Genomic DNA, 216990 nt, shown 5'->3' with positions numbered 1-216990 from the left:
CCAAATCACACACAGTGATATTTCAGTAGGAAAATGTAGGAAAATTCCCACTAACTGTAATGTAAGTTTTGCCTCTAAATGATTTCTGATAACATTCCAGTCTTCAAAGCATTTGGGATTTTGGAATTGCATATGTGGGAAGATAGACTTGTGTTATCTCACTTAATCCTCACAATGACCCCCTGAAATAGGAACTGTTATCCCTTGTGTAGAGAAGAATTAACCTTACCCAGCAAGTGGTCTGGCCTTTGCCTTGGCTCATGGAAGCTGATTTCTAGGCCCCTGGAATGTCCTGTCTGCAGGAGTGTCTTTGTTTGCCTGGGGGCTTTGGTCATCAGACAGTGTCACAGTGTGATTTATGATGGAGGCTTTGGGCCACGTGTTACGAGTTCTGATTTTTAGAGGAACTGGAGACTAAAGGTATTAGCCTGACTTTTGGGAGGGGCTGTGGACTACAGGTCAGCCCCCTGGGCAGTAGTGATCAAGCTCCAGTAGATACTCTGGACACCAAAGGCTCGGATGACCTTCCCTGGCTGGCAATACTCTGTTTGTATTGTCACACATTGTGGCCAAGAAAGGGTAATGCCATCCAGGACTCCACAGGGAGTGGACATACAGAAGCTCCACATCTGGACTCCCTCCCAGATTCTGCCCTATGAGTCTCTTCCTTGGGCTAATTTTAACCTGTATCTTTTCCCTATAATAAACTGGTAATAAACTGAGAGTATAATAGCTTTCAGTGAGTTCTGTAAGTCCTCTCACAGAATTATCGAACCTGTGGATGGTTTTATGAACTCCCCCAACTTGCAACTGATATCAGAAGTGAGGGAGGACTTGTATGGAGAATTCTTCCCTCAAGCCATGCCGTTAGGTAAACTCATTTCACCTCCATTTTCTAGATGAGCAAACCAAGGCAAAGAAGGTAAATAACTTACTCCAGACCACAAGGCTTGTAAGTGGAGGAGCCAGTTCAAACTCACTTTTGACAGAATTTATAATCCTTGCCCATCGTTTGTTCTGGACTCAGTTCATACACTACTCCTGACCCAGTGGGCCCTGTCTCCCCCTTCCACCACGGGCCATGGCAGCTTTCCATGTACAAGTGTCCCACAGTGGTTAAGGACAGGTTTGCTCTGGAGCTAGACAGCCTTCACTGTGGAAGGGAGTTAGGTTCACTAGTGCTAAAGTAATTCTGAATCTAAGCCTGAACTGCAATTCTTCATGGTTACATCATGATTTGTATTTTTTTAAGACATTTTTACATTTATAGTTTCATTTCTTCCTCATACCACTCTAAAACAGGCAGGCAACAGAGCAGAGAGAACAAAAATTGGAGCCTAATAGATATCAAGCCATTTGCTGGATGAGTAATATGGTGTGTTGCTCAGCCTCTCTGAGCCTCAGCTTCCTTGGCTGTAAAATGGGGATATTGCTGGTATGTCTGTTAGAGAGATGGATGTGAAATTAGGGATGTGTGCAAATCACCTGACACATCACAGGTATTCATTAAGTGATGAATTATTTTACAGAGGAGAAGAGTGAGTCAGAGATGTTAGGTAGCTTCCCTCACTTATATGAGGCAGGACCTAGACTTTGATTCAAGTCTCATAGACTTAGGAAACACAGGGGTAGAAAAGGGCCTTAAAGATAAGCTGGGTGTAAGATTTTCAAACTTTTAGTTTAAGCTTCAGAGAAAATCCTGGAAAACCTTCTAATGGGAATCAGATAAAGGTAGGGCTACCCTAATTCAGGTGGACCTGGTCTCCTCTCCCCTCCCAAACTGCTCAGTAACTCATAATGGGGTTGTGGTACCTGAGGGTTCCTTGGAACACTACTTGGAAATCTCTGGTCTAGTGCCACCTCTGCTTTACAAACGAGGTTGCTGAGGATCAGAGAGGTCATGTTACTTGCCCAAGGTCACACAGTTGGTCTCTGGCAGGGGTGGGACTTAAGCCTTGTTGACAGAATCCACGCTTAGTGTTCTCCCTCTCTACCTCATCACCTCTGTGAGGCAAAGACACCTGACCCCAGTGAGACAGTGCCATCTGATGATACTAACAGGCATGTTGTTTTCCAGCCCAGGAACTGTCTGTGGGTCCTCAGCCTCATTGACCTTCTCCAGTGTTCTCCTTTACAGTCTGTACTGTGAAGGATGAAAGTGTGGAGCTGCATTTCTAGTTCGTCTTGCCAATTGGGTTCCTGTCGGTCTTTGTCAATGTAAGGCATTTGCAGGAGGCTAGAAAGAAGGAGGGGTATAAGCCACTCTGCTCCTGGTTCTGGAGCTGTGAATGGCTGAGGGTGACTTGGCAGTTTTCAGCAACATTCATGTTTCTAGGAGCAGCACCCATGAAAACTACTTTTTTGTGTGGTCTCATGGCAATCTCCTCATTTTCCCACTATGACATTTTTGAAAGTACCAGCTACTTCCCCTGGCTAGGAAGGACCAAGGGAATATGCTGTACTCATCAATGGTTACCCAGTCAGGGAGGGAGAACACAGATATATTTTGTTTCCGCCTTGCGTCTCCCTGGCCTACTTCTGATTTCAGCACCACAGTGATGGACAGTTCCAAACCAACTGTCTGGCAAGCTTTCTGTCACTTCAGCTAGTCCTACAGGCAGATGCTAAAGCGGGGTTAGATGAGAAAGAGGCTTACTAGGGGCAATGTCTGTGAAGGCTGAAGGGGCTGGAGGTGGTGATGGTAGGCGAAGTAAAAGTAGGCAGGGAGAACTTCAGACCACAGTGCAGTTCTCATACAGTCTTGGCCTGGACATTGAGGAGTCTCTGAGCAGGGTGCCCTTTAGAGGAGTCCTTCACTGGGCAGGAATGGCCCAGTTCTAGTGCCCCTGTTGTGCGCCTGTCGGCTGGCGATAACCAGGGAAAGTGTGGCCTTGGGGCGAGTGCTGAAGCAGATCCGAGAGCGCAGCTGCAGGAGATGCCTTGTAGCAGGTTCTGCTTAAGGTGATCTGATTGGCAAACCTCCATGACTGCTATGAGTGGCCCCCAAAGCTGCTCTTTCATTTCCTGCCTCAGAGCATTCTCCAAAGCTGCTAAAGATCCCTGGGCTTTTACATACACTGAACCCGGAAGTGCAAGGGGAGCGGGGGGACTATGGAGAATCTGTCTGGGGCAGATTCTATACGGTTCCTCAGAAGGTTCCCAGCAGGATTGAGACTCATTGCCCACAGCACCAACCTGTTCATTAATGCACCCTCTACTGTCATTGCTTCTATTTCCCACCACCTCCCTCCTGCTTCATGAGACCACTCTACAAATCCACCACCCTCATACAAGCCCTTATCTAAGGATCTGCTTTGGGGGAGCTCAGAACAACACATCTGAGAAGCTGAGCATGCCTGAGGATCAGTGGCAGTGCTCAGAGTAAAAGCACCCTAAGAGGGGGTGACATTCCAGGGCGCAGGGCTGAAGTTCCCTCCGGGGTGAAACTCAGGTGATGCCAGACTTGTTTTTGTAAGGGAGGCTGGGTTACCCAACACACTCTATTTTAGAGTGTCTCATCATTTATTATTTATTTATTTATTTATTTATTTATTCATTCATTCATTCATTCATTCATTCATTCATTCATTCTGCAGTACGCAGGCCTCTCACTGTTGTGACCTCTCCCGTTGCGGAGCACAGGCTCCGGACGCGCAGGCTCAGCGGCCATGGCTCACGGGCCCAGCCGCTCCGCGGCACGTGGGATCTTCCCGGACCGGGGCACGAACCCGTGTCTCCTGCATCGGCAGGTGGACCCTCAACCACTGCGCCACCAGGGAAGCCCGTCTCATCTTTTTAAATCACGAGGTGGCTCCCTCCACTTCCGCAGGTCCCTGGTCACATAGTGTTTAGTCTCTTGGCCTCGTTCATGCTGACAGTGTTTCCCAACTTTAAAAAACCCATGTTTCTCCTTTGTAACCACCAAACTTCTTAGGATCTGCCACCTCTCCCAAGAGAATATTACATATGGCTCACCAGCTTGGGGATCACTCCTCTGTGTTCTGTGTACGGCAGACAGATTTCCCTGAATTTTTCTTTCTATACTTGTATTCGAAAAAAGCAGTACACTCCAGCCCCATGTGAAATTGCATTACAATGCTTTTATACCAGTTGTCTTTTCCTGGAGATCTCTACTCCTCTTCCTTCATCTTGAGAATTGCTACATTAGAAATATGGTGATGCGAGTGGATTTTCTCCCTTCCCCTCCCTTCTTTCCTTCCCTTAGTCTCCCTACAGATAGGAAGCAGTCCTTGATACAAGGGTGAAGAGGCCGAGAATGCTATTAACCTAAGAATCTGAAGCTCTGTTTGCTGGTGCCACGTCCCCTTGCCCTTAACATCCTGCCATCAGACTTCTGGCTGCGTGCCCCTGCATCTTTCTGTCTAAGGACTTGTTTTGGCAGCAGAGGACATTTTCCCCAACCATGGGCAGGCCTGAAGTCCCAGGGAATTAACCACCCCTGGGAGTGGACTTCAACTAATGAATACCCTAGTTGTTTGAGGTGTTTGTTCTTTGCTAGTTCCCAGTGTGTCCCTGTGGGTGGCATAAAACTCTAATGGTCCTCAGGGGTAACTAGCTTGATAAAGGAACCCTCCGCCTTCCCACTTTACCTTTCCCCAAACAATGTTTTCTTGGATCGCTTCCCAAGTAAAATTTCTTGCCCTCACATCCTTATCTCAGGATCTGCTTCTGATAGAACCCCAAATAAGACATAACTCACCCAAGCTCTGCTCTGAAGGGAGTTGAGTGACCCAAGGGGAAAGTTTCTCCAATACACAGAGCCAGAACTCCAGCAACGCCATGCTGCCTCTCCAGGTCAAGCAAGGACCCGGGAAAGGAAGGAAGAGAAAAAAACAATGGGGTTTGGGAAATCGGGGGGAGGGAGAAAGGGAGCTGGTGGAGACAGCGATGTGGTGCTTTTGGACAGCCATCTGACGGGAACTGATGGAGGTGTGGTGGAAAAGTAAAGCGAGGTGCTCAAATGACCCTTTCCCGGAAATGGGCTTGACTTACCCCTTCTTTGGGACCAAGCGGGCTTAATGAGAGGCTGTCTGCCATGTCTGTGTGTGGATTTGTGGCTCCTTCCACACCTGTGACATAATTGGAGGATGAAGACGGGAACGTATTGGATACCTGTCTCTAACTGGAATTTCAGGGCTTCCTGACCTCAGGCCCTTCTCTTCCTATTGGCTTAATCTGCAATGTAGTCTCAAATACGTGTCCAGAATAGGAGGCTTCTGTTCCCTAAAGTCTCTCCCACAATCCCAGAGTGAAAGAGCAAGGTTTTGCTTACGTGCGACAAAGCAGCCTCTGGGTGGTGGTGCCCGGTAGGGTCATGGTGAAAGGTGATCACTGCATCACTATGTGTGTGTGTGTCTGTCTCGTGAATCTTTTTGAAAAATTTCTTTTATCATTAGCTACTTTGAATCTGATATTTTTAATTTTTCTGAATCTTGACCCAAATAGAGATGATTGTGTGTCAAACTAGAAGCCTGGGGAGTGTGAGGTAGAATATTTCTGAGCAGAATTAACCAAGAATATGGGATGGAGGTGGAGATGTTCCCCTTCTGATGTCATGAAACTCCCAAGGACTTCTATCTGCAGAGCATATACATGTCATGTCCATGCCAAATACCTCCAAGGGGCAGCCTGTGTGTTTCTTCTGTTACTCTTTGATGTAATAAATTTTCGCTTTAGGGGGTGTGCGTTATAGCTAGCTCATAGATCCGGCATATCTGTAAATAATCATGAATGATAATTCATGCAATAGAAAAGAAATGAACAAACTGGTTTATTTGCGGGCTTTTAATCCTTGTGGTACACGAGTGTCCGTGAAGCATCAGATTTTGCCTTTGACAGGCAAAGCGGCAGCCTTCTCTGATCTGCTCAAATGTCTCTGGGAGCTTAGGGCAGAGGTGGGCATAGGACTGTCCTTGGGACACCTCTCTTTGAGAAACACTAATTTAAAGGAAAAAAGTGAGAATCCGAAAGATGACCTTTATTGGAATGACCAGCATCCCAGCTTTACAAAGAATCTCAAAGCCTAAAATCAGCCTCCTGGAGTGGGGCTGAAGAGCTGCCTTTTAAAAAGCCCCTCTCTTCCCCACCAACTCTCATCTATACTAAAGTTGGAGGCTCTCTGCTCTGCATAGGAGAGGGTGCTGTGGGTGAGGCAAACCTCTCTTTAATTTTCTGATTCAGATATTCTATAGCACGTGTCCCGGTTTCTTTTGCTCTTTTCTGAACACACACAAAGCAGCCTGTGGAGTAGGAGGACACAAAAGCCAACAGCTTAAATAAAATCAAGGTGTTTCATGTTAGAGGTCGGGGAATGGGACTCAGATTCAACATGTCGGCAGGTGTGTGGCCCCATTTCTATTTTTCTAAGCTATGGATGCATTATGGGGTGGAGTATGAAAGTTTCAGCTGAAACAGGAGAGTCGAAAGAAATGTTAAGCCTGGTGGAGGTGTGAGGGGAAGGAACGCCCTGCTCCCAGCTACCCCTTAGGCAGCCAAGGTGCATGTTTGCTGTGCTCCTCAAATTGAAATGGAATGGAAAACATCAGTCACGCCTTAGTGAATCTGATCCCAGTGTCGTTTTATTTTCGGTAGCTGAGGTGAGTTAGATTTAGGGAGCACAGGGGTTCTCCAGTGCAGAGGTGGGTCTCTCTTTGGGCAGCAGGAAGGACCAGGAGCCTGAAGGGTGAGGGAAAGACAGCACTGCGTAATTTTGTCTGACACCTTACCTGCTCCACGCAGCCTCTCCTGGGGGCCAGAGGGGGAACTTTATTAGAGAAACTGTTCTAGAAGGTAGAGTCTTTCTCAGTGATCCATGGGAAGATCAAGAAGTTGGTGGATGATCATCCACAGATAAATTTAAGCCCAGATTAAGAGGGCTTCTGGCTCAGGGAATGGAGAGCCCCCAAATGTACAAAGTAAACCCACAGCCAGACTCCCCTCTACCCCCAAGTGTGCATCAGGTATAACGAGTGTACTGGAGGTTATGAAAGTGTTCACTGTGTTGAGAGCTTGACATGCAACCTCATTCCGTCTTCCCCGAACCATGAGGTGTCGTAGGTCGGGTTCTCTTCAAAGCAGACCCTGAGACAAAGTCCCAGGTGGTTTATTTGGGAGGTGATCCCAGGAAGCATGGCGACGGTGTGGGAACGTGAGGCAGAGAAGGGAGGAAAATGATGCACGTGCAAGAAAATGCAGTGGGCACCCAGGGCTCCACCCCGATGGGGACCCACAAGAAAGAACTCGTGGGACACACCTCACAACCACCACACCAGGGACACGGAAGCTGCCCCCAACCCCTGTCCTCGCTGGTTGAGGCTACTTTTGGAGCGTTAACTCTTGGGCACGTGTGGGCTGCCCTGCACATTCACTTGAGCTCACTGCGGTGGGCGGAGAACGCTCTTGGGTAGGAAGCCATGGGCTTTCTGAAACTGTCCTTAGGCAACCTCCTGAGGAAGCCAAGTGGCTCCGAGCGGGACCCCAACAGCATCTGCTACAGGTGCGCCTCACTTTCACGTGAGAGCTGACAAAACAGAGACTTTAAGGAACTCCCACAGTCAGACAGCTTGGATCTGCTCAGATCTGCTGGACTGAGACACTGCTGGATGTCCTTTCTCTTAGAACACATTCCAAGATGAAGTGCTAATGGGACCCAGGGCCCACTGAAACTTCACCTCCACCTTCAAGGTGACGCCAATGGCTGCCAGGGCAAGGAAGTGCCGACTGCAGCTGTGATGCGGCCCTGCTGTAGTCCTGGAACCTCTGTCACCTCTGTGGCACCCCTGGTGGCAGCACCCCCAGGCAGGAGCTGTCCCACAAGAGCCTCTGTCTGTCCCACAGAGCCTGGAGCCTAGAAGGGCACACACTTCAGGGGAACCCACATTTCTGACCCAGAACAGAGGCCAGCCTCAGAGGCCCTCTTCCAGATCTTGGAACAGAATGGTAGATGTTGACAGTCCTGGGGGCTTCTCATGGCGGCCAGACCAGGCTGGGGGTTAAAGAGCAGACAAAGAGCCGAGACTAATAGACGAGCAGCCAGCCCTATCATCACCCACCAAGTCAGAGCTCACCCACTCCCTGCTCCGTACATACCTCATCTGTGCTTTGGCCACTCTCTTCTTGGACGAGGTGGTCCCAGGTGATCACTTGCATAGCATGATGCCTAAAAGTACACTTTCAGGAGTCACACAGATCTGAGTTCAAGTCCCAGCTCCACGGCATATCAGCTGCTTGTGCAGGTTACCTAACTCTGGTGATGGGGAAACTGGAGTCTCTCCTCTGTCAACGGTACATGACAATGGCCCCTTGGAGAATCATTGTCAGGATCAAATGAGTCAGGCACTCATATATATTAAGTGTTCAATCAATGTGAGCTGTTAGCGTTGTAACAAGTATAATTGAATCACCTGGGGGAGGGGAGAGGCATGATGTGATTTTTCCAGTTGGTGTTCCTCAAGGATGGTCCGTAACCTCCCCTCCGATATGATGTTAACCACGACTGAATACTAATTACACTGAACCACCAGAGCCACATGACCTCTGTCTAAACCCTTGCAAGTCTCGTGGGGACGCTCAGGGCCCTCAGATGTTACCTCTGGGCTCTACGCTAATGAAGGAGTAAAGAAGCCACTGAAGGGGTGTGAAAGGCTCAGGGTCACGGAGGCTGCATGGTGAAGGCTGCTGCAAAATTTCTCCCTCTGGCCCTGAAAAGTCAACTCCTTTCCGTGTGTTGCTTTGCTCCTTGGGGGTGCTTTCCAGGTGGCTTGGTCCTCTGCCGCAGGGCTGTGTGGATGGAGGGCCTCACAGGCCCCCATAGACTCCCTTTGTCCCGAGCGCGCCGTGGAAAGCTGGGTGGGGCTGGAAGCGGGTCCTCCTTCAGCATCAGCACCCTGTGCCAGGGCCCAGTTGTTAGCACAGCACCCTGTCTTGACGCGTGGAGTAGATCACACCAAGGGAAACTCCTGGTCTCCCGGGAGGAGCTACAGCCCACAAGTCCACCTGGGCAGATCACAGCCCTCCCACAGTGCCCTTTAAACATTTTCAGTGACTGCAAATCGAAACCCCTGGAAGACTCAGGCGGGCGATGGAGGAGAGCCCAGACCCCTGGGCTGGTGTGGCTTTCTCTTTTCTAGGAACTGCCTCTTGCTGTCTGATTCCCAGGGCTGCACGGGCCTTCTCTTCTCTCTCTCCCTTCCCAAGGGTATTTTCTATGTGACTTAGAATAAGTATTCGGTCATGTGGCTGTTACTATGGCAACCAATGTTTTAAATAAAAATAGTCCTACACCCCCGGTAGCCTGTCAGTGTGAAATGAGCCGATAGGCAGTGAGAGGCTGTTGGGATCTGCATCCCTTCAATTCCCAACAGCAGCCTCCTGGCAACACCCCCCCCCCCCCCCCAGGCCTAGAGGGCAGAACCTGCAGCTGTGTACACAGGGCGGGGCTCCTGGGTCATTTGCGGAGGAGGCAGGTAACTTGCGCTGTTTTCCCACCTGGCCAAGGGCTCTGCCTGGCGCTTCCTTCCTGGACCTCTGCCAGCAGCGAATGGATGCTGCTGTTCTCAAAGTGTTTCTGGCGAAAAACTTTAATTCAAAATGGGCTTCGTCTTGAGGTCTCCTTCTGAGGGAACAAAAACTGAGACAAGGATTTATGTGCAAGTAATTTAATTGGGAGGGGATCCAAGGGAACTCCAGCAGAGCAGGGAAGAGAGGCAGGGAAGGGAAGGCAGCTGGTAAAGGTGCATTTTCAAAAGAGACTGCTGTGCACAAGGGGAGCTCAGCCCCGGAGGAAATGTGGGAGCCATGTTATACCCCCAAGGGGAAAGGAAGCTGGTGGATTTATCTAGCACATCTCCCTCTGTCTTGAATGAGGTCTCCTCCCAGAGGCATTAACTCTCTACATTCCCAGCTTGACCTGTGAGAAATCAGGATAAAAACAAACATAACGCCAGCAAAAGTCCTTAGGCAGAGTTGCAGGTGTTGGCAGGCTGCAGCCTTCAGCGTTTGAAGGTGAACACCTCCCTAGAGGATACGGGAAGGGTACCACATCACCTGTGCTGGGCCTCCTGGCTGAGTTGTTGGCCTTTTGCATATCAGTGAATTTCCTCAACTATCCAAAGTGCCTTACCGTTGGGCTAAGGAGTTTCATCTGAAAAGTTGAAGGAATGTAAAATAAAGATACTAATATAAAACAGACCTTTGAAAGGTTGCCAGAGGTTCCAGAGAGCCTGGTGATGAAATTGGTACAATCAAGGCCAAGGCCCATTGGCCTCTGTCACCGTGGAGAGTGGGGGAGGGGTTGTCCTCCTGCTGGGAAGGCAGCTTTCTATATCCCAAACAAGTGTTTTTGGAAAAGTTTGAGTACATTCTTCTTGACTCCATATGTGATCCTTTGAGGGGTTGAACAGTGTTAAGATTAGGCACAGTGACATTGAACCCAAGAAACTCAAACCCTTGGGGAGGAATGGATGGTGGTTTAGGCAAAGAATGAGCAGGTGGAAATGCATTGGAGATACATCGCTTTGAACTCTTGGCAAAAATTGGGGCAGGATGCATTTTTCCCTCTCGTTAGGTTCTATTGAAACTAACAGCCATCTGACAGATCCATTCACCTTTGAATGACGGGCACCTTGATCTTGCTTTGGATGCAGAGTCAGTGGGTCTGTCCATCAGTGGAAGGAAAGTTGCTTCCCAAAGCGCCCCACCCCCTCTTGGGCCAGTTAGACACCTTCTTTCTGGAAGCCAAATCCTGAGTAGGATATTACAAGGACTAAAATCAGACTGGAGCTTATTGATGTCAACAGCAGTGTCCTGAAGAAACAAAGTTGACTAATTCCGGGAGATTGTGAGCTCTTGGGGCTATATCATTTTGGAGCCAAGTTCTGTAGCCTTTCCTGAAATTCTCTGGGTATCCCATAGCATTCCAATAAATTCTTGTTCCTTTTCCTATGAAATTCACGAGGATCTGTTTCTATGCTTGCCATGGGAAGAGCCCTGACTGATTCTGATTCCTTTGGAGGAATCTCACTGGTATTAATACCGTAGAGGCTCTCAGACGAAGCCCTGTGAAAACCTCTCTGTTGCTGTTACTTTGTGAGGGAGGTCTCTCCAGAAATAAGAGAGGAAGGGAAGGAAGTCTTAGCCCTCACCTTCCCAGAGGACTGAACTGAAAGGGAAACAGGAGTGAAAGAGGATGGTTTTGGGGGCAGGGGGTGGGGAAGTGGATTGGGCAGGAAGAACCTCAGGCTGCCAGGTAGGTCTGATGATGTCTCAGCCAGGTCCGTGGGACACTCCGGAGCAAAGGTTTACCCTCAGAGAAGTTCCGCGGTGGCAAGAAGTGGCCGAGCCTCAGCACTGGCTGGGGGCTGCCGGGAAGAGCATAGCCTCTGCTCAAAGGCTGGGGCACATCTGAAGGCGCCGTGTCTGGAGTCTGTCAGCTCACTGCACTCCTGGCAGCTGAACGGCAAGTTCTTTCCTGAAGGGAGATCACAGCATCACAGCTCCACGGCTGCCTCGGAAAGAAAGGGCGGGCGCCTTCTGCTGAGTACACACTAAGTCAGGCACTTTCTCCATTTTATCTTCCTTAGGCCTCCCTCCAGCCCTGGGAGGTCAGTGTTATTTCCACACCCAGAGCTGATGAAGTGGAGACCTAGCAAGTTATTTACCCTGAGGTTGCCCTGCCGGTGGCTGGCAGAACTGAGATTTGAACCCGCCTCTGTCTGGCTTGAATGCTTCCGCTTCAATGTTGTATGGCAGCGGCCACTGGCTTCGGCTGCCATCATCCACTGTGAAGGAGGACTTGGGCTCTGCAGCTGCAGTGGCTGCTCGTTGCCCCCAAAGCATATTTTGTGTCTGCGCTGGTGTGTTTGTACAGTTGGCCCTCTGTATCTGCGGGTTCTGCAATCCTGTTGAAAGTATTCTGGGACAAAGCTTCCAGAAAGTTCCAAAAAAGCAAAATTTGAATTTGCCGTGCACCACGGCAACTCTTTACATAGCATTTACATTGTATTTACAACTATTTACATAGCATTTACATTGATTAGGTATTATAAATAATCCGATTTAGAGTATATGGGAGGATATGCGTTAAGTTATATGCCAACATGATTTTACATGAGGGACTTGAGCATCCTTGGATTTGGGTATCTGTGGGTGTGTGTGGGAGGGGTGCATCCTGGAACCAATCCCCCGTGGATGCTGGATCCTGAGGGAGGACTGTCTGTGCACTTGGGTCTGTCTTGGGTTCGAAACACAGCCGTCTTCTCCCTGTGCCTTAGTTTGGGTTCTCGCAAAGGCAGATGCTGAGAAAAATAGTTGAAGGGACGGGAGATCCCAGGATGCAGGCTTTGAGGAGAGGAATTAGAGAGGGGAGGAGTCTGAGCCAATGAAGAGGCATCAGTGAATCGATCATCAAGGGCAAGTGGGGCTCGCACCTGCTGGGGACTGTGTGAGAAGCCGTGCAGAATGTCGGGACAGTTTGGACTTCCATTCCTCATTGGTGGCACTGGCTTCCCGGCACTTCCTGGAGAATGTGGCCAGCACAGGGGCCCAGGGGCTCCAGTGGTACCAAGAAGAGCCTCAGGTGCGCAGCTTGAGAGGGGATGCGGTCAACGTGCAGGGGACTGTTCATCACGGCCACAGGGAACCTGAGGTGGCCCAGATAATGGGTGGTGGTCCACAGTGAGTACTCAAGGCTTGTGGAAAGAACCTACCTCCAGTTTCAGGGTATCTGAGTCCTGAAGCTCAGGATGCAGGGGAAACAGCAATGATCCCCACACTTATGGGGGCATCTTATTAGGTCAGTTCAAGCTGCCAAAACGAAATACGACAGACTGGGTGCTTTAAACACCAGAAATTGTTCTTCTTATGGTTCTGGAGGCTGGAAGTCTAGGATCAAGGTGATGGATGACAGGCTTAGTTTCTTCCGAGGCCTCACTCCTTGGCTTGCAGGAAGCTGCCTTCTTGCTGTGTCCTTACATGGTGTTTCCTCTGTGTGCGTGCCTTCCTGGTGTCTCTTCCTCTTCTTATAAGGACACCAGTCGCAGCTGATTAGGGCCCCACCCTTATGACCTCATCTAAAGTTCATTACCTCCCTAAAGGTCCTATCTCCCAATATGGTCACATTCTAAGGCACTGGGGACTGGGGCTTTAAGCTACGAATTTTAGGGGGACACAGTTCAGTTCATAACAGGCATGAATGGCTGGCAGGACCTGGGTCTGAGCTGTATTGCCTCGCCGTACTGGTCCCAGAGACGGGGAAGTGAGAAGCTTAGGGTCCCACAGCTTGAGTGGCAAAATGCAGTGCTGAGTCGGAAGCAAATCTGTCTGCCTGGGGTGACTCCCAGACCAAGGACTGTTCATACCCATGGCCTTCAGGGCATCATGCTCCCGAGGTCTCCTGGCCTTAGTCCTCTCTCCTTGGGAACCCCTGGCACCTGTTCATGGCTCCCAGACTCTCCTGCACCCTGGTGCTTCTCCTTTCCTGATGGGTGCTCCAGGAGGGCTCAGGATGCAGTGCCAAGGGGCCTGGTGCGCAGCGTTGAGGCCCAGCTCCCAGGCTGGCTGGGCTGTGTGGCCTTGTGCAAGAACTTCTTTCCTCTGTCCCCTCATCTGGGAACGGAGTGGGCTGCCATTCCTGTTCCCCTAGTCTATCTTTTTTTTTTTTAAGTGTGGGTGAAATTTTCGTGGGGGAGATGGGCACTTGTATCTGCTGGAAGGATTATACATTGGAATAATCCATCTGGGAAGGCGATTTGGTAGGATACCTCAGAAGCTCTAAAGAATGTGTACATCCCTTATGAAACATTCTTAGAAGGGGGACTGCTGGGCCACATTTTAGCTACAAGGGGGGAGTCATTAGTGTTGATTTTTCACTCTTCTGTTACAAATATCAAAATGCCCAACACCAAGGGACCAAAGAAACAAATCATGGTACACTATTTTTTTTTTTTTTTTTTTTGCGGTATGCGGGCCTCTCACTGTTGTGGCCACTCCCCGTTGCTCCGGCATGGTACACTATTCAGTGAAATACACAGACATAAAACATGCTTCTGCAAAGAACATTTAATGATTTGGAAAGATTTTTCATCATATCAAATGGAAAGGGTAATTACAGAACCACCCATAGTATGATTTCATCCATGTTAAAAAATATGAAGATCTAGGATAATAAACCAGGACTAAACAGTGGTTACTTCTGTATGATGGGATTGTAGAGATTTAAAAATCTTTATTTTCTAAAGTAACAGTGTATATTCATTGCTTTTATCATAAGAAAACCCACAAAAAGAGTTATATTAAAAATAATTTACATAGTTTTGGCAGATAATGCAGGCTGGCTAACTCTATAGCTATTACTGACTCACTCCTCCCTTGCTGCTTCAGCTTTTCCAATCTTTATCATTGAATTCTCATCTTTCTAGTGTCCCTGACTGCTAGGGTGGCCAAGTGATGGGGTTCTGGCCGGTGATATTCAAGTAGAAGTCTGCTGGATGGAGGTGGAGGTTTCTAGGAAGGCTATGTCTCCTGATGAAAGGAGGGGGATAGTACTGGCTCCTCCACGTCCCCTTTCCTCTTCCTGGAAGGTAGAGGTGATGCCCTGAACAGCAGCAGCCCTCTTGTGACTGTGAGGTGATAAGGGTGGTAGAGCAGAAGGGTAAGGCCTGGGCTTTTGATGGTATCGTTGAATCATTTTATCCTTCTGGACTCCTCACCTCCAAGCTTCTTGTTATGGGTGATATTTCTGTTTGTTTGGTTTTTTTTGCAGTAGGCGGGCCTCTCACTGTTGTGGCCTCTCCCGTTGCAGAGCACAGGCTCTGGACGCACAGGCTCAGCAGCCACGGCTCACGGGCCTAGCCGCTCCACAGCATGTGGGACCTTCCCGGACTGGGGCACGACCCCGTGTCCCCTGCATCAGCAGGCGGACTCTCAACCACTGCGCCACCAGGGAAGCCCCAGGTGATATTTCTGATATAACAGTTCTGGTTAGACTGGCTATGAATGCTGTTGGCTACAAGTAACAAAGTTTAGGTCTCTCTTCCAGGTCCTAGATTACTCCTGCCACTCCACACTGACTCCATGGAAACAGGGGTGTCTTCACCAAGACACTTTCCTCCTAAGCTGGTGGTGCCATCTATTTGGCATTAGTCTCTGGATTTGTCTGGTGGCTCTGGGAGCAGAGTGGCACTGAATGTCTTCTGTAGGATGGGAAATGCAGTAAGCATCCCCATCTGCCGGAACAGAGCAGGGCACCGTGTGAACAAGTGGGTCAGCTTTCCCTCAAAACACCTATGTGCCAGGCACTGTGCCAAGTTTTGGGGAGGCCGAAAGAGCAAAACAGACCTTGGCGCTGTGTTCCTGAAGCTTACTGCCTGATGGAGAAATAGGATATTGCAAAGTCATAGTTCTTTGCTTGTTTTTGAAGTACAGGGTGCCATGTGAGTAATGGGGGAGCCTCATCTGGTGTGGAGCTCAGGGAAGGCAGCCTAGAAGCCGTTTCTTCTGTCCTTAAGCTCAGCAAGATGCCCCCAAATCTCCTGGGTTTGTCTCTGATGACTTCTCATCACAGTGCCCCAGGGAAGGCCATCTTCCCTTGGCGAGAGCTCTCACCTGTGCACTCTATTGTCCATATTCGATGAACCTTCAGCTTCCCAGAGCTTGAGTGACAGATGAACACAGCTTGGAGGAAAGCACCCCTAGGAACTGTGCAGATGCAGGCTGGGTGGCGAAGCTGGGCTTAGAAGTGCTGTTTACCCCCCGGACTCCGCAAGGATGGGGCCCACGGTCTCTCAGCAAATATGTACTGAACACCTACTGTTTGCTGAGCGCCGCGGATACATCAGTGACCACAGCAGGCAATAATGCCTGCCCTCGGGAGGCTCATGGTCTAGAGGTGGAGGAGACCAGATCACAAGTAGATTATGTAGGAGCCTGAAGGTGATGCGTGCTGTGGAGACAAGGCAGGGCAGGGTCCAGGGATGGGAGGGAGGGGGTCGTGCTGTGGACGGTGGCATGCGGTCAACTGGAAGGTCAGGGTGGCTCTCAGTGCGGGGAGGAGGCGTCAAGCTGACACCTGGGGGAAGAGAATCCTCTGCAGGGAACAGTGTGTGTGAGGCCTTGGGGGAAGACAGTGCAGGGAACAGCAGAAGTGGCAGCTGGTGGTGGATCCCACTTGGCAATGGGCAATGGAGGTCAGAGCCCTGTGGTCTGACTTGTGTTTCCAAAGGATTGCAGGTCAGTCCTTGCCTGTTCTATTTATTCTGAATCAAAAATTAAGAGGGTCAGTGGCGGGGAGCCCTGGTAACCCAGGTGGTGAGCTGCATCGGCGGCTGTGGCCTCAGACCCTGTGCCTGCCGAGGAAGCCTGAGCAGTGAAGCATTTATTTACTTTCGTTTTGCTGTATCTTTAAATGCGTCTGGCTTTTGTAATCATAAAAAAATATTCAATTTTTTAAGTGGTTATCTCTGGGGATAGAATGATAAGGGACTCTCACAGTCTATCCTGTACATCTGTAATCCTTTTGATTTTTGAGCGGTTTGGTCCTGGAATAGTGTCGTTTTTTTTCCCCCGTTATTTGTTTCGTGGCTCTAAACATCGAGGGATGCTCCTCTAGGCAACGTACAAAAAGAAATGGTGCAAAGATAGAAGAGAATGGACTGTATTTCACAGTTGTAAAGTCAATCTCTCTCTCTCTCTCTCTCTCTCTCTCACACACACACACACACACACACACATCCTTCCACTTGTCAGGGTCCGAGGGAACAGCTTTGGAGGTTCACTTCAGGAGGGCGTGGCTTTTCTCCCGCGAACGTCCAGGGCTTTCTCTCCCTGAGCTCCGGTGTTTCAAGCAGAAGACGGCTAGAAAATCTTGAAGGCAGTCAGTCACACGGGTGTAGGCTGCTGGCAGGTGAGGAGGGCGCTGCCTGGGAAGGAGGGAGAGGATGAAGCCCCTCAGCAGGGTTGGAAGCAGACTTTAGGGGTCCCGATGGCCCACTCACCAGCTAGGAGGCTTTGAGCAAGAAAGCCTTTCTTGATCTTTCTGAGCCGGTTCCTCACCTGAGAAATGGGAACGATGCCACTGCTTCCCTTTCCAGGGCTGCTCCGAGCCTCAGTGAGATGCCACTGGCCAAGTGCCAGGATGCGGTAAATACCAGCAGGGGAGGGGTGGGGGTCACTGTCTTGGTTCAGAAGCACAGAGACCTGTGGCTCTGGAAACTGAGGGCCAGGCTGTGTGGCCTAAGGCAGGTTACTTGAACTTTCTGGGCCTCCGCTTCCTCAATTGCAAACTGAGTTGCAATGGGACAAGGCCAGGGGGAGGCCTTTCCAGTCACAGTTACCCCTTGAAGCCATGACAGCAGCTCCTCTGCTCTGCTAAGATGGCGGACCTTCCCAGATCTGAGGCCGCTCCCAACTTTCACCTTCTGCTGGGCCTCAGCCTTAGGTCTCCTGGCTTCTGGCCCCTGTGCCAACCCCTGGAAATGAAGAACAGTGGCCCAAGTCCCCCGAACTGCCCCAGTACGCAGGAAGCCGGAGGGAATGTCAGAATTAGGTTTTACTGCTTATTTATTTTGATCCATTTTTCTACCAAAACTCTCTTTTATGCTTGGAGTATAAGTTGCTTTACAATGTTGTGTTAGTTTCAGGTATACAGCAAAGTGAATCAGTTATACATATAGCCACTCTTTTTTAGATTCTTTTCCCATATAGGCCATTACAGAGTATTGAGTTCCCTGTGCTATACAGTAGGTGCTTATTAGTTATCTATTTTATATACAGTAGAGTGTATATGTCAATCCCAATCTCCCAATGTATCCCTCCCCTCTCGGTAACCATGTCTGTTTTCTACATTTGTGACTCTATTTGTTTTGTAAATCAGTTCATTTGTACCATTTTTTTTAAGATTCCACACTTAAGCAATATCATATATTTATCTTTCTCTTTCGGACTTAGTATGGTCAACTCTGGGTCCATCCATGTGGCTGCAGATGGCGTTATTTCGTTCTTTTTTATGGCTGAGTAATATTCCACTATGTATATGTACCACATCTTCTTTATCCATTCCTTTGGTGATGGACATTTTGGTTGCTTCCATGTCTTGGCTACTGTGAACAGTGCTGCAATGTGGGGTGGTCTGCTATGCCTTTTAAAATAGCAATTTCACACTCTCTCTTTGGTCTGTGTGAGGTTCTTTATGAGTTTTGGGGACAGAGAGAATGATGGAATGGATTTTTATTGCCCCTGCTCTTTCCCAAAATACATCAACAATCAACACTATGGTGAAAACCTTCCACTTCACCTCTGTCTGTGAGGCCCATGGACTCTTCCTGAAATGTCAGCAGCACGTGTGTGCACAGCCTTCACTGCAGCCTTACTGCCATAGGTAAGATGTGATACGTGGGAACTCTTGCTTTGTAGCAGCACAACTAATAGGAACCCTCAAATTACTTTATCTATTTGGGAGAAGCCACGTCCCTGGAGTCCGTAGCAAGAGACAGGTGCACGGGGCTGAAAATGTCCTTGGCTGTGGCTTGCACAAGGAATGCATAAAAGACCACCCGTGGGGCTTAAAGGTAAGACGTCTAGTGATGACTACAAGAAACGTAAAACAAGAAAATCTACCCTCCCCATCCCATCAAAAAAGAAACCTACCTCAAGGTAAATAACAAAAATTTTCAAGTTTAAATGAAACGGCTGTCCAGTGTTTCATCTTTATGGCGTTACGTTTTAGAGTCAGGGTTTCCCCAAGTGGGCTACCAAATCCTAAACAGCTTCTAATTGTTTAGACAGACAACAGGGTGTTCTGAGCTGGCATGGTCCCCAGTTGTTCCTTACAGAGGTAGCCAATCAAAGGCAGGTCTGAGTGTGGGTCTGGGGGCACCACGGGGCTCCAATCTCTGTTCCTGCAAGTAGATGCCTGTCATTCCTAGGGGCAGGTTCCTTAACCTCTCTGTGCCTGTGGTTCCTCTTACAATGGGGCTGTTGGGAGCTCTGATTAAAGGCACATAAAGCTCTGAAAATGTGCCTTGTGCTGTATTAATAATTCAATCGATAAGGAATAAAAATCTAAGCCTTTAAATTGGTGGAAAATAATTTTATCTTCCAGTGTTCCTGCTGTGAGGGATAAAAAGACGCTCTGGGGATGTTTTTTTCAGGTGAAGAAGGGAAGGGTCAGGTTTCCACAGCCCGGAACACTAGGGGATTTACTTTAAAAATTCAGATAAGTAGGTTTAAGAAAAATTATTATTCCACATACAGTAAACGCCCTAAACTTTCCACACTGCTTCGAATGGCCTGCATGGGCACTTCACGACCTTGCCCTTTCCACATTTGGTAATGAAGACGGTTCTTTTCCCTTTTTAACCTATTTTATAGTGGTTTGCAAACTTGAGGCACTTCAGAATCCCCTGGAGGGCTTATTAACACAGATTGCTGGCCCTCCTCCCCCAGGGTTTCTGATTCAGCACGGCTGTGCGGACCTGGAAGATGTGTGTGTCTGACAAGTTCCCAGGTGCTGATGTTGCTGGTCGGGGGACCCCCACTTTGAGAACCGTGGCTCTATTTGATATTAAATATTTACTCAGGAAACCTCTTTTCCAAACGCAGCTCTTCCCAGAAGCGCCGACCTCTGAAGGTAAATGAGGAAAACCTCGGATGAATTCACCAGCTTAACAACAAAATTAAGTAGAGTTTCCTCTGGTTCTTAAACAGTTTTTTCTCTCTCTGGACTTGACCCTATTTTATATTTCATTAGGTTTATAATCAGGTTCCATTATGAAGTGCTTTAAACAAGATTAGAATCTAACCTTTTCGAAAGGTTCAAACAGGAAGAATACTGCCCCGTCTACCAGGTTTCAGAGACCAGAGGGAAGCCTCTGAGAATGGAGAGGGTTTTTCTGGGTCCCTGGGAGCAAGCCCTGGGGATCTCCATGTCCAGCTTTGTCCCCCCTTTTTAAAAAAGTATAGTTGATTTACAATGTTGTTAATTTCTGCTGTACAGCCTGATTCAGTTATATATATGTGTGTATATATACGTATCTACACACATTCTTTTTCATATTCTTTTCCATTATGGTTTATCACAGGATATTGATTATAGTTCTCTGTGCTATACGGTAGGACTTTGTTGTTTATCTGTTCTATATATAATAGTTTGCATCTGCTAGCCGCAAATTTCCAGTCGATTCCTCTCCCAGCTCCCCCTTCCCCCTTGGCAACCACAAGTCTATTCTCCATGTCTGTGAGGCTGTTTCTGTTTTGTAGATTGGTTTGTTTGTGTCGTATTTTAGATTCTACGTGTAAGTGATATCATATGGTATTTCTCTTTCCGACTTACTTCACTGTGTATGATAATCTCTAAGTCCATCCATGTTACTGCAAATGGCTATTTCATTCTTTTTTATGGCTGAGTAGTATTTCATTGTATATGTGGACCACGTCTTTATCCATTCATCTGTCGCTGGGCATTGAGATTGCTTTCATGTCTTGGTTATTGTGAATAGTGCTGCAATGAACACTGGGGTGCATGTATCTTTTTGAATTATAGTTTTGTCTGGATAGATGCCCAGGAGTGGGATTGCTGGATCATATGGCAACTCTATTTTTAGTTTTTTGAGGCACGCTACCTACTGTTTTCCATAGTGGCTGCACCAATGGCCATTCCCACCGACAGTGAAGGAGGGTTCCAGCGCTGTCCCCTTTGGCTCCTCTCAGCAGCATGGAGCCAGACAGCCTGGGGTAGGGTTCCGCCAATTACCAACAGTATGGATGGTGTGGTCCCACTACTTACGTGACGGGTGGTTGCACGACCTGCCACTAGGAGGAAACTGACTGGGTAAATGGCTATGCAAAGGGCTCAGAGCGGTGCGTGCCCCCGTTTCTATGCCATAAGTGCCTGCTGCTGTTATTATGATGCCACTGGAAGGAAACAAAGACACAGCACTCCAATGGGCCAGAGACAGCGTTTGACCTTGAAGGACACTCAAAGCTCAGGCTGTGAACAAATATATTATCGAGCCACTACTCAATGCCAGACACTGAGCTCGGCTAGGGGTGCAACAGTGAATGGAGCTGAAGGTCCCTGCCCTCAGGAAGCATCCAGCCAGTGGGGAAGACACACATTCAGCAAAGATTCCCACCAGTGAAGGCATAATGACAAAATGGGACGTGTGCTCTGCAGGGGCAGAGCTCAGCTTGCTCTGAACGTCAGCTGCCTTACCTGGCCTGGCCTTCCGGGTTGGGGAGTCGGTGCTGGCTGAAATCTGGAGGATAGGTAGGCACCAATCACGGGAGGATACGCTCGGGGCTGGGAGCATTCCGGACAGGGCTGAGCTGCACAAAGGCCCTGGGGCAGGAGGGAGCTTGGAAGGTGTGAGGGTCTGGAAAGGGGTCCTGGGGCAGGTGTGCCAGAGGGAGGAAGGGCGTGGACTGAGAGGTGGCTGGGGGGGTGCCAGCGTTAGGGTGAGGCCAACTCTTCCAGCAGTTTTAAGGCAGAGGGTGGAGGGATTCATGTGATGTAGGTGTGTGTTTGGAAAAGACCATTCTGGCTAGAACATGCAGAAGAGGTGGGGTTGGAATGGAACCTGGAGGGGATGCGGGGAGACCAAAAAGGGAATGGTCACGATTCTGAAGAATCCCCTCGAGGGCCTGTTAACACCCAGTCCCCCAACCCAGGCTGCGCCCCTGAGATTGTGATGCAGCAGGCTTGCGGTGGGGCCTGGGATGCTGCCTTTCCAGCGTGCTGATGGACCACACTGTGAACGGTACCCACTTGGACTCGTGGTGGTAGGGGAACCGGTTAGTGGATGGATGCTCAGAGATATGCCGTTTATATGTTTTATGGAGAAGGTGGGAAGACTGTTTTGAAAAACTGGGACTCTTAACTTTAAAGATACTTATCCCCAAGCATAACTTATATAACATTTCAGAGATGCCTTAGTAGTTTGGGGTGAGGGGCAGAAATTCACAGAAGCAGTAGACTCACATCCCAGAACTTCAAGGGGACAGAGACCCAGGGCCGCTCTGATTAACCCAAGCTCTATGTACCCTCATTCTGTGTAGTATCTGCCCTGGGCTTGTTTTTGTCCATCTCTCTGGCTTCCTCGCGGACGGCGGCACCGCACCGAGGTTACACAGACAGAGCCTGGGTTCATCGCAGTGGCCCTGGCTCTTTTTCTGTGTGCCACAGAAAGCCAGAGAGATGGGCATCCTCCTTTTTCTTGGTGCTTCAAGAAAGGATGCTAGCCAGCCCGCCACCCTGTCTTTAAACTCCTCCCTTGGCTTTAAAACACAGCAGTTTCACATGTAAGATTTACCTTAGGTACTTAAACATGAAAACACTCTGACTCTGGAGACACCTGTCAATTTTTCATCCCTGCCAGGTCCCTGGCTGTGGGGTCCCAGGGAAAGGAAGCCCGCCCGTCAGCACAGGTGACAGATCACATTACCTAGGACGCGAGTGTGTGACACACTGATGCCCTAGGAAGGGTCCTCCTGTGTGTGGTTCTCATCCAGCATGGGGACACGTGCTGATGGCAGGCAGGAGAATGCGCACCCTCAAAGGCACCCGGGTCCACCTAGGAAATAGATGCTGCCAGGAGTAGCTTTTTCCTTTAAAAGCGGAGCTGTCTGTGTTGGGGCAGAAACAGCGTCAGGGCCGCTGTGTTTGCGGTGGTGTCCGCACAGCGTATGCACAATGAACCAGAAAGCCACCTGCTGTGGTTCTGGGGGGCTTGGTGGTGCCCCAGCGATGACCGATGGCCGAGGTGTGGGTGTGATGGGGGCCGGTGCCCGGAGCGCTGCCTGTGGTGGGGTGTGACCCTGGTGTTGTGAAGTAGCCGTTCTCTGATTGGCGACGGCCTGATTCACAACACCAGCTGCCCCACCGCACCGTGCCGGGGAGGCCGATCGATGGTCGTGGGGTCCCCTCCTCCGTGCTGCCTCTGGAGTCTGGAGCGGGGACAGACAGCAGCCACGGGTTAGCAGCAGAGTGCAAGCAGCTTCTACATTTCCTCTCCCCCATGTATCTGCACTCCATTGGCTTTTCTTTATCTGCTTTTCTAACTTCTCAAACATGCCATAGTTCTTTCCACCACAGCACCTTTGCACAAGCTGCTTCCTCTGCCTGGAACGCCTCACCCCCTATTTCGCATAGTTTAATACCAACTCCTCCTTCAGATTTCAACTCTAAAATGACTTCCTGGACACCCATCCCCCAGACCAGACCTGACGCCTCTGTAACGTGCTCTCCAGGCATCTGTTCCCCTTCCTTAAGGCACTTACCATACAGTGTGCATAGAGCTGTCTCCACTAAACTCTAACCTCCCCAGCATTGGCCACGTGGGGGGTGCTTGATAAATACTCCTTGAAGGAATGCATGATTTAAACTAAGGCTTGTGTGGTCCAACTACTCTTATCTATGCGTTTGGAAAAGGAAAAATAAAAATGGCCCCAAGTATCTTAAGGACATACACGTGCTGCTTTGTAATGAATAATTTTATACCCATAGCTGACTGCCAGATCTCCTAACTCATCTCCGTGCCTCTAGGCTAGCGGTACCCCGATGCACAGGGAAATCAGACAGATCCTTCCAGAGGGTCAGTCTGATCTGGCTTAACCTCTCCAAGGTTCCTCGTCATGCCCACGAGTTCCAGATCCTATGGCCCCTCACTTCCCTGCCTGCTCCTCCTCTCTTAGGGAGCAGGCCTCCCCCCAGGACCCCATGTCTGCCTGCTTCTGTGGATCTGAATACCCCTGCTCCTTTCTACCCAACACTCCAGAGTCAGCCACCAAGAAGGCCCCCCGGCTCCCTGCTCAGCCTGAGCTCTGGGCCTGGTATCTAAGATTCTTCTACCTTTCGTGTCCTTCCATTACTGTTCCACCCGTCAGTCTGTCATAGGAGACAGTGATCCCAAGGACAGAGGCCGTCGTGGAGTCCCCTGGCAGCCCAGTACTGCACAGTAGCTGTAACAGCAGGACCTGCAGCTTGGCTGTGCTCTCAATCAGTGAAGGAAGTCCTGCAAAATTGGGGGAGGTGTAGACACAAAACAGATTTGTCCTTAGTGTCCCCTATGAGTCATCAGAATGGTCAATATTTTGCCACTGAAGTACATTTCTCCATCTCCATGGCCACCCTACACCACCAGCCCCGCCCTGCCTCTCACCTGGACGACGCTCTACGTGTCTAACTTGTCCCTCTGATTCATTCTTCACACTGCAGCCCGAGTGATCCTTCTAAAATATGACTCAAAGCATGTCATTCTCCTGCTCCAACCCCGTTCCCATCCCACCCGGAATAAGATCCAAAGTCCCCGCAAAAGCACACAGGTTCCCGTGGTCCAGCCCTGCCTACCTGTCTACCAGCACCTCCCCCTTTCCGTGCACTTAGCCGCGCTGTTTTTCTTTCAGATCTTGAAACACAGAGCTAGGCCATATGGCACTTTCTACGATGTCAAAAATCAGGCCTTTCCTGGGGATGGAGCCTTTTGTGAGCTCAAGAAGCTCCCCCTTTTCCTGGGCAGATGCAGCCCTAGAACAGGGCATGTGACCTGGTGGGTGGCCTTGGGCTGGACCCCAGCCCCCACAGGGGGCTCTTGCATCACTGAGCCACAGAGTGGCCCTGCTGGAAACTACCTGGCTTCCTCCCACCTCAGGGCCCTTTTACCTGCTGTTGCCTCATTAAGCACCTCAGCTACCCCAGGGGCATTTGAAGAGAATGTTAAGATTTCTGGTGTTCCAAAATTCTGCACCCATTTAAACCAAAACCTTTTATCTCTTTATTTCACACTTTGGCCTGTTTATGTTAGTCCTTCTTCCTCACTATTTGCCTGGTAAGGTCAAGCCAGCTAATTCTATTAATTAACTCATTTTTTTAAACGTCACATAATGATCACTTGGTGAAGGTGATCGGAAGGGCGTGACAATTAGCTACGCTTTGTACCATCAGCGGTCTCAAATCAACAAACTATTTTCCTGCCTGTTACTGCTGGGAAAAGTTGATGCAATAGAAACAGGGCGGGTTTCCTCATCAGCCATCTCCCACGCTGACCACGGGTCGCTGCAGATTCCCTGAAGCAGCTGACATCCCCCCCCCCCCCACCAACCTGGCTAGCTGGCTCAGGATGGGAAGGTGGGATTCAGGGCTCCATCCTCACCACTCTAAGATTCTGCTTCAGTAGGTTTGAAAGCAAAGCCCAGGACTCCACACCCTCCCCCCACCCCAGGGATTCTGATAAACCAGATTTGGGGACTGCTGCTCTAAATCTAGGGCCCTGTTAAAAATGGACACTTCTAATGAGCCTTAACACAGTGGGAGTCTGATGGGGCTCCAGCATCTTCAGAGGAATATGAAATCTCACTCACGTGGCAGGTGCTGCTGGTGGTATCCAGCACCACTGTTTCTGTTCACAGGGTACCCTAGGCCGTGGGGCTTCCTTGGGTCAGGAATAGGAGCAGGTGTGTGGTCAACCTGCTGGGTTAAAAAGGAGTTAACGGGGCTTCCCTGGTGGCGCAGCGGTTGAGAGTCTGCCTGCCGATTCAGGGGACGCGGGTTCGTGCCCCGGTCTGGGAAGATCCCACGTGCCGCGGAGCGGCTGCGCCCATGAGCCATGGCCGCTGAGCCTGCGCGTCCGGAGCCTGTGCTCCGCAACGGGAGAGGCCACAACAGTGAGAGGCCCGCATACTGCAAAAACAAAAAACAAACAAACAAAAAAGGAGTTAACATCCCTCATCAATGATGCATGGGAGCTGGTGGAAAAATACGTGCTCTCCTGCCCCACATAGGCTGGCAGAGGTCCCCACCTGCCCACAGCAGTAACCCGGAGGATAACTCCATCTTTATTGGTTCCCTTCCCTCTCACCTGCCCAGCCTCCTCCTGGCCCTGCCCTGCCCTCAACACTCAGCTGTGCATTAGTGACCGTGTGAGTGTATTTAAATGCACGTGCGTTTTGAATGGGTGTATCTTACATCGTTTCCACGGTCACTTTCAGCAGGACCAGGGTGAGGGGCTAGAGGCACTCACTCCCAGAGGCTGAACCTGCCCTTATAGGAGCGGGACCCATGAGCACCTTCTGAAAATGTATGTCCTGGGCTGTCTTGCTTTTGCTCACCCTCGTCTCGCCCTGACTTCCAGGCAATCGGAATACACAAATCAGGCAAGACCACCCATTCCAAGTAGGTATTTTGTAGAGTGTGTTGTACTTAATGTTTCTTCATTGTTTTTCAGAGACAGTCACCCTCTAAATGCAGGACCCTTTGGCACCCAAACCCCGAGGCATTAGGATCATTCTGCACGGTCAGGATGCTGCTATGGTTATGTAAGACAGCACAACTATTCTAGGGCTATTCTAGGACGCTGGCAAACACGAGCCTAAAGGCAACCTGGGAAGCCCTCTTGCGTTAGCCCATCTTGGCTGGTAGACTCCAGGTGGGCTTTAAAATAAAAAAAATCCTGGTTCAGAGAGGACTGCCGGGCCCGCCGAGCCTAGCCCAGAGTTTATTAGCACAGTTAATATTGCATGCAAATAGATTTCCCTGCTTTGGTCATGCCAGTCCATTAATTCTGCCCCTTGTCTGCTATATCTTTATCCCTGGCAGGTTAATCCTGCCAAATGCCTTTGCTGTAGCACATGTCACGCCGTGCCTATGGCCAACAATGCAATTTTGCTAATCCTGTTGTATCAGCTTTGTGGCCCTGTCTGCTCAATCCGATGGTGGAAACAGCACACACAAGGTTTTTTTTTGCCAAGATCTTTCTCCTGCTCTGGCACCCACCCCTTCGCTTTTTTAAAAAATATGGTTTCAATTAAATGGTCTGAAAGTCAGCCACAGTGCTTGGACAGCTGCCAATGCCAGTGTCTTTCAGACAAGGATGTCAGGGCTCTCAGTGGGCCTCCAACTCTTTACAGCTGCCTCACCCAGCCGTCAGCTGACTGTGCTAAATGGGAAGGGTTAAAACAGGAAAACCCACTCAAGACTGCTTTTTCCTGGGCCTTGAAGATGACCGGAGGACATCTGTATCACCCGGTATTTCTGGTGCCACCACTTTTAGAGTCCAGTGGAATCATTCACATGAATTATTAGAAGAGGTGCATCCTTACCTGCAAACACCTTTGCCAGGTATCCATCCACCTGCCACAGGGAAGAGAAGCATCTCAGGCCCCACGGTGTATTGCTCTTCTAGTCTGTGGTCTTGTAGTCAGATTCGCCCAGGTTCAAACCCCGGCTGGACCACTTCTACCTCTGCAACCTCAGGCAAAGTCCTTTCCTCATCTGTAGAAGGGGCAGAACCTGCCGCACACAATCGCTTTGAGGGTTCAGGGACTTAATACACGCTAATCACTCAGAAAGGTGCTGGTACACGCAGAGCAGGCACTGGGTAAATGGAAGCTAATATGAGCATAGACTGAAATTCATCAAAACTCTGTCATTTGCAACTTACTGTAGCACATATGTGAAGTGCATGGTCAAATTCCACATGGGCCTGTCTTTTAGGGTCTTCAGATGTAAACTCCACTCTTTTGCCGGCTAGTACAGAAAACTGGCTAGGAGGAGCCCTTTCCTGTCCCCCTACCACTGGTCTCTGCGTTACCCCTGGCAGCTCTGGTGGGCAGGAAGAGGGGTTCTAGGTGGACAAGCACAGGATCTGTGATTAGATTCCCAGGGACCGAGTCCTAGCCTGTTACTATGTGACTCTGGGCAAGGTGGTCAACCTTTGAGACTTACAATCCTGACACTAGAAATGGCGGGACTTGGTTCTACATGGCAGGTGAGGACTAAGTGAATAAGCACGTGGGAGGTGCTTGGCTCACTGCTAAGAACACAGTAACGGCCCCATAAGGAACGGCTATTATGGTTATGGAGTCTCCCACAAGGTGTCAGGTTCCCCTATTCATTCTCCATCCATCTGCCTCCTCGTTGCCCCTCAGCTTGCATGGAGATGTTGTGAGAATTACGTGGGATCATGCATGGAAAGTAGCATAGGGTCTGGCTTCCAACACAAGCTCAGGAGATGAAGCCACGCTCGCTGTTGTTAAACCATAGTTCTCCCTGGTTCATTTCTTACCCCAAACGTCCTCAGATCCACATAGCCCCTTTCGCATTAGTCTGTGCATTAGCCTTTAGTCTGAGCCCTGCTAAGACGTGTGAGTGGTTTGTAAATGACGGTGTGCACGTGAAGGTTTAAAGCTGCCCTGGTATTTGGACAGAGCTGAATGCACATTCTGACATGAGCACTTAAGACATTTTTGTGATGACCTCGAGGGTGGAGAATTAAACCTATTTGACACTGGATGTGTCAGGACAGGATTTTTGCCCTGGATGTGAAGAGGATTTTCCAACTGGGAAGAGCTGTATTATATGCTTTCCTTGGCAACCCAGCCATTGAACACACTCCTGCTTCTCCTAGATCCTGCTAGATCTTCTAATAAAGTCTAATAATAAAGTAAGTTGAGAACTTACTATGTCCTTGGTATCAGGCTTGATACTCCACAGTCATTATCTCGTTGAATTCCAGTTGAGGTGAGACAGTACTGTCTTACTGATTTCCCCCTTTAAGGAAATGGAGAAATGTAAGTACTAAACTACTTTAAAAAAAAGTAAGAGGGGGCTTCCCTGGTGGCGCAGTGGTTGAGAGTCTGCCTGCCGATGCAGGGGACGTGGGTTCGTGCCCCGGTCCGGGAAGATCCCACATGCCACAGAGCAGCTGGGCCCGTGGGCCATGGCCGCTGAGCCTGTGCTCCGCAACAGGAGAGGCCACAATAGTGAGAGGCCCACGTACCGCCAAAAAAAAAAAAAAAAAAAAAAGGAAAATGAAAATAAAGGGGCTCGGAAATGACAATGAACTTACCCAAAGTTGCAGCTAGAAAGTGGCTGCAGAGCTGTGGTCTGAGCACAGGGCTGCTGGCTCTCCAGGCAGTAGGCTACATCACACATCTTTGATGTGATGCCGTTACTTCTGCTGAGCATCTGAGTCTAGGGTGGACCTCCTGAATTACCAACTCCCTTTAGCATTTATTTGTTCCAATTTACAGCTATGCCAAATGCAGTATTTCCCCTTTCCTTTTATTTTTATTCTTTATAAATCCTGTAATTAGGGTTTTTTTTGTGGGGGGGGAATATGGCCAAAAAAACCCCCCCTCGACTCCTTTTCTGCAAAAATTAGGAAATTCCAGCCTCTAGCATTTATCTAGCGATTAGGAAAACCCTATATATCCTAAGCTTACTGCATAGATCTTAATCTGGTTTTCACTTGCCAACATCTTGAACAGGGTGGGTTTGCAATACTTCATGCTAATTAAAACATGATGGAATCAGGCTAGTTGCAAAAATGAGCGGTTCTGACCCTCTGGCCTCTGTGGCTCAGGTGAGTCCACCCAGGCACACCTGTGCGCTGCCTTGGTGACAATTCCTGCCGAGCGCAGCCCATCCAGCTCGGGTCTTGAGAGACCCCTGCTTACCCAGCAGAATGCAAACAGCTCTGAACTTTGCTTACTGGTTAAAAGGCAGCCTCAGCTTCCCATTGCTTTTCGGGCAGCAGGATCAATCACACATCCCCGCTCCTGATTAATCTCTCAGAGGCGAAGCTCCTCCTTGGGATGGACTGCTGTATCTGAGTGCGGTCTTCTGCGGGGAGAGGTGGGAGGAAAATAAGGGCTGGCAACAGAATAATAAACGCCCGACGTCTGAGGAGGCTGTTCTGTGCCATGTGCTGCAGGAAGCTTTTTTCAGTGGTTGATTCACTGTCAGAAAATTCGCTTTTGCCGTGAATGCTGTTTAGCATCATGGAGGGAGTTTATGATTTCTTCTTTTCTACTGCGTGAATTTGGTGCCTTAGTTAGGGGTGTGTGTGTGTGTGTGTGTGTTTCCTGTTCTTTTTTAGCCAAATCAAAGTTGGCTATTGTAAAGCAACTCTACTCTAACATCAATTAATTAAAAAAATTAAAAGACAGAAAAAAGTTGGCTAATTCCTGCCTCTTTGGTGGTTCCAGGGCTGCACTCAGCACTCACATCCTGTCGGAGGAATAGAAAGTACTTGGGTTTCTTTACTCAAAAGGATTTCACCATGACAATTTCATACAACTGACAAGAGACCTGCTTTTGACTTTGCTCTCTGGACTCTGCTTTTCTAATTCTTCCGCTGAATTTGAAAACGCTTGAGCGGTATTGAATTTTTTTTTTTTGTGCTAGGCGGGCCTCTCACTGTTGTGGCCTCTCCCGTTGCGGAGCACAGGCTCCGGACGCGCAGGCTCAGCGGCCACGGCTCACGGGCCCAGCTGCTCCGCGGCATGTGGGATCCTCCCAGACCGGGGCACGAACCCGTGTCCCCTGCATCGGCAGGCGGACTCTCAACCACTGCGCCACCAGGGAAGCCCTGAATTTTTAAAAACATTGTGGTCATCTCAGTTTCTAGGTTTCTCGTGAGGGTGTGTGTGTGTGTGGGGGGGGGTGAGGGATGATGATAGGTGACAATCCGAAAGGCATTCATCAGAGGAGGCTAAGGCTTGCGGCACTAAAAGCTTCCAAAAGGGTTGTCAGCTTCTTGACCTTCCCTGAATAATGCTGTTTGTTACTATTTTAGGAACCAAGCAAAATGCAGAAAAAACCCCCCTTGTTTTAAAGAAACCCAGTAGGTGGAATTCTCTATTTATACAGAAACCACCTAAGGGGTGACTTCTTCAAGAGATCGAGGACTCCGTTACAAAGCACGTTTCCTTGATGCCTTGAATATCACGTGGGAGACACACATACTTCCTTGCATGGACGGGCCCACTGTATCAAGAGAGGCACATCTGCATTTATCTCCGAAAAGGATTTCTTTTGAGAAAGCACCTTCCCCTTCCCTGCAAGACCCCGGAAGACATATTGACAAGAGCAGGATTAAGCCCCGTTGACAATGGGAGGATTATTTCCTAACCTGGTGTGTGACAAACGCCTATTAATAAATGAGCAAGACAGACCTGTCTCCATTTTCTCCCAAAGCCCCCTCACCCACTGACCAGAGCCGAGGCGTCCATGCGGTCACTGACGTTTCCTGTCCTGCCGCCTGCCCAGGCGCCAGGGAGAGTCCTTCTGGGCGCATCTGAGACCCGGGGGCCCGGGCCTCCAGCGCCTGGGTCAGGGGAGCTGCTCGACTGCCTCCTGGCAACGCCCCTCTTGCTTTGTTCTTGGCATTTCCATTGACAGAGGACAAAATGCTTTCTTGTCAGACAAAAATGCACACTGGGGAAGCTTGCCCAAGCGGTTTTTCTCAGGGAAGAAAAGAAGTTGTTGTTTGAAAACCTTAAACTGGCATTGAGACCTCAGAGGCCTGACTGGGCAGCTCTGATTCTCAGCAGACCTACTTTTACTGTTTTGAAAGTCCTGTTTCCTCCTGCACTTCCTGGCCGTGGAGCTCCGGGGACGTTCCCCCTGCAAGGTTCTAAGGTCTCTGCCACCACAGGTCTGCATTCTCCTCTCTCCATAAAAAAGAACAAAATAATGCCATTTGCAGCAACATGAATGGACCTAGAGATGATCATACTCAGTGAACTAAGTCAGAAAGAGAAAAACAAATACCATATGATATCACCTATAGGTGGAATCTAATAAAAAAAATGATACAAATGAACTTTTTTACAAAACAGAGGCAGACTCACAGGTCTTCAAATCAAACGTGTGGTTACCAAAGGGGAAACATGGGGGGAAGTGATAAATTAGGAGGTTGGGATTAACATATATACACGACTATATATAAAATAGATAATCAACAAGGACCTACTCTATAGCACAGGGAACTCTACTCAATATTCTGTAATAACCTATATGGGAAAAGAATCTGACAAAGAATGGATATATATGTGTGTGTGTGTGTGTGTGTGTGTGTATAACTGATTCACTTTGCTGTACACCTGAAACTAACACAACATTGTAAATCAACTCTACTCCAATAAAAAAAAAATGCAGCAACTAATGTCCTAAGGAGCCCTATGAATGAAATGTGGTTTAACACAGTAGCAAAGGGAGGTTCTGCTTCTGAACAGAACCGAGTTACCTCTAGGACACCAGAAAATACTCAGGAAAAGATAATGAGGAACAGTAGGGGGTTATACAGAGGAGCAGGAAGGTGGTGTGGACCAAGGCAGAGGGTAGAATTCAAGGGTGGGGTGGGGTCCATGCAGCTTCCTTGGAAATACTATTTAAAAAACTTCTTTGTGTAATTGTTTATTGGTGAAATTAAATGAGGATTACTTAGACAAATATTCCTGAGACTTTGCTCAAAGTAAAGGTATTGAAACCATAGGTATTTTAAGCATTTAAAGACAGTATGGTGAGAAGGGGTCCACAACACAGAAAAGATCAAGGACGCCTTCCCCCTAAGGATGTGGATGCCTTGGGAGGGTAGAGATCAGCATGGATGTAAAGATGCAGCCTCACCTTCAGGGCTGTTGCCGCCACCTGACCTTGCTGCATTGAAACAGTCTGGTAATACTGTCCACATTCTCTGGCTTTACTCTGTGCCTCAGTTTCCTTCTTGCTAAAGTGGGAATAACAACACCCTTGAACCTCAAGGTCAGACATCATGTGCCTTGCCCGTGGCCACGGCTACAGCCAACTCAGAACCCCGATCTTGAGGCCCAGAAAAAACCCTACTGACCTGTAGGCACTGTTGAGCCTCTCTGTCCTTATTCTGGGTACCAAACAGGACGTCCAGCCTCCTTCAGTCTGCAAAAAATTTCCAGAAAATGGTCACCCTCATAGATACTCTAACTTCAGACTCAGCAAAGGCAAACTTAGGGCTCAGCTGAATTTCATAAGGGACTATTGTGGCCCAAAGAAGATCCACCTTTATCATTGACCCGCTGTCTTAACTCTGGGCTGAACAACTGCGGGTGGACGTGGGTGTGCATAAAGGTGGGGAATCCTGCCAGCCTGGGAACTCACTGCCGGATTCTCTTCTGCACTTGCGTATTTTTAAAGACAAAGTGACAGGGCACAGCTAACATTATCACAGCACCCTTAAGTGCCTCTTAGCTCTTGTTTGACGCAATGCTTCTAGTGACGTGCTTACATGGATCTTTTATCATAGGGAGCAAAGGACGAAGAGTTTCCCATTTTAGGGCCCAGGAGCTCTCATCCACCCCACCTCCCCTCACCCCTATTCCACATTATTAAGGAAAAAAAATCAGGCAGGACGATGATGCAATACTCTTTAGACAAAGTACCAAGCCTGCAACCTAGCTGATGCCATTCCTTTGTCCTCTTACTCCCAGAGGCAATAGCTGTAGACCTGGAGGCTCTGGAGAAGGAGGGGGCGGGGGGGTGGGGGGGGTAGGTGGGTGGCTTTCAAAGGAAGCAGAAGAGAATGGGGGAAATGAGAAGACCCTTTGCAAAGCTTGTCTTTTCAGCTGAAGATACACCTGACCTCTGTTACCCTTGTCTTCAACAGGTACTAAAATGGGAGAAGGGGAATGGACCACGGTTTATGCCCATTTTGCAGACGGGGAAAGCTGAGGCAATGGGGCCTAAAGCAAACTTTTTTTTGGGGGGGGCAGCCTATCAACCTTTATGAAAATCACAGGTTGGTGGGGGCCATACACATTTTGTAAATGTCTTTAACTTTTCTTTGAAGCAACTTTCCTTTCATAGTTAATGTTTCTTATTTTCTTTACTCCTATGATGAGTTCAGACTAGCAAAGTGAAGAGGAGATTAAAAAATGAAGCGGCTAGTCTGGGCCACAGCATTTATTCAGACTGAGTCAGCGGGAAGTTCGGGACAGAGGGCTGCCCTCCAGAAGGACTTGGAGGGAAGGCTCATCACAGTGATACCCAGAGTGCTGACAGACGTTTCCCAATATCACTTCTACTGCCTTTTTCAGTTTGAATCCCCAGTTAATGGGTTGATGGTGAGCTTATGGGAGGATATGAGATCATGACTTGCTTCTTCAGGGGGAGCCCTGGAGTCAGAAGGCAAGAATTGCCATCACTTACCCTCACGTGACCCCGGCCACTTACTCATTTACCCCAAGCTTCAGCTGCATCACGTAGAACAGGAAACTGGGTTATCATATCTGAGCAAGGCAATATGTCCAAGTAAGGCTTTGCCATTTGCAAAATGCTCCCCGGCATCCTCTCCCAAGAACATTTAGCTATGAAACACTGCCCACCTTTTGTGGCTGGTTCTGAGTGTCTGACCACCTTGTACTCGTCAAATAGAGGGCAGTGTGGCTGGAGGCCCAAGGGAACTCGCCCAGAGACCCCCTGGGTACCTGGGGTGGAAGGGTAAAGGTCAGTGAGACAGACTTCCAATGATTAGCCGACAGTTTCCTCATCTGTAAAATGGTGACAAGGGCAATCATCCTCCTTGGCCACTAGAGGGAGTAAAAGAGAGAATCATTGGGCTTAACAAATACACACAGCCGTCATCGTGAACAGCATCGGCAGCTCACCAGTTGGTGCCCCTAACCCTACAGAAATAGGCCCAAATACTGCAGTGGGCAGTCCCTATAGCCAGCTCTGCTCAGGGAGCCCTGAGGGAGTGCTGTACACTTGGCACACTCCTTCTAAATAATGCCTCTGCGCTCAAAGTTCATCATGCAAAAGATGACATGTGGATAGACCCGTTATGGTTTTGGAAGTGTTCTTCTCCAATATCAAAGATTAGGAAGAGAGAGAAAAAAGGATCAAAGTAGAGGCATCCAGTTGATCTATAGCCAAGACAGGCTACACAGTGTTTAGCTATTTACAGTAAAAGCAAAGAAAAATAGTGGAGTAAGGAAACATCATACAAATAATGTTGGTAGGCGAGCTCATCAGCAATATTGAGAAAACGTGTTTTTTTTTTGTTTTGTTTTGTTTTGCGGTACACGGGCCTCTCACTGTTGTGGCCTCTCCCCTTGCGGAGCACAGGCTCAGCGGCCATTGCTCACGGGCCCAGCCGCTGCGCGGCATGTGGGATCTTCCCGGACCGGGGCACGAACTCGCGTCCCCTGCATCGGCAGGTGGATTCTCAACCACTGCGCCACCAGGGAAACCCGAGAAAACGTTTTGATGTCCATTAGGTCACGGTGCCACCTTGTGCCTATAAGTGAGCAGAACCCTATAGGGCCTTCTTGGGACAGACCCCGCCCCTATATCCTCTGCTGTAGCTTCTTTTTAGGTAACAGTATCTGCTACACGTTTCCTGAGTTGTTTTGCAGATGCAGAAACCCGCATCAAATGGAAGAAGTTAACACACCCCCTCTGGAGTCTGGCAGAAACCAGGAAATATGTGCAACAACTTACTGCCTTTTTACTTCACCTCACCATCAACCAATCAGAGACTTGTGCATGAGCTGATCACATATCCTGGGACTCCCCTCCCTTGCCTGGCCTTTAAAAAGGCTCTGCTGAAACCCATCGGGGAGTTTGGGCTTCTTGAGCATTAACTGTCCCAGACTCCTTGTCTGGAGCCTTACAAGAAACGCTGCACTTTCTTTCAGCAAACCTCATGCACGTGAGTGGACCCAAGCTTTGGTTCAGTAACATCCCTGTCCGCGTCTTCTGCCATGCAGTGACCCCGTCATCCCTACTGAAACATCTCAATGGCTGCACCCCCCTGGCATGCCCAGCCTACAGAGTTCAGCCTCCCCAGAGCTCCTTGGAGTAGGGGTGGCTGGTGCCCTCTCAGTAACATGTTTCACAGGGCCTGAGCAGGGGGTGTCCTCTGAGCCTGTTTGGGGGACAAGGTGAGGAAGTGGGAATGCAGGGCACATATGATAAATGCACTCCAACCTGCCAACCTCGCTAAGCCTTTGATGCCTTCCTTCTGTGCTGTGCCAGGGACATTCTAGAGCCTCACTGAATGTAGAACCATTGAGGCCAACTTTCAGCCAACCAACAAAGCAACCTCTTAGAGCCACTTCCAGCTGCTTGAGCGAACACATTCCATCCAGAATCTCTCTATTTCATCCTCCTTAATCTAATTTCCTTAGAATCCATTCCTACCTGTGTTCTTCAGGTTTTCCAAATTAGCAAAATCTTGCGGTTCTTTTGGAGGAACGCCCCTTCTGGCCTCTCCCCACGCCTGTGCTCTGGCGGCTGTGTTCTGGGTACCAGGCGCTACCCTGTCCACCCCCTGAAGGTCTAGGCTGAGGCAGGACTCCTGGGCCCCAAATCTTTCTGCTTCTCCACTTACCACCTGTGTTTCTGCCTATAGAGACAGTTCTCTGGGAAGCGGAATTTGCTGACAGAGATGCTCAACTCGATTTCAGTGTTTTTTGCCAGAGATTTTGAAATGGAAGAATCCTTTTGATCAGGAAGAAGTCCCAGAAGACTGAGTCTTAGGAAATGCCCAGAAGCTCTCTGGCTAGACAAGGCTGCTTTGCGGAACTGCCTCTCATATCGTCTTTGCAGGCGGGGTTTCAATATTTACTGTAAAACTCCCACCTTGGTACTCCCTCCAGATGCCGAAGACCTGGAATTGTTATCAAAGACAAACTGTGAGCTCAGGTCTGCTGAGGAAGGTAGCAATGTTCTGGACCAGCTGGGGGCTTCTGGAAATGCTTCGGTGGCCGTAACCACTTTTCACCAAGCCTGACTGTGCCGGGTGGCCCGGGTGGCTCCACACATTTCCTGTCCAAGCCTCCCAGTAACCCAGAGAGGGAGGTATCGCCCCCTCTTATGGATCAGGAAATGGAGACTGGGTCTCACCCACGTGCTTCCCCGACATCCATATGTGCTCCCAATGGTAGTGATGACAAGGTAGGGAGGTTGGTTCTCTCCTCCCTAGATGACAAGACAACAAAGCTGGATGGTGGAGGGGAGTGAGGTGAGGTGAGAAGAGAGAGTGGGCTTCTGGGTCAGTCTGGGGGGACATGACTTGTGCTCTGGCCATGGTCCTCCAGCCCCCAGACACTGGCAGGAAGTGTTGCTCTGCCTCTTCTTACAGACTGGCAGGTTGCCTACTCTCTACTGCTTTTCCAAATTCCCTGGATGCAGAAGGGAGACCAACTCAAGCCATTCCAATTTTACTCCTACTTGAGAAGCACCTCCTTAAATGTTAGCTTTGAAAAGCCTAGAATTGGCAGCAACATGGATCTTTCAGATTATCTAAGAGTTGAAAAACTCATGCTGCTTCTGAAATGTACACGAGGAAGTGCATGAACTTCTACATGCAAAGCAATCCTCTGTCGAACAGACTCAGATTCGGGCTCCGCCATGTTAGATGCTTTCAGACTAATTACCAAAAGGATACTAAGTTAAAAAATTTTAGAACAATTCAACACCAGTGTATAAGTGTAATGAGAACTACTTCTTTCCCCAATCATCTTTTAGCAAGTAACTTCCATTCTAAATTATTTGACAGTTGTTGGAAATAGTTCCAAATAGTTGGAAAATTTCTCAAAGATAAGGCTTTGGTGAGAGAGCTGGGACTTTGGGTCAGACAGACCCATACGTTTGATTCTTCGCTGTGTGGTGTCTTGGGAAAACCATGAGAGAGTTCAGTCTCTTCATCATATAATGAGGATGGTAACCCCTTCAGAGGGCTGTTGTAGAGATCAAACTAGGTAAGTATAGGGTACGAATGCTATTAACTAACAGTGAGAACAGTTGAGCCCAACACACCTCAGCTTTTATTCTCTTTGCCCTTGGGACTCTCACTCTGGTCACAGGAAGAGAATTTTCGCACATGTCCTAAGCATTCCTGCAAGAGTTTCCTTCTGATTCAATGTCTTAAAAAAACTGGCTTGGACACAAAACCATTTAGTAACCAGTGATTCAAACAAACAAACGAAAGACAGGTAAGCACGGAAGTCAAGTTAACAGCCTGGTCCTTGGTACTTGAAGGAAAAACCAATTTAATCTACTAGACTTTGAACACGGAGGCTTCCTTCACGATGATTGCTGGACAGAGTGTTAATTGTTACCTACACAACCGTAAAATTAGTCAGCAACTTCCAGTTACAGCTCCTATGCCAAACAATAAGAGAATTAGCAGAAACTAAATTCTCCCAATCAAGCTGAAGAACAGGATGAGAACTAAGGACACGGCATATGCCAGTCATGAGGAAGGTGAGGATTTAAATCCTTGGGGGGCAGAATTCTGCTGGCGCTTCCGTCTTTATCCTGCTCTTCTGATACATCCCACACTGGGAGTTTACAATGCAAAGTTGCAAAGGCAGAGATGTACGGTGAAATGAGAAATCACAGCTCGGCCTGTGGGTTAGCACTGTCTGGTTTCTGTCAGGATGGAACCCAGCGGGAAGGGGACAGACTAAAAGTACTGCGACTGAGACTTGGTTTCAACATCCCAGCTGAACCGCAGCCTTAGACGCAGCAATGCAGCTGCTCACTTTCCTTCCACGGAAATTGCATCCACTCAACAATGCAACCTACATGCAAAGAAACCCTCTTCCAGGTGGAGGCTGCTTTGAGCCTAATTAACGACAACAGGTCATCTCCACGTGGCAGCCTGATTTTGTTTTGGGTTTACTTTCAATTTGGGTTGTCGTGAACCGAATCCGTCGGGAAGGGATTACCGAACACTCTTCCCCAGCCCTCCTCTCCACACACAGAGCCTCCCACCCTTCCCCCCATCCCTAGTCCTTGCTGCTGGGACTAAATCTACAAGCATGCAAGTGCCATTAACTGACATTCATCAAAACACTCTCCATTGTTCGCAGACGTGAGCGGCCGAGAGGTGGAAATTACTTGGCATTTCATTTTAATCTGTATTGAAGACTTGCCTGACAAAACATATTAAGTGTAAGAATTGCCGGCTTGGGAATGAAGCTATGTGTATGGCGTGCCCCCATCTTCCTTTGCTAAAGGAACGTCAACGACACTTCCCCCATCCTTCCCTACCTTCTATAGCTTACCTGCCCCTACCCTGCCATCATCATCCACGAAACCTTAACATTGAATTTTCCTTTGCGAGTGCAGCTTTTGTTAGCAGTGCCTGTAAATCTGTAATCAACATTCTGTGCCTCTGCAACCAGCATCTGAGATTAAAAACAACACCACCAAAAACCCAACAAACTCTGCCTTTAATATGGTGTTATCGGTGGCATCTCCCTTGGCGTGCTACTCTGTGGCCACGTAGCTGCAGACCACAAGGCTGTGTGCTTCTCCGGAGAAAGACTGTCACCAAACGCCTCTGACAAAGAATGGTTGCCATGCTAATGGATGCGCATAATTACCAAGGGACCCTGATTCCCCCTACTTCATCTGACGGTTGCCGAATGCAATAGTGTACGTACAGTGCTTGCCACGCTAGTGCATCTTCTGGGGATCCTCAAGTTTCCGCTTTTATCGTTCATGGTAATTTCGCACGGTATTGACAAATAAAAGTAATTAAAGTCTCTCAGGTGTGGAAGCCTGTTTATTTTTCCTTCTTTTTTCTGTCTCTTTCTAGATAGATTAGGAGGCTGCTCTTGGGGTAAGGCACAAGGTGAGTGGTCCACATTTTCTATTGCTGTAGCTGGCCAAGTTCAGACCCAGGGACCCAGGACGAAGAGAAATGATGGCAGACCTATGGCACAGAGGGTGGGGGGCTATTATAGGTCAGCAGGGGACCGCAGGGACACCTGGGCTTTGCCCATGTTATGGCTTCTTTGCTCAGGAACCAACTGATGGTGCCAACTGGTGCTGCCAGAGCGTGGGTGCGGTGGAGAAATCCTGTCTATGTGTTTTACTGTGATAAAATCTGTGCCCTGGGCCATTCCGGAGTTCTGCTTTTGGAAGAACTTTGTATTTCCAAGCTCTGAAGTGTCACAAGCTCCCCCAGGCACGAAGTTTGACATTTTGGCCTTGCTTTGTTGACTTTGGTGAGGGTTGTGCGGCCCATGGTCTCTCCGGGGAGGCCTCTGTTGTCCTCCACCTTGGCTGGAAATACATAAGAGGTGTTCATTTCAGCCCTTCCATCGGGCTTTTGCCGTTTCCAGGATTTGGGGAATCAGGCGATCAGAGCAGAGGAAAGGAGAGGAGAGAGGTGCTTCGTGTTCTCCCCCAGGGAAGGTACAGGCATCAAGGCCTCAGCCAGTGCTCCCCTGGAGGGAGCTCCCCCATCCCCTCAAACTGGGAGCCCTGGGTGGGTCTGGCCAGGGCTGCCCGCGCGGTTCTCGTGATAGAGTGAAGACCACAGGAATCCCAAGGTGTGTGCGGGGGGCAGGGGGCAGGAGTGGCACTCGGGGAAACCACTTCTGAGTGATGGAGAAGCCGCCCACCTGGGTGAAAGCCTGTGGCCTGGATGCCATGGTCATAACCCACCGCAGGCATCAGACCTGCCTTGCTACCCTCGCCCCCAAGTGAGCATCTTGGGTCAAGTTTTGGTGAAAGCATATACGTTTTTTGCAGGGTGTGTGTGTGCTTTTCCATCATAGAGAAGATAAAGCTGCTCATCACTGAATTCCTAACGCGACTATCTCAGGCTGACACCCCAAGAGAAGAATCCATTTTGCTATGAGGGCTTGGAGGCTTGGTACCAGTCACGCCCTAAACAGATCCAGCTCTTCTTTCCTCTCACGCCCCATCCAGGTTACTATGATGCACTTGAAAAATTCATACCTTTGCAGCTCAAACATGTGACCTTTGGAAAAGATCTGAGAAGAATAACACCCACCACCCTGCTTTAAGTCATCCTTTCAGTCTGTTACCTTTGGATTTGCAAGATAAATACTATAAGAGAGACTTGCATATGGCCCGTTTTTAAGGGCAGATGTGAATGGAATGGTAATTACTTGCTAAGAGTCACAGAGAATCACTGGAATTAACCACGTGGTACAGTCACATCGTGTCTAGAAAGCATAAGCAAGACAGCGCTTATTCTACTAAATTTGTTGTCCATAGCTTTGATTCTTTGTCATATAAAAAGTACATTAAACACATAATAATGCTCTAGTAGCTTCCCCTGGAACAAACGGCAAGTCTTTTTCTTCAGGAAGGTAATTCCGCAGATTGTCAAATGGAGTCTTGTCCAGTTCCTTGAGCCCTGCCTGTAAGATGAGGGCATCCAACTGAGATGGCGACTGGGGAAGCTGGGTGATCGCCCTCACCATTTCCCACTGCCTTTTTCATGCTGGCCTGTTTGATTCTCATCACGATGCTTGCTGCCATCTGGAACTGTGTCTTCCTGGCTTTACTTACTAGTACATCACGTGACTCTCCACTGGCGCATAAGCTCCGTGAGGGTGGGAGTCTGGTCAGACCTGTCACCTCTGTATCTCCAGCTCCAAGAGCAGTGCCTGGCGTAGAGTAGATGCTCAAAGCGTGCTTGTTGAATGAATGAATGAGAAGCTGCACAGAGCTGACCACGCTCCCTTTGATCTTTGCAATCCCCCTGGTTTTGCACAGAGCAGGGCTGAGGAAGCAGTTCAGGAGAGTCTCATGGCAGCTGAAGGAGAGCAGGGGAGAACCTAAGCTCTGAATTAATTAAGCTAAGAGCTATAAATCAAGAAGAGGCACCAAGTTATCATGGTTAAAAACCTCAAGATGCAGGTATCACAGCCTAGGGACAATTGCTGTGATACTTCCAGTCTGCATTTTTTTTTTTTTTTTTTTTTTGCGGTACGCGGGCCTCTCACTGTTGTGGCCTCTCCCATTGCGGAGCACAGGCTCCGGACGCGCAGGCTCAGCGGCCATGGCTCACGGGCCCAGCTGCTCCGCGGCACGTGGGATCCTCCCGGACCGGGGCACGAACCCATGTCCCCTGCATCGGCAGGCGGACTCTCAACCACTGCGCCACCAGGGAAGCCCTAGTCTGCATTTTTAAGACTGGAAATAAGTGCAGAAAAACAGGAAGGGAATGAGTTGTAGAAAACAATGCAGGTGAGCACCAAGCAAAGTCACATAGCAAAGCCCAGAAGAACCGTGTGATGCCATCCAGGATTTAGAGTGTGCGTGTGCCTTTGGGTGTGGGTGAAACTGGCCCACTCCAGTGAAGGCCCTGGAGGACGCAGACATGAACCTCTTCAGTTTCAAGGACAAGAAACAGACCTTTGCCTATTTCTTCTTCCAGATCCAACCACGGGTAAACATAAACTCTCACATGCATGTCATGTATTTCCCACAAAAATTTCTCTTAACCTAACCCATCATTCAAAACCTGGGTGTGGCATAAGTTTTGACTTGCAGACAAGTAGGCTATAGATTTAATTCACTGGCCTGAATGTGAACATCCCTTGTAAGTCTTATTCACTGGTTTCTTCACCTTGGCAGTGATGTCTGCTTGTGATTCCCAGCCCTTCCATATATCAGCCAACTTTTCTATAGTTAAGCAGCTAAAGTTGGTATCAGTTTAAAAACTTAACTTGCTAATAACTACTAGTAATAGAAGAACATTTACATAGCTGAAATACCTTGGGTAATTAATGTATTTGGCCTTTTCTTTCATGAGCTTTTACATCTCTAAAACACTTAGAAAGGGGAGGGATGAAATGGTTTCTTTCCTATTTTGGAATGAGTGCCTGGATACTTTGTTAGGAAATGCCTACTGTGTGCTGAGTGGGGACACACCAGAGGGCTGAGGTCAGAGCCCTAGGCACATGGCAGGGCTGCCAGCCACGCCCAACCACAAGCCACGGTCGACCCAGCCACAATCTGGGGTGACAGTGCTCTGAGTTTTGCTAATCATCTTCCACTGCATGATCCTCTTACGAATTTAGACTATTTAAAAGAGTATTACAATTAATGATGGAAAAACATGTCCTCATCTAATCATGAAGAAACATCAGAAAAACCCCAAATGAGGGACATTCTCTGTTCTCTCAATGTGTCAAATGTGACAAAAGACAAGAAAGGCTGAGGAGCTGTTTCCGATTACATAAGATCAAAGAGACATGACACCCAAATGCACTGGGCACTACTAGACTGGATCCTGGATGCACTGAAAAAGAAATTGCTTTCAAGGATATTATTGAGACAGATGGCAAAATCTGAATATGGATTGTGATACTCCATCAATGCAATCAACACAGTATTAATACAGCAGCATCAATACAATACTATTATATCGATGTTAAATCTCCTGAATTGGATATTGTATTTGATTATGTTGTCAGGAAATACAAGCTGAAATATTTAAAGATAAACTAACTGTCAAATCGTTTAGGAGAAAAATGTCTGTGTATATAAGTACGTGTATGTGTGTGCATATATAAATGTGTGTGTGTGTGTGTGTGTGTGTGTGTGTGTGTGTGTAAGAGAGAGGGAGGGAAAAAGGGATAAAGCAATTACTAATCTGGGTCCAGAGTATATAGAATTCATTCTACTATTCTTACAACTCTTTCTTAAGTTTTAAATTATTTTATTTTGGAGGGAATAATTTTTCATTTTCTTTTTTACTTTCTCTTTGGAAATATGTCATCTGTAAATACAGGCATCTGTGGGGTGTTTTTCTCAATTTTTTCAAGGAGGTGGAAAAAAGTCATACCTGAAGTAACTGACATCACACTGAATGTCAATTTATTTATCACGGTATTTCTTTAAACTCCAATATTATAAAACCCCAGTAATTACTTCATGTACTACACAATCTTAAACTGTTTCTTAATTTTCCATCTTGTTGAAAAGCTGCTTTGGGAGGAAATATATTTTCCTTTTATATGGAAATAGATAAAACAGATGGTTTATACATTTTTCCCCTTAGTATCATGTGGCTTAATTAAAAAGGAAGGGCATTATGTGATTTAAGTCAAAAAAAAAAAATTCCTAGTAGTCACTCAAAGTGTCTTCCTGCTCCGGCCCCTACCTGACAATTTCCGGAGCTAGTGGGGCTGGATGTCTTTGGGAAGCCACCCTACCTCTCATTTATGTCTAGTCATCAAGGGATATTCACTTTCAGCAAGCAAGGTCAACACAAATGTTGCATGATCTTACACTAAAACATCCTTTCTTCCATTCAAATGGCAGATGATCAAAAGGATACAAGCAAGAATATTTTGCTTGGCACAGGGCCTAAAAGTTCTAAATTTATGTATTCTATTTTTGCTTCTTTCTCAAATTGGATTAGTTACTAGGCAACTGAAGTATTTAATTTCATTTGCTAATAGTTACATTTTAATAGAGGCAGCTAGTGTACATGACCGATGCTGCCAATACAAACACAGCCCCGACTCCAGCCTTGTCGGGCAGTAGTACACACCCCTTCATTCTGGTTGCAGACAAAAACACTACTGTATTCTTGCCTTTTACTTATTTGACTTTTAAGTACAGGAAAAGGGATGTCTATTTTGGGATTCTTTATAGAAAGGATATTTTAAGTGATTTGTTTTCCACAGTCAAAAAGCTACCTGTTTGACTTGCAGACATAGAGAACAGACTTGTGGTTGCCAAGGGGGAGTGGGGGAGGGATGGATTGGGAGTTTGGGATCAGCAGATACAAACTACTGTATATAAAATGGATAAACAACAAGGTCCTCCTGTAGAGCACAGGGGACTATATTCAATCCTGTGATAAACCATAATGGAAAGAATATAAAAAAGTATATATATGTGTGTGTGTGTATGCATGTATATATATATATAAAACTGAGTCACTTTGCTGTACAACAGAAATTAACACAGCACTGTAAATCAACTATACTTCAATAAAATTAAAAAACAACAACAAGCCATTAAAGAAAAAAACAAGCTACCTGTTTGTGGCATCCTAAACCCTCTTTTAGATTTCTGGTTCAAGATGGCAGACCGAGCACATATGTTTTCTTCCCCTCAGCAAGAAGGAAAATAAATCCTTAGTAGCTCCGAAAGGGCACCATCAGTGACGTAGACATATTGGTAGGTGGGACAGGTTGATAGAAAAACTGGAGTAGGGAAGACTGCTACCCCAAACAAGCCCAGCACAGCAGCAGGCTTGGTGGAGTCTTCTCAAGGCTGTGTTGAACCCCTCCAAATTTAGGGAGAGGGTGGACCACGGGGGCACTTAGGAGGGAAATGAGTTACAAGATAGGCTCTAAATAACCTGGGCCAACATTTCCAGCCCCTTCCCCCACTGTGTAGAAGGCTGGATGCAGTGTGTTGTGAACGTAGCTCTTAAAGAAGGCTGGGAATTGGCCAGGGTAGGGGCTATCCTCCTGGATTCTGAGCCTAGAACATCAGGTAGGGAGTAGGAGGCTCCTCAGCAGGCAGAGTCGAGGGTAAGGAGAGGAAAAGAGAAACATGACACTGCACAGAAGTCAGCTATGGGAAACTGCTTCACCACAGGGCAAAGCTTCCCTGCAGGGGCTTGGGGGGGGGGCCATGAGGGTTCCCAGCTGGCCTGCCTGCTCTCTTCCTAAATGCCCTAAAGGGAAATCTGCTGTCACGCCCCCCATGAACTGACTTATGGGTCTTAGCCATCCCTCCCATCCAGAAGAGGGATCTGCAGTGGAAACCAAACACATGATTGCTGAGGAAACACGTGACAGTTACCAACACCAATCCACACGTTTCTGCATATTAAAGACTAGGAGACATTTGAGAAAATATTTTCCATAATAGAGAAAGACGAAAACAACCCGAACTGGACTCCAATGCAGAGAATAGAACTTACACACACACACACACACACACACAATTGTTATCTTCAGAGGGATATTGCACTGAGAAAACCCAGAGTAGGCTGTTGTGAAAATGGAGCCATTGAGAGCAAGAAAGAGTCCTTGGAAGCTAAACACAGGTAAAAATTTGCTCAAGATTTTGTCTCGTGGGAAGGGTAGGTTACAAATTCTGATTTAAATTACATTTTCCTATAAGTAATGAGAGTTTGATGCTCTGCTTTAAACAACTAAAGAAGAATAGGATGTAGAAATTCCAAAACACCAAAGGAAAAAATAAAAGAAAAAATTATGAGTGCAACAATAAAGAAAAGGGAGGCATGTTAAGTAGAAAATGAAAATAAATGACAGGGATAAGTTCAAACATACCAATATTTATAATAAATACAAATAGTTTAATATTCCTATTAAAAGACAGACTTTGTGATGGGAAATACTTAGAACTGAGCTTTATGTTATTTACAAAAGAGTTACAATGGCACAAAACAGAATGACTGGAGATAAACCTAATACATGTTATCAAAAAGAAAGCCAAAAAATTCAGTCTTAATATTAGATAAAAATAGAATTCAAGGTCAAAAGCAAGGGGACTATTTTACATGGATTAAAGATACAATCCAGAAGATAATAGTCACAAAGCTTTCTCACTGAACACCACAGCATGGAATTATGTAACAAGGGTTAGAAATGCAAGCAGAAACTATTAAATCCATGATCATGGTGGGAAACTTCAGCACGTCCTTCTCAGAAAGTGACGGATCAGGTAGACAAAAAAATAGGTAAGGATACAGATGACTTGAATACACAATCATCAAGCTAGAGGAATTTCAAATTTAAACTCAGTTCCCAACTAACAGACAGCATATGTTTAAATTTTCATGGAACAGTTAAAAAATCTGACCAATTATTTGGCCACAAATAAAATCTCAATAAAACTCCTGGAAGAGAAAGAGTACAGGCCTCTTGGAACTCTAACCCAAGAATTAATTTATAAAAGAAAATCAAGCAGAGTGGGAAGGGGAAGCTGGGGTGAAGTGAGAGTAACATCGACATATATACACTACCGAATGTAAAATAGTTAGCTAGTGGAAAGCAGCAGCATAGCACAGGGAGATGAGCTGATGCTTTGTGACCACCTAGAGGGGTGGGATAGGGAGGGTGGGAGGGAGGCTCAAAAGGGAGGGGAAATGGGGATATATGTATGCATATGGCTGATTCACTTTGTTGTACAACAGAAACTAGCACAGCTTTGTGAAGCAATATACTCCAATACAGATGTATTAAAAAAAAAAGAAATAAAAAGAAATTGGAGACCACGTAGCAATGAACGATCATGAGAGCACTCAGCTCAAAATCAAAGAGGGGCTCCATGTTTCACGTGCATGTGGAAAACAAGAAAGATTAAAACTGCACTAAACAATCATCTCAAGAAATTTTTTCAAAACAGCTCAACAAAGTAGAAGAAAGGGAATCAATAAAGATAAAAACAGAAACTGATGAAACAGAAAACAAACAAGTCAGTTTCATCATTAAAACCAAAAGATGTTTATAAAGACCAACCAAAGAGACCAGACTGTGGGGGGGAAAAAAAAGTAAACAAGATAAAATTAGGACTAATAAAGAGGATATAACTATAGATGTGGATTTCATTTCAAAATTATTAGCAAATATATATGCAAATTCCAATAGATTAAAAAAATAAATTTGAAAATAGAAATAAAATGATTTTCTAGGAACATATAAATGACTACAATGACTCAGTAAGAGGCAGGAAACCTGAAAAGACCAGTAACTATAGGAAAAGAAAATTGAAAAGGTAGTCAAAGTTTACCTCTTCCACCCTCCAACCCCATCAACCAGGTCCCAGGACCAGATGGTTTTACTACTCACTCCTTCTTTTTTCTCACTTTTAACACCTTTAAAGTTTAAAGTACATGTTAATTCCTGTGCTAGACTGCTGTGGAATGTCAAAAATATGTAAAGATTCTCAATTTCTTCTACAAACCTAGTATAACCTAGATACTAAAAATGGATAGGATGGCACTAACATAGCAAAGTACAGACCAGCAACTCAAAGTGCCTATGAAAGTCAGACAGGACATTTAATAAAAAGAAATTTAATATTTAATAGGAAATGTAGTATTTAATTGAGTGACCACAGAGAGTGGTCCAAGGCAGTATGGAGAACATAGGCCCCATCTAAAATAGGTCATCCATTTGGTGTATAGCAGGGATTAGAAGCACAATCTTATTAATGCATACATGAGCAAAAATCCTAAATACAGTAACCAATCAAAATTAGTAGTGACAAAAAAAAAGTAAAAAAAAAGAAAAATTAGTAGTGTCTTAGAAGAGTAATACACCATGACCTAGGAGGGTTTGTTCTATGAATGCAAGGATGACTCAACATTAGAAAAATTTATTATTATAAATCTATTATTAATAGATCGGAGGAGAAAAAACACATGATCATCTTGGTAAATTCAGTAAAGGCATTTAATAAAACTGCACATCCATTCTTAATAAAATTCTTAATAAGCTAAATTAAGAGAAAACAATGATAAAGGATATAAACAGAAACCTACAAAACAATCTACTTAACACTGAAAGATTAGAAGCAAGAGAAGGATGGATGCCTGTCATTGTCACTGCTCTTCCACATTACACCGGTGGTCTTGGGCAAGGCAGTGATGGAATAGGAAGTGAGGTGTAAATATTGGAAAAGAAGAGAAGAAAACATAGTTCTTTTCAAAGTATGTGACTGTTACCCTCCAAAATCCAAGACCATCATTTGAAAATGATTAGAACTATTAAAATAGTTCAGTAAGGATCTCTTTATCTGTATCTCTATATCTCTACATCATGGAGATAGAGATATGAAAAGTGGAGAGAAGAGAGGAGACTGGCTAGGGATGTTGGGTGCCAAAGAATGACATGGTGGTGAGTTTCCTGGGTTGTCTTTTTGCCTCATATATTCCAGACTTGGAGGTGAAGAAGCCAACAACTTGGAAATGTCAATAGGTACAGACAAAAATACTACAAAAAAAGCTGCTCTTTACAGCCAAAGGACCAGAAAGGGGCATCCTAGCAAGATAGAAAACTTTTAGACAGTAACCAATCTACTCTAGCCAAACATTGCAGAAAAAACTGAGACCCCACTCCCACCAGCAAAGACCAAGTGGGAAACCGAGACTTTCAACCATGCCAGGCTGTGCTAAGTACCCACAACATACCCCACCTCCACCCCTGCTAGAGCGGTGTCAGAGGATGCTGAGTTGGGAGCCTGAACTTTCATTACCACCCATTAATAATGAAGTACACCTCTTCCTCCATGCTGGGGTGGAGTCAGGGGAGGCTTTGTGGAAGGCAAGGACTTTCAGCAGGGGTAATGAGGCAAGCTACTCTCCCCAAACTGAGGTTCCAGTGCTGGTCGTATGAAGAGCAACAAAAGGCACTCATATCCTTCCCAGCCAGGTGGTACCAGGCTTAGTGGGGAGCTGAAACCTCCACCCCTGCCCAGAAGGAGCTCCTTCTTCCTTTGGGTATCAAGAACAGAGGCTGAAAGGGAAACCTGGACTTCTACAATCACCTGGCAGTAGCAAGGTGATGCCATTCCTTCCCCTGCTGCAGCAGTGTTAAAAGAAGTCACCTAAAACAGAAAAAGCTTTGAATAAGATTCTGAGTCTCATAAAACCCAAAGTGTCCTGGTCTCAATCTAAACTCACTTATACCAAGAAGCAGGAAGATTTCAATTTGAATAGATAGATAGATTGATGCCAACACTGAGATAACAGAGATGTTAGGATTATCTAACAAAGATTTTAAAGCAGCCATCATAAAAATGCTTCAATGAGCAATTAGGAACAATCTTAAAACAAAAAAAGAACAGTCTCAGCAAAGAAACAGACCTATAAAGAATAACCTAATGGAAATTTTAGAACTGCACAATACATTAATTGAAATAGAAAGCTCAGTGGATGGGCTCAACAGCAGAATGGAAGGGACAGAGGAAAGAATTTCTCATCTGAAACCAGGGAGGTCAAGTAGAAAGTGGCACAACATTTTTCAAGTGCTTTTCAAAGAACTGTCAACCCAAAATGCTATACCAGTGAAAATATTCTTCAGGAATTAAGGGCAAATCAAAGCATTCTCAGATGATGGAAAACTAAGAGAATTTGTTATCGATCCTATAAGAATGGATAAAGGAAGTTCTCTAAATACGTAAGAAATGAAAATGAAGGAACCTTGGAATTAGGATGAAAAAAATGGAAAAAGTAAAAATATGGGTAAATACATTATCCCTCTCCTCTTGAATGTTCTAAATTATGTTTGATGGTTGAAAAAATTATAGCACTGTCTGATGGGTTCTAAATGTAGGGAGAGGAAATATTTAAGACAATTATAAACAGGGGAGGGTAAAAGGATATAAAGGGAAGTAAGGTTTTTATACGTCACTCAGACTGGTAAAATGCTGATACCAACAGATGATAAATTACATACATACACAAGTATACACATATACACACATACATACAAGCTTGTAATACCTAGACAATCCACTAAAAAGTCTACACAAAAGCACACTCACAAACACTATAGATAAATCAAATGGAATTCTAAAAAAATGTTCAAGTAACCCACAGGAAGACAAGAAAAAGAAAACAGAGATGAAAAAGAGATAGAGAAAGTACGATCAGAAAGGAAACACAGAATGGCCAACTTGAGCCCTAACATATCAATAATTACATTAAATGTAAATGATCTAAATATACCAAATGAAAGTCAAAGACTGGCTGAGTGGATAAAAGAACATGACCCAACTATATGCTATCTACAAGGAACTCCCCTCAAATATAATGTTAAAGACAGGTTAATAGTAAAAGGATGGAAAAAGATATATTATGCAAACATTAATCAAAAGCTAGCAAGAGTAGTTATATTGATATCGGGTAAAGTAGGCTTCAGATTACCAGAGACAGAGATGAATATTATATAACATCAGAAGGGTCAATCAAGACAACATAGCAAATCTTAAATGTGTATGCACCAAAGAACAGAGCTGCAAATATGATAACCAAAACCTGATAGAACTGAAAGAAGATACAGAGAAATCCACCATCAGAGTTGGAGACTTCAACATCCCTTTCTCAAAAGTTGATAGAAAAACTAGACAGAAATAAGCAAGGGTATAGAGGAGTTCAACATCATCATCTACCAACAGGAACTAATCAACGTTTATAGAACACTCCACCTGACAGCAGCAGAATGCACATTCTTTTCAAATGCTCACGGAAGTACTCAAAGAAAAACAATACCTACGGCCAAACCTCAACAAACTGAAAAACAAAACAAAACAGAAATCATACAGAGTATGTTTCTGACCACAATGGAATCAAACTAGAAATATTGTAAATAACAAAAAGATAACTGAAAATTCTCCAAACACTTAGAAACTAAAGACTTCTAAGCGATCCATGGTTGAAAGAGGAAGCCTCAAGGGAAATAAAATACATAGAACTTAATTAAAATGGAAATACAACATATTAAAATCTGTGAGACACAGCTAAAGCAGTGCCAAAAGAAAATTTTTTAGCACTAAATGCTTATTTTAGAAAAGAGGAAAAGTCTCAAATAATAATCTAAGTTTCTACCTCAAGAACCTAGAAAAAGAGCAAAATAAACCCCAAACAAAAAAATAAAGGACATAATAAAGAGCAGAAACTAGTGAAATTGAAAATAGAAAAATAAAGAAATGAGAAACAAAAGTCTGGTTCTTAGAAAAAGCTTAATAACATTGACAAATCTCTAACAACACTGATAAAACAAAAAGAAAGAAAACACAAACAACAAATATCGTGAATTAAAACAGAGGCTATTACTACATACCCTGAAGATATCAAAAGGATAAGGAATTACTATGAAAAAATCCACACACATAAATTTGACAACTTAGATAAAATGAACCAATTCCTCAAAAAATACAAACTACCACAAACTCACCCAATATAAAATAGATCATTTGAATGGCAGTATAAGTATTAAAGCAATTGAATTTGTAATTTTAAATCTCCCAAAGAAGAAATTTCCTGGCCCACGTGGTTTCCTAGGAGAAGTCTACCAAGGAAGAATTAACAACAACTGTATATATTTTCTTCCAGTAAACAGAAGAGGAGGAAACATTTCTCATCTTATGAAGCCAATATTATCCTAATACCAAAACCAGGCAGGGACGATATGAAAAAGAAAACTAGAGATCAATAGCCTTCACAGAAATAGATGCAAAACTCCTTAACAAAATATTAGCAAATAGCATTCAACAATATATAAAGGAATTATACACCATGACCAAGTGGGGGCTTATTCTAGGGATACAAGCCAGTTCAACATTCAAATATTAATCAACATAATCCCCCATATTAACAGGCTAAAGAGGAAAATAACAAGATCATATCAATTAGTGCATAAAAAGTATCTGTCAAAATTCAACACCCATTCAAGATAGAAACACTTGGAAAAATAGGAACAGAGGGGAACTTCCTCAACTTGAAAAAAGGCATCTACATATTGTTGTATAGTTAACATACTTCATGGTGAAAGACTGAATGCTTTCCACATAAAATGAAACAAGGCAAGGATGTCTGCTTTCACAACTCCTGTTCAACACAGCACTGGAAGTTCTAGCCAGTGCACTAAGGCAAGAAAAAAGAAATTTATAAAGAACAAAAGGTAAGAAATAGGGGCTTCCCTGGTGGTGCAGTGGTTGAGAATCTGCCTGCTAATGCAGGGGACACGGGTTCGAGCCCTGGTCTGGGAAGATCCCATATGCCGCGGAGCAACTGGGCCCGTGAGCCACAACTACTGAGCCTGCGCGTCCGGAGCCTGTGCTCCGCAACAAGAGAGGCCGCGATAGTGAGGCCCGTGCACCGCGATGAAGAGTGGCCCCCGCTCGCCGCAACTAGAGAAAGCCCTCACACAGAAACGAAAACCCAACACAGCCAAAAATAAATAAATAAATTTTAAAATTTAAAAAAAAAAAAAAAAGGTAAGAAATAAAACTCTCTATTTCTAGATAACATGAGATTACATGCAAAATCCCAATCAATCTAAAAACAAAACAAAAGAAAGATGAACAAATAACTCCTGGAACTCATAAGGAATTTCAGCAAGGTCACAGAATACTAGATAAATATAATATACAAAAATCAATTGTATTGGGCTTCCCTGGTGGCACAGTGGTTAAGAACCTGCCTGCCAATGCAGGGGACACGGGTTTGAGCCCTGGCCTGGGAAGATCCCACGTGCTGCAGAGGAACTAAGCATGCGTCACCACTACTGAGCCCATGTGCCACAACTACTGAAGCCTGTGTGCCTAGAGCCCATGCTCTGCAACAAGAGAAGCCACGACAATGAGAAGCCCGCACACCACAATGAAGAGTAGCCCCCGCTCACCTCAACTAAAGAAAGCCCAGGCACAGCAACGAAGACCCAACACAGCCATAAATAAATAAACAAATTTTTAAAAAATCGATTGTATTATTATATGCTAGCAATGAACATGTGAACAAATTTAAAAATATAAAACCATTTACAATTGCTCAAAAAAAGAGAAATACATGTTAATCTAACAAAACCTGTAGAGAACTTGCATGCTGAATACCACAAAATGCTAATGAAAGAAATCAAAGATCTAAATAAATGGAGAGACATACTGTGTTTATGGATTTGAAAATTCAACATAGTAAAGATGTCAATTCTGCCCAAGTTGATATAGGTTTAATGTAATTCTTTACAAAATCCCTCTACTTGGTAGCTATACACAAGATTATTCTAAAATTTTTATATAAAGGCAAAGGTACTAGAATAGCTAAAACAATTGTGAAAAAGAATAAAGTAAGGATGGCTCTGCCTGATTTCAGGACTTACTGTAGAGCTATTGTATGGTATTGGCAGAAAGAGAGACACAGAGAGCAATGGAAAGAATAGGGAACCCAGAAATAATTCTACATTACTGCCTAACTGATTTTTGACAAAGGTGCAAAAGTAATTCAGTGGAGGAAGGACGGCTTTTTTAGCAAATGATGCTGGAACAGCTGGACACCCACAGATTAAAAAAAAAAATCAACCCCCTGAACTTAAACCTCACACCTTATACAATAATTAACTCAAAAGGGATGACAGACTTAAATATAAAATGTAAAACTATCAAACTTAGAAAAAAACATGGGAGAAAATCTTTGGGATCTAGGGCTAGGCAAAGAATTCTTAGATATGATGTGACACCATAAAAAAAAAAAGTTGATGGTTGGACTTTAACAAAATAAAAACCTTATGTTATATAGGCTAGGAGAAAATATCTGGAAGCCACATATTCCACAAAGGAGCATTATCTAGACTATACAAGGAAATCTAAACTCAATATTAAAATCTCAAACAATCCAATGAGAAGGTGGGCAAGAGACATGGACAGACATCTCACTGAAGAGGATGCACAGATAGCAATTAAGCACAGGAAAAAACGTTCAACTCAACTATCCATTAGGGAAATGCAAATAGAGACCATGATGAGCTATCACTACACACCTATTAGTCCAGATGAAATTAAAAATTGTGACAGCACAAGATGCTGGAGAGGGTATGAGGACATCGCTCATACAATTGCCTATGGGAATGTGAAATGGTACAGATGCTTTGGAAAACAGTTTGGTGGTTCCTTCAAAAAATAAACACATATTTGCTGTATGACCCAGCAATGGTACTCCTGGGCATTTGTCCCGGAAAAATTAAAACTTATGTTCACACAAAAACCTGTACACACAATTGTTCATAACAGCTTTACTTACAATAACCCTGAACTGGAAAAAACCAAAATGTCGCCACATAGGTAAATGGCTAGACAAACTCTGGCCCATCCATACCATGGAACACCACTCCACAGTAAAAAGGAACTAGCTAATCAAAACTACAATGAGGGGCTTCCCTGGTGGCGCAGTGGTTGAGGGTCCGCCTGCCGATGCCGGGGACACGGGTTTGTGCCCTGGTCTGGGAAGATCCCACATGCCGCGGAGCGGCTGGGCCCGTGAGCCATGGCTGCTGAGCCTGTGCGTCCGCAGCCTGTGCTCTGCAACGGGAGAGGCCACAGCAGTGACAGGCCCGCGTACTGCAAAACAAACAAACAAACAAAAAACTACAATGAGGTATCACCTCACACTGGTCAGAATGGCCATCATCATGAAATCTAGAAACAATAAATGCTGGAGAGGGTGTGGAGAAAAGGGAACCCTCTTGCACTGTTGGTGGGAATGTAAATGGATACAGCCACTATGGAGAACAGTATGGAGGTTCCTTAAAGAACTAAAAATAGAACTACCATATGACCCAGCAATCCCACTACTGGGCATATACCCTGAGAAAACCATAATTCAAAAAGAGTCATGTACCACAATGTTCATTGCAGCTCTATTTACCATAGCCAGGACATGGAAGCAACCTAAGTGTCCATCAACAGATGAATGGATAAAGAAGATGTGGCATATATATAATGGAATATTACTCAGCCATAAAAAGAAACGAAATTGAGTTATTTGTAGTGAGGTGGATGCACCTAGAGTCTGTCATACAGAGTGAAGTAAGTTAGAAAGAGAAAAACAACAAATACCATAGGCTAACACATGCCTATGGAATCTAAAAAAAAAAAAAAAAGATTCTGATGAACCTAGGGGCAGTACAGGAATAAAGATGCAGACACAAAGAATGGACCTGAGGACACAGGGAGGGGGAAGGGTAAGCTGGGATGAAGTGAGAGCACGGCATTGACATATATACACTACCAAATGTACAATAGATAGCTAGTGGGAAGCAGCTGCATCGCACAGGGAGATCAGCTTGGTGCTTTGTGACCACCTAGAGGGGTGGGATAGGGAGGGTGGGAGGGAGATGCAAGAGGGAGGGGATATGGGGATGTATGTGTACATATAGCTGATTCACTTTGTTATGCAGCAGAAACTAACACAACATTGTAAAGCAATTATACTCCAATAAAGATGTTAAAAAAAAAAGGAACTCGGATAGATCTCAAGGACATTATGCTGAGTGAATAAAAAAGCCAATTAGAAAAAGTCACATACAATATGACTCCATTTATATAATGTCCTCAAAATGACAAAATTGTAGAGATAGAGAACAGGTTGCCAGAGTTAGAGAGGGTGAGGGGAGAGGGGTGTGTGTGACTATATAGGGGTAGCATGAAGATCTTCATAACGATGAACAAGTCTTTGTCTTAACTGCAGTGACAGTTACACAAATCTACAAATGCAATTCCATATGGTTGGTTTAGATAACATCCTATGATATTGGGGGAAACTGGATAAAGGATGCACAGGACCTCTCTACACTAGCTTTGCAACTTTCTGTGAATCTATAATTATTCTGAAAAAAAGAGGGGTTTAAAAAAAATTACTAAAGGTTAAAATAAAAGCTATCCGAAACCAGGGACTGAGACAATTCTTGCGTGTTGTACCCTAAGCACCTAAATAGTGCTTGTCTATAGTAGGTGCTCAATTAATATTGGGGAACTTGCTGAATACTCATGTATGAGAGTCCCATCTTTGGTTTTTGTTTGTAAAGGCACGTGATTATAAATGGCGAATGGTGGTTATTTCCAGAGATGGGGAGAGATGAAGCAGGGAGGACATGAGGAAAGGGAGATCTTCTAAACAATGCAGAAAAACACAGAGTAGAAGTCCGTTTTCCACTCATTTCTACCTCCATCATTCTAAAAGAGGGTCTTTCTCATCGTAACGATTTTTAAAAACTGTAATATGTGCTTATCCTAAAAAAGCAAATAAATACATATATAAAGAAATATCCCCCATGTTTTCTTTCTACTGTCCTGACAGACGGCATGTGGAGTAGTCTTGTGGCAAAAACACAGGACAGTGAGTGAGTTACGGCAGCAACCAGGCCAAGGGGCAACATACTATTTTCCAGCTATAGTTATCTCCCTGCTTTCCAGGCTGTCTCTGAATACACACTGGTCAAATTCAGGGTGGAAAATACATGTTACATATGAAACAAGTCCAGGTAACTTAAAATATTCATGAATTCTTAGAAGAGAAAAATTATATTATGTAAATAATATCTACCCATTTGAGAATCCTTCTCTCTTCCCAACGCCCCTTGCCTTTCTGTCTTGACGCACAGTGTAAGGCATTTTTAAAGCACGGACTTGAGCGATAGTGGTCTTTCAACCAATTAATTGCCCTCTGCAGGGGGTGATGTAAATTCCCCTTAACATCAGGGAAGAAGCACTGAAATGTTATCCGTTATATTGTTAATTTCCCTTTTAACTTCTGTTCTTCTGCTAGATCATGGCTTAAATGTGCCTATTTTAGGGCAGCCTCCTACCCAAGTACAAAAAGGCCACAGCAGACAGTGAACCCTTAATTAAATAACATTTTAATTTTACATTATATCATATAGTGCTTCAGGCTTTTCAGCGTGTATTCACCTACGCCTCTTTGAAACCACATAATAGCCCTGTGAGGTAGGCAGTATAAAACAATTTCAAGAAATGAAATATTATACCTAACATTTCACATTCAGAGAGTGCATGCGTCAGAAACTGAGCCAGAGATTTTGGCCTCCCATTATCCCAAGCTTTTATGTGTTCTAGAAGGTGTACTGGTGGGGAAATAAACACATTGTTACAGCCTTATGAAAAAGGAATGCCTAATTGCAATGGCTGTTTCACTTTGTTCTTCCTGTTTCACGTAATACCTTGACTTTACACCTGTTCTTCTCGCCTCAGATGTAAATTTTAAAAATTGGCAGATATTTATTAAAGCCCTACTTGTAAGAATTTAGAGACCCAATATTCTAGTGGTAGAAGGGCTCGACTCACTTTCTATAGAGATACTGCTGGGAAAATTCTGGAATACAGGAATCTTCTCCCACGTCCCCACATCTTTAATTTTTAAAAATTACAATCTTTTCAAAAGCAAAGCCAAAGCACATCCTTGCTTTTTGAAAAAAAATCTGGTGAAGTACAACAAAATAACTACAATGAAATTGTGACATCTTAGTGACTACTGTTAAAAGCCAGCAGATTTACTAAGCTGGACAAAAGTGTAAAGGTCACATACTGCTTAAAGCTTTAAACGATCTTCTTGGTGAGAAACGTGACTATTAAAGGTCGTGTCAGCCGTGGAGGAAAAATGGAGCTGGCAAAATGAAACGTGTCACACACACACACAAAAAAAATCAGTGATAAAAGTATAGAAAACCTGGAGATTCTACTAAATAAGTGGGAGTAGGAGGCAGGGCAGGCATTATTCTGAATGACACCTTCCCCAGAGCTGTCTCGGGAGGTGCTCTGAGATCAGAGGCTCTCAAACTTGGCTGCACGGAGGATTCCAGGGGGCTGTTTGAAAAAGCACAGCTGCCTGTGTCCCTCTCCCAGTGAGTCAGTTTAATTAGTGTGGGGGTGGTCTGGGGAGAGGGTTTTATAAAAGCCCTCACTTCTAGATACTATTGATTGCGGGTCTTTTCCATATACCTGCACCCTGTGCCTGGCCCTGAGGTGACTGCAAAACTGGGGCCCCTGGAGAGTTGACAACATGGGAGCCAGAGGGCCAGGCTTCTCAGGAGGAGCAAAATGCATTGTGAAACAGCATGGGGAGCCCTGCACACTCCCTGGGGTTCAGTGTGCCTCTTGTACCTCTGGGTTATAACTCGGTGATCCTGAAGCAAAGTGGAAACCAGGCGATGTCCACTGTGTCTTGTGGGCGGCCAGCTGCAGGGTGGGAAATGTGCTAAAAGTGTGATCCTTATGGTCTCTTTTTAATTTTTAGGGACCCCCCCTTTCATGTTCTTTTGTAAGAAAAAAAAAATAGAACGTGATCGTTGACAAGGGTTAGTAATTCATCACTACCCAATCTGGATTTGGGAAAATCAACCTTATAATTAATCGGCCAAGAATCACATTTTCCCACGTTAATTGGCAAGAACATTTCCAGCGTCACAGCTTAGACACCTTTCTTTTTTAAAAAAAAGTGACTCAGGACTAAGGGAGGAAACCATCCCTTTCTCTTGCTACCACTGTGAGTGAATTCTGACATTTTTGGTCCAAGAAGCAAAACACTGTGAACACCCCAGACTAAATGAGGTACAGTTTGCTGAACAGAAAGACACACGGAGGAAGGCAGTTAAACCATCACAGCTATCCATAAAAGGCTGCTGGAAAAATCTGCCTCAAGAGGCAAACTTTTTAAGTCTGGCCCAAGGAGGATCAGGAGATGAAGGCCAAAGACCCAACCGCAGCAAGAGCACGGCGAGTCACCTAACGTCAGCATCACCCGGCTTAATGATGCAAGAGAGAGAAATTAAGCTTTTGATTAGGGCCTTCAAATACAAAGGCAGAAAGCACCAAAGCTTTCCTCTCTCCCGTGCTTTTTCCCCTCACCTCTTCTCGGGCCGTTATTCAGAAACAGATAAGCAGAGAAATGCTGCGATCCTGACGGAGACCATTCCCGCTGGCCACTTGGGAGCTGCCCTCACGTCTGTCTGATTGGCTGAAGACCACAGAGCCCTCTAGAACTTGCTTTGCATCTACAAGGTGATGTGAGCACTTCACCACGGTTGATTTTACCTCTTCCAATGAAGTATTACTGCTGTGGTTCTTTCCCCGATTCATTGTTCATTGAGCATTAATCTCCTTAAAAGTGGCCTTTGCAGGGAAACTTTGCTATTTAAAAATCAGTATGTGTTTAATCAAGGGAGTGGGTCCCGGCTTTGCTGATGGGCAAGCAGCTCTATACAGGCAAAGCCGCGGGCGTCCCCGCTTTTCTCTGCGTACGCTGCCAGCCCCCCCACCTCTGCCACTGTATGAAATACGTTTTCTGCCTCTCTCAGCTAATAGACTCTTCAGAAATGGAAGTTAATCCTCGGGCGAAGCAATGTTAAACCGCCCAGGGAAGAATTAAATATTTCAGAAGAGAACATGGTAAAAAATGGCATGTGCTATTTTAGATGCTTTGAAAATTTAAGCAGAAGAGCAAAAAATAGAAAGCAGCTTGTCTGCAGTACAATGGCTCTAAGTTCACTTTCGTGAGATTCTTAATAATGTGGAGGGAGATCGGGAAAACAGCCATGCGCTTGGACGCAAAGAGGGGACCTGGCCACTCCAGTGAGAGGGGCGCCTCACATTATTGAGAATCTCACAAAAGTGAACTTAGATCCACTGTACCAAGTATAAGACTGTTCCAACCCCTTAGGTGTGAAAAGAACACGCAACTGAAAAATGGAGATTGACCTATTTCCCTTCCCCTCGCAGTAAACGAACGAAAAGCAAAACTTTCCCCCTTGGGAGGAGTGGGCTCTGGTGTTTGATGTCGTGGGTTAGGATCCTGGTCCACAGGCACCAGCCCGTCAGCTTGGAACATTGCTTGGCTTCTCAGCTCCTCGGCTGACGCCTCCGAAAAGCAGAAGTGCCAGGAGCCCCTGCGGGTGGGTAGCTGTCGGGGTGACATGTGACAGCGCCCTGTGTCTTGGTGAGCGGTGAGCAATCAATACAGGCTGGATTATAATGGTATAGTAATGAAACGGACTTAACCTGGATACATTTTCTAACCGCCGAAGTACAGAGAGAAAGCACTCTCGCCTCTGTGGACCGAGGAACACCAGGTAATTGTCAAAATGCTGCAATCATTTTTCTATCTAATTTCTTGCTCGGCTCACAGCTGCTTTCCAGAGCCCACAGACTGTGGTTAAAACATATTAGCTGGAGTCAGATTAGCAGGCTTGAGTATGTATGTATTTATGGGTGGCTCAAAGAGGCACAAGTGATGTGACTTCAATTGTTTTAATTTACTAGGCTTTCTCTTCCTCTGCCTCGGCGGGGATCGCAAGAGACAGGAGCTCCCTGGCACCTGGGGCTCCGCACACTTATGCAAGGGCGGGGGCGGGGGGAGAGCAAGTGAGGTCTGCTGTGACTATACCGCTGGCCTCCTGGGGATGTTCTACCCTGGAGGCTCATGCCACCCAGGCAGGGGCTCGTGAAGGTCCCGAAAGCACCTCCACCTCCAACACCATGCAGGTGTGGGCTCAGCGCTGGATCTGGCCTGGACTCGCCTTGGTTCCCACGTGGTGAGGGCAGCTCTCACTGCTTCCAGCCTCTGCAGTTTTGGGACTGGTTTCGGGTCCCCAAGACAGGGGTCAACAACGGTGTGGCAGAAAGCCCAGGTAAGGAGCAGGGTCTCTCAAGGGTACCTGCTGGGGTTTCACTCCTCACTTGGCCTTGGGAAAGTCCCTTAGCCGCTCTGGGTCTCAGTTTCTCTATCTGTGAAATGGAGGTAATAAAACCTACCTTCGAGGGTGAGGAGAGGAATCGAATTGAGGATGCCTCCAAAGTGCTCCGTGGTTTAAGACTAGATATTGGCTCTGATGTTAGAGGAATTAGATGTCTAGGCCTCTCCAAGGCCATGTGGCCACACAGCTGCAGGCCCTCAGATGCCCTAGGACTGACTGACACTCTTCAAGTCTTGCAGGGGGAGACTCCCTGCTTCTAACGGCAATATCCCACCCCCTGGAGGCTTTGCCCGTCTGAGTGCTACTGCCTCATTCCAGTCTTTTCTCAAATGCCACCTCCTCCTTGACGCTTCCCAGGTTGCCTGCCGGCCAGCCCTCTCCCCTTCCTTTCCTGGCCTCCCGTCGTACGTTATGAAGCCACGTGGTGTGCGTTATGGATGGACACGTGTCATCACGGGCCCCAGACACAGGGGTTGTGTCTTATTTATCCCTCTGGCCTTTCCACTTCACCCCATCCGTGGCTTGCACTTAATAGGTATACCCCATGCTCTGGCTGAACTGAAAGTTTGCTCACCTGAACTCAGCAACCCATCTTTCCGAGATCCCCGACTCAGGGTCTGACAGTTTATGTAGCAGGTGCCCAACTCACTCAGACGTAAACAAATGCACCAGATCCAGCCCCTCTGGGAAGGATGCCTGACCAAGAATCCCTCGCCGTCTCTGCAAGAGTGCACAGTGGCCTGGGGCAGGAATGGCACTTTTCATGGTAGGAGTGTGTCTATATAACAGAGAAGAACAAAGCTGACTCCATATTGAGTCTATTCCTTTAGCTCTAACCTTTGTGTTCTGTCGCCTGTGGTCGCCTGTGCTTAGTCATGCTGACTCTGCACCTTTTGTAAAAGAAGTTGCCTACAGCCTGAAATATGCAGGATAGCCCATTCTTCAGGCTCTGACCTTTAAAGGTATAACACTTTCCCTTTCATACAAAGATAAAGAGTTGCAGAACAGAAAATAACATTTGTCCTGTTGGAGGTTTATAGGGGCATTGTGACTGGACCTAGTGGCCAGCTGCAAGAGCAAAGGAATCCAGCACCAAGAAGTTTACAGCAACCAGTCACACCCCCTGACCTTTTAGGGTAAAAGAAGCCTGAATTCTAACTCAGGGAAGATGGTTCTTTGGGACACTAGTCCACCATCTTCTTGGTCTGCTGCCTTTTCGAATAAAGTTGCTATTCCTTGCCCCAACGAATTGTCCCTTCATTTACCGATTGACCTGTTGTGTGGCAAGCAGTATGAGCTTGGACTTCATAACAGCTAGACAAAAGCCCTGGACGTAGATGTTTGTGAAGCACACAGGGGAAGGCACACGATACCTAGTTCTACCTCGGCACACTGCAGACACTGTTAGCGTGCAGGGTTCTAACTAAGGGGCTGTTCAAATTTGGGTCCCCTGAACTTCCAGGAGCACCTCTTGAATTTCCCCCGAGCATATCTGATGAGAGTGGAAGCTGCTCAGGCTGCCGTTAACACTAGACAGGAGTGTTAGGAACCCGGGTTCTGGTGCTGGGCAGGCCTAATACAGCTGTTCCCAACTGAGTGCCCCTGACCAAAGGTACTGATCCAGGTATGTCCTGGTCTTCTCTGTGAAGTGGGGAAAGTGACATACCCCACCTCACGGAGTTCTCTGGCACATCAATGAGCTACCGCATGGAAAGCCTCAGTAGAGCACGCGGTAAGTGCTGAGTAATGACCACTATTATTGAAATATTGCTGCAGTGAGGAAACGATTCCACTTGGAGTGAATTAATTTTCTGTAAGGTAGTGTGAACCAGAGATCATAGGTGAACCTGTTTTGCTTGGTGAGTTTGAACGGGTATGAAGAAATCAGGAAAGAGAGAAGAAAATGACGATTGGACCCAGGTGTATCTAGACCACAACTGCCAGCAGATGCTGCAATCTGCTTTTGAAAAAGACAGTTCAAGAAGAGGCAGTGGAATGGGGTGGGGGTGAGAGTAGGGCTTGAGGGAGACATTTGAATGGGGTTTTCTACCTCACTGACCTTAATTTTCAAAATAAACTTATTGTCTCATGACAATAAGTACACCCTAGCTCTCAGCTCACCATCCAAAGATTAGAACTAAATAATAATAGATGACAAGTGAACACTTGTTGTCCTGGGATGGGCTTACTCTCAGCCAAGGAGGGCCCTAAGTGAGGGTCTGAGAAATCCGCATCCTCAAATGCCCTGTGCTTTTTAAATCCAGTAGAACTACAACAGCCCTCTTCAGTTACTGTGTGAAACGGATGCTGGGGAGCTACCTTTTCTGGAATTTATTGGTACAGTCAGAGGGGCAGGACGCCAGCCTTGCAGAGAGTGGTGTTTAGGAGGTGTTTAAAGGAGCTCATTCTGGGCTTCCCTGGTGGCGCAGTGGTTGAGAGTCCGCCTGCTGATGCAGGGGACACGGGTTCGTGCCCTGGTCCGGGAAGATCCCACATGCCGCGGAGCGGCTGGGCCCCGTGAGCCATGGCCACTGAGCCTGCGCGTCCGGAGCCTGTGCTCCGCAACAGGAGAGGCCACAACAGTGAGAGGCCCGCGTACCACAAAAAAAAAAAAAAAAAAAAAAAAAAAGGAGCTCATTCTTTGTGACCACCTAGAGGGGTGGGATAGGGAGGGTGGGAGGGATGGGAGGGAGGAAGACGCAAGAGGGAAGAGATATGGGAACATATGTATATGTATAACTGATTCACTTTGTTGTAAAGCAGAAACTAACACACCACTGTAAAACAGTTACACTCCAATAAAGATGTTAAAAAATAAATATAAATAAATAAATAAATAAAGGTGCTCATGAACTATCTGCCTCCATCCATGGATGCAAATCATCTCAAGAAATGGAAGAAAACCAGTTTTAGTGTGTGCAGGGGACCAGGGAGAGAGGGGTAGTGCTGAAAAGTCATCCAGCATATGGACTAGAGAACCATTTCAAAAAGAAGGAAATGGGCAAACCACTCTGGCCAATCTATTTAAGGTGCCACTGCAATTAACAGGTAATTTACAATGTGCAGGAGAGGTTCTGCCTCCAGAAGCACCTACTTTTAAACAGTATACAATGTGTAAACAGTGGAGAATATCTCCTGGAGATGCAGGGCTTTATATGTTCAGAAAGGCGGCAGAGGGTACAGGTGAGCTCACTGCTTTGAAATGCATTTTTTTTTGGTATGGATGTTTGCAATCTGGTTCTCATACCTGTGATGAACTCACTGCTACTAATCACTGAAAAGGCCTCCCAGGACCTCAGTACCCACGGTGGCTCCAGAGACCATCAGCATCTCACTGAGGAGTTGGTAGAAATGCAGATCCTCGGGCCCACCCCCGGCCTGCCGGATTGGAATCTGCACTTAACTCCCCAGGTAAGCATAAGAAAGCTGGAGGAGCCCGGTTCGAGGGCAGATTCTGATGAAGTGAAGAGTCGGAGACAGGCTGCCTCCTATCAGGCTGTTTGTTCAAAAATATATTCTCAAGCACCGGTTGGGTCAGACTTTCAGGGAAAAGCAATTAAGTGCAGGTAGAGTTTGGAAATGCTGGTGTCTGCTAATTTCATAAAAGCCATCTCATAGGCTAGAAAGACTCATCAATTGCTGGGAGCTCACTTTGTATTTTTCATCACTATTACTCAGTCTTCGTGGGTTACAAATCTATTTCTTCTTTTCTCTTTAATGATGCTTTTTCTGGAGGGAGGACTGACCAGGGACGCATCCCTGTGCCTGATCATTGGACTCCAACCCACCCCTTTCCCAATTTGGTTGCTCTCCCGTCATCTTCCACTCCTCCCCTGCTCACGGGTGTGCACAGCTTAGCTCTTAGCCAACAACCATCATCTGCTGAGGCTGTTCAGCCTCCCTGCTCCCCTCCACTTCGGCTCTTACCATCTCCATTAATCTACCACTGTGTCCGTGTCATCTCCCGCCTCCCTTACCCTGCAGCTTGGCTGTGGGCATGCCATGTCTTGCGTTTGCCCCTCTGGATCCCCTCTCCTCCCTTTGTTATCCAGCTCTGGGGTCTGGGAGGCTGACACAGAGTGGGAATTTCATCAATGGCTCCCCTTCCCTCCTGAAGGGAAGGCGAGGGAGGGCAAGATATCGATGCCCTGGGCTCAGCCTCTGCCCGGTCCCTTGCCACACCACTCTCTGTCTCAGGTTCTGGCAGGCTGGCTGCCGCTGCTACAGGCCCTAAGTCTGCACCATCTCCGTGGTTCTCCTACACCCTGCCCACACCTCTGCACACCATCCCTTGATTAAACTCTCCGCAGATGACCCAACTTGAGTTGACCATCTGTCTCCTCCCATGCCCCTGACCCCTGATACACAGCTCTGCTACCCTACACATCCTGCATTCTTAAAGGTCCCCATGGCCCTCTGAAAGACAAAGCCAAGGGTGCTCTCTTTCACCTTCATTCTCTTGCTGCTGCATCTGATAGATGGTTTCCCTTGGATCCAGCCCCCACCCATACATCACATTCAGGACGTCTGAAATAACTCATTTTGCTCCCCCAAATGTGTTCCCCCTACCCCCTTCTGGGGGCATCACGACTTGCCTGACCCAGGCTTCTACCCTACCGTCACCTCCACTACCCCTCCCAACCTCTGTCAGGGGGTTTCAGAATCATCAAGCTGGGGGAGACCTGAGACTTCCTGGTCCATCCCAATGGGACACTGAAGCTTGGTGAGCAAGCTGCCCAAGAATCTGACCTGGCTGTTTTAGGATGTCGGTCCTCAGATGAAAGGTTCAGGCTCTTTCCATCTCCCTGCCTCCCCTTTCTTTTTTTTTTTTTTTTTTTTTTTTTGCCTCCCCTTTCTTGACATGGGTGCTTCAGGGTGATGGGCACCTCTGCTCAAGTTCTTGATTCTCCCGAAACATCCTTCAGCAGCTCCTTGATGGTTTGTTTCTCCAGCCCAGTCTCTCTCACTCTAAGTCATTCCACCCACTGGGACAATTAAGTCGTCTGAAAAATACCATCTTGAACATATCACCCACCAGCTCCAAACAGCTCCTGGCTTCCCAGCTTGCACAAGCCCCTTGCCCAGGCACACGGTTTGGTGTTCTGCCACTTTTCCAGCCCTAGGACAGCCCGCCGCCTCCTCTCTCCTGTGGAAATAAGTCCTCCACCGAGGCTCCAGGGCATGCACACTGCAACCCAGTCCACCACACCCATCCTGCCCCCCACTCCTGTTCACGCTCTTGTCCCAAGCCCAGTATCCTTCTAGTGTTCAAATCTGGCTTGGGAAACCCTAGAGGGTTCTCTCTTTCTCTCATTTCCTACAGTCCCTTATTTTCTGTCCCATTTATCATTAAACAATTAGTCATGTCCTACTTCTGGCTGCCTTGATCAGCTATGAAAGACACACATTTAACTCTTCAGCTGCCCCTACCTAATGATTCCAACTAGATCCGCAGTGCTCTTATCGTTGTGTGTCTCTACATCTCTCTTACCATCTAGCAGAGTGGGATACAAATGGAAGGTGCCAGAAAGACAGCATGCCACCCTCCTCCACTTCATGACAGGAGCATAGATGAATAAAAGATGGTAAAGCCCTCAGGGAGACTCTGAGTGCCTGGGAACCAGAGAAGGTGCAGTGACAGTCATTCAACGTCTGCTGTCCTCCAAACCATCTAAAATGAGGTCTCCAATTTCTGTGTTTTATATAAATCTGGCCTCATTACAGCTCATTAAATATATTGCAAATTCTACTTAAATAGAGGTTATGACATCCAGATGTTTTACTCATCCAAAGATGCTGAAATGTTTCTATATTCTGACTGTCAACGTGAGACCCTCATGTGAGACCAGTAACACTAACCCCACTCAGGTACAAGTCCCAGCCCCCCACGATGCCCGCTGGCTGCCTCTCCTTACTGTTGCCCAGTCTAACCAGCTCCACACTGCAGCAAGATTGACTGTGTCATTCTCTATCACCTTGACCCCTCAGTTCCTCGAGGCCAGCCCCCGCCCCCGCCGGCCCCTGTCAGGATGGCTCACCCCTCCCCCAACTCCTTTCCAGCACGCCTCTACCTAGCAGCCTCCTGAACCCATCCTTCAGATTTTTTCGTAAATGTCACTTAGTACCTGTCTACAGGCCCTCCTGCTCACAAGACATAAACTAAGCGGCAGAGATTTTGGTGCGATTCTCTCAGCATCTGGAAGTCCCTGCACATAGTAGGTCCTCAACGTGCCCATTTCACTTGCCTCAAGATAAAACTGTAACACGGCAGAATTCACAATGAGGCAGCCGTTCCACATGCCGAAAAGGTCATTCTTGTCTCAAATTCATCTGAGCTATAATAGCAGGAAAACCTGCTCTGACCCTGCCGTGGAATCCTCAGCTGGCGAGGAGGTGACAGGCTGAGTGAGGGCTCCTGGCACCTGCAGTGGCAGCAGACACCTCTCCTCAGGCTCTTTATTGGCCTCACCGGGGACAGCTAACCACTGAGCAGCCTTGGAGAAGTTACCCAGATATTGGGCCTTGGTTTTCCTCCTCTTTTTTAAAATGGTAGTAAAATATATACATATATATAACATAAAATTGACTATTTTAACTATTTCTTTTTGTGTGTGACTCCTTTCGCTTTATTTCAATTTCTTCTACTTCTATGTCATGTTATTTTAACCATTTCTAAATGCACAGCTCTGTGCATTCTCATCTCTATGCAATCATCACCAACATCCACCTCCAGAACCTTTTCATCTTGCCAAAGTGAAACTTTGAACCCATTAAATCCCAGTTTCCTCTTCTCCCCTCAGCTCCTGGCAAGCACCATTCTACTTTCTGTTTCTACGATTTTGTCTACTCTAGGCACTGTATACAAGAGGAATTGTACAGTATTTGTCCTTTTATGACAGGCTTATTTCACTTAGCAGGACGACCTCAATGCTCATCCATGTTGTAGCATGTTCCTTTTTTTTTTTTAACATCTTTATTTGAGTATAACTGTTTTACAATAGTGTGTTAGTTTCTCCTTTACAACAAAGTGAATCAGTTATACATATACATATGTTCCCATATCTCTTCCCTCTTGTGTCACCCTCCCTCCCACCCTCCCTATCCCACCCCTCTAGGTGGTCACAAAGCACAGAGGTGAACTCCCTGTGCTATGCTGCAGCTTCCCACTAGCTATCTAATTTACACTTGGTAGTGTGTATATGTCCCTGCCACTCTCTCACTTCGTCACAGCTTACCCTTCCCCCTCCCCATATCCTCAAGTCCATGCTCTAGTAGGTCTGTGTTTTATTCCCATCCTACCACTAATCTCTTCATGACATTTTTTTTTTAGATTCCATATATATGTGTTAGCATACGGTATTTGTTTTTCTCCTTCTGACTTACTTCACTCTGTATGACAGACTCCAGGTCTATCCACCTCATTACAAATAACTCAGTTTCATTTCTTTTTATGGCTGAGTAATATTCCATCGTATATATGTGCCACATCTTCCTTATGTTCCTTCTTTTTAAAGGCTGAATAATATATTCCACTGTACGGACAGACCTCATTTTGCTTATCCATTCATCAGTTCAGGGACAACTGGGTGGCTTCGACCCTTCCCCCAGCAAAATGTAGCGGGTACTGCCGCTATCCTGCCCATATACCCCTGGCCCTTGCTGGTGCCTCCCAAGGCTTCTTGCCCTGGATTCTCTGCCTGAGGCTGCAGGGGACAAGGCTGGACGTGCTGGTCCATTCACAGCCCCAGAAGCAGCCCTCATGACCCTGTGAGTTGGTGGGTGAATGCCCCACCAGCACCCTCCACCCTCGGTGGCTGTACATACCTGCTCTTGAATGAATGCCCGCTGTCCTGGCTCCCTTCTCTGTCCGTCTCCTCTCTCCTCCCCCCACAAGCAGCGCTGCCTGGGCTCACCTCCCAGATAAACCAATGCTCCTGAATCCGCCCTCAGTGTCCACCCCTGGGGGAATCCAAATTAAAGTCTCACTCATGCACAGAGGCCACGATGGAGGAGGAGCCGGACGCACAATGTATACTCTGCGGATGGAGAGCCCCATTTTCACCCACAGGGGCAACGATCCCTGCCCTGCCGCCCAGTGGCATCTCAGGAGAGGGATCCTGACCAAAATCACCCCGGAAAGCCTCCTGGGAAACCAGTGACGGGGGGGGGGGGGCATTCTGCCTGCCCCAGGCTCATGACAGCAGCTGTCTGCTCCTGCTGAGACCAGCCAAGCTGCGCCCGGGTTCATGACGTCCCCACCCAACATGCTGAGTAATGTCTCCCCTGCTCAGGGAGAGACTCAAGGGCAGTCGGGCCCTAAGCACATCTCACTCCTGTAGTCGGGAGCCCGTCCTCCTTTGGGGGCTCGTCACACCCTCTGTGCCCATGCCAGGATGTGCCCAGGCAGTCAGGGGAGGGGCTGGCCGGCCGGCCGGAGGTATGGGTCCAGACCAAACACCAAGCCTCCCCCACTGCAGGGGCAGAGAACTGGGTTTTACTTTGGGTCATCGAAGCCTCCTGGTTGCATTCCTCTCTCTTTTTAGCAGCAAGGTTCGTTCTGCCCCACTAACCCTTTCCTGCAAACACAGAAGATTCAGTGACATAGCCCCTGGGCTCTGGCGATGCCAAAAAAGGCAAGGGGGGGGCGGGGCTTTTAAAGCAGCCAGCAGCCAGCCCCCGCGCCCAGCAGTCGCTGTTATAATTGTAAGTGGACGTCCTGTCGTTACTGAGGTCACAAATCACGCTCCCCTCCATTCTGATTCAGTGTCTGCCTGTGGGAACATGACGGCCTTTCACAGATTCAGCTGGGATGGACCTGTGTGGTTGCAGGGCTCCTGGCTGTTTCGTTTAAGAAACCACCATTGATTATAAAATGGAACTTACTAAATTCCACAAAGCCCACACGTTCCTCCACTTCTTTATCCATGGATGACTTTCTCCACCCTGCCCACCAAGGCCAGGAGCAATCCCCATTTATTCAACAGGTATTTATCAAATACGCTCTCTCTGACCTACGGTACTGGGTCTGGGAGCGCACAGGGAAGCCTGACACAGGGAGGGGCGTGCCCTCCGGAGCGTCCAGTACAGTGAGCGGTGGACCCATCAGGACCCACAGCGGCGAGAGCTGACGATGTGTCACAGCCCTTCCAGATGCTTCCGTCTGTTCCATCCTCCAGCAGCCGTCTGCACATCAGGAGTGAGGAAGCGATGGGACTCCACTGTTTCAATTCACCTGGGGTCACCTGGCTGTCCCAGGGTCAAGGCAGGGTCCCACCCAGACAGCAGGTCCCAGCACCACACTCTCAACCTCTGTGTCACATGGCGCCCCAGAAGCCCAGCCGAGGGGTGATCTTTGCCTTTCGCATGGTCACTGTTTCTGCATCTGCCGTCTCCTTTCTGAGCCTCAGGACAGAGCTGTCTCACTGCCACAGGGAATCCACATGGAAAAACAGACGTCTGCTCACCTTTTTGAATGGGCCAGGCTCTTCCGACCCCTGTTCAGAGCAACTCTGCATGAATAATGGCTAAAGTCAGGGGTTTTGATGGAGAGAAACAAACCACAGACCTCTTACGAAATGTTAATCGGGGGGGTCAGGGCTCTGAGTTTTGATGGAGGCCCTCCTGGACGCCGAGGGCAGCCCCTTGACAAGGCCCTGCCATCTTGCTTTCATGAGTCACTGAAATAGCCTTACCCCATCTCCTTTGCCAAGTTACAATGTTTCAAAGTAATGACGATCACGATAAAATGGCCACAACAGAATATGTGTAGAGAAATATCCATGCACGTATGCAAGCCCCTACACTCAACGCCTTGCATTTGGATTGTTTCAACACAAAGAATCTACACATCTCTCATCAGAGGCAGAAAAGACATGGACATTCACACCGGGCACTGTGCCGGGTACTCGGAAGGATGCAATGGTCTCTGACTTGACGATCTCAGAGTCTAATGAGAAAGAAAGACCACCAGAGAATTTGCTTTAAGATGCTATGACGAGGGCACTGGTTACCATCATAGCATAGGGAGAGGGGCCACCGATCCTGCCAGGAGTGGGGTGGGGGCGACTGGGAGTCAGGGAGGGGCCCCCCAGAAGGAGACTGATGGTGGGGTCTTGAACATGAAGTAGCAGTAATTTATAGTTAATTAAAAAAAGAGAAAAGGATGCAAGACAATGCACTAATGAGGAAGGGACATTTCCTAGTCAGGGATGTGAAGGCAGGAGCTCAGGGTGTGAGCTAAGGAGCTTAGAGGCCTCGATTTGGACCTTTGCCCCGACCTGCTGAGCCTGGGACCTTGAGCAGTTACTCCACGTGTCTCCTCAACTGTAGAATGCTGACTGCACACACCATCTCATTTAATCCTCACCACCATCCTTAGGCAGCCCAGTACCTGTTCAATCACCTGCTTATTAAAATGGTTCACGAAGTCACTGTTTATTTTCAACCATATGACAATGTCATTTGATCTAGCAAAGGTTGGGAAGTGCCCCTAATCCAGTGTCTCGGAGTTCTACAGCATCCTGGGCTCCCGATCTGGGTCTTGAGACATCAATAAAAGATGACTCTTTGGTTTTCCTGTACCATGCTTCCTGTCTTGAAGACGGTATGAGAATACATAATAGCTGACATGCTACCATGAACAGGAGGGAAAATTCAGCAGGCTCCGACAGCGCCTGTTATGGGAGGCACCGTGCGGTAGAATAGAATGGGGGAGCTTGGCTTGAGGGAAAAGGAAATTTCCACCAAACCAACAGTTAATTGCAGTGAACTGCAGAAAACCCAGAAGAGGAGCCCCCGTTGCAGAAAACAATCCACAAATAAATTGCCAATCAACACGGCTCCAAGGCCGCCGCAAAGTCCTCTTCAAAACGGTGCAGGAAAGGAGCAAGGGAAATTTATGATCTTTTATTCCTGGGCATATATCAGCCATATTTCTGACAAGTGGTAATGGAAATAGGTTTACTGCATGCTCCTATTCTCCTGGCTGTTGGTTCTCTGACTTGCTTTCTGCCTCTCCCTGCTCTGGTAACATTCAATCTATTTTGTGATGCTGACACGTCTAGTGACCCAGACTTGCATAAGGCTTGCTTAGAATTTTAACTACAGTTCTCTTCTTGACTTTTCCTGGCTTATCCGTTTCTTCAGTGTTCCTGGCCTCTGGTCCTTGGCATGAAAGAACCCAGAAGGCGGCAAGTATGAATGAGCAGTGGCCTTGACTTTGGCGGGACTAGGGACCAGAACCGTCTTCAAGACAGGCTTTCACAAAAGGAACTGGGGGGAGAATGACAGGAAAGGTACAGGAGAGTAACAGTGATCTCAAAGGCACTGAATTCGAGGCTCCTAGAAGGTACCTTAATAAAATCTACAGAAAAATGGTGATGGAGGAGAACCCAGCTTCTTTGTCCCCCGACAAGAGCAACAATTAGACAGCTAGCCATGAACAAAACAGCTCTGGACGAGTCCAGAGTCCATTTAAGAAATTTTAACAACACAGGGCAACAGAAACCCTGAGAAGAACCACACAGAAGGCAAGGAAGAGAGCTTCGTTCTGCCTGCGGCATCCCATCCCCCCAAGCCGGCACCAAGGGGGAATGTCCCAGCCAGAAAGAGTTCCCACACCCACCAGGAAAGGAAGACCAGAGTGAACAGCTAGCTTCCCCAGCTTTTGGGGGCACTGTGCAAAGGGCTCGCTTTGGTTTCACCCTAGTAGATACTTTTTATAGAACCTTATAGAACCGTGCTCCTCAAACTTTACTGTGCACACGAACTCCCTGCAGATTCTGATTCGGCAGGTCTGGAGTCTCAGGTTCTGTGTTTCTAACCAGCCCCTACGGACCACACTTTGCAAGATTCTAGGTAACCTAATTCAACCCTCTCATTTTCAGATGAAGACCTGAGGTCCAGAATGGGGCAATGACCTGGGGAAAGATAGTTAGACAAAGACATGAGTTGAGTCTAAAATCTGGGCCTGTGATATTCCTAGTCTTGTGCCCTTTCAAAGGAATCACTTAAGTAACCAGGGAAACAACAGGGGTGAGGGGCCTGCCCTCCCCTCATAGTCTTAGGTAGCATTTTACTTGGCTATGTCGCTGAGTTTCGGATCATGGTAAGTGAAAGCCTAAAGTGGGAAATACAAACTTCAGAGTAACTGACTTCTCTGTGCTGAACCTATTTCTTCACTGGGGCTCTGAAAGGAACCAAGGAGGGCTGATTTTATCAAGTACAGTGCTCTTAGGGCCATAGAAAAGGAGCTGTCTCCTGTCCCCTGAGGTCACACGGTGACAAGAAATTCTCAGATTCTGCAGGAATGCGAGGCTCCTGCCTTAATAAGAAGACATTTGATAACACCCTGCACACGCTTTAACGCGACCGTGTCTTCCTGATCTGGGTCACAAATAATCAGAGGGTTAGCAAGTATCAGCATCTGGAATAGTCTGAGTGTCACTCGAGTGGAGGAAGGACGGTAGGTGAAGTGACTGAGACCAGGGGTTCCCAAACGAGCTGGCCTCTAGCCCCACGCGTCAGTCATCCAGGAACCTAAATGTGCAGCAACTCCGCAGCGGATTCTAACGCCCAACCAGTTTGGGGGACCAGCACCATAGCTGACCCTTCAAACTGCCTTTCAGCCTGGAATGGTGCAACCGCCTGAAACAAGGGCTGAGACCAGGTGGCTCGTGTGCCACCTGGCGAGGAGGGGGATAAGGGCCCCTTCCCATTATTAACAAAGGGGGTAACGGGCGGCGGGGCTGGGGTCCCTGCCCTCTGCCTCTGTTTGAAAAGGACCAAAGCCACCCAAGATAAAGAAGGGCCACTGATGAGCTGCCATCGTTGTGAGAGAAGGGCGATCTGGATAGCTCTGAATTTCTCAGAAAAGAAAGGGAGCAAAACTGAGGCTGTGATCTCAAAGTGTCCAGGGAGGCACTTCTAGAAAAAACACGCCTTTGAAAAGCTCTTGAGAATCGAATGAAAAACATCTGACGTGCGACAGATCTTCTCTCAAAATGGGAGCTGCTTGCTGGGTGAATTCTGTGCTAGGGGAAAGCATGGTTATGGGGATGGCGAATTGGGGAGGGGCGTGGCCCTCCAGGCTCCCCCACTGCCTGCGAGGGGGAAAGGGCAGTGAAAGAAGATTCTACCAAATGAGCCTCCAGGGAGGGGCAGGGGGCATCATGGACCTGGTTCTGACCCTCCAGCCCTGCGCTTTGCCACACGAATTAGCCTGCCGACTCCTTCCACTCAAGAGGGGAGGGGAGCGTGGCCTTGTGACTTGCTTTGGCCGGAAGACCGAGGCGGAGTGATGGTGTGCAGTCCGGAGCCAAGATCACAAGGGGTCTGATGTGTTTCCACTTGCCCTCTCTCTCCTCTGCCTTTGCCACGAGCAGAGCTTGCCTGGCTACCCCACTGGTCCACGGACAACTAGAGATGCGCAGAGCACGGCCTCCCAGCTGCCACATCTTGAAGCACAGGGGGCCCCGCCGAGCCAACCCTGCATCAGCTGAGCCCCAGCGGCCCTGCAGACATGGGATAACATGAGTGTTGCTGAAGCTGACAGTTTCTGGGGCTGTTCCTCGTGCAGCCCTAGATAACCAAGGAGACAGGCAACAGGCAGCCGACGTACATCCTGCCAGGTCAGTGCTCTGCAGGGCAACTCCTTACTCTGGAGGATAAATCACCGAGCCACTAACTGAGGGGACAGGACAATGCCACTAATGGTCATCGCTGACTCCAATTTTGTGATCCCTTCTGAGTTTCAGCCCTTTGCTCAGGTCCCTACACGTAATAAAAGAGAAACTGGACTTTTAATCATGGTGGTTTGGCTGGAGAGTGTGACACTTTTGCTAACAAGAAACACGGGATGGTTAGCGCTTTACCGTGTCACACACCTTCCACCCGGGCCCCTTGATGTGCCATAAACACTTAGTCATTCAGCATTTGGAGGCCTGAGGCTTTTGCTGGCTCCCGCAGCAAGGAGAGGCAGCTAACTTCTGGCCTCGGGGACAGTTCCCAGGCTCCTGAGTTAATAGGTTTCTCAGAGGGAAGAAGAAGGATGAGGAATTACCCACAGCCTTGTTGCAGAAGGAAGGCATTGACTGTAAATAATTTCCTAGCCATCCAACTGCTTGCCACGTCAGAGCCTGGCCTGGGTCTTAACCCGGCTTACCTTCTTTCTGACTGTGTTAACAGGAGAATCAAATTTTCGGAGCCTCGGTTTCCTCAGCATAAAACCTTAAGAGTTGCTGTCAGGGTTTTAGATAATAACTATGTAAGAAAATATTCCTGGCCTTAGGATTACACAAATAGGTACCCAAGGGTAGCTATTTTCTTTGTCAGAGCACAGAGTTAAAGCAGGGTTGCCATGTGCCATTGCACAGGTTGTTAACTGCACAAAAACCCCTAGCCAAGGAGGGACAGGGGGCTGAAATCCATCCTGGGCTCTGCAGGCCAAGTCTTGTCTCCTGTGCGGTCTGTACCTGTCAGAGAAAAAAGGGTCCCTGCTTGTAATCTGCACAAAGGCTCTATGGCAGCCCTGAGGGCAAGCTCAGGGTACTTAAAAAGCTATGTTTGTGCTGAAACTTCTCTGAAAGACTGTGATAAAAATGATCACCTAACTGGGTAACTTGCAAATACTTACCGAACTTAAAAAAGAAAAAACAAAGCCAATTGATTTTGCCTTCACCCTGGAGATTCTGATTGAGTAGGTCTGGGGGAAGGCCTTGGAATCTGTATTTTTAGTCAGAGTCTCAGGTATCTGCACACACCAAGGTTCACTGTAAGGTTTCTGGTCCCCTTGGCCCAGGCCTGGGCTCCCAGGAGCCAAGAGCAGGTCAAACAAACAAACAAACAAACAAGAAATAATCTCCAGCAGTTGATGGAGAGTCAAAAATCCAGAATTAACCCCTGTGTCTTGTTAACAAAGGTTTCGGTCAGCCAGGACCTCCCAGAGGTTGGGGCACGGAAAGGGATGCACGGCAGAGGTGGGGGGGCAGCTTGGGAGGTGGATCTCTGACAAGTAGCCCCTGATGCATACTAATGACAGGACAGAGCTTGGCCACCAAAGGCAATTACAGAGGATGAGACATCTCGTGCAGGCCAGCGAGTCAGGGGACTGCGGGGGGATCTTATTATCTCTGTCTCGCTTAATAGGAATTAATAGTTGGAAGGGGATAAAAGAATGGTGTGTGAAGTCTAGTGCCAATCCAACCTAATATGCATGCTATGTTTTTATTTCAAAGAGGATAAAGGCCCAAATTTTATACTGAAAACAAATGTTAAAAATTAATTATAAAGAAGACACCAGAGGGCCTCGAGCCTGTTCCCTGGGTGACTGATTAAATGCCTGCCTCATTTAGACTGGTATAAACCCAATCTCTTGGAAGAAGACCAAAACTATTTGCCAACGTCCACAGAGACTCTCCAAGAAAATGATCCTGGTGCCAGGAAAGAGAAAAACATACTTGCCACTGCTGCCTGGAGCCAGCCACCACCAATGGCATGGAATCCAGTCATGGGCAGGAAAGCTGAATGATTCTGCAAGGTCAGTGTAGATGAAAAGCATCCTTCATCACCTGAAATTGACCATCGATGAACCAAACCAGCGATGCTGCTTGGGCCTGTGAGAAAGTGGCCTGAGGAGCTCCTCTTCTTTACAGGCTTTGAGGGGATGGGGGCTTTTTTTTAACCCCTGGATTTTGTTGGGTTTCAGAGAATATCTTCCCAATTCTCGGAATGGGCAGGCTCTAATTGAAAACTGCCGAGCTAGGATGTAAGCCAACGACTCCATTATCTTTTGAATTTTAAAATTACATTTTCATGTATTGAGATGCTCCTATGTTGGGTACATAAATATTTATAATTGTTATATCTTCTTCTTGGATTGATCCCTTGATCATTATGTAGTGTCCTTCCTGATCTCTTGTAACAGTCTTTACTTTAAAGTCTATTTTATCTGATATGAGTATTGCTACTCCAGCTTTCTCTTGATTTCCATTTGCATGGACATGGTGGGGGGAAGGGGAGGGTGGAACAAATTGGGAGACTAGGTTTGACATTAATACACTACTATGTGTAAAATAGATAGCTAGTGGGAACCTGCTATATAGCACAGGGAGCTCACCTCGGTGCTCTCTGACAACATAGATGGGTGAGATGGTGGGGTGAGGGGGAGTTGGGGGAGGGGGAGAGGGAGGTCCAAGAGGGAGGGGTAATAGGTATACATATAGCTGATTCACTTCATTGCATAGAAGAAACTAACACAACATTGTAAAGCAATTTTACTCCAATTAAAAAAAGGTGAAATTACATTTTAACGGCAAGATAACATTTTCCTCGTTAAAATAAAACTGAAAGATTACCAAAAAATGCTGAAGTCCCCCTTCAACACTCCCCACCGCCCCCCAAACCCTAGATCTTTCTTTTTGCCCCCAAAGTAACCACTGTTAGTAGTCCGGTGTGGTCCTCAGACCCTCAGAGAACACCAGCACACAGTTGTTCTGTGTAGGATTTTTCCACTGGTGATATCACACTGGGCATATTTTTCTGCAACTTGCATTTTTCATTAAATGACAAGCCTTGGAAATTGATTCATGTTGGTACATATGCTAACCACAGCATAATATTGCAAAATACGGATACAGTTATTCCATATTCAATGGCAAAAACATCCATGTTTCTTAGGCTCTTCATGATAAGGTCCCAACCTACATTTTCTACTTTATTTCCCTCAGGTTCCCTCTACCACCTCCATGGAAACTATACTCAAACCAGAGAACCCACCTGCCGTTTCCTACAAGGGAGGGGCGGCATTTCAGCAGAGTCCTGTCTGCATCATCAGCTCCCAGTGGGCAGGCATCACACCTCCTTTATGTGCCCCTTGCACAGGGCCCTTACCACTTCTGCTGGGCATCTATTTTCACTGTCCCTTCTTAGTAGTGAGCTTTGTAGGAGTATGGGTATGGACCAGGGATATAGTTGGTGCTCAACAAATTTTTGTTTTTAAGAAAAGGAAACAAAGTCTTACTGATTCTCTAAACTGCTACGGGAGGAGGATAGAAAGGTCAAATAGAAGTTGGACTGTGGATACAACATTTTTCTTCTTTCCATCATCCATCCCCACCCATCCATCAATCTAACCTCTATCCATCCATCCAGGCATCATCCATTCATCCACCATCTAGCCATCCAACTGTCCATCCATCCATCCTCCATCCATTCACCCATATCCATCTATTCTCCATCCATCCATCATCAATCCAACTTCTATACATTCATCCAGCCATCATCCATTCACCTACCATCTATCCATCCATCCATTTTTGCTTCTTTTTCTTTTATGCATCCTTTCACCTCTCCCTCCATCCTTCCTCTTTGGTGACAGCTATGAAAATGTGCCTTTCAGATCTCTAATTATAGGGAGCTTATTGATAACCTGCATTGTGGGTTAATTCATGAGACGCATGAGACTGTGCCTGCCACATAGATGTCTGGCACCCCCTTGGTCACTGCTGAGGTATGAAAGTGTGGTAACAACAGCTCACGTCTGCTGGGGTGCCTCTCTGAGCCATGTCCCAAGGGTGCATCATTCCTGGAATCCTCACACAATGGGAGAGCGCCTTCCACTTTTGTTTTATCCTACTGTGACCCAGGATTTGATCATTCCTATTTTAGAGTCAGAGGAAGTGACCGCATGGAGAGACCCGTGGTTTGGCTGAGGAGCCGCACTTGGTGCCCACATGAGCCCAGATGCTCAGACCTCTCTGAGCTCCTCCAGCCTGAGGCTGTGGAGGCCAAACAACAGCTGAAGAGTCACTAGAACAAAACTGGTTTCCTGATTCCTCTCAACTCCATCTGGCTGCCGCTTGTCTAGGAACATACAGTATGCCCAGTATATACTGAAAAAAGTTGGATTTAAAAAATTTTAAAATTAATTTATTTATTTTAAAATTTTTGGCTGCATTGGGTCTTCATTGCTGCACGTGGGCTTTCTATAGTTGCTGTGAGGAGGGGCTACTCTTCGCTGCGGTGCGCGGGCTTCTCACTGTGGTGGCTTCTCTTGTTGCGGAGCACGGGCTCTAGGCATGTGGGCTTCGGCAGTTGTGGCTCGTGGGCTCAGTAGTTGCGGCTCATGGGCTCTAGAGCGCAGGCTCAGGAGTTGTGGCGCATGGGCTTAGCTGCTCCGTGGCATGTGGGATCTTCCCGGACCAGGGCTTGAACCCGTGTCCCCTGCACTGGTAGGCAGATTCTTAACCACTGTGCCACCAGGGAAGCCCCTGGATTTTTTTAAACCAGACTACGCCACACAGCAAAGATGGGCTCCTACTCCTTAGAATTTTCTAGATTCTGAGATTCCACAGCCTCCTTGGCACACCTTCCTTCAGTTCTAGACAAGCATTTATGGCCTCAGGTTCTTTCACTCAGTCTAAGAGCTCCCCCTTTCCAAGTATCAGCTTGAACAGAGGTTCCCCAACCTCAAAGGCTGGATCGAAGCCTCTGCCTTCCTTACTGTGTAAGTTCCCATCCCTTACACACTGATGCAGTCATCGCCTTCCTGACTGTATCCCTGGAGGAAAGTGAGACCCTGGAGGGCCAGAGACAGGCGATGGCACTGTCACAAAGCGGGCTGGAGACAGCGTGCAGGATGACTCCTCAGAGTCGGGTTGCAAGCACTCTGTCAGGTCAGCTAAAAACCACAGATCCACTGTATGTGTATACACACACACACACACACACACACACACACACACACACACACACACACAGAGGAATACTACTCAGTCATAAAAAAGAACGAAATAATGCTATTTGCAATAACATGAATGGACCTAGAGATTATCATAGTAAGTGAAGTAAGTCAGACAGAGACAAATATCATATGATATCACTTGTATGTGGAATCTAAAAGAAACCAATACAAACGAACTTGTTAGGGGAAACACTGACTGAAACCGCCCGCCCTGGCCAGGCAAGAGAGTAGCCACTTGCATGAGTTATCTTAACAACAGGAGGTCCTGATAAGGAACGCAGAACTAAAAAGCTACCACCAACCAGAAGAATTTGGGAAAGTTCAAAAGGAGAGAGGAGATGCCAGCCCATAAGTCCTACCAACCTCCCAGAATCCTCTTGGCTGAGCGATGTGCCCACCACCAGGAAGGACCCTGAGTCAGAATGATTGGCCAGAGACAACCCGGAAATTAACCCCATCACCATAAAGCCCGAGACTGTGAGCCATGTGGCAGAGCAGTTCTCCTGAGTTCCCTTACCCTCCTGCTCTCCACCTGGGCGCCCCTCCCAATAAAGTCTCTTGCTTTGTCAGCACGTGTGTCTCCTAGGACAATTCATTTCTGAGTGTTAGACAAGAGCCCACTCTCGGGCACTAGAAGGGGTCCCCTTCCTGCAACGAACTTATTTACAAAATAGAAACAGACTCACAGACATAGAAAAAAAACTTACGGTTACCAAAGGGGAAAGGTGAGGGAGGGATAAATTAGGAGTTTGGGATTAGCAGATACACACTACTATATATAAAATGATAAATGAGGTCCTACTGTATAGCACAGGGAACTATAATCAATATCTTGTAATAACCCATAATGGAAAAGAATCTGGAAAATAACACATATATATATCTCAAATATATGAGTTATCTTAACAGGAGGTCCTGGTAAGGAACATGGAACTAACAAGCTACTGCTTGTCATATACATATTATATATAATATATATATAACTGAATCACTTTGCTGTATACCAGAAACTAACCCAACATTGCCAGTCAACTATACTTCAATAAAAAAACTTTTTAAAATTTTAACAACTTGAATCCAACAATATACTAAAAATATAACATATCATAAAAAAGCAGCTGCATGTAAAGGAATGGCCAGCCCTCTCTGGACTGTCACCCCCAAGTTTATCCTGCTCACCTCTTCCCTCCTAGCTTCCCTCGGCTTCCAGGACTGATCCTCTCTCACAGACAGCAGTGGCTGCCCTCTGTGTCTGCCCACCCTTCCGGGCCTCTGCAGACAGATCGTGCCTGGTGTCCCCATTTCCCAATTTCCCCTACATTTATTTTGGGGAAATAGGCTTTTAAAAGCATGCCTGCTTGTCAGCATCCCATCAGCCATTTTCCTGGCTGGTTGCTTCTTCTCTTCTACATTTCTACTCATATTCTCTACGACAGGGACCCTGTCCTCACTGCTTACACACCCCCCTGTGTCTCCCCATCCCTGCTCCTGTCTCAGACCTCCGTTCCCATCTTGACTAAGTGGACAGGCCCCCGTGTCCAGTGCAAGGCTGCCTGTCCAGGCGGGCAGCCGCCCTGCCATGATCCTGACTGTGACAACCTGACCCCAGATCCAGCTGAGCCCCTAGGCAGCTCTCAACACACCATCCACTTTCAGGGATGCAGTCATCATATTTTGGCAAACAAGTGCCTGAGGGCCAGCCTGGGAATTACTGGGCAGGAACCAGCCGTTTGAAAGGACTGAAACAGACACAAACAAGACCTACCCAAAGTGTTTTAGCTGACGGAACTGGCGAATAGAGAGGGTATGTCTGCATATGGAGAGAAAAACTAATTTTCATCCATTTTGTTTTTCACACCCCAATAAATGAGCCATGGGTGCTGGCAATGATAATAACACAAAAAGAATGAAGGTTAAACCAATAAATTTCACTTTGAAAAGTCAGATGAATATTAACTATATTCCTATTTTAATGATTCGAAGATAAAGTAGAATCTAGGAGAGAATCTAAAGTAAATAGTCATTTGTGGTGCTTTCCAAAGAAAAAGGTAAATAAAGTTTTTTTTTTTTTAAACAGAAGAATTAAAATTCCCCATAAGGGTTAACTTACACTTTTGATTTTTACTTCAAGTGTACAAGAACACAAAAAAATTACTCTGATCTTGATGTGGAAAAGACAAATTATTTCAAGTTCGTGTTGCCTTTCAGATGGTTGCATAAGTCCCTAAACAATTTGCAGGGTATAAGGGGTGGCATCTACCACCACCCTAACACCCAGGAAAAGTCCTACCCCTGGGACTTCCATGGCGGTCCAGTGGTTAAGACTCTGTGCTTCCAATGCAGGGGGCTTGGATTCGATCCCTGGTGAGGGAACTAAGATCCCGCGTGCCACGCCGTGCAGACAAAAAGAAAAAATATTCTTTTAAATGAAAAATAAAAACATGTATATAAAAAAAGAAAAGTCCTACCTCCGCCTTATATTTTATTCATCTTTGAAGAGACTAAGACATCACAAATTCCCCAGAGCACGAGGTGACAGCTCTGTTTTGGCCCTTGCCCCGCCATCGTTATCGTTTCAAAATGACTGCATTTTAAACGTGGCTTTCTCTGTCAGCTGAACGAGAAGTTCGATTCTCCCCACTGAGAGATGAGGCTACCCAAAGAATCACCAAAATGTGTTCCAGAAACCTCTGCTGGCATCACAAATGAGCAGCCCTTGCCCGGCTCTGGGGTGCACTGGGATCCGACAAGAACCAGCTCTTTCACTTCACAGGCAAAACCAAACTGGCCATCCTTTACAAATGTCAAGTAGCATGATAATTGATTCAGGCAAGCTTAAGCCCCCCATCTTTCCAGGCCACCAATTATTGCTGGTTTTCTCTTTTCTTTCCATTAACTCTTCTCACAGTGACCCTCCACCCAAGGGCTGGCATTTCTACTCGTGTGTTTCTTGGGGAACGTATCCCTCCCCTTTCTGAAACAGCATCCTTCGAAACTGCAGGAAATGGGTTTCTAGGATTGCTCGTTCCTGCCAGAGAAGCGAGAAGCTTAAGTGAGCTCAGACCTTCACTGGTGTGGACTCACATCCTTCAACCTGCACACGATTTCACGGATGAAATGCAAGCCATCATTGTCTTGGCAAAGGGGCATCGATGTTATCCCTGTTGTCCCATTAATCGTATTCAATGCATGTGTCTAATAGTATTATCTTTGCTCCTAGTTCCAGAAGCCTATAATTTAACCTGAGCACTTTCCCCCAAAGTGTGAATCAGGTTCATACACTATCTCTCTCCACTTCTTTTGTGCTCCTAAATTAGAAAACCAAAATGTCACTTTTCTCAGATATGATATACTCTCAAGGTCAATGTAAAAGAATAAGGCAATTAACTTCCTGGGTAAATTGCAGTATGGTGGGAAAAACGCCATACCTGAAAAAGCGGTTAAAAAAGAAAACCCTTTCTACAAACGACATCCCTTGCTTAAGACCAAAATGATGAATGCAGGTCCCAAGGCTCCTATGAAATGAACAACGGAGGAGTCTGCACCCCGATCTGCTGCCAGCTGGCCACAGCAATGTGCTGTTTTTATGCTGCTGGGCACAGTGACTGGCGTGGTTGCTGAAGCAGATCTGTGGCTAGTTTCTTTGCTTTTCTTTCTTTTCCTCCCCTTCTGATAACTTCTTTCAAATTTTCTAATAAAACAAGTTCCATTTCTGAATTTCCACTGGGGCCATTGTGGTCTCACAAATAATGGGAACTCTATGCACTGACTAAATACACTTCATTCTGTTAGTGAGTCTAATAATTATAAAGAACCAGACCTACACAGAAACCAAGACAGAGGCAAGGTTCCATACAACTAGTTGCTCAAATCTTGTGAGTTTTCTTCCACGTCTGATTACAGTTAGGGTTTAAAATTTTGCTGTCTCCTCCTTCTGCATAAATAAAAATGAAAACACATTTTTATTTGTACATTTCTTTACAAGAGTCACATTGTGACTCCAAGGTTGAAAAGATCTGCTTACTGTATTTGACTGAATTTCTGAACCACGGTCTGGGACACACTGGGCTGGCCCAGAGCCCTGGAGTTCCCATAACCACAGTGGTCAACAGCCTTCAGTGACTGAATTTCCTAAAACCTGGCCAAAGGCGTCAGTGGTTCTGTAGAAGAGCTTGACCTCAGACTACAAAATAGCCTTTGGAGCAAGGCTGCACCTGGCAGACCCAGGTGTGTCCCGAACACAGGCAGGAGGCGCCCCCAAAGCAGTTTCGCATCAAGGTACGGGCTGGTCCTATTACCTTAACTCGCTTCAGTAACAGGAGCAGGGCACGCTGAACTGAAGGCCTATGCCAGCATCATCTCTTCCCAGGCCCCTGGGTGGGCACAGGTGTGTCCGCGTGGCTGTGACGGTGGGTTCTCACTAGACTCCGGGGAAAGGCAAGCCTGTGGCTCAGAGTCCCCCTTCAGTGAAGGCCCCTGAAGAACTGGCCATGGCTTCTAAAGAGATACGGATAGGGCTTCCCTGGTGGTGCAGTGGTTGAGAGTCCGTCTGCCGATGCAGGGGACGTGGGTTCGTGCCCCGGTCCGGGAGGATCCCACGTGCCACGGAGCGGCTGGGCCCGTGAGCCGTGGCCGCTGAGCCTGCGCGTCCGGAGCCTGTGCTCCGCAGCGGGAGAGGCCACGACAGTGAGAGGCCCGAGTACCGCAAAAAAAAAAAAAAAAAAAAAAAGAGAGAGAGAGAGACGGATACACACAATCAGGAGGCTCGGGCAGCAGCTCCCCCAGGCACGTGGAGGCGTTTTAAGAACTCTCCCCCATCAAGTCACTCATTTTCATTGTTCTCCAAACCCATCTCCCACCAAACATCTAGGTATTCTCTCCTCCCATCAGTGACGGTCTCCCCTCTCATTCCAATCTCCCTGCTGAGTCCCACACTTCCTGAACCAGCCGTGAGCCTGCCTGAACACACCTCAGAAACAGCAGGCTCTACAAAAGTCCCCAGCTTCTGCCACAGGGATGCCCTAGGCCCCAGCCCCACAAAGGACTGTGCACAAGTCTCCTTCCCGCTCCTCTGGGGTGCAAGAAGACAAGCAATGCTGAAAGCAAGGATGGTGTGGCTGGAGGAGGTGACCGTGGTGCCAAGGACTGAAGGGGCTGCATGGGGACCATAAAGAGAACAGACACTGCCTGCCCGGTGGCATTCTGAGTCCACCTTTTCCTGTGATCCCCAGTTGCAAATCTTCTCAGCCGTTCTGCAGGCACTTTTCTAATCTCTACAGCCTCGCTCCGCAGGGCCACACCCTCCTGCTGCTTCCCCAGAGCTGTGATGAAAGATGCAGAGTGACAAACAGCCACTCAAGGCTCAGTCTCGGCACCTGGGGCAAAAGCAGCCCACGGCTGGTCCCCGCAGCCCCAGCTGGCAAATAAAACCTTCAGAGACTCAGATGAGCCCAGCAGGGCATGCAGTGGGCTGCGTCTGCCGGGAGGTGGTAGGAGGGGCGCAAGGGAGGGAGACGATCACGCCTACCCCCTGGGCCCCCGCTGTGCACGAGGTCTGAGCAAAGGGAACTGGAGAGCGGAGCTTTGCAACCAGCTCCACATGGCGCTGGCAGGCTCTCTTTCCCCGTGACTCATCCCGCTTCACTCTTAGGACTTCTTAATGTCTTTTATCTGCCACGATCGTTCTCATCAGGGAGCTGGTAGGTGTTAGATGTTCAAGCAGACTCGGGGGTGTGCACACACACACGTACACACACACGCGCGCGCGCCATCTTTTGAAAAGCACATTTGTCTCACTTAAAAACAAACAAAAACAACACACCTGCCTGCCTTAAAGTACTTCTCTGGGAATGGACAGCCTGCCTCTGACTTCTGAGCTCCCGTTTCACTGCCTCTAAAGGGATGAGCAACTTTCTCCTCAAAAGGAAAGCAACACCTTAGGCCTAGCCCCACATCCCACTGGAGCAGGTACACTGGCAGCAGGGGGTGGCAAAGCGGGGAGGACAGCAATGAGGACAGGACAGCAGATGTGCGGGGCTCAGCAGATGTTGCTGATGCTGCCCTACCTACAGCCCGGACGTCAGGGCCCGCCTGATGCAGGACCACTGGGGCAGCGGGGGCAGGGATAGCTGGAGTTCTCTGCAGAAACGGTGAGGCAAGAGGGAGAATGTGAGTGAAAGCAAAATGTGATTAGTAACCAACGCTCTCTATTCCCTCCCTCGCCTTTAACAATTGATAACGTAAGGTGGTCTCCCAAATTTTCAAGTCACGTTTAAGATACTCTGAGAAGTCCATCTCATCTGAAAAGCCTGAAGGCGTCACCTGCTAGGACCCCAACCAAATGAACAGATTCAACCCCACTCCACGGACCCTCTGAGAAGAATAAGGAAAGGCCCTTGGGAAGCGGATGGCTTCGGGAGGGAGGAAGGCAAGCATAGATCTTCCTCGACTTACGATGGGGTTACCTCCCTATAGGCCCATGGTAAGTTGAAAATACTGTAAGGTGAAAATCCATTTAATCCACCTAAGCTACCGAACATCACAGCTTAGCCTAGCCGGGCTTAGACATGCTCAGAACGCTCCCATAAGCCTACAGTTGGGCAAAATCATCTAACACAAAGCCTGCTTTATAATCGAGCATTGAATCTCTCACGTACTTGATTGATTACTGCACTGAAAGTGAAAAAGAGATTGGTTGTCTGGGTACAGAATGGTTTTAAGTGTACTGGCTGTTTAACCGCACGAGCGTGTGGCTGACTGGGAGCTGCGACTCGCTGCCCCTGCCCAGCATCACGAGAGAAGCTCGTACCACCTATTAGTAGCCTAGAAGAGATCAGAATTCAAAATCTGAAGTCCGGTTACTACTGAATGCATATTGCTTCCAAGCCAACGTAAAGTCAAAAAACGGTAAGTCTAACCATTGTTAAGTTGTGAACCATCTGTATACGAAACCTCAGAATAAGATAACCGATATAAGGGACTTGCCTGGCGGTCCAGTGGTTAAGACTCCACGTTCCCACTACAGGGGGCACAGGTTCGATGCCTGGTCAGAGAACTAAGATCCCGCGTACCGCGCGGCGAGGCCCCCCCCACCAAAAAAGTCACCGAGGTAAGAGTGGTGCCCAGAAAACGTGATGAAACACACAAGATAAACTATGCTTGACAAGGGAAATAGGGAGTGCCCACCCAGGGAGGTGGCATTTGGGTCTCACGGAAGGGCCGGGCAGGGGAAGGCAGAGGGGAGTGCTGGGGAGGGCCTCCAGAGATCTGGGACCACCAGGCAGCCCACGACAGGCAGCCGTGGGGCCGTCAGCTGAGACTGGAAATGGGGCTGGTGTGCCTTCCTGAGACCCCGTGGGAGTGGATGGTGCTCAGGTGCTTCCTGGAGTGAGATGACGCCTCCAGTGTGGGAGGGGACGACGGGGGAGGGGAGAGGAGGACCAGGGTGAGGACGGTGGAGGTGGAAGGAAATGGTCAGAGCTGAGACACATTTTGAAGGCAGAATTCACAGGACAGGGGCTTGAGGGACGGAGGAGACAAAAAGATGCATCTGCCAGTGAGACGCAGAGGTGGCGGGGGTGGGGGCTGGGATTCAGGGTACCATGGACTGTGAGGGCAGGGGAGGAACCAGGGTGGGAAATACACAGAGAAAAGAGGAGCATCTTGTGTCTTCCCGTGTTGGAGCCCCCTGTCAGGAGACAGCTGCCTCCTTTGCTGCGCCCTGAACACCCTCAGTGAGGCAAGGGTCAAGTACGGTGAGAGGCCAACGCCAGCCGTTACAAACAACACAGCATCAGCCAACGCGATGGGGCTGAAAAATACAGGCTACACGTGAGGTTGCAACAGGGACCTACGTGCGGTCGAAAATGAAACGGGGGCACAAGAGACCATTGTAAAAGCCCAAGAAAACCGAGGGGCCCTGTCAGCTTCCTGCCTCAGAAGGCTGGCGCTTCGGCACTGCCGACGGGAGGGCAGTTCAGAGGTCTAGGCGTGCCGGTTCTCTCTTCAGCAGGCAGAGGCACTGCTGTGTTGCTCTGGTCCCGGAAAGACCAGGGAGGATTAAAGAAAAGGGGTCTCTCTCCAGGAAATAGCAAGCACTTTACAAGCCTTATTTTCAGATTAATGCGCGGATGCTATTACTAACACCGATTCCCCGCAGGACGGGGCTGTCGAAGTACGTGTACTCCCCCGTCCGTTCTCTCTCTCACCTCTGCCGCCCTCCACAAATGGTCCTCACTCCTCCATGTTGAAGCCACAGCTCCACAAGGCATCCCGCAGGGGTCCTGAGCAGCAGGCCTGGGTCCCCAACCCCCTGCCCCCCATTGGTCCCCAGAACCTCCACAGTGGACCCTGAGGCACACGACCTTCCCAAAAGAACCCAGGGCCATGACGTGAGGTGATCACACAAGATAAAACGACCCACCTTTTTACCTCGCGTTACAAATTGTACTTAAAAAGGGGGAAACGCATGCCGTCCTCCAAACGCGCTCTTCCTGGCACTGGCTGAGCTTCTGCCTGACTCACCCTGCCTGGCTTCTTTGCCACAGAGGAAAGGGAGGAAAGACCACAACTGCACTTCATAAAGAGACTTGGTTTACTTACATAAACACGTACTTCTGAGTGGAACATGTCATCCATTCCATGACTGCAGGGTATTCTGTCTTAGGTTAACTGCAATTAGGTAAATCTCGCTTGTCTTAAGAAATGAAATGAATAGCTGAAAGAGTGCAGAGAGACAGTCTCTCCCCAAGGTTACAGTGCGCAGAATCCTGATGTCTCAAAACAACTCACAGCTTCAGGAAAACACAACCCACTTATCCTATGGGTCTATTTGAAACCTTCCCCAAAGATCTATATATTTAGCTTAATCTGGTGACCCATCTGGGACTTTTCTCTACCCTCGTCCTTTACCCAAAACATTACTTTTTGTGCTTTTTGAGGGAAAACATCTAGCTGCTTACAAAACAAACAGACGCAAAAGAAAACAAACAATACTTATACACTGCTCATCGGGTACTGAACAAATATCTACAATACCGAGCAATCTCAGTGCCATGCTTGTTTTATTTTAGGGTGTCTTGTAACTAGTGATTGCTTGTATCGTAATCAATTCTCTGGAATTAGACGGTAAGGGATTTGAAGCAGCAAGGGAGTCTCTCCTTTCCACAATCTCCCACATACTGGCCTTTCGTACCACAGAGTGAGCTTTCGAATGAACAATGCACAGCTGAATGAGCGGCCGATTCAGTTTACCGCAGCTTTCTCAGGAACAGCTACGTTTTTCCCTGTTTTATGTGAATGGACATCTTCTCAGGTTGGGGGCAGGCGGAACGGATGGGGGGATTTGGAAAAGACTGGTCAGGAAAGATGGCAAACGCATGACACTTGAGCCATTCCTCCTCCTCCTGCCCTTGGCAGACACTAATAATCAATTACAGGACTCTTTGCTGAGTGTTGATTAGATCTCAGATTTCATCCTGGATGCCAAACCCAATCGATCGCAGTAGCCACCCTAAGCGCTATGTAGTGAAGGATCTATTTGCCTTCTCTTTGTTAGATCCAGACTTTTTAAAGCATCACTTTACTAAAAAACCAAAAATTTCTCTGGTCTTAGTGTCACTTCTTTATTTTTAAACCCCTTCTTCCTTCCTGTGCTGATCTTTCCCCCTCGATATCCTACCTCATCCTGTTTAAACAGAACTGTGTGTGATAATCCAGCTGACTTTCCTCGCGATACTCTTTGTTCCTGTTCTCCTAGATCAAATGGCTAAATGTCCCGGACTGGGGGGGATGCACTGGCCACCTGAGAGCTAAGACATCCTTACAAGGGGAGGATTGGAAAGTGACAGTCAATGAGGTTGATGGGTGAGTCTTGGGCTAAAAGGTTCTTCCTACAGCAATACGCTATGTGCTGGTGGGGGAGAGAGGACAAAGCCAGTGTGGTGTATGTAATTTCGGGGTTTCTTGGAGGGGACTGTGATCCCATGCCTCCAGGGTGCAGGGTGAGGACTGGAAGGGTGGGCCGTCGGGCCGGGGGAGGCTTGTGGCTCCAGAGGCTGGTCCCTGCATGGGGGAGAAAGGAAGACAGACCTCCTCCATCTTTCGGGAGCGGGAGCTGGCGGGGTGCCCAGTGGGTGGCGCCTGTGGAGGGATGGTGCCTGGTGCCTATCCAGGGTCCACTTTTCCTTTTCCCTGTTCCAAGTCGCTGAACTGCTGACCTGGGTTTAGATGTGGCAGGCTGACTGCAGCTGTGCTCGGGGAAAGGGGTGTGAATGAAAGGAGAAGCAGGGCCACCCAGTGGCAGCATCACTGCCAGGGAGGCTGGTGGTCCTGGCCTTGCAGGGAGGTGAGTTGGAGACAGGCAGGGACCCTTGGGAGGGCAGGGGTCAGCGCACAGAATCAGCACCAGGCTCAGGCAGGATGGATCTGCGAACCTCCCAGTGTGGTCCCAGTCTCGCCACTGGGGAAGCTGGTCAAGTGGCCTGGGGTGGGTAGGCCTAGAAAGGATGAGGTCTTGATTCTCCCCCAGGCTGGCGGGCGGCATGGCATCTGCTCTGTACATGCTGCATCTGTCTCTAGAGCCCTTGGGTGAGAGAACGGGTCCTTGCTGGGCAGACGCTGCTCTGGAAATGGGAATGGTGGCCCAAGGCGTGGGGGGAGGAAGGGCTGCTGCTCGGAGCCCGCCCTAAACCCAGAGATCTCCCTGGGCTCCAGGCACCCTGGACCACAAACGCAAATGTTTTGGCCTGAGAGTGTTTAATAGCAGACTAAACTCATTTGGATAAACAGAGGTCTCCAGTTTCTCCCTCTGTGGGTGTCCTGTGGTCACCATTTCCTCTGCTCTCCTTGAGGGGATTAGGAACCCACTGATAAATTAACCCCAAGGGTTCCCACCAGTGGAACTCAGAGCTAAGCCCTGGGGGAGGGGAGCCCGTACCATTTTCCTGTGTGGGCTTCTCTCCGGCTCCTGCCCCTCCTCCTCCTGTCTTCACCCCACGAGGCCTCTTCTGAAACCTGCACTGGGGGCCCGAGACACCCAGCTTCCCCACACTCCACATCCCCTTAGACCTGAAGGCTCTCCTTCCTCCTCTTATTCCCCAAAGCAAGGAGGAGCCCGATAAACAGACTTAGAACGTGTTATCTAGGAAACCGGGTTGCATTTGCCTGGTTTCTTTGCAACTCAGAAAACATACAGTCTCTACCCTGTAAAGAAAAATCGAATTGCCTTTTGGATCATGCTTCTGTTTGCTTCTCTGTAAAATAAGATCCAGGCAAGTCTATAAGCTACCCTATAGTCCTCAAATTGACTGCATACCCCACACGCTACAGAAGCTTATGAAAGAAAAAATAATATATAAAATTGACCCCAAGCTCGAGACTAAACATGCTTCCGCAGCCGCAGATGCACAGGCCTTCTTGCACCAGCAGCATCGCGCAGACAGTGGGGATTTGTTGGGCAAAGTTATATCAGACTCCAACCGGGGGCCCCCCTGCCCCCCACCCAGCTCTGTCCTTTGTGCCAGCGACAGTGCAGATGTGCTGACTGGCGACGGGTGGGGAGAGCAGCCACATCAATGCTGGAGATGTCTGGGGGTGCGCTAAGGACTAATTCAAAGCCGGCAATGGCTCGATGGAAAGCCCTTTGTGATGGGCCCCTCCCCAGGGGCCGGGATATAAGGACCAGGCATGAAGGACCCATTTCAATTCAACAAGAATGTACTGAGGTCCCACCAGGTGCAAGGCACTGCGCTCAGCCTGGGGAGAGGCCGGCCGAGAGGGACAGAAGACAGACCGTGGTGTCAGGGCTGCAGTCAGTCGAGCCCCTGGCATCGAGCTGCACCGATTGAACAGTGGGGATCTTTGCACCCATTGTCTCCGCACATCAAACTGCTCACCCGAGTCGGGGGAGCTGGGGACTCAGAGTCGCTGAGGAATAAACGGGCACGCTTTTGCTTTCCCCTCAGGACAGTCTGTTCCACGGCATCTCGAGGTGACTGACTGCCCCTCTGCAGGTGGCACCCAGGGGGTGCCAACGTCCCTGCCCAGTGCTCTCTCCCCTACACTCCTGCAATCTCACTTAGCACGGTCCACAGAGCACCAAGCGACACTCTCCCCAACCGCCCTTGTATTTTCACACGTGTATCTCAGCGGCTTAACAATACGTTGATTTCTAAGTGGAACTGAAGTTGATTTTTGAAATTGGATTAAGCATTTCAACACTTGAGAGTTAAACCATCCTTGAAATGTGAAGACTAAAATATTATATCTAATGGGTTTGTAGATAAAATTCCCTTAAAAGTAGGAAAAAGCTTTCTGCCATGAGCCAAAAGGGTCTTTGTACAATGATGTATAAAAAGAGCCATGGCAAAAGAAGTCAATGAAACTATCTACCTATTTACTCTAGTTCAGAATTTTATGCAAAGGCACAAGTGGGCCAAAATCATAAATGAAATTTTATCCCCAGATCAAATCCTCTTATAAAAACGATTACCAGAAGATGTCCGTTTAGCAGTGCTAAGCCCCAGTCAATACTGTGATGCCTTCATGTTTTAGCATAAGCGACGAACCTAGACAGTCTCCAGGAGTTTGGCACTGTGGGGTTTAATCTGTGTTAAAAGTTCTTATCTCCAATGGAAAGATTTGTGGGGGAAGTCCTGATCAAACTAGACAGCTCTGCCTACACAACAGCAATCAACTCAGACGCCAATCTGGAAGATCCTTCACAGAACCAGAGTCTGCGCTACTGAAAAAACTTTAAAAATGCAGAATGAGCAGAGTATGTGGTAGAAAAGCTACCTTTCATTTGGGAGAGAGGGAAACCTAGGGTCAGACACTGCTGAATTCAGAGGCTGATTCCTGGTGTTCTCGGGCGAGTCCTTCATTAACAGGACACCTCACCCAGGTGTTGTAAAAGCCCCAATGGCTGGCTTCAGGTGTTGGTGGGGTAGGTAGTATATACTGGTGGTAGCTCTGGGGTGACAGACTGACAGCAGGTTATCACCCATGGAAGACATTACTAGTTCACTCCTCATCTGCACCCATGGAAGACATTACTAGTCAATCTCATGTAACCTCATACCTCTCAACACTGACTCAGGCAGCAACTTACCTCAGTAAAGTCCCCCTACTGTGACAAGGAAAATCCCCCAGCCCAAACCCAGAAAGCAATTTCCTCATCTATAGCTTTCAGACCAGAAACTCAGGGTAGAGCTCCTAAAGAAATAGATTACAAAAGCTTTATGCTTAAAGTCAGCATTCAGATGGCTTCCAGCAGTCATGTCTAGAATTCCAAGAATGGACTGGTATGAAGAAGGCTAGCTCAACAAACTTGGTAAAAATACCAACTAAACCCAATACACTGGGCCCTTTGTTTATCTGGGCTGTTCATAGAGGAATGTCCCAATTCAGAAGTATTTATAAAGAGCTGAAATGACCATTCACCAAAGACCCCTTGCGTTGCTCTGAACTGATTGGCAATGGAGGGTCGGCCAGGACAGAGGACTGATAAAACGTGAATTATTTGGAAGCCAGAGCCTTCCTGTCAAACTGCATTCCAAAGATAACCAAGTCACGGAGGCTGTAAAGTCGCTGATGTGTTGGCTGGATCACCTGTTCAGCCTCCATCACAAGCCTCTGTTGGCTCATAAAGGTGGAACCCAGAGACCTCTCTAACGATGGAAGAAAACCCCGCTGCTTCTTTAATCCCGGGAACTAGACGCTTAACAGAGGGATAGGAATCCACGGCTGTCCACAAACACGTCTGTGCTATTAACTAACCAGTGCACAAGAAATGTGTCTACAAAAATCCAGAGAGGTCCCTATAGTTCCTAAGCCCTCCCCTGCAGAGGTGGAGGAGGTTTTGCTGGTTAGAGATAATCAGCAGAGAAGACTGATGGTCAGAAGGAGATGATCCACAGCTAAACTTCCGAGGCATGGTGCTATATCGGGCAGTGCCTTGAAACTAATAAGAGTTCATCAAGTGTTAACATTTTAAGAATCCGATTTGCTTTTAAAAATAGCATTGTCAGGTCTATCCATATAATCACATCCCTTGCATCCCGATGAAGCGCTGGAGTGGGAGAGAGGGGGTGACTTTTGGTGACTGCCAGGGAACTTCTCGGAGCCGGCAGCCTGCTTTGTCTATGCCATCGCCCACAGTGAGTACCCATGAACCTTGTCCTGTTAATAGTGATGGCAATTACTAAGTACCTTTGTGCTTTACTCCCCTGCCTGAGATTTTACTGTTATCTCTGCTGGAATCTAAGGATACCCACAGAAATATACTTCACTTGTCAATGTTACTGTGCCTGTGATTGGGGTGGGGGGAGAGGAGCAAGAATTTCCTCTGAAGCAGGACTTTCCTGGTGGTCCAGTGGTTTAAGACTCTGAGCTTCCACTGCAGGGAGCACGGGTTCAATCCCTGGTCAGGGAACTAAGATCCTGTAAGCCGCACGGTGCGGCAAAAAAAAAAAAAAAAAAAAAAAAAAAAAAAAATTTCCTCTGAAGCAGTCGGAAATAATATCTTGATGGAGAACTTAGAACTGGACAGAGGAAGCTGCTGCTTGGAGCAGCTGTTTATAGCTCAGCCCAGGGAGCTCAACGTCCCACCTGGCTGGGAGGAATTCCAGGTTCAGTCAAGTCTATGCATCTTCCAAAGGCTTCTCACCTCAATATGGTTTTCCAGGGTGTTATTAGTGCTGGAAAAAGAAGGCATTCCCTGGTCTATCATGGTGTGTGTGGAGGCTGTATTCCTCACTGCAAAGCATGTGCTGGGTTTTTGGATTTATAGAGAAAGGTAAGCAACAAGGGCATAGTTTTCAGGGTCTGAGCCTCAGAACCAAGAAGCCAAACCACCATCAATGACCTGCATGATCATTACCCTACGCTCACTGTCTTATTCTCACCTCTCTGACAAGGAAAAAAATACAAATGAAGTGAAAACATTGGGGTTATAAAACATTGTTCAACATATACCCATAACTTGGTAAACCAAAAATGAGGCATATACACTTATAGACAAATTTCTGAAACACGCAGCAACATATTAATGGTGGTCTCCTTTACCACCTTCCTCTGAAGTTTTATATCATGTAGAATCATGGCATTGACTGTGTTGTACTCCCCCTAGAAACTTCTTCATTCTATTATGCGCATACAGAGGCTAACAATAGAGTACGTACAATATGACAGCTCACACTTAGATTTTTGCAGGAAATAACCCAAGTGTTATTAAGGGCCCACCAACACACCATACAATGCTGTGAGGGAAATTACCGTACTTGATTTACACAACTGATGCTTACTTTGAAATCTCTTATCATTTTTATCTACTCAAGTGAAAACAGACACTCTCTGTTCTAGATTAATGACAGGTGGCTAACAGAGTAGCCTCCAAACTTTGCTGAGCACACAACCTCAAGAGTGAAAAAACAAAAACAAACAGAACCCCCCCCCCCAAAAAAAAAAAAACTGTGATCCTGCCACGGATAGATGCATATTTATTTTTGAAGTAGGTGTATGCACTACTATACTAACATATTGGGCCCATGAACAAGTGTATGAGAACAGAACTTTTCTAGTCTACTGATCTGCATTTTTCCTGCACCACAGTGGGTTATATCTTGTGTGTTCCCACTTTGGAGAGCTAAAGTTTAGACAAATGAGAAGAAAGTGGTCAGCATGACATGGCCGATGTTAATTTGCCACCTGGGAGGCTCCATAAACCCCCCCACTCAGGCCTCTCACACGTAGCCCAGCCATGCACTGGAAACCCCCAACAAGATGAGCCTTGATCACCTGTACCTGGTAGGTCACCAGCAGGAACTCATTTTTCCATGGGCTGAAAGTCCCTCCCCATAGCAACATTCACAGAAAGCTCTGCCTGGGGACCTCAACATAGCTGGCTGAGGCCCAAGGAACTTCTGAGAATGAAGCATTTCCCTATTTTTTTCAGATGGCTTGTCTACAAGATGATGAAATAGAAAAGCTTCAGTGATTCTTTTTCTGCTCAGAAAGCTATAAATACATATAGATAGCTGTCAAGAGTAGTCATATCAGGTTTCGGAATGTTTTTAAAGAACTCTGATGTTAATTAGGACATTATGGAAAGTCAAAACACCTTGGTGCAATGCTGCATCCAGATCTGTCTTTAAAACAGTCAGTAAGAAATGCTGAGAATGTGTGTGGTTTTCTATTTCCTCCACACAAGTTCTGAGTGGCACAGGAGAGCTCTTTCAAGTTCAGATGTGGGGGAGGAGTGATGGAGATTAGAAGTTAAAAAAAAAAAAAATCAACCCCGAACTATGTGAACCCAAAACAAAGTCTCATAAAATGTTTGCTAACCTCAATTCCATCTTTGCTAGGTGGAGGCTCTGAACAGTCACCAGGATTTGGACCACTTGGTCTAACATCCAAGAATTAGCAGAAAGCAGGAATGCAATACCTCTGCTGAGGACTGAATGAATGAATCATGAATGAATGAACGATCCCCCGACACTATGAAGTACATCACCGAGGTGTAGGTCTCAGCCTGCACACTCTACTGACTTGTTTTACAGACACTGTAGCCTTCCAGAGGCTAATTTTTTTTCTTTCTTTCTTTCTTTCTTTTTTTTTTAAAATAAATTTAATTTAATTTATTTTTTATTTTATTTTTGGCTGTGTTGGGTCTTCGTTGCTGCGCACGGGCTTTCTCTAGTTGTGGCGAGCGGGAGCTACTCTTCGTTGCGGTGCGCAGCCTTCTCATTGCAGTGGCTTCTCTTATTGTGAAGCACGGGCTCTAGGCACACAGGCTTCAGTAGTTGTGGCATGTGGGCTCAGTAGTTGTGGCTCGCGGGCTCTAGAGCGCAGGCTCAGTAGTTGTGGCGCACAGGTTTAGTTGCTCCGCGGCGTGTGGGATCTTCCCGGACCAGGGCTCGAACCCGTGTCCCCTGCATTGGCAGGCAGATTCTTAACCACTGAGCCACCAGGGAAGGCCTTTTTTTTTCTTTCTTAAAGTACATACTGGGAACACAGGTGAAATAGAGACTCCTGGCCTCCAAGAGCTCAGGGAACAGTGAGGAAGAAAAACGATCAGCACAGAAGGTCAATTTAGTGTGCTCTCATAAGAGTCTGAACAAATTGCAGGAGGTCGTGGATGAGCAGAAAAGCTTTGGCTTGAAGCTGCCCTTGGGCTGGTGGTGGTGGGTGAGAGGAGCTGGACAACAAGGAAGGTGGTGAGGGAGGAAGCCACCCAGCACAGGAAGCAGCTCCTGTGGATGCGGGCAGGCAGGGCAGAGGGTGTCACTGGGGAATGGTGCCAAGTTCAAGATGCTCAGGCCTGGAGAAGGCAGCTGACTGCCTGGGAAGCACCTTGCAGTAGAGGCATTTTCATTTTATCCTGCAGGCGATGAGGAAACAAGCTGATTTTAAGTAGGACACAGACTTCTTTGGTATTTTTTGAAAACATGACTGAATATGAACCAAAAAAAAAAAAGAGAGCAAGCGCTCTAACAATGTGAAAATAGGAAATATCCAAAAATAATTCATGAGCTCAGATATGTTCAAATATCACTTTTGTTCTTCTGTATTAAGACCCCCCCCCAATTCCAAATCATTAATAATGGGGCAGAGTACCTTTTGATTGATCAGAAGGGGGCCTGCTTCATGGAGCAGAGCTGAGCAGAGCAATCTGTATGTGGTGTACATCCCGCGGGCGTCTGTTATGTTGAACAAGATGAGCTTAAGATTCAGGTAAAACCAAGTGAAAGGGGTCCCACTTTTTATACATGTTATAACTGAGCATCCCCTTGAGAAACTATGGTCACCTAGAAATGTGTGCTGGACAATGTTTCAATGAAAACAACTGTATGCAAATGACGACTGAGATTTTTCCAGAAGGATACACTAAAGATGTAAGGTGACCTGTCTTGCTACGTTAAAAACCAGAAAAATGGGGCTTCCCTGGTGGCGCAGTGGTTGAGAATCCGCCTGCCGATGCAGAGGACACGGGTTCGTGCCCCGGTCCGGGAAGATCCCACATGCCGCGGAGCGGCTAGGCCCGTGAGCCATGGCCGCTGAGCCTGCGCGTCCGGAGCCTGTGCTCCGCAACGGGAGAGGCCACAAGAGTGAGAGGCCCGCGTACCATAAAAAAAAAAAAAAAAAAAAAAAACAGAAAAATAAGAAAGAACTTTATGCACATCCACGATGTTCCACAAAAACGATGTCTCTGGCTGCCTCTGTCCTTTACAGTCACCCAGGAAAAGGGAGGAAGATGCTCAGGAGAGAGCACGGTACAGAAATGCTGATGTCTATTGGTTGGAACAAACTGCCATCAGCCATCCCGAGCAGCATAATCAAGAAAGGAGGCTGGTGTGTTGGACTCAGGGTGGGTGAGGCTGGCAGGTTGGGTGTGACTGGAAGTCAAAACAAGCTCCAGTCTGTAGAAGGTAGGAGGGTAACAAGTAGGGACCTTGAAGATGGTATTCTCCAAGCTACAGAAAGGGCCCAGTTCTGTGAAGTCCCTACACCAAGAAGGGCACAGCATCTAGGGCTTGTGGGGAGGCCAGAAGGGAGGGGCTGCCCATGGCGCGATCACCCCCATCATTTAATGTGCTGTGGGCACATGGCCACAGGGGCACCAAGGGGGCACTGGGCTCTGCTCTACGCTGCCCCTTCTGGGTACCCAGGAGCAAGGAAATTGGCTTCTAACTGGCCAGTTCCCCTCCTCATCCCCGCTCCCCAACACACGTACCCACCAGCTGTACCAATATTAATGAGGAAGATGCCAAGCAGATTTTTACATTCCTTACCCACTGACAGGCTTCTTCCAAAATTTGGAAGCAAACACTGGAGGTAAACTGATGAAAGTTTATTGCTAAAAGAAAACAAGGGTGGGCAAATTAGGGGTCACAAGCCCCTAGCGAAACTGGCACCATTTTGGGGGTCGCCCGACCTCCTCAGCCACAGGAAAAGAAGTTTATGCCAATATCACAGAAAGAGAGGTGCACGGTGGCCCGTGTGGAGCTGAGCGTGCCGCCTCTCTACACAGCTGAGAAACCAACATCGCAAAGCCAGACGATCACCGCACCATCCGCCCTCGGGATGCATAGCAGCCTTTGCTCACCAGAGGAGCACCCCGGCACTCTCAGGGGTGGGCGGGCAGGAAACATCGCCTAGCACTGCACACCCCCTCTTTCCTGCACGCGTCTTGGGACCTGCCCTCCTCCACACCAAAGGTGCTGAGGCAGACCTGCAATTGCAGAGAACCCCGCTTTCTCTGTGAGGCTCGGATCATTTACATCATTGTTATTGCGAGACTGTGTTCGTTAGTGAAAGGCGCTCTTCGGAGGAGCAATTTTGATCTGAATGAGCAGAGACACACATGACTGGGAACAACCTGCTTAATTCCCTTCTTGGCTGACCTCTTCTGGCCTTCCTCAACCTTTCCTGCTTGTGATATGTGTCACCGATGCCTTGCTGCTTTGCCATCAAACACTGGCCCTGAGGTCAGGCTTTGCTTTTACAGAGCTGCTTTGTGAAGAAATAAAGGTCTGATCTACCGCCAGAACCGAAGCTCCCACCTGTGCCCTGTAAGAAGCAACTCAGAGCGGCTACAGAAGGTTGACACAGGCAAGGGCTTGCCATCTGGCTGAGGAATCAAGATGGGACAAAGACCCAACGGAGTGCCGCAGATTGAATTGAGGATCTTGATCTGCCCAGAAAGGTAGACGCTAGTCCCAGAGGTCACCTTATCCAGTGAGGGATCCCCACAAGGTAGGAGGGGTAGGTAAAAGGGGGAGACTTGAACTTCGTGAGTCAAGGGCATACAAAGGTTCTCCAACCTGACCAAAGCAGCAGCCAAGTACCACAACTGGAAAGCCCCTTACGAATAAACATGCAGCCCTTTCATTTTATAGATAGCTAAGTTGCCTCCGACTCTGGGCCTCCGTTTCCCTAATGTGACACCATAAGCGAGCAATCAGGGCAGAGTTGTGGACACAAGAATCTTGGGTGTCCTGCTTACTGAGTGATTGTTACCAACCCACCAAGCTGCTTCCAGAAACGGATAATCACTTTTCACCTCCCAGCTCAGAGAATGCCTTAAAACACATTCAAATTGTATGCAGTCTAAAAGCTTGATGACAAGACTCTGATTTTGGCAAGCAATGTGAACAGACAGTTCATAAAAGAGCTCATTCAAATAGCCAATAAACACAGGAAAAGGCGCTCAACCTTAGGAGCTGTCAGGGAAATGCAAATCAGGGTAACAATCAGCTGTCACTTACCACTCTTTAATTTTTACCAACCTGATAGGTGAGAAATCCCGTGGATCAGGAGGGGTGTGGCTCAAAAATCACTGGTGGAAATGCAAAGTAATTCAATCCGCTTAGAAAGCAATCTGACAACAGATTCCAACTTAAAGAACACATTCCCTTACACTTAAGACTCAAATCTCACTCCTGGCAATCTTTTCTTTGGTAGACACTGTTGGGTTGGTTTCCTACTCAGCATTCACTTCTCCCTTCCTCTTTCTAACAGAATGCCAGGTTTCCTCAGTATCCACCTCTGCCCCCATTCAACTCACCCAATCCTCACCCATAGCTCCTTTCAAGGACCCATGAGGTCCAAGAGTAACCCCATCTCCCTTGCCTGTGACTGGGTCCAGAACATAGGCCTAAGCCAAATCAACTCTTGCCGTTCTCCTGGTCCCATGGCTTGGTCCAGGACTGGACGATGTAACCTACTCTGGGCCAATGGGACTGAAGCCAAAGTTTTCTAGGGGCTTCTGGAAAAGAGGATTCCTTACTCTTTGGAGACATATCAGGAGCCTCTCTCTTCCTTTGGCTGTTGTTACATGCAGTGGTGGGCCAGAACTGACTGCATCCATCTCGCTTCCAGTCTAAGAATAAATCACAAACATGGAGGAGGACAGGGGCCTGCCTGAACCACATCTGCCACTGACCTTTCCTGCCAATGAATCTCTTTGGTTGGTTTTCTTTGTAATTTATGAAGTATTTTAAACACAGAGAAAGGTATACAGAGGATACGGGAGAATACATCCAAGTGCCCACAGCTCAGATTTCACAAATGTTCACATTTTGCCATATGCTCCAGTTCTGCGTGTTAAATCAAACTTTAGACACATTTGAAGTTCCCTTTGTAGGTTTTCCTGACTCAGTTCCTCTGTCTCCCTCTCTAACAGCAATCACTATCCTGAAGTTAGCAGCTATCCTTCCCTTCACCTTTTAATCTTTATATTAGGTATGTATTAGATTGAACTATATGAATTGGTCAATATGAACCATTTTTACCTATGTATTGATATTTTACCTACATATACCTATTTTATATAGTTCAACCTAATACATTTTTTAATAAATGGCATCACTGTATACATAATCTAGCAACTCTAGTCACCAATACACTTTTGAAATTTAACCAAGTTGATCCCTGTCACTTTAACTGCCACTCAGAAGTGTACTGACTGCATGCGTCAAAAAGTAGTTTTCATCTTTTACAGATGAGTGTTTAACTTGTTCTCTTTTTTTTTTTTCTGTCACAGGTGCTGCATCTCCTGGTGCTCATGGGGAGTCTCTTTAGGGTAGAACACTGAAGTGGAGCTGCTGGGGAGGGGCAGGATCTCGAGATTTACTAGGTGCTGTCCGCATTTCCAGTCCTGCCATCCAGTAAGACAGGTCCTACTTCAAAGCTTCCTCTCCAAAGCTTGCTCCTTTTGGCCAGCCTACAACATCTGAGCTAATCTGTTGGCGGTGGAACGGTTACCTTTTGAGGTTTTAATGTGCATTTCCCTCATTACTAATCAAGCATCTTTTCATATGTTTATGGACTATCAGTTTTCCCGTTTCTGCAAAGAGCTTCTCCCTACACTTTGACCATCTCTCTATTGGCTCGTTAGTGGTTTTCTTATTGAATGCCAGGAGTTCTTTGGGTAGGTTGAATTAGTTCCTTGTTACTCATTGCAAATATCTCCCAGTGAGAGGTTTGTGCTTCCCCCTTCTAAAAATGGTTACTGTTGTCATTCATGAGTTTGAATTTTTGGGTTGTGAGATTTATCAACTATTTCCTTTCTTCTTTTGTGCTTTTTTGTGTCTTGTTTAAGAAATCCTCCCTTTACCTCAACATAGTAAAGGCCACATATGACAAGCCCACAGCTAACGTCATACCCAAAGGTGAAAATCTGGAAACTTTCCTCTGAGATCAGGAATAAGACAAGGATGCCCACTCTCACCACTTTTATTCAACACAGTATTGAAATCGTAGCCAGAGCAATTAGGCAAGGAAAAGAAATAAAAGGCATCCAAATTGTAAAGGAAGAAGTAAAACTGTCATCATTTGCAGGTGACATGATATTATACATAGAAAACACTAAAGACTCTACCAAAAAACTGTTAAACTAATAAATGAACTCAGTAAAGTTGCAGGATACAAAATCAATGGACAAAAATCTGCTGCATTTCTATACGCTAATAATGAACTATCAGAAAGAGAAATTAAGAAAACAATCCCATTTACAATTACCTAAAAAGAATAAATACCTAGGAATAAATTTAACAAAGGAGATGAAAGGCCTGTACACTAAAAACTATAAGACACTAAAGAAAGAAATTAAAGAAGACACAAATAAATGGATATTCTATGTTCACAGATTGGAAGAATTAATACTATTAAAATGTCCAAACTACCCAAAGCAATCTACAGACGCATTTCAATCCCTATCAAATTCAAATGGCATTTTCACAGAAACAGAACAATCATAAAATCTGTATGGCACCACAAAAGATCCCAAATAGCCAAAGCAATCTTAAAAAGAAGAACAAAGCTAGAGGCGTCACACTCCCTGATTTCAAACTGTATCACAAAACTATAGTAATCAAAATAATATGGTATTGGCATAAATACAGACACTAGATAAACGGAACAGAATAAAGTGCCCCAAAATAAACCCACACACATATGGTCAATTAATTTATGGTAAAAGAGCCAAGAATATACAATTGGGAAAGGGCAGTGTTTTTGATAAATGGTGTTGGGAAAGCTGAACAGCCACATGCAAAAGAATAAAACTGGACCACTATTTTATACCACACACAAAAATTAACTCAAAATAGATTAATGACTTGAATGTAAGATCTGAAACCATAAAACTCCTAGAAGAAAATATAAGGTGGTAAACTCCTTGACATCTGTCTTAAGTGATGATCTTTTGGACTTGACACTGAAAGCAAAGGAAACAAAAACAAAAATAAACCAGTGGGATTACATCAAATTAAAAACCTTATGCACAGCAAAGGAAACCATCAACAAAGTGTAAAGGCAACCCACTGAATGGGAGAGAACATTTGCAAATCATTTACGTAATAAGAGGCTAATATCTAAGATATATAAAGAACTCATGCAACTCAATAGTAAAAAACCAAACAATCTGATTAAAACATGAGCAGAGGATCTGAATATACATTTTCCCAGATAGCCAAGGGGTACAAGAAAAGGTGTTCAACATCACTAATCACTAATGCATTGGATTTCAAATGCAACTTAAAATCACAATGAGATATCACCTCACCCCTGTTAGAATGGCTATTTTAAATATATATATATATATATATATATATATATATATATATATATATATATATATATATAAAGACAAGAAGTAACAAGTATTGGTGAGGATGTAGAGAAAAGGGAACCCTTGAGCACTGCTGGTGGGAATGTAAATTGCACAACCACCATGGAAAACAGTATAGAGGTTCCCCAAAAAGTTAAAAATAGAACTATCATATAATCCAGCAATTCCACTTCTGGGTATTTATCTGAAGAAATGAGAACACTAACTTGAAAAGATACCCCCATGTTCACTGCAGCGTTACTTAAAATAGGCAGGACATGAAAACAACCTAAATGTCCACTAATGGGTGAATGAATAAAGAAAACATGGTATGTATATATACATATACACACTCACACACACAATGGAATATTATTCAGCCATAAAAAATGAAATCTTGCCATTTGTGACAACACAGATGGACCTTAAGAGCATTACGCTAAGTGAAGTCAGACAGAGAAAGACAAATACCATATGATCTCTCTTACGTGTGGAATCTAAAAAAACCAAAAACCCCACAAAACCCGCCCCCAAAACTGAGCTCATAGATGCAGATTGGTGGTTGCCAGAGGTGGGGGGGAGGGGTGGGAGAAATGGATGAAGGAAGTCAAAAGGTACAACCTTCCAGTTATAAAATAAATAAGTCCTGGGCATGTAACGTGCGGAATGGCGACTCTATTGTATTGCATATTTGAAAGTTGCTAAGAGGGTAGATCTTAAAAGTCCTCATCCTAGAAAAAAAAATATTGTAGCTATGTATGGTGCCAGATGTTAACTAGACTTATTGCGGTGGTCATTTCACAATATATCCAGATATTGAATCATTGCCTTGTATACCTGAAACGAATATAGTTTAAATTATCTCAATAATAATAATAAAAGAATGTGAGATGAGCTTGTCTCCAGCGTCCCTCCAGCTTTCAAAGCCAAGGGTTCTTGGCTTTAAGGATAATAATTTGTTACACTGTTACTAGGGCTGGTTCTCAGCTGTTTTAGTTATGGAGGAAAGTTTTAAGAAAGAAAGAGAAAAAGACCGCCCTGAGGTCATAAAGATAATTTGACTGGTTTTCTTCTAAACACTGAAAAACTTTGTCTTTCATATTTAGGTCTTAGATCCATCTGGAATTTATTTTTGTGTGAGATGTGAGAAAGCGATCTCAGTTTACATTTCCCTGCATGAGAAATCAGTCATCCTAGTGCAGTATATTGACTTGGCTTCCTTTCCCACTGATTAATAGCTCCACATCTGAACTGTAACTCTGATACACACTTAGACCAAAGGGACAAACTAGAGAACACAAATACATCTCTGCAAATACCACGTTATTTTTTTTTTTTTTTTTTTTTTTTTTTTTTTTTTTTTTTTTTTTTTTTGTGGTATGCGGGCCTCTCACTGCTGTGGCCTCTCCCGTTGCGGAGCACAGGCTCCGGACGCGCAGGCCTAGCGGCCATGGCTCACGGGCTTAGTTGCTCCGCGGCATGTGGGATCTTCCCGGACCAGGGCACGAACCCGTGACCCCTGCATCGGCAGGCGGATTCTCAACCACTGCGCCACCAGGGAAGCCCACCACGTTATTTTAATAACTGTATCTTTCCAAAAAAACCTCTCTCATTGCGCAAGGCCGCCTTCTCTATTCTTTGTCTTGGGTTTTTCCTAGCCCTTTACTCTTTTACATGAATTTTAGGATCAGCTCATTAAATTCTGTGCAAAATTTTATCGAAGCTTTTATTGAAATTGTACTGAATTAATATATTAATTTGGGGAAATGGAAATGTTAATTAGTTTTTCTATTTAGCCATGTCCTTGTCCTTTGATAGTTTTAAAATTCTTTGCATACAAATCTCATACGTTTGTTATTAGATTTATTTCTGAGTTTCTGAGTTTTTGTAGTTAATGGCATCTTCTAAATTTCACTCCCTACTTAGAAGTTCCAAGTGCTCAGGCATGCTACTGAATTTGTATTCAGAAAAGTTTCCGAATTCATGGAATAGTTATAATTGTATAGATTATCTTGGATTTTCTAAATTGACTACCATAAGGATTTCTAAAAAATGATACATTTGTTCTCATTTCAATCCTGAATAGCCCTTATTTCTCTTCGGTTGCATCTTAGTGGCTAGGACTGCTAGTAGAGATGTCAAAGAGAAGTGATCCAGCCACTCTGTGGTCCAGCAAAGTGGTCCAGCCTCTTTGCTGTATTTCTGCATGTAACATTTCTACAGGGTGTTTACTGCAGGGTTTTTTTTTTTTTTTTTTTTTTTTTTTTTGCAGTACACGGGCCTCTCGCTGTTGTGACCTCTCCCATTGAGGAGCACAGGCTCCGGACGCACAGGCTCAGTGGCCATGGCTCACGGGCCCAGCTACTCCGCGGCATGTGGGATCCCCCTGGATCGGGTCACGAATCAGTGTCCCCTGCATCGGCAGGCGGATTCTCAACCACTGCGCCACCAGGGAAGCCCCTGCACGTTTTTGACAGATGCCCTGTATCAGGCTGTCTATTCACATGGGTCAAAACATTTTCAAACACTGGGAATGAGAGTAGAATTTTTGCTTTTTATGCCTTAACTGAAATGCTTGAACTCTTTTTCTCCTTGGATCTGTGACTGTGGTCAATTCGAATAGATTTTCAAATGTAAAGCCATCCTTGCATTTCCTTGTGTTGATGTATCCTCTACTAATAAGTTGCGGGATCCATTTCACTTATGTATTACGTGGGATTATTGTATCACTTTTACTGTATTTATTAAGCTCTTCCTTTTCAAGCCAGTTTGAGTCAGGTCTCCTCTTACTTACAGCAGAAAGGGCTCTAGCTGGCACAATCCCACTGAAATGAAAGCAGGTGGGCACTGCTATAAGCACACGCACGTCTACCACAGCAGAGGCTGCTCAGGGAAACACGCTGCCCGCGCTGTGATACACCCATTCCTGTGGAATCTGCCACCACCAACAAGGACGGGTTAGGGTTAGTAATTCACTGCAGGGAGCAGCCCAGTTTACAAAGCGACAAAAGTAAAATGCAGAGAAGCACGTATAAGATGATTTCACTTGCCTCAAACAATGACCAAATTATGTTTTCTCTATGTTATGCATATGTGACTATATATCTGTGGAGAAAAGTATGGAAGAGAACTTCCAGGCTCTTAATGCTGGTTGTCTTGGAAGTGGCAGATATGGGAGAGGAGAGAAGGGTTGTTTAAAAAAAATATGTCCACAATGAAAAAATTCACACAGAACGTATGATATGATCCCCTTTGTGTAACATTTTTTTAATACTTTTCTCTAGCATCAGAGATTTTTAGAGTAAATTGTATTTATGCAGTGAGAAAAAGTTTAAAGATTATTTTCATGGTAGACTATTACAAACGATGCCCTGGAAAGACACGTTTATTTGATTTCATCTGAAAACATTATGTGCGTGTCAGAAATTACCCTCACTGAAGCCAAACAGCTCAGCTACCGTAACAGTATTTGCCAGTTGGATGGCTCACACCTGCAGGGCAAGGGCAGGGGCCATAGTAGGAGCTGGAAGGGGCTTAGGTGGGCATGTTCCACACTGACCCCGCCACACCCCAGGGTCTGTATTCTAGCAGCCAGTTCAACAAATAAGAAATGTTGACATTTTATCCACTTCTCAGAGATGCCACAAACCAAGAGGGAAAAACCCCGAGCTGGTTTCTCACCCCCTCCAAGCCCCAGGCAGGAAACAGAGAAAAGATGTCCTCAGTGGACCCCTTTGCTCCTGGCATCTTCTCTTCTCGTTGTTTTTACAGCAGAGGAACACAGGAGATGAAAGAACTTAATTTTTTTTCACTGGCTCCAGAGGGAAGTCACTTATCCTAAGAAAAGGACTTAGAAGGACGGCAAGGCTGGAGTGGCTGCTGGGAGTAAGAATATGACACCACCACCAAGCATCTCTGTGGATTACCCGAGGACATCCATCAGCCACTAGTGACCTTCTCTCCCTACAGCTTCTTTGTAAGGAAAATGATGGACTCAGAAAACATTTGCTAGCACTTGCTCCGGGCCAGAAGCTTGGCTAAGCACTGGGGATCGGCAGGCCCTGCTTTCCAGGAGCATACAGTCTACTGAGAGATTCCACCATTTAAGCCAAGGTTTTAAGTCCTAGAACAGAAAACTGCAGAGTAGTATGAAAAACCATACATAGGAAAAAAACAAAAACAAAAAAAAGGGAAGTGGCTTATCTCTAGATAAAATGAATCCAAATGAATTTCACAGAGCAGCATGGTTGAAGTCTTCTTTCAAGAATGTGGGCAGGGCTTCCCTGGTGGCGCAGTGGTTGAGAATCCGCCTGCCGATGTAGGAGACACGGGTTCGTGCCCTGGTCCGGGAAGATCCCACATGCCGCGGAGCAACTAAGCCCGTGAGCCATGGCCGCTAGGCCTGCGCGTCCGGAGCCTGTGCTCCGCAACGGGAGAGGCCACAACAGTGAGAGGCCCGCGTACCGCAAAAAAAACAAAAAAAAAAAAAAAAAAAAGAATGTGGGCAAAGATGTCTAATACCGTGGAAGGTGTGAGGGAGAGAGAAGGAAGGAAAAAATGGAATGAAATAGAAACAGGAAGAGGAAAGTAAAACCCAACGGTTACACCCATGGTGTTGGGCACCACTGTAAATGCTTTGCATCCATTCATTCATCCACTCCTCAGAGCCTCCCTGAGGTGGTATTATTATCCCTGTCAGCTCCACGGAGAAGGTGGGAAGTGGCTGAGAGGCACGAAGGGTTAAGCAACCCCCTCCAGCTTGGTGACCTCTCAGCCACCAGCTCTACTTCCTCAGAAAGAACCCTTGGAAAGCGACATTTTCCCAGAGACGCGTGGGTCCCTTGGGTTGGAATGAGGGAGCTGGTCTAGAAAGAGTGTCTGCGTGTCCAGCTGCAGGCTGAGCTATGTCGGTGCACAGGGCAAGCTGATGAACTGCCACCTGTTTAAATCCAGGCTTTAAATATTGTTGAGCATTTCTTCGAGGCAAGGTTCCCTGCAGCCCCGAGGGAGTTTTGCTGAGGATGGCAGTGGCAGAGATCAGCGTCTCCTTGAGGGTCCCCGGGAGCAGCAGGGGGTGGTTGCCGTCCTCCTCATCATCATCAGTGACCCTCATACAGACTGAGTGCTTCCCCTGTGCCAGGCGCTGCTCTAGCACTTAACATTCATGCTCATCAAGCTTGGAAGCCAGTATGTACTGTTACCAGGCCCATTTTGCTGATGAGGCCCTGGGAGGTGAAGCAACTCACCCAGACGTACACAACCAGGGCTCGAACCTGGCCGCTCTGTCCGAATTACTAGGTGTGGGAGGCCTCACTGCCATGCAACTCTGGCCTCAAACCTGCACGCCCCGCACAGCAAACCAGAGCCCTGCAATTAACTGGCCTCTCGCACTCTGGACGGCAGTTCACTGGCTCTCTGTTGTTAACCTAGCCTGCTCTTTGAGAGATCTGGGGGTCCTCACCTCAGCATACTTCAAATGGCATATCCCAGAATTCCTTCCCACCACATACACAGAGGACATTTTTTTCCATCTTATTAAATTTCCCTACAGTGGGAATGCACTTGGGGGGCCATCCAACCTGACTGCCCTCATCTGGCTGTGTTGGGGGGGGGAGAAGGCAGCGACTCTGGCCTCACCCGTCCACCCCATGTGTGTATCCACTGACCCGATGAGATGCAGCCTAGTCCCGAGCAGATGTCCTTGGTTCCAGTCTCAGGCCTGCCTTTAACAGGCCGTCTCCCCAGGGAGACGACGCAGGGCTTAGTTTCAGCACTCGGCAGGTTGGACAAGATGGCCCAGAAGCTTCCCTCACGTCCCGAATCTCAACTGTACACCTTAACTGAGGCCTTCTCTCTCCACGCTTTAGCAGCCAAGCCTGAAACAACTTGCTCGCCGGTTTTCATAAACCTCTGTCTTCAGGATTGCTCCTCTTCTTGGTAACAGAACTGGAAAAAGCCAGCGTGGGGGGATGGGGGGGACGAGTGGGTGGGTTATGGCTTGTAATGGATGACAGTCCGCAGTGCTCTCTAGCCCTGAGCAAAATGTAAGAGCAAAACACAACCCAAACCCAAAGCAGCAGTGACAATTCTCTGCCGACTTTAAACATAAGCTCTAACCAGCAGAGCCAGTGCGGTAGGTTACTGATCCCTAACCCTAGTTTAAAAGGGAGGAACAGACAAAACCGAACCCAGTGGCTCTGTGTTCTATCGAAGGATGTTGGCAGCTCTTCCTTTTAATTATCTAAGAGAAAATATCACAGAGCCAAAGCTCCGGGTGCAGGCAAGCCTAGGATCCAATCCTGAGTCCACCCTGACTCTCTGCGAGACAGGGCAACCAGCTCGGGTGCTCGGAGTTTCAATTTTCTCAGCTGGAAACAGCAGCATCTCCATCACAGGATGCCCACGAGCATTAAATTAAATCATACATAATAAGTCCCCAGTAAATGTTTGTTTGTGTTTGAATACTCACAAACAACCTATAGCAAAATTAATTTTGAGAGAACTATAAAAGGAGCCTTTAAACATGACCTAATGCACAGGTATGTCCACATGTAAAAAGGTACACTATAGATCTGTGTGTTTTACTGTATGTATAATATACCTCAATCTTAAAAGTTACAGGAGAAGAACAGGGCCATTAATAATGACATTTACAGAACCAGTCTGCATTCTAGTGAAAAATGGAAACAAACATCCAGCCATAGGTGAACAATGAAATAAATTCAAGTACTTCCACATGGTAGAATACTGTTTGTCTATTAAAATTATGTTTTCTGAGAATTTTTACTGTCATGAGAACATTCTCAAAATAAAATGAAAAGGGGAAGAAAACAGGATATGAAAACTGTGTAAAAAAAAAAAAGAAAGCTGTGTAAAATAGAATTCCAATTTATAGCTTATATCTGCACAGACCAAGGCTAACGAATCCAATGAAGGTGTTATCAGTTGTCATCCCTGGGGGTACAACGGTGGGTGGTATTTATTTTTCCTTTATCATTTTCTGTATTTTCTAAATTGCCTAAAGTGAACATATATTACTTTTAAAATCAGAGAAAAAACTACAGTAAGAGATAAATGCACGTCATATAGCACTTATAAGAAGTGGTGACATTATGGAAATAAGGCTTTCACTAAGGTACTGCACTCCCAAACGGGCGTGGGGGTTATTGCAGAACAGAAAAACTTCATGCATTCTCATCACCTGAGAAAATAGAGCCTCTGACTCCAACTCCAGGCAGAAAAGCTGGAAACTGGGTTTTAAGATGATCAAAATGATTAACCAAAAGCCCAAGGCTTCGCTTAAGCACTCTGACTGGGAAATCGAGGACAACAGGGAAAGAGAGAAAAACCTTGAGGATTATTTCAGAATTTCAACCCTTAAGACACAAGAGAAGTTTCTCAATGAGAAAGACCTTGTTTCTAAACAATTATTTTTCGGTGACACAGAGACTCAGTCGGGAATCACCTTACTGTTTTATTATCATTATTACGATTATCATATTATTTTGTAAAACAGTAAATTGTCTGACATGTGAGGATGGCCTTCCATTTTTGAATTTAAAAGATGAGAAATTGGAGTTTATCTCCAAAGAAAAAGATGATTAAATCTCTGCAACAATGAGGACTTTTGCTGTGTGGGTTTTTACACTTGCATCCTTCCGCTTTTAAAAAAGATGTAAAATAGAATATCATCTTTGATTTTTGGTCTTTGTCTCAAAGTGTCTAATATTCCTGAAGGGATAAGATGAAAGGAGGCCAGAAAGTGAATTCCCTCTTATCCCAGCAAGTGCTCCATATGACACTGGGGGAGGGGGGCTATTTAATTATTGAGGTGGAGTGGTTTCAAAGGGAGGGTGGGTTGAGGAAAACCAAGGGCACTGCCAGGGGATGGGCATCCCAGTCCCTAAAACCTCCTGAACTCATGGGACAAAGCTCAGCATGCAGCACTCAGCCACCCCTGTCCACCAGCTCTCCTCGAGGCCAGTGATGCTGTGCCCACCCTGCCTTCACCCAGATGTCAGGTCAGACTGAGACCCGGCCAGGAGCTGCCATGGGCTTGAGAGTAGACTGCATACAGCCCAGGAAACGGGCAGGGATCCCTAGATGAGGGTGGGAAAGCGAGCACAGCTGACAAAAGGCAAGGGGGACACCTCAAAATTTCAAGGACAGGGCAGGAAAGGGACCCCAGTAAAAAGGGCCAGCTATGCCTGCTGATTCTTCAGACAGTACCTGTGCAGGTAGCAGAGTGTGGATTTTAGCCAAAGGCTTTTGATCTTTTCACAGTTAACAAGCTGGAATGGGGTACTTATTCCCTGTCAATAATATCTCAATAAAGCTGGGAAAACAGGACAAAAAAAAGAAGTGGCTTTCAAGTTGAGATCTGAAGAATGAGAAAAGAGAAGAGGGGCAGAAGTTCAAGGCAAGATCTCCAAGTTGGGGAGAAGCATGGTTCATCCGAGGAAATGAAAGGTGAGCAGAGGTCCGATGGTACAAGGCCCTGGGAGCAGGGTAAAAGATTTTGGCCTTCCTTTTTAAGGTAATGGAAAGCTTTGAAGAGACTGCTGGCTCAATTCTCCCAAGAATAGTTTATAATTTGTACCATCCTAGATGCACCAGAGAACAGTTAATTCATTATATCATAGATGCCTTAAGGGCTAATACTTTCAAGGAACTGATTGAGAAAGGCTGAGTCAGACTGTATTTCAGTAAACTCCTTTTGTTATTTTAGTAACCATATCCCTCATTCGGGGGTCTAAGGCTGAATCTGCTTTAGGCAAACCTCTACCATTCATCCTGGGGGAGACAGAAGAGCCTACTGGTCCCATACACTTGGGTTGAAATACCAACTCCGTCGCTCACAAGCTGCATGACCTTGGCCAAGCCACTTGACCTTCATGTCTCAGCTACTGCAATATTTACATCATTACCTACTTACTTCTTCCAACAACCCCAATCAATAATTCATATAAGGAGTCCGACACATGTTTAATCTGTTGACTGGGCATGTACTACTATATTATTATTATCGTATAGTATTTGAGGAAGGACTTCCCATGTCATGTGAGCTAGAACTGCACTCCTATCTTCCACAATGGTTGAGAAGCTACTTCATTAAAACATATCTTTAGTTCTTAGTCTGTATTCAAGGCTAAGTTACAGTCTCCAGTAGGTGAAAATAATTTGGGATATTCTTTTTCAGGGACTGGTGTTGGTCAAAGTTTTCTGGGCATTCTGGATGAGGGAGGCATGATGAAATCCCCAACTTGGGGCTCAGCTACAGGCAACACGTGGCAGTCTCTCTTGGGGTTTTCTGGGAGCCACTGCTGTATGATGTGACCAGGGAAAGCCCATCCTTGCTACTTGCTGGGTTAGATGGGCCCTGAGCCACCAGTTATCTCTTGGGAAGTATCTTCTGTAGACACTTCTGACCAATATTATTTTAAGGGTCATCTGAGAAGTGGTAGAAATCAGTCAGACATTATTCTCTCCATGGACCAAACCACAAATGCATCTCTACCCACTTTGGTCAAGAAAGACAGGAAAACCAGTCTTGGATGTGTCCCAAGCACCTAGAACAGTGGGTGTTCCATATATATTTGTTAAAGGAAGGAAGGAGTTGGGGGTTAGAAAATCTTTCCTGGCATTTTGATGTGGGAAAATGAAGGCTGAGAAGGGGATTCTACTGGGAACAGAGTAATTTTTAGCATCCTGGGATGTGTGGGCAGGGTCCACCTCAATCTTCAGACTTTCAGAAGGAGGCTGAGAGTTAAACCCACTAATTCAACATCCTAGTCTGTCTCATTCCATGGTTCCCAGGGCCCTTTCCCACATGTTCTTTCAGTTCCTGGAATGACTCTGAGAAATAGATGTTATTATCTTCTTTTTTAGGGATGTGAAAACTGAAGCTGAGAAAAGTACTCAAACCAGGGTGCGAGTCCCAGCCCCTAGAGCAGTTGTTAAGATGCAGAATCCCAAGCCCCAGCCTCAGACCTACTGAATCAGAACCTCAGATTTGGGGAGGGGGTGGCCTGGGGATCTGAATTTATAATAATCACCCCTTGGTGCTCTCAGTGCAGCTCGATTCAGGAACCACTAGGTCCCTGGATGATCACAGTGCTGGGAGCCCCGCCTGATACCCTCCTCCTGTGTCTTCCCATTCATCTCCCAGTGTCCTGTCCCTCCATGGACCATGAACTATTCTCATCTGGTAACTCTATCTGGGCCAGATTTTAAACCACCATCCTGGGAACCAAGCCAGTAGATGGACTCATAGAGTCTGTATGGGGAGACCTAAGCCAGCCTATCTTTTTCTCCCCACATAATGCAAATTTGTAAGGTATTTCATTCAATTACACTGATATCAGTGTGAATTTTAAAATGATAACCAAGAAGGACTGATAGACTTTTAGAAGAACTGATGGATTTTAGAATGGTACTGATGGATTTTGGAATGGATTCTATTTTATTTTATTTTATTTTTCATCAAAGAAAATATTTTATTCAAGTTACCAAGACAAATTTGAGGAGTTACGTTGGGCTTGAATTGAAGAAAAAGACCAAGTTAAAAAATGGAAACAAAGTTTCCATTTGGTGGAAGCTGAAATCAATGTATACATTCTAATCAAAGAACTGTCCCATGCGGCATTTTTCAAGTTTTTAAGGGTCTACCAGGCCAAACCCTTCGCTGCCTTGATGGCTTTTGCTTTGCTTTTTCCTTTCTTTTTCCCTCACTTTGCTTTCAGCCTTTTTCTTTGCCTCCGGTTCATCCATACAGGGTACTGCCCATGCTGGTCTAGAAGAGTCTTTTTGTTTCTCTTAATATCAGTCTCCATTTTCATGTCATCTGTTTCATCTTCCACCACACACTGCGTTTTCTCTTGACAATGTTTGGGTTCCACCACAGTTGCTATCTCTTGAACGTCTTTCATTAAAACATCACCATCTACTTTAAGAATACTTTTAAGTCCGCTGAGCTCCTTTGGGGCACTCTTTTTTCTCTTTTCAGCACGCATCTTCCTTGTCCACTTACTCCGTAAACTTTTAGCCATATTTTACCTGGAAAGCTGAGAAAACCCAGGAACTCAGACACCGCACGCTGCTCACGTCAACCGGAACTGGAATGGATTTTAGATGGTGCATGGCCAAACGATCAAATGGAAGAGGGGTAAGGAAATCAACCATTTCCCATGCACAGGGCCTCTCAACGGTGCCCAGGGCCAACCTGCCTGCCTCCTTCTGTTGAAAGTGACTGGGAATAATGGAGAATGCATTTGCATGAATTACTCAACATGGTGGTCCCTCCTACGTATTTACACCTATGTGTTATGTTATTGGTAATTATGCACTTCTGGTTGGAGGACCAGCTAACAGACACCTTTCCACATGCTTGCTTCTCCTTCTCACTTCTAGGTTTTTAGAAAATATGGTTAAGAAAACAAAGCAGAAGGTGAAAACACCTGACGTAGAAAACACGGGGACATTTCCTCAAATAACATGGAGGATAGAGTCACAAATAAGCTGGGGCTACAATGTCTAGAAAAGATGAAGAGTTGGCCTGATCTACAAATGATCTTTAGCTTACTTGCAGATTTTTACTCAAAAGATGTCGACTGCTAGTTTTCGGCAGAAACACAACACAGCACTGTAAGCGATGTACATGCTTTGGTAGAAGGAGAGGGAGATGAAAGACCTGCTTTTGCAAAATCTGACTTGATATGTTAATAAGCAAGAGAATAACAGAATTGTGAGCAAGATCTTAAAAGTAATGTTAAAAAAAAAAAGCCTCAGAAGATAGCCAATAGAGTGAAATTCCTCCAAAATATGGGGTAGTGGGATATTCAGATCTATAGGATTGAAAGAGGCCCAAATGGAAAAAACAATGTTATTTTATAGTACTCTCTTCTGGGCACGATGGTATGTCTAGGAGAAAAATGTCGGTTCTGGTCACTCATGCCCCATAAAGACCCTGGTACCTTCCATCAGAGTCGAGGACAAAAGTTGGGAGATTTGTTTCTCAAAGTGTGACTTAAGGACTTCCCTGGTGGCACAGTGGTTGAGAGTCTGCCTGCTGATGCAGGGGACACGGGTTCGAGCCCTGGTCTGGGAGGATCCCACATGCCGCGGAGCAACTGGGCCCGTGAGCCACAACGACTGAGCCTGCACGTCTGGAGCCTGTGCTCCGCAACAAGAGAGGCCGCGCTAGTGAGAGGCCCGCGCACTGCGATGAAGAGTGGCTCCCCCTTGCCGTAACTGGAGAAAGCCCTCGCATAGAAACGGAGACCCAACACAGCCAAAAAAAAAAATGTGCTCTGTAAACTTTAAAAAAATTAAAAAGTGTTAAGTTTGTTTTGCATTAGAAATCCAAAGTCAGAAGAGATACCAGGATGATCTATCCCTCACCTAGTCAAAGGTTCTACCTTCTGCAAAGGAAGGGCCTGGAAAGAAGCAATACTTTATTTTCAATGTCAATTATTTTGCCTGTTTTTATTCCTTGGTTTTGTAAATACCATCAACAGCATATAATTTAAAGCTACCTCTGAAGTGTTCTTTATTCTGATGCATCTGGGCTCTGTGTGGACAGGAAGAGCATTATCTAGCAAGTTAGGAGTCCTACACATTGAAGGACACTGGCAGTCCCCCCAAGTGAACACTGAAACGGGAAACTCTGAGGTGTGCCAGTCTGTCATAACCACTGGCTTCTCGGTCGCTCACCGCCTACCTGAAGCACCCGGGGCAGAAGTCACTCAGCATTTCTCAAAGGTAACATCACCCTCCAGTTCCAACTGTTCTGCAGCCATGCAATGGACTTTAAGAAGAGATGGGCTAATGCCTATGATTCTAGATGCCCAGAACAAAGGGAAACCCATGTCAGGCCTAGCGAGGGAGGTGGGAGCTAAGGGAGAGAAGGAAATGAAAGACAATAGTGCCTCCATAGTCTCCGACTTAATAGAGGCAGGGAGAAAACAAAATGGCAATTTCCTCTATTCAAAGGTGCAATACAATAGCCAAGACATGGAAGCAACCTAAATGTCCATCGGCAGATGAATGGATGAAGAAGATGTGGCACATATAGACAATGGAATAGCCATTAAAAACAATGAAATAATGCCATTTGCAGCAACATGGGTGGACCTAGAGATGATCATACTAAGTGAAGTAAGTCAGAGAAAGACAAATATCATATCACTTATATGTTGAATCTAATTTTTAAAAAATGATACACATGAACTTATTTACAAAACAGAAACAGATTTACAGATATCGAAAACAAACTTATGGTTACCAAAGGGGAAACGCGGGGAGGTGGGGCGATACATCAGGAGCTTGGGATTAACATACACGCGCTACTATATATAAAATAGATAAACAACAAGGACCTATTGTATAGCACAGGGAACTCTACTCAATATTCTGTGATAACCTATATGAGAAAATAATCTGAAAAAGAATGAATATATGTTTATGTATCATAGAATCACTTTGCTGTACACCTGAAACTAACACAACATTGTAAATCAACTATAATCCAATAAAATTTTTTTTTAAAAAGGTGCAATAGAGAAGATGGGCCCTCCCCTGGTTCCGCCCCACTGCGAGTCCTGTCCTCACATCCTAACGACTGCTATGAAAAGAATCATCACACTTGATATCCGTTGAGCGCTTACTGGGAGCCTGGAGTTCTCGGCCCTTTAAAACGCTATCTTGGGGCTTCCCTGGTGGTGCAGTGGTTGAGAGTCCGCCTGCCAATGCGGGGGACGTGGGTTCGTGCCCCGGTCTGGGAAGATCCCACATGCCGCGGAGCTGCTGGGCCCGTGAGCCATGGCCACTGGGCCTGTGCGTCCGGAGCCTGTGCTCCGCAACGGGAGAGGCCACAGCAGTGAGAGGCCCGCATACCGCAAAAAACAAACAAACAAACAAACAAACAAACACTATCTTGTTTAATCCTTAGAATAGCCCTGGGAGGAGGGCACTAGAATGACAGAAGGGAAACGGGGCTGAGAGGGGCAGGAGCATTTGTCCTGCTCACAGGGCTGGACAGGGCGGTGTAGAAGTTCCATCTCTAGTGCCTCTGTGGCACTGGACCACAGAGGTGGAATCCTGAGGACAGAAGGAAGTCCACGTAGCTGGCCTAAATGCCAGGGCCAGCGTCACAGGCAATGGCTGTAGTCAACAGGGCAAAATGAATTAGTACCACCTGGTCACAGCCTCCTGGCACCCTTGGGTGTCCATGTCACTTTGGGAGACATAAGAATTCAGGGAAAGAAAAAAAGGCAGGGACAGAGGAACTCAGAGGAGGGACTGAGGCTGTTGGCAAAGGCCTGAGTCAAGATCCAGGAGAGTGTGGTCACGAGAGGAGGTTAAGAGAGCCAGCCTGGATGTGGTTCACCTGCACTCAGCTCCGCCACTGACTGCTGTGACCCTGAGACAGGGGTCACGTTGTCATCGTGCCTCAGTTTCCTCATCTGTTCAATGGGGATGATACCTCATAGGGTTGCTGTGAGGCTTAAATGTTTAGATTTAAAACTGTAAGTCCTGGGGCTTCCCTGGTGGCGCAGTGGTTGAGAATCCGCCTGCCGATGCAGGAGACACGGGTTCGTGCCCTGGTCCGGGAAGATCCCACATGCCGCGGAGCAACTAAGCCCGTGAGCCATGGCCGCTGAGCCTGTGCGACCGGAGCCTGTGCTCCGCAACGGGAGAGGCCACAACAGTGAGAGGCCCGCATACCGCAAAAAAAAAAAAAAAAAAAAAAAAAAAAAAACAAACAAACAAACAAAAAAACTGTAAGTCCTTATTCACTGTTAGTGGTTACCAAATCACGTGGGTAGTACAGCAACTCACTAAACAAGATTTTCGCTTAGAAAAAGATCACAAAACCGATGGCACCTTCATTAGCCTGAGTTTCCCCCAAGACCACTGCCTGTGACAGGACTTCGCAGGAAGACGGTTTAGCAGGAGTGGGACAGGAGGGTGGGAGGAGGTCAAGGAAGTATGGGTTGCATCACTGAGTTGGCTGGATCTTACAAGGACAGTCCAGGGAACCTCAAGAAACACTGGCAGAGGATGAATGAATGGGGAAAGAGATCTCCGCCAGCCCTCACCCTCGTGGACAACGTGCTATCAGGGGGCTGGAGAGGCAGAGACTCCTCGGACAGGGCATCCCTGGCTGCTCCAGCAGGAAGCTGCCCACAGCTGCTCGGGACCAGGCTCTGCAGTGGCTGCGGTTAAGAGGGTTCAGAATGGTGCACAACGTGTCCAGCGCGTTCAGCCAGCAAATCCATACTAAGCCCCCGCTGCATACCAGGCAGGGAGGACACAGCAAAGAACAAGCCAGGCAAGGTGTTCGTTCCCTCTTCCACTGACGTGAAGGAGATGACAAGAAGCAGGGAAACCACACGTCTGTTCTCTATGTCTGAGGCGGAGTTTGGGGTTGGCAGAGGCAAACTAATACATTTAGAACGGATAAACAACAAGGTCCTCCTGTATAGCACAGGGAACTATATTCAATACCCTGGGATAAACCATAATGGAAAAGAATATAAAAAAAGAATGTCTATATGTGTATAACTGAATCACTTTGCTGTACAGCAGAAACTGGCACAACACTGTAAATCAACTATACTTCAATTTTAAAAAAAAAAAGCAAGGAAAATAAGTAATTTTAGATAGGGATAAAGTACTTGGAAGAAAATAAAATGGGCCAACAGGATGAGGAGGAAGGCTTCCTTTAGACAGAAGGACCAGGAATGGCCTCTCTGAGGAGGTGAAATTTGAGCTGAGGCTCCAATTGCAAGAAGGAGCCAGACAGAATGCAAAGGGCAAATGCAAAGATCCTGAGGTGAGTTCCAGGAACCTCCCTGGAGGCCTGCTGGGAGGAAGAGTGAGCTGGGGGACAGCTGGGAGGTGGGGGGAGGGCAGGGCAGGGGCTGGGTCCTGAAGGACCTCAGAGGAGGCCAAGGTATAGAGCCTGGATTTTATTCTGAGCCCACTGAGAAGCCAGTGGAACATTTTGTAGGCAGGGGAATTCCGTGATCTGGTTGCTGTGGGAAGAAGGAGAGCAAGATAAGAAACTGGGAGATGAGTAACTGCTGGTTTTGTAGGTCAGAAATGGCTGAATGCTGGCAATTTCAACTGGTTCACCCTGATTCCCTGCCCTGTTAGACTGTCATTGAGAACAAGAGCAATGTCTTAATAAGGCTCTGGTGGCCGCTACCACCATGAAGTCTTCCATGGGAGCACCAGGGACAATGGCCCTGAACCAGGATGAGGAACTGAACCTCCCAGGTGGCTGGAGGTGGAAGCACAGCAGAGGGGTCTCGCTGTGTCCCTGCAACCCACACAGTGCACAGGAAATGATCCCTGTTACTGTTTCCGTTCTACCATCTTCCCAGGTACTGAGTTATTCATGCTCTGCCAACACACAGCACGCTCGCCACCAGTGCCCTTGACCACCTGTGCTTATCTGCTCCATCACAGACACAGACAGAGAAGGGAGGGCCTCAGCCACGGCGCTCCTCCCTGGCTCTTATTTCTCCTACTGCCTCTAGCTGCTGCTGTGTTGTTTTTTTTTTTTTAATTTTTATTTGAGTATAGTTGATTTACAAGGTTGTGTTAGTTTCAGGCGTACAGCAAAGTGAATCACTTATACATTATATATATATATATATATATATATATATATATATCCATTCTTTTTCAGATTCTTTCCCATATAGGTTATCACAGAATATTGAGTAGACTTCCCTGTGCTATACAGTAGGTCCTGATTAGTTACCTGTTTTTTATTTACAGTAGTGTGTATATGTTAATCCCAATCTCCTAATTTATCACTCCCCCCCCCCCGTTTCTCCTTTGGTATCCAGCAATCCCACTCCTGGGCATATATCTGGAGAAAACCATAATTCAAAAAGATACATGCACCTCAATGTTCATCCTAGCTTCTTTGGAAGAAGGGAAATTCTTCAGAGCAGGAGAGAGGGGTCTGGGTAAGAGGTGACCACAATCACTGATTAGCGTATCTGTTCCGTACAGTGACAAGCCTCCATCTGTATCTTGAACAGGTCCCAGTCTTAAGGATTTTGCGGCTAAGCAAAATGCAGACTGGTGAACTGCCAAGCCCGATTTAGCACCTGGACCAGATTAACACACTCCTATGCTTCTATGCATAGGAATGTGTTACTTTGGTGCCTGTTCCATAGTGGTATGAAGGTGATGCTTTAAATTCTGTGTGAGAATACGGCACCAAAGTTTATCTTGGGGCTGCGTAACCGATATCTAGTATCCAGAACTTGCCACGCATTTTAAGAAATTTCATGAGGCTACTGTTACCACTCTTCATTTCCAAGACCATCAGCTGTCTAGTAATCAAACAATACCTTGACGTTATTGTACACTTTGGTTTTTCTGTTTTTACCCTTGAAGCACAGAGGGAACGTGCTTATTTAACCCCTCAGCCATCTGGAGATTGTTAGGGAGAAATCCTCTAGGGCAGAGACAATGAAACTTCACTGTAAATCAAATCCCACGTGAATCATTATTGATTATCAGCCAGGAGGGCGCTGTGTTTGGGATAAAGTTTGAAGAACGGGCAAGTACTTTCTCTTTGAATCTATTAGAAATTGGTTACTGAGGGCCTCTGGGGCTGCCCAGAGTCATTCTTTAATTTATTCTAAGATCCGTTGGGTTTGTTAACATTGGTCAATCATCTAGAGTAGCAAAATAGGCCACTGACCTGAAACAGAGAGCTTAAAATACGTGAATTATATAAAGATGAAACCACTAAGGTATTTTACGGTCTCCCTGGAACTGAGTTCTGCAAAACTACACCAAAATCAAGTCCTTTTCAAGTACACAGAAGATGTGGTTTTTTGGAGGGGATCATAATGACCCCAAAATGATAACATTAAAGGGAGCCTAGAGACAGCTTCGTCCCAAAGGTGGCTAGAAGTCAAATACTGGCTACAAAGGGAGGCCAACTCTACCAGCACAAGCAGGCTTTTTCATTCCATCTAATTTCTCAGGGGAATTCAACACATCCTAGTGGGGTAATTGGGACATTTCAGTTACCCCAGTGCACGGGAGATCAACACCAACAGCCAAAGAATTCCACCCTACTTTGAGCTACATTTTAAAAAGAAAGAATAGATTTGTGTGTCAGTAAATATCGACACACATAATCTCCAATACTCCCCAGTCATTTCATTCCCGATATCACCCTCGATAAACAAGAGATGACCAATGGTATCTGCAAAGTGGAAATGATTTTTTCCCCTGCCTCTGATTCAATCACGACAGACCAATACAGTATCATTTTGTCCAGGTACAGGCTTTTATATAAAACAGTTCCCTTTCAATTATTCACCAAAATAAAGGGAAAAATACATATGTGAATCCTTGAATCAATCAAATAGGAGGTTTGCCTCAAATGTTTCTGATACTGAGGAATATTCCATTTGCTGTTCTTTCTTGGGACAGAAGCCTAAACAACCAACCAAACCAAAAAAGAACCTTTCTTTTTTTTTTTAACTTTTATTTTATTATTATTATTTTTTAGATATTGTATTTATTTTTGGCTGCTTGGGTCTTAGTTGTGGCACGTGGACTCTCTAGTTGAGGCACACGAGCTCAGTAGTTGCAGTGCGCATGCTTAGTTGCCCTGCGGCATGTGGGATCTTCGTTCCCTGACCAGGGATTGAACCGAAGTCCCCTGCATTGGAAGGCGGATTCTTAACCACTGGACCACCACGGAAGTACTGAGGGCTTTTGAAAGTACTCTTTCTATTCATCAAGAGTTTCTGGTAGGGAAAAGGTCACTTTCCAGGTTAAAAAAAAAAAATCATAACTAGTGATCTGACGGTAGTGGTCTTGAATGGAGCTTGAAAAAAATTCCCTGTAGTCTTTTCAGTGAATTGAAAGAAGACTGCACAAGCACTTGTTTGCATGTATTACTATCTAATAAACGTGTGCTTGTATGTGTGTATCTCACAGAAGCACAAGAGGATTCAGACCATCAGTAAAAGATTATATACACCATCATCATCCCCAGGGATTTAGTGCCAACTCCACATACAATGAACAAAAGGCCACGCAGACAGTGCCACAAAAGGGGGGTGGTGGTTATTATTTCATGGCAGAGTATCTCTTTGCTCAGAGGAAGTCAACCCAGCTCACTTTAATTCTTTCCTTCCTTACATTCTCTGTGGTAAGTTTCTACTGTCCCCAAGACCTCTGAAAGATCCATGTACTGCTTAGGGCACTAAATGTATTAAGTTGTTACATATTCATTCTGTGTTTGATAACACCAGAGCCGGGGCTCACAGACAATGGTAATGTACCTCCTGTAAAACAGGCGCAAAGACACACCAAACACACTCATGCCTACTTGCTAGAGTCGCTCCCATAAGCTTAACAATCATATCCCAACTCATCTCTGCCGTTACTCTTAAAAATGTAGCCTCACGCCATCTTCAGAATATCAAGTCTACAATTACTTTTCAGCAATCAACGCATGTCAAAAATGTTTGTAAAATGGTTAACTAATGGGCTTCCCTGGTGGCGCAGTGGTTGAGAATCTGCCTGCCGATGAAGGGGACGCGGGTTCGTGCCCCGGTCTGGGAAGATCCCACGTGCCGCGGAGCGGCCGGGCCCGTGAGCCATGGCCGCTGAGCCTGCGCGTCCGGAGCCTGTGCTCCGCAACAGGAGAGGCCACAGCAGTGAGAGGCCCGAGTACTGCAGAAAAAAAAAAAAAAGAAAAGAAAAGGATAACTAAGAACCTGCTGTATAAAAAAAATAAATAAAATTCAAAAATTCAAAATAAAATGTTTGTAGTAAAGATATAAGATAGAAACACTTATATTGCCTAGTTAACGTTTGGTCTTCTTCTCATTTTTACTGAACCCCTCCAACATGAATATGATGCCACCAGGAAAAGCTTGTTTAAGAACTGAAGCAGAAGAAAAGCTTTGGGGCCCCTTTTCATGTTGGTTACTTATAAGTTATTGATCTGGGGTGGTTTCTCTCTTGCTCTTTCACATAGAGGCAGATGTTTCATTACTGTCACCCTAATGGCTGTCGTTTCTACCCATGGATTAAATCATACGTGTGTACTGCACAGTACGTTCATCTATTTTATGTATAATATGAATCGGCAGTAGATTCAAACTTTAGATCATTTTTTAAAAATTAAAAGAGGCACATCAAACAGAATATACAACAATTCTGTAGCAAATATGAACTCCAAACAAGTGTTCCTATCCTTTAGTTATTCATTCTTATATGACTCCTTCCCCCTAAAATACAAGAAATGCATACTTTTTTCTAGAGTTTAAAATCAGAATAATATTTCATGGGGTGAAATTTTTACTGCTGTTAGATCAGTTATTTCCATCAAGGAAATGTATAATGATTAAATCACTAACAATACAAACATCTTTTGTTAGAAGCACATTTTACATTGATTAGAACTCCTTGGGTTGAACAGGCTTTTAAAGTACTGAATCTAAAAACAGTTCTATCGGGATCTGTAGAGACATTTTTGCTAAGCTTCACAGGCCTAAAAATATCTTTTAGAAACAATTTAGCTAATTTGACTGGGGGGGTTCACATGAACATATTGACCCACAGACTGTGATTTCCTGTATGACAGAACCTACCAAATTAGGAACACAATCCAGGTCAAGTTTACAGGCATAATAGAGTTCCTGAAAAATATAAGCAGGTCTATGGAGATAATTTTTGTTTTTAATGATGGGGTTCTGTATGGATGAGTAGAGGGCTGAGAGCATGGAAAGATGAAAACCACAGTCGAAGAGTTGAAGTGATGTCTCCCTTTTCACTGCAGTCTCCTTTGTAATGAAAGGCAACATTTTCATGCACCTTGATGGGAACATGCCGTTGACCGTTTCACAGAAGTAACAGCAATCCTGGAATCATCCCCAAACTGAAATAACACACCACACTATCCAGTCTTTACCACACACCCCAGAAGAAGTTACTTCTCAAATGTTGGGCTTTAAAAAATAACTGCATGCTTTATTTACAAACACTAATATTGAATTCAGTGATTCCTCTGGGGGGGGGGGGGAATGCCATTCCTAACTAGCTTTCCATAAAACAACAAAAGTCAGTGGTCACTAGGTAGAAAATGAAGGGGTGGGGCGAGCTGGGACGACCACCTTTGTCTTTTATCCTTAGCAATGAACATGTCTGGGATGCGCAGACGTCTCCACGACTTCAGGATTGCCTAATTACTAAAATAAAACACACTTTACACATAAATCAATAAATCAACCTGGAATGGCAAGACTGGTAGCCGGTTACTAGACGAAATGAATATGCATAAGCACCACCTCCTAGGAGAGCTTCTGTGCCAGGGCGGATCACAAAATCTAAAAGGACGGTTCCAGGAAGGCGGCCGGCAATGCCCCGTGAGAAATGACACGTAATTTTACCCGCCAGAGAAAATGCCCTGCCAAGAAGTCGGGGGGGTGGGGACGTGCTCAGCCCGCAGGCGCCCCGGCGAAGACCCCTTACCTTGGGCAGGGGTCGGAGCAGGCGGGCAGCCGGCTGGGACCCCGCCGGCCCCGTTGCGCACCCGGCCCGAGCCGGCCGAGGACCGCGCACCCGGCTGCCGCTCAGAACGCCACTCCGCTACTTACCCCGTCGGCGTTATTAATAGATGTGAATGGCTCCCTCAGATCCAGGAGAAACCTCTTTCTTTTTGTTATCTGGAAATTCCAAGTTTTAAAAAAAAAATCCCGAAGCAGCAGTGGGCTCCCTGGTGCCGTGGATGCCAGTCCGCACTCCGCCCCCAGCCGCCTCCACCCTCCGAGCCGGCCCCCAACTTGCTGCATCGGCGGCCAAAAATCAATCCGAAGCCGGAGCGATCGGGCGCGCAGGCAGACAAAGACTTCACCTCGGGCAGGGCCGGAGTCTGGCTTTGCTTTGAAAGCAGTAACCTTGCCAGTGGCATTACAGAGAGGGGTCCTACACGTTGTTTTTCTCCAGAGGATTCTTCTATGACGTCCAAAAATACTCAAGTTCCTGACACCGCCCCGGACGCTGTCCCTTGACTGTGGGACGAACACGTCCCATGATCTTCCAAAAAAATATTCCCAGTCCCCTTTGTGTGAGACCAGAAAGCACTTGGCAGTCTCCCGGCCCCCTTACTCCTGACACCCTGTGTTCTTTCCTGACACACCCACCCTACTGGCATCCAGTCCCCAAGGACCTTCCTCTCTTGCCCAGGAACAGCCTTCTAGGGTCCCTTGGGTTTGGGGAGGGAGAGGGGAGGGAGGGAAGGAGGGAGAAAAGCGGGGAGGATAAAAGGGGGAAAGGAAGGAAGGAATTAGGTTTAGTCCATTCAGAGGTGTCATAGTTAATATCCATCAACTTTTGCTGCTTTTAGTTCCAAGACAAACTATTTTACTGAATAGGTGAAAAATTAAAAAAGAAAAAAAAGTATCTGGTGAGATTTAGTCTGAATGCACTTTAGCTGCCGACATACAAAGCACTGTTGTGTCTGCCCCTTTGGCTGTGTTACTTAACCCCCAGATGAGCTAGACCATGTAAGTTTGTCACATACCAAACACCCAGCAAGGCCTGCCATATTGGTGACTGAAGCAACCCATGTTACCAATTCAGCTGGTATTTGCCAGAAAAGTATGTAGTTCAACTCAGCTAAGAACTCACTAACTTTACAGTCTGTAATAAATCAATCTGTGGAGGTGGGCCGTGGGTAGGAGAGTAGCTGACTTCCAACTTTCTTGACACTCAGGATCTTCCACGCTTGGAAAAGGAGGCCACCTAAACTAACAGCCTTTGTTTCTTCAATGTGTCTTCCAGTTCTTGGTCCAGAAATCATCAAAGGGCCTTTGTAGTTAATAGAACCATGTTAAACATGCCTGTTATGAATTTTAATTATTTTAATTAAGTTACCTTTTTCTATTTCTTAGTATTCATTCATATCTACATAACTTTCTCCAAAGTAATAAAACTCCATTAGTACAATTACTATTTTTCAGTAAATCTGATTTCCCTTTTCACCATGACTCTCAATCAGTGAGAATTAATGGTATAATAACTATAGAGGTTGCAACTGAAGACACAAATGAGAGAAAAACTGGGAATTTCACTAGAACCTCGGAATATTTTTATCAATTCCTTATTCTCTTGCCCTTCTCCATCCACGGGCCCCACAATGAAGGACAGGATAAAATGCGATAAAGTTTCAGAATAATGGATATTTTGAGAGAGACACACATACTTTGTAACAGCCAACCTTTCTTTTTCTTTTTTTAAATTGGCTTTTAATGAGCAGCTGCAAAAGTTCAACAACCTATTAACCACTTCAGGGTCTGCTTTATGAGAAATGTGATCTGCGTACACAACCCAGAGCCCTGCAGATTCCAGTAAAGAGGGGTAATACAGTTTTTAAAATAAACCAATATACCAAAGTAATTGCACTGGGCATGCATGGCCTGGGAGGTGAAGATGGCAGGGAGAGCAAGGTAGACTGAGATTCACCTTCTTATATGCAGATAAAGAACTACAGCTATTTTCTTGTTTTCACCCAAAGATGTCATTAATTCCTTCAAGACAAATGCAAGCAACTGGCTTTGTTACTGTTTTTCCCTCCCTCCCTCCCTCCCTTTCTCCCTTCTCTCTCTCTCTCTCTCTCTCTCCCTCCAGCTTTAGAGAAAGGCAGCGGTAAGATTATAGCAGCGATGGAATCACAGGGTCTGGCTATATTAGCAGAATCACAGACAGCACTAGGGCGATGTCTTCGCTCTCCAGCTCTCTAATTATTTACCCAGATCAAGCCTGACTGCTGGAAAATCAGCTCTCTCCAGGAGGTAACCGAGCTGAAAGGTTCTTTTCACGGAGAAATGATGGGCTGGTGGCTGGCATCCAGCATACAGGCCAGTGTGCCCTTGTGGGCAGTGTCACGAAATAAATACCCAGGACCACACCATTTCCCTCCTTCATCCCCAGGAAAGTATTGGTCAGTTTCAGAAAATCAGCAGAGAAGAGCATGTCTGTTGTACAGAAAACACACAAAGATTGAGCCCCTACAAGACACAGTTCTTGAGAATTAATTTGGTGAAATGAGGAACGGAGCAAGCTGAGGTTGCTGGTATTTTACAGCTGGAGTGTCCGTGCAAAGTCCCCACATGCAGACAAAGCCGACTGCTTCATTGTTCCCACTGACGGGTGCTGTTTTCTCTAGTGCAGGTCTCCAGAAAACAGAAACTGTTCGGGCAACATTTACGTTCTAATTTGCTTGGGCTCTCATAAAACAGAAAGCCACTAGCCCTCTGTCAGCTCCCACGCTCCTCCAAAGCTTTGGGTCACTCTCTTGACTCCACAGAAGAAAAGAATTTTTTAAAAATCAATTTTAACCAATCTCATTTATATTTGTCTGTTTCTAAAAGCTTTGTTAGAAGCGACACAATTCAGATGCTTTGCACTTTCTTATTTGCTTTCCTAGGACTGCAAAACTGCTGTCTCACACATGCAAATTTTTAATTTGTCAGACCCAGGATGGGATGGATCACCTTCAGATTCCTTTATTTTTCACTGCTCACAGACGAACATGGCTGCCAGCGAGGATCTGTCTGAACGTGAACGTGAACGTGAACGTGGGGGCCTGGCACACACATCACCCCTGCTCATTTACCTACACACTTCAGAAGGTGCAATGTCAGGGTTCATCCACCAAATCTATAATAGGTCTGGGGATACAATGTACGTATTGTTGACTGGTATTTCAAATTTATGTTGTGTTTATTCTAACGCTATAATCAATTTGTATTCTCCGCATATTCAGCCACCTCTTAATAGTACATTTGAGGAGTCTTTATCCCTGCCTCTCAGTCAGGAGTGGAATTCCAAATCTGCTGCGGTTGGTTAGGCTGCCGATTTTTAAAAACAAACTTCCTTTTTAAAAATCCCTCTTTTGGACAACTGACATTCTAACTTGAGCCTGAGAAGCCATGGAATTTTATTCCTGCATTCAACATCTAACCAAACTACTTCCTTTGAGTTCAGCTGGGATTTGTAATATATTCATCAAATTTCTATCATGAAACATTTGCATCAATATTACAGTTTTTCTACGTTCAGAAGGGGCTCAATAAATTATTTAGAAAGTAAGTATGGGTCTGCTAAAAGTCTATATCAAGTTTCTTATTAGACACCATAGAAGCACACCAAGAACCAAGTATTAAGAGAAAAACTAACAGAATTTTGAAGAGGGTATAAACTTAACCAGGTGGGATGATGGGGTCATCTCTATTTCCAATATAGAAACCACTGCTCAACTGTCTGGTGATATTATTTAAAAGAGGGAAAAGTTGATCTTAGTAGGAGGGAAAAAAGCCCTTACCCCATCTCATGTTAACAAGTTGTTTTATAGGAAAAAAGAGAATAATTTATATAAAATTATTATTCATTGGGAGAATACATATTGATTATAAACAATTTCCTCTTTAGTATTGAAAAAAATTTAGATGGAATGTAGAGGAATTTTCCCCAAGTTCTAAGAGAAAATAATAACCTCAGAATTCTCATAACCGTCACACAGACTATAGACTTCAGTGTCCAAATTTAGATTTTTTTATCTTCTATAGAAAAATGTTTATTGTAGTGATTGGAGCTTCAAAAAAGCCCCTCTTTGGACGCTGGGGACATTTCCACTGCTCATAGCGTTTGCAGCTGTTTAAACAGTTTGAGCTTTTTGTCTCAACTGGATCTGGCTCCACTCAGACCAAAATCACTGTTTTATTCACCTGAGTGCAGGGCAAGTTCCATTTTCCTTCTTGGGACTACTTAATGGTCCCCCCTTCTATTTTTCACCCAACAATACCAGATATAAAGTTATGGGAGCATTGATACATACCCCTAAAACAAATGGACTAAGGCACGACCACCCCAGCCTGGAGAAGAGCCATTTGATTTGCTTTATGGCCAAATTATTTCAGGATGGAGAACCAGCATAGTCAACTGCATGGGGGCATCCCTGGAGGAGTGCAGACCACCTGTGACATCTCAGCTCACAGATGATGAACTGAGCTTTCCTCCTGGTCTAGATTCCCTTGGACGTTCCTTTCCTTGGCCTTGGTGCTAATCTTTATTGGCTGTGTGTGATCCTCATGTTTTCATGGAGGCGGTCCAGTTGGACCACGAGTGCTTTGTGACTTGCTCATGAGGAATCACAAGATAGTAATTATAAAAACCAATACTACCGGGCTTCCCTGGTGGCGCAGTGGTTGAGAGTCCGCCTGCCGATGCAGGGGACGTGGGGACGTGGGTTCGTGCCCCGGTACGGGAAGATCCCACATGCTGTGGAGCGGCTGGGCCCGTGAGCCATGGCCGCTGAGCCTGCACGTCCGGAGCCTGTGCTCCGCAACAGGGAGAGGCCACAACAGTGAGAGGCCCGCATACCGCAAAAAAAAAAACAAAACAAAAAACCAATACTACCTTATCGAGTTATGGGGCCAGAGTGGCCTAAGTCATTAAAGTATCAGTGTTTGAAAGGAAAATGTAGTAGACCCGAATGCAGTTGGTGTTTATACAAACCTGACATGGCAGCACTGCAGCATGCGAGGGTAGGGGGCTGGTCTATTTTGCAGAAGAGGCAAAGTGACAGGAACGAGGTGACACAAGAAGCTCATGTCCCAGTCCAGGATTATGTCTACTGAATCAGGGTGTCTCCCTCAAGAGTCTGAAGCTCTGAGTGTCCAGTTAATACTGCAATGGGATTGTCCCCTGGTTTTTTGGGGAAGCAAGGGCCTCTTGTTACTCTCCACCATCTTTCAACCCTAATCCCCATTCACCTTCACCCTAAAGGATACTCCCCTCTCCTACTCAGGCCAGCACCGTCAGTATCAGGAGTGCTGCAGTTGGAGCCTGGATCTGAGACTCCTTTATTTACATAAGCGCAGGTAAAGGTGACCCCTGTGTGATGCCACCCTCTGGCTAGGATTCCATCTGTGTGGAGAATGGAGCTTGAGTCTGTCCGATCACCATCAGCATCTAGAACTGGGGCCTGTTCATGAGCAACAACTGAGACATGAGGGTGTGACTGGTCTCAGCCAAGGTCAAGGTCAGGAACCACCTCTACTTCTAGTTTTCTGAGTTCTATGGTCTTTGACTACCATCTTACAATCTTTCTATCGTGGCCTCACTATTACAGCTGCTCCAACCAAAACTCCATTTTACCCCATTTGTCATCATGGGGTAAAAGATCTTGTAACGGGGAAGAACAAAGCTGACTCCATATTGGATCTGTTTTCTTTTACTGTAACCCTTTGTTTTCTATTGCTTTTGCTACAAGTTAGTCACTAAAGGGATGTTGCCTATAAGCTTAAAACATACAAAATGGCCTATCTCGGGGAACCCTGCTTCCCCTGCCCCTGGTGTTAAGCTAAAACACCTTTGTTTAAGCTCACAGGAAACATCCTGACCAGGCCCACCTGTGAATGGCTGCAGGAAAGAAGAAATGAACACGTCCTCACTGGAGTCTGGCCAGAACCAGGAAATATCTGCAACAACTTATCACCTCCCCCTCTTTGTTCTAGAATAGAAACTAGTATCCAAACCCAGGCAAGATGGTTCTTTGGGGCACAAGTCCACCATCTTCTCCGTCTGCTGGCTTTCCAAATAAAGTCACTCTTCCTGGCCCCAACAATTCGTCTCTCGATCTATTGGCCTGTCGTGCAGTGAGCAGTACAAGCCGGGATTGGGTAACAATCTCACCTCAAAACCCTCAGCTGCTGATGCGGACATGGGCAGGGCCAGGTCCTGAAGCCGGAGGTTTCGGATCCTGCTTTTCTCTTCCCACCTCCCCTGCTCTTTGTTTTCCTGCTGCTGTCAGTCCTCTGTCTGGAGACTGACTGCATGTGACCTGTTGTCAGACCTCAAGAGCTCCAGATGAGAAAACTGGTCATGCCACTTACATGCTGATGAAAGTCAACACTTTCCTGGACAGACCCAGACAGTCCCCAGATTCTCTGGGGGAAACTGTCCACCTGGCTTCACAGACCATCACCGCACCTGAACCGTCCTCACTGAGGGACCTCGTCTTGGCCATGAACTGGAGATAAAGGAATTTGATCCCATTATGGCATATAGAGTTTGCACACTTGCTTCCTTCTAGCAATTAGTTCCTCTCAGGCTTGGCTGATAGACCAGGCATGGAACAGAGGGCAGCAACCTGCTTCTCTGAGCCTCAATTTCCTCATCAGTTACATAGGAAATGTACAACCAGCCTCACAAACTTTGGGTAGAGATGAACTGAGAAAACAGGAGAGAAATCCCGCACCAAATGCAAATCTTTGATCATCCCCTCTAACCTACCCAGGATTTCGGCCACCAGGAAGTAGTTCGTGGTCACCATCTTTTTCCTGGTGAGAAGAGACCTGTCCTCCAAGCTCCCCAGAAACATGTGCAACAGCTTCCCTGGGGAGCCCCTGGCCTGCTGTCAGGGAGAAATGGCAGGTGGGTGGTGCGGGGGGGGGGGGTCTTCTTTCTCCACCTGCCTGTACCAGCCCTGTTACCTCCACCAGGTCCTCCTGGCTTCTTAGCAGTTGGATTCCCAGACATTCCTGTCTTTAGACTCTCTCGGGTTTACCTCTCTGTCCACCCAGAGCCACAGCTGTAAGGCCACCCTAGAGGTGAACAACACACACAACCCTGCCAGTATGGCCCTTATCAGCTAGTGGGGGCAAGAGGGGCAAAGCAGACCACTGAAACTGCAGAGCATTATGAAGCAACACAGGAAGCTGGAACAGGTGGCCGGCGAGCGGGGAACAGGAGACATAGCACGATCAGAGTCATGTTTCTCAAGCCCACCCTGGATGCTGTATGGCCGGAGTTGGAGCAGAGGCTGGGGACAGGCAGACCAGATGCAGACGGAGGCCGGGGTAGGAGCCTGAAAAGGGAGGTGGTGGCCTCTGCTTGGGTGGTGACTCTGGGGATGAGGTGGTTGTGGGCGAGAGGGAGACAAAGGTGCCAGCAGGCTTGGGGCTTGTGCAGTCAGCTTGCTGGGGCTCCTGGGGCCTGGCAACTAACTACAGGGGAGATTTTCGGTCCCCTGAAATGCACCCACATCTTGGCCATGAGGCTAAGAATATTCCACAAGGGAACAGCGGAGGCAGGGAGGGTGGGGTGGGGTCCCTGAACCACACGCCTTACTGTACATAATGGCCTGAACCCTTGGGCCACCATCTGATGTCTGCTTCACACGTGGCACTTGGATGGGGCAGAAGTACCTGTGGGAAAACTGAGTTGGCCCCCAGGTCCCCCATTGGCCTACAGAGGACCACGCCACTGGATGAAGCCTTAGGTTGGGATCACAGGAGGGGTTTTCTCAAATGGGACAAGAGTCATGTAAACATGTGACTTTCAAAAAGATAGGGAGGTAAACTGGAAGATTGGGGTTGACATGTACACTCTACTGTATATAAAATAGATAACCAACGAGGACCTATTGTAGAGCACAGGGAACTCTACTGAATACTCTGTAATAACCTATATGGGAAAAGAATCTAGAAAAGAGTCGATATATGCATATGTATAACTGATTCACTTTGCTGTACACCTGAGACTAACACAGCATCGTAAATCAAGTATACTCCAATAAAAATTTAAAAATAAGTAAATGGAACTTGAAAACAAACCAAAAAACACAGGGAGGTACACAATGGCAGGTGACACTCCCCTTGCCCTCACCCCTGGCCTAGGGAGTCCCAGGCAAAAGCAATGAACCAAGTACAGACAGACACACAAAGAATGGTGTCACTCTGATAGGACAGTCCATCTTCCGGAACTGGTGCCAATCCCTGACCTAATCTCATTCACCAAGAAGCAACAGCACATCCAGAGAGAGCTGACGGAAGACAGCCCAGACCCCGGGTGGAGCTTGGCATGGCACAGATGCATTAAATAAACAGTAAATCACATCAACTCCCTGAATGCTGTGATGTGAATCTTCTGATTTTAGGTTGGCGCCTCACTAGAGCCGTCAACCATCTCTGCCTCTATAAAATAGGAATTACTACTGCTTTTCATTGGTTGGAAAATATCCCCAGCTGTTCCGAAGAGTGCTTTCCAGAAACCAGTCAGTTCTCGCCGCAACAAGGCTGAGCCCCTAATACATGCCAGGCGTGGTTCTCAGGGCACCACACGTACACACTAATTCGGTCCTTGCATCCACCCTGGGAGGCAGTACCATTATTTTACAGATTCAGAAACTGATGCACAGAGAGGTTAAGGAACTTGATCAAGGGCACACAGCAGTGACCGACAGCACAGCCGGGATTTGAAGCCAGACCATCTGAATTCAGGCCTGTGCGCCATGGTTCTCACGAACAGGCACAGGAGCTCAGCCCTATGCTGAGGGCTTCAGCCACTCATCCTGCCTCTCTTCTCCCCCAGCCCTGAAGCCTGTGTCCATCTACCTTGGTTTCCCATCTTGCTAATGTGGGTACCCGGGGGGATCAAGGCTCACAGGTATTGTGTGCCCCTGAGCGGGAACCCATTCCCCATTTTTTTCAGCATTTCCTTAGCTAAGGTTTAGGCTGCCCTGAGACAGATGTCTGATTATTATCTGGGATAAAAAAATTCAGGGTGGATACTCCTCAGAAGCCAACATCCAGAGTTGAGAGCATATGGTTCTAAATTTTGCAGAGACAGAAAATCTAATATTGAAACAAAAAGTAATTCTGCAAGTCTTTGAAACACTTCAAAAACTGATCTGCAGAGGCAGACATAAATCATTGTGAAGGAAACTTTTCTTCCTAATAGGAAAAAAAAAAAAAACCTAAGTGGGGAAAAAAAAAAGTTGAGGAAATGACTCACTGATGTGTATGGAGGCGAGAGAAAGTGGGTCCTGAGGAACCACATGGATGGTTTACAGAAGCCCGGAGGCCCAGCTGGGAGGAGGAAGCTGGGAAATGAGGCCCCTGGAGCACATCTAAGTTTCTAACTTGTTCCTTCTTTTTCTTCTCCCACAGCTCACAATTCAGAAGCACCTGGGGAAGGTGGTGAGCCGGGCCTGGGAGCCTGGGCTCAGGCTGCTTTAGCGTCCAGGCCTTGGAGATACAGGACAGCAACAAGGACTGCCTCTACCTCTTCCTGGCTGTGTGACCCCCCAGCCACTGGCCTGCCCTCTCTGAGCCAATTTCTTCATTTGCAAAATGGTGATAGCAGTACCTACTGCATGGGTGGCCATGAAGATAAAAGAAAGCACCCACACCAAGGGCTAAGGAAACACTACAAAGGGATAGCTAACAACAGCAGTAATAATAAGGCTGGTAAATCCCTTTCTGTCCTGGATCACGGTGCTCAGGGACCAGGTGGCCAGTTCAGGTCCAGCCCCGAGGGACAGAAAGCACATACCTTGGACACTCCCGATTCAAATGATGTCCCTGGAGCTTGAGCCAACTGTGGGACGTGATCCTGAACTGAATGGGACCCCAGGATACTTAGCGCCCTGTCTCCTCACTGGGCCCTCGGGTCAGAGCAGGTATTGCAGGCCTGGGGGGCCGGGAAGAAGTGGCCTGCCTTGGTCGTAGGGCAGGGTTGAGGGGTAGATACAACCAAGTAAAGAAGGGTTTCCAGGGACTTTGGATCTCCCTGCATGTTGGACTAGCTCCAAAACTGTGCCACATCTCTGTCAAGACAACTTCTTCAGGCCAACCTGTGTGACCAGTTCAGGGGGTGTCTGTGGGATCCCCTCACTGGCTGATGGAGCATTCATGCCGACGACCAGGGTTACAAATAACCATCGTCCTTCCCATGTGGGGCTCTCGTTTCCAATCCTCCAATCCTGGGACCTTAACTCATGAACCAGCCTGCTTTCTCTCTGATTTGCCTGAGTGGGTGGGAACGGCTCCCCACCGCCCACACGGGCTGCCGCGTCATCCTGCAGAGGGACCCCGGGCCGGCTGGGCCCATCACATGCTTGTGTCCAAGAGGCAGCCCACCACCTCCGCCAGCCCACAGACTCCACGAGGAAGGCTCTGCCAGCGTTGCCCGCCCACTCAGCAAACTCAGGATCCAACCCCGGGCTGTTGGCCCAGGCCATCGCGCTGCCTGGGGACAATGAACCCTCTCGGCGTGCTTTACATCGAATGGCCGAACAGCCTTCTTAAAGCAATGCCACGTGACCATTCTCAAGTACAGTAACTCCTATCAAGAAAGATATAAATGGTGCTACAGCGAACGACGGGGCCATCCTCGCATATAAAAGGACTTCTCTGTGCAGGCTTGTTGTGAGTTGTCCTTTTGCAGCGCCTTGATTGTCACCCAGAGGTTGACAGCAGAGCCGAGAAGGCGCTGGCCCTGTTCTCGGGGAGGTGTTCCCAGAGGGGCCACCCAGAGTCACCCACATCCTTTGAGGCTGCGGCCCTGGGGTGGCCTGGGAAGGTGGGGTGCCCGTGTGCTCCTGGCCCTGGGGGGCTGCAGCGGAGGAAACCTGAGCGGGGAGGGGGAGGCGGCCTGTGTTCTTTCCCCTAAAAGTGTGCCGAAGGGACTCTTGGCTGAAGGCCAAGTTGGGAATGCGCAGCAGCTCCTCCTCGGGCCACAGTCCCCTGGGGGCTTGGCTGTCGTTTCTCCTCTAGGGGTGAGCCCCAGTGGACCTCTGGCCTGACTGTGGGCATAGCTGTTGCCGCAAAGGTCTCCGCGTGGTGGGTGAGGCTCAGGGGTGGGACCATGACAAGGCCCAGGGGAGCCACAGCCAGGAGCACCAGCCGGGAGGAATCCCCAAGGCGGCCCCTGGGGATCTGCAGCGCTGGCTGAGCAGCCGCTCCCCTCTGCCCTGTGGCTGTGCCCTAAGGCCCGCTGCTCCATCTCCGCCCGTCCCACCTTTATATCCACCCCACTCTGAAATACTTGACATGTTTGTAGTTCCTCGAATAAGCCCGGCCTTCGCACCCTCCCTCGGGCCCCTGCAGTGCATCTGTGGCCTCTGATGCCCTTCTAGCTCCTCCTCCTTCACCAAGATTGAGCTCTGGAAGCTTCTCCAACCCGGCCTGGCTGGATGAGGCCCTCAGCTTCTTGGCTCAACCCCTCCCAACGTTCCTCCCTCTCCTGATGGGCTGCCAGCCTTTCTCCCCATGGCGGCGGGGGGCAGGAGAGCACCCTTCATCTCTCTGCATTTGCCCAGAGCAGGGGCCTGGCTGTCCTCTCGATCCCCCAGTGATCTCCCGGGAAAAAGCGGGGAGGGGATGGCTTCGAGGGTCTGGCTCAGCCATTTGAGGCTACCCTCAAAGCAGCTGCCCAAGAAAGGGGCTCAGGATACAGCCAGGTGGGCTAAGCCAGAGACAGGGGTAGAGGTGGGGTGGGGACAGATGACACAGGGAGGGGGCAACAGTGGGAGGCCTCCTGGCATCCTTTTCCCTCTACTACAAAGACATGCCAACTGTGTCTCAAAATTCTCATTCCTTCCAAGAAGACCAGGGTGGAGAAAAGTGTTTTCCCAAAGTACCACCAAGGAGCTGGGAGGCTGCTCTGAGAACGCAGGGATGAGTGAGCAGCTCTGATGCGGGGGTGGGTGGGCAGGGGCCAGCATGGGGAACAGAGTTCACTGCTGGGAGGATGACGCTGTGCGTATGTGTCTGGTCAGCGGGCGAGGGGTCCAGCACATCCACGCACAGGGGAAAAAGGCCTGGTCACTGCCTGCCAAGGGCATCCAGTCAAGGGCACTTAAAAATGCCACAGGCACTTGGGTGGGAGTATGTGATGCCGGTAGAGCTTTGCAGGGGGCCTGTCCTTGGATGTAGGGACTGACTGTGGCTGCAGGATGGAGTTGGGGGGTGGGAGCGGGGGCCCTGTGAGCAGCTGCATATGAGCCCGGGCAGATGAGGAAAGAGAACCAAGAACCAGAGGTGCAGGCGAAGGTGTGGGGCTTTGGGAATGAGTGGTTTGGCCAAAGGCATCGAAGGAAGCTTGCGGGTGACCTGTGAACCAGGCCTTGAGGGAGGTATAGATCAGCAAACACAGAGGGGGACGAAGAACAGGGGCACCATGCACTGAGGCCTGGGCTGCAGGGCACAGAGTGCCCAGTGGCCCTCGGGTGGCCGGGGGCCGTGAAGGCAGGGTTGGGTGGGTGAGGGAGGTGTGGACGGCCCTTTCCTCATCAAGAAACCCTTAGGAGCTTTGATGTGAGTTCTGTGAACTGACCTATGGTTCCACAGCTGAGGAGGGATAACTGGAGAGGAGAGCCATCTAAGCAGGCAGAGCCCAACTCAGAGCCTTTTTGATCAGGCCGGGCATGAGACGGCACAGGTCTGAACTAGGTCAGCACCAGAGTGACCAGAGGACGTTGCAGGGGGACCAAGGCCGCGGGACTCAGGGACCACACTGGGGGAGGAAGAGCAGCTGAGGTTTGCACCCTGATTGCCAGGGAGCAGGATGGCATGGGGAAGGGGAGTTGGCCCAGTTTCACATCACTGAAGGACACACCCGGCCGGAGCTGCAAAGCAGGCTATGGAAAGGTCACCGCAGGCCCAGAGGTCATTTGCTCGGTGGGCGGAGCATTAGTGACGAGACTGCAAAGAAGGCAGGCAAAGGTGAGGGGCGAAGATGCTGAAAGCCAGCATCACATCGAGGGTGGCTGGACGCATAGCAGGTGTCTAACAAGTGAATACAAGCTAAGGGGGGGCAACCCAGGTGAAACTCCTACCGCACATCCTGAACTCAACCGTGATGGAGCCAGAGGTAGGCTGCATCAGCAGCGCCAGTGGAGCTTGAAATTCGTCAGTGTCCAGGCCCCACCCCAGAGATTCTCACTCAGTCTGGTGGGGAACCCTGACGGCAGCACGTCTTGAAAACCCCCTAACCGTGAAGACACAGTTGAGAGAACTGAGGGGTGGGGCTCAGGAATTTGTTTATGAACATTTTTTCCTGAAGAATCTCCTAGGTGATTCTGAGGCAGGACCAGATTGGAGGATCCTGAGTCTGGGGGAGATGGTGGGGTGCAGGCTGGGAGCTTCCAGAGGACAAAGGCGCTCACCCACCTGCGCCCACCACGCTCAGGCTGGCTCTCCCCACACAGATGGAAACCTCCTGGGTATGCCGGGCAGCATGGGGTCTCCCCTGGGAGCACAAAGGAGATGGTCACAGCTGCAAGGCACACTTCACCTCCTTTCCCTCCCACTTGCCTACCGCTAAAGTCTTAGGATGGTGGGAGCCAAAGAAACCAAGCTCCACCAGGACAAGTCCATTCACCCAAGGACTCTGTCCCAGAACAGGCTCTGAAAAGGTCACAGTCAATTCCGTCAGAAGACCCTCTCCATTTATAGAGGAAGCTTTCACCGCCTTTAGGAAGAGGCCTGTCTGTGGGATGACTGAGTTGTCATAATTTCTTAACCGGTCTCACCTTGACTGAGGGGGGTCCATACCCTTAAGCGCACTGGGGGTAAAATCCTTCCAGACACAGAGACCCCAGTGTAAGTAGATGGTGAAGCTCTAACCACGGACAACAGGATACAGTGACAAAAAAACAAGGAAGAAGTGGTGGAAGAAACTTCTATAAGGGCAAATCCAGACTTCTGCCCATAAACCTCTTATCCTAAAGCCAGAATTCTGAGAGGACCTCAGAGATACAGTCACAACCAAACAAAGTAGCCAGGACCCAGAGAGATTCTGGGACAACAGAGAGACTGCCCAGTTGGGGACTGGGTCTCAGAGAAGCAACAAAAGTCAAACTCATGGAAGCAAAGAATGGAACAGTGGTTGCCAGGGGAGCGGGGGGAGAATGGCAAGTTGCTAATCATGGGTATGAAATTTCAGTTATGCCAGATGAACACATTCTAGAGCTCTGCAGTACAGCACGGCACCTACAGACAACAATACTGTACTGTATACGGAAAAATTTGTGAAGAGGCTAGATCTCATTATAAGCGTTCTTACCACAATTAAAAAAAAACAAAACAAAACAGCAATAACAATATCATGCACTGGGCCCCGAACTGGGAGGACTCAGTTCTATTTTAAAACGTGGGGAAAAGAATCTTAAAAAAAAAAAAAAAAAAAAAAGATACATGTATATGTATAACTGATTCACTTTGCTGTACACCTGAAACTAACACAACATTGTAAATCAACTCTACTCCAATAAGAATTTAAAATAAATAAATAAATAAAATGTGAACATAAGACAGCAACAGCACAGCCATGATTTGCCTGGCAGCTGCACGTGGAGAGCGCACAGTGGTCAGCACTGACCCGTCCCCAGTTTCTGGAGTGTGCATGGCCCTTCGCTCACATCATCCACAAAGAGGACTTTATGCAAAGCTGACTCACTTTCCTGACTGTCAGAGGAAACACTGTTCAATGCATACAGCCCCCAGCTACATGTGGCTTTTTAAATTTACATTTTAATTAAAATTAAGTAAGATTTTAAAGATGCAGTTTCTGAGTCACACTAGCCACCTTTAAGTGCTCGGTAGCTACATGTGACGAGTGGCTCTGTACTGGACAGTACAGACAGCAAACGTTTCTGTCATCACAGAAAGTTCCATCGGACAATGCTGCTCAAGAAGTCTGCTCTATGAGGGATCCAGTCAGCCTCATGCTCAGAACTAGAAAAATTAAGAATGATTAGTCATCGTGGTCACTGGTGGCGACATCCCTGGACTATTACAGAAGAGAATAAAAAGAAAACCCTGCAATTTGGTCGATTCTCCTGCATTTACTGACATCTCTAAAGAAACAGGAACTCTCACCTCTATGCATGTTCACTTTGTGCTGGTTTTTTGTTTTATTTTGTTTTTGTTTTTATTTAGCTGTCAACTTAAATCTTTGCCTAGACAGTGTCTGTCTGTCTGTCCGCTTTAATCCAGCATCCCAGCTCTGCAAATCCTGGGTAAGATACATCTCCTAAGGAGCGTTCATAAAGGCCTGAGTTAGAGCTTTACCCAGGCTGAAAATTCATGCCCTCCAGGTTATTTCCAGGGATTGTATGAGACTGGAAAAGCCTGACAATGTGGGTCTCTAGTAGGTTTCATATTTTTAAGTCTTATCTTGAACACTTATCTTTTATTTTTAACCATACGAGAGAAAAAGGATTTTGAAGAACTTGTGGAGAGGTATAGGTGTGTTTGCAGGAGTATAAGAAGAGCATGGCAATGAAACAACGATTCTGAAGAGGGTGTGGCCAGCTTGCTGGAGAATAACATCAATTTCAAATTCTTGGCTTGGGAATAGAATTCAGAGGCTGGCCACTCCCTCTATTTGGCTGAGACAAAATCAAGTCCATCAGACGATGGGTCTGCATGTCCACACTTGTCAGTGTGACCAAAGCCCAGTCATAAGGGAGGCAAGGGCACACCAAGATGAAGCTTAACCTGAAAGTGGGATTAACTGGTTTCACTTGATTTTTTTTTTATTTTTAAAAATGAGACTCTCATTCCTTAAAGCTACCCTCCTCCACTCAAAGCACACACACCAAAACCAAAATAATCCAAAAAACCCATCACACATTACCCTTTCACCAAATTCAGGCATAACCGTGGTGGATCAGCCTATCAGTAAGAAAATGACTTTTGCCACAGCATGTATTTCAAGCCACCACTAACCTGGGGAAAGGGTTAAGCCTAATTTCTTTAACGTTAGAGGACATTTGGTTATATCTATTTCTCAGTATTGTTTCCAGTTAAACTGGAATGGTTTAGGCTTGTTTGAAATGGTATATATGTTGAACTGTCAATAAATAAAGCATAACAATATACTTGTAATAAGTATATTATATACTTACATGATATACATTGAATATATTAACATATCAATAAACATTGGGCTGGCCAAAAAGTTCGTTTGGGTTTCCCGCAGCATCTTACAGAAAATCCCGAACGAACTTTTTGGCCAGCGCAACATAAGACGTCATCAGCTGACTGGGAGCCCCAAGTTATCCCCTCTCACATGGGGGATATGGATTTTTTTTGGTATACAATATAATGATTCATAATTTTTTAAGGTTGTACACCATTTAAAGTTATTACAAAATATTGGCTATATTCCCTGTGTTGCACAATATATCCTTGGAGCTTATTTTATACCTAATAGTTTGTGCCCCTTAGCCCCCTATACGCCCCTCCTCCCTTCCCTCTCCCCTCTAGTAACCACTAGTTCTCTATATCTGTCAGACTGCTTCTTTTTTGTTGTGTTCACTAGTTTGTTGTATTTGTTAGATTCCACATACAAGTGATATATACAGTATTTGTCTTTCTCTGTCCAACTTATTTCACTGAGCATAAGGCCCTCCAAGTCCATCCACATTGCTGCAAATGGCAAAATTTCATTTTTAAGAGGAACATGGGGGTTTAATAAACCGAACTTGCTCAAAGCTCAGCAGAAGTTCTATGCCCTAAGCAAGTTGTTTGAGCATGAACAATTAAACCTGAAAATAAACATTTTATTAAATGTAAAACTAGATTTATTAAAAGTAATATATACCAAACGACTACTTCACTGATAATTGAATTAATACACTGTAATTTGTCTTTACTTTGCCTCAATGTATTATTTATGAAAGTGAAAAAACACCAACTTTTAAAAATGCGTATTATCCTTAATCCATGGCATCAGCCTAGTTATTTAAATCATTGTTGAAAGAAAAAGTAGTCTCACTACTGTTCTCCTATTAAATGAATATAACTTTAAATGAGCTGCTTCTAACAGAAGAGAGCTCTGACTCTGCCTTCTGAAAATGTTGCAGTTGCAAGAAAACAAACATCCAAGAGTTCCAGTTACTTCCTAATATTCACTTAGCATATGTAGAAATCAAACCCAGAAACTGTAATGTCCCTTTCTGTGAAACGGCTGGCAATTCAACTCGGTTTTCAAAATCTGTGCTGAATAAAGATTTTTAAAAAGCAATGTAAAAAAAAAAAAAAAATGTAAAAGCTTTACCAAGTACCTGGTGAGTATACTGTTGTTTTTAGTTCTACTGACATAAAAGATATGTGCTTTAACTTGTTTTGTCTTTAAATATTCTCACTGTAATATGGTAGGAACTGGTAAGAAAGCAATCTATTAAACCTAGGTATTTCTATTACCAACACATAATCTTGAATATCTTTTAATCAGAAAACAGCTTGTGTAACTTCTTCTTGGTTCCTTTCATTTTCTCCCTTCATTTTATTAAAATAAATCAGTTAAATGATCCAAAATTTAAGACAACAGCAAGGCCTGTAAAAGCACATTTCAGACTTAAATTTCTGTGGGAAATTTTTTCCTTCCCATTCTCTCTGCCCTGAGATTTCATTTTTCCCTTTTAATGGTGACACCCAATAAGTGCAAGTTTTAACATTTGCAGACATTCATTTCTCTGTAGGTTAAAAGTTAAGAATTTATTCAAATAGCTAATTCCCGAGTTTAAAGTTCTCATGTAACGTAGTTTTTGCTAAAATCTCAACAGCATAATTCCCCAAGCTTAAACTATTGAATGTGATTGCCTCTCTTTGTGCAAAAAGCCGCATACTATAAATAGTTTTTAACTGTCATAAAACAGTATACAAATAAGGGACTATATAGATAAAAGATTTTACTTATAAAAGATATTACTAAAATCTATAGCTCCCCTATAATCATATACTGTTGAATCTCTGCAGCTGGCTAGTTCCTAGATAATCCCATTTTCTTAGCAAACTTTGCGTGCTCTCTTACTGCTAATCAGAAACCTTAAAAAACAAATCAGAAGCATTTTAATGAAGTAGATGAAAATAGGCAAAAGTTCTTGAAGCCCTACAGAAAAATAGCAGATATGATCAGGGCCTGATATCACATCTTTTATACCCTAATAGCCTCACTTGTCCTATTTTCACACACTCTGTGATAAGTAGGTTCTTCCAGTTGTCGGATAAAACCTGAGATTTAAAAAGTGAAAACTCTGCCATAATATGCTTTTAAAAATCTTGAATACAGTAAAGGAACTGGAAGAGACACTTGTCTAGAACGTGATTTAGTTTTTGCCATAAAAAAGCAAACTAAAACCTGATAAGCAGGACTTCCCTGGTGGCGCAGTGGTTAAGAATCTGCCTGCCAATGCAGGGGACACAGGCTCGTGCCCTGGTCCAGGAAGATCCCACATGCCGTGGAGCAACTAAGCCCGTGAGCCACAACTACTGAGTCCACATGCCACAACTACTGAAGCCTGCATGCCTAGAGCCCATGCTCCACAAGAGAAGCCACCACGATGAGAAGCCTGCGCATTGCCATGAAGAGTAGCCCCCGATCGCCACAACTAGAGAAAAAGCCTGCGTGCAGCAATGAAGACCCAACACAGCCAAAAATATAATAAAGAAATAAAAAGCTTTAAAAAAAAAAAAACCTGATAAGCAAAAAGCGCACTGACTTCATTCACTTATAGGACACCAGGAATTCCCGACAGCAGATAGGTTGCATCCCAGCCGGTGGACTGGGAAAGTGTAATATACCCCACACCGTCTTGGGGTGAAGCAGGGTAACAGCTCCTACAATACTCCATGTTCCCTCTGCGGCCAGATTCCACACAGATGACCAATGGCAACAGAGTCAGAGAAAAGTCAGCTACAGAAAGTAACCAAAAATACCACTTTCCCAGAAATACTTGCCATCACAATCACTGCTCTATCAGGAAAAGAGATTTTGAAGAATTACCCCTAAAACTTTGAAGTTGAGATTCCTTTACTTATCATTCAATAGGAAATTTAAAAAGGAAAAAAAAAAAAAGATTTCACTTTCCTAACGCATGGCTATTCCTCTGCTCAGTTGTTCTTAAAAATAATTTATGTAAAGCAGGATTTTCTCTAAATATACCGTGCTCGCCCATGTACACATTGAAAATATTTGCATATAGCGAGTGTATGCACTGATACACACATGGTAAAAAGTTAAAAAATATGGACTGCATAAATCAGTAGCTGATTTTAGATATACACCAACTTAAACAGATTTGTTTGCAATTTCTGAATTCCTCAGGTAGAAAAGATCTTTCTTGCTGGCTGCGATTCTAGAAGATGTTTATACTCTAGAGGGTGTGCAAAAATGCTTCCCCATATAAACAAAGAAAGAACAGTCCCAGTATCTTGGTATTCCAACCTTGCCTTTGCTATTAAATATCCACCCCACCAGGAGACTGGTGGAATCAGTCTGTCATGCTACAGTAAACATGATATTTTGTGTGCTGCCCAAGACATTTTTTTTCTCACGAATATAAGTCGCCTGCCATTTATTATGAGATTTTTTTCCCCGATTGACACCCCATTATGTATATTCAGTCAAGCTCAAACAAGATTTCAAGTGATCAATATACTACTTGTGCCAAAAGTCTATTAGTCGCTCTAACAATAAACTCTGCAGCAAAACCAAAAATGGAGAAATATTTAGTGAACTGAATTACATGGAAATCCATGTTTGGGGCAAGGAAAGAGAGACAGGAGGCAGAAAAGCAAGGGGAAGAGAAGGCAGCAGAGATGTTTTTCCTAATAAAAATCAGCTTTCTAGAGCCTGACCATTGATGAAATGCATTAAATGTCTAAAGATTTTTCCAAAATAGCTTAAATTACATGTTGAGGTCTCTACAGAAGCAGGTAAGGATCTTCTCCTGGGTCCCTTTCTGAGAACAGAGAGTAAGGAGCCATCCTCAGGAAATCTGTAAAATCCCCCACCATCCAATGTCTTTGTGGAAAGAGTAATGGCCTCCTGTCTATTTTAACACTTTCCATTTTATAACTGAAGTGCACCAGATCCCAACAGTGTGAGCTTCATTAGCTGAGCTAAAGAAGTATTTTGCTTAATGGATGTGGCGGGAAAGCTAGCTCGATAGCAGCCATAGGATTTCTTCTGGCACAAAAGAATGCTGCTCCTATGTGTACCTACATATCAAAATCTGTTTGCTTGAGCCAGGAGAAGATTAGAATAGGCAGGGCCACCCAGAAAGACGTGACATCTGGGGTAGTGTCGAAAGTGTCAGTTCAGCATTGCCCAGACACCAAAGGTTCCTATTCTATTATCAGGAAAATAATGTGGTGAGGAGGAGTAGAGAAAAATACCAACGGATGGCTGTCATGGCAGTTGTATAAAGTTACATTGCTGTACAGTGAACAAATGTTGGTCTAAGTTGGGTATCCCTCCACCTACCCAAGGAGATGATATCACCTCCTCCTAGCCTTTTACTTATGAGGCTACAGTCTTGGTCAGAAGGAATGAAAATGGGAAGAACTGTTCTGCATAGAGTTCCAGAATTACCAATGTTTGATTATGTGGTTTGCTGAACTTACATTTTGAACCACTCGCAGGCAGAAGAGCGGAGTCACTATCCACTGTATCGAAGGAACACCTGTAAGATCAACATATTTAGATCATTAGCGGTCCGGGTAGTTTCCAAATTCCATTAGTAGCAAAGATGATTTACCATAATCTGACCGAAGGAGATGCATCCTGACCTACATCTGGACAAAAGCTATTTCTCATGATATTTCTAGTTCTAAAACCTAGAGGATGACTACTTTTAAATTGGCAACCTAAAGGAAGACACATTGTAAAAAATATACTTGACTCAAAATAGGAACTATTGTATGTGTTCCTTGCCTCTTGTTGAGGGTCCTAAGCACTAAGGTACCTAAGCAAGGCAGACTCAGAGCCCAACATCCAACAGGGAAGAAACAAAAACTCTCCCCACTACCTCAAGTCTCTGCAAAATAAGTAACTGAATAATTCTAAATAGCAATTCTAGTTTGTGTAGGATGCATGTGTATGTGGCAAATTGAGCATACCAAAGTGTATTCTTTCATTTTGCAGAGATGAATGTGCAAGTATTTAATGTCACATAATTTTAAGAGCAGCGATTTCCAAGTGGTTTTTTTAAAGGCAACTCCCTACTAATACTCAACCCAACCCAATAGCCACATACCCCCAAATGTACGAATTTTTCATTTTTACATACTTAAAGTCAAAGATATTACTAATGTTACTAATCTTACATCTCCCGGTAATAAGTGGATTAGCAAAGTGTGTTCTTTTATTTCCTTCAAAAATACACATAACGTCACATTCTCAAAAGGGAAAAAGGTAGATTTTTGGAGGCCAACTCTAAAGGAAGTCAGACATCAGACAGCTCTCTCCATCCTATAAGGCTCTCTAGTGTCCTAAACAAGCTTGGTGTACACTGAAACCATCTCGTATGGTGAAAAATGAGATTTGTTGGCGGGCCAAAGAAGCCCAGGTGTTTATTCAGCCAGCACATTCACTTCACCGGGAGGTGGGTGTTCTGGAATGCTGCTCATACAATGCTGTGTACACATTTACTGTCGCAACTCAAGGAGGTACTGTTCTGGAACCTTCCTGCACTGCAATTAACTATGCAAGTGGTCAGAGCTAAATTCCACGAAATAATCGCTGCAAATCTGAGGACAAGTCCCTCGTTGAAACCAGGCTACCAGGGCGCCGGTGTCTGAGCAAAGCACCAGAGACATCCTCGCAATTTGATTCTTGAAGTTGAAGATGAAATCTATTTTGATTTTAGAATGACCCGCAATCACAGGCAATTTACCTGATTGTGTGTTCCTGGTGAAATCGCAAAGCCTTCTAGGTGCTAGGACTGATAGGTGTAGTTTGTGGATTTGAAAGAGGGGAAAGATAGAAAGAAGGAAAAAAGCAGAAGGTGGTTTCAGCAGCTTTGAAGTTACATTCGTTCCAAAGAGAACATGCAATTTTCACCTGGAGTCTCATTTCAGACTGGAATAACTATTGATACAGTTATTCTGTTATATAAAATGGTCACCACATCCAGATTTAGAAGCGCATTAATTCACTCCAGCCATCAGGGGAAAAGTAGAATTTTCTCTTCTTTAAATGATTTATTTGCCTTAAAAAAATGGTAACATCAAGTGGGCGTCTTTTTGAAATTTCTTTTCTTTATTTATTTCTTTTTTGTTTTTAAAGAAAAGGGAAGAAGAAAGTCTTGGTATCTTTCTTCCTCATGGTCAGACTCGCTGTCTGCAGTAGACGATGTGGGTTAGCATGGCTGTCACAATAATGAATTGTGAATTTATATGAATGCCTCTTTCTTCAGAGCAGCTCAAAACATTGTCTTTCCCATAGATTTGAAATAAGGTTTGAAATCTCCTCGCCTTGTTGCAGAAATGGCCTTCGTCTAATCTGACAAGACGTGACTGGCTTCTGATGGAAGGACCAAGCAGCGGAAGGTAAACTCATTCATCTGTTTCCTGCTGCCATTGTGCATCTCTGTTCTGAGATGCCCAGTGCTTGTCTATTCCACAAGCAGGTTTATTGCCTGAAAATGAAACCTCTCTTTCTAAAACACTTACTTTTATAAAGAAATTCTATTCAGAATACCAGAGCAAAAATAACTCTTTGGCTTTACTAAATGCTTTGATATTTGTCCTTCCATGCAGGTCTTTTAACCCCAGCATCTTAAAATTGGAAAGCAGCACCCACTTCAGATCCCTTTGCTATTCAAATCAACCTCTCAAAGTTAAATGGATATTTTCACAAGCTGACAAGTGAAACCACATAACACGGTGCTTTTTCAAGACCTCCCTATGGATTAAAGCCTACCCCCACCCCGCCCCCGCCAACCTTTTAGTAATTATTTAAATAAACGTTAACACCCAAGTCTAGAAACTGCCTCTCTGTGCACCACTGCAATTGTTGAATTCCTTTCCTGGCCTTTCATGCAGATGCTCAGAAACAGGGTGGGGCTCCCTGGTCCTGCATGCCATGTTAAGGGAGTCTGTGCTGCAAAGAGAACTCAATTAATCATTCATTGTCCAGTTTTTCGGCATCCTTCACAAATACCTTTGAAATAATCATATTGGTAGGAGTGCCACTATTTCTAATGTCAAGATTTAGGTGAAAATCTCTGGTGTCAACCCAAATGTTCTGTGCACAAGCATGGATGACAGGTACTGAAATGAAGGTGACAAGTCAAGGAATTGGGAAAAACCTCCCTGAAGAAAGGATGTGAGAAGGAGACGAGTTTTTCTGTTTATGGATATCTGTGTTAAAGATTTTATTTTCCTTAAAAAAAAATTTATTTTTACAGGTATGGTTATTTAGATTGTATAAGTAAAATCCAACCCTCCTAAGGCATGCTGGTTTCCTTATGAGTCAGCAGGCCATGAGCAGTTCAGACAGTGCAGCCCAGAGTAAATGGGCAAGAGCTGTCTTTGGACACACCCATTTTGCTAATCCTGACTCCGATTTTTTAAAAAAATCATCGTTATGCTACTTGGTGTCTGACCGCAGAACTTGCATCAAAAGCTGCACCCTTCCACCTCCACCTACGAGGACTCAGGCTCCCATGTGGGATCACTTCCCTTCAGCTGTTTTACTGAACGCAATTGCATTGGGGCTCATTTCTTCCTTGATGGGCAACTCCTGTTTCTTTTTCTCTCTAGTCTGCATGTTATCAGCTTGACATTCCCTTCAGAGGCGTATGACAAATCAAATTGGCCATCATCACATTCATCGAAGAAGGAGTTTTCTACTTCCAAGGACTGATATCCTCCACTCCTCTTACAATCATGGACACACCAAAAAAGCCCATGTCTTGGGTTGGCTTTTTTTTTTTTTTTTTTTTTTTTTAAAGGTGGGAAGGTGGCAAGAGATACTGAATAGATACAACTCACTCTAAGGACAAAAAAGCAATCAACAGCCAGAAAGCAAAGGGCACGGTCTTAGAATGTGATTTTTAAATACCTGGTGCCTACACCTTAAACTTAAAGCATTTATTCAAAAATTATCACTAGCTTTGAAAAACTTTACCAAAAAATGAAGTGAATTATTTTCATTATTTCATTATTTTCCTGTTCCATGTCTTTTTGCATGATTCAGCACTTTTAATACACAATCTTGCCAAGAAGTTAAAAGGTAAATGGAATATTTCCTGGGTGCCTTAAAGCCTCATACACTCTTTACTGAAGCCACCTGCTCTCCCGCTACTACAGGAGCATATCAGAAATACGGGGGTCACCGGTTTGCTGCTGTAACACCCAGTGACCACCTCGGAGCAGCGCAATTTCCCTCTTGGGTATCTAAGTGGCTTTGGGGGACGGAATGACCCGCCGCAGAGGCTTCGCCCCAGCTCGGGCTCACCCTACTCGCCCGGGAGCCACACACACATAGGCAAACTCGAATGCACCTGTCTAACCCCCATCAGCTGTAGCTACACCCTCCACCTGATGTGTCTTTTCAACCTTTGTCAAGTATCTCAAGACAAGAATTTCCCGAAGCCCTTCCCCCCAAATCTAGGTTTTCGCTGGAGCCCCCAACCTGCAGGAGCAGCTAGAGGAGGCCGAGATGGAGAGAGACCTCGGACTCGCTCTGCAAACTTAACCTGCGCATCGCACGGACCCGCGTCCTCATCTGAGGATCCGCACGTCCCCCTGCACTCTCCCCACAGCATCCCACGCCCACACTGCACACTCACCTGACGGCAGGCGAGCCGCGCGCCACCGCGGTCCAGCCTCCCGTCGCGACCTCCGCGGGCAAGCCTCCGCTCTGGGTGCCGGAGACCGCCGGCCGGCTCCGGGCAGGGCGGCGGGACACTGGGAACCAGCAGCAGGAGTGCGCCCAGGCGGGTCCGCGCCGAGCCCGAGCGAGCGGGCGAGCGGGGCGGGAGGGGCCATTTGTAAGCGAGCAGACGCTACCACCGCCCCTTACTCGCGGGGGGCGGGGGCGGGCGGTCAGGTGACGGCGGCCCACCCTCCGCCGCCGAGCCGGGTGGTTCCTGCCCAGGAGGAGCCCCCTGGCGCGCTCTGATTGGAACTCCCGCCGCAGTGGCGGGGGAGGGGGACACGTGACAGCCCGGCCCCGCGGCCCGGCGCGCCCCACCCACGCTGGGCACCCCATCTTCCTCCTGGAAAAGCCGGGGGACACAGGGAAGGCGGGGGAGCACACGGGGTGCAGGAGAGCCTACCAACCCTTTTTGCCGCCGCCCGGGGTGCTCCCGGCTGCTGAACCCGGAGAGGAAGGGTTCCCCTGCGGCCAGCCGGCCTTTAAGGTCCTCCCACGCTGCCCTGGACCGCAGTACCCTCCCCCACAAGTCCAGGCACAGGCACTCGGTATAGACCATCGCCACTCCATGGATGCCGGTGGCACTTAGGAGTGTGTTTTGTTTTGTGTTTTTCTCTCTGCACACCGGCACAATATGCCAGAGAGAACCCACGACGAGGCATTGCAGACACCGCCCAGCTCCGAGGCCCGGGAGACCCCCGGGGATGTCTGACGGCCCCCGAGCTAGTCTCAGAGTGCCTCGGGGCCTACTTCCTCTGGAGGAGGAAGGGGCGCCGCAGGAGCTGCAAGTCTCTGACCCTGCCTAGGAAGCAGGCCAGTGGAGGCGGGGAGAGGACGGCCATCGGGGTGCGAAACCAGTTTCCAGCCTCTGGGAGCACGTTGCTAATAATAAGGGTCAAATTAAAACGACTAAGCTAGTGGTGCTGGCAGCGACGCGCCGCTCGGTCGTGGGAAGCCCGGCTATTAATCACCCATAACCAGCATTGCTTTTCTTACGTGGGAGACTGGGGCCGTGGGAAAGCCCCCGGAGTTGCGCGCTGTTCTAAAGCCCCAGTGGTTTCCGCAGAACGAATGGATTCCGCAGTCTCTTCCCCACCTCCCTGAGGCCCTCTCACTCGGCTGCACCACCCGAGAAGGCAGGGATTCGGAGAAAATGCGGTGTCACGTTCCCCACGGTGCCCGCTGACGCGTCTGCGCCAACTCCTGCAACACGTGGGGACCGCGAATCTGGGTGCCTGCTCCCCACTTGGGTGGTTATGTGGATATACTTATACGATAATGTGTTATAACGAGACTGGAGGAAGTCTGTCTTTATATTGGATTCTCTCAAACTTTTGTCCAAAGGAATTTCGTACTGTTAGGGCGGGGAATCGGTTTCTAGCCGAGGTCGCCGCGGCGCTCAGCGGAGTCCAGGAAACCGCCGGGAGGAAGACCGAGGCCCCTTGTCTCTGGTTGCTGTAGCCTCTGTTCGCCACTTCGGTCAGCCTGGCAACCCGTCTTTCGCCCTTGAGGGCCTATTCTAACAGGAATGTGACAGTGTGGAAGCCAGGGAACCTTGACCTATTGGTACCTGGGCTTCGCTGGGCATGGGACAAGTGGTGAGCAGGTTTAACCGTAAAGCTTCTGGCACAAAACCTAGGTAGGGAACCTTTGAGGAAGCTGAGAATCGAATCATTGTAAATTGGGTAGGGAAAGGGGGAGAAGTATCTGTTCTAAAAATAAAAGCCTTGCGGCCGTTATGTACCCCCTCCCTCCCCGCTTCTCCAAACCACAAAAGGTTGGGGAAATCGCATCAGTAAAGTGTAAGTCCGTCGGGAAAAAAAATGCTCGGTTAAAAATCAACACCTCTTTAATAGGAAGATGGGTAAGTTTTCCATTTCCAGGTGTTAATGATACCACCACATTAAAAGGTTGATTGTAACAAGAGAATTGCAGCGCACAGGACGCAGACAGCATTTTCACAATCGAAAATCAGCAGTCTTCCTCCCTGCATTCACCCCCATCCGGCCGACTGGACCGGGAAGCTGTAGCGCAGGGTAGGCGGCGGGACCACTTGTTGCGGCACCGCCAGAGGAGGTAATTTCCAAGCGGATCTGCGGATCTGGCGGAGATGCAGTTAAAATCCTTCACCGGGATGCGGACGCTCCAGAAGCCGAGGCAGGCGGCGAGCACTGACTCAGTGCTTCGAGATGCGTGTGTGTCTGTGTTGTTGTTGGTGGTGTTTTTTTTAAACTAGAACGCTGGACCATCTTTGCCTGAAATGCTTTGTCTTGCACGTCTGGGAATTTACTTTGTGCTGTTAAATGCTTACCGCGCGCGCGCGCGCGCGCACACACACACACACACACACACATATACACGCAGGGGGTCGCCCTGCATGGGGGAAGGTGAGTGGCACAGATGCTTCGGACTTTCATGGACTCTGCCCTTGGGAAGCAGAGCGAGGGGGACGGCCTCGAACCTGAGTCAGGTAACTCGTTAAGGCCCTTCTCCCGCCGCTCGGGGAGTAGGGAGTGGGGACCGAGGTACCGTGGCGGTCCAGGTGGCCACACAGCGCCCGCCACGGTGAAGGGCAGAGATGTCGGGAGGCAGCTCGGACAAGGGCAGGCGGGTTCTCGATTCATTGTCTACCAGGTCACGCTCTGTTGAGAAAATGCGCGATACCCGAGGGGGGAGAGGGAAAGAGGGGGAGTGAAGAAGCGAGCGGGAGGGAGGGAGAGAGAGAGAGAGAGACCAAGTGTCCGTGCAGGGCCGACCCGCTCGCCTGGGGAGGGGGACGCGAGGCTCGTCCGCACTCGGCTCGCGCGGCCGTCTCACCGGCGCCGGGCGGCCACCGAGACATTGCCTTTAGCGTCCTCCGGTGGCACCCTCCCGGGTTTGCGGAGCAAAAAGCCGAGCATAGGAGCCACTCGCTGTCGGTTTCGAGTGACCACGTCTTAGGGCCATGGAAATCTGCCTCTGGGGTCTTGGGGACGAAGAGGTTAATAGAGTGACGAATTTGTCCTGATTTTTCACATAAAATGAGGCTGGTAATACCGAGCGCTTAAAAGACTGCTAAGAATTTGGAGGTGTGTGAGATGAGGGCGGGAAGGGGTTAATGCTAGGTTTAGGACTACTATGGGAAATGCCCAATTTAAAGATCTCCCCATCTTGGGTCGCGCTCTCGGAAGCTCAACCCAAGTGGAGGCGCCGCTGCGCGGGAGGTCACCTCCCCGCGTTATGACACCTGGCGGTACCCTGCAACTCCCACGTCCCCGCGGCCAACCTCTCCGCGCCGGCTGCAACCAGCAAAAGTCTTTGCCCGCCCACGCCCCTTTAAACGGACTCTGCCTTTTCCTTTTATTCGGAGGACAGGTTAACGCCGACACGGGCCGCAGTGTGGTCCGCAGGCACCACACCGCCCGCCGCCGCCTCCTCCGCGCCCGCGGGGACTGCGGAGCTGCTGCGGCAGCAGGGCCAAAGCCTTCCGGTGCCTCCCGCCCCCTCCCCCCGCGGCCACACCTCAGTCGCGGACCGCCCCCAACCCTCCCCGCCCCCCTTCCTTCCCCCGCGCGCTCGCGGCGCCAGCCCCGCCACCGGCGGGTGGCAGCCAGACGCTGTGTGACCGCGTTCATGTGCTGGCGTACGGGAGCGCACGCGACGGCGACCGGCGACCCCAGCACTGCCCCCAGCTCGGGGTCCACCCATGTGGAACCCACCGGCCCTCGCGGGTCCCCGGAGCCAGTCTCCGGAGCTCGGCTGCGGGTGCAGTTCTCGGAGCCCCTCGGCGCTCCCACCAGGCTCTGTCCATCCCAGTCTTTCCCCCATGCCAGGGTGTGGCAGGCAGGGAAGCCCCTTCGTCCCCGCCAGCGCTCCCAGACATCCCCGGACAAAGCCGCCGGGCTTCCCGCACCGGCGCGGGAAGGAGGCCCTCCGCACCGGGGAAGAGAGGCGCGCGGAGAGCGCCTCCAGGCGCCGGGCCTCGGTGCGGTCCCCGCCCCTGGCCTGTCAGCTGGGTGCCGGGCTGGGGCTGCGGGAGCCGCCTGCACGGGGCGGGCGCCCCACCCCCGGTTCCTCCAGAGCCGGCACCCGGCCGCCGCGGCGCCGCAGGAAGGAGCGCCAGCGGCGCGGGTTGCTCCACACCCACGTGCCTCGCGTGTGCGCGCCCCCGGCCCGCAGACGCTACCCGGCTGGCGCCGCCGGGATTTCTGGGCGGCCCCACCCTCTCCGGCCGCCACGCTTCGCTCCTTGCGTTCGGAGTCTCCTTGGCGTCTCGGCTGCAGCATCCAAGACCGGGCGCCGCCTCTGTCAACCGGGCTGCCCAGCACGCCTGCGGGCCGCTACTCAGAGGCCGCACCTCCCGCGCGCGTCCCGCACTCACCTTTTCCTGTGGAAGGTGGGGTTCAGTCACTGCACCCCTGCTGTTCAGCCACCGCCCACGGCCTCCTAGAGAGTGCAGCACGAAGGCGTTCCTGAGGCGCCAGCACCCTCCTTAAACCCTTCCCTGTCTTTCAGCACAGCACCTTCATCAGCTGGCCACCCTCCCCGACAGTAGGGAAGGGCATAGCTCTCCCTCTGCTTTCTCATTTTTCACCATCACACCAGTGCCCACCTATAGACACACACACCTGAACACCGCGAGGCCACGACCAAGATCGCTCTCCAACTCCTAATTCCAGTACTATGCAGCGCACATCATGTCGCTGATAGCAAGGTGAGGGAGTGGCACTCAGGAGCTAGGTGGTTTCTTAAAAATTATGAAATAGATTTCTGCCCCTGGCCATGACATTTTTAAGAGGATTATACTTTATTTTTAAAAAATAAATAGCCCAGAGGAATTCACACTTTTAAAAAATATTAAAGTAGTTTGAGATTATCGTAGATTCACGTGAAGTTTCTTAAGAAACAATATAGAGAGATGTTGTGATCCCTTCACGCCGTTTTCTACAATGATAACAATTCCCAAAACTATGGTACAATGTCATAACCAGGATATTGGCATTGATCAAATCCACCGATCCTATTTAGATTTGCCCAGTTTTACTTGTACTCTTGTGTGTCTAGGTATTTCTTTTCAGTTTTATCATATGTGTGGGTCCATATCCACCATCACAGTCAAGGTACAGAACTTCTCCATCACACAGGCTCCCTCTTGTTGCCTTTTTATAACCACACCTGAGGGAGGGTGGTCTGATAACCACTAATCTGTTTTTCTATAATTTTGTCATTTCAAGAATGTCATATAAATGGTATTATACAGTAATGTCATCTTTCTGGACTGGTTTTATTCACTCAGCATAATTCCCTTAAAATTCATTCAAGTCACTGTATCAGTAGATCCTTCTTTTCATTGCTGGGTGGTATTCCATGGAATGGAGCTACCACGAAGGTAAACAGTTTGTTTAACCATTCATTTGCTGAAGGACATCTGGGTTGTTTCCAGATTTGGGCTGTTACAAATAGAACTCCTAGGAACATTTGTGTACAGGATTTTGTGTGAAGATAACTTCATTTCTCTGGGACAAATGCCTGAGAGGGCAATTTCTGGGTCATATGGTAAACATATTTTTAGTTTTGTAGGAAACTGCCATACTCTTTTCCAGCGAGCCTGTGCCAACAGCAATATATGAATGATTCAGTTTCTCCTCATCTTCCACAGCATTTGGTGTTGTTAATATTTTTTATTTTAGTGATTTTGATAAATGTAGTAATATTTCATTATGGTTTTAATTTGCATTTCCTTGATGGCTAATGATATATTTTTTTTAACATCTTTATTGGAGTACAACTGTTTTACAATAGTGTGTTAGTTTCTCCTTTACAACAAAGTGAATCAGTTATACATATACATATGTTCCCATATCTCTTCCCTCTTGCATCACCCTCCCTCCCGCCCTCCCTATCCCACTCCTCTAGGTGGTCACAAAGCACAGAGGTGATCTCCCTGTGCTATGCGGCTGCTTCCCACTAGCTATCTAATTTACATTTGCTAGTGTATATATGTCCCTGCCACTCTCTCACTTTGGCACATCTTACCCTTCCCCCTCCCCATATCCTCAAGTCCATGCTCTAGTAGGTCTGTGTTTTATTCCCGTCCTACCACTAATCTCTTCATGACATTTTTTTTCTTAGATTCCATATATATGTGTTAGCATACGGTATTTGTTTTTCTCCTTCTGACTTACTTCACTCTGTATGACAGACTCCAGGTCTATCCACCTCATTACAAATAACTCAGTTTCATTTCTTTTTATGGCTGAGTAATATTCCGTTGTATATATGTGCCACATCTTCTTTATCCATTCATCTGTTGATGGACACTTAGGTTGCTTCCATGTCCTGGCTATCGTAAATAGAGCTGCAATGAACATTTTGGAACATGACTCTTTTTGAATTATGGTTTTCTCAGGATATATGCCCAGTAGTGGGATTGCAGGGTCGTATAGTAGTTCTATTTGTAGTTTTTTAGGGAACCTCCATACTGTTCTCCATAGTGGCTGTATCAATTTTCATTCCCACCAGCAGTGCAAGAGTGTTACATGCTGGTTTGTCATCTCTATCCCCCTTTTTTGGTGTTGTTTGTTCACATTTTTTGCCCATTTTCTAATTAGAGTTTTTTTGGGTTCTTTTACTGTTAAGTTTTGAGAGTTATTTTTTTGAAGCACTTTATTGAGGTATGACTGACATACAAAAAGTTGTGCATATTTAATGTATACAACTTGATGACTTTGGAGATAAGTATATACCTATGAAACTCTCAACCACAATCTATGCCATAAACATATCTATCACATCTAAAGGTTTCCTCCCACCTTCTTTTTTATTAGTTTGTGATAAGAACACTTAAATAAGATCTACCTTCTTAGCAAATTTTTAAGTATATGACAAATTAACAATACTTTTAAGTACTGTTAACTATAGGCAATAGATGTATACAGTATATATGTTTAGATACTAACAATTTCAGATACATGTTTTGCAAATATTGATATTTTCTCCCATTTTGTAGGTTGTCTTTTCATTTTGTTGATTGTTTACTGTGCAGGAGCTCTTTAGTTGGATGTAGTCCTACTTGTCTATTTTTGCTTTTGTTACCTGTGCTTTTGGTGTTATATCGAAGAAATCACTGCCACGACCAATGTCAAGAAGCTTTTTCCCTATGTTTTCTTTTAGGAATTTTAGGGCTTCAGGTCTCCTGTTTGAGTCTTTAATCCTTTTTGAGTTAAATTTTGTGTATGGTGTAAGGGTCTGATTTCATTCTTTGTGTGGATATCCAGTTTTCCCAACACCATTTATTGAAGAGACTATACTTTCCCCATTGTGTATTCTTGGCACCTTTGTCAAAAATCAGTTGACTATATATGTGTGTGCTTATTTTTCTGGTCTCTCTATTCTGTTCCATTGGTCTGTATGTCTGTTTTTATGCAAGTACCAACAATAGTGTTGACTATTTTGTTTACTGTAGCTTTGTAATATATTTTGAAATAAGGAAGTGTGCTGTCTCTGGCTTGCTCAAAATTGCTTTGGCTATCTATTCAGGATTTTTTGTTTTCTTGTAGTGTCTTTGACTTTGGTATCAGTGTGATGCTGCCCTCATAAAATGAGTTTTAAAAGTGTTCCCTCCTCTTCTATTTTTGGGGAAGAGTTTTAAAAGGATTGGTATGTATTCTGCTTTAAAAGTTTGGTAGAATTGACCTGTGAAAGCATCTAGTCTGGACTTTGTTGGGAGGTTTTTGATTACTGATTTAATCTCTTTATTTGTTATAGATCTGGTCAGGCTTTCTATTTCTTCTTGATTCAGTCTTGGTAGGTTGTGTATTTCTAGGAATTTATCCATTTCTTCTAGGTTGTCCAATTTATTGGCATGTCTTTTCATCCTCTTCACATGAACTTTTGCAGAGCAAAAGTTTCCAATTTTGAAAGATATAATTTATCATCCTTTCATTTTGTGGATTTTGCTTTTGGTATCAAGTCTAAGGACTTTTTCCTAGCCCTAAATTCAGAAGATTTTTCTCCAACTTTTAAATAAATTTTATAGCTTTACATTTTAAATTTAGTTCTGTGATTCATTTTGAGTTAATATGCCTGTAAGGTGTGAAGTTTAGGTTGAGATGTATTTTTGCCTATGGTACCAAGTTGTTCTAGCATCATTTGTTGAAAAAGCTCTCATTCCTTCATTGAATTACTTTTGCACATTTATGAAATGTTGGTTGGCATGTTTGTGTGGGTCTATTTCTGTGTCCTCTATTCAGTTCCATTGATCTATGTGGCTGTCACTTTACCAATACCACACTGTGTTGACTTCTGTAGCTATGTAGTAAGCTTTAATATCAAGTAGAGCGATTCCTTTCACTTTATTCTTCTTTTTTAAAGATTGTTTTAGCTATTCTAGGTCTTATTCCATTTCATATAAATTTTAGAATGGGCTTTTTGTAACTACCAAAAGAAAAAAAAAACGTTGGTGTGATTTTGATAGTAATTGCATTAAGTCTATAGATTCTTTTGGGGGGAATGCTGACATCTTTTCTATGTTGAATCTTCTAATCCATGAACATGGTATATCTATTCCTTTACTTAGGCCTTCATTGATTTCTTTCATCAGCATTTCACAATTTTCAGCATACAGATCCTGTTCATGTTTTATTATATTTATACCTAAAGGTTTCATTGTCTTTGGATCAATTGTAAGTGATATTGTACTTTTAATTTTGGTTTCCGCATGAGCATTGTTAATATAGAAATGCAATTAATATTTGTGTTTTGATCTTGTATCCTGCAACCTTGCGGAATTTACTTATCAGTTCTAAGAGTTTTCTGTGTGACCATTATGTTATCTGTGAGGAGGGCCAGTTTTCTTTCCAATCTGTATACTTTTCCTTTCTTGCTTTATTTCAGTGTCTAGAACTTCCAGTACTGTGTTGGATAAGAGTGGTGAGAACAAACATCCTTGTCTTGTTCTTAATCTTAGAGGGAAAGAATTCAGTCTTTCACCTTCAAGTATGTATTGGCTATAGGGTTTTTGTAGATGCTTTTTTATCAAGTTGAGGTAATTCTCCTCTATTCCTAACTTGCTTAGAGTTTTTACAATGAATGGATGTTGGATTTTGTCAAATTGTTTGATATCATCATATGATATGGTAAATTCATATCACTGATTGGTTTTTGAATGTTGTACCAACCTTAAGCACCTGGAATAAATCCCACCTGGTCACAGTGCATAATTCTTCTTGTACATACTTTGATTCAATTTGCTAATATTTTGTTGAAGGTTTTTGCATTTAATTTCATAAAAGATATTGATGTGAACTTTTTTTTTTTTTGTACCACATTTGTTTCATTTTGGCATCAGGCCCTCATAAAATGAGTTGAGAAGTACTCCCTTCTCTTCTATTTTCTGGAAGAGATTGTGTAAAATTAGTGTTAGTTCTTCTTTGAAAGTTTGGTAGAATTCTTGGGCCTGGACATTTTTTAATAAGTCTTACTTATGAATTTAATTTCTTTAATGGTTATAGGACATTTCAGGTGATCTATCTCATCTTTGTTGAGTTTTGGTAGCTTATGGTTTTCAAGAATTGATTCATTCTAAGTTTTTTCATTTCTTCTAATAAGTTGAGAATGAAGTTGTTTATGGTATTTCATCTTTTCTTTTTAATGACTACAGCATAGTGATATCCCTAGTTTCATTCCTGACATAGGTGATTTGTTTCTTCTTTTCATTTTTGTAAATCTTGCTGGGGGTTATCAATTTTATTGATTTTTTGAAGAACCAGCTCTTTGTTTCATTGATCATTCTCAATTGTGTTCTTATTTTATTTATTTCTGTCCTTCTCTTTATTTTCCCCTTCCTTCTTCTTGCTTTACTTTTCTAGCTTTTTGAGATAGGAAGTTACATTACTCATTTGAGACCTTCCCTATTTTCTAGTGTAAGCATTTAGTGCTATTAATTTCTCTCTTGGAACTGCTTCAGTTGTGTCTCACAAAGTTTGACATGTATTCTCATTCTCACTCAGTTCTATTAAATTTTATTTTGGGAATTCCTCTTTGATCCATGTTTTTTCCAGAAGTGTGTTATTTAATTTCCAAGTGTTTGGAGATTTTTTTCTGTTATCTTTCTGTTATTGATTTCTAGTTTGATTTGATTAATGGTCAAAGAATACACTTTGTATGTGTCAATTCCTTTAAATTTGTTGAGGTTTGTATTATGAGCCAAGATATGGTCTATATATCATGGGCTCTTGAAAAAAATGTGTATTCTGCTGTTGTTGGGTGGAGTTTTTCATTAATGTCAATTAGATCCTATAGGTTAATGATGTAGCTGAGTTCTTCTATGTCCTTAATGATTTTCTGGCTTGTAATTTTTATCAGTTACTGAGAAGGGGATATTAATGGTATAATAACTATAGAGGTTGCAACTGAAGACACAAATGAGAGAAAAACTGGGAATTTCACTAGAACCTCGGAATATTTTTAACAATTCCTTATTCTCTTGCCCTTCTCCATCCACGGGCCCCACAATGAAGGACAGGATAAAATGCGATAAAGTTTCAGAATAATGGATATTTTGAGAGAGACACACATACTTTGTAACAGCCAACCTTTCTTTTTCTTTTTTTAAATTGGCTTTTAATGAGCAGCTGCAAAAGTTCAACAACCTAGGATATTAAAAGTCCCCAACTTTACCTGTGGATTTGTCTTTTTCTCCTTTAAGCTCTATCAGCTTTTGTGTCATATATTTTGAAGATCTGTGGTTTAGGATTGTTATGTCTTCCTGGTAGATTGATCCTTTTCATTACATAAAGTCCCGCTTTGTCTCTAGTAATTTTCTTTGTTCTGAAGCCTATTTTGTCTGGTATTAATGTAGCCACTCCTGCTTTTTAAAAATTTAATATTTGAATGATATATATTTTTTCATCCTTTTAAATGTCAACCTTCCTATATCATATAATTTGAATATTCATGCACTTTTCTAAAGCTTTTTTGGGCAGTCAACTGGTGAAGTTCTAAAAGTTATTTTGTCCAATAAAAAGTTTATGGTTTCATGGCATTGGATTTGGCAATGATTTTTTGGTTATAACACCAAAAGCACATGGAACAAAAGATAAGTTCACCAAAATTTAAAACTTTTATGCATCATAGGATACTATCCAGAGAGTGGAAAGACAGCCCACAGAATGGGAGAATATATTTGCAAATCATATATGTGATAAGGGATTATATAAAGAACTCCTACAACTGAACAACAAAAAACCAAATAACCCAATTCAAAAATTTGCAAAGGACTTGAATAAACATTTCTTTAAAGAAGACAAACAAATGGCCAATAAGCACATGAAAAGATGCTCAACATCCCTACTTATTAGGGAAGTGCAAATCAAAATCATAATGAGTTACGACTTCACACCCATTAGTATGGGTATTATAAAGAAAACAAAAAACAAAAAACAGAAAATAACAAGTGTTTCTAAGGATATGAAGACATTGGACCCTGTGCATTGCTGGTGGGAATGCAAAATGGTACAGCTGCTGTGGAAAACACTTTGGTTGTTCCTAAAAAGTTAAACTTAGAATTACCATATGAAGTAGCAACTCCATTTCTAGGTTTATACCCCAAAGAATTGAAAGCAGGGGCTCAAACAGATATTGCACATCAATATGCATAGAAGCAGTATTCACAATAATCAAAAGATGGAAACAAGTCAAATGTCCGTCAACAGATTAGCTGATAAACAAAATGTGGTATATACATAAATAAAATATTGCTCAGCCTTAAAAAGGAGTGAAATTCCGACACATTCTACAACGTTCATGAACCTTGAAAATATTACGCTAAGTGAAAGAAGCCAGATACAAAAAGACAAATATTATGTAATTCTACTTATATGAGATACCTAGAATAGGCAAATTTATAGAAACAGACAGTAGAATAGAGATTATCATGGGCTGAGGAGAGAAGGGTATAAGGAGTTATTGTTTCATAGGTAAAGAGTTTCTGTTTGGGATGATGAAAATGTTCTGGAAATGGATAGTGGTGATGGTTGCACAACATTGTGAATGTACTTAATGCCACTGAACTGTACACTTAAAAATGGCTAAAATGGTAAAATTTACATTATGTATATCTTACCACAATAAAAATTATCAAAAAAAAGAGAAAAGCTTATAATTTGATTTGTCAGAAATATTTACCTACGCTACAAAGGTGTTTCTTTACAACTTACAAAGGCTCACTGTCAAGAGGTCCTCCCCACCTCCCTTCCCACTCCAATTTTGTTATTGTTTACTTTTGGTGACCTGAATCTTTTTCACCCAGGTTTCCTTGCTGTGTCAATTAGAGGGTATTTTTTTCCCACCCTATGATGACAGAAATGAAAATAGCCAAGGTATATTGATGCTTCTGGCTCAGGAAGTATCTTCTCCTCATCTCCCCACTTATGTGGTCACTGAAGACAACACTGACCTTGGCAAACAGTCACCTTGCCAGTCCCATTGACTTGCCTCTTCAAAGACAAATATAAGAACTAAGTGAAACCTGCATGACCTCTTATTTTTCCTTCAAGTTTTTCTTTCTCTCTGAACCTTTTTAGCTTTCACTATTATTATGGTTATAGCATCACAAATGTAAAATGCCTGTAACACTCCTATTGAAAAGCTTAATATTTTAGAGATTTTTTTTTTTTAAATGATTGTTCTCTGCCCCCAGGATTTGCTACATATTTGTAGGGTCCAGTGAAAAATGAAAATGCAAACTCCTTGGTCAAAAAGTAAGAACTTCCAACTGGAGAAACCAGTTACTTAAACCAAGTGCAAGGCCCTTCCGAGCACAGGTCGTGTGCTACCTGTCCATGTCAAAAGTCAACCCCGCCCCCAACTGACTCCTGGGAAAACGTTTAAGTCAAATGAGCACCCTGAGTACATTGAGAAGTTACGTGTGGGTTGCATATTTATACACAAAAAACACAAACAGGAGGCAAATCTTCCAACCTGCCATGTTGTTAGTCCCTCACAAGCAGGGTGTGCTAATGAGTAGTCCCTGCTGAGCTCAGAGGCAGCACAATGAAGTGAAAAAAGTCTACAGAACTGGCCAGATAAAAGACTCAGTTCTTCATTTCATAAATATTTATTGAGCACCAACTAATGAACTTGGCTCGGGGCCAAGTTCAATTATCTAAGTGTTCTATCTGCCCTGGGCAGATATATCTGTCACCCTGGGCATTTCAGTCAATCCTTGATACCTTGGTTCCCTGGGTTGTTTGATGGGAACAAAAGTATTGTTCATCCGAGAACCTTCCGGAAATAAAATGACTCCAGAGGTTTAAGTTGAAATACTAGTTATAGTCATTGGTTGTAAGATTTTAATAATGATATCTGCTAAAAGTGACATTATCAAAAATAGAGAATGAAGATAGATTATAGGGTCTCAGAGTAGCCTGTGATTTTTCTTTCTTAGCTTTATTTTATCTGAACCACTCCATGGGAGATTCCATTTCCAGAAACCATAACCCGATCCTCCAATATCTTCTATGAATCTATAGAATTTAATCTTTGAACTTCAAAAACACAAAAACGAATAATGAGGAACTTTCTGACATACCTGGCTTTACACAATTGATGCATTCCTAAAAAAAAGAGTCAACTGAATTGTTGGAAACTGAATTATATTTGAAATACACTAGAGAACTTGGATATTAAAAGAAAACTTCCATCGGATCCTTTTGTACAACAAAGAATAATTTTTATAAAGTAAAAGATTACCCCTAATTTGCTTGATGTGAACACTGAGGCTTAAGCACAGAGTTTTATGACTGTAGAAATGGAAGTCCATTTAGACTGCACAATGGTTCCCCATCTTCCTTTTCAGCTCCAAGGATGTGCAGGTGTAAAGAAGAGGTGGAAAGTGTGGGAGGATGTCAGCATCCTTTACCAATGTTCATAATCCATTTCCTACCTGAATGAAAAGTGTTTTCCTAAGCACAGTAGGACAATAGGACCCAGAGCCTTTGATGGGATCAACACTGATGTGACAATGGGAGCACTTTTCAGGAAACACACTGTGAAGAATAACAACAAATATCAATTAAACTCATAATTTTAGTCAGCTGGCATGAGGTGTGGGTTATGTGGGTTCACAGGTCATCAAGCTCTTGGCTTTCAAACTGGAGCAGCCAGGTAGCTATCAAGTGATATACAGATTATGAGACCCCACCCCATTCCAGAAGGAACAGGGACAAAAACCATATTTCCCCCTGGTCAAAGGGATGCTCACTGGTGGTAATAAGGCCAAGTGACCTTTGGCCTAGAAGCTTTGGAAGGGATAGAAGGGGAAGCTGGACTGAGGGCATGAGGAGAGAGAATAGGCAGAGAAAATATAATTCCCTCTCCCCTCAACCCCACCTTGGGGTACACACCCTATATAGTCCTCTCCCCTTGATTGTGAACAGGATTTATGAACATGATGGGATACCACTCCTATGATTAGGCTCTGCAATATAGCAAAGATGTAATTAAGGTCCCTAATCAGTTGACTTTGAATTAACCAAAAGGGAGAGTCTCTTGGGTAGACTGATATAATCATGTAAGTCCTTTAAATCTGGGGCTAGAATCAGAGACAGAAGTCAGAAAGGTTAAAGCTACAGCAGATGGCTTCCTGCTGGCCTCATAGAAGATGGAAGCCATCATGAGTTCTACCGCTGCAAGGAATTAAATTCTGCCAACAAGCTCAGTGAGCCTGGAAGATGACACCAAGCTCCAGATAGGACCATAGCCCTGGCCAACTCCTTGATTCCACACCTAGAACACAGTATCCAGCAGAACTGTATCTGGGCTCCTGACTAACAGGAGATGTTAAATTTATATTGTTTAAGCCACTAAGTTTGTGGAAATTTGTTACACAGCAAAAGAAATCTAATACACTAAGATACTTCTATTTGGAATAAGGAAATTTTAGAAGGAAAGAGAGATGGGAGGAACTTGAATTACAGAGAGCACCAAGATGGAGCTAAGTCTGCTGAGGTCTGTGGTGTTTGTGAGCAGTGGGGTTTAGGTGGTCTACTACCTGAAACACATCAACCAATATCCCCTCTGAACAGAGAATTTAGGCATGCCTGGGGCTGCCTCTGGAACAAATTACTTCCCTTGGAGCACATGGGTGCTACAATCTAGTGAGTCATTAAGGACAAGTGATGTCCAAAGGGAACATTACTCCTCCATCTTTATGAATTTCAGGAAGAATTATATCTATTTCACCACCATTATTCAGTTAAGCCAGAAGAGAGACATGCTTAGAACAAAAATGATTTGATTACTTATTCTGATTACCTTCTATTCACCGTGATGGTGAAGGAGAGATTTCCTGCCCTAAGTAGTACAAGATCACTGAACACCAACATCTAACACTGATACATGCAACTGGCAGCAGTTTATTAGTCATGGAAACTCAGCCCAGTGGAGGAGGACACCACACATCACATAGGGCCACACAAGGGCTCTGTGGGGGAGCAAGTGAACCTGGAAGTGGGGGGGGGGTAGGAGGCAGCCTTTGTAGTAACCAGTGGTTGGGAGTGCTGCCTGGTTCTTGCAGAAGGACATGATTGGCTTGTTTGAATAATTCCACAGGCTGACAGGGAGGTGAAGCCCATGAGATTGAGGACTAGGTGGGGTGTAGCTGGTCTGGCTGATAGAGGAACTAGCCCAGAGGGAAGCCTTTCCTGCTGTGTGGGGGGTATATATCCAGAGAGAACAGGGGAACTCATAGAGCCCTGTGCAGCTCAAAGATGTCAGGGAGCAATTGAAGTTTGAGGTCTAACACTACATGACTAAAGGCTCCTAGACCTAAATATAAAACGAGATCCAGAAAAATTAACCCAACAGATATGGACAATAAGTGTGCATACCTTTCTACCTTAATCTAGTGAATATTGATGTCAAGTCCAAGGAAGTGAAATAAAATTGTTGATTATTTTTCTATTTTTGCCACAAACAATTAAGATTATATATGTGGATCTTAGAAGTTAGGTTATCAGTTATTTTACTTACAATGTCTACTTTCAAAATTTATTCAAATTAATAAGAGGGTACAGCAAATATGCCAGATAGAATAGGAGCAAAAATTGTCAATAGCTTTCCTTTAAACCAGCAATAACAAATTAAAGAATGAAATAGGAAAAAAATCCCAGTTACAATAGCAATGTAAAAAATAAAATGTTTTGAAACAAATCTAAGAGATGTAAAAAATCAGTATGTAGAATATCATAAAACTTCACTGATATATTTAAAGGATGTGAATTAATGAAGAGACATACTCTGTTCTTGGATAGAATGCCTTAGTATAATGCAGATGTTTGTTTCAATGAATTCGTCTGTAAGTTCTATATAGACTCAAACAAAAGCCCAACAGGATTTGTCCTAGAATTTGACAAGCTGATTCTAAAATTAATCTGGAATGGAAAATGAATAAAATAGTCAAGGAATATTTTTGAAAAAGAAAAATAATGAAGGATCCCAAATATCAAAAGATACTGTAAAGCTTTAGTAATTAAAAGTGTGATATTCGTCTAATAATAAACTAATTAATGGAAAATTTAAGAGTTCAGATACAAATTCATATATTTAAGAATTCTGTATAAGAGAAATCCAGCATATTTAATTCAGTGAGGAAAGTATGGACTACTTACTCATGCTTAAGATAATTTCCTAACCATATGGAGAGAAATAAACTTAGATTTTATCTCTTGTCATAACAAAAATATTTCAGGTGAATTATGAAGCAATTCTTAAATAAATATGGAGCTATAAATTAGAATGTTTATAGCTTTGGGAGTAAATTTAGCATTGTTAAGCAAGAGACAAAACATAAAATATTGAAAAATTATCTGTATTAAAAAACTACAGTGTGATAAAAGATGTTATAAAAAATTAAACTGCATGTTATTGACCTGAAAAAATTGCAATATATATAACAATGAATTGATGTAGAAGTATATAAAAAATTCCCAATCCAAGAAAAAAGTCAACATGGCCCAATTAAAAATGGGAAAAATATGAATAGACAGTTCACAGAAAAGGAAAGACAAATGGCCAATAAACATGTGACAGTGCTCAATCTCAACAGTAGTTGGGAATATAAAAATGAAAACAATGAAATATCAGTTCTAACCCATCCAATTATTTATATGTTGATAAATGTCCTGAATGGAAGAGGGTAAGGGAGAATTGTGTACTCTTGTACATTGTTGTCGGCAGTGAATGCTGATAGCTTTTTTTGAAGTCTATTATGTATTATGTTTTAAAATTTAAAAGAGAAGAAATTAATGAAATAGAAACTGCCAAAGAATAGAATAAATTAACATAGCTGAAAGTTGATTATTAAAAGATATCAACAAAACAGCTAGACAGTTCAAGGAAAAAAAATAAGAAAGAACGCAAGTTACCAATATCAGGAATGAAAGAAATGATATTGCTACAAGACCTAGAGGCATTAAAAGGATAATTAAAAAATAAAAACAATTTTATGCCAATATATTTGATAAATTAGATAAAATGGATAAATTCCTTGAGATATACAAGTTACCAAAATGGACACAAGATGGTGGAGAAAATCTGAATAGTCATATAACTAACTATATATAACTTGAATTAATCATAAAAAACCTCCCAACACATAAAATTCTAGGCCCAGATGGTTTCACTGGGGCCCAGATGGTTTCATTGGTGAGTTATATCAAACATTCAAGAAATAACATCATTTTAATCAAACCCTTTCAAAAAATGGAGGAGGTAATACTTTCCAATTTATTAGTCTAACAGAATCCTAATAAAAATATCTCACTTAGTTATTACCAAAAAAATTACAGACTAATATCCCTAATGAGTACAGATATTCTTAATAAAATATTAGCAAATTGGGCCCAACATTATACTAAAAGAATAACATATCATGATCAAGTAATGTTTATCTGAGGAATGCAAGGTTGGTTTAACATGAAAGAAAATCAATCAATGTAATTCACTGCATTAACAAAATAAAGGAGAAAGCTCATATGATCATCTGAATAGATACAGATAAAGCATTTTATAATAGTCAACATCCACCCATAATAACAACTCACAGCAAGCTAGGATTAGGAAGCTATCCCTCAATCTGATAAAACAAACCTATTGAAGACATATAGCAAACATCATGCTTGATAGTAAAATTTTGAACATTTTCCCCCAAGACTGGGAATGAAATGAAATGCCTACCTTCACCACCTCTACTCAATATTGTACTGGAGATGATAGCCATTGCAACAAGTGAAGAAAAAGAAATAAAAGACACAAAGAATGGAAAGAAAGAATTAAATCTATCTCTATTTACAGATAACATGATTTTTGGGTGTAAAGTTCTATGGATTCCATAAAATAACTATCAAACTCAGAAGTTAATTTAGTAAAGTCACAGGATACAAGGTCAATATGCCAAAGTAAATTGTATTTTTACGTACCAACAGCGAACAATTGGAAATGAAATTTTTAAAAATTAATTCCATTGTTTAAAAAATATTAAAGTAAAATATTTAGGATAAATTTTAACAAAAGCTATACAAGAACTTTAGACTAAAAACTGTAAAACATCCTTACCTAAATTAAAGAAGATCTAAATGTACCATGTGAATTAATTGGAAAATCCACTGGTTTAAAATAGTAATTATTCCTAAATTAAGCTACAGGTTTCTCTCCATCTCAATCTTAATCCCAGCAGACTTTTAAAAAAAGAAACTGACAACTAGATTTTAAAACTTGTATGGTAATGCAAATGCCATTGTATATCCAAAGCAATCCTGAAAAGGAACAACAAAGTCAGAGCATTTGACTGTAAGAGTTATTATTGTGCAGAAAGGTGCTGGGATAAAGGTTAGCAAATAGATCAAAAGCACAGAACAGTGAGCCCAGAAATACATCCTAGTTTATGCAATCATTTGATTTTTAACAGCGGTGCTAAAATAATCCAATGTAGAAAGGAAAACATTTTTTTTCAACAAATGGAGTAGGAATAAATGAATACCCATATGGAAGGAAAAATGAAATATTATTTCTACCTCACTCTGTACTCCAAATTAATTTAAGATTGGCTCCTAGACCTAAAGATAAAAGCTAAAGCTATCAATTGTTTACAAGAAAACATTGAAGACTATCTTTGTGAATTGTGGTAGAAAAAAGTTTCTTAGGCGGGTCACAGAAACCAATAACTATCTTTAAATTGACAAATCAGATTTCATCAAAATTGAAAACATCTGCTCATCAAAAGACATCATTGAAGAAATAAATAGGCAAGCCACAGACTGGGAGAAAATATTTGCAAAACATAAAACTGACAAAGGCCTGGTATTCAGCACATGCAAAGAATTTTAACAACAATTAAGAGACAAATACTTGAGAAAAATGGGCAAAAGTTTTGAACAGATACCTTACAAAAGAAAATGCTATATGGCTCCAATAAGGACTTGCAAATGCTTGATGACAACAGTCATCAGAGGCTTACAATTTAAAACCACAGTAAGATACTACCACACACCTCTCGAATGGGTTCAAATTAAAAAGTAACAATACTAAATGTTGGTGAGGATGTGGAACAATGAAAATTCTTACAAAAAGAATATATGGGGCTTCCCTGGTGGCGCAGTGGTTGAGAGTCCGCCTACCGATGCAGGGGACACCGGTTCGTGCCCCGGTCCGGGAAGATCCCACATGCCGCGCAGCGGCTAGGCCCGTGAGCCATGGCCACTGAGCCTGCGCGTCCGGAGCGTGTGCTCCGCAACGAGAGAGGCCACAACAGTGAGAGCCCTGTGTACCGCAAAAAAAAAAGAATATATGGAGTATGACTTCATTTGAATGAAGTTCTAGAACAGGCAAAAGGAAGGAAAACTATCAGAAAAATAGCTGCTTCTGTGTGTGTAAGGGTGAGAAGGGGCATGAGGAAACTTTCTTGGGTGCTGTTTAGGTTCTATATTTTGAAAGAGTTTGGTGAGACACAGGCATACAATTTGTCAAAATTCCATGAATGTTCATTTAAGATCTGAACATTTTCTTACACATAAATTCTACATCAAAAGAAATTAAAACTCTAAAAAACATTTAACACTAATCAACTATATGCAAGTTGAAGTAGTTAGGGGAAAGTGTACTGATTTCTCAAATTTACTTGTAAATACATCAGAAAATTAGGTGGATTAATGGATTGATAGAGGAATGGATAGATATATGATAAAACAATTATACAAAAATGTTAATGGTAGATAGTGACATACTGGTGCTCACTTAAATTTATTTAATCTTTGCTGTTTGTTTGAAAGTTTTATAATAAAGTGTTGGAAAAAAATAGTCACACCCTTTGACCCACTCCATTTATGTCTAGGTATTAATCCTAGAGAAATACACTTTAGACATGTACCAAAAGTCATATGTAAGGTTAGTCATTGCAGTATTGTTTGTAACAGCAGAAAAAAAACCAAACACACACCAAAAAAACGGTGGGGTTGTGTGGGGCATGTGAATGCCTATGGTTAAATATACTATGGTATATCCATAAAATAGAAAACTATGCAAAAGCTTAAAAAAAGAATAAGGTAGACCTATATGTACTGATATAGAAAAATCCCAAGGTATATTTTAAAGTAGAAAAATAAATTATAGAATAATACGCAATGTATGTTCCCTTTTGTGTAAAATTTTAAAAATCAACAGTTAACATGGCATATGTATAAATATATACATATATAAATGCTTAGAAAATGGTCTAGAGCAAGAGTTGGTATATTTTTCTGTAAAGGGCCAGATAGTAAATATTTTAGGCACTGTCACTTCTGTTGCAACTACTTAATTCTGCCATTGTAGTGTGAAGGTAGCCATAGACAGTACACAAAGGAATGAGCTTGGCTGTGTTCCAATGGTGGTGGGCCAGATACAGCCTGTGGCGCATAACTTGCCAACTCTGATCTAGTAGTGTGACTGATTGCAAGGATGCTCCCAATTCTTCACCCCTTCCTGTATCTATACCATTTGCTGTATATCTTTGTTTTATCCTCTCCTCCCGACTCTGAGCTCAGACATGTGATTTGCTTTGAATCAATGGGCTGTTGTAAGTGGCACACGGTGGAAGCTTTAGAGACACTGGTACACTGGGGCTTGCTTGCTCTTGTGCCTCTTCCATCACTTAGAGAAGATGCCTAGGCTGGCCTGCTGGAGGAGGAGAGACACGTGGAGAAGTGTCCAGTCTCCACGGTTGTCCCAGCTGAGGCCACCCTAGATTGGCTGATGGTCAGCTGACCCTCAGACTTGTGGGCAAACCCAGTCAAAATGAATAGAGCTGCCAAACCGACCACACCAGACATGTAAGCAATGCATGCCTATTGTTGTGTGCCACCCAAGTGTGGTTATATAGCATCAGTTAACTGATACAGAAACAAAACACACCCAACGGATAGCATGATTCTCTTTGAGAAAGGGAGAGGAATAGGGATGGCTTTTGCAAGTGAAAAATTGTTTTTAGCAAAGAAAAGCTGTGTAGCGATATTCCAGAATTCAGAAAATTTAAGTTCTGGTGAAGGTTCTTTGGAAGGTCAGGCAGAGGCACAGATACAGGTAAAGGATCAAGGTCTATTTGCCGTTTCTTTGCTTCTATCTTTAATATTTTCTACTTTTTTCTTGATCCTTTGCCTATAAATATGTCCGTCTTTTGTATGCTAAAAATCCTCTCTTGCCCTTATAACCTTGGTTAGCTTTAGAGCTCTTCCTTCTTTTATAAAACTTAATTTTATAAATAACACACATGCCAATAAAAATTCAGACAGTACAGAAAGCCCAACATAAAAATAAAAGCCTTCTTTCCTGCCCACAACCTTTCTACTAGTACTGCTCCCTGGGACCAATAGCTTTCAAATGATTCTGTTCCTGCTTCTTTTCTTTTTTTTTTTTTTTCTGGTAGTTATCCACATTTTTCTAAATCACTGCTTATACCTCTATTTTTGGACTTGTATATTTTGGATTCTCTGTAGGAAAGATACGGCATTTAGCTGATGTATTCTACCCCTCTGCCCTCACCCTGCCTTCACACAAATTGTCTTTTGAAATTTTTAGTTCTTCTGTTTTTATATATGTTATGGCTTTAAATAATATGCTAAAACATCTAGTTCCTTTATTCATAGTGGCTTTTACATTTGTATCAAAGTAATATGACCACCCAGTTAAAAGCAATAGTCCAGTCCTTTCCACCTTCTGGTCCCCACCTTAATTCCTCCAAGAGTCAACCACTTCTAAATGCCAGATGTGTACACAAAGCACCTGGGGCTCTATTTATCTATCATCTATCTATCTATCTATCTGTCTGTCTGTCTGTCTGTCTATCTATTTATTTGCCACGCCATGTGGCATACAGCATGAGGGATCTTAGTTCCCTGACCAGGGATTGAACCTGTTTCCCCTGCATTGGGAGTGCGGAGTCTTAACCACTGGGCCACCAGGGAAGTCCCTGGGGCTCTATTTAAATGTAAACCCTAATTATAGGTCTATAGGTGGGACCAAGAGTCTGCATTTCTGACAAGTTCACAGGTGATGCTAATGCTGCTAGACCATGGACCACACTTTGAGTAAAGATGAGGCTAGCAAAGGACCCTCTTAGTCATATGGGCTTGGATTCTGAAGCAGAATTTTAGTTCCTTTGGGGACTGAGTTTCAGACAAGGAGTGGGAGGCCCAAATCCAGCCTTTGGGACAGGGCCAGCGTGACAGGGAAGCTGAGGGGGCAGTCTGTGTCCTTCCGAAGCCTGGTTCTTTATCTGGACCAACAGTCCCAGACTCTTCATTCTACTTAATTCTTGGCAAACGTATCATTACACAAACACCTTCCCGGTGGCCTGGTTTGACCAACTTGACTTCCCTAGGTGCAGAGTAAGTTCCAAGTTCCAAGGCAACACTTGTAGCCTAAGGAAAACAGAAATGCTGTTTAGAGGCAGGGACTGTTCTCTTACTGCATTAGCTAAATCTCTTTCCTCTCCATCAATCTAATTCCCAGCTTCTACCATTAGGTCATGGTATATAATTATAGTATATCAAAAATTCATTTATCTGGCACTCTCCCTTATGGCCGTCTTCTATAAAAATAAGTAAATAAAAACTCTAGATGGCCATACTAGAACTAAAATTCTGCCTCAGACATTTGTCTTCGTTTGGTTTCCCCAGAAGCAGACTCTAAGACAAGGACTCAAGTACAAATAGTCTATTTGGAAGGTGGTCCCAGGAAACTCCAGGAGGGGAGTGGTGAAGTGAGACAGGGAAAGGAAGGCAGTCAACAAAGGATGTGGAATCAGCAGGTCATCGTCGTGGGTACCTGGAACTTAGTCCCTGTGAGAAACCCTGGGAATAAGTGTAAAACACGCATCTTGGATCTGTCCCACCTGAGGGGGAAGGAGCTGTGTTTATGCAACAACCCCTCGGGTGAGCCTTGCTCCTGGGGGGAGCGGAGTCCCTGGCACTCAGGGTCTGCCGTGTAGGCGGCAGAGAGAGCCCCCAGGAAAAGCAATGTGGGTTCAGGCAGCTGGAAGTCGGGCCACAGCCTTCTACCATATCAAACAGCTCCCTCCAGAGGAGGGACCCCTCAGACCAGCACCCAAAACCTGTTTACTTCTCCTTGACCCTATCTGCACACAAGATGCTGCATATTAACAGCGTCAGGGCAGGACGGCTACAGGTCTGTCCCTGACAGGTCAACTGTCTCACACTAGAACAAGGGCAGCTGTGATCCAGGTGTCCAGCAACCAGAGGTTGGAGACCAACCCCAAATGGGTTGTGGAGACCCCTGGTCCGGGATCCCTGGGGTTTTACACTGTGAAACACTCAGATCTGTTCCTCTTCCCATACAATCTGCCCTGCACCCTGATCATCGGCTTTATTTCCCCAGGAATATATGTCAAGGAGATAGATCTGTGGAGAAAAGCCATCTGGAGGGGCTATTTTCATAGGAACTATTTTAAGGCTGTCCTTCCCGTCCACCACATCCTGACATTTGGTATATTTAGCATCATCCATAGACAGGGCTAATGGATTTTTCTTTGCAAATCATTATGATTCAAACCACTGCAGTCTTTATTCTTTTTTACTTGCAACTAAGTCACGCACACATACACACAACACACACATTAATAGCTACCTTATATTTATACACGAAAAATGCTTCCCAGCAAAGCAACTCTAGTGTAACTTACAAGCCTTTGCCACTGAACCCTTTTATATGGTGGGGGAGGGACTAAGGCTGCAGGTTGGCAGGTATTGCCTTCACACTGCACATGAAATGCACATGTATTTGGTCAAAGAAGAGAATGCACAAAAGGTGTTTAAAATTGACAGCCCAAGACAGGAGTAATTTAACACGCCATTCTTTGTCTCCGGCTCCTGTAGGTAGAGAGCACTGCTGATCTGCCTCACTGAATACAAATTTATATCATCTCTGCCATTAATATGGTTTCTTTTCATCCCATGAATTAATCTCCTTTTGCCAGCATAATAATGGCTGTGGAGGAACAAGTTCCAATGTCAGGAATCAAAACTGCAGTAGGCGCAGGCTTTCTGAGGCAGCCCCATGGGCTGTGTTCATTAACGGCAGATAAAATAAGAATCACACAAACAAAAGCCGTGTCCACAGTTCACCTCTGCCCTGGGGCCACCATGCCAAGGCTTGACTTCCCACTTCCTCTGATGACTGATATGGTGAGTTTCTGAGATTACTAATCCAGGCATCACACTCTCTACTGTTTTGCTGTTTTCTTTAAAAAATTTTTTTTCATTCTTTTCTCTTAAAAATTTATTTTATTTATTTTCGGCTGCATTGGGTCTTCGCTGCTGAGTGCAGGCTTTCTCTAATTGCCGCGAGCGGGGGCTACTCTTCGTTGCGGTGCGCAGACTTCTCATTGCGGTGGCTTCTCTTGTTGCGGAGCAAGGGCTCTAGGTGCGTGGGCTTCAGTAGCTGTGGCTCACGGGCGTAGTCGCTCCGCGGCATGTGGGATCTTCCCGGACCAGGGCTCGAACCCGTGTCCCCTGCATTGGCAGGCGGATTCTTAACCACTGTGCCACCAGGGAAGCCCCTCTACTGTTTTTAAAATCAGCTGCTTCGTATCATGGTTTGGGCCTGGTCTTGAATGCTCTACCCTAGGCTGGACCCACATTCTCCAACAGTAGACATTTGGTCCTATAGGTTTCTGTATCCCTGCAGCCTCTTGCACAGTACTTGACACATAAATGCCCAGAAAATACAGGCTGGAGTGCATATACGGTATATTTGAGTACACTACACACTATAGCAGGAGGATATGTGAGTAAAGTACAGAGCATAGTAGCCACACCGGGATTCAGCTCCCCTGGGGAAGGTAACCTGCATAGGGACAGACCCTACTTTTTTGTTAAGATGGATCCATTTGACAAACATCTTCAACAGCATGATGATAGGGGCTCCAATTACTGAGCACTGAGTAAACACTACAGCAGTGGTTCTCATAGGTGGTGCTTGGATCAGCCATAACATTACGGGAGACTGGTTAGAGATGTAAATTCCAGAGCCTCGTCCAGACCCTAGAAGCTCTGAGGAGTGGGGCCCAGCAATCTGGGTTTAATCACCTTCTGGGGGATTCCAGTGCACAATTAAGTTTGAGAACCCCTGTATTCAGATTAAGAACTCGGGCTCTGGAACCAGAATGCCTGGGCTACAATCATAGCAGTCCGACCTTGAATACATTCCTCAATGCCTCCATGCCTCAGTTTCCTGATCTGAAAAATGGAGAGGTGCTAGTTTGTATTTTTCCCAAAGCAGACCTAGAGACAGAGATTTGGGCAAAAGTAGTCTGTTTGGGAGGTGATCCCAGGAAGACGAGCTAGGGAGAATAAAACAAGAAAGGAGGCCAAAACAGAATCTGAGGGGCAAATGGGGGTAAATTCCACTGGGGACTCCACAAAGGAGTGTGGGATGAATAGCCCAGTATTTATCACTATAACTAGCCCATCGGTAGGGTGAATCTGAGTTGTGTTCTACAAATTCCCCTCCTTCATTGATTAAGGGTCACTCCTGCGGTGTTAACATCCTGGCACCTATAGGACATAATAGAGTAAAACTGGCAAATATAAGGACCTCCTGCAAACCTTACACAGAAGTGACAAGGCCTGGGTGAGATGAGGAGTCACATGTCTAATAGCTCGGTGATCTGCTTCTGCTTAGCCTACTATGCAACGATCCACTTTGGCAGCAAAAAGGCAAGTGCATAGGCATTATTTTGAGTTGGGTTCCCCCAGAGGCACACTTTGAGACAAGAATTCAAGTGCAAGTGGTTAATTTGAGAGGAGATCTCAGGAAGTCCCTCGAGGGTAGTGGGGAAGTGAGTCAGGAAAGGGAGGGAGGCCCGTGCAGGATGCTTTCTGGAGCAGGTCTCCACTGAGGGCGGCTGGGCCCAGTCCCACTGGGGTCCAGCACACACCTCAGAGCTGTCCCACCCTCACTGACAAGGAAGCGGGCACAGTTATCCAATATCTCCCATTGTCTTCAGCACAGGGCTGCTTCCAGGGCCATTGACTCTCCACCCTTCCCTGTACATGCACAGAACAAGCTCCCATGACCGTAAGATGCACTTAGGCAGAGTTATGAGTGTTTACCCAGCAACTTGCACGTGGGGGTGAGCGCCATGCCACACGGGTGGGCACCAGTCCCTTGGGGTACCCATGCCGGGATATTTGGAGCTGCATGCAAATAGGAAAAGCTGCAGGTGTTGCCAGGATCCTGGGGCAGTTGTGCTTGGTTCCGTGAGAATGAACTGGAAGGGAGAGAAGCAGCACTAAGCCTGGAGTCGGGGTGCTCCGGCTGGCAGGGCCATTCCCTCTCCTTCCACGCTCAGGATGGAGAAGCGGGGGAGCATATTTTCTCTTCTGTCTCTGTCTCACTCACTCACATGGCCGGGGCAGGCCGTGGGGAGACTCTGCACCTCATCCCACAGAAGTCCTTCAAGAAACCCAAAGCTTTTAATTACAAAGGGCAAAAGGAAAAAGATACCTTTTGTGGCAGGAGATGCAGGGCTGAGATCTCCCTTCAAGGAAAGATGAGCCATTCAACTGGGAGGAGTGAAGGGAGAGGAAGACCCCCAGCTCTTATTGCCTTGGTTGGGAGGGCCCGGGGAGGGGGGGAGAGAGTCGGCTTCCGCCTTAAAGGGCCCTCACTTGCCAAGTAGACCCCAGCTGGGGACTGAAAATGGTGAGGCTCTAGGGCCCAACCATTTTGCCCAACATAGCACTTTTCTATGGACAAATTTGTTCTGGAACTCTCTTTCGGGTCGGCCCAAACTTTGGCACACTTGCGTGGCAAGTGAAATGTTCTCCCAGCTCCATCCCGCCTCCTTCGATCTTATTGTTCACAGGTGTTACCTCTCAACAAGCTTCTTGCTCACATGTGTATGCGGGAGGGGAGAGAGGAATGCAGAAAGTGACATGATGTTCCCAATGTTAGTGATTGGTGAAGCTGAATAAAGAGTATATTGGGTGTTCCTTGTCCTAGCCTTGCAACTTTATATTTGAAATTAAAAAAATAAAATAAAATTTGTAGGAAGAAAAACATATAAGAAACGGGAGACTTCTCAGAGAATCACTGCCCAGGGTGGCGGATTAGCTCTGGGGCCTCTTGCCCTCCTGCAATGGGCCTGAGAGTCTCCCGGGCAGCAGTGGACACAAGATAAATGAAGTATTTGCCTTCTGTGGAAGACTGACTGCTTCACGCTGGAGCAAAAACCCAGCTTGGTCTAGAAGGCAACACATTCCAACAGCAAAGCCGCAGAGCCCAGCATGGGCCCTCTTGTCTGTGTGAGGAGCTCCGGGCACGGGCTGGGGGAGGGCCAATGCATTCAGGGAGCCTTCCCAATGGGCAGAAAACCTTCTGCGGTGAGTGCAGGTGCAGAATGCAGGAATTAACCTGGAAGAGGCCAGCCCAGAGCAGAACCTAAAAAAAAAAGTGTATGGGATATCTTCTTAGGATCCTTCAGTAATGTAAAAATGTAAACACAAATCTATGGGGAGCTGTGAGAATGTAGTCAGCTCAGGTCTCCCAGGGTGACCAGATGCCCAGGGTACCTGTTACAGTCCTGTTCACCCCTCACGTCCAATCGCAGACGTGTCCTGGTTTGGATGGTCAGTGAGGTGGTCACCCTACTTCTCTCCCTTCTGATCCTTCTTGCCATTCATTGGGCAAATATTTGCTGTGGGCCAGGCTCGGAGCTTATTCGTGACAGAGTGAACAGCATGGTTTTGGGGGCTCAGAGAGGATGCTGCCCTGCCCTTCCATCCCCAGTGGTGGTGAAGCAGAAAGAGCGGCGGGGGGGGGGGGGGGGGCGGTTTGCAGTCAGACAGAAAGGGGTCTGGATTCTGTCCCTGCAATCAGCTCCCTAGACCTGAGTGAGTTACAGAAACCCTCCATGACTGAGTATCCCATCTATCAAATTGGGGACATTGCACCTCACCTATCTTTTAGAATGCTGTAAGGACGAACTATAGTGAATGAAAATGCACGGCCCATGAAATATTTCCAATAAGAGGTATTTTTCTTATTAATAGGGAACCTCCTCAAGGGTTCTGCAGCTCAGAGCCCCTCCCTTTGTGGAGAGGGCCACCTGTATGAGATTGATGTTACCATTTTACAGGTGAAGAGACTGAGGCCGGGAGAGATGTATGGGGATAGGGAGCACTGTTACCCAGTAAAATTCCTCTTAGGGCACCGTGGGGTTTAAACAAGTATAGCCACGACTGGCTGCTTAATGGGAGTTGGGGGCCTGGGGGGGGGTGATGCAAAGAAAACGTAGAGCCCCTTATTCAAAATTTATTAAGAATTTCAAGATGCTGACAGCAGAGCGTTAAATCAAGTGCGGGACCTTTTTGCACATGAGGTGCAAAGGCCCGTGAGGCCAGCCCTGAGTGTGGTCCTTGGAGACGTAGCCGCAGGGAGCAGGTGAGACCCCCCCAGGGCAGACAGAAGCACCCGAGCACCGGCAGGTGCCTGCCGCGTTGCTGTGCTCACCACACCGGGAAGGATTTGCTTTTGCTCTGATGGCAGAGGAAGGTGTCTCCTCCACCCTTGGGTCTTCAGTGGGGTCTATTCAAACACTCAGCGACGGATAGAGACGGAGCAACTCAGAGGCAGCCCCAGGGGCATCGAGAAAGTGGGACTCAGGAATCCATAGAAACCACGGGGAGGGCTGCGGGCCTTCTAAGGGATTGGGGAGCGGAGGCGTCTGCTCAGCTCTCTGCACGAGGGGGAGGTTCTGGGGCACGTGTCTGCGGGGGAAGTGGGAGGGGCCAGAGGGGGGCCCAGCTCCTCCCCTCGTGTGCTGTAACTGAAGCAGCTCAGCGCGCGTCTGTCTGATATGGGGTTCCACTTGGAACACACCGGCTCTGGGGTTATGCTGCTTGGGCTCCCTGAGCAACCTCTGGGCAGTGGGTGGCAGTGGGTGGAGGACTGTCCCCTGCGCCCTTTCCACAGGCGTGGAGCAGCTGCCTGGGTGAGAGAGTCTGCAGTTTAGGCTCAGCCAAAGCCGGCTTCCCGAGTCATCCAGGCCTCATGGAGAAACACAGCCTCTGTGGCCGTTCTTGCTATCTTTAGTTTCAGGCGAGGCCTGCAGTACCGCTGGAGAAGCCCAGTGGCAGGTAAAACAAATACGGTCCCCAGCATCTCTCTGGAGTGGTGTGGACCATTGCTCCCAAGGTCTGCAAAGTTCACTGAACATCAGGACTTTCTCTCTGAAGCTTTTAATTCGCTTATAGGAATTGTCTCAAAGACTTCAGGCCAGATCCAGCTCATAACTGATGTGTTATTTGGCCTAAACAGTGTTTTTAAAAAATTTAGACACAGTATTTAAAAATCAGTGATTTCATATAAAATTTTGAATTTCTGGCTCCTCTTGAAAAAAGTGCCTTTTGGCACCCCTGGCCATGATTCTACATGCGGCTACACTTACCTGGAGCAGTCAGCAGGTGCCTTCATCACCTGGTCCAGGTTCGCCACCCACCACGGTCCCCACCCAACCCATGTCACTCACTTTATCATGCGCCTGGACCCTGCGAACCCTTGCACGGGTGCTGTGCTATGAACACACCTGGTGTCCCCTCCCATGGAGTTACTGGACCTCAGATGTCATTTAGCACATACTTCATCTTGCAGCATGGCTTTCTGGCCAGGGCTTGGAACTCTCTGAGTTTGTTTAATTTTAGAGTCCAATATTTAATCTCTCTCTCTCTCTTTTTTTTTTTTTTTTTTTTTGCCTAGGAGAGATTTTGGTGACATAAGTGTGTGCTGTGAGCATAGGAAGTTAAGTCTGGATTCCTGCTGGGTCAAGGGGCTTACACTCTGCTCATCCTTTTCACCAACCTTCCCTAGGGCTATCTGAGCCCATTCCTGGCGCTTTGAATCTTTGGACCCCATTCTCCCCCTCTGGCTCCATCGCTCCATCTCTGTCTCTCTCTCTCTCTCTCTGTCTCTCTGTCTCTCTGTCTCTCTCCGCAAAATGAATACAACACGAGACCTGTGTGGCAGATTATCTCATTAGCAGAGCCCTCACAGGAGAAGGCTGGATGGATGCTGAGCATGTTGGTAATTACGTCCTTGGTTTGAGGCCAGAGCCCCTCAGCCTCCCCGGCCGCTTGCCAGCTCGAGGAAGAGACCACAGGCTTCCGGCCCCACCCGGAGAGCTCGGAGCCTGCCACTCTGGAGAAGTGAAGCTATTTCTGTGTGTGTATGTGGGAAGGGTGGGAAGACGGGAAGAAAAGTGAGAAAATGTATGTAAGCAAATATTTCAAAGAAAAGAGGGGGAAGCTCATCTTTAAACAGCATGATAAAAGAATTGACAGGATCCTGCCAGACCCCCAAATGAACAGCAGGCCCCGTGTCCCTTTGTAGCACTAGAGAGACTCTCGTGATTGCCAGGTGCAGCCTGAGTGCAGCCCGGAAGTCCTCTGGAAAGTAAGCCAACCCCGGTTGCCTTCCCACCTGCCTGGAAATGATCAGCGGGCCCTGAAGCTGCGCTCCGAACCAAGTCCCAGAAGATGACTGTGCTCTATTCCACTGCAGCCTTCCCGGATGATGCCTAGAATTTGACACGTTTTGTGGCAAGGCCCAAATGACTTCACTGTGATGTACTTATGGGAACAAAGGATGAAGAGAAGAGGAGCAGGCAGGGCAATCATAAAGCTGAGTGAGTTTTTTCCTTTCACATGCAGGAAAAACAACCAGGAAAGGTCGCAGCTACACAAGAGTCATTTCTTCCTGTGGACTCTTCCTGTCTACACATTTAGTAGATTCTAAAACTAGCCCCCGCCGCGCCCCTCCTCCTCCACCTTCAAGGAGAAAGTTGTAAAAGGTAAAGGAGGAGATGGTGAGTGAATAGGGAATGAATAGGACTGAGGTGAGGACATCATGACAGAACCCGATCAGCTGCTCATTGGGGATAACTGTCCGCAAGTGACTCACACCAAATAAAATTGCACCAGGGCTTCCCTGGTGGCGCAGTGGTTGAGAGTCCGCCTGCCGATGCAGGGGACGCGGGTTCGTGCCCCGGTCTGGGAAGATCCCACGTGCCGCGGAGCGGCTGGGCCCGTGAGCCGTGGCCGCCGAGCCTGCGCGTCCGGAGCCTGTGCTCCGCGACGGGAGAGGTCACAGCAGTGAGAGGCCTGCGTACCGCAAAAAAAAAATAATAATAATAAAATTGCACCAAACATCACTTTCAGTTTTGAGGCGATTTTGATATCCAGGCTTTTCCTTGTTTCAGTCGTTTCGGAAAGTGTAGCTTCTGGTTTCTGTTTCTGATTCACGTTCCGTTTCAAAGAATTTGGATTTGGTTTCATTTGAATTTTAAAAACTAGTATTTTTTTTTTTTTCTGGGTTTGGCTCTCGGTGGGTTAAGTTTAAGACCCAGGCACATGGGCTCAGAAACATGCATTTCAACATGGAAAGCTCAATGGAGCCAAACAGTCTAGTTATTGATTAGAATAATTAAAATATCAGAATCTAATGGATAGGAAGTATGTAGAGGAGCTTATACATACCCACAGGGAACTGAAATAAGGCAGTGGAGAAACCCATCTTTTACGACAAGCTGGGAACCAATAGTGCTAATGCCAAGAACCACACAATAAATCTTAGTTCACGGTGAGTTTAGATGTGTTTTTTGGTGTCAAAAAACACGTGGATGAGACATATTCATGTGGATGAAGACCGGCTGAAGTTTGGTATTTCCTTCCATGGTGGATGCTTTTGGTACCCCACTCCGATCCCTTTACAGCACAAATGCACCTGATCTCTGGCTGCTGGGAGTGTTGGCTGAGAACAGCACACGGCTCCCGCACCCTCACCCCACCCCTGCCCACTGGCCTTAGCCTAAGGAATAGGAGCCATGCCACACCTCAACCTCCCCCAAGGTTACAAGTCACCCTGACCCCCACAAACCGGAGCAATGACTAAATGACATGGTATTACAAAGGTGCCCCTCTTCCTTACGCTGGGACAGCTCTGGTATGATTCACGCTCCAGAGGTCCCCATGGGATCAGGCTGAGATGGTCTCCAGATGGAACCACATCCTTACTTGGATCCTTCCCCTGCTCCCCTGAGAGCACCCCCAGATGAGAACCCCCAGCTCAGGCTCTTTCTCGCATGAACTTTTTAGTTCAGGATGCCTATTGTCTTCTGAAGGAAGTTCTGTCCGGTTCAGATGTGCTCTGCTGAGCTCCTGTCCAGTACCTCAAAATTACGTTCCGGTGACCTTAGAATTGTTTTCGGTTTAGAAAATTGACCCTGCTCTCTGGGATTGGTGCTTGTGAACCCACTGTGGGCTGATCTTCCCTGTCTAGGGCCCTCCAGCTGAATAGGTGTTTCCAGTTACTAACAAGAACAATACAGTCAAAGCAACACTGGATTTCCTTCTAAAAGCTAAAAAGAATTTCTTTTCAAGCAACATTTCTAACCCCCCTCTCTTGTACCCTAAAATGAAAAAGAAACCAAAACAGTAGAAAATGCCTCAACCCAGCAATTCTATTATCAGCTCTTAGACAGCTCTTTCTCCCTCCCTCCCCCGACCCCAAATTGCTCTTTATCTCCCCCTTATATATTTTCTACACAGCTGGAAAGACCATTGACTCCAGGAGGAAAATCAACAAAACCATCCAGCTTTGTTGCAACAAAATGGCACTTCCTTCCTGGACATCCATCTTTCAGCTCTTTTGCCATTTGTATGAGGATGCTTGGGGTGTGGTTCCTGGTTGGACACTCCATCCTGTTCTTGGAATTTTTATGTGGGTGGGAAGGCGCTCAAGACCACAGTGACCATCCTTTCAACCTCCTCAGTGGAGCAGAATCCTATAATAATACAGGATTGTGGAGCTACAGCAGGAAAATATCAGTGGCTTAGATCACCTGGGTCAGAGGGCGAGACACACTGATCCTTCCGGGGGAAGGGGAGTATGACTCCACGCCCACCCACTCTAACCGTACCGTGGGCAAAGTGCGTCACTTCAGATAGCAAATAAGTGAATACATGTTGACCATCTCAATGGAAGCAATGTGTCTCGGTTGGAATGGCCTTGGGAAAATCTTTCCACTATAAAGCCCAAGATTACTGATGGCTCCATCTTTTGGAGCAGATGCTGTTGATGCCCTGACTGAGGGCTTTTTCCCACAACAGAAGGAAGTTGTTCAGCTGCAAGCAGGGGAAACCAGGAATGCAGGGGAGTAGGACAGTTCCACCAGCCAATGGGGGCTGGGAAGAGATAAATAAAGGCCTTGCTCTTTAGTCTGCTGTAAGCCCCCTCTGAGCCATGCTCAATAAGTGCCTCCTCAGGGAGTCCCCAGTGGGTGGGATTAAGTCTCCAGTCTCCCCACAAGGCAACATGCTCATTTATGCACCGTTTATTGACTTTTCTCCCTTCCCTCTTTTACTTTCCCAGCTTATTACTGCTTCCTGAGATCACCTTTAGAGGAACTACTTGCATCCAAGTCCTCACATTGGGTCTGCTTCGGTGGAACCCACATGAATGAGCTATCCATTTATCCATCCATCCCCCTATGATCCCCTCTTAGGTTCCAGCTACTGTACTGGCATGGGCTGGGGGGTGGTGGAAATCAAGTGTAAGATATGCTTCCTCCCCCGACAGGGATCTCTCAGTCTACCTGAAACAGATGACCATCATACGATGGGCCAGTGCTAGAACAGGTAGAGACAAATAGCTATAAGAACACAGAGGCAAGAAAAACGAACTGCCTGGGCATCCAGGGAACCCTCAGTGGGGAGACAGTGTGTCTGCTGGACACACTTGAAGGAAGAATAGTTCACTGGAAAGTTGTCTTACTGAAAGAGGGAGGTTCCAGGGTTGACATAAAAGGTAAAAACTTACATACAGTGGGAAGTACACTTGTGATACTAGAATCTCTCTCAACTCAGCATCAATGGCAGTGTCTAAAATCTTCTCTCTTTCAGCAAGACAATTTTTTGTCAGTTAAATTCTTACATTATATGAGTCCCATATTTATGCAATGAACAAAGAAAGGGCAAAGATTTCTAGGTGGAGAGAGGATAAGGGGAAAGGCGTGGAGGCACAGACGCGTGGGGCAGTTAGTTAGGTTTCGGGGTGTAGGGTTAGTGGTGCTGATTAAGCATGTGGAGGCCAGATTGTGAGACCCACTAAATGCCATTCTAGGGAGGTTGGACTTTTTCCTACGGGCTTATGGCAGCCTCAGAGCTTGCTGAGCACAGGAGTGATGGCTCTAGAGCAATCTTTCAAAACATTTAAATTGGGTTTCTTGCAGACAACATATATGCTTGGGTCTTTTTTTTTTTTTTTTTACCACTCTGTCAGTGGATAAAGCTCTTGTTTCAGTTGGTGTATTTAGACAACTCACATTTAAAGTGATTATTGACACTAGTTGGTTTAATGACTCTCATATTTATAGCTATTTTCTATCTGTTGTTCTTAATCCTTGGTGCTTTAAAAAACAATCTTACCCTCTGATTCTGACTTCTCTGATTTTATTTTATTTTTTATTTTTATTTTTTTTTGCGGTATGCCCGCCTCTCACTGTTGTGGCCTCTCCCGTTGTGGAGCACAGGCTCCGGATGCACAGGCTCAGCGGCCATGGCTCACGGGCCCAGCTGCTCTGCGGCATGTGGGATCTTCCCGGACTGGGGCACGAACTCGCGTCCCCTGCATCGGCAGGCGGACTCTCAACCACTGTGCCACCAGGGAAGCCCAGACTTCTCTGATTTTAGTTCAGCATTTTGTATGATTCCATTTTATCTCCTCTCTTAGCGTATCAATCACATTTCTTTGTGATTGCCCTAGAGTTTACAGTATGTTTTTACAACTAATTCCACAAAGCCCCATTTCCCCACAAGGCAACTCTTTCAGATAACACTATCCTACTTCACAGGTAGGACAGGTACCTTATAACAGAGTAATCCCAATTCCTCACTCCCAGCGCTTGGAACACTGCTGCCATTCAGTTCCCTTAGAGTGATCTTTCAAACTGTGAGGCTGAACCAATGTGGACGATGAACTGCAGTCAGACAAAAAGAACCTGGCAGGACTTTGACATCTTGGAAGCAGGAGCTGGTATGCGGTAGATGGTTTGCCAAAATGGCTAAAATAATTCTACCCATCCCTGGACCGTGACCCTTTGCAATGTGACTTTGCCACTCCCCGTCAAGAAAGAGGTGGCATTTATTTCTCCATTCTTGGAATCTGGGCTTAGCCACATGACTCCTTCACCAATGGGACATTGACCAAAGTGGCCCAAGCAGGGACTTGCAAAGTGCCCCTGCACTGGGACTTAGCCTCTTGTAAGGTGCTTAAAGGCTGAGCATCATCTCTGCTGAAGGCCAAGGTTAGTTCAGTAACAAAGAAACCAAGAAACCTCCCCTTTTGCATGTTCTGGGCTGTGGTCTGGGAAGATCAGACCTGCTGTGCTTCCAGCAAAGTCCCCTCTTCTGCCCACTGGTCCTGCTGGCGCTGCAGTCCAGCAGCCAGCACACTAGCCGCAACTATCACAGGCTCTTTAGCTACCGTGTCCATTTTCTGGAGGCTGCCAGCAGCCAGCCCAGCCCTCTGTTCACGGACCTTTTAATAGCATTAGGAAAACCCTGGCTCCAGTCACTACTCTGGTCCTTGGTATTCAGGAACACTCACCAAACTATCCATTTTATTAAGAAACAGCCAGGATATAGTGCAGCCCGTCTCCACCACACACACACCTTAAACAGGAAAAAAAAAAAAAACAACGCAGGGCCAGAAGATTTATGGCTGGTGATTTGCAACGCGGGAGAGAGCCCAAAGGAGCAACGAGACGTCCTTGGCATTCAGGCCGGGCAGAAGTCGGCTCACCAGGTACCGCCTGCATCCTTCCCACCCCCTCCATGGGACGCGCCTCCCTTCCGGCTTCCCGTAAGCCGCTGGCACCACCCGTACTTCATCACCACGTTGCCATGTATAAAAATTTTAGGAGTCTGCTGTCTCGAAGAAATGAATCCCAGATCACTTTTTAATACTTCCGCCCCCACTTTTGTTCTTTCTCTTTTTCTCTCTCATCAAGTCTTATTTCACCAGGGAGACATTTCTGGAGCATGTTCTGAAGAAAGCTTTAGGTGGGGTGTGGGCAATGCTGAGCTCTCCAGAGCTGGGACAGTTGGAAGTGCCCAGGTGCCAGGCCTATGTTGCCCATTTGAGGAACTGGAGAAAGAGAGTCCGGCCCTTCAAAGGCCCTCGTGGTCCTGGCCAGGGCTTTCCATAGTTTTGCCCAAGGTACTTGGGGAGTGGCGAGCAGGCTTCATTGGAAGGTTTGAAGGGTGAGGGGAGCCTGGCAGCGTCAGTGCCCTGTCCTCAGCCAGGCCTTGTGGATGCCTCAGAACCTGTCGAGCCCAGTCTCACAGCAGGGGAGATGTTCTGAACCACATCCCTCAGAGTAGCTAATCTGTCAGGGCAGGCAGGGGCTCAGTTTCCCTGGTCTTCATCGGTGAGAGTCAAAACCAACATTTGTGCTGGGGCCTTAGCACCGAAAGGGCTGACAGGTGGATACAGCAGACCAGGAGGCCATGTGCAGGCATGGTGCTAGGAACATGGCCTTGGGGGCAGACACGCTGGAACTATTAGCTATGTGGCCTTGGCCACGTTACTTGACCTTGTGGAGGCTTAGTTTTCTCATCTGTAAAATGGAGATTGATGTCAGGACTAAAAGGAACATTAAAAGTAAAGCAGGGCTTCCCTGGTGGCGCAGTGGTTGGGAGTCCGCCTGCCGATGCGGGGGACGCGGGTTCGTGCCCCGGTCTGGGAGGATCCCACATGCTGCGGAGCGGCTGGGCCCGTGAGCCGTGGCTGCTGAGCCTGTGCGTCCGGAGCCTGTGCTCCGCAACGGGAGAGGCCACAGCAATGAGAGGCCCACGTACCGCAAAAAACAAAAAACAAAAGTAAAGCAGTTGTATATAAAATAGATAATCAATGAGGACCTACTCTATAGCACAGGGAACTCTACTCAGTATTCTGTAATAACCTATATGAGAAATGAATCTGAAAAAGAATTAACATATATATAAGTGATTCATTTTGCTGTACACCTGAAACTAACACAATTGGAAGTCAACAAATCAACTATACTCTAATATAAAATAAAAATTAAATTTAAAAATACTTAGAAAAAGTAAAGCAGTTGTCACATACACACTCAGCCAAAGAAGGCAGAAGCAATTGACGCTGTTGATACTATGCTCACAGTAAAATTGCTACTACTACTACTGTTATTACTATTATTAATGCAGGAGACACCAAATCCGATTGGGACTAGTGTGTAAGCTGCATTCCACGAGCAACAAGGCAGAGCAACAAGGCATTAAGGAGGGGCCCGTCGGGACAGGGCAGGGACAGGCTCTCCATCTGGCCCCGCCTGATTGTCACCCCCTTCTCTTCCTTTCCTATGCAGGAACCCCACCCCCAGATTCCTGGCAAGTTCTCAGTCATTTGCCTCGGTTTCCCCGCACACGTGTTTAACAGAGAATGAACTTGGCTGTGGGAGGCTGGCTGTGCTACAGGGTCAACGGATGACCTTGAGTTTGTGGATGACTCTTGGCGATTCTCCAAAGTGTCTCTGTGTGTCCTGGTCTTGGAGTGTCCGGTCTCTAGTGTTTACCAGGGTGGAGCTCTTACCCTCCAAGCACAGCCCTCCTGCCACTGCACACAGCATCCTAATAAAGAAAAAGAAAAATAAATCCCCCAAAACCCAATAAACCAAATCAAACAGCTGTTCCCAGAACTGCTGGGGCAGGACGAGGCACAGGCTCCATTCATTAGCAAAACCAGTCGTGGTGATTATTTTTAATACATGGGCTGAGTCTTTATTGCATTTTAATCTACTCCATTCACTCTTTGCCGGCCCAGGATTGGATTCAGAAATCAGATCAACAATTTCAGGATTGCAATTCGTTGAAAAAGTAATGGTTTTAAAAATGCTCATGTGTTGTTCTTCTGGCATGGTAGAAAGTACATGTGGCCTAAAAGTCTAGAGATCGGAGTTTGAATTCTGATGTAGCCACTCTCTGGGTGATCATAGGGAAGGCATTCAAAGGTGACTTCATTTGGGTTCCTCCAAAAGCTGACGCCAGGATGAGGACCTGGGTGCAGGAAGTTGATTAGGGTAAGGGAGTGGGGAGAACAAGATGGGGGTGGAGAAAAGACAGCCATGGGTGTGGCAATGGTGGGGCTCAGCGCCGCTGGGGTCTGCCAAGGAGCCATGGCGCACACCCTCGGAATTCTCTCCTGAGGGCTGGGAGCCTGGGGCACGACCCCACTGCCCGCCGGGCCCCCTCTTCTGAGGGTTGCTGCAGGCATATTAACTCCTCCAAAGTTTAGCTGTGTCTGCATGTGCCAGAAGTCCTCATGGTGAAAGTCTGAAGGAAGTCTCAGGAAGAAAGAAGGAGACATGTGATCACCAGAGGTGGCTGCAGTCATGCAGGAACTGCCCCCTACAGCTGCAGGTGAGCTCAGGAGGGTGGAGGGGATGGGCGGACATGGGAGTGGGTCAAATAGCAGGTTAATGCTCAGAACACACACGGGATCTATTTTATGTTCTCTAACCACCTTCGGCTAAGTGTCCGCAATTGAAAGGTGATCGGCAAGTTTGCTGCAGCCCAGGCGGCTGGTTGAACCCCACATCCGTTTCCCTTCTTCCTCAGTAATAGGATTTCTAGCCGGGCACGCGGTCACACAGAAACCAGACTACATTTTCCAGCCTCTCCTGAAGATGGGCGTGGTCACGGGATTTAGCTCTGGCCAATGGGATGGAAGTGGAGTTGTGGCAATTTCCGGGAATCTTCCATCAAAACAGCTGGTGGTGCCTTTTGTCCTTCTCTCTTTTCTCTTGGTCCCTTCCTCCATCCTGGGCTGGGATGGAGTGTGAGGGTCACCAGCTTGGACCACACTGGCTGGCCCTGCGGGGAGCTAGAAGGAGCCCGGGTCCCTGCCGACTTGGTGGGGGAGCTTGCTCCACTAGCCCCCAACTAGAAAGCTCCAGCCTTTATCACGAGAGAGGAATAACTGTTTATCTTGTCTAAGCCATGACGTTTTGAGTCTCTTGATAGTCACAGACTAACTTCATCCTAATGGATATAGTCCCTCACCGTTCTAATTTTTCCCCTGAATCCAATGTTTATTTTCTTTACAACGGGAAGGGAATACTTGCTGGTCTCCCCTGCCCCCTTTGGGGGGGCTGTAGCCCCCTTCCTATGCATGGCCGGACTTCCGTGCAGCCCCTGCCTGCCTGCCTTCTTGAATACCTGAACTTTGGGGCTCCACCTGGGGCTGTACCTTCACCTGTCACTGAGGGCCACCAGCCTCCAGACACCTTTGCTCTTTGGAGGGATCATGATATTTGTGTTCCACGTGCTGTTGAGACCACTTGCCCCCAGAGCTCTAGGTAGGTGTAGTAGAAGCTTCGAGTCCCCCGTCCTCCTCCACCACCCACCCCTCTCCCCCTTGGAGTTCACCTGCTGCTGGGAGCACTCCCCACGTGTGACAGCTGCCACGCCCAGCACCTGCATGCTCCTCCCTGCCCAATGCCTTCTTGGGCAGCACAAGAGTTTGCTCAGCCTGGGCACGGCAGCCTGCCCATGCTGGGGCGTTCACACCCGAGGGGCAGCTCTCATCTGAACTGGGAGAGCTGTAGGTAAAGCCAACTTTCTTCCCTCGTGGGACAATCCTAAGGTGTGTTCTACACAGTCCTTCATTTACTCACTCCGTCCCTGAGATCACCTCTGCAAGCAAACCACATACACCTAGGGCCTTATCTCAGAGGCTCTTTTGGGGGGGAATTGGACCCTACCAAGTCCACAGCCTAGAGAGATCCAAAGCCCTACCCAGAATCACCAGTAAGTCCTAGGAGCCACCAGGCTTCTCCTGCTCACGGCTCACCCATCCAGACCTGCTGTCCTCATTTGGCCTCGCATCAGCCTGGTCCCATAACGCAGCCCCTCACAGACACCCATTCCCACTGAGTTCTGTGGACTGCACTGCAGACTCTGGGTTACAGGACTCCTATGCCCTCCCCTCTCTCTTCCTGTCACCTCTGCTCCCACGCCCCCATCCCTCCAGATCACCCCAGGAGCTCTCAGCTCTCCTCCAATCACTCTGCAGAGCAGTCCAGCCTGGACACTGCTGCTTCCACACCCAAGGAGCCTTTGAGGTTGTTGGCAGCACAAAGCCCCCGCCTCCCCACCCCCGGCCCCTACACAATTGAATGGGACCCACTTTCCTTGGAAGTTGGGTTTTGTCTGTACTTTACATGTCAGGAAACCAGACCCAGGGTCACAGGGCTAGTAAGAGGGTGTATTCGATGCTGTTGGAGCCCACCTGTATCCTAACACTTATTTTCCCGCATGGCACCATCCTGAACTTTCTACCTAAGTGCCCCCCACACCCACCTGGCACAAAGGACAAGGTGAAGTGCGAGAGAGTTAATACCCTCAACTGATGATGGAAGGGTGTCGGTGCACACATCCCCCGGCTCCCTTGCCTCTAGCTGGGAACAACTCTGCATCTCATTTCCCACAGTGCTAACTGCTGCATAACTCACTCTGTATCTTTTGCCTTCCCTTGCTTCCCCACCCCAACTGGTGTTTCTTGGGGTTATCTCCCAAATTAACTACCTGCATCCAACTCCTCATCTTTAAGGCTGTTGGTGGAGGAAGGGGAAGATCTCAAAAGAAGACAGTAGCAGAGCTGGAATTAGAACCCATGTCTGACTGACCCCCAAATGATGCTCTTTCCACCATGCCATGGGTGGCCCTGACCCAGTCTCCCAGGCAATTTCTGCCTGTTGCCTGGTTCCCAGCATCTTTTGATACCCAATGATGCTATTCAGTTCCTGACTCACTGTCCTCTTTCTACCAGGGTCCTGTCTAGTTTCCAGTCACTCCCTACCCTGACTATCTGGCCTTGCTTGGGGACCACACACTGAGCTGGGAGCTCTCGTCCTGAGACCGTGGGAAACACTCCCCACCCTGAGACTGTGGAGGTACAATTATTTGTGGCTGTGGTTTGCCTGTGGCCTGGAGTTTTCCAAGCTCTTTGCAGTCGTTTAGTTTCAACCTGCCCAGCCTTTCTGTGATGTGGCCATAGGAAATTGCCTCTTTGTTTTCTTGGCTGCCTCCTCAATGACTTCGAAATGGGCCACCCTGGCCCAGTTTACACTCTGCATGGCTCATCTGTCTGTGGTGACACAACATTTTCCCCCCTCTCTCCTCATGAGAAAAACTAATCAAAACTAGAACTCTGCATTCCTGAGGAGGGGAATCAGTCATAGTTTTGGCAGGTCCTGCGAGGGTCACCAGGGCAGCCAAATGGAGTATGGATCAGGGACACCATGATGTCATGCCTGGTGACTGGGGCTTCTCCCTGATTCAGCCCCTGGTCCCTCCCAGGGGCTCTCTCTGCCACAGGACACTTTCTACACCCTCTCTGTCGCTCACTGTGCAGAAATCTGCTCCTGGGCCAGAGGAGGCGAAGTATGATAGGTATCAGTGGCGATGATGGAGAGACCCAAAGAGCCGGATGCAGAGATGACCTTGTAGAGCACAGCTTTTGTGGGCTTTGCTCTGCAAATCCACTGAAGCTTTACCGAGAAGTCCTTTAGGCTTCTTCCATTTGTCAGCTGGTCCCACTGAGGAGGGTCCCTGTCAGAGACAGTGACCCTGTCACTGTGTCAGGGACCCAGGCTGTGGGCCAGCCTGGGGGCTCCTGGAGGACAGGGCAGTAGCACTGGCCCTTCCACAGATGAGGAGCAATGGGAAAGCGTGGAGTAGAGCCTGGGTGCCAGGTCAAGGGCTACGTGCTATTTAGGGAATGAGATGCTTCCTAACTGGGTACAAAAGTTCACCACGTGGCTTAGCTGGCAGGGAACAGAGTGCACAAACAGAGGAATTTAGCTGGGATATGATTACTGAATATATTATACAAATATAATAAAAATACCAGGCAATCTAGCCAGAGCACCTCGGTGTTTGGCTAAGCATGACTGTCTGACAAGAGAGTCTATTAGAAAATGGGTTCTGGGTGCCCATAAATTCATACTTGCTGAAAATTTAATGGATTTCTTAGTTTCTCTAAAGCTTTCTGAAACCTCAAATCCTATTTTCACTTTGAGGGCCATTTCTTGAACGACGGATATCCTGCGTACAAGGGAGATGCAGCAGACAACTTGTCTCCTGTCCCTTCTCCTGACCAAACAGATTGTCCCTTATATTCTTGTTGAGTGGGTCACATTGGCATTAATAATCTAGGCAGTTAAAAAAAATCATTCAGCATTGCCGGTAGGAATGTAAAATGGGGCAGCTGCTGTGGAAAATAGTATGGAGGTTGCTCAAAACCTTAAAACTAGAATTTCCATATGACCCAGCCATTCCTCTCCCAGATAGATAGCCAAAAGGATTGGAAGCAGGGACTTGAACAGATATTTGTGTACCAGTGTTCATAGCAGCATTATTCACAATAATCAAAATGTGGAAATATACCCAGGGTCCACTGATGGATAAATGGATAAACAGAATGTGGTATATACATTCAGTGGAATATTATTCAGCCTTCAAAAGGAATGAAGTTCTAAAACATGGTTGAAACTTGAAAGTATAAGTTATACTGAGTAATATAAGCCAGACACAAAAGGATTCCACTTATCATATGATTCCACTTATACGAAGTATCTAGAATAGTCAAATTCATAGACAGAAAGTAGAATAGTGGTTACCAGGGGCTGGGGGAAGGAGGGATTGGGGAGTTACTGTTTGATGCGTACAGAATTTCAGTTTGGGATGATGACAAATTTCTGGAGATGGATAGTGGTGATGGTTGCACAATGATATGAATGCACTTAATGCCACTGAATTATGCACTTGAAAATGATTAAAGTGGTAAATTTTATGTTATGTTGTTTTATCACAGCAAAAAAAGTTTAAAAAAGTCATTCAGTGAGAGTGTTTGTGATGTATCCTTTCATTATGCATACAAAAATCATTTTATGTCCCCTTTCTAGTCTCCCTGCATACATTACTAAAAAGCACTAATAAGCTTGTTTTGTGTCCAGAAGGGTCTCTTTGCCAAGCACACATGTTCATTCACCACATGGTTTGGTTTCATGATTCTGAACAGATCATCAGCTTTTCTTGGGTGGTGTGGTTGGGAAGGGGTGAGAGTGCTGTGGGTTCCTTAGGCTTACTCCTTTATTCTGTCAATGATCCGCCTTCCCGGAAGAAAAAAAAAAAAGGTAGAAAGATGCTGACAAAGACTACAAAGATTGCCTAAGCATCCTGGGTAACAAATGGCTCATAAAAAGCTGGAAAAAAAAAGTGTGCTTTGATGAGTATGGTATACGTGAATCAGAAGCACGGGAAATAAATACATCTGAAATCTAGGTAGGTTTAAAAATGAAGGGGAAGTGGTGCTTAGCCAAGTTATTTATGGTTTTTCAAACTCAGATGAAGAACAGTAGAAAATTGTTCCAGATGTTCAGTGAAATTTGGAACAGAGCCAACCCAGTGCTGTCTGAGAAAGGGAGAGGGAAAGGGAAAGAAATGAGGGAGGAAGAAGGAGATAAAAAGGTGTTGGGGTTGCTTCCGGTGTGCGTATTTAACTGTGAAACTAAATACAAATGATAAAAAATGCCAAGTACTCTGAGCCGGCTACGCGATGTATGCCAGGTCACCCGAGTTTCTGAATTTAAAATTACAGGATACAGGTTTGAATTAGTTCCCCTGTTGAACACTTGAGGATCTTTCCTCCAGAGGAATTTAGGGTTAGAAATATTCCTGGATTCTTCCTCTTTAATTGCACTTGGATTACTTTATATAGTTCTTAATAGTCTGGTATTGTTTTCTGAACTGAAAGCCTTGTCACGTTAATTTATTTGTAATCTAACAGAGGCTGAAGATGCACAGATTGCTATTGACGAGCCACTGTAATCAGTTTGCTGCTGAGTTTGGGGGCGCACACAAAAATGCTGTGGGGGAGTTTCTGGTAGTTGTTGGTAGTTGCCAGAAGATTGGGTTAAACCAGCCCCCTACAGTCCTATAGAACATATCTGAGTGCAGAATTAACACGGTTGTTAAATGTAAGCCGCCTAGATAAAGTTGAAATTAAACAAAGAAACCCCACTAAAAAAAACACCACCAGCTCTCCGACACTGAGATTGCTTTATGTGCCAAAGCAACGGGATGGTTCATTCAACAATTGCTACGTGTCAGCCTTGTGCTAAGCGCTAGCAAAGGAAGACTCCTGCCTTGACAGCACTCAGTCTAGTGGGGGCTACAGACTATAATCAATTAACTATCATAAAATTTCTTAAGTGTTTTGACAGAAGCTTGTACACCGTGCCGTAGGAAACCAGGAGAACTAGTAAACAGTTTTGTTTGTGTGCAGGTATGTATACGCACACGTGCACGTGTGTGTGTGTGTTTGTGTGAACAGAGAGGGCTCCACAGAGAGATGCTTGTCCTTTGTGTTGAAGAGTGACTAGAATTTCAGAACGCAAGGGTAGGGGCAATTCTAGGTAGAGGGAACTGCATGAATAAAATAGATTTTGATTCAAGCCACAAAATAGTTTTTGTGATGGAAACAGGATAGATTAAAAACCAAAAAACAATTTGTCCTATTCCTCTTCTCCTTTCACTTCCCCCTTTTCTTCTCTTCTCTTCCTATTTTTCCCTTCCTTTCTTGAACAATTTATCCTACAGCCATTAGCTGGGGCAGAGCAAGTAGGCATCCATGCGATGAAGCCATGACAGCCCAGAGGAGTGTCACAGCTCTGCCACATGGTTGGAGGGCACACATGGGGGATTTAAGGATTCCCATTTTTCCACATCATTGCCAACACTTGACATTGTCTGTCTTTTTTATTATAGCCATCCTAGTGGGTATGAAGTGTTATTTCATTGTGCTTTTGATTTGGTTTGATGCTTAAGAACATGTCGAGCATCTTTTAATGTGTTTTTTTATTGGTTATTTGTATATCTTCTTTGTAGAAATGGCTATTAAAATCCTTTGCTCACTTTTAAAGTGGGTTATTGGGCTTCCCTGGTGGTGCAGTGGTTGAGAATCCGCCTGCCGATGCAGGGGACACGGGTTCGTGCCCCAGTCTGGGAAGATCCCACATGCCACAGAGCGGCTGGACCCGTGAGCCATGGCCACTGAGCCTGTGCGTCCGGAGCCTGTGCTCCGCAATGGGAGAGGCCACGACAGTGAGAGGCCCGCGTACCTCTCCCCCCCCCAAAAAAAAAAAATAAAGTGGGTTATTTATCTTTTGATTGTTGAGTTGTAAGAATTCTTCTTTATATATTCTGGATGTGAGTCTCTTTTTGATATATAATTTGCAGTAATATTGTCCCATTCTGGGGTTGCCTTTTCAATTTCTTGATAGCGTTCTCTGAAGCACTAAAGTTTTTAATTTTGATGAAGTCAAATGAATCCATTTTACTTCGGTTGCTTGTGCTTTAAGTGTTACACCTCAGATATCCTTGCCAAATCCAAAGTGCAGAAGATTTACACCTATGTTTTCTTCTTAGAATTTAGTTTTAGCTCTTAGATTCATTTGGGTTTTTTTTTTTTTTTAACATCTTATTGGAGTATAATTGCTTTACAATGGTGTGTTAGTTTCTGCTTTATAACAAAGTGAATCAGCTATATATATACATATATCCCCATATCCCCTCCCTCTTGCATCTCCTTCCCACCCTCCCTATCCCACCCCTCTAGGTGGTCACAAAGCACCGAGCTGATCTCCCTGTGCTATGTGGCTGCTTCCCACTAGCTATCTATTTTACATTTGATAGTGTATATATGTCCATGCCACTCTCTCACTTCCTCTCAGCTTACCCTTCCCCCTCCCAGTGTCCTCAAGTCCATTCTCTAAGTCTGCGTCTTTATTCCTGTCCTGCTTGGGTTAAGTTTTGCATACAGTATGAGAAAAGGGTCCAAATTCACTCTTCTACATGTGGATATCGAGTTGTCCCAGCACCGTTTGTTGAAAAGACTATTCTTTCCCCCATTGAATTATTTTGTCCCCTTTGTCGAAAATCAGTGAGTAAAACATGGAAGGGTTTATTTCTGGATTCTTCATTCTATTCCATCGAGCTGTCTGTCCCTCTGCCGATACCATACCGTCTTGATTACTGGAGCTTTGTAGTAAGTTTTGCAATCAGAAAATACTTCCACTAGCAACATCAACAGCACCCTTTGACCCCTCTCCTTCCTGGTGAAGCAAAGCAAAAGCACAGAGCTCCTTCCTGGAGGAGGCTCCTCCCCAAAGGCTTCCTTCCTTGAATAAAATAAAAGCAAACAGGCACTGAGCCAGGCCATCCAGTTACACTGTCTCATTTAACCCTGACAACAGCCCACTTTACAGATGAGGAAGTGGGATATGCCAGATATGCTCCCATCAGCCCTCCAGACCCACATTCTGTGCTCAGGAGAATGGCCTTTGTGTCCTTGCTCCATGAGCTCCTCCCCCCCTGGCTTCTGATTGGGTTTGGCAGGGGAGCCCCTCCAGGACGTCAGAGGGTGTGGTGCGTGAGGCCAGGGCTTTTATTCCCTGGCTCCCTCTCCATGAGGGTGCTTCTGGCTGACCTTGACCCTTCCTGAAGGTCACAGCTCCTCTCAAAGCAGCTTGCTCTACATGACTTTCTCCTTCTGGGTTCTGGAAACCTCACCCTCCCCAAGGAGTGTGCATGCATAGGAGTGGCAACAGCTTCTGGGAATTGTGGCTTCTCCCCAGGAGGGCTGATGGGTCTTAGAGCTCTGGCTGAGAGAACAGCTTCTGAGTGTCCTCAGTTCAGCAGGGTCAGGAAGGTGCACTCTTGAGGAAGGCCTAAGGGAAGACCCACCCGATGTGCCAATTTCTAGAAGCACTTACTCTGAGGTCCTTTGCCAACACATGTAATATTAAAGATAGTAGTAGGTGTAGCAACTCCCAGGGATGAAGTTTGGGAAAACATAATGGAACATTCAGATGCAAAGTGCAAGACCATGAGCTTGTTGCTAAAGACTTTGCCTTCAAAGGCTAACTGGACTCTGCCAAGTTTGGAAAACCACTTAGTCTTGCAAAGTAAACTGAGAGGGAGGGACAGTTGTAAGTCAAATGTCAAGGTAACTTCTAGCAGATGAACCCATTAGTGATACTTCTGAGACATGCATGTTTTCAGAACCTTGTGCATGATTTTGAAATGATCTGGGCAGAATCCAAGGATCTGCATGGAGATAGGCTTTGTGGAGAAGCACAGGGAAAACCTATGCAGAGCTTGAAAAGTATGGCTACCACTTCATCCTCTTCCTACTGAGTATCCCAGTAGGCCTACTGCATGAAAACAGCACATTTATCCAACGTAGAGCCTTTAAAAAAATTAACCCTTTTATTTAGGAAAAAAAAAAAAATCAGACCTGCTGAGAAACTGCAAGAATATCGCACTGGACTCTAACATATTTTTTGCCTAGAGTCACCTATTGTTCACATTTTGCCATTTTTGCTTTATCTCTTTTTTTCTTTCAATTTATAAGGTTGAGCGATATGAAATATATACACTATTTATTCCTTTTTATTTTTTTGCTAAACATTTGAGAGTAAATCACAGAGGCCAAAACCCTAACCCCCTTATTACTTTACATGTACCTCCTAAGAAGAAGGACATTCTCTTTCATAACCACAGGTCAAAAATAAAAATTTGTGGAATTAACGTTACTCTAATTGCTAATTGCTCCAATACCATTTTATAGCAATGTTTACTCCCCCGCAGTCCAGGATGCAAGCCAGCATCACGCCTGGCACGTAGACAAGTTTAGAGCCTTTTGTTCAGTGCTTGAGTTATGTGGGATTTAGCATAGATTCAGGTCTTGGCTTGTTGGTTCTGGATGGCAGGGAAGCAGTTATTTCCCTCGAGAGGAAGAAACTTCCAACCTACCTGAGATGAGACACACCATATACTCCAGGACTCAGAGAAATCCAAGGGCTTTGGATGACTCTCCAGAGAGGCCAACACAGAAACACCGGCAAAGGGCTTTCCCTGGTGGCGCAGTGGTTAAGAATCTGCCTGCCAATGCAGAGGACACGGGTTTGAGCCCTGGTCCAGGAAGATCCCACATGCAGCGGTGCAAATAAGCCCGTGCACCACAACTACTGAGCCTGCGTTCTAGAGCCTGTGAGCCACAACTACTGAGCCCGTGAGCCACAACTACTGAAGCCTGCGTGCCTAGAGCCCGTGCTCCACAGCAAGAGAAGCCAGCGCAATGAGAAGCCCGCGCACGGCAATGAAGAGTAGCCCCCGCTCGCCACAACTAGAGAAAGCCCGTATGCAGCAACAAAGACCCAATGCAGCCAAACATGAATAAATAAAATAAATAAAAATTAAAAACAAAAGTCACTAATGACTTAGTATAGCTCATCTCTACCTTGAATTTATCTGTATGCCACCTCTCTCATATACACACTATTATTTCCTAGTGAGGAAATCTGGATGAACTGTTAATGTGAAAACTGCAAGAAAATAAACTACGTAGCTCATATGCTATTTATGCCTTTAAAAAAAAAAACAAAAAGAAAGAAACACCAGGAAGGAAGATTCTTGCTCTGGGCCCCCACTAAGTGGCCTCACAATTTGCAAGACACCGATGCGCATCCTGATTTCACAGCATCCCCATTTGCCCTGACTTTGCTTGAGGAGAGGGTCATTGGACTAGGCAGTCGTGCCGTACACACTCTAGCACTTCGCCCAGGAAGGCTCACGTGGGAGCGGAGAAGCAAGGCCAGCAATATTTGGACATTACCCAAAGGTTTGTCTTAAATGTAGCAGAGGTCGGGAGGTCAGAGGATAGGCAGGAAAATCCATCATCATGGAGCCTACCAGGGAACTTGAGATGACGTGAGGAGGGGGGTGACCCCAGAGAGAAGTTGCAGAAGCCCCTAGGGAGTATCCAGATGCCCTGAATTGGGGGGGTCTGGGCAAGTGTGCTGCGTGAGGGCTTCGATTACCCATCCTGGGGCTCCCCTCTTCCCCATCTTAACAAAAAGCTCGATTCATTGCTCTTCAGACATGGTTTGATGTTCACATTCTATGAGTCTGCGCTCCCTCCTTATAGATGCCTGGTGATGGTGAAGAGCAGGAATGAGAGCGAAAGGGAGGAAGGGAGAGGCATGCAGGAGGGAGGGGGTGGCTGTTTCTGGGGCTATCAGGACAGAAGAAAGGCTCCGCCATTTGCTGTTTTATGTAGCAAGAGGTGGGTGATGGAAATGTGACAGCAGAGCTCCCGAAGAGAGAGGAGGCTGGATACCGAGGTGTTATTATTTCCAGCCCATCAGAAAAACCAGGAGGCTCATGTTTCTGCTTCTTCCTCAGCGGTCTCCACCTGCTGATCTAGGACATCACATGGTGCTCTGTGTTTGGGCTTCTGTATTCTTATTTGGGTTTCCTCTTACTTGTTTTTCCAGCTAGAGTGTCAATCCTGTGCTCCTTAGCTCCCGCTCAGCCTCTAGGATGGAACCAGGCATGCCATGAACTGTCAGCCTGTTTACTGACTGCATTTGAGGGAAGTAGATTTTGGTTGAGGTCTCTGCCTATTGTTTACATCGTTGACACCTTGCCCTTGTTAAGGCATGTGACAGCCGCACAGAAAGCAACTGTCAACAGTCAGCGTGACCATGACATCCAAATATACACCTCCAGCCCACTGCGCCTCCACCTCTGGCCCCTAAACCCAGTTGCCCCTCTGTCCTCAGCACCTCCGCTCAAAGCATCTCACACACAACACATCAAGGACCAAACTCATGCTCTCCCTCCCCTCCCCCACGAACCTTCCACCAATTTCCCCAAATGGCACCAACACTTACTCTGGACATCTCCCTCACCCTCACCCTTCATAACACACCTGTTCCTAAAGCCCATTAATACTTACCCCCTAAATATCACTCCCCTCCATCTCCACTGCAAGCTTTGCCCACCCACTGGCTTTCTCACTTGGACCACTCAACAGTTACTTCTCATTGGTGCTTGCTTGCTGCCAATCTTTCCTGCATACAGAAGCCCAAGGTATTTTCACAAACAAACAAAAATGAGATCATATTTCTCCTTTGCTAAGAACCATTCCATGACCTGCTATCACCTTCCAAATAAAGATCAAAATGACGATTGTGGGGACTTCCCTGGTGGTGCAGTAGTTAAGAGTCCGCCTGCCAATGCAGGGGACACAGGTTCGAGCCCTGATCCGGGAAGATCCCACATGCCGTGGGGCAGCTAAGCCCGTGCACCACAACTACTGAGCCTGCGTTCTACAGCCTGTGAGCCAAAACTACTGAAGCCCATGCGCCTAGAGCCTGTGCTCTGCAACAAGAGAAGCCACCGCAACGAGAAGGCTGCGCACTGCAACGAAGAGTAGCCCCTGCTCACCGCAACTAGAGGAAGCCTGCACGCAGCAAAGAAGACCCAACGCAACCAAAAATAGATAAACAAAAACAAAAACAAAATCGCCATTGTGGCCTCAAGGAGCTTTCCGGCCCTGGATCATCACTTTTGCCTCAACTTGTTCCTAAATGATCCGTGCTTTTGAAGGATCAGCCACCATGTCGGCTGTGAGTTTCTCAAACACCGCCTATGTACGCTCTCCTTGGGTCTTTGCTCCTGTCTAGGACGCTCTTCTCCACCTCCTCCTCCCTCATCACCTCCATGAGTTCCTACTCAAACATCTCATCTCACTTCAAAGTTATTTTCCCAGGGAAGCCTTCCCAGTCCCCACAAAGCTCATGCAGGCGCTCCTATTACATTCTCCCATAGAAACACAGAGTTTTTCTTTGCTGCATGTATCACAGTTACACAGGCAGACCTAGAAGATATTGCAGATTTGGTTCCAGACCACTGCAATACAGTGAAGGTTGCAATAAAGTGAGTCACACAAATTTTGTGGTTTCCCAGTGCATGTAAAAGTTACATTTGCACAATACTGCAGTCTACTAAGCACACAGTAGCATTATGTCTATGAAAACAAGCTACATACCTTAGTTTAAAAAATACTTTATTCTAATAAAGGCTGCCCATCATCTGAGCCTTCAGAGTGTCATAATCTTTTTGCTGGTGGAGGGTTTCACCTCGATGTTGATGGGTGCTGACAGATCAGGATGGTGGTTGCTGAAGGACCAGGTGGCTGTGGACATTTCTTAAAATAAGGCAATGAACTTTGCTGCATTGATTGACTCTTCCTTTCACAAATGATTTTTTTTTTTTTTTTGTAGCATGCAATGCTGTTTTAACCCATAGTAGAACTTCTTTTAAAACTGGAGTCAAGGGGCTTCCCTGGTGGCACAGTGGTTGAGAGTCCACCTGCCAATGCAGGGGACATGGGTTCGTGCCCCGGTCCGGGAAGATCCCACATGCCACGGAGTGGCTGGGCCTGTGAGCTGTGGCCGCTGAGCCTGCGCGTCCGGAGCCTGTGCTCCGCAACGGGAGAGGCCACAACAGTGAGAGGCCCGCGTACTGCAAACAAACAAACAAACAAAAAGAAAAACGAACTGGAGTCAGCCCTCTCAAATCCTGCAACTGCTTTATAAACAAAGTGTATGTAGTATTTCATTTCAACAATATTCACAGCATCTTTCCTGGACGTAGTTTCCATCTCAAGAAACCATTTCTTTGCTCATCCATAAGCAGTAACTCCTCATTCATTCAAGTTTTATCATGAGATGCAGCAATTCAGTCACCTCTTCAGGCTTCACTTCTAGTTCTAGTTCTCTTGCTATTTCCACCACATCTGCAGTGACTTTCCCCACTGAAGTCTTGAACCTCTCAAAGTCATCCATGAGAGTTGAAGTCAACTTCTTCCAAATTCCTGTTCATGTTGATATTTTGACCTCTTCCCATGAATCACAAAACGTTCTTAATGGCATCCACAATGGTGAATACTTTCCAGTGGTTTTTCAATTGACTTTGCCCAGATCCATCAGAGGAATCACTATCTATGACAGCTAAAGCCTTGTGAAATGTATTTCTTTTTTTTAAAAAATTAATTTATTAATTTATTTATTTTTGGCTGTGTTGGGTCTTGGTTGCTGTGCGCCGGCTTTCTCTAGCTGCAGCGAGCGGGGGCTACTCTTCGTTGCAGTGCACAGGCTTCTCCTTGCAGTGGCTTCTCTTGTTGTGGAGCATGGGCTCTAGGTGCACGGGCTTCAGTAGTTGTGGCACATGGGCTCAATAGTTGTGGCTCGCAGGCTCTAGAGCACAGGCTCAGCTGCTCCATGGCCTGTGGGATCTTCCTGGACCAGGGCTTGAACCTGCATCCCCTGCCTTGGCAGGCGGATTCTTAACCACTGCGCCACCACAGAAGCCCAAGCCTTATGAAATGTATTTCTTAAATAATAGGCCTTTAGAGTCGAAATGACTCCTTGATCAATGGGCTGCAGAATGGATGTTGTGTTAGCAGGCACTAAAACAACATTAATCTGGTTGTACATCTCTGCCAGAGCTCATGGGTGACAGGTGTATTGTCAACGAGCAGTAATATTTTGAAAGAAATCTTTTCTTCTGAGCAGTAGATCTTAACAGTGGGCTTAAAATATTCAGCAAACCATTTTATCAACAGGTGTGCTCTCATCCAAGCTTTACTGTTCCATTTATAGAGCACAGAAAGAGTAGACTTAGCATAATCCTTAAGGGCCCTAAGATTGTCATTATAGTAAGTGAGCACTGGCTTTAACCTAAAGTCACCAGCTGATTTAGCCCCTAACAGGAGAGCCAGCCTGTCCTTTGAAGCTTTGAAGCCAGGCATTGATTTCTTCTCTTTGCCTATGAAAATTCTAGATGACATCTTCTTCCAATAGAAGGCTGTTTCATCTGCATTGAAAATATGTGGTTTAGTGTAGCCACCTTCATGAATTAACTTAGCTAGATCTACTGGATAACTTGCTGACAAACCTTCCACGTCAGCACTTGCTGCTTCATCTTGCACTTTTATGTTATGGACACAGCTTCTTTCCTTAAACCTCATGAATCAACCTCAGCTAGCTTCAAACTTTTCTTCTGCAACTTCCTCATCTCTCTCAGACTTCATAGAACTGAAGAGAGTTCGGGCCTAGCTCTGGATTAGGCTTTGGCTTAAGAGGATGTTATGGCCGGTTTGATCTTCTATCCATACAACTACAACTTTCTCCACATCAGCAATAATGCTGTTTTGCTTTCTTATCATTCGTATGTTCAGTGGAGTAGCACTTGAATTTCCTTCAAGAATTTTTCCTTTCTATCTACAGCTTGGCAACTGTTTGGCACAAGAAATCTAGCTTTCAGCCTATCTTGGTGTTCGACGTGCCTTCCTCACTAAGCTTAATTATTTCTAGCTTTTGATTTAAAGTGAAAGACCTTTCACTTGAACACTTAGAGGCCAATGTTGGTTACTAATTGGCCTAATTTCAATATTCTTGTATCTCAGGGAATAGGGAGACCCAAGGAGAGGGAGACAGATTGGGGAATGGCCAGTCAGTGGAGCAATCAGAATACAGACAACATTTATCAACTAAGTACGCCATCTTACATGGGTGCAGTTTGTGGCACCCCAAGACAATTACAATACTAACGTCAAAGATCACTGATCACAGATCACCATAACAAATACAAAAATAAAGGAAAAGTATGAAATGTTTCGAGATTTATCAAAATCTGACCTGAAGACACAAAGTGAGCAAATGCTATTGGAAAGGTGGTGCTGAATAGACTTGCTTGATGCAGGGTTGCTACAAAACTTCAATTTGTAAAAATCACAATGTCTGCGCAGTGCAACAAAATGAAGTGCAATAAGACAAGGTATGCGTGTAATTCGATATTTGTGTACCTATTTGATTAGTATTTATCTCCCCTTCTTGACTGAAAACTGCATGAGCACAGGGAATGGTTCTGTTTTTGCTCCCAACTAAATCCCAGTCATATCTAAAACACAGTGTGTGGCAAACAGTAGGTGCTCAGTTAATACCCTTTGGAAAGTGAAAGGATGATTGGGCAAATGAATGATGAATAGTCAGAGCCTAGATTCTCTTTTTTTTGTTGGGGGAAAATGCTGCACCATTGTACATTACCACTAGCACCAGCAACATCGGAGGGTTCCAAATCCTTCATATCCTCACCAACACTTGATATTTTATATATATATATCTCCATCCTAGTGGGTGTGAAGTGCTATTTCATTTAGGTTTTGATTTGCATTTCCCTAATGACTAATGATGTTAAGCATCGTCTCATGTGCTGATTGGCCATTTGTATACCTTCTTTGGAGAAATGTCTATTCAATCCTTTGCCCATTTTTAAACTGGATTGTTTGTCATTTTATTGTTGAGTTGTGAGAGGCTAGACCCTTATCAGATACATGATTTGCGAATATTTTAGAGAAGTCTTTATGCTTGCTCCCTCCTGGAACTCCCCTAAAATGACAGCAAGGGAATAAAATTAGATTCATTTCAGACAGAGAGAAAAAGAAGCAAAAAGACATAGACAAAAGATTTCAAAAAATCTTTGGAAGCAGACAGCATTTGGAGGCATGGTCTCTACATTTGCACATGGAGGTGGTCACAGACCAAGTGCTGAAAAGGAATGAGACAGCCCACCCTACAGAATTCTGGAAGTGCCCAGGGTCCTAAATCACCCAAAGTGCAGAATTTGGAGGGCAAGTAGGGGTAAAGCTCTAGCATTGTCTATATCTGGAGTGGTATAGGTCTTGCCTATTGTCACCCACAGGAGATGACAGGTTTCTTTTCTAAAGAAAAAGATTCCCTTCATACATTTAAGATTCAGGGGACATGGGCACAGTGGAGGGAGCAGAGAGGTATGGGGCCCACAGTAGACAGATTAAATAAAAGTCTTCATCCTGATTGGGTCCCTCTGTTGTTTTCTTAGCATGCCCCTAAATGTAGGTATCTGGGCACCTCTACTTCAGGCAGAAGATGGGAAGGTTCTTCTCTAGAGAATCTGCAAAGCTTCAAAAAAAAAAAAAGCCTCCTGATCCTGGCAGTGGGGGCAAGGCCAGGCCTGAATGCAGGTAACCTGACCACCAATGCCTCCACCGCTGACACTGACCAGTCCACAAGCCCTGCCTGTGCTCAAAGTGAAGAAAGACACCTGGACCCTTCCCCAACCATGTGAATATACCTACTCACTAACTGAATCCTCTTAGAGAGAGAAGAAAATAACATTTCAGCTCCCCCACCTCCAGAAACTAACAGACAAACAAAAATAAGAACAGAATACTATGGAAAACAAGCAACAGAGAATATAAAAACAGCTCTGAAATTTTTAAATGTAACTAAATTAAAAGAAATTAAATAGAAGAACTAGAAGATAAAGTATAAGAACTTTCCCAGAGAATAGAACAAAAAGTTAAATATATAGGGCAGAGAAGATAAGAAAATCATGCAATCAATCTGGCATTCCAGAAAGAGAAATGAAAGAGAAAAAAGGAAATTATTAAAGAAACATTACAAGAAAAATTTCCAGAAATTGAGAGAGCATAATAATCATCCAGTTCAGGAAAGTGAAGGGAGATCTACATAAAGGCACATCAGGAAAAAAACTAAAAGATTCTGAAAGCTTCCAGAGAGGGGAAAAAAATAGGTCCCACACAAAGGATTGGGTGACATAATGGCATTGGATTTCTCAAGAGCATAATGGAAGCAATACATTTTAAAGTATAAGGAAGAACAATTTTGAATCAAAGGATTTATATTTCCAAGCTATTAATCAAATTTGAAAGTAAATATTTTTAGATGTGTACAATCTCAAAAAATCTGCTTCTCAAGCAAGCAATATTGTGAAGGTACTGAGGATGTACTTAAGCAAAAGAACAGAGAAAACTGAAAGGAAAAAAAAAGAGGAAACCTTTAGATCCATCAAACCAGAGAAACAACCCAGAAGGATGAGGGGAAATGTGGGATATAGTCCACACCCAGTCCAGAATAAAGGAGAAGGATAGAGAGCTGTGGAGGAGAAGACTTTAGGAAATCATGAACCATCTGATATGCTTGCTCATTTAGAAAATGTTATTTGTAGACACTTGACAGATCCATTGGAAGATACAGGGAAGAAATAGAAATTGAAACATAGAAAATGAAGTAAATGGAAAATACTGAGGCAATGATAAACTCCAGGAAAACCAAAACTTGTACAAGAAATGAAAAGATGAAAGTGTCTCCCTGCTTCAGCAGTGATCAATATTAACAAGGTTGTAATAATGTAAACATTGGCTATAGGTTTAACTCTGGAAGTAGCATATTAGGAGAATGGGTAAAATGGAAAGGGAGGGTGGTGATCTGTAAGAGTGCTAAATCTTTATTTAACCTAATAGGAAGTCAATAGATAATTTCTAACACTGAAAAATCAAGACATTTCAGCAAAAGCATGTTATTTAGAAATAGGAGAGTGGGTTCCAGGACAAACAACTGAACTAAGTGGTTGCCTCTGGGTAGTGGACCTGCAGGTTGGTACTGGGGAATGAAGGAACCCATGGTTCTGACTGCCCAACTTGCAGTACTATTTCACTTAATTGAAAATCAATTACACAACCATAAGGAAGTTCCCTTAGAAATGCGTGCTGTGAAACCAAGAATTGAAAGTTTCCACTCCATATACTTGCAAGAAAAATGACAATGACATTCCTAGCCCCACAGGATTTTATCATTAAATTCCCACCTCATCCCCTCCTCCAGTACACACACCTCTGCATTTGTGAAAACCTTTGTGCTTTAGAGAGAAAAGGAGAGAACAAGTGTGGGGAACTCCAAATAGCTTAAATGGAAAGTTCACAGTCCGAAGCACATATTTATTTGTATCACAGACAAACCCTCAGATTTGGTGGGAGAAACTTAAAATCATTAGTGTCTATATTAGTGTCAAGGGTGTTACCCGCAGTGTTTTCCATCAGAGCAGCACATGGTTCAGAAGTAAGTGGGAGACCAAAAGGAAGGAGCCAGAAAGCCAGGAAGTGTGACTCAGACATTTGCTTTTGACTTTAATTAGTAAGCCCTGCCAATTTACTTCTTGGAAGGGGAAGTGCATCTCCTACCTTCTTTCTTCTAAAGAGATTTCAAGTGAGTCTCACCCAAGAAGTGAGCCACTTTGTTACCATTACACATCAAATGAGACCTGCTCACATGGTACTAGTTAGCATCCGAGCAACACACCAGTCAGCAAAAATACATTGATCACTGTTTCTCTTTATCCTCACACCCTTTGGTTGGACTCCCTAATGCTAGGGATTTCTCAAAACGAATCCAAGTCCCAGAAGGTTTCTCAAAGAAATGATGGTGTGTATTTGGCTCAGAAACAGAATTGCAAAGTGCTTTCCAGTTGGTAGATTTGCAGAGAAAATGCAAAGAGGAGGGCATGCACAGAAGGGCAGTGCGAATTTGATTCAATAAATATTTATTGAGTGCCGACTGTATGCTGTTCTTCTGGGATATAGAAATGACTAAGACCTGGGACTGGCCCTCAGTTACCCTTATATCAGATCAGAACTCTCATCCCAGGCCCGTCCATTCAATTCCACAGTTCTGGGCAAGCCCCACACTGCTCTCTGGGCAGGAGGGGAAAAATGAAGGGAATCCACCAGTGTCTTCAGCTTTGGGGCTTCTTCTGTTAGAGAAATGGGGCAGAGTCCGCCAGAAGTCAGTGGAGTGTGTGTGTTGGGGGCAGGAGTGGTTGCCTTCTTTAAAATACAGCTTTGCTAGTTTTCTGTATCCTAAATACAAAGTGACCCCGGTGGTGTTTTAACCAGGAGGAGTTCTGGTCTAAGCCCCACAAGCCATAGAGACCCAGAGTATTTGTTTAGCTAACTTTCCTTGTTAAGAGTCTAGACTTTCAGAGTGTCCCTCTTGGGCGCACCTTCCTGTCCCATTCTCACTGCTCAAACCTTCTACATTTTCTCAGTAAGCCCTTGCTCTCCCCCTCCCCCCGGATATGCCACCCCTCCCCCACCCCATTAAAAAAATCCCAGTAGCAGCTCCCAGCTCTCCCTCAGGCATATTTCGTTTGGATGTCAATGGTGTTTCTTCTGTGCAGGTTTTTTCTGGGTCTGGGGGAGGAAGAGGAGGAGGTCCTTATTACTGGATGGCTGTAGCCTGGACACAGCTACTCAGACCCTTAAGGCCTGCAGGCTCCTATGTGCCCAGCAGTTATCACAGCAAGGATTTCTCCCATCTCAAAGGCAGAGAGCATTCAAAGCATGAGGGAGATGGGTTTCCAAACCCTCCAGTTAGGGTTTCCAACTTCTTGGAAGGGTGTTAAAGTGTCAGTTACCAGAATGTTAACATTTAAAAAACCCTGACTTTGGTCATCTAAACCACTATGGTACATCACTCACGGCCCAATCCAGACAATAGAAACCATCTAGGTATTTCAGAAAGAGAGAATTTGATACAGAAGTTTGATTACAGAGGTATTGGAAGGTCTGGAAAAGTAATGGGGAGAAGGAGTGATCCTCAGAGATCAGAAAGTTCTCACACCCCTAGGCTGGAACCCATGAGCCTGCAGCTGCTTCTATGGTGGGAAATTGCTGAGTTCCTAGACCAGGGCTGGGACCTGCACTGGGAAAGCTGCTCTCCTTGTTCTCAAAGACCATAGTGGGGCAGTGTCATCCTGTAGAGCAGCGGGAATTTGGGGCCCTAAGGCCTGGGGGGGGACTCAGCCTTTCAGCTGGAAGGTGCACATGAGTTTTCTAGATATTTGTTAAGGTGGCTGTGAAGTCAATTTAGTATAGCTCCATAAAAAAGACAAATAGGAAAATCCATTCTGTCTCTTAAATAAAATTCTTTAGAGGAACAGTATAAAAGCATGATCTTATAAACAAAATTGGCTTTTTGTATGCCCAAAAGAAAACATGTTTGTCCAGTTTGGCTTTGTTGCCCCAAACCAGCTCGCGGCCATGAGTGAAATGTGTTTCAAAAATACCTCTCTTGGGCTTCCCTGGTGGCGCAGTGGTTGAGAGTCCGCCTGCCGATGCAGGGGACACGGGTTCGTGCCCCGGTCCGGGAAGATCCCACATGCCGCGGAGCATCTGGGCCCGTGAGCCATGGCCGCTGAGCCTGTGCGTCCAGAGCCTGTGCTCCGCAACGGGAGAGGCCACAGCAGTGAGAGGCCCGCGCACCGCAAAAAAAAAAAAAAAAAAAAAACCCCAAAACAAAAAAACCTCTCTTTTCTGAGAGTCAGATGAAATATAAAAACACGAAAATACCACTTAAAAATTTTTTTAATATAAAAGTACATATTAGGTTTATTTTGGGGGGTAATTTAAAGTTTTTTATATTCACAATTAGAAAATATTAAAAGCATAAAGAAAAAAACCACAAATCACCAGAAATATATAGAGAATTTTTCTGATATATAAAGAAAATATCTGTAGGTCTCTTTTTACAAACTTTTTTGCATAAAAATAAATTATGTATGAATTACTTTGTGAATCTTTTTCTGCTTAACAAGATGTCATTAAATCTACTTTTGCAGCATAACTTTTGAGTGGTTCTTTGTATTCTATCACAAGGTCTGTACCATAATTTATTTAACCTACTTATAGTTTGACTGTTTAAATTATTTCCTCTTTTTTTTTACTAATGTTACGATGAACAAATTTTTTTGCACGACTTTGATTATTTCCATAGGACAGATTCTCAGCGATAGAATTGCTGAGTCAGAGGTTATGAATTATTTTAAGGCCTTTGATGCACAGTGTCAAATATCTTCCAGATACTCTGAACCAAGTTCCAGTCCTATAGCCAGTGCACCAAAGTGGTTGTTCCCCCAAACTCTGGCCCATTCTGGGTTCTATCACTTAAGAAACAAACAAACAAACAATAACAACAGAATACTCACCAAGGCCATGTAAGGCATGTTTTTCACTTGTCCGAACAGAATCAGAAAAGTTAAATGCCGCATTTTGCTGATTGTAAGATGTATCCATTTTTATGTTCCTATTTTCACATCTCTAAAATCAGTGGGGTTGAGCACATGTTTTGGTTTCTGCCTGTTGTTCTTGTGTCATTATTAATATACTACCTCTCCTTCTTAAGGGTTCTGGTTTAGATGACAGATGATCTAATCACCCTGATTATCCAGTCGGGTGGCTGCTTTCGACTTTGGACAGAATGGGGTAGTATGGGGGCCCTTTGGAAGGGACCCTAATCCTGTCCTAGAGAACCAGGGACAGATAAGCTGAGCCTGGAAGGATGGGAAGGGGCCAATGTGGTGGAGGTCATGGGAAGAAGAAAGGTGAGGTCCAACAGTGGGCCTCACCCAGGCCAAGGCTTGGAGGTGGCAGAGGCACTCACTCAGGGAGTCGCTAAGTCAGTAGAACAGTATTTTTGGCTATGGGTCTACCTTCCTGTGCCAATAATCACTGTGGATTTGACTTTGTGACTCTGACCTGAACTAGGGTAAAGCTACTAATATGCATAGTACAAGGTGAAGGGGAGACTGCAATGAACTGGTAGAGTTGACCGAAATGATGGCAGCCTCCTCCCTTCGGCCCGCAGGTTCTGTGCAGCCCCTGAAGAAGGAGCTAACACTCCAGCCCATCCTGCAGGTCATCTCCCAGCTCTCTGAACGGTCACAGACCCACATGCAGCAGCCCCCGGAAGTAATTTTTAATTCTTGAGTCAACCTCGTTAGAGAAACACGATAGAGATGTTGTTTGTTGACCCCAGAGGGGTTCCACTTCTTTGATTTTTCTAGGATTTCTTTCATGGAGCAGGGTCATGTCTCCAAAAGGGTGGAGTGCCCATCCCCCTTCAACTCATCAGAAGCCTGGCACCGTTCCCATTCCCCCACTGACTACGTACACAGTTGGATTAAGTCACTTGAACTTTGTTCCCTAGGTAAAAGCACTAGTGAAGCACAAATTATATCCACATCACCGGCAAATAAATGAAAGTGATTACCCAGGAATGTGCACACGTGCGCGCGTGCTCACACACACACACAATTATCCAGGAATAAATAAATGAATAAACAAACAAACAAACCAGCCATTCCTGCCATGTGTATTTCCACTGTGTCTGCATTATGGTGGAGGAGGAACACTGATCGGGGTACTTCCTGCTCCTTTGCAACAGCACCACTGCACACAAGCCCAGCACAGATGAGGATTCTGGAGGCAGAGTCTGGCTCTTTTACTGACCAGAGGCATGGCCTTGAGTAAATCTTGAAGCTCCTCCGAAGCTGTTTCCTCATCAGTAAAGCAGAAATAATAATACGGAGGCAGACACTGCTCCCCCTCTACTTCCAATCCCCCTCCATTTTCACCAACAGAACCCTGACCATGTTTGGGAGACAATGTCCCAGATAAAGTGCTTCCATTCCCCAGCTCCCTTGCACTCAGTGGTGATCGTATAGCTGGTTCCTGCCCATGAGAGGTGACCAGAAGCCCGCGGGGGTGGCTTCAAGGAGATCCACTGCTTTCCTCATAAATACGGGCAGACTCAGCTGACACATGCCTTTTTCTCTCTGCCCTTCTTTTTATTCTTGCCTGGGGCACAAGTGCTGTGGTTGGGGGAGGAGCAGCCATCTTGTGACAATGAGGATGGAAGCCACATACTCAGGGATAGTGGAGCGGAGTCCTGGGTTCCTGATGATGCCTTCAGAAGCTGTACCAGCCTTGGGCTGCTACTTCTCTGGACTTGTTGTCACATGAGGGAAATAAAACCCTTATTTTGGTTAAACCACTCTAGTTGGGTGTCTCTGAGACATACAGATACCTTCCTCACAAAGTGGCTGTAAGGAGGAAATATGAGACAAGGAGAGAAATTGCCAACTTCACGGTCAAGGGGACTACCCACAGGAGATGCTCCAGTTTACCTCCGAGACACTGGCGGATGAATGACACAGATTTTACTGGAACCCACAGGACAAGTCATTTCCAGCTCAGAGTGAAATCTGCATCCAGAAATCCTGATCTGCTAGTCTCCAGCCCTCTGAGCCTCCACCTTCCTCTCCTGGCTTTCCTACGGCTTGCACTGGCCCTATTGTGAGTGAAGAAATGTTGCTTGCCCCATCAGTAAACAAAGGATGTTGCAGCTATCAAGCCATCACATTACAGTCACCCCGACAGGGAGCCCTGAGGAGACTCAGGTTGAGAAGCACCGGATGCTGGCCCCAGATAGCTGAAGTGCATATCAAAGGAATGATTTCAGTGAGCCCAGACTCTTGCATCCTCCCATACATAGAAAAGCACTAAATTCCTTAAGTTGAGCTCTCAATCTGGTTTTCTTTAATTAATAGTAATCTTTCGATGTTCCGACCACCTGTTCTTTGTTGCCAAAACTCCTGTTTATCCCGGCTCCTCCCTTGCCTCTTCAGAGCTTTCTAAAAGGCTATGTCCCGGGCTTAAATCCTCCGTTTTGTCTGCCAAATAAAACATAATTCTCAATTTTTAGGTTGTACATTTTTTTTTCAGTTGACACTATGTTGAAACAACTTGAGGGTTCTGCAAAAATAGTAAGACTTAATTGGATGGAGAACTTGAAAAGAGTGTTAATTGGGTAGGAGTTAGTCTGGGGTTCTTCTGAGGCTAAATTAAAGAGTGGACCATTAGGGTCACCGATTAGAAGTGTCAGCAGTGAGGAGCGCTGAAACACACCTCAGGAAACGTGCTGGCTGTTGACTCAGGCTTCCAAACAGGGCATCGTGTGTGACTGGCAAAATGTAAATCAGGCTTAGTTCTGGGAAAAAATAAAATAAAAAAGACTGTCCTCAAATGGAAATAAAATACCCTCATTCTAATTTATCTCTATTGAGATTCGTTACAATTGACAAAAAGTCATTGGCCCCATTCCTGCCAAGGACGGTGGACCTGGAGCAGAAATACATGACCAAGACTGGCTGCACTGCATGTGCTTCTGTCATTTACTCGTGAGAGGTGACATACCCAGGCCACCAACTGTAAGTCCCGTCAGCTGGCCAGAGCTGAATTTAGCAGCTACTGTTGCTGAAATTTTGAAACAGAAAAATGTATAATGGAAGGAGTGGTTTACGATCTAAGGAATTAAACCACTTAAAATGCTGCTGGGATTTTCTGGTCCAGAAGATTGCATCAAATGGATGTGTGTAATTACTTTTGTCTCAGATGGAAGAAAATATATGTTTATTAATAGAAAATTGGTTTCTCAGAGCCTTTCCAAATGAAATGTTGAACAGATATTTTTAAAAATATTATTTGATATCGTGCCAAAATAATAGCCTAAATGCCCCGGCAGAACTTACTGGAGAGAATCATGATAACAGCTGGCAGAGACCAGTGCATACAGGTGCACTGCACTGTTCTAAGCCCCTCACGTAGGTTAACTCATTTATACCTAGAAACAACTGATGAAGTACAGTTATCATTCATATTTTATAGATGAGGTGCACAGCTAATAATAAAAGTTTTGCTCTTTCATTTTAAAATATAATCCTTAATGGGAAGTACACAGCAACAAAGCTAAAAATGCCAGCCTGTGGCTCAATTAACAAACGTTTCCTCTCTCTCTATTTTGTTTTTATTTATTTGCCTCCCTTTAACCTAGAGTATATTTCTTCTGCTTTAGTATAGCTCACACATAGCCTTAGAGAGAGCAAATTCACAACTTGGTCACAGAGAAAATGAGGTAGGAAAAGCAGTGGCAACTTTCCTTGGCTCTGGGGGGATTAATTGTCATGGATATTTAATTTAGGATTAATAGTTGTTTCAACCAAGCCATTTAAAAATGTGCCAAACCAGCAAGGAAGAAGGGAAATGAATTCGTGATCTGAAATTTGGGGAATAAAGCTTTTCTCATTAGCAAACAGCTTTCTCTTTGTAATGTGAATAAATCTAATGAGGGTCAATTATACGTTTTATTAAATTTTACAAAATCAGTGTTACTGATGCCCCTCTGTTTTATGTTCCCCCTGCCTTGCCTCCTCAATTGCTTAGGTTTTCTTCTGTTGGACGAGCAGTGTCATTCACTTCTGATCTTGACTCCCCATTAACCTTTCATTCTGGAGATCTCTTGGATATGATTATCTGGAAAATCCAGGCCCAAAGCAAATTCCAACAGTAGCTAATTTGGTCTTGAGAACCAAGCCCCCTGAGTCGGTTGTGGGTAGGGAGTAGGAGGAAGGAAATATGGGTAAGAGGGAGAATTATGAAGGAACTTCAGCTTCCCTTTACCCATTCAGCCATTAGACTCTGCGCATACGCCATGCGCTAAGCCCAGCACTAAGCGTGAGAGAACGGGATGCAGTCCTTGCCCTTCAGAAACTCACAGTCTCATGGGGATTTATGGCAGGTTAATTTCCTTCAATGAACGAGGATCATGTAGTCATGGTACTGTTTGACTAATCTAATCAAAGGCTCTCCCAGCTGGGGAAACTGGAGAATAGGTTAAAGGTAATCAGCAGTGACATGACAACCACATAATTTTGCCTTTGTCTTCTGGATCATCTGGAGAATTCCCAAATGATGCTTTCTTTGCTTTAGCAGTGGGTACTTGACGTTGTCAAATCCAATGCCCTGCTTTGCCAGAAGCTTCCACCACTATCTTTGCTGTAAGAAATTCTGAGTCTCGCTTTTGCCAAGCCGGGGACTCAGGGGTCTGCAAAAATCCTTTCTCCTGAGTAATATTGGCTTAATTTCTGTTTGTAAGGGAAAACAAGAGGTTGAAAATTCCACTCCACTTGCCTCTATGCCTAACTAACAGGACTGAAAATGCTACTAGATATTTCCATGCCCCTCCCCAGTTATTCACCTTTGTCGTCTTATTAAGTGACTCTCTCTTTCCCCAGATGTAATTTGGAGCATCTCTGGATTCCCAGACCCTCAGGCTTCATAAATATTCATTAGGAAGGAACCGCTGGCCCATAGTCAAGCAACTAAGTACCTTGAATGCAATTCAGTTATTCTGAATGCAGTTCAGTATCTTCTTGGTCCACTCAGCATTTTTACTCTCTTTGCAGCAATGATTTTCTTCATTATTATGATCTTTCCTTGTCTTTTGTTCTTAGCCAGGTAAATGAAATTCCCCTACCCCCTGTAAGAATTTCTAGTCTGCTTTCTCTTCTCTTCTGACTTTTCAGGTATAAGAAGAGTTCCTTTAAATGAATTGCTCAATAATTTGAAACAGTGATTAAAACAAAAGAAAATAAAACATGGAGCTTCACGCACAGGCAAAGGCCTAGGTGAGCATATATGAGTTCAGTAACACTGTCCTTAGACCTTTCTCCATCCTGAAGTCTCAGCTCTGTATAACCTTCTTTCTGAAGCCACTTTTCATCCTCTGGTAGGATTTCCTTGGCAGTATGGAAAGAAGCATTTTTGCTTCCTCTGATTATGGGCCTCAGCTTCTCTCAGGGACTTGGGAGAAATAGAATTGGAAGCATGCCCTCCTTGGTGACAAGGCATTTTCCGTGCTATACTTGGAAGACAGTGAGTGGAATGTTGATGCTTCCTGGCTCTCACCAGCATCACTGTAGGGGGCAGGCCTGCAGGACTGAGGCACTAGATCAAAAGTCAGCTGTCGGGCTTAGAAAAGGCACAGGACTTCTTTGGGGGGGTGGATCAGTGGCCAACATGTCCTTAGCTTGTGTCTGTTCTCATCATGACTGTTCTTGAAATCATAATTTTCCACTTTTCCTCCCCATTAACTTCATTTTTCCTGGGCACACGAAGGTACTCAAAAATAATGGCAATAGGTTATTACTGTCATTAAGCTTCAGTAGGGCAAGACCCAGATTTGTTTCAGGATTTTGGAATCAGCTCCAATCCATGTGGTGTCAGATGCCTCTTGAGCCCCTGCCTCATCCTCGCCCAGTCTTGACTGCAGTCACGGCCATGGTGAGCAGTCCTGGGTGAGCTTCAAGTCCCCTTGCCACTTTGGGCTTCTAGCATGTCTCTGCAAGCTGTGTGTTTTTTTTTTTTTTTTTTTTTTTTGCGGTGCGCGGGCCTCTCACTGTCGTGGCCCCTCCCGCTACGGAGCACCAGCTCCGGACGCGCAGGCTCAGCGGCCATGGCTCACGGGCCCGGCCGCTCCGCGGCATGTGGGATCTTCCCGGACCGGGTCACGAACCCGCGTCCCCTGCCTCAGCAGGCGGACTCTCAACCACTGCGCCACCAGGGAAGCCCAAGCTGTGTGTTTTCTACTTCCTTTTCTGCAGCTTCCCTGGCCAGGAGGGGAGGAAGGCAGACATGGCACCTACACATGCTGTGGTAGGTCTGGCTCTCTAGAAGCAGGGTAGCATGCGGGATACTTCTTAGGGAGTGCTCATCAACCCCTGAGGAAGGGTGGTTATGGAGGCAGATGTGGACAGAGGAAGAAGTCATCCATGATCAACTCCTTGGGATGCTCTGGAGCTGGGATGGCCCTGCAGAGTTGCCGGATTTAGGGGGATGAATCAGGCCCCTACATTCCAGTGTTGACAGAGTGTGGGCTTCCCTGGTAGGAAATGTGTCTATGGATGAGGCACAGACATTTTCCCCCAAGACATCTCCAGGAGGGCTGACAGCTGAGGGCCATTTTCGGGCAGCACCTCCAGCAGCTGGGAGTATAGGTCTTGTCTCTGCAAGGGAATCTGGGGGTCATCACACAGAAGCCACCACGCACAGCCCAAATGTGCAGGCGAGTTTCAACCTGTGGAGGGTGAGAGCTAATGGATGAATGTTTCTATCCATCAGGGACAATTCTGAGAAGCACCCTTTAAACTCCCAAGAGTATCCCAATGGTGTCTTTAGTTGCTCATAGTGAGGACCTCAAGATGACAGTTTTCTAGTGGCTTTTCCTCTCTCC

General features: G+C 45.8%; 1 long non-coding RNA gene and 1 pseudogene across 1 annotated transcript; both read right to left on the bottom strand.

Annotated features, from left to right (window-relative positions):
* Positions 1-30186: 30186 nt before the first annotated feature.
* Positions 30187-149752, bottom strand: LOC136791989 (uncharacterized). Its single transcript, XR_010835000.1, has 4 exons — positions 149578-149752; positions 145406-145464; positions 34150-34251; positions 30187-34053 (listed from the first exon to the last, which is right to left on the bottom strand). It is a non-coding gene; the product is annotated as an uncharacterized lncRNA (long non-coding RNA).
* Positions 111277-114269, bottom strand: LOC131763429 (protein LLP homolog pseudogene; annotated as a pseudogene).
* Positions 149753-216990: the final 67238 nt, after the last annotated feature.

This window comes from Kogia breviceps, chromosome 10 (assembly GCF_026419965.1).
Source record: "Kogia breviceps isolate mKogBre1 chromosome 10, mKogBre1 haplotype 1, whole genome shotgun sequence".
Lineage (NCBI taxonomy): Eukaryota > Metazoa > Chordata > Mammalia > Artiodactyla > Physeteridae > Kogia > Kogia breviceps.
Note: the sequence above shows the minus strand (reverse complement) of the source record. Positions and strands in the feature narration are given on the sequence as shown.